We start from the raw sequence: 285778 nt of genomic DNA, 5'->3' as shown, positions 1-285778 counted from the left end.
CTGGAACTATTTCATGCGAGAGAGCTCTCTGGAACTGTTATTTCATACTAGAGCGCTCTCACAGGGCTTAATGTTTTGTGCCTGCTTGTTTTGCTCAGTAGGATGTCTCCATGGCACACCCAGGCATGAGTGAGACTGTCTTCCTTTCGATGGCTATGGCAGGCATTGCGCTATCCGTTCATCTGCGGGTGGGCTCTGAGATTGTCCCTGGTTTTGGCTGTTCTGAGGTATGCACTATGAATGTGGGCGTGTAAACACCTCTGTGATCAGCATGCCTGACTCAGACAGGTCCTGCGCTTAGTGTTTGGGGATACACATCCAGCAGGTGGGGGTCACACGGCGCGGTGCTGAATCCCCAGGCTGCTTTCTTACCTTCCTGCCAGGGTGTGGCCAGGGCTCAATGTCCCCTCAGGCATCAATACTGTTCTGTTTTTCCTGAGAGACAGAGCGGGGTAGGCGCCGACCAGCATTGGCCGCACTGGGCTGTGTGAGCTGTGGGTTCTGGACTGGAGGACTGAGGGAAAGGAGACCTTAGGGGCCTGGAGCAAGGAAGCCTCGCGACAGTGTTCTCTGGGGCACCCTCCGGGAATGTATTTCTTAGGGATGCCTGGAACCCTGACCCAATTCCTGTTCTGTTTCCAAAGTTTCTAGGTAGGGATGTCGGAGTTCCAGAAAAGCCACTCTGTGCGAGCGGTGGGGAGAGCAGCCGCCTGGGCTGGGTGAGCACAGGCTAAGGCAGCAGCCGGGTGACAGAGTGCTAAGGTGCTAGGACTTTCCAAGCCCCCTTCATGGCGGTTCAGCCAGCGCTTGATGAGGGCCCTGGAGATGCTCCCCTCGGAGTTTCTGCTATCAATGCAGCCAAGATGGAAGCCGCCCAAGGGAGGCCCACCATTTCCAGGCAGATCCCAGGGGCGGGGACTGGTGCTGGAGAGGCCCGAGCCTGCATGCCACAGAGCGCAGCCATACTAGGCCCAAGCCCTGGTCGGCTGCACTCGAGACCAAACCTGTTCCCTCTGGTCTCCCCCATGCCGCGCTGGCTCCCAAGGCCACCTTTGGGGTTGTCACTCTACATGTGACACTGTTAGGGAGATGGGGCAGCCGTGAAGATGGGGACTCAAGAGACCCGGAGGCCAGATAGAGCCGGTGCTCACCTGCGGAGCGAGAGGAAGCTGGCGCAGGGCCGCATCGTCCCTAGGAGAGAATGGTGGCAGGGTGCGCATCAGGACACCCCTGGAATGCAACTGGGGAGGCAGCGGCTCACTTCCTAACCCATCTCTTCTAGAAACTGCACACAGATAAAAGGTCCCCGTTAATGAGGACTCTGGTTCAAGTTTTGAAACCCACAGCAAAGCCCACTCCGCATAATAATGTATCAGAAACACAACAATCCTTTAATCTCCAATGAATTAATTGCTGGGCCCAGAGATTCCGAGCACGCCTGCGGAATCCTTAATTTCTTGAGCTGATGGTTCTGAAAAAGCAACTGACGTGAGGCTGGCGCCCATGCTAGGGACCCTCCCACGGCTCCCACAATGGGCCAGATTGTCAGGGTGGCCCTCTCGGGAAGCGTCGTGTGTGCGGATCTGAAGGAATGGCAGCTTGGAAATTTTGCTACTGGGTGGGACGTGTTGGGCTTGAATCCCAGGCGACTAAATGGCAGTTCTGTGGCCTCGGGCATCATCCCTGGCGCCCGTCACTCATGCAGGCACAGGACACACTGTGTGAGGGCACACTGTGTGAGGGCACACCGTAGGTACAGCAGAAAGCAACTGGAAGGACCTACCGAATTCAGGTGTCAGGGTTCTGGGGAAAGCGGTACAGAGAGGATCATCTCAGACTGAGATCTGAAGGGTGAGGGGTTAACCACAGCAAGGGACTGTTGTTCCTGAGTGAAGAGACGTGTGCACAAAGGGTTAGGAGCATCCTGACAGGAACCAGGAGTGACCAAAGTATGTGGGACAAGTAAATCCCCATCCTGTCACACGACAGCGGCACTGGCATGCGCCTCCCTCCCAGGGCTCCGGTAGGTGCCTTCCATGCATGAGGCTCAGTCCCCCACCGCCAAATAACAGTGACAATGCGGACACTGCAGAGGGGGCCGCCCGACGTTGGCCTCCACAAGCCTGCACATACAGTGTGCATATCCATGAGAGTATGCACACGTGTGTGCTTCTGCATGTTATACTAAGTCCCCAGGGATAATGCAACATCACCACACACTCAGCCCTAAAGCAACAAAAGTCCCGAGGGCCACCAGGGCCAAGGGCAGCCAGTCTTTTATTTAGTTAGTTTTTAAATTATGTATGTTTCCCATGGAGGCCAGAAGGGGGTGCAGGAGCCCTTGGGCCTGGAGTTATGGGCAGCAGTGGGTACCGGTGAGCACTGAGCTATCTCTCTGGATCCCCTTTTTTTTTTTTTTTTTTTTTTTTTGGTTTTTCGAGACAGGGTTTCTCTGTGGCTTTGGAGGCTGTCCTGGAACTAGCTCTTGTAGACCAGGCTGGTCTCGAACTCACAGAGATCCACCTGCCTCTGCCTCCCAAGTGCTGGGATTAAAGGCGTGCACCACCAACGCCTGGCGGCCTTCACCTTTTCACAGTTGACGTGGCAAACAGTACCGATTGTCTAGTTAGAGCCACCCCACCTTCCTGGGAGACTGCTCACCCACGATGCTTTTCTTACTCTTCTTCGTTGTACTGAATATTCAGAGGATAGACTGCCTCCCAGAGGGACAGCCATAGCTAGAGGAAAATTTCTGACAAAACAAAAACACTCCGAGTTTTTGGGAACTGCCCTAAACAAGGACACGTGGAATGGAGAAACACCTACTAAAACAAACAAGAAACCACCTGGCAGAATCTCAGAACAGCACGGCCTGCTCCTCCGCTCCCCGCCCTCTCTGAGTCCAGCATGACGGCAAAGGCAGCTGAGAACTCAGTCTCTCTCCCCTAGGAAGGGCAGAGTGTCAGTACACACACCACATCCCAGCTCTGAAATGTACAAGTGTTATTCTAGGAGAAAGCAGCTGGGGACCTGGGGCTCTTTGTCCCCCAGCCTCCCTTGTGGCACGGAGGGTCCCCCGTTACTCCCGCTTGCTTACAGAGTAGAGGTTCCATGCCATGAGGGGCTGCCCCACCCGCAGACCACTTCACAAGGCAGGGTGTTGCTCCGAGAGAAGCAGGCTGGCCCTCGCCCTGATGTAGAGCAGAGGTTTGACCAGAGACAGCAGAGAGAGCTAAAGCACTCCCAAGGGGATTCACTTCCTGAGGTCTGAGAGTCAAGGGTGAGCGTGGTGGAGATCTTGGTGACAAGAAATTAAGAGGCATCTAATTAAGAGGAGACTACCATACATAGCTCCATGATGGGAGCAAGCTAGACATTTACAGAATGGAAAGAGACGATTGGGGACTGGAGAGATGGCTCAGTGGTTAAGAGCACCAGCTGATCTTCCAGAGGACCCAAGTTCAGTACCCAGGCCAGGGGGTTCACAGCTGCCTATAACTCCAGCTTCAGAGGATCCACGCCCTCTTCTGGCCTCTGCAGGAATGCATGCCTCTCTCTCTCTCTCTTTCTCTCTCTCTCTTTCTCTCTCTCTCTAGCTCTTGCTCTTTCTCTCTCACCCCCCCACAGAACCTTAAAAAAAGCCACACACATACATACACACACACCACATACAAACACACACACATACACCACACACACACATACACCACACACACACATACACCACACACACACACATGCACCACACACACCACACACACACACATACACACACCACACACATACACCACACACACACATACACCACACACACACACATACACTACACACACACATACACCACACACACACATACACCACACACACACACATACACCACACACCACACACACACACACATACACTACACACACATACACCACACATACACACACACACACTCACACACACCACACACACACCACACACACATACACTACACATACACACATACACTACACACACACATACACTACACACACATATACACCACACATACACACACACACCACACACACATACACACAAACACACACACCACACACACACACTCACACACACCACACACACATACACACACACCACACATACACACACACATCACACACACATACACACACTCACACACACCACACACACATACACACAAACACACACACACCACACATACACACACACACCACACACACATACACACACTCACACACACCACACACACATACACACAAACACACACACACCACACATACACACACACACCACACACACATACACACACACCACACACACATACACACACCACACACACACATACACACAAACACACACACCACACACACACACCACACACACATACACACAAACACACACACCACACACACATACACTACACACACACACATACACCACACACACACATATACCACACACACACATACACCACACACACATACACCACACACACACACACCACACATACACACACACACCACACACACATACACACACACACACACCACACACACCACACACACACCACACACACATACACACAAACACACACACCACACACACACACATACACCACACACACACCACACACACACACCACACACATACACACAAACACACACACCACACACACACATACACTACACACACACACATACACCACACACACACATATACCACACACACACATACACCACACACACACATACACCACACACACACACACCACACATACACACACACACCACACACACACATACACACACACACACCACACACACACCACACACACACCACACACACACACTTGAGTGGGTCCCTCAAGGGACAGTAACAATCTTCAAAGACTGGCCTCAAAGAGGACCCCGCAAAGGGCCTGATTTAATTAGCTCATCTGAGGGATGATTCCGTTCCAGGAGACCAATTCATCATCCCTGGAACCAATCACAGTGTGAGTCCAGCAAGGACAGACAGACAGCTACAGGAGAAGCCAGGGAAGGACAAGGAGGGCCCTGTCGTGACCATTGGGGGTGATTCTGCGCATGCTCAGGAGACGGCATACTTTCTCAGAGAAACAGACGTCAGTAAAAATCAACCCAACCAAGCCAGTCAAGACAGGAAGACAGCAACAGGCCCTGGAAAGTGCGGGAGTTGTCACAGCCTGTGACTGAAGACAGCCAGTCAGTGTTTCCCAGAGGCTACCTGGGGAAGACTGCAGTAGGTGTAGAGCTTAAGAGGGAGAGGCCACGCCTTCTTTCTTTGCCTTTTGAGACAGGGTCTCCCTATGTAGATCAGGCTGGCTTTGAACCTCTAGAGATCCACCGTCCTCTTCCTCCTGAGTGCTGGCAGTGAAGGTGTGTGCTACAGTCCGGCTCCGAGGGATCGGACTCCTCCAGCCTCTGTGGACATCAGCACTCATGTGCACATACCCCATACACATTTATTAAAATAATAAAGATAGACAGGTGGCGGCGGCCAGTGCTTCAGTCCCAGCACTCGGGAGGCAGAGGCAGGTGGATCTCTGTGAGTTCGAGGCCAGCCTGGTCTACAGAGTGAGTTCCAGAACAGCTGAGGCTGTTACAGAGAGAAGCCCTGTCTCAAAAAACCAAATTAATAATAAAAATGATGATAATAATACCTTTTTATTTTTATTTTATTTATTTATTTATTTATTTTTGGTGTTTTTCGAGACAGGGTTTCTCTGTGGCTTTGGAGGCTGTCCTGGAACTAGCTCTTGTAGACCAGGCTGGCCTCGAACTCACAAAGATCCGCCTGCCTCTGCCTCCCAAGTGCTGGGATTAAAGGCGTGCACCACCAATGCCCGGCTAATAATACCTTTTTTAAAAGTGAGAGAAATCAAGGGTTGGTGACTCGTGCCTGTAAGCCCAGCACTCAGGAGGCAGAGATGTGAGGACCACCGTGAGTCTGAGGTCAGCCTGGGGGAAAAGGCACCTTGGAGAGCTGGAGCCGCAGGGAGAGAGAGCCTGTCACCACTGTGACCAAGTGGGCTGTTAGGCACAGGGAGCAGGTGGGTCAGAGAGCCAGCCACCTCTGTACCTGCCTCCACCCTCTGACCACCTCTACGCACCCTCTCTTCAGCGGCTGGGGACAGACGGGCAGGAAGCAGTGCAGCAGCTGCCCAGGGTGCGGGTGTTCCCGACAGCACCTCTGAAAGCGGGTGTCTGGTAAAAAGAGGGCATGTCTGAGAGCCCAGGGGTTCGAGTGGGACCATGATGACAGCCATTAGGGCATGAGAAGGGGTGTGATGGCGTATCCGGGCACCTGAAGCATGGCAAGACTATGCAGGCTGGATGTTACTAATGAAATTGGTTTTGTTTTGCTGCACGGGGGGGGGTAACTCTGGGCTTGTGCATACCAGATGAGCCCCCTACCATGATGCTGTATCCCTAGCCTGTTTACTATTGGCTGGCTGGAAAGGCCAGCGGCAGACAGGCCATGGAGGCCCTATAACTCCGGAAGCATTGGGAAGCTGCCAACAGGAGGGGCTGTCGAGTCTGCAGGGGTCAGAAAGACAAGGAAGGGGAGAGGCCGTGTGACGGCTGTCCCTCTGGGAGATGGCAACAGCCTGGGCCGGGCAGCGTCGAGAATTCAGAGTGGTCACAGCAAGCCTCCTGTGAAGCTGTGTGTTGAGGGTGTGGTTCTCAGTTGGAGGTCACAGGGCCTTGAAGGTATTGACTTAATTAGGCATCGAGTCCTTACTGGGTGCTGGTGGGGTAGGTCATGGCCAGCATGCCCTGCAGGGTCTACCTGGCCCTGGTTCGTCCACTTCCAGGCCACCGTGAGAGCAGTGACCTGCCACTTTCTGGCCCTGTGATGTTTTCTGTCTCACTCAATGCCGGCAGCCAGGACTGAGACCTCTGCTTTCCACGGTTTTCCTCAGGTGCCACCAAAGCATCGCACACTGGCTAACACCCTTTGTTTGTGGGCTCACAGGAGCCCAGGACCAGGGAGGAGACCATTACACACGCCCGCACTGGAACCCCTGAGTCACCTGTCCCGGAAGAAGCGCCCGCCCAGGTGGTTCAGGGAGGCCGACAACAGGAGGTGCGTCTCCAGCCGCGGCAGCCTTTGGCAGCCTCTCCGGAGTGTGCTCGACATGCACTGTTATTCAGGAATGCATGTTATCAGAAACACTCCTGCAGGCCTGCCACACAAATGAGGCCTTCCTCATAGACTCAGCGTGTTCCCTGAAGGGCCTGAGGCCTCCACACCAGGTGCAAGCTCCATTTGACATCCTTGAAGGAGGTGGCAGCACAGGCCACGCCCAGTGCCAATGACACTTACATTTACACTATGAAGGTAACACACTACACAGCAGTCCAGCTATGTGACCTGAAGAAGCTAATGACTTCAGAGGGCCAGGTGGAGCTGCCTTCTCAGACAGGAAAAATGTGCTCAGGATGACCGGTCACAGCTGTGTCACTCACTTGAGGCAGGCCTATCACACCCTTCTGATCTCCTCCGGGACCTAAGACATGAGTTCCCCTCTATTTTTAATCAGAACAGTGTTCAGGACTAAGGTACCCAGTGGGTAAACTGCTTGCCACACAGCGTGAGAACCTGAATTCAGATCTGTAGCACCGGTTAAAAAGCCAGGTGTGGCTGGGCGGTGATGTCACACACTTTGAATCTTACCAGCATTCAGGAGGCAGAGGCAGGAGCATCTCTGTGAGTTTGAGACCAGCCTTGTCTACAAGAGCTAGTTTCAGGACAGCCTCCAAAGCTACAGAGAAACCCTGTATGGAAAAAGCAAAACAAAAAGCCAGGTGTGGTGGTATGTAGCTGCGGTCTGAACACTGGGACATGAGGCTCCCTAGGGATTTCTGGTCACCCAGCCTAGCCAGTCAGGCTCTGGGTTCAGTGAGACCCTGCCTCAAGAAATAAGATGCGGGCCGGGCGTTAGTGGCACACGCCTTTAATCCCAGCACTCGGGAGGCAGAGGCAGGCGGACCTCTGTGAGTTCGAGGCCAGCCTGGTCTACAGAGTGAGTTCCAGGACAGCCTCCAAAGCCACAGAGAAACCCTGTCTCGAAAAACCAAAAAAAAAAAAAAAAATAAGATGTGGAGTGAGTGTCTAATTGACATCAACCTCTGTCCTACACACCACCCACACAGCAGGAAACCATAGTGACAATCCACACACACACACAACAGGAAACAATAGTGACAATCCCCACACACACATCAGGAAACCATAGTGACAATCCCCACACACACAACAGGAAACCATAGTGACAATCCCCACACACACATCAGGAAACCATAGTGACAATCCCCCCACAACAGGAAACCATAGTGACAATCCCCCCACACACAACAGGAAACCATAGTGACAATCCCCACACACAGCAGGAAACCATAGTGACAATCCCCACACACAACAGAAAACCATAGTGACAATCCCCACACACACAACAGGAAACCATAGTGACAATCCCCACTCACAACAGGAAACCATAGTGACAATCCCCACACACACAACAGGAAACCATAGTGACAATCCCCACACACACACAGCAGGAAACCATAGTGACAATCCCCACACACACACAACAGGAAACCATAGTGACAATCCCCACACACAACAGGAAACCATAGTGACAATACCCCCCACAACAGGAAACCATAGTGACAATCCCCACACACAACAGGAAACCATAGTGACAATCCCCAAACACACACAGCAGGAAAACATAGTGACAATCCCCACACACAACAGGAAACCATAGTGACAATCCCCACACACAACAGGAAACCATAGTGACAATCCCACACACAGCAGGAAACCATAGTGACAATCCCCACACACACAGCAGGAAACCATAGTGACAATCCCCCACACACAAACAACAGGAAACCATAGTGACAATCCCCACACACACAACAGGAAACCATACTGACAATCCCCACACACACAGAGCAGGAAACCATAGTGACAATCCCCACACACACACAGCAGGAAACCATAGTGACAATCCCCACACACACAACAGGAAACCATAGTGACAATCCCACACACAGCAGGAAACCATAGTGACAATCCCACACACAACAGGAAACCATAGTGACAATCCCCACACACAACAGGAAACCATAGTGACAATCCCCACACACAACAGGAAACCATAGTGACAATCCCCACACACACACAACAGGAAACCATAGTGACAATCCCCAAACACAGCAGGAAACCATAGTGACAATCCCCAGACACAACAGGAAACCATAGTGCCAATCTCCACACACACAGCAGGAAACCATAGTGACAATCCCACACACAGCAGGAAACCATAGTGACAATTCCCACACACACAGCAGGAAACCATAGTGACAATCCCACACACAACAGGAAAACATAGTGAAAATCCCCACACACAGCAGGAAACCATAGTGACAATCCCTCACACACAACAGGAAACCATAGTGACAATCCCCTCACACACAACAGGAAACCATAGTGACAATCCCCACACACACACAGAAGGAAACCATAGTGACAATCCCCACACACACACAGAAGGAAACCATAGTGACAATCCCCACACACACACAACAGGAAACCATAGTGACAATCCCCACACACAACAGGAAACCATAGTGACAATCCCCCCCACAGCAGGAAACCATAGTGACAATCCCCACACACAACAGGAAACCATAGTGACAATCCCCACACGCAACAGGAAACCATAGTGACAATCCCCAAACACACACAGCAGGAAAACATAGTGACAATCCCCCCACAACAGGAAACCATAGTGACAATCCCCACACACACAACAGGAAACAATAGTGACAATCCCCACACACAGCAGGAAACCATGGTGACAATCCCCACACACAACAGAAAACCATAGTGACAATCCCCACACACACAACAGGAAACCATAGTGACAGTCCCCACACACAACAGGAAACCATAGTGACAATCCCCACACACACAGAGCAGGAAACCATAGTGACAATCCCCACACACAACAGGAAACCATAGTGACAATCGCCCCCACACACAACAGAAAACCATAGTGACAATCCCCACACACACAAAGAGGAAACCATAGTGACAATCCCCACACACAAACAGCAGGAAACCATAGTGACAATCCCCACACACACAACAGGAAACCATAGTGACAATCCCACACACACACAACAGGAAACCATAGTGACAATCCCCACATACACACAGCAGGAAACCATAGTAACAATCCCCACACACACACAATAGGAAACCATAGTGACAATCCCCACACACAACAGGAAACCACAGTGACAATCCCCACACACAACAGGAAACCATAGTGACAATCCCCAAACACACACAGCAGGAAACCATAGTGACAATCCCCCCACAACAGGAAACAATAGTGACAAACCCCACACACAACAGAAAACCATAGTGACAATCCCCACACACACAACAGGAAACCATAGTGACAATCCCCACACACAACAGGAAACCATAGTGACAATCGCCCCCACACACAACAGAAAACCATAGTGACAATCCCCACACACACACAACAGGAAACCATAGTGACAATCCCCACACACAAACAGCAGGAAACCATAGTGACAATCCCCACACACACAACAGGAAACCATAGTGACAATCCCACACACACACAACAGGAAACCATAGTGACAATCCCCACATACACACAGCAGGAAACCATAGTGACAATCCCCACACACACAACAGAAAACCATAGTGACAATCCCCACACACACAGCAGGAAACCATAGTGACAATCCCCACACACACAACAGGAAACCATACTGACAATCCCCCCACACACACAGCAGGAAACCATAGTGACAATCCCACACACAAGAGGAAACCATAGTGACAATCCCCACACACAACAGGAAACCATAGTGACAATCCCCCCACACACAGCAGGAAACCATAGTGACAATCCCACACACAACAGGAAACCATAGTGACAATCCCCACACACAGCAGGAAACCATAGTGACAATCCCTCACACACAACAGGAAACCATAGTGACAATCCCCACACACACAACAGGAAACCATAGTGATAATCCCCCCCACACACAGCAGGAAACCATAGTGACAATCCCCCCACACACACAACAGGAAACCATAGTGACAATCCCCACACACACAGCAGGAAACCATAGTGACAATCCCACTCACAACAGGAAACCATAGTGAAAATCCCCACACACAGCAGGAAACCATAGTGACAATCGCTCACACACAACAGGAAACCATAGTGACAATCCCCACACACACAACAGGAAACCATAGTGACAATCCCCACACACACACAGCAGGAAAACATAGTGACAATCCCCACACACAACAGGAAACCATAGTGACAATCCCCACACACACACAAAGGAAACCATAGTGACAATCCCCAAACACAGCAGGAAACCATAGTGACAATCCCCAGACACAACAGGAAACCATAGTGCCAATCTCCACACACACAGCAGGAAACCATAGTGACAATCCCCACACACAGCAGGAAACCATAGTGACAATCCCCACACACACAGCAGGAAACCATAGTGACAATCCCACACACAACAGGAAAACATAGTGAAAATCCCCACACACAGCAGGAAACCATAGTGACAACCCCTCACACACAACAGGAAACCATAGTGACAATCCCCTCACACACAACAGGAAACCATAGTGACAATCCCCACACACAACAGGAAACCATAGTGACAATCCCCCCCACAGCAGGAAACCATAGTGACAATCCCCACACACAACAGGAAACCATAGTGACAATCCCCACACGCAACAGGAAACCATAGTGACAATCCCCAAACACACACAGCAGGAAACCATAGTGACAATCCCCCCACAACAGGAAACCATAGTGACAATCCCCACACACACAACAGGAAACAATAGTGACAATCCCCACACACAGCAGGAAACCATGGTGAAAATCCCCACACACAACAGAAAACCATAGGGACAATCCCCACACACACAACAGGAAACCATAGTGACAATCCCCACACACAACAGGAAACCATAGTGACAATCCCCACACACACAGAGCAGGAAACCATAGTGACAATCCCCACACACAACAGGAAACCATAGTGACAATCGCCCCCACACACAACAGAAAACCATAGTGACAATCCCCACACACACACAACAGGAAACCATAGTGACAATCCCCACACACAAACAGCAGGAAACTATAGTGACAATCCCCACACACACAACAGGAAACCATAGTGACAATCCCACACACACACAACAGGAAACCATAGTGACAATCCCCACATACACACAGCAGGAAACCATAGTGACAATCCCCACACACACACAATAGGAAACCATAGTGACAATCCCCACACACAACAGGAAACCACAGTGACAATCCCCACACACACAGCAGGAAACCATAGTGACAATCCCCACACACACAGCAGGAAACCATAGTGACAATCCCCACACACACAGCAGGAAACCATAGTGACAATCCCCACACACACAAACAACAGGAAACAATAGTGACAATCCCCACACACAGAGCAGGAAACCATAGTGACAATCCCCACACACACAAACAACAGGAAACCATAGTGACAATCCCCACACACACAACAGGAAACCATACTGACAATCCCCCCACACACACAGCAGGAAACCATAGTGACAATCCCACACACAACAGGAAACCATAGTGACAATCCCCCCACACACAGCAGGAAAACATAGTGACAATCCCCCACACACACAACAGGAAACGATAGTGACAATCCCCACACACAACAGGAAACCATAGTGACAATCCCCACACACACACAGCAGGAAACCATAGTGACAATCCCCACACACACACAACAGGAAACGATAGTGACAATCCCCACACACAACAGGAAACCATAGTGACAATCCCCCCCACAACAGGAAACCATAGTGACAATCCCCACACACAACAGGAAACCATAGTGACAATCCCCACACACAACAGGAAATCATAGTGACAATCCCCAAACACACACAGCAGGAAACCATAGTGACAACCCCCACACACAACAGGAAACCATAGTGACAATACCCACACACAACAGGAAACCATAGTGACAATCCCACACACAGCAGGAAACCATAGTGACAATCCCCACACACACAACAGGAAACCATAGTGACAATCCCCACACACAACAGGAAACCATAGTGACAATCCCCACACACAACAGGAAACCATAGTGACAATCCACACACACACACAACAGGAAAACATAGTGACAATCCCCACACAGCAGGAAACCATAGTGACAATCCCACACACAGCAGGAAACCATAGTGACAATCCCCACACACAGCAGGAAACCATAGTGACAATCCCACACACACAACAGGAAACCATAGTGACAATCTCCACACACACGGCAGGAAACCATAGTGACAATCCCACACACAGCAGGAAACCATAGTGACAATCCCCACACACACAGCAGGAAACCATAGTGACAATCCCTCACACACAAGAGGAAACCATAGTGACAATCCCCTCACACACAACAGGAAACCATAGTGACAATCCCCACACATGCACAGAAGGAAACCATAGTGACAATCCCCACACACACACAACAGGAAACCATAGTGACAATCCCCACACACAACAGGAAACCATAGTGACAATCCACACACACACAACAGGAAACCATAGTGACAATCCCCACACACAACAGGAAACCATAGTGACAATCCCCACACACAACAGGAAACCATAGTGACAATCCCCAAACACATACAGCAGGAAACCATAGTGACAATCCCACACACAACAGGAAATCATAGTGACAATCCCCACACACAACAGGAAACCATAGTGACAATCCCACACACAGCAGGAAACCATAGTGACAATCCCCACACACAACAGGAAACCATAGTGACAATCCCACACACAGCAGGAAACCATAGTAACAATCCCCACACACACAGCAGGAAACCATAGTGACAATCCCCACACACACAGAAGGAAACCATAGTGACAATCCCACACACAACAGGAAACCATAGTGACAATCCCCACACACAACAGGAAACCATAGTGACAATCCCCACACATACACAACAGGAAACCCTAGTGACAATCCCCACACACACAACAGGAAACCATAGTGACAATCCCACACACACAACAGGAAACCATAGTGACAATCCCCACACACACACAGCAGGAAACCATAGTGACAATCCCCACACACACAGCAGGAAACCATAGTGACAATCCCCACACACACAACAGGAAACCATAGTGACAATCCCCCCCCACAAACATCAGGAAACCATAGTGACAATCCCCACACACAGCAGGAAACCATAGTGACAATCCCCACACACACAACAGGAAACCATAGTGACAATCCCACACACAGCAGGAAACCATAATGACAATCCCACACACACAACAGGAAACCATAGTAACAATCCCCACACACAGCAGGAAACCATAGTGACAATCCCACACACACACAACAGGAAACCATAGTGACAATCCCCAAACACATACAGCAGGAAACCATAGTGACAATCCCACACACAACAGGAAATCATAGTGACAATCCCCACACACAACAGGAAACCATAGTGACAATCCCACACACAGCAGGAAACCATAGTGACAATCCCCACACACAACAGGAAACCATAGTGACAATCCCACACACAACAGGAAACCATAGTGACAATCCCCCCACACACAGCAGGAAACCATAGTGACAATCCCACACACAACAGGAAACCATAGTGACAATCCCCACACACAGCAGGAAACCATAGTGACAATCCCTCACACACAACAGGAAACCATAGTGACAATCCCCACACACACAACAGGAAACCATAGTGATAATCCCCCCCCCACACACAGCAGGAAACCATAGTGACAATCCCCCCACACACAACAGGAAACCATAGTGACAATCCCCACACACACAGCAGGAAACCATAGTGACAATCCCACTCACAACAGGAAACCATAGTGAAAATCCCCACACACAGCAGGAAACCATAGTGACAATCGCTCACACACAACAGGAAACCATAGTGACAATCCCCACACACACAACAGGAAACCATAGTGACAATCCCCACACACACACAGCAGGAAAACATAGTGACAATCCCCACACACAACAGGAAACCATAGTGACAATCCCCACACACACACAAAAGGAAACCATAGTGACAATCCCCAAACACAGCAGGAAACCATAGTGACAATCCCCAGACACAACAGGAAACCATAGTGCCAATCTCCACACACACAGCAGGAAACCATAGTGACAATCCCACACACAGCAGGAAACCATAGTGACAATCCCCACACACACAGCAGGAAACCATAGTGACAATCCCACACACAACAGGAAAACATAGTGAAAATCCCCACACACAGCAGGAAACCATAGTGACAACCCCTCACACACAACAGGAAACCATAGTGACAATCCCCTCACACACAACAGGAAACCATAGTGACAATCCCCACACACAACAGGAAACCATAGTGACAATCCCCCCCACAGCAGGAAACCATAGTGACAATCCCCACACACAACAGGAAACCATAGTGACAATCCCCACACGCAACAGGAAACCATAGTGACAATCCCCAAACACACACAGCAGGAAACCATAGTGACAATCCCCCCACAACAGGAAACCATAGTGACAATCCCCACACACACAACAGGAAACAATAGTGACAATCCCCACACACAGCAGGAAACCATGGTGAAAATCCCCACACACAACAGAAAACCATAGGGACAATCCCCACACACACAACAGGAAACCATAGTGACAATCCCCACACACAACAGGAAACCATAGTGACAATCCCCACACACACAGAGCAGGAAACCATAGTGACAATCCCCACACACAACAGGAAACCATAGTGACAATCGCCCCCACACACAACAGAAAACCATAGTGACAATCCCCACACACACACAACAGGAAACCATAGTGACAATCCCCACACACAAACAGCAGGAAACTATAGTGACAATCCCCACACACACAACAGGAAACCATAGTGACAATCCCACACACACACAACAGGAAACCATAGTGACAATCCCCACATACACACAGCAGGAAACCATAGTGACAATCCCCACACACACACAATGGGAAACCATAGTGACAATCCCCACACACAACAGGAAACCACAGTGACAATCCCCACACACAACAGGAAACCATAGTGACAATCCCCAAACACACACAGCAGGAAACCATAGTGACAATCCCCCCACAACAGGAAACCATAGTGACAATCCCCACACACACAACAGGAAACAATAGTGACAATCCCCACACACAGCAGGAAACCATGGTGACAATCCCCACACACAACAGAAAACCATAGTGACAATCCCCACACACACAACAGGAAACCATAGTGACAATCCCCACACACAACAGGAAACCATAGTGACAATCCCCACACACACAGAGCAGGAAACCATAGTGACAATCCCCACACACAACAGGAAACCATAGTGACAATCGCCCCCACACACAACAGAAAACCATAGTGACAATCCCCCACACACACAACAGGAAACCATAGTGACAATCCCCACACACAAACAGCAGGAAACCATAGTGACAATCCCCACACACACAACAGGAAACCATAGTGACAATCCCCACACACACAACAGGAAACCATAGTGACAATCCCCACACACACAGCAGGAAACCATAGTGACAATCCCCACACACACACAACAGGAAACCATAGTGACAATCCCCACACACAACAGGAAACCATAGTGACAATCCCCACACACACAGCAGGAAACCATAGTGACAATCCCCACACACACAGCAGGAAACCATAGTGACAATCCCCACACACACAGCAGGAAACCATAGTGACAATCCCCACACACAAACAACAGGAAACCATAGTGACAATCCCCACACACACAGCAGGAAACCATAGTGACAATCCCCACACACACAAACAACAGGAAACCATAGTGACAATCCCCACACACACAACAGGAAACCATACTGACAATCCCCCACACACACAGCAGGAAACCATAGTGACAATCCCCACACACAACAGGAAACCATAGTGACAATCCCCACACACACAGCAGGAAACCATAGTGACAATCCCCACACACACACAACAGGAAACCATAGTGACAATCCCCACACACAACAGGAAACCATAGTGACAATCCCCACACACACACAGCAGGAAACCATAGTGACAATCCCCACACACACACAACAGGAAACCATAGTGACAATCCCCACACACAACAGGAAACCATAGTGACAATCCCCCCACAACAGGAAACCATAGTGACAATCCCCACACACAACAGGAAACCATAGTGACAATCCCCACACACAACAGGAAATCATAGTGACAATCCCCAAACACACACAGCAGGAAACCATAGTGACAATCCCCCACACACAACAGGAAACCATAGTGACAATACCCCCACACAACAGGAAACCATAGTGACAATCCCACACACAGCAGGAAACCATAGTGACAATCCCCACACACACAACAGGAAACCATAGTGACAATCCCCACACACAGCAGGAAACCATAGTGACAATCCCCACACACAACAGGAAACCATAGTGACAATCCCACACACACACAACAGGAAAACATAGTGACAATCCCCACACAGCAGGAAACCATAGTGACAATCCCACACACAGCAGGAAACCATAGTGACAATCCCCACACACAGCAGGAAACCATAGTGACAATCCCACACACACAACAGGAAACCATAGTGACAATCCCCACACACACGGCAGGAAACCATAGTGACAATCCCCACACACAGCAGGAAACCATAGTGACAATCCCCACACACACAGCAGGAAACCATAGTGACAATCCCTCACACACAACAGGAAACCATAGTGACAATCCCCCACACACAACAGGAAACCATAGTGACAATCCCCACACATGCACAGCAGGAAACCATAGTGACAATCCCCACACACACACAACAGGAAACCATAGTGACAATCCCCACACACAACAGGAAACCATAGTGACAATCCCCACACACACAACAGGAAACCATAGTGACAATCCCCACACACAACAGGAAACCATAGTGACAATCCCCACACACAACAGGAAACCATAGTGACAATCCCCAAACACACACAGCAGGAAACCATAGTGACAATCCCCACACACAACAGGAAACCATAGTGACAATCCCCACACACAACAGGAAACCATAGTGACAATCCCACACACAGCAGGAAACCATAGTGACAATCCCCACACACAACAGGAAACCATAGTGACAATCCCCACACACAGCAGGAAACCATAGTGACAATCCCCACACACACAGCAGGAAACCATAGTGACAATCCCCACACACACAGCAGGAAACCATAGTGACAATCCCACACACAACAGGAAACCATAGTGACAATCCCCACACACAACAGGAAACCATAGTGACAATCCCCACACATACACAACAGGAAACCATAGTGACAATCCCACACACACAACAGGAAACCATAGTGACAATCCCACACACACAACAGGAAACCATAGTGACAATCCCCACACACACACAGCAGGAAACCATAGTGACAATCCCCACACACACACCAGGAAACCATAGTGACAATCCCCACACACACAACAGGAAACCATAGTGACAATCCCCCCCCACAAACATCAGGAAACCATAGTGACAATCCCCACACACAGCAGGAAACCATAGTGACAATCCCCACACACACAACAGGAAACCATAGTGACAATCCCACACAACAGCAGGAAACCATAATGACAATCCCACACACACAACAGGAAACCATAGTAACAATCCCCACACACAGCAGGAAACCATAGTGACAATCCCACACACACACAACAGGAAACCATACTGACAATCCCCACACACACACAGCAGGAAACCATAGTGACAATCCCACACACAACAGGAAACCATAGTGACAATCCCCACACACAACAGGAAACCATAGTGACAATCCCACACACAGCAGGAAACCATAGTGACAATCCCACACACACAACAGGAAACCATAGTGACAATCCCCACACACAGCAGGAAACCATAGTGACAATCCCCACACACACAGCAGGAAACCATAGTGACAATCCCTACACACACAGAAGGAAACCATAGTGACAATCCCACACACAACAGGAAACCATAGTGACAATCCCCACACACAACAGGAAACCATAGTGACAATCCCCACACACACACAACAGGAAACCATAGTGACAATCCCCACACACACAACAGGAAACCATAGTGACAATCCCCACACACACACAGCAGGAAACCATAGTGACAATCCCCACACACACACAACAGGAAACCATAGTGACAATCCCCACACACAACAGGAAACCATAGTGACAATCCCACACACACAGCAGGAAACCATAGTGACAATCCCCACACACAACAGGAAACCATAGTGACAATCCCCCCCACAACGGGAAACCATAGTGACAATCCCCACACACAACAGGAAACCATAGTGACAATCCCACACACAGCAGGAAACCATAGTAACAATCCCCACACACACAGCAGGAAACCATAGTGACAATCCCTACACACACAGACAGGAAACCATAGTGACAATCCCACACACAACAGGAAACCATAGTGACAATCCCCACACACAACAGGAAACCATAGTGACAATCCCCACACACACACAACAGGAAACCATAGTGACAATCCCCACACACACAACAGGAAACCATAGTGACAATCCCCACACACACACAGCAGGAAACCATAGTGACAATCCCCACACACACACAACAGGAAACCATAGTGACAATCCCCACACACAACAGGAAACCATAGTGAAAATCCCCCCCACAACAGGAAACCATAGTGACAATCCCCACACACAACAGGAAACCATAGTGACAATCCCCCACACAACAGGAAACCATAGTGACAATCCCCACACACAGCAGGAAACCATAGTGACAATCCCCACACACACAACAGGAAACCATAGTGACAATCCCCACACACACAGCAGGAAACCATAGTGACAATCCCCACACACAGCAGGAAACCATAGTGACAATCCCCACACACAACAGGAAACCATAGTGACAATCCCCACACACACAGCAGGAAACCATAGTGACAATCCCCACACACAGCAGGAAACCATAGTGACAATCCCCACACACAACAGGAAACCATAGTGATAATCCCCACACACAACAGGAAACCATAGTGACAATCCCACACACAGCAGGAAACCATAGTGACAATCCCCACAACAGACACAACAGGAAACCATAGTGACAATCCCCACACACACAACAGGAAACCATACTGACAATCCCCACACACACACAGCAGGAAACCATAGTGACAATCCCACACACAACAGGAAACCATAGTGACAATCCCCACACACAACAGGAAACCATAGTGACAATCCCCCCACACACAGCAGGAAACCATAGTGACTATCCCCACACAACAGGAAACCATAGTGACAATCCCCACACACACACAGCAGGAAACCATAGTGACAATCCCCACACACACAGCAGGAAACCATAGTGACAATCCCACACACACACAGCAGGAAACCATAGTGACAATCCCACACACACAACAGGAAACCATAGTGACAATCCCCACACACACACAACAGGAAACCATAGTGACAATCCCCACACACACAGCAGGAAACCATAGTGACAATCCCCACACACACAGCAGGAAACCATAGTGACAATCCCCACACACACAGCAGGAAACCATAGTGACAATCCCCCACACACAGCAGGAAACCATAGTGACAATCCCACACACACAACAGGAAACCATAGTGACAATCCCCACACAACAACAGGAAACCATAGTGACAATCCCCACACACACAACAGGAAACCATAGTGACAATCCCCACACACACAGCAGGAAACCATAGTGACAATCCCCACACACACACAACAGGAAACCATAGTGACAATCCCCACACACAACAGGAAACCATAGTGACAATCCCCACACACAACAGGAAACCATAGTGACAATCCCCACACACACAGCAGGAAACCATAGTGACAATCCCCACACACACAACAGGAAACCATAGTGACAATCCCCACACACAACAGGAAACCATAGTGACAATCCCCCCACACACAACAGGAAACCATAGTGACAATCCCCACACACAACAGGAAACCATAGTGACAATCCCCACACACAACAGGAAACCATAGTGACAATCCCCAACACACACAGCAGGAAACCATAGTGACAATCCCCACACACAACAGGAAACCATAGTGACAATCCCCACACACAACAGGAAACCATAGTGACAATCCCACACACAGCAGGAAACCATAGTGACAATCCCCACACACACAGCAGGAAACCATAGTGACAATCCCCACACACACAGCAGGAAACCATAATGACAATCCCACACACACACAGCAGGAAACCATAGTGACAATCCCACACACACACAACAGGAAACCATAGTGACAATCCCCACACACACAGCAGGAAACCATAGTGACAATCCCCACACACAACAGGAAACCATAGTGACAATCCCCACACACACACAACAGGAAACCATAGTGACAATCCCCACACACACAGCAGGAAACCATAGTGACAATCCCCACACACAGCAGGAAACCATAGTGACAATCTCCACACACACAGACAGGAAACCATAGTGACAATCCCCACACACAGCAGGAAACCATAGTGACAATCCCCACACACACAACAGGAAACCATAGTGACAATCCCCACACACAACAGGAAACCATAGTGACAATCCCCACACACAGCAGGAAACCATAGTGACAATCCCCACACACAACAGGAAACCATAGTGACAATCCCCCACACACAACAGGAAACCATAGTGACAATCCCCCCACACACAGCAGGAAACCATAGTGACAATCCCCACACACACAGCAGGAAACCATAGTGACAATCCCCACACACACACAACAGGAAACCATAGTGACAATCCCCACACACAACAGGAAACCATAGTGACAATCCCCACACACAGCAGGAAACCATAGTGACAATCCCCACACACAACAGGAAACCATAGTGACAATCCCCACACACAACAGGAAACCATAGTGACAATCCCCAAACACACACAGCAGGAAACCATAGTGACAATCCCCACCACAACAGGAAACCATAGTGACAATCCCCACACACACAACAGGAAACAATAGTGACAATCCCCACAAACAGCAGGAAACCATAGTGACAATCCCCACACACAACAGGAAACCATAGTGACAATCCCCAAACACACAACAGGAAACCATAGTGACAATCCCCACACACAACAGGAAACCATAGTGACAATCCCCACACACACAGAGCAGGAAACCATAGTGACAATCCCCACACACAACAGGAAACCATAGTGACAATCGCCCCACACACAACAGGAAACCATAGTGACAATCCCCACACACACAAAGCAGGAAACCATAGTGACAATCCCCACACACAAACAGCAGGAAACCATAGTGACAATCCCCACACACACAACAGGAAACCATAGTGACAATCCCACACACACACAACAGGAAACCATAGTGACAATCCCCACATACACACAGCAGGAAACCATAGTAACAATCCCCACACACACACAGGAAACCATAGTGACAATCCCCACACAACAGGAAACCACAGTGACAATCCCCACACACAACAGGAAACCATAGTGACAATCCCCAAACACACACAGCAGGAAACCATAGTGACAATCCCCCACAACAGGAAACAATAGTGACAAACCCCACACACAACAGAAAACCATAGTGACAATCCCCACACACACAACAGGAAACCATAGTGACAATCCCCACACACAACAGGAAACCATAGTGACAATCCCCCCACACACAACAGGAAACCATAGTGACAATCCCCACACACACACAACAGGAAACCATAGTGACAATCCCCACACACAAACAGCAGGAAACCATAGTGACAATCCCCACACACACAACAGGAAACCATAGTGACAATCCCACACACACACAACAGGAAACCATAGTGACAATCCCCACACACACACAGCAGGAAACCATAGTGACAATCCCCACACACACAACAGGAAACCATAGTGACAATCCCCACACACACAGCAGGAAACCATAGTGACAATCCCCACACACACAACAGGAAACCATACTGACAATCCCCACACACACAGCAGGAAACCATAGTGACAATCCCACACACAAGAGGAAACCATAGTGACAATCCCCACACACAACAGGAAACCATAGTGACAATCCCCACACACACAGCAGGAAACCATAGTGACAATCCCCACACACAACAGGAAACCATAGTGACAATCCCCACACACAGCAGGAAACCATAGTGACAATCCCTCACACACAACAGGAAACCATAGTGACAATCCCCACACACACAACAGGAAACCATAGTGATAATCCCCCCACACACACAGCAGGAAACCATAGTGACAATCCCCCCCCACACACAACAGGAAACCATAGTGACAATCCCCACACACACAGCAGGAAACCATAGTGACAATCCCACTCACAACAGGAAACCATAGTGACAATCCCCACACACAGAAACAACAGGAAACCATAGTGACAATCCCCACACACACAACAGGAAACCATACAGACAATCCCCACACACACACAGCAGGAAACCATAGTGACAATCCCACACACAACAGGAAACCATAGTGACAATCCCTACACACAACAGGAAACCATAGTGACAATCCCCCCACACACAGCTGGAAACCATAATGACTATCCCCACACAACAGGAAACCATAGTGACAATCCCCATACACACACAGCAGGAAACCATAGTGACAATCCCCACACACACACAGCAGGAAACCATAGTGACAATCCCCCCACACACAGCAGGAAACCATAGTAACATCCCCACACACAGCAGGAACCCATAGTGACAATCCCCACATACAACAGGAAACCATAGTGACAATCCCCACACACACACAACAGGAAACCATAGTGACAATCCACTCACACACAGCAGGAAACCATAGTGACAATCCCCACACACACACAGCAGGAAACCATAGTGACAATCCCCACACACACACAGCAGGAAAGCATAGTGACAATCCCCCCCCACACACAGCAGGAAACCATAGTGACAATCCACACACACAACAGGAAATCATAGTGACAATCCCCCCAAACAACAGGAAACCATAGTGACAATCCCCACACACAACAGGCAACCATAGTGACAGTCCCCCCCACAAGAGGAAACCATAGTGACAATCCCCACACACACACAACAGGAAACCATAGTGACAATCCCCACACACAACAGGAAACCATAGTGACAATCCCACACACAACAGGAAACAATAGTGACAATCCCCACACACAGCAGGAAACCATAGTGACAATCCCCACACACACACAACAGGAAACCATAGTGACAATCCCCACACACAACAGGAAACCATAGTGACAATCCCCACACACAACAGGAAACCATAGTGACAATCCCCACACACAACAGGAAACCATAGTGACAATCCCCACACACAACAGGAAACCATAGTGACAATCCCCACACACAACAGGAAACCATAGTGACAATCCCCAAACACACACAGCAGGAAACCATAGTGACAATCCCCACACACAACAGGAAACCATAGTGACAATCCCCACACACAACAGGAAACCATAGTGACAATCCCACACACAGGAGGAAACCAGAGTGACAATCCCCACACACACAGCAGGAAACCATAGTGACAATCCCCCCACACACAAACAACAGGAAACCATAGTGACAATCCCCACACACACAACAGGAAACCATAGTGACAATCCCCCCCACAAACATCAGGAAACCATAGTGACAATCCCCAAACACAGCAGTAAACCATAGTGACAATCCCCACACACACAACAGGAAACCATAGTGACAATCCCACACACAGCAGGAAACCATAATGACAATCCCACACACACAACAGGAAACCATAGTAACAATCCCCACACACAGCAGGAAACCATAGTGACAATCCCACACACACACAACAGGAAACCATAGTGACAATCCCCACACACACAGCAGGAAACCATAGTGACAATCCCACACACAGCAGAAAACCATAGTGACAATCCCCACACACACAGCAGGAAACCATAGTGACAACCCCACACACAACAGGAAACCATAGTGACAACCCACACACACAGCTGGAAACCATAGTGACAATCCCACACACACAACAGGAAACCATAGTGACAATACCCACACACACAACAGGAAACCATAGTCACAATCCCCACACACACACAGCAGGAAACCATAGTGACAATCCCACAAACACACAACAGGAAACCATAGTGACAATCCCCACACACAGAGCAGGAAACCATAGTGACAATCCCACACACAGCAGGAAACCATAGTGACAATCCCACATACACAACAGGAAACCATAGTAACAATCCCCACACATACCAGGAAACCATAGTGACAATCCCCACATACAACAGGAAACCATAGTGACAATCCCCACACACACAGCATGAAACCATAGTGACAATCCCACACACAGCAGGAAACCATAGTGACAATCCCCACACACACAACAGGAAACCATAGTGACAACACCACACACAACAGGAAACCATAGTGACAATCTCCACACACACAGCAGGAAACCATAGTGACAATCCCCACACACACAACAGGAAACCATAGTGACAATCCACACACACACACAACAGGAAAACATAGTGACAATCCCCACACAGCAGGAAACCATAGTGACAATCCCACACACAGCAGCAAACCATAGTGACAATCCCCACACACAGCAGGAAACCATAGTGACAATCCCACACACACAACAGGAAACCATAGTGACAATCTCCACACACACAGCAGGAAACCATAGTGACAATCCCACACACAGCAGGAAACCATAGTGACAATCCCCACACACACAGCAGGAAACCATAGTGACAATCCCTCACACACAACAGGAAACCATAGTGACAATCCCCTCACACACAACAGGAAACCATAGTGACAATCCCCACACATGCACAGAAGGAAACCATAGTGACAATCCCCACACACACACAACAGGAAACCATAGTGACAATCCCCACACACAACAGGAAACCATAGTGACAATCCCCACACACACAACAGGAAACCATAGTGACAATCCCCACACACAACAGGAAACCATAGTGACAATCCCCACACACAACAGGAAACCATAGTGACAATCCCCAAACACATACAGCAGGAAACCATAGTGACAATCCCACACACAACAGGAAATCATAGTGACAATCCCCACACACAACAGGAAACCATAGTGACAATCCCACACACAGCAGGAAACCATAGTGACAATCCCCACACACAACAGGAAACCATAGTGACAATCCCACACACAGCAGGAAACCATAGTAACAATCCCCACACACACAGCAGGAAACCATAGTGACAATCCCCACACACACAGAAGGAAACCATAGTGACAATCCCACACACAACAGGAAACCATAGTGACAATCCCCACACACAACAGGAAACCATAGTGACAATCCCCACACACACACAACAGGAAACCCTAGTGACAATCCCCACACACACAACAGGAAACCATAGTGACAATCCCCACTCACACACAGCAGGAAACCATAGTGACAATCCCCACACACACACAACAGGAAACCATAGTGACAATCCCCACACACAACAGGAAACCATAGTGAAAATGCCCCCCACAACGGGAAACCATAGTTACAATCCCCACACACAACAGGAAACCATAGTGACAATCCCCCCCAACGGGAAACCATAGTGACAATCCCCACACACAGCAGGAAACCATAGTGACAATCCCCACACACACAACAGGAAACCATAGTGACAATCCCCACACACACAGCAGGAAACCATAGTGACAATCCCCACACACAGCAGGAAACCATAGTGACAATCCCTCACACACAACAGGAAACCCTAGTGACAATCCCCACACACACAACAGGAAACCATAGTGACAATCCCCACACACACAGCAGGAAACCATAGTGACAATCCCCACACACAGCAGGAAACCATAGTGACAATCCCCACACAACAGGAAACCATAGTGACAATCCCCAAACACAGCAGGAAACCATAGTGACAATCCCACACACAGCAGGAAACCATAGTGACAATCCCACACACACAACAGGAAACCATAGTGATAATCCCCACACACAACAGGAAATCATAGTGACAATCCCACAACAGCAGGAAACCATAGTGACAATCCCCACACACAGAAACAACAGGAAACCATAGTGACAATCCCCACACACACAACAGGAAACCATACAGACAATCCCCCCACACACACAGCAGGAAACCATAGTGACAATCCCACACACAACAGGAAACCATAGTGACAATCCCCACACACAACAGGAAACCATAGTGACAATCCCCCCCACACAGCAGGAAACCATAATGACTATCCCCACACAACAGGAAACCATAGTGACAATCCCCATACACACACAGCAGGAAACCATAGTGACAATCCCCACACACACACAGCAGGAAACCATAGTGACAATCCCCCCACACACAGCAGGAAACCATAGTAACATCCCCACACACAGCAGGAAACCATAGTGACAATCCCCACATACAACAGGAAACCATAGTGACAATCCCCACACACACACAACAGGAAACCATAGTGACAATCCCCTCACACACAGCAGGAAACCATAGTGACAATCCCCACACACACACAGCAGGAAACCATAGTGACAATCCCCACACACACACAGCAGGAAAGCATAGTGACAATCCCCCCCCACACACAGCAGGAAACCATAGTGACAATCCACACACACAACAGGAAACCATAGTGACAATCCCCACACAACAACAGGAAACCATAGTGACAATCCCCACACACAACAGGAAACCATAGTGACAGTCCCCCACACAAGAGGAAACCATAGTGACAATCCCCACACACACAGAAGGAAACCATAGTGACAATCCCACACACAACAGGAAACCATAGTGACAATCCCCACATACAACAGGAAACCATAGTGACAATCCCCACACACACAGCAGGAAACCATAGTGACAATCCCCACACACACACAACAGGAAACCATAGTGACAATCCCCACACACTGCAGGAAACCATAGTGACAATGCCCCCACACAACAGGAAACCATAGTGACAATCCCCACACACAACAGGAAACCATAGTGACAATCCCCACACACAACAGGAAACCATAGTGACAATCCCCACACACAACAGGAAACCATAGTGACAATCCCCACACACACAACAGGAAACCATAGTGACAATCCCCACACACACAGCAGGAAACCATAGTGACAATCCCCACACACAGCAGGAAACCATAGTGACAATCCCCACACACAACAGGAAACCATAGTGACAATCCCCACACACAACAGGAAACCATAGTGACAATCCCCACACACAACAGGAAACCATAGTGACAATCCCCACACACACAACAGGAAACCATAGTGACAATCCCCACACACACAACAGGAAACCATAGTGACAATCCCCACTCACACACAGCAGGAAACCATAGTGACAATCCCCACACACACACAACAGGAAACCATAGTGACAATCCCCACACACAACAGGAAACCATAGTGAAAATGCCCCCACACAACGGGAAACCATAGTGACAATCCCCACACACAACAGGAAACCATAGTGACAATCCCCACACACAACAGGAAACCATAGTGACAATCCCCACACACAGCAGGAAACCATAGTGACAATCCCCACACACACAACAGGAAACCATAGTGACAATCCCCACACACACAGCAGGAAACCATAGTGACAATCCCACACAGCAGGAAACCATAGTGACAATCCCCACACACAACAGGAAACCATAGTGACAATCCCCACACACACAGCAGGAAACCATAGTGACAATCCCCACACACAGCAGGAAACCATAGTGACAATCCCACACACACAACAGGAAACCATAGTGACAATCCCCACACACAACAGGAAACCATAGTGACAATCCCACACACAGCAGGAAACCATAGTGACAATCCCCACACACAGAAACAACAGGAAACCATAGTGACAATCCCCACACACACAACAGGAAACCATACAGACAATCCCCCACACACACAGCAGGAAACCATAGTGACAATCCCACACACAACAGGAAACCATAGTGACAATCCCCACACACAACAGGAAACCATAGTGACAATCCCCCCACACACAGCAGGAAACCATAATGACTATCCCCACACAACAGGAAACCATAGTGACAATCCCCATACACACACAGCAGGAAACCATAGTGACAATCCCCACACACACACAGCAGGAAACCATAGTGACAATCCCCCCACACACAGCAGGAAACCATAGTAACATCCCCACACACAGCAGGAAACCATAGTGACAATCCCCACATACAACAGGAAACCATAGTGACAATCCCCACACACACACAACAGGAAACCATAGTGACAATCCCCTCACACACAGCAGGAAACCATAGTGACAATCCCCACACACACACAGCAGGAAACCATAGTGACAATCCCCACACACACACAGCAGGAAAGCATAGTGACAATCCCCCCCCACACACAGCAGGAAACCATAGTGACAATCCACACACACAACAGGAAACCATAGTGACAATCCCCCCAAACAACAGGAAACCATAGTGACAATCCCCACACACAACAGGAAACCATAGTGACAGTCCCCCCCACAAGAGGAAACCATAGTGACAATCCCCACACACACAGAAGGAAACCATAGTGACAATCCCACACACAACAGGAAACCATAGTGACAATCCCCACACACAACAGGAAACCATAGTGACAATCCCTCACACACAACAGGAAACCCTAGTGACAATCCCCACACACACAACAGGAAACCATAGTGACAATCCCCACACACACACAGCAGGAAACCATAGTGACAATCCCCACACACACACAACAGGAAACCATAGTGACAATCCCCACACACAACAGGAAACCATAGTGACAATCCCCCCCACAACAGAAAACCATAGTGACAATCCCCACACACAACAGGAAACCATAGTGACAATCCCCACACACAACAGGAAACCATAGTGACAATCCCCAAACACACACAGCAGGAAACCATAGTGACAATCCCCACACACAACAGGAAACCATAGTGACAATCCCCACACACAACAGGAAACCATAGTGACAATCCTTCACACAGAAGGAAACCATAGTGACAATCCCCACACACACAGCAGGAAACCATAGTGACAATCCCCCCACACACAAACAACAGGAAACCATAGTGACAATCCCCACACACACAACAGGAAACCATAGTGACAATCCCACACACAGCAGGAAACCATAATGACAATCCCACACACACAACAGGAAACCATAGTAACAATCCCCACACACAGCAGGAAACCATAGTGACAATCCCACACACACACAACAGGAAACCATAGTGACAATCCCCAAACACATACAGCAGGAAACCATAGTGACAATCCCACACACAACAGGAAATCATAGTGACAATCCCCACACACAACAGGAAACCATAGTGACAATCCCACACACAGCAGGAAACCATAGTGACAATCCCCACACACAACAGGAAACCATAGTGACAATCCCACACACAGCAGGAAACCATAGTAACAATCCCCACACACACAGCAGGAAACCATAGTGACAATCCCCACACACACAGAAGGAAACCACAGTGACAATCCCACACACAAGAGGAAACCATAGTGACAATCCCCACACACAACAGGAAACCATAGTGACAATCCCCACACACACACAACAGGAAACCCTAGTGACTATCCCCACACACACAACAAGAAACCATAGTGACAATCCCCACACACACACAGCAGGAAACCATAGTGACAATCCCCACACACACACAACAGGAAACCATAGTGACAATCCCCACACACAACAGGAAACCATAGTGAAAATCCCCCACACAACGGGAAACCATAGTGACAATCCCCACACACAACAGGAAACCATAGTGACAATCCCCCCCACAACGGGAAACCATAGTGACAATCCCCACACACAGCAGGAAACCATAGTGACAATCCCCACACACACAACAGGAAACCATAGTGACAATCCCCACACACACAGCAGGAAACCATAGTGACAATCCCCACACACAGCAGGAAACCATAGTGACAATCCCACACACGACAGGAAACCATAGTGACAATCCCCAAACACAGCAGGAAACCATAGTGACAATCCCCACACACAGCAGGAAACCATAGTGACAATCCCACACACACAACAGGAAACCATAGTGATAATCCCCACACACAACAGGAAACCATAGTGACAATCCCACAACAGCAGGAAACCATAGTGACAATCCCCACACACAGAAACAACAGGAAACCATAGTGACAATCCCCACACACACAACAGGAAACCATACAGACAATCCCCACACACACACAGCAGGAAACCATAGTGACAATCCCACACACAACAGGAAACCATAGTGACAATCCCCACACACAACAGGAAACCATAGTGACAATCCCCCCACACACAGCAGGAAACCATAATGACTATCCCCACACAACAGGAAACCATAGTGACAATCCCCACACACACACAGCAGGAAACCATAGTGACAATCCCCACACACACACAGCAGGAAACCATAGTGACAATCCCCCACACACAGCAGGAAACCATAGTGACAATCCCCACACACAGCAGGAAACCATAGTGACAATCCCCACATACAACAGGAAACCATAGTGACAATCCCCACACACGCACAACAGGAAACCATAGTGACAATCCCCTCACACACAGCAGGAAACCATAGTGACAATCCCCACACACACACAGCAGGAAACCATAGTGACAATCCCCACACACACACAGCAGGAAAGCATAGTGACAATCCCCCCCCACACACAGCAGGAAACCATAGTGACAATCCACACACACAACAGGAAACCATAGTGACAATCCCCCCAAACAACAGGAAACCATAGTGACAATCCCCACACACAACAGGAAACCATAGTGACAGTCCCCCCACACAAGAGGAAACCATAGTGACAATCCCCACACACACAGAAGGAAACCATAGTGACAATCCCACACACAACAGGAAACCATAGTGACAATCCCCACACACAACAGGAAACCATAGTGACAATCCCTCACACACAACAGGAAACCATAGTGACAATCCCCACACACACAACAGGAAACCATAGTGACAATCCCCACACACACACAGCAGGAAACCATAGTGACAATCCCCACACACACACAACAGGAAACCATAGTGACAATCCCCACACACAACAGGAAACCATAGTGACAATCCCCCACACAACAGGAAACCATAGTGACAATCCCCACACACAACAGGAAACCATAGTGACAATCCCCACACACAACAGGAAACCATAGTGACAATCCCCACACACAGCAGGAAACCATAGTGACAATCCCCACACACAGCAGGAAACCATAGTGACAATCCCCACACACAACAGGAAACCATAGTGACAATCCCCACACACACACAACAGGAAACCATAGTGACAATCCCCACACACACAACAGGAAACCATAGTGACAATCCCCACACACACAGCAGGAAACCATAGTGACAATCCCCACACACACACAGCAGGAAACCATAGTGACAGGGTGGAAGTGACAGGGGCACTTACCCTGACTCTCATGTTTTATCCCTGGAAGGTCATGGAAAGCCATGAGCCATTTGTGTGTATCAGGGACCACAGTTCTCTAATCCAATGGGAGGATCTGTCCCTCGGTGATGTCAAAGGGTGAGTTTGAGGCTACCTGAGTTACATGGTGAGATGCTCTCTCAAAAATCCAGGGGCTAGGGTAGCCCAGTGGTGGAGCTCTCGCCAAGGCCCTGGCATGGTGTGGTTTAAGAAAATGAAATAAAGAGAATCTGGCTGCCAGCAGAGGCAGGAAGCAGGATATGCGTGTGGCAGCGGCTTACCACAGCCTGAGGCAGGAAGGAAAGAGTGACATCAAAACCCTTTGATCGCGTCTCTTGATCTCTGAAAGCTTCATCTCACTGCAGCTGAGAGGATGGGCGTCTCTAAGACTGGCTAGATGCTTTGGAGCGGTGGTTCCCAACCTTCCTCATGCTGCGCCCCTTTAATCCAGTCCCTCGTGTTGTGGTGACCCCAACCATAACATTATTTTAGCTGTTACTTCATAACTGTAATTTTGCTACTGTTATAAATCGCAAGTATCCAGTGTGTGACCCCAGAGGGGTCACAGCCTCCAGGTTGAGAGCCACTGCTCTAGACTATTACCAACTAGGCGGATGACCAACACCCTGAGTCCCAGGTCAGGTGAGAGTCCTTCATGCTCAGTGAACAGTAGGTAGAAAATGACAAGTGACTTGCAGAGGGCCAGCCCCCACCAGGGTACATTGTGTCACCTGCGCTATGAGTTAAGTCTAGTCAGGTGAAAGCCTGGAGATTTAAATGGAAGACAAGACTTCCGGCCGTTTGTGCTAAGTGTGTGTGTGTGTGTGTGTGTGTGTGTGTGTTTATTGCAAAGAGGGAACAACCTTATATACAGACTTACAACACAGTGGAGAAACGCAGGTGTAGGAGTTTGTGTTTTCTTAACTAGAAGTTGATGCCAGTGGGGCAAGGCCGGGGCTGTAAGCCAGGACTAGAAAACAGGATGCACCTGTGGTTATTACTGGCTGACAAGCTACTCACAGAGACCCCGTGGGGCTGGGGCCCAACAGCATGTGACCTCAGGTTCCACAAAAGCAAAGACCATGTCACTGGTGCATGCCACAGGGTTCCTCATCCCCAGCTCAGTAAATATTTGTGGGTAAAATGAACCATGTAGGGGCTGGAGAGATGGCTCAGTAGTTAAGAGCCTGGACTGCTCTTCCAGGGGACCTTGCTTCAATTCCCAGCAACCACATGAAGGTTCACAGCAATTTGTAATTCCAGTTCCAGGGGGATCCAATACCATCATCCAGACACACATGCAGGAGAAACACCAGAGCAATAAATAGATCAATAGTTTTTAAAGATGAGCCATGTGGCGTTAGGGGGCGAAGACGGGCATGCTTGCACTGGGGAGCGTAGGCACGTATGGTGAGCACACACGACTTTGGTGTGTGGTGTGTGCTAGCAGGGAAACAGACAAAATGCTCAACCTGGGCAGTGGGATGGATGCTCTGGACTCGGGGCTGACTAATTTGTGGGCACCGATGCAAGATGAAAATATACGGCCTCTCCTTGGAAAAGCAATGAAGAATTTCAGGAGGTCAACAGCCAGAGCCCAAGCTGGAGTCTTTGGGTACAGACAGCCGAGACTGCACAGGCTGTAGGCCCGGGAGGCCAGCCCTGTGAGCTGCAGCCCCGTCTTGCTCCCTAAGAATTCTCTGAGATTTGCACCCCACACCCGAATCATTAATCTCCCAGTTTCCTTTTAGCTCTGGCAGAGCCATTCTGTCTGGCATGGCCTCTTCTGATCTGGTGCTTAGCAGGCCTGTCTCCATGCATCTGCTCCTTGCTGCGGCACTGTCTGACCCTCTCCAGCCGGGGTTGGTGTGTGGTTTGAGCAGCATGAGAATTTCTTTCCTGGGGAAAGATGCAAATGTCTACCCAGCCTCCTAAGGGCTCAGTGACAGACCTAGGATAGATTCCACCAAGGCTCACGTGTCCAGGGCATGGGTGAAGGGTTGCCCCCAAAGCAGCTTCCCCCTGGCACGGATGGAGCCCTCTTTTTCCTAGTCTGGTTATTTTCATACCCTCCATACAGCCACGGGCACCGATGCAGCCGTGGAAATCACTGATCATGGAGGCAAAGTCACGGTTAGACTGTGACAGCTTAGGTCTGCAATGTCTCCCAAGCCTCGTGTTGAAGGCTGGACTCCAGATTTGTCGCTACCGAGGCAGCAGTGCTTGTAAGAGGTAGAGCCTAGTGGGAAGTCCTTATGTTCTAGGGGGCGTGCCCTTGAGGGGGCTGTGGGGGCCTGGCCCCTTCCCTCTCTCTTTGGTTTTTCAAGACCAGGTTTCTCTGTGTAGCCCTGGCTGCCCTGGAACCCACTCTGTAGGCCAGGCTGGCCTCGAACTCTGCTGGAACTGGCTCTGTAGGCCAGGCTGGCCTCGAACTCTGCTGGAACTGGCTCTGTAGGCCAGGCTGGCCTCGAACTCTGCTGGAACTGGCTCTGTAGGCCAGGCTGGCCTCGAACTCTGCTGGAACTGGCTCTGTAGGCCAGGCTGGCCTCGAACTCTGCTGGAACTGGCTCTGTAGGCCAGGCTGGCCTCGAACTCTGCTGGAACTGGCTCTGTAGGCCAGGCTGGCCTCGAACTCTGCTGAACTGGCTCTGCAGGCCAGGCTGGCCTCGAACTCTGCTGAACTGGCTCTGCAGGCCAGCCCTGCTCACTCTCGAGCTTGTGCCTTGAGGGCTGGTGTGGGACGCTTTCTGGGAATCGGGCCCTAGAGCCTGGTTCAGTTTTGAAGATGCTGCCGACCTCCCTCCAGGGAGCATCCCAAGGCTTGGAGCCCCCCCCCCCGCAGTCTTCCTTCAGCTCGCTGCAGACCCACTGGCAGATCAAACGCCCCAGACGCTGAGAGTTCATTACTGACTTGGCACCATCTGCTTGATGGGAGCCTGCCAAAGCTGCTTTCTTTCTCTTTCCTTCTTCTTCTTTCTCGTTCCAAAGACATAAACACGTGTATTGCCAGCGGCATGGGGGGGGGTGGAGATGTTTATTTTGTAGTTTACAAAGAAAAGGACTTTTTTGGTGTGGTGGCTTTGGAGAGAAGCTTTGGGATGTGCCTTGTCCCAGCAGGTGTCTCTGGGGGTGACTTGGGGTGAGGCAGGATAGTGGCATGGGTGATGCTGGGTAGCAGCTTTGGCACAGCCCCAGGTGACCTGCTCAAGTGGGGGCATGGTTCTCCTTGGTGCTCTGGAAGTGTGCATGTTGCTTTCTTCTGAGTGACAGGGACACTTACATTGTATGGGCTTTTTGTGCCTTCCCACTGTGGCTAAGATCAGTGCGGTTGTGCTCTCCACATGGCTCATGCAGTTCACAAATGCTAAGGATCTGAGCCGTGTTGAAGGCATCAAATGAAGTGGGGGGGCTCTGCCCACCCCCAGAGGTGCCCACCCCCCAGAGGTGCCCACCCCCCAGAGGTGCCCACCCCCCAGAGGTGCCCACCCCCCAGAGGTGCCCACCCCCCAGAGGTGCCCACCCCCCAGAGGTGCCCACCCCCCCAGAGGTGCCCACCCCTCCAGCTCTGCCCACCCCTCCAGAGGTGCCCACCCTCCAGAGGTGCCCACCCCCCCAGCTCTGCCCACCCCCAGAGGTGCCCACCCCCAGAGGTGCCCACCCCCAGAGGTGCCCACCCCCCAGCTCTGCCCACCCCTCCCACCCCCCAGCTCTGCCCACCCCTCCCACCCCCCAGCTCTGCCCACCCCTCCCACCCCCCAGCTCTGCCCACCCCTCCCACCCCCCCAGAGGTGCCCACCCCCAGAGGTGCCCACCCCCCAGAGGTGCCCACCCCCCAGAGGTGCCCACCCCCCAGAGGTGCCCACCCCTCCAGAGGTGCCCACCCCCCCAGAGGTGCCCACCCCCCAGAGGTGCCCACCCCTCCAGAGGTGCCCACCGATAGCTTGGCGGGGACTCTGCCCACCCCCTCCAGAGGTGCCCACCGATAGCTTGGCGGGGACTCTGCCCACCCCCTCCAGAGGTGCCCACCCCCTCCAGAGGTGCCCACCGATAGCTTGGCGGGGGCTCTGCCCACCCCCTCCAGAGGTGCCCACCGATAGCTTTGCCTTGGCGCACGCAGCCTTGAGCACATCCTTTAACCTGGGCAACCTAACAAGTCTCAGTCTTTGTTTTTCGAGACAGGGTTTCTCTGTGTAGCCCTGGCTGTCCTGTTTTGTAGACCAGGATGGCCTCGAACTCAAGTAGATCTGTCTGCCTCTGCCTCCGCTTCCCCAGTGCTGGGACTAGGGGTGTGCACCACCAAGACTCTGCCTTTGAAAGGGGATGAGGGAGACTGGAGAGAAGGCTGGGCAGGTGGGGTGAGCACCATGTTGGATGGCTCACCTGTAACTCCAGCTCCAGAAGGAACATACACTTACCGGGTCATACTTGCCACCCTGCACCACGTACACACAATACCAATAATTAAATAAAAGAATGGGACTGGAGAGATGGCCCCTCCATTTAGAGCACTGACCGAACTTGCAGAGGACCAGGATTTGGTCCCCAGCACCTACGTGGTGGCTCACAAACACCTGTAACGCCAGTCCCAGGGCACCCAACACCTGCATGCATATGGTGCACGAACACTCACCAGGCTCTCACACACATAAATAAATGTCTTCTTTTCTTTTCAGATTTATTTATTTATTTAGATGAGTACATCATCTGTATGTATGACTTTATGCCAGAAGAGAGAATCAGATCTCATTACAGATGGCTGTGAGCCACCATATGGGTGCTGAGAATTGAACTCAGGACCTCTGGAAGAGCAGTCGGTGCTCTTAACCACTGAGCCATCTCTCCAGCCCAATAAGTTTCTGTTTTGCTTTGGTTTTTTAAGAAATAAAAACTGGCAGGTCAGTGGTGGCACACACCTTTAGTCCCACCACTCAGGAGGCTGAGGCAGGCTGGTCTCTGTGAGTTCAAGGCCAGCTTGGTCTATAAAGTGAGTTCCAGGACATCTAGGGCTACACAGAGAAACCCTGTCTTGAAAAAACAAATGAGACAGACAGAAAGAGAGACAGAGAGAGAGAGACAGAGACACGCGCGCACGCGCGCACGCACACACACATACTGTTATATGACGTGATCTGTTCATGATGGGGATTCTGATATGGGCATTAGCAGGTCAACTTCAAGGCTACACAGTTTCATAGACCAGGATGATTGATGCTGACGGCTGAGCCTCTTTGAAAAGCAGGAAGATGCTCCTTGGAAACTGTTTCTGGCCCCCAGGAGCTGCATCAGGGATGCAGGTCTTAACCTTGGCCTCATTCTTGGCCTCTTCTCCATCGTGCTTTCTTCAGCGGGAAGAGCTGGACTTCTGTAACCATGAAGGAAAGGAATCTCCCCCTACTTCTTTCTGTCCGGCATTTGTTACAGGAACATAAAAGTAACTGATAAGCCATGGGTGGTATGAGGGGAGTGTGTGTGTGTGTGTGAACCTTTTTCCTAGTGAGTCCTATAAAGTAAAGGCAATGGAAACACAGTGTGACAGTTTGTCCCTGTGAGAGGGAAAAGTGCAGCTAATGTCCAGGGTTAGAACCCGGAGGCAGAGAAACCCATGACCTTAATGCGTCCTGCAGGGGGATCTGGAAGCTGAGGTCCAGAGTGCTTGTTTCCTCACAATCTCAGATCTCACCACAGAGAGGCGCTGGTGAGCAAGGCTGAGCAGGCAAGGGTTTCTTCTGCAGGGCTGAGGCTTGCCAGAGCTGTGCCGGCAGGGAGCCTGGCAGCCAGCTGGGCCAGGTGCCTTGGCCTGTCTGTTTGCCCACCTGGGGCCTTGAAGGAATTGGAAGTCATTCAAGTTCTGTGTTTGTTCCCTTGATCCAGCGATTCTCAACCTGTGGGGCGTGACCCCTTGAGCAATCTCCAAAAATATTTACATTACGATTCATAACGGTAGCAAAATTACAGCTACGAAGGAGCAACAAAAATAATGTTATGGTCTGGGGTCAGCACAACATGAGGAGCTGTATTAAAGGGTCGCAGCATTAGGAAGGGTGAGCACCGCAGTCTTAGTTCTCGCAAAAGGCAATGACATTCGCTGAAGGAAGGCAGAGGTCGTGGTCGGATGAGCCCCCGAGATGAAGGGCAGGGACACTCGCATGGGCTGGGGGCCTGAGGGAGCTCAGCTGACAGAGTGCTTGCGGAGCCCATGCCTAGCACCCACACAGAAAGTCGGATTTAGTAGCTGACAGCTCTGACCCCAGGGCTGGGGAGGCAACGGCTGCTCAGCTCCAGGGCAGTAGAGACCCTGTGTCAAAGAATGTGGTGGAGAGGCCACCGGGTCAGCTCGGCAGGTAGAGGTGATCGCTGCCAATCCTGAGAACCTGAGTTTGAGCTCTAGGACCAACTCATTCAAGCTGACCTCCACATACACATCTCCGCCCAACACACACACACCGACACACACACCCCGACACGCATGCACGCACGCACGCACACACACGCACACACACGAACTCACGCGCACATGCACTATTGAATGACTGAGGGGACAGCAGCCACTGACAGGAACCATCAGGAGTTCTTTTGAAAAAAGCACACTGCCCTGTGTACGTGCTGTTGACCGCCATTTGATACGAGGCCATGTCCCGCAAAGGCGGGCTCACCTAAAGTCCCTGTGAGGACTGGTTTGACTCAGCGCTCTTTTGCAGAAGCCGGGCCACTGGCTGGCGTGGAGGCTTAGGCCTGTAATCCCAGCTGTCAGGAGGTAGAGATAAGAGGTCAGGTTTAAGGCCAACTTCAGCTACATAACAAGTTCAAGGCCAGCCTGGGCTGAACCAGATCATTTTTCAAAACAAAACAAAATCAACCAACCAAACCTCAAGAATAAGACTATGGGCCACACATCAATGTCACTTTGGGTCTCCTCCTGACTTTGATGCTTAATTACTGTTAAAAATCACTCAAATGAATTAAGAATGAACAGGCCACGGCTGGAGAGATGGCTCAGCGGTTAGGAGCACTGGCTGCTATTCCAGAGGATCCAGGTTCAGTTCCCAGCACCCACGTGGCAGCTCACAGCTGTCTGTAACTCCAGTTCCAGGGCATTTGACACCCTCACATCCTGACACAAACACACAGGCAAAACACCAACACACATGAAATTAAAAAGGCTGGGCATGGTGGCACACACCTTTAATTCCACCCAGCACTTGGGAGGCAGAGGCACAGATCTCTGTGAGTTGGAGGCCAGCCTGGTCTACAGAACTAGTTCCAGGTCAGTCAGGGCTACACAGAGAAACCCCCTGTCTTCAAAACAACAAAGTAAGCAAACAAGGCACAGGCCAGCGGCTGAGCTAAATATGAGCCGTTCCGTTGTGTTTACTAACAGGGTCTTGCTACGTGCATAGGCTGGGCTCGAACTCACAATCCTTTCTCAGCATCCCAGCTGTAGGGATTTCTGGTGCACCACCATATGGAGCTGTGTATTTCCTAAATGGGTGAGTGGGATTTGGAAGGCACGGTAACTTGTCTGGGGTCTGGGAACTAGTGGCAGCAGGAGCCTGCTTCGGGCCTTGGTCCGGTCATGTTTCTCTGGTGGGAAATCCCTGGTTTCTTTGAAAAGAAAGGTCATTTGGCTAAAGTTACGTGCACAGGGTGTGACATCCAGCCCATGTCCTGCAGTCCCACTTTGTAGAGCCGGTGTCCCCAAATAATAGATGACTCAAACTGGGAGTGTTTCTGGGAGGAAGAGTCCAAGGCCTCAGCAATAAGGCAACCGACACGGGAGAACCCTGTGGCAAATCGCAGCCAACCACAGCGACCCTCTTGCCTGGCTCACTTGCAGAAGAAAGGCAAACTCCTAACAGACTGGTGGGAAGGAGATGACTTTAACCCAGGGCCTGGCTAAGCGGCGTGGGGGCGGGGTCCAACTCCTGGTATTAGAGGGAAACAAAGACTTGCTGACTTGCCGAGGGTGGCAAACTGCTTATAATTAAAGGAACCTGGGATTTGGAAAACAACGTGAGGGCGGCCAGCTGTCCTGGATCCGGGCTCCTTCCTTGGAGCTGGGGGTGGGGCAGGAACAGACAACCCAGGAGCCAGCTGCCCTACCCTGCTGGGCAGACCAGACTGAGGGAGGAGGATGAGTTGTCTCAGACCAGGATGCTGCTGCGTGTGTGTGTGTGTGTGTGTGTGTGTGTGTGTGTGTGTGTGTGTGTGTGTGTGTGTGGTCTGTGTGTTGTGGTCTGTGTGTGTGTGTGTGTATGTGGTATGTGGTCTGTGTGTGTGTGGTGTGTATGTGTGTATATGTGTGGTGTGTGTGCACGTGTGTGTGTGGTGTGTATGTGTGTGTAGTGCGTGTGTGTGGTGTATGTGTGTGTGGTGTGTGTGTGTATGGTGTTTGTGTGGTGTGTGTATGTGGTGTGTATGTGTGTGTGTGGTGTGTGTGTGTGGTGTGTGTGTATGTGGTGTGTGTGTGTGTGGTGTGTGTATGTATGTGTATGTGTGTAGTGTGTGTGTGAGAGAGAGAGAGAGAGAGAGAGAGAGAGAGAGAGAGAGAGAGAGAGAGAGAGAGAGAGAGAGAGAGAGAGAGAGAGAGAGAGAGAGAGAGACTCGAGATCTGATTCCAGTGCCTCATGGACGAGCTATTTAAACTCTGAGTGGAAAGCCTTCCATGGGTGAGGAGGCTCAGAGGGGCCACAAAACCTTCTTCCGTCCAAGTGTGAGTGTTGACACTGAGTGCTTTCTCCACCTGGTGTCTAGGGCCCGAAGCCTGTTCCCCTCCCGAGACTGCTGAGCTCCACCTGCCTCCTCGTTTATCTGTCCATGACTGCCTCCTTTTCAAATATATAGAATAGACACGCTTGCTTTTCCAGCAGAGCCTAGGCCATCATGTGTCTGTGTCGTTGCTCCCTCAGCACCCCTGTCACAGTCCTGGGGTCCAAGCAGGACAAGGCAAGTCAAAGCATTGGTCGTGAAGCCCAGAGTCCATGTAAAAGTGGGAGAACCGAATGGAAAGTTGTCTGCTGACTTCACATGTGCCCTGTAGCATACGTGCCAGCCCCAGCCCCCATAGTAAATGTTCCTTAAATTTCAAAATATTGTAAGTAGTTAAATATTTAGTATCTAATAGCTTGCCAAGCCCCTTGTGTACATGGTTTAAAGGGTGGATCCTTGACCACTACCATTGCTGCTGTCACCCTATTTGTCATGGTTTCCTGAGGACATGAACCACAAGTCTGGGGACTGTGGAGAGCTTCCTGGTGTCTGTACCTCCAGGGTTGTCATGCAAAATCCTGTGGGTGGTGCCATTTGGGGGAGGGGCTGTGTACACTCATCTGATTCTAAAAAAAAGGAAGTATATGGGTGTGTTGCCCACAAGTATGTCTATGTACCACATGTGTGCACATCTGTCTGGGGGAGCTGAAGTTACAGATGTGGGTGCCAGGAACCGAACCCAGGTCCTCTGGAAGGGCAACCAGTGCTCTTAACTGCGGAACCATTTCTTCATCTGTCACCTGATTTCTGAAGGAGTACATGTCCTCAGACAGAGGAACAGGTATAGGTTAGATCATTTCTTTGTCCCAGGCAAATGTGCCTACACTCTTCCTGGACTGTCTGGAGAAATCTATGATGAGCTATTTGGGACCCTCTGCTCAGCGAGGGGTGGGGGGCTGTAGCACAACGGGAAGGAGGGGTTTTAGTTTTGGGGCCGGTGGACCCTGGCTGAATCCTGCACTTTGCCTATAACCTCCCCTGATTGACCCTCTTTTTGAGATTGCTGGGCTGTTGCAAAGGATTCAAGACCGATGTGTTTTCCTCTTATTAATCTGCTTGTGCAACCAGGGGTTTGTTCCAACTAAGAACCTATAGGGTCGGGGGCTGGAGAGATGGCTCAGAGGATAAGAGCACTGCCTGCTCTTCCAGAGGTCCTGAGTTCAATTCCCAGCAACCACATGATGGCTCACAACCATCTGTAATGAGATCTGGCGCCCTCTTCTGGCCTGTGGGCATACAGACATATGCTGTATACATAATAAATAAATGTTTAAAAAAAAAAAAAGAACCTATAGGGTTCTTGCCAGGCATCCTCATTACAGTAACATGGTCTTTAAGCCCTTCATGGAGATCCCTGATGAACCCCCATGATGCCCAAGGATGGCCGGGCAGCCTGGAAGTCCAGCTATTTCCAACTTTTGGATGACACTCAGAATGCTTCCCCGTGGGAGCAGACAGTTTGGAAACCAACTCAGCCGTGGAAGAACTAGCCACATATCCAGAGGACATGGGCTTTGTGTTCACAAGGAGGCCCTCCGTGAGTTCAGGGACTGGCTGCTGACCAGTAAGGTGTCATCTGCAGCTCATGCTGGTGCCATCACTCATATAAGGTCACTGCACCACCCAGCACGCTGCTCTGCGGGCTGAGAACGCTGCTCTGCGGGCTGAGAAGGCCTCTTTCTCGGCTTCAGGCATCGCTCTTAAAGCCCCCACTGACATTAGAAGAGAGGTGCGGCTGGCAAGGACCAGGGTGAAGGTGGGAGCCAGTGAAGCCACGCTGCGGTCTCAGCGAAGGTTGTCACTCAGCAGGTGTCTGACACCGCTGCATCTACAGCCCCACAGTGCTCGGCTTCTCAGAGCAGACTCTGCTCTCTCTCCCTGGAGTGTTCACAGCGCTGCCAGTGTTTGCAGATGGGGGAGTCAGCCACTCCCTGCCTGAGAGCCACACTCTGCCCTCAGTGGATAGCGTGGGTCCTGGCTTTGCTGACACGGAGGCTCCTTCCCACCCGCTGAGAAGGCCCAGCTGCTGACAGAGCTGCTCCTGTGGCTGCGGTGGCCTCAGCCAAGGACGGGTCAGAGGAATCAGAAAAGGATGTGGACTTTCTGTCCCCCAAAGTAACCTCTCTGTGTCCTCCTGAGGACTCCCAGCCTCCAGCCTCCTTTCCTTCTAGTCCTACTTGACGCCATTCCCCAGCCCCGCCCCCACAGAGCTGATAGGTTCATTTCCCAGGGTGTCCTTGCCCTGGACACGGGCTTCCATGCCCAATCCACTGACCACCCCCAGCAGCAGGTGTTCCATGGGGGCCTGGTAGCTCCGAGAGCAGCTGGAGAGCAGAAATGAAGACTGGCTGCAGGACTTGAAGCTGCTGTATTCTAACGCTGATATAGTCTATCCCCAAAGTGTCCCCTTCAGCTGAGCAAAAACATACCCCTGTGGGGACCCAACGCTGCCATGGAGGAACAAAGGTTTCTCAGTTCTCTGAGCCCCAGAGTCTGCCTACAGCTTCAACACACATGGCCCACTCGGGAGAGGATATGGCCATGTGACTCACAAGCTCGGAGACAAGGTCACCTTTGTCCAGCCTTTCCCTGCCTGGGAAAAGCCTCTGACTGCAGGACACAGGATGCGACTGGAGCCACCCTGGTGATGGCTCAGAGGCTGTGGGGATGGGTGACATGTCAGGTCAAGGTCACGTGGCCCCCAACTCTATTCAAATGGGCTTGGGGTCTCTTCCTGTTGTCTCAGAGTCCTAAGGGGGCTCTTTGGGTGGGGCATTTGCACAATCTGGTCTCATTTATTTATTATCCTGTCTGAAATCTATCAGCAAGGCCACCCCGCATGTCCTCACTAGCACACATTCTCCGTCACGGAAGGACAGCGGTTCTCAGAAGACAGGAAAGTTCAGGAAAGATAAACACTCCAGCTGACACAAGGGTGGCAGAAGTGTCCCCACTGGGCAGCCTCTGGAACACCTGCTGTGATGCTCACACAGTCCCCTGTCCTGTGATGGATCTGGGGCTGGAAGTCTTTGCAGCTGAGAAACACCACAAAGTGGCGACTGCAATTTGCCCAGCTGGCTGTGTGGCTAATTCCTTCCAGAACGGACTATGGTAGAAGTCCCCAAATGTATGAAGTAGTGGTCAGACATGGTGGGCACGTCCCAGGCCTGGGACTGGGCTAGGGTCTCGCATTTTGATCAGCGGTCCTGGACACCACTCTGAGGAACACTCCTCATCTCAGGTAGTGCTGGTGGGATTCTTTGGCTGGACTGACCTGTGCCCCAAGAAAATCTGGCTGAGCCGAGGATACTCAATCCAGCCAAGTCAACCCGAGAATCTGCAGGCAGGAGGCTTTGTTGGCAGGCTTATGGGCTGATGGGAAAGCCCTGCCCTGCCTCCGTTTCCTTTTAGTCCTCTTACCTGCCCCAGTGTCTTAACACTGTCCTGGCAGCTTTCTGGGGTCACCTCTTACACTGACCCAAGGATATTAGGGTATCAGCATGGAAGATGCTCTTCAGACCAGAGCCTTCAGTCCCAGGCCACCGGCTGAATGCCCAATAGCCCAGCCTTGATGGCCCACACTGACACCGTTGGACTCAGCCCACAGACAACTCATTAGGGTCTTATGATATCTATGATATGATACCTGCCCAGACACTAAGCTCAGATACCTGTTTTCTTAACCCCTAGGTGTATTCTAGAATAAAAGCAACAGCTACCATTCAACTAATGATGTGTAGCAGGTAATAACGTACACAACCCAACGGACAAGGCACAGAAGCCCCATGCTAAGAGGGGTTTGGATGTAACCTGAGCTCTTGGGTCTAAGCATGTGCCCTGACCTATGGGCGTGGCCAGCCTTTCCTGCCTTGGTGCTGGGGTGGGGCGTCCTCAGGCCCTAACATCTTTTATCCAGATCTGTATCTTCATCTTGTGGTCAGCCTGAACTTGGTCTCTTCCCTCTAATCTGACTTTTCTGGATGCAAAGAGGGGTCTTTCTAAGCTGGGAGTCTGATGTCACTGGCCGGAGCTCTTTGAAGTCCTCCTTCGAATTCTTCCTGGTCCCAAGTTGAAGGACAACAGACTACGGTTCTGTGTCCCAGCTACCAACTCACGCTGCCTCTCCGAGACTTCTTTTCCTGGTTGGCACACGAGGGACCATGGCAAAGGGTTGTTTTACTTAAGGGAGGGTTGAAAAGGGCAGTTACTGGGGAGGCGGATGGGAGGAATGTGCCCACCAGGAGTTTGAGGTCAACCTGGGCAGCACAGCAGAGACAGACCTTATCTAAAAAGCCAAACCAGCAACAGAGAGAATGGAGCAGAGGAGTGGAGAGAGGCACCGGTTACTCTGGGAGGCCAGTCCATTTCTTCTGTTCCACAGTCTCTCCATCAGGCGCCCACTGTCTGGGCAGTGGCTGTTTCCACCGTGAGTAGGTTGAGGCAGTCAGACTGTATGTGGAGCTGCCTGGAGTCTTTACAGATAGCCCACTCTGCCTCTGCTGCGGTCAAGCAATGACAGGACAGTGAAACCCAAGCCCGTGAAACCCAGGGAAAGCCAGCCAATGCCAGGCCAAGTGCCTGAGAAGGCAGAGTCCGGCACTGCATACTTTGCTGTGGGCCTGGCTCCTGGGACGCCCCTGTAAAAATGACAGCCTAGGACCACCACTGTTTCTACAACAACGAGAGTATTTATTTTCTTCAAACAGTAAAAATAACATTTCTCTCTTTTGTAAAAGTTAAGTACCATCACATTCCATTTTCTTAAATAACAAAATCCTAAAAATATATATTAAATTGTATACAGTGTGTCACACTTCATTTTATATTTTAAAATACACGATGTTTCTATTTTATTCTCAGAGTTGCATATTAAGAGCATATTTACAAATAAAGCATTGTTGTCCAAAGTCAGATCCCTGCTGGAGGGTGAGTTTGGAAATGGGAAGGTCTTGGTGCCACGAGGGTGCCAGGGATGGCAGCTCCCTGTGCAGGCAGGAGAGGATTCCTTGCACACATCCTTCTGACACGAGATTCACCCCACTGCCGTCCCCTGCCACACACACACTCAGCCTCAGCCAGCATGCTCAGCTCCGACACTGCAAGACCCCAGGTTGTGCGGCAGACGGGGTGGGGGTGCGGCTGGCAGGTCTGACAAGCCCCCACCCTCATACCAGAGCAGCTAGGTTGAGAGCGGCCTGGAGGTAGGGTGAGGACAGTAAACAAAGGCACGGGAAGGGTTAACAGTTGCCCAGGCAGTACCCAAAGCAGACACCAAACACCAAGCAGGGGAGTCCAAGCCCCAGAGGTAACCATGGGAGGACTGTGGAGTGAGGAGCTGGCCTGGGAGACCCAGCGTGGGTCCTGCAGAGAGGTGGACAGAGGCTGGGAGGTCAGACACTCTAAGTGCTCTTGAAGGTTAAGCGTGGACTGTCCCTGGGGGTTGGCAACAGCTGTGCAAGCCCTGCTGGCGTCAGACCAGCGGCTGATGAGGAGGGTCAGGTGGGGTCCCGCCTGGGCTGGCCCTGGGACATGGGGTGGCACCTGGCCCAGGCACGGGAGCCAGGACAGCTGTACCTGCCTGCCAGAGCTTTGATCTTCGGGAGCTTTTCACTAAGGTCTGAAGCCAGAGCCTACATTTTGAGAAGTCCGAGAGGTGTGGTCACCTTGCTCTCTCCAGGCGGCCTCGGCCCCATCCTTGCTGATGTGGGGGAGACACAGGCTTCTCTCCTACTGTCTCTGCTTTAAGGAATGAGACCAGTGGGGAAGAGCACAGGCGCCTGCACTAACCTCTAAGGCCATACTCAGTCTTTTGTGCCCCTGTTCTCCTCAGGTAACCTCCATCTTCCTCAACTCAAAAGGCCCCTCCCCCAGAACGCTTGGCACCCTGGAACACCCACCTCAGGGTCTAACTCATTTCTGGAGGTTCGGCCTGGGTGACTTACAGTCTTTCCCACTGCCTCAGGCTGTTGTACGGTGGGTTGGTGCTTCCTGGGACTGCTCCCCAGAGAGGAAGTGGACGCTGGAATGCTGGGCTGTGCCCAGGCCAGCAGCAAGAGGCGTGTGGGCACGTCCTCTGCCCTTCCTGGGAATGACAATAAAGGGCAGCTGAGTTGTAGCTGCCACCACTGGGGTATGGCTTCCTGTGTCTGAGATGTGAAGAGGCCATGAGAGGTGGCCTGAAGGAAGCCCGGGGCCATCGATCAGAGCTAAGCAAGTGTCCTGGCCAGCTGGCCCTGCCTGGGAGAGCCCACATCGTCTGTGCTATGCACATGGCACTCCGTGACTCACACTTGTTTCCAGAGGGGATCCCACAAGCATTAGGAACAGCCTGGAGAGGAACCTGCTCCTGTCAGTCTGTTTCCAGTGGTCTTCGTGTGTGGTGAGTCTGTCTTCAGACCCAGGGGCTGTAGCTTTTCCAGATCAAAGTGAGATCCCAGCAGCTCTGCACCCCTCCTGCCTCCAACAGGAGCTGGCCAGCATCCCTGGCCCACTATCCAGACACGGTTTTCCTCCTCCCATCAGCTCTGGTCACTGCTTCTCCCTGAGGATGCTCCCGATGGTCCCATATAGTCCCCTGTTCTGGGAGCAGCCAGCTACTTATGGGTTACCCGAACCCTACAAACGGCCTCAATGGCAGTGGCTTAGCGAAGCAGGGGAGCCAAGCATAATGCTCCAAGAGGGTTACCCAGGCAACCAGAGGCCACAAGCGCTAACGCACAAATGCTGGCAGGAGAGCCACACTCTGACCAAGGTCCACCTTCAGGACACAGGCTGTTCCTCTCAGCTGCTGCTGACAAAGGCCATTTCCAGAGTGCCAGGCTTCTCCATCAGGGATGGCCCTTCCTCTCCTTACTCTTCCAGCCTCTCCTGGGAAGACCTCCAGTTCCCAAGCCCTGTCTTTTCCTTTTGCCAACCTCTACAGTCTGCCTCCCTGCCTAAGGGACAAAGCGATGGGACAAGGCGAGAGCCCTTAGTCCTAACTACACCGTCCCCATGATAAGGGACGAAGGACATAGCTTTTGGTTTTGATCTTTTAAAACGATGGCACCTCCTGCAGGCATCACAGGGACGCTGCCTACAGTCTTTTTCTCTCCCTCTTCTGGCAGTGCTGGCATGGGCCTCCCTCGTGTGTGCAAGCTGGCTCTCTCCCACTGAGCTACAGCCCCAGCACTATGCTCATACAGCCTTTGAACTCCCGGTTCTGAACTAGGAGTTGGCTGAGTTCAGATTCCACAGGACTGAATCTTGGGGCAGGCTAGGTAAGTCTAGTATACAGGAAGTTTACAGTGTCTGCTCCATAGACAAACAGACTGGACTTTTTATGCTCAATCTCCAGGCTTGTTCTGCAGGTCAGTGAATCCTCTAGAAAGAAGACATCTAGTGTGACCCTGTTCTCAGGCTTCTCCGACCAGATGAGGCATGCCTCAGTTGGCCTCAGAGAGAAAGCTTCAGGGCCAGTACAGAGCACTGGGTCTCTGCCCACTCTGAGGTGCTAACGTCCAGGAGACCACACTCGGCAGGGAACTAGGCCAGTCTTCAAGAAAGCCCGAGAATTTCTTCAGTCTGGCTCTGTTCCAACCGGTAAAGACCAGGGGAAACTGACCCATTCGAGGGCAAAATAGGGAAGAAGCGAGAAAAACCCATCACACACTAAACTACCCACCACCCAACAGTCGCCTAGAATCAGGCCCAGCTGTGACAATCAGCGCAGCCCGCCTTAGAATCCCCAGTGGAGACAGAGTTGCAGGCCGGGCACAGCTTAAGTGCAAGTGATGGAGGAGGGCTCCAGGCTACGCTCCCCTGTAACAGGGTTCCCATTCCAAGTCTGCAGAAGGGCGGCCCCATGAGACTTTAGGAGCCCCATTCGGAGAGGCTACGGGGGAAGGGACCAGCAGCCTTGAGCTCAGAGAGGAGCCTCCTGTCTGGGTGCAGTGAGGCTTTAGTCACTCACGAGGGGATTCCGGTCATCTTGTTGGCTCTGGCCCTTGAGCTTCTTCTTAAAGATGGAGATTGTAGTGGAAGGTTCATAGAAAATGGTCCAGATCTCCCCAGAAGCCCCTGGCTGACGACAGTCCCTAAGGTCTCCTGAAGCAGGCACACGATGAGACCTGTCAAACAAAAGTGTTTAAGTAGGATTTGAACAAAGCACTCTGATCGACACCTCCCAAGGCACCTGTCCCTGCGAGGCGTGGCCTTGGGAAAGTGCTGGCTACCTTAAAGAGTTAAGGGTGAAGCTGGGCATGGTGGCGCACACTTTTAATTCCAGCTTAGTAAGAAGGGACAGGCGGACCTCTGTGAGTTTGAGGCCAGCCTGGTCTACAGAGTGAGTTTCAGGACACTCAAAAAAACAAGACAAAACCAAGAGTTATGGATGAAATGTGACCTGTGTGCATGGGCATCAAGGAAGGGCAGAGTCTTCTCATGGTAACAAGGGACTTCCTGTCAAAATAATTCAAAGCTGAGAAAGGGTGTTTGAAGAGATTATGAATTTTCAAATATCCCTTTTCTTCTTCTTCCTCTACTCCAATAAAAGAATGTTACCTACAAATGCCACTTACCTAGAAGCCCATCTACCTTAAACAGGGGGACATCCTCAGCGTGAAGCAGGGAGCCCTGACTTACAGCCTTATTCCTGGCCTTCCCTTCTCTCTACTCCCTGACTGGCAGGGAGGCCGTGGAGGACAGTGTCAGAGGAGAGGGTTGCGCTTTAGGGCTTCAGCCTCGCCACGAGACACTGCGCCTGTAGCTATTGCAGAGACACAGACAGGACTTAGTCCCGAGAGACTCCCTAGAATGCCAGTTGTGACGTTTACCATATTTAGTAGGTCCTCTGAAGGTGCAGGTTCTACATCAGTGAGGGCAGCCGACCGCAGGTGAAAATCCTTGAGAGAAAGTTTAGTCTGGGCTGACACATGCAGATTTTACTCCTTTTCATTATTTACTAATGACTACTTTGCAATGGCACTGTTAGATACTGTGAGCATGAGAGGTGCACTGGAGCACACACTGCGTGGGAGGACGTGAGTCATGTTCAGCCCTACACCATTTTATAAGAGACTTGAGAAATTCAAGACTTGGCATCCACATGGCGTTCTGAAACTAGTTCTCAACAGATAGCAACATAAGAATCCTCTCCACACTGTGTGGTGGTGGCGCACGCCTTTAATCCCAGCACTCGGGAGGCAGACGCAGGCGGATCTCTGTGAGTTCGAGACCAGCCTGGTCCACAAGAACTAGTTCAGGACAGGCTCCAAAGTCAGAGAAACCCTGTCTTGAACCCCAACCCTCCAAAGAACCCTTTCCACATCTCATCTTTCTCTCTGCGTGTGTGTGTGTGTCTGTCTGTCTGTCTGTCTGAAAGGTGAGCTCAGTTGACAACAGTAAAGACATTATTTCTACTGAAAAAGTTCAGAGAGGAGATGGGCAAGGTCACCAGTGTGGTCACAGCTGGCTTTCCTGTGTAAACGTTTGCAGCGAGGGCAAATGAGGTCAGGAAAGGAGGCTCCTACAGGAAGGCCTTTAAGTGGGAGTCAGAGAAAAGAAAACTGAAGTCTAAGGAAAGCGAGAACTCTACAGCACACACAGCAGAGCACACAGGGAACAACTTTCTTCAGTTTTGCTAGAACTAAATGATAGTTTGTTTTGGTTTTTGAGACAGGGTTTCTCTTTATTGCTTTGGAACCTGTCCTGGAACTTTGTAGATCAGGCTGACCTCGAACTCACAGAGATCCACCTGCCTCTGCCTCCCGAGTTCTTGGGATTAAAGGTGTGAGCCACCACCACCTGGAAATGATAGATAGTTTTTTAGCAAAAAAAAAAAAAAAATGAAGACAGGTTTTGTTTTTTGTTTTATTTGAGACAGTGTCACTTTGTAGTTCAGGCTGGCCTGGTATTTATTATGTAGAAAAGACTGGTTTCAAGTTTGCAGCAATGCTCCTGTCTCTGCCTACTGAGTGCTGAGATCACAGGCATGAGCTACTGTACTTAGCAGGGATATGGTCTTGATAAGCTGCTCACATTGGCCTCAGTCATAATTCTCCTGCTTCAGCTTTCTAAGTAGCTAAGATTACAGGTGCCTGGTTTAAATAAATGTTCAGAAATAAGTTTTAGGGTGATGGGTGTACTTTCTGGTCACCCAGAGTTTGGGATAAGATAGAGTTTGGGCATACACAGGCCCACAGAGCCCCAGACACAACAGGGCACACAGACCTCTCCAAAGGTCACCATGGAAAAGGAGGAGGGAATAACACAAGAGCCAGGTGGTACAACACTCTGCCTCATGGGTATGACATGGCTTTGGTACCCAGGAATTCATGGCAGCTGTATAAGACTGAATCCTAAACACTTAGTCACAGGTAAGGGAGGGGCTCGGGGGCCACAGCCTCAGCTGGGAGAGCTAAGGCGGTCAAGGGCTGTTGGAGGTGGGGAGTCACTGTCTTCAGGGGCGTGGCCACTGGTGAGCAGCTCATGCTCCAGTGCACAGCTGTGTACCCCATGCGGGCAGCCCTACCTGAGCCCAGTGGGCCACAAGGTAGAAACAGAAACAAAACAGGAAGCCCTGAGAGTAGGAGGGCGGCTTGGTGGGGTGATGGGAGTAGGCGTGGCAGAAGAGAAGCACTGGGTGTCTGTGAGCAGAGTATTTACATGCATGTACAGAGCTGTCAAGGAATAAATTAATAACAATTGTTAAGCACTAGTTGAAATGTTGAAATTCTCTTCATAAGACTTTCTTAGTTTCTAGAGGCACTGGGAAAAATGCACAGTACTGTCCTAGGAAGCTCTCCAAGGGGACAGCACAAGCCCCCATGCAGACAACTGCTGTTTCCTAAGCCAGGATGGTTTCCACCTTTCCTGAAACTGAACCTACTAGACACAGAATGCCTGCACCTTAGAGAGATTTGTCCTGTTGTCTGTTTCTCTTGAGCGGAAGAGGAAGAGGCAGCCTTGTGCTGCCTGGGACCCAGCCTCCGGAGTCACGCCCTGTTCACAACTGTACCCAGATAAATGAAGGAATGACAGAGGGAGGACCTGCTGAGTCCCCAGACCCCACTTCTCTTGTACTCACTTAAATGTGGCGTGCAGAAGGGTCTTTGCAACGACGGCTGTGACTGTGAGGATGAGGAGGGTTGCTAGGCCATATACGGTCCATCCTGCAAGTGCAAAAGGAGCTTACCAGATTAGTGTGCTTTCATTTTCCACAGGAGATCGGCAGCCCAGGGGTGCACATCTGGGTTTGTGAACCCTGCAGGTGGGAGCAGCCACCAAACCTGGCAGTGGTTATAGCTGGAGCTTGGCTGAGCATGGAATTTCCTTATGACTTTGCCTTGTTCTGAAACTCCCTCTGGTAGTTTCCAAACACCAGACTCGGAGTCAAAAGGGGTGTGATGAATCTGTATGCTACTAGAACCCATCAGTTAGTTACCTAGAAGTCCTTGGGTCCCAGTTTTCTCATCTGAGCAATGAAAAGTGTGACCTATGAAATCCTACTAGAATCCACAGTCAAATAAGGTGGGGCTGGAGAGGCCTCTTCCCTGACCTTTCATGATGAGATCTACAGAGGCCAGGGAGCAGTGTAAAGACCTCAAGACCACATTCATTATAGATGGCAGTCCTTTTCAGTGCCCAGCTCATTCGGGGACCATATCCTCAATAGAAAAGCAGGGAAGGACACCTGTAGCCAACTACACCAGCTTAGCCATGGGAGATCGTGAACCATGGTCTCCCCTGCATGGCTGCTCTTGGTAGCTCTTAGCACTCCTGACCTCCGACAGTGTTTTTGGTTTCCTTCCTCCCACTGCAACCCATAGGAAACATGCACAGTATTGTCCTAGCATGCTGTGTGCATTTCACTCTGCAGAAGAGGAGGGATATCTGGCATCATGTTGCCTACACCTTGGAGACTGGACTCATGTCTCCAGACAAAAGAAGGGCAGGAATTCATCTGGTTCCATGTATGGCCCAGTGTTTAGAACAGTGCTTGGCATCACTGAAGGAATCCTGTGTCTTTTGGTTTTATCTTCTCCCTTCCCTTTTGGTGCATGTTCTATGGCTGAGTCAACCTCCAGCCTATATGCACCTCTGAACCAACATATTTGAGGAACTCCACCCTGGGTCTCTAGAAAGACGCTCTTAGAATGATGGTTTTTGTTGTTCGTTTGATTTTCAAGACAGGGTTTCTCTGTATGTTTGGAGGCTGTCCTGGAACTCTCTTTGAAGACTAGGCTGGCCTCGAACTCACAGAGATTCTCCTGCCTCTGCCTCCCGAGTGCTGGGATTAAAGGCTTTCGCCACCACCGTCCAGCCTGATGTTTGTTTTTTTATGATGGTGACGAAGAGACCAGGTTAGCGGCTAATCATGGTTACCAAAGGCACACAGAATCCATCTTTGAAAGGGAACTAAGTTGATAAGAGTATTTCTCTCAAAGGCCATGCAGACTAGAGGTTGCAGAGTCAATAATATCCCAACCTGCCTTTGAAGGAGAAGCACCCACACGCGCCTTTGTTTCTGTAAGTGTTGAGAGAACTACCTTCCACTCTGTGGCCGCTGGCCCCAACTGATGGTGCCCAGGAATGGCTACCTGGGATGGTCTGTGGCGGGTGGTTGGGGCTGGTGGTGATGACATAGAGGACTTTGGAAGAGTGGGCAGCGCTGATGCTCAGGTTGGCTTGCTCGGTGATCACCTCTGCCAGCGTCTGGTTGACAGCAGGCCTCTCCTGTGGTGGTTCTTTCTTGGTGGCTAGAAGACCAAAAGGGTTAACCAGAGAAAGCCAAGGAAGGCAGCAGGCAGGAGGATACTGCTCTGGCCGGCCTGAGACCGTTTCTATTTTTTTTTTCTCTCTGTGTGACAGAATGCTTTGCATTCGTGTGGATGTGCATGCGTGTGGGGTGCATGTACATATGCAGGCACAAGGATGATGCTGGAAATTATCCTTAGACACCCTTCCACGTTACACAATGAGGCAGTCTCAATCAAATGCAGAGTGCCCCAGTACGGCGAGTCTCCACAGCCTGTCCTGGGATCCCATCTGCGGCCCCCAAGGCTGGCATTAGAGGTGGGTCACCACACACACTGGGCATTTATGTGCACTGCAGGGTCTGAACTCTACCCCTCATGCTCGCCCTGCACCTAGCCCCTGAACCATCACCTACACAATTCCCTCTTCTTGAGACAGAGTCTCATATAGCCCAGGCTAGCCTCCAGCTATGTAGTTGAGGATGACCCTGACCTAATCTTTCAGCCTCTACCACCCAAGAGCTGGCGTTACAGGTGTGTGCCACAACTGGCTGATGAGGCCTGTTCTGATTCAAGTCTACACACGGTTTCCTCTGCTGGTCTCCTAGTGGCAAAGCAGGGCCTGTCCGGCTGTGGCCTGGCTCTGCAGGGGCGGAAGACAGACATTGCTGGTCCTAGTTGAGACTGGTCTCCTTAGACCCAGAAGCTGCGCTTTTGTTTCTCTGTTTTGTCACCTCCTCGCTATGGTAGACTCCATCCCACCTGCTCTATGAGCCTGTCCCATCTCCACGACCCTCACTTTGGCTGAGTTGTGCAGTCCAATGCCTGTGCCTCTCAGGGCTAACAAAGGCTCACGTCTGCACACATGTGTCCCTATCAGAGGAGCAGACTACATCTCTGAGGGAGGATGGCAAATTAGTCTGTGGGACTGCCTGGATGTTTAGAAGTAGGATGGATGAAGTGACCACTTCCAATTCTACCAGCCGTCTTTTATCTGTCCATTCTCTACAACACTGCTGCTAAAACTACAAAACTGGGCTCAAGAGAAGGCTCAACGGCCTGCTCTCTCAGAGGACCTGGGTTTTGTTCCCAGCACCCATGTAAGGCAGCTCACACTGCCTGTGCCTCTAGCTCCTTGGGATCTGATGCCCTCTCCTGGTCCCTGAAGTACCCACATATATGTGGCATACACTCACATAGATATAAATAAAATCTAAAATAAGGCTGAGTAGTGGTGCACACACTTTTAATCCTAGCACTCGAAAGGCAGAGGCAGGCAGATCTCAAGACCAGCCTGGTCTACAAGAGCTAGTTCCAGGACAGCCTCCACAGTCACAGAGAAATCCTGTCTCGAAAAACAAACAAACAAAAATCTAAAATAAACAAAACTATTAAAATAGTGAAATTGAAATATAAACCAATTGTGTACTGGAAGGTGGGGAGTTGTGCATTGGGAGGTGGGGAGTTGTGCATTGGGAGGTGGGGAGTTGTGCATTGGGAGGTGGGGAGTTGTGCATTGGGAGGTGGGGAGTTGTGCATTGGGAGGTGGGGAGTTGTGCATTGGGAGGTGGGGAGTTGTGCATTGGGAGGTGGGGAGTTGTGCATTGTGAGGTGGGGAGTTGTGCATTGGGAGGTGGGGAGTTGTGCAGTGAAAGGTGGGGTGTTGTGCACTGGGAGGTGGGGAGTTGTGTGATGGTAAATGGGGGATGAATCAATGTTGAGATCATCTGCAGCTGAGTCAGTAGGTCCAAGTCTGCCCCTACAGAACCACTTTAGCCTTGAAAACCCTGGCGAGAAGCCGGGCGTTGGTGGTGCACGCCTTTAATCCCAGCACTCGGGAGGCAGAGGCAGGCGGATCTCTGTGAGTTTGAGGCCAGCCTGGTCTACAGAGTGAGTTCCAGGACAGCGTCCAAAACAATACAGAGAAACCCTGTCTCGAAAAACCAAAAGAAAAAAAAAAAAAGAAAAGAAAACCCTGCCGAGGAAGAGAAGGCTGAGGCACCTATGCCCCCAGAGATAAGGATGTCTTACCTTGGTATAAGACAGCAAATCCCTGGGCCTGATTGATGCGATCAGAGAAGAAATACAAAATGACAAAATCCAGGGAGACATTAAAGGACAGAGGTGGGCGGTTCCTCCCATTGAAGCGGACCAGGACACGGTGGGTGTAGCCATCCAGCAGCTCCACCATGTCTGCAGAGTCCCTGATGTCAAATAAGGTGAAGTTGAAATGGATGTGAGAGGCTCCCGGAACCCGGATAGTCCAGTAGCAGACGCGCCCAGTGGCGTAGGTGTCAGGGAAATCAGGGGAGTAGACCACGGCTGCCATTGCTGAGTAGTTCCCACCGCAGGCGCCCACGAGAGCTGCAGGAGAGAAGACATCGTGGCTGAGGCTCAGCTCCTCCCTGATTCCGGCACAAACAAACTCCTGAGAAATGTGATCCCATTAGGGACATTGTTTCCAGCTACAAAACCAGACCATCTTGGGTTTTAGGATCAAATCACAAAAGGAATCACTTACACCCTGAACAAATGACTGTACAGATATTTGGTTTCCCCCAGGAGACCTGACAGTCAGTGCTCAGAAGAGCAGCCTAGGCTGGGGTCTGGCTGGAGTCAGACAGTCTGGATTCAGGACCAGCAGAGCCATGTGATCCTAGGGCTGCACCTCATTCCCAAGCCTCTCTTTGTGTTTCCTGTTTAGGGCCACCACCTGCTCCTGTATCCTATGACAGCGAGAGGACAGGAGATAAAGTGCATGAAGACACTGGGACCTCGGCAGAGGAGGGGCTTCTGAAGACTGAAGTTGTGACTGAAAGGCTCTGTGTCTCCTCAGGGTCTCCAGTACCTCAGAGGTGCAGCGCTTGCGTGAGAGATCTGCAAGAAGCTCTGGACTGGAAGGACAGCTCTGTAGGGGAGCCTAGCTTGTGGAGCCATGGGTTGGAGCCCCCAAGCACCCAAGGGGAAGGAGTGGGGTGATCCCAGATTCATGAGTCTGTAGCAGCCGCGTTTTGTGTCAGCCATGCTTTCTCTGGACTGGGTTTGATTAATAGGCCTTTAGAAAGATGAGGCAACCACTTTCGGTCTTACATAATCATGACCTTGGAAATGAAAGACTTCAGCAGGGAGTGTAGGAATAGGATTTAAAAGAAAGTTTATTTTTCAGTGCTGGGATGGAATCTAGGGCCTTGAGCATGCTCAGAAAGTGCTCTTCCGCTGAGCTACATCTCCAGCAGGCTTTAGGGGAGTTCTTCTCTATTTAGCGCACAGAAAAGCAATAAAAACAAGCTGCTTTGCTGGCCCTGGTGGTGTAGGCCTGTAGTCCAAACTCTGAGGAGGCTGAGGTCAGAGGGCAGTCAGTTCAAGACCATGTCTCAAAGCACTGATGAGAGCTGGGGGCAGCACGGTGACCAGCGTGTGAGTCCCTGGGGTTGATTTCTAGCACTGGGGAAACAAAGCAAGTTGCTTTCTCTTCCTAGAAATGAGAAAGTCCAAAATCAGAGGATGAGATCTCAAACAACCAAGGAAATTGCACACTAACAAGTATGGATGAGGCCACAGAAATGGGCTCATCTGTGCCAGAGCACAGGGCAGAGATGACCGCCACAGAGCTCGTGAATGGCTGCAGCCAGCGGAAGAGGTGACCGCCACAGACTGGCATGTGGATGGCTGCAGCTAAAAACATACCAGGTTCCTAGGGGCTGTGTCAGCCCGACTTCTCCACCGAGGACACTGAGATACAGTGGTGTTTCATTCACTTGCAAACTTCTGCACAGGCCTCCTAGAGTTGGCAGGAGGGGCCAGTGTCAAGCAGCCAGGCAGAGTTCTCGGTGGCCCAGGTGTGCAGGAGGCAACAGGCTGCTAAGGGCCAACCTGGAGCACCTCCTACTGCCTGGGCTCTCCTCTCAAAGGAAGGAAAGCCTCCAGTTGCTGGGAGGGAGGGCAGTTAACCCACTGCTCCCAGGGCCATTGGAGAGAGGCAGATGTGAAGCATGTTTGTATCTGGGGAGGGAGTAGGAAATTACTTTCTTAGTAACAAAGTAAAGACCCACGCTTCTGGGAGAAGAGCCATAGCAAAAGACCTCAGCCCCTGGTCGCCTTAAGGCCTCCTTGGGAGAGAACAGGATTCTCCACCACGTTCCACCAAAGACCAAAGTGGTGTGTGGCTGTCAGGGGAAGAGGGAGTGAACCACTGATGTCACCTTGCTCCGATGGCTGGTAGCATGTCCTAACCTGAAGACAGGCAGACCCAGCAACCCCCATACCTTCCCACAAACAGCACCAAGTAACAGACAAAAGCTATCTCCCTCAAGGGCAGGACAAAAGGTCCTGCTCAGGACTGAGCATTGGACAGGACACTAAAAACCCCACTACTCCACACTAAACACAAATCAGGGATTTGAGAGAGCCTGAAGGGTACCAAAGGGAATGTCAGAAAAACAACCCAGACCAGCTAAGCTACTGACAGACCCAGTCTAGTCCCCAAACTGAGCAGGCCGCCCAAGTGTAAATGCTGCTTACCTTGGCGTCTTCATCTACCTGCAGTGTGCGACATTAAACAATACCATAGCACACACATGAAAGCAAGACAAAATGGGGAAGGTTCACTGCCAATATAAAGCAACTCACGGAACAAGTGACCCAGATGGGGAACTGTCAGACACGAGACCACACAATGAACACAGAGCAGTTAGTTCATAGTGAAAAGAAGGACAGCACGCTGGAACACACTAGAAAGCTCATGGGAGGTGTGGGAACTACAGCAAGAGTCAAATGAACTAGGCGTGGCACTAAGAGACTGTAAGCCTAGCACTCAGAAGACAGGCAGACGGTTAGACATTTAAGGCCAGTCTTGACTACATGAATTTTGACGTCTGCCTCGTCTCAAAAAACCCAAAGGAACCAAATGTTGGGACTGGAGAGATGACTCAGCAGTTATGAGTGCAGACCACTCATCAAAGGACCCAAGTTGAGTTCTTAGCACCCACGTCAGATGGTTCGCAACTGCCTGTAAATCTAGTTCCAATGGACCTGAAGTCCTCGTCTGCCTTCATTGGCACTGTGCTTATGTATGTGTACACACACACACACACACACACACACACACACACACACACACCTAAAAATAAAGACAAAAATTAAAAACAAACAAAACTAGCAAGATATTGAACAGTGCCAGTGAAGAAGCACTCCTGTGATTTACCTGCACACTAAGCGCAGCTGAGGGAGAATAATAAAGACACATCAGTGAAACACATTATCCAAAATGAAACAGTGCTGTGGGATGACCCTTCCATACGCTGTGAATACGTTTTTCTCATTGGTTAATAAAGAAGCTGCTTTGGCCTGTAGCAAGGCAGAATAAGGCAGGGGGTGGGGGTGGGGGTGGGGAACCAATGGAGACAGAGGGAGACAGAAGGGTGGAGTGGAGAGAGATGCGAGCCAGCCTCCAGAGAAATAAGACGTGCCAGAGGGCAGGTAAAGCCACAAAGCCACGAGGCAAAGTGTAGATGAATAGAAATGGGGTAATTTAAGTTGTAAGAGCTAGTGAGTAGTAAGCCTGAGCAATAGGCCAAATATTTTTATAATTAATATAAGCTTTTGTGGGATTATTTGGGCCTGGGTGGTTGGGACGAAAGAAAAGCTCCAAAACAGAGGAAACAACAAGAACAGAGCATGTGGTTCTGGGGATGGGGTTGGCCCTGCTAAGCACTCCAGCCTGCTCTGTGTGTGAGTATGCCGGCAGAAAGCACAGCCTCCGTGGGTCATGAGAGGACAGAATAGCTAGGCACACTGGGTACCACTGACCACAGCTAAAACTGGATCAGCTATTATGATCTATTTACTTTATTATTGTTAATAAAAGGGATCTAGCTTCTGAAAAGAATTAAAACTGGCAAACTTGGGTTTGAATCTTGGCTCTGGTACTGACTGACTGAGGTAATTGACTTTTTTTTTTTTGTTTGTTTGTTTGGTTGGTTAGGTTTTTTAGACAGGATCCTACTATGCAGCTGAGGTAAGGTTTGAGGTAAACACACTATACAGACAATGTCCAAATTAGAACCTGCAAGAGATCAGTTATCAGTTGGGCTGGACAGTTATGCTATACAATGAGTGAACTGTGTCCCCCTAAGGATAGATTCAGTTCCTATAGGGTCTTTATACATGTCACACTAGGATGACGCCGTAACGGTCAGAGGGCATTTTAAGTTTAGTGGCTGGAGCCTTTGTGACATTCACAGAAACAGACACACAAAGTGGGAAGATAGCAGTGTTAGGGAAACAGAGGGAGGGGAGCAGCTGTAAGCCGGTGAATGCCAGAGAAGGCTGTGATACTCTTGCATCCAAAATGTCCCCTGCAGGCTCGCGTTTTCATCTTCTGTCCCCAGGAGACAGCACTATCTGGGAAGGCTGCAGCAGGTTTAGGGGATGGGCCTAGTTAGGTCACTAGGGGTGGGCAGTTGAAGGTTCTATATTACACCAGTCCCTGGCTCTCATACCTTCTAAGACTCCTTGTCTATCACCATGTGATCAGTTGGTCCCTCATGGTCCTGCCACCATGAACTGAATCATTCTGCAGAGTCCTCTGAAACTATGAGCCAGAGAGAACACGTGTGTAGCTCACCTGGCATGTCACTGTTAGGCTTGGGAACTGGGTTACAGGAGGAGGGTACAAGCTGGACAAGTCCTGGAGTGAAGCAAGTCTCTTTAAGCAATTCCAGTGGGAATTCGGAAGCCAGAGCATCAGCAGAAGCGAGAGCATGAGGTTTGTGTGAGGCTTTGAGTCAGAACAAGGCTCCAGCGAGAACTGCAGCCCATTCTGTGCATTCTGGCACAGAGTTTGTCTGTGTCCTTCTGGGTCCTGAAAATCTGAGTGAGGCTAACTTAAAAAGTAATGGAAAACGATCTAGCAGAAGAAATGTTAAGACAGTACAATGTGACATGGTTATTATGGTGTCTTTTAGCCAGGTTTATCATGAGACTTCAGAGAAAAAAACACAGTAGAAATGAAAATTAAATAGTTTAGCCAGAAATGAGTATGTTTAAAGTCACAGACAAAGCAAACAGAATAAGAGGCCACAGTTGTCAAAGAGAGGAATGTGTCTTTGGACGGAGACAACGAAGTTCTTTGATGGCATTTCAGGAAGGAAGTGGCAAGCTGTGAGCCATCGAAGGCTCTGGGTTGTAAGATGGAGCATTCATTTAGGAGATTTGACAAGGTGTCCTGCTAGAGAAAGTGTTTTCCCAGCTTATGTGCCTGGGCAGCCACAGTCCAAGCAGGCCTGGAGACAGCACGGGCTGTCAGCAGAGCCCAGCATTGCAATATGGTACTGGTTTTGCTGGTATGCCAAATACAAGAACTACAGTCATGGTTTGACTGACATTCATGTCAGGACACCTCAGGCGTTGTTCTTCAGGAGTTTTCTACCTTGTATCTTGAGACAGGAGCTTGCCATGTTGGCTAGGCTGGCTAGTCAATGAGTCCCAGGGATTGGCCTCTCTCTGCCTCCCTAGTGCTGTGATGACAAGCAGGCATCACCATGCCCCACGGAGCCATCTCCCCAGCCCTACACCTACATTTTTAAGGAAGGCGCAGGAGACTGTTAGCAAGCAGCAGTGTCAGGTTCCCTGAGGCAAGCCCCTGACAGACTATGTGTGAAATTATGAGAGGGAAATATGAATGTCAGTGGAGTCCCGGGGACATTCCAGGAGCAGAGGATGTCTGCTGAGAAAAGCTGCAGGCAAAGAGTGGAGCCAGGCAAGGAGGAAGAATGTGAGGTACAGGCAGCAGGGTCATGTGGGCAGGGCTGCCCACGCCTGTCAGAATCATGTCACATATCTTGACGGCAGCAGCAGAGACTAGGATTTAATAGCACCCTGCCTGGCTTTGGACTTGCCGTGGTCCAATCTTACTGCTCTCCTGCTCCCCTGTTTGGAAATGAGGATGCTGACTCCTGCCACTATACCTTGGGAGTGTGTGACTCCTTTTGGTATTATAGGGATCCCAGTTCCAAATTTTCCTGTTTCAGAAGAGACTTCAGATATCTGAACAGAGTTGGGGTTGTTAAGACTGGGGGTTAATGTTAAAGATATGGCTCAATGGTTAAGAGCACTGGCTGCTCTGCTAGTGGACTTGAGTTCAATTTCATGGCCACTCAGGACATCAGGAATGCATGCATGTGGTGTACAGGCAAACCTGAAGCCAAAGCACCCATACACAAAATAAAAAATAATAAAGTCCCAGGTTTAAACAAAAACTGTGAGGACTTCTCAGTTGGACTTAATGCATTTGGCACCGTGAGATGGCTATGAACTTGGGGAGTCTGAGGTAAATGTTATTACTTGAGTCTAAACTATCTTTGCTCATTCCTTTGGTTGAGAAGCTATGGAATGGACATAGATGGAAGATGTAAGTTCTTCCAAGGGGCAGGCCTTTGCAGGTCATAAATCAGTGGCTGGTTCTGGCACTCTCCTGCTCAGCTGACACATGAACAGTTTCCACCATGTAGTTCGGCCATGAGCCCAAGCCACTCCATCACTCCCTCCTGCTATAACGCCCTGAAGCCCCTCTGATGACATGGGTCAGAAGAAACCCTTTCCTGCCGCAAGTTGCTTCTCTTCTGTGAATTAGCCACACAGAAGCCTTGAGAAGGAGCATGGCCTGCTAACATCTTGACTGAGGGCATCTATCTTCTGTGAGAGAATAAGTTCTTATTGATTTAAGCCCTATAATTTGTGATACTTCATTATGGAAGTTCTTTGTCTTGTGAAAGTTTTGTTCAAAGTGGAGCTCTCTGCCTAGTTAGGAGTGCATGCCTGGTCCCCAGGCCATCAAAGACCCTACAGATGGGCTATACTGTCCTCAGTAAGCTTGAGGTCTCTCTTCCACCTTTCACCTTTGTAGAGTGTTAAAATCAGATGCCATAACTTTCACCAGATCGGCCACTGAGTGTGGATTATGACAAGGGATGAGAGAACCGTGTTGGAGAGGTCAAGATCCACACCTGACCAGCCCGGCCTTACCTCTGGCTGGCACCTCACAAATGTGGTGGACAGAGAGGTGGTGGTGCGGGCAAAGACCCTGGCAGGGCTGGGAAGATGGCGTGAAGCGTTTGCAAGGCCATCTCCTCAGATGCACCTCAGTGAGGCACACAGCCCTGGTTCTTACAAACACAAATGGGGTTGTTTTAAAACAAGAGCATGCAAGAGCATTGTTTTAAAACAAGAGCATGCAAGAGCATTGTTTTAAAACAAGAGCATGCAAGAGCAGAAGCTCTACAGGAACGCCAGTGTATGTACTAAGCTCAAAGCCGAATCTCTGCACTGGTCAAAGCAGCCCCAAGATAGCCTGTGGGAGGCTCAGAGGCTCTGAGCTCACAGATTAACACTAAGGGAACCAGGAATGGTAAATGCATGTGGTTGTCCCTTCTAAGGGAGGGATGCATAACCTGCTATCCACTCAGAAGCCTGGTGACCTATGCTCTGTGTGGCCAAGGCACAGTGGACCCTCCCCCAAACCCTTACCATGAGCTTGTCAATCTACAGAACCTATCTTTACATGGAAGATGTCACATGTACTTTACAAAGAGTTTTGACGTAGTCACATTTTAAGCTTCATTGTGCACATGGGACTGAGTTAATTACCACCAGGAAAATTGTCACCAAACTGTACTGTGCTGAAATATGCCTAAAATAAACTACTTGGGGTCAGACTCCCGAAGTTTGAACCAACACCAGCTACTGAGTAGTACAGAACTAAACTAGCTTCTTGCTTCCTGTGGGCTATTACTCTGCTGGCAGTGGTGGTCTATGACCAGCACAGATGCCCACAATAGCCAAGCTACCCAGAGCACTCACAGCTATAGATGATCTCAGTGCTTCAGTCCCAAGGGCTGAGTTACGGTTGGTATCACATGACAAGTGCCTCGTAAGTACTGAGAAGTGAATGAATAAAGATGGAAAGGTAGGTGGGTAGGTTTGCTGTCCATAGTCATGCCTGCGGCACCAACATACTCACTGTCAAAGAGGATAATCCTGCCGTCTCCACCACAGGGCTGTGTGTGGTCCCCGAAGCAGACACTATTGCACTCGGTGCTGGCTGCCTCTCCGTGCTTCCAGTAGTCAGGGTTGTTTCCACAGAAGCATGCGTAGCCTGACTCCATCCCAGCAAACTGCCACAATGGAAAAAGACTGTGAGAACTTCTAAGTTGGACCAAATATACTTCGCACCATGAGAAGGCTATGAACTTGGGGGACCTGGGGGTAAATGTTATCACTTGATGTTGGGAATGTTATGGGGGGCATCAGGTCCCAAGGGGCCTGGCAGCCCCCTTCTCCCCAAACCCTGGGCAATCAGCCTTAGTTTCCCAGCCCACCATTTCCCTGTGAGTGCTCCATAGTTTTACTGTCTATTCTAAGTTGGCCAGTAGCTCCACACCACTAATGTGTTTCCTGTCCATGAGAATTCCTCTCTAATGTTCTCATTCCCACTATATTTAACTAAATCTTTAAGAAGGACAATATTCCTTAAACATGAAATACTGATAAAAACAGCTAAACATTTTATTGACTGTTTACTATGTACCTGGTAAACCAGGTAAGATTTTATTACACTTTTTAACCTTTATTTTTATGCCCATGGGTGTTCTGCCTGTGTGTATGTCTGTGCATTGCACGTGTGCAGTGCCAAGGGAGGCCAGAAGAGGACACTGGGTCCCTAAGACCGGAGTTACAGACAGTTCTGAACTGCCGTGTGGACGCTGGGAGCCAACCCAGGTGCCTTGGGGTTTTAGTTATCTCTCAGCCCTCAAGATTGACTCTTTCATGTGTGTGCCTGTGTGTTCACCCTCTGCCCATCTGTATGTGTCTGTGTACACAAGTGCAGGTGCCACAGAGGTCAGAAGATGGTGCCAGGTCCCCTGATGTCTGAGTCAGAGGCAGTTACGAGGAGATGAACATGGGAGCTGGGAACCAAACTCTGGTCCTCTGCAAGAGCAGCGCGTGCTTGTCACTGCTGAGCCCTCTCTCGGGCCACACACTGCTTTGCAGCAAACTCATTTAAAGCTCATTTACATTTTCACTTCACTTTTTATGTTAACGCACTAATTGAGCACATAGTCCTGCAGGAGCCAATCCTGACACGGAACAAGCTGTGCCACACTGGTAGCCTCCCTGCTCTCCCTTTATAGTTCCTCCCACAGACCCTGCAACTATTACTCAAGTTTTCCTACTAGCACCATTTTGAGAACATAAAATGGCTTTTAAAAACACCAACAGCATGCCTGTATAGTTCGTGCTCACTGGAGCCTATGCTAACGCTTCCCGCCACTGCCTCACCTACTACAGTTCTGTACGATGTGGCTGTGGCATCATTCCTTATCCGTCCAGGCCCAGGTTTCCATTACTATGAACAGAGCTTCTATAAGCTTCCATGTACGGATTCTTGTGGGAATGTAAGCTTTCATTTGTTCTGGGTAATAATTAGGGGTGAGATTGTTGGGTTTAACTTTTTTAAAGAAACTACCAACCTTTCCCGGGACGATTGAGTCAAGCTGCACTGCTATACCGTGTGAGTTCTCACTGCTCTGGACCCTTGCCAACACCTGCTACTGCAGGTACACTTGACTTTAGCCACTCTGATGTTTGTGCATCTCATGGGGGCTTAATCCGAATTAGTTTAGTAACTGATGATGTTTAGAAGCTCATTTGCTCATTTGCCACTGGTGGGTCCACTTTGGGGATGAATTATTTGTTTTCTTTTGCCTATTCCAAAACCGTGTTGCCTGACATTTTACTGTTGTAATCTTTCCTTTTTTACATGTTTTGAATTAAGATAGACGATGCCTGTAGCCTCCCTCGGGCTGAGGCTCCAGATTTAACAATAGGAGAAAGTGAACTGAGCACCAGCACCTCATCAGTCTGGTTCCTGACCGCGGTTCAGTGTGCCAGCTCTCAGCTCCTGATGCACCATGCCTCAAAGCCGAGCTAAATAAACCTTCCTCCGTAAGCTTGTCACAGCACTGAGAAGTCACCCACACACGGTCCACACAGCTTAGGATGTGACTACCCCACTGCTTCAGTACCATTTGTTGAAGACTATCCTTTCTTATCTAAGGAGCTTGGTGGTTTTGTTGAAAACAATTGACCATCGATTCGTAGGTTCACTTTTGAATTGTAAAGTCTATTTTTTTGTAACTTTTTTTCTGTAGTTTAATGTCATTCTTTGTCTACACTGTGATGCAAAACTAAAGATTTATTTTTCTTCAGAAAGAACAGTGTTTCTTCAGAATTATTTGATGACAGCACTTCACTGTTGGACTGCCTTGAGACGTTCATAAAAATCAATTGTTTGCATCTGTGGAGGTCTGTTTCTAGATGGTTCCACTGATCTATAGCAGATTTCAGAAAAACTTTTCTACAAAAGCCAGAAGTAAATATTCTTTATTCTGTGGGCCACATAGTCTCCTTCTCTACCCAGCTTTGTGGCCACATGATGAAAACAGCTGTATGTAAATGAATAGGCATGGCTCTGTTTAATAAAACTTTATTTACCCAAACAAAGAATAATAGATGGGTGATTGGATTTTCCTGTGAGAAATTTCTGATTGCTCATAATTTACTCTCTTGGTGACAGTAGCTTCATGGAAGTCTACAGGTCAGGTGAGTAAGCCTCACAAAAATGCCCTTTACCAAGATCAATTTGGTGATCCTAAACCCTCTGTCTTTGCATCTGCATGTCAGGGTTGGCCATTTTTCTTTTGCATTGTTGGGGCACTGGCCTTGCCTGTCCTGGGCAAGCTTGATACTAAGTGTTGTCTTCAGAGTAGCATGCCATGTGTTTTTTTTTTGTTTGTTTGTTTTTTTGTTTTTTTAGTTAGTCACACGATTCAGTCATGTCTTTTTCACATTCCCAGAGATGGGAGCTTGGCCATCCCATCCTTCTTCCCGCAGCACAGACATGGGGACAGAAATGGAGTGAGGTAGGGAAGCCCCTAGTAAGAAAACCTCCCTGCTGTCAAAACCATCACAGTCTATTCTGACTTTGGTCAAGATTTCGCTAAAAGCAATTCTCTTAAGTTCATGATTCCCAAGGGCCTTTCTAAATAGATGCAGCAACCACCCTGTGAAACCACACAGAGGAAGAAAGGCAAATGCAGACTCTGCCCCCCAGGTGTCCCGGCTTTGACCTCAGCTTCCCAGGGCTGCTGTCCTTGGACAGAGGTCACCCAGGAGCTGGCCACAGGTTAAGCTTGGCTCAATACTCCATTCCCACTGGGGTCAAGTGAGAGTCTGGCAGGAGGTGCTGGAGGCTATGGTAAGCATTTGGGGGAACAGTGGGATTCTGCTACATCTGGGGTAACAGCACTCAAGGCAGGGGGAGCCTTGTCCTCATTGAAATTACATTCCTGGAAGAGTGCCAAAAATGAACTCTTAGGCCTCTTTTCGGAACAAGGAAGCCACTCCAGTGGAGAAGGGAGAGTCTCGGCCTCACTCTATGAGCTCCACGTAGTTGTCAGGAAACATGCCAAAGTGGCCATCAGGCCCATAGCCACGCCACCAGCCTTCATCAATCACCTCGATGCCCGTGATTAGGTTCTCAGGGTCAAAGGAGATCTCTGTGTCGTCAGGTGCCTGGGCGCACAGCCCTTGCCCACTGAGGCCCTGGCCCTGCGTGTAGTTGTCAATGTGTACAGAGCCAGCCCCTTGCTGCTGCACCAGTGGAGGGTCCTCGAAGAGGGTGTCCTGCTCTAGGGGTTCTTCATATGTGGGTTCCTCTTCTGTCTGGGCTGAAGACACAGTGCTAGGCGCTGGCTCCTCCTCACATGCAGCTGCTCCTGGTCTTGAGACAGCGGGAGTTGGCTCTCTGCCAGAGGAGACTTCTGGTTGAGTCAGCTGCTTCTGCAGGAAGGGGCTCCTCAGCTTGCCTGGCTGAGAGCTGGAAACAGAGGTACTCCTGCTTGAAAATCTCTCGTGAGCTGCCATGTCGGTGCTGGGAATTGAACCTGCTAGTGCTCTTAACCAATGAGCCAACTCCCCAACCCTTATTCCTTTTTTTAAAAAAACTCTTTTCTTTTTTGAGACAGAGTTTCTCTGTGTAACACTCCTGACTGTCTTTGAGCTCACTCTGTAGACCAGGCTGGCCTCGAACTCACAGAGATCCGCCTGCCTCTGCCTCTTGAGTGCTGGGATTAAAGGTGTGTGCCACCATTGCCTGGCTTTAAAAAGCCGTTTTTTTGGCACGACCCTCTAGACCAATGAGGTAACAGTGGGTATTACTGGTTGCTCATCATACTAGTTAGGAAGCATGGAACCCTTCATAACTGTGTCACATACTAGCTGTAGATTTTTTTTTTCTGTTTCAAAAAGCTGTATTTTTACTTGGTCCAAGACCTGGGAGGGGCTCCAGACTGTTACAAAGCTGCCTAGTGGCTTGAGAGATTGGGGTGAAGGTCCTGAGGTTGGCTGGTGCAGAGCAGAGGGAGCCCCTTGGAAGGCGAGGCCTCCTAATCATGCTTGAGAGTGAGCGGCTCAAAGAGATACTTGCCCAGAGCCAGCTGGGCCGTGCCAGTCTGCGCTGGCTGGGGGCTGGCCAGCCTACGGATGTTGGTCAGCCCATCTTCTTGAGGAGCTTCACCTCCTCATCCAGGAAGTCACAGAGATGAGGATCTATGCGACCAGAACCCAGGGGTGAAGATCCAAGAGGCCTGGTACAGGTTCTTCTCCAGGGCCAAGGCAGCTTCCATGGCTTCCAGGGTTTTACTCCACTCATCTTGAGATGGTTTCTGCACATCCTGGAAGACTGCGCAGCCCCCGAGGTCGTTCTGAAACTTGAGGAGCCGCTCGGCACCCTCGTGCTTCTCCTCGGCCAATCCTCAGAGGAAGTGGCCTACACCCTCCAGAGCCATGTCACCCCGATCAAAATAGCCCAGAGAGAGGTAGGTGTAGGAAGCACGCAGGTGCAGGTTGACCAGGCTGTTCATGGCAGCTTCCACTTCGGTGGGGTAATTCTGACGGATCTGGGAAGCCATAGCTGATCCGCTGTGTGGAGCTAACCGCAAAGAGACGGTGCTGACCGGTCTTAGGAGCCCAGGGCGGCGAGGAGATGGTCCCAAAGGCTGAGAGAGGCTGAGAAGCTGAGAAGCGGCTGGAAGCTAAGGGGGTCCCCGGTCTGTTCCGTCCAAACACTGTTGAAGCAAGACACAGATCCACCGGACCTCCGAAGCTGCACTAGCTGTAGATATTTTTTAAATAATTTTAATTACAGCCAGGCACTATGGTGCATACCTGTAATCCCACCACTTGAGAGGGGAAGGCATGGAGGACCAGGAATTCAAGGTCAGCCTGGACTACATGATACTCTGTCGTCTCCTCCTCCCCCTTCCCCCCTTTCTCCCCCCCCACATTTATTTGTTATATTTTGAGACAGGGTCTCAAATGTAGCTGTGGTAGGCCTATAACTTGCTATGTAGCTCAAGCTGGCCTGGAACTCACAGAGATCAGTGTGACTGCCTCCTAGGTGCTGGGATCAAAGGTGTGTGTGTCATCATGCCCACCTATTGTGGGAGATTCTTAAGAGTATATATATTTTCACCCAAATAGTAAGTGAGGATTTGGGATATTTGTAGACCTTGATGGTCATTTCCTATCAATCATTACTATGACAGTTGTCATATAGTAATCATTGCATTATTTCTTCTATACTTTCTAGTTTGCATTCACTAACCAGGAATGTTTATCTTCTCATTTGGTCATCACTGTGAAGTGGTGTGCTCTTATTTTAGTCAATAAGGTGCATCTATTACTGCTTATAGCAGGTCAGGGTTAGGCTGTGGGACCCCCTTCAAGGTGGCTCTGTCCTTTTGATAAATCTGTATTAATGTTTCTGCCCTACATGACGTGTTCCGAACACATCTTGTGCTTTCACAGAACCAACACAACATGGGTCATTTCCCCACAGAGCTTCTTTCTGGTGGAGAGCTGAGTGCTGGCTGTACTCCTCATTATCAGTGTGTAGCAAGGCTCCTGCTGGACAGTGATGAAGTGTATGCGTGTGTACATGCACAGTCGTTGCACAATGACATCATTATCTACCCTCTAGAGTCAAAGCCACGAGCTTACACTATCCAGTCCCTTGTAACACGACCTCTGGGCTTCATTTCAGTTTTCTCCAGCTTCCACATTTACACAGCCCTTCTCCAGCAGCTGGAATACACTAGTTTTGATACAGTCATTATATGCTCCAGATCTACACAAGCAACCAACTGCACGTATGGTCATGGGGGTTCAACTGCCTTTATTATTCACCTACCCCATTTGAGCTTGACCAGGCAGGGTACCCTTTCTTTCTTGGGCCTACTTAGTGGCTTTTAGACCAAACTGGTTAAGGAAGAAGAGAGAGAAAATAAAAAGAGAGAGGGAGGGATCTTTTTCTGTCTAATTTAACAAAAACCAGCACCGCTGAACTTTAGTGATTGGGAAGTAAATTTCAGATAAGGAAGGGGGAGAAAAGTGAACATTTGGAGAGGAGGTAGGCCTGGCAGTTTGCCTTGGCTTGAGTCTCTGTGGAGTCATTAACATCCTTGCTCATAACAGATCACAACTCAGTCAGAGGCCAAGCAGGGGCTACTACCCGCTCCCCATCTTTAAACCGAGTGCTGTCTTGTACTCCTGACTCCTGAGCCCACTCTCCCTGTGGGACTTGACAGGTGGGTTGTTCTAATTTGTCTTTTCTGTAATTATACACTGTAGAGCTGGTACCTTGAACCTCTGACTCCGACAAAAGCTGATACAGGTTTGTATGGTGAGCTTGTTGGACGTTTTACTGGTGCCAGTGAGAGGAGGTGGGTTTCCATGATCCTTGTAGCAGCCAAGGTTTCCAGGCACTAGAGACAAACAAAACAAAAGAATTTCACAACATCTGGCTGGGAACCGCTAGGAAGGAAATTCTGTCTGTGCCAGGTGTGCTTGCCCCACAGTGTTTACAGCCCTGAGGTACAACCCAAGCAAATGACAACGAGCTCTAAACGGACCCTCTGGTGCTGTTCTCTGCCAAATGCTACACCAGCTGCAAGAGAGTATGACATGCAGGTCCCGTTCAGCAAGCTGAAGACGTTCACTTTACTCTATCCGTGTCGTCAGAATTTGGCGCTGAAGAGACTAGGAGGGTATCTTAAGATAGCGCAGGTGGCTTTGCTTCTGGGACATGGCAGCCACGTCCCAGTAAAGCACCAAAGTGACAGACATAGAAGGAAAGGGCAGAGGAGGCTGCCGTACGCTTAGGCTGTTAGGACACATGGAGGTGTTCCTTTGACTACATACATGCAATTCTACAAGAAGGGAAATATTGTAGACATCAAGGGAATGGGCACTGTTCAAAGAAACAATGACCGAAAGTGTTTCTACAGTAAAACTGGAAGTGTCCATCACTCATCAGGCCATGGGTATCGTAGTGAACAAACAAGTGTAGGGTAAGTCTTGCCGAGAGAAGTAATGTGCACATTGAACATGTTAAGCACCAAGAGCTGAGCCAGCTTCCTGAAACTGGTGAAGGAAAATGATCAGAAAAAAAAGGAAGCCTGGAGAAGGGCATCTGTGTCCAACTGAAGCATCAGCCTGCTCCCCAGAGGAGCAGGCTTTGTGGGAACCAAGGGGAAAGAGCCTGGGCTGCTGGGGATGCTCCCCATGGATTCACAGGTTAATGTACAAAAGACGTAAAACACCTAGACTCCGTAAAAACATAACAAAACAGAGACTTTGTCTAGAAAGATGTCTCATGGGTAAAACCACTTTTTTGATGACCTCAGTTTGATCTCTGGAACCCACATGGCAGAGAAAACCAACTCCCAAAAGTTGTTTTTTGGCCTTCACATGTGAGCTGTGGCATGTGCCTCCTCCCCCTGCTCCCCCCAATCAGATCTAAACTGCTCCAAAATTACTGGAGGAGCATGGGTGGTAAGCACAGGTACACCACCCCCAGTGTTTGAGGTTAAAGTGGGGATGGTAAATTTGAGGGCAATCTGGGCTACACACTGCATTTAGACTTTGCTTTAAAGGTAAACAAACAAATAATCAAAAAACAAAGGGGCTGGAGAGATGGCTCTATGATTAAGAGTACTCAGGTTGGATTCCCAGCACTCACAATGGTAGCTCAAGACAATCTGTAAGTCCAGTTCCAGGAATCCAGACTCCCTCTTCTGGCCTCTGCAGGTATCAGGCAAGCACATGGTGTACATACATACATGCAAGCCAAACACGCACATGGTGTACATACATACATGCAGGCACACAGAGACACATAAAATAAAAAAAAATACATCTTTCAAACCAAACAACCCCAAACTCCCCAAAGGAACCTAAGTTAACATAGTACAGAGAGATGTATATCCATGTTTACTGTGGAATCAATCTCTATGTCCACCAAGAAATGAATGAATTAAAAACAATGTGATACAGAGACAATGGAATTTTACTCAGTTATAAAGGAAAAAAATTGTAACTAGGCATGGTGGTACATACCTTTAATTCCAGTATTCAGAAGACAGAGGCAGATAGATCTCTGTGAATTCAAGGCCAGCCTGGTTTAAATAGTGAGTTCAAGGACAGCCAGGGCTCCACAGTGAAAAGTTAAACCCGCACTCAACACAAACAAAAGCATTCGGTTTTCACATATGAATTCACACTAGTTGTGACAGCATGCACAAGCCCTGTGCAAACTCAAGTCAGACCAAATAGCAGCATGGAGAAGGGAGATAGGCGTGAGGTCCCACTCCTACCTGAGGAGTTATTGGCAACTGACAGCTACTGGGGGAGGGAGGCCAGTTTTCTATAACAGTGCTGCCCCTGGAGTTTGAACACACTCCAGTGGAAGACCACACATCCATGAATATATGGGCAGCATGATTTGGACTTGATGGGAAGAAAAACAAAAGACAGAAACCAAAACTGGGTAGGGAGGAAGGGGGTGAATATAGGAGTTGCTGGAGGAAGAGTAAATATGGTTTAAACATGTATGAAATTCCCAAAGAAATAATAATAATAATAATATTGTAGCATGTGGGTGTGTGTAGGCCAGGGGATCACCTTGGGTGTTGTTCTCAGGGGCCTCTCAGCAGTCTGGAACTCACCAAGCAGGCCAGGCTGGAGCCGGTGAGTGGCAGGGGTCACCTGTCTGCCTTGCCAGCACTGGGGACACATGCATGGCTCACTGTGAATAGCTTTTTAGAAAATATTTGTTTTTATTTTTAAGTGTATGTATGTGTGGGTTTACGTGCATCACATATACCGCAGAGGCCAGGGGGTTTTCCAATAAGTGATTGTGAGCCCCCAGATATGGGTGCTGGGAATCACATCTGGGTCCTCTGCAAGGGTAGCAAGTGATCTTAACTGCCATCTCTCCAGCCCCCATGCCTGGCCTTTACATTTTTTTTTAACTTGGGTTCTGGGAGATCAAACTCAGGTTCTATGACTAAGCAATCTCCACAGCTGCTTATATACACGCGGATGATGTCAAGTGGCACCACTGGCGAGAAGGAAGCAGATCTGTGGGATTTAGACACAGGAGGCAATGGCTGCATGACGGGGGTGAGCATGGCCAAAGTACACGATGAGCTTGAGTCAGTATACGAAAGCACTTGAATTGCAATGTCTTTATGAAGCAAACAGCACTGTACAAAAATAAAACAGGACAAACAAAATGTTTCGGTCACAAGAGGGCAAAACAAATCCTCAGAAACCCCCACATTCTTTAAGACAGTGAAAGGGCCTCCCCAAGTCTTCTGGTGAACAGTGTGCTTTCCCATTGCTTCAGGACAAACGACCACAGACCTGCCGTCTCAACTGTACTTATTACCTTTCATTCTCTGAGGGCCAGAAGAACCAAGAGATTTTAAGAGCCCAAATGAAGGTGTCAGCAAAGTTGAGCCACACTCGAAGAATTCTAAGAAGCATCCCACACTCTTCAGTTATGGCCACGTGGCTGCTGGCTCCTCACCACCTCTCCCCTCCCCGCTTCCTCCGTCCCGTCGCAGGCCCTCTGACTCACATCTTCCTGTAAATGAGCTGGACCCACATGGGTAATCCAGGATAATCTCTTCTCCCCAAGTCTTCAGCCACACTCGCAAAGTCTCATGCCATGTAAGGTCACATTCTCATAGGGTTAGGATTATAAACTCCTATCTTTGGGGGTCATTATTCAGCCTACCACAGGAACACATTAGTGTTTTACAGCCACAAGCTAGATTGTTTGGCCTAGTGAGGCAAGAGGAACATAAATATGGGTACCAACCATGGTAGCTGGCTTCCCCACAGCCTTGGGGATCTGCTATGGACTGAATACGTACACCACTGTGGTGTAATAAGAAATACACTTGGTTTCTACCCACTTCCTGCCACTTCTCTAACCCTCAAGACACTGGTGACTCTTTCTAATGAGGCACCTCATGGTGGGCTCCTGGTTACCCTCATGGTGGGGGCCGAACCCCAGACAGACCAAGCCACAATTAGTAACTTGGAACTTTCAGTGTCCCTCCCCATCCTCCAGGAAACAGAAAGGGTAGAAATGGAGTCAACACTTGATTGTGCCTACCTAGTGAGGCCTCTGAAAAACCACTGGAGATGGCGTCCAGGGTGTTTCTGGGTTACTAACGTAGCCATGCTGAGAAATGGCACACTCCACAGGGACAGGGGCTCAGAACCTTTTGGACCTTAACCAAGGCACATCCTCAACTTATCTCATCCTTTCAGACACACCAGAGAACGTGTTCCTCAAGTTCTGAGAGCTATTACAGCAGATTACCAAACCTGTGGGGGAAGTCTTAGAACCCTTTGCTTTGTAGACAAGCCTAGAGACTCACAACTTGACTAGCATCTGAAGCAGGGTGTGGCCCAGCAGGGCACTGACGCTGGGTGTTCAGAGGCATGACAGAATTGTAAGCCATCCTGCTGGCATGGGGACAAGCTGCTGGGAAAACTCATCCATCTGGTGTCAGAGTCAAGTCTGTGGGTATATAGGGGAAAGATTGGTTTCCTTCGCCGGGCGGTGCTGGCGCACACCTTTAATCCCAGCACTCGGGAGGCAGAGGCAGGCGGATCTCTGTGAGTTCGAGGCCAGGCTGGACCAACAGCTTCCAAAACAATACAGAGAAACCCTGTCTCGTAAAACCAAAAAAAAAAAAAAAAAAAAAAAAAAGATTCCTTTTATCCCTCAATTCTAATGCTGGTCTGAATAAACAGTGTGAATGGACTTGGAGTGAGGCCTCCGGGAGGTAATTAGATGAAGTCAGGAAGAGTGAGCTCCCACAATGGGATAAGAAGAAGAGACAAGAGCCCATTCTTTCTCTGCCATGTGAGTACTCATCAAAAACACAGCCATCAACAAGCCAGGAAGAGGGGTTGCACAACATGGCACACTGAAGACACCAGACTCCCAGCCTACTATGTTCATAAAGTCACTTGGGCCCGAGCAATTATGTTTTAAAACATTATAGTACTGCAGGGCATTTTAGCAGTTTAATCCAGGCATTCAGAAGACAGAAGCATCTCTGAGTTCAAGGCTACCCTGGCCTACATATTGAATTCCAGACCAGCTAGGGATAACATAGTGAGACCCTGTCTCTCCCAACACCCATGTGCACCAAATAAAAAAGTATATACTATCTAAAATAGATCCCTGTCCCTAAAGTTCATGCCCTGTGTAAGCCGCCCTCGCCTTTACACTTTTTGAGACAAGGTTTCAATATGTAGCCTTGGCAGGATCACAAGACGACAAATAGGCTGCAGCAAAGGCCTGTGGCAAAGCAAAGCCCTGAGGTTGTGCTGGGCTCCAGCCAGCCACACACAGAAGACGGCGTCTTATCAGGGCTGTGTCATAAGACGGCATCTTATCAGGGCCGTGTGAGCCGGACAGTGGCTCTTTCCCCTTCCTGTGCTCAGATGAGACGCTCCAGCCCTGGCAATTGTTTGGCTGCAGCTTTGTAAGACTTCAAAGCACAAGACTGAGTGAGACTGGATTTCTAACTCACAGAATGTGTGACAATTAATGTGCACGAGAAGCCACTAAATTTGGGGGTAATCTGTTCCAAAGTAATAGATCATTAATAGACGATACATACCAAGTAAGTTCTTTGCGGTTAATTCCTAACAAGCTAGGGACACAAAAGTCTCTTAGGAACTTAATTTTCAATCCATGTCATTAGCTCAGGATTATTAGTTGAAGCCCCTTTCTAAATACCCTACAGTTTGCTTCTAGATCCAGTTCTAAAACCCCAAACCAGGCCAGTGAGTCTGGGACTCTATTTTCCTGTTCTAAGACTGGAAACCGCACAGCCCAGGTTACTGCACATCAGTCTTTTTTGAGCACATAAAACATATGCATAGGGGCTGGAGAGAGAGCTCAGTGGTTAAGAGCACCGGCTTTTCCAAATGACCTGAGTTCAATTCCCAGAACCCACATGGTAGCTCTCAACTGTCTATAACTACAGTTCCAGAGGATCCTATATGCTCGTACAGATACACATAAAAACATATGCATGTGTATGATGTACACACATAGGAAACTTCTTAGACAGATGGTTTATTTTAAACTTCTTAGACTGGCCTATTTTAAGTCTGCAAACGTACCTTGGCTACAACAGTCCTCACGCTTTCCCTTTAAGTCACAGTCGCCCTTCCGTTCTCTTGCTCACACATGGCTCAAATGTAACCATTGTGGCTCCTGTACAAACTGTAAAATGAATCTTTCAGGTCAGGTGGTGGTGGCGCACGCCTTTAATCCCAGCACTCGGGGGCAGAGGCAGGAGGATCTCTGTGAGTTCGAGGCCAGCCTGATCTACAGAGTGAGTTCCAGGACTACACAGAGAAACCCTGTCTCGAAAAACAGAAAAACAAAAAAAGCAAACAAACAAAACAAATCTTTCAGAAATAAACCAAATCTCTACAGTAGCAGGGGTAAACAGGAGCTGGGTCAGGAGCACTCCGATCTCCAGTGGAGGCCAGGCCTGAGAATGTCTGAGGTTTAGGGCTTAAACAACTGCAGAGCCCAGCAGCTGTAGCTGCAGGGTGTATGATCCAAGCTGAGCTTGTTAAAGAAGACTTCCATATGGAGACCTGAGCATGCACTTAGTGAGTCTTACTAAGAACTACTTGGCCATGATCATCTTCATCATTTACTCTGATTTTTGTCTTGTTTATTCCATTATGCTCAAGTAAGCATGTTATTATGTATTAGTCTACACACAGCCCAAGGCACAGTCATAAATGCAAGGCTATAGGCGCCATGAACACAGCTGGAACCTATAAAGCTTTATTCACAAAAGTTTGGTGAGCAAACCCCGGCAGCTGTGTTTGAATGTTGCAGCGAGGTCTTGACATGCACCGAAAAGGGCATCACCAGGAGCCAGGCTGCCTCTGGCACTGTTCTAACCCACCTGAACCTTGGTTGTTTAAGGTAATGTCCCTGCCCCACCCAAGCCTGTCTTACGACTCTACACCCACCACGACACTCTGCTGCCACTCTACAGTTCTTCTCTTTCTTCGACCACAGCCTCTTAAACCCTTTCTTCTCATAACCCTTTCCATACCCCCAAGAAAAGCTTTCATATGACCCAGGGCATAAAGGTTTACAAAATGGGGACCCAGGGAGATGGCCCAGTCAGTAAAGTGTTTGCCGAGTAACTACAAGGACCTGAGTTTGATCCCTAGACCGCACATAAAATATCCATGCACACGGAAGGCTGGGGAGGTATGGACAGGATTCCTTAGGCTCCTCAGTCTAATTATCACACTGCAGGGTCAGCGAGATAGCTTGTCTCAGAAACCAAACTTGACACCTGAAGTCGTCTTCTGGCTTCGTATGTTTGCACAGACACCTGCTCGGGTCAAAGGTGTTTGCACACAGGTGCACCTGCACACACATGCAAGATAGGCAAAGACAAAAGGCTTACTAGCAATTAACCAAAGATTTACTTCAAAACTATTTGTTGGTGTACATACACTTTTACCATCAATTAAAGACCAAAGAAAATTTACCTATAAATGAAACGGATGCACTTATTTATTTTTCCATAACAATTAAATTTTGACTGAATACTTGATGCTGCAGGACATGGGATTTTCAGTTTGTTAGAATTGATTACACCTTGGTTTTATAATCGATGCTGAGAACACTGCTTCATGTAATAATACAAAGTGGCAAAAGTGTGGTGAGGGCTATTTTAAGAATTACTGGAGCCGGGCGTTGGTGGCACAGGCCTTTAATCCCAGCACTCGGAAAGCAGAGGCAGGTGGATCTCTGTGAGTTTGAGGTCAGCCTGGTCTACAGAGCGAGTTCCAGGACAGCTCGGATTGTTACACAGAGAAACCCTGTCTCGAAAAAATGAAAGACAAGGAAAGGAAAGCAAAGCAAAGAAAAACAATGCTGGAAATTCTGTTCTAATTCCAAACCAAAATTCATTGAAAGGCAGGGGAAGGGGGAAAAATTCATTGAACTCTGTGTGTGTGTGTGTGTGTGTGTGTGTGTGTGTGTGTGTGTGTGTGTGTGTGTGTGTGTGTGTGAAGCCAGAAGGCAGGCTTTGACATTCCTGGCCTGGGACTTGTCAATTAGGCAGTCTGGCTAGCCAGTGAATCCCAGGGATCTGCCTCTGCTGGGATCACAATCACATGCCACCACGATTGCCATTTACATGGGTTCTGGGTATCAGACTCAGGGTCCTGTGTTTGCATGATAAATACTTTATGGACTGAGCTATCTCTCTAGCATCATAATTGATTGTTTTAAAATGAAACTCACATCAGCAACTCAAGCAGCAATTTTAAAAAATGATTTATTTATTTTTATTTGATGCACGTCAATTGGTATTTTGCCTACATGTATATATGAGTGTGTTGGATCCCCTGGAACTGGAGTTACAGGCAGTGTGAGCTGCAATGTGGGTGCTGGGATTGAACCCAGGTCCTCTAGAAGGGGACCACTGCAGGACTGGGAAACTGGGGAGCACTGGGGCACTGGGAAGCTGGGGAGCACTGCAGGACAGGGAAACGGGGGAGCACTGCAGGACAGGGAGATGGGGGAGCACTGCAGGACAGGGAAGCTGGGGAGCACTGTAGGACTGGGAAGCTGGGGAGCACTGCAGGACTGGGAAACCGGGGAGCACTGGGAAACTGGGGAGCACTGCAGGACTGGGAAACTGGGGAGCACTGCAGGACTGGGAAACTGGGGAGCACTGCAGGACTGGGAAGCTGGGGAGCACTGCAGGACTGGGAAGCTGGGGAGCACTGCAGGACTGGGAAACCGGGGAGCACAGCAGGACTGGGAAGCTGGGGAGCACTGCAGGACTGGGAAGGCTGCGGAGCACTGCAGGACTGGGAAGGCTGCGGAGCACTGCAGGACTGGGAAGGCTGCGGAGCACTGCAGGACTGGGAAGCTGGGGAGCACTGCAGGACTGGGAAGGCTGCGGAGCACTGCAGGACTGGGAAGGCTGCGGAGCACTGCAGGACTGGGAAGGCTGCGGAGCACTGCAGGACTGGGAAGGCTGCGGAGCACTGCAGGACTGGGAAGCTGGGGAGCACTGCAGGACTGGGAAGCTGGGGAGCACTGCAGGACTGGGAAGGCTGCGGAGCACTGCTGCAGAACTTTGCATGGATAGTAACAGCACTGCAGGTCCTAACACACACTTGTCTCCAATCGGCTGGGTTGTTTTAGGCAGCATTAGTTGTAGCAGTCTGAGGTGTGTGTAAAGTGTACATGTGTGTTCAGAAGGAGGCTGCAGACTCATGACAGGTTTCACTCTGAATTCGTTGTAGCCACTGCACATTCAGACACCTTTTACTGTGCCAAATCTTTCACAGCCCCGACATTCAGTTATATGACCCCATTTGGAGTTGTGATCCACAATTTAAAAAGCTATGACTTTGAGGTGGTGAGGCGGTTAGCAGGTAAAGTGCTTGCTTCCAGGCCTGACTACGTGAGTTCAATCTCCAAAACCCACATGATGGCAGAAGAGAACTGACTCTCACTGACTGTCCTCTGAACTCCACACGTGTGCTATAGGATGAATACATACCCACACATGCAGGAACACATCTAGCAAATACAATTTTTACAAAAGCTGTGACTTAGACCACTGCATCAGGCTCCCGGTCCATCTGTTTCTAGGCTCCCCCTACTTGAGGGTAGCACGTGGCCACCACAATATCTGTAGCTGCCAGGCAGAAGAACAATAAGTGCACAGGCCTGAGAAAGAAACAGTAAGAGGTAAATGACAGTGACAGGGCTGGAGAGATGGCTCAGAGGTTAAGAGCACCGGTTGCTCTTCCAGAGGACGTGGGTTCTATTCCCAGCACCCACATGGCAGCTCACAACTGTCTGTAACTCCAGTTCCATGGGATCTGGTATCTTCACACAGACATACATGCATGCAAAACACCAATGCACATAACATACAAATAAATAAATTTTAAGAATGACCAGTGATGGGGGAGGGGCAGGGCAAGAGCTGTATGGATTCTACATCCACAAAGCTCCAGGCTATCCCAGGACAAAGCCTGGAGGGTCCTAGGTGGCCCAGTACCACATGCATTTTCCTGCTCTCTCCTCCCCTTCCCTCTCCAACAGCACAACCTCACCTCTGCTCCTCAGCGAAACTAAACTGTCTGTAGTGTCCAACTTCACCTTGCTCCCTGGCCTTTGGACTTTCACGCTCATATTCCCTCTGCTTACAAAACTCTACCACACCTAAGATTTCAGTCTTTGCATCATTTTCCTGAGGGAATCACTTGGATTCGCCTGTTCTCCCCACCTTCCCCAATCAAAGTGAGCTGTATGACCAGGCTACGGAGTGCCACCGCAGTGTGGTGAGTCAGATTCCAAATTCAGTTGCTTTGTCTCTCTCCCTGAACAACCACGGACAACTTAAGGGCAGTTCAACATCTTCCTCATGTTGCCATATTCCCTACAGCTCTGTGACTCTGAAGGAGAAGAAGCCGAAACTGTGGTGTGAGCACCAGAGGCTCCTTCTCAGTCTGTGGTGAATGAACACACACAGCGCCTGCTCAAGGCTGGCCGCGGCTGCCTTGTTCTCTAGAAACAGCACACTAGTTTCACACAGGCTAATTTTACAACTTAGAAACACCAAATCACTGCATAAAAACCTTCAAAATGTACTAGGTATTAAGCAAATTCAAGATTTTTTTAACCTGCTTTAAATTTTTCTTGGTGACTTCAGGGTCACCAAATGTACTTCAGCGAAATGGCTGTACCAGGTGCCTTCTCCTGCTCTTGTGTCTGATTCCCTGATTGCTGTCTTTGCCCTGTTCCTGGGTGGCATGGAATGAGCCCTGGTTTCTCTCCTCACCCTGAGGGTCCCACTCTCAACACCTCTAGCCTAATTATTGCCTGAAAGCCTCATCTCCAAATATCACTTAGGGTTAAGACTGAGCATTGGAGGCTGAGTGTGGTGGTGGCACACACCTTTAATCCCAGTCCTTGGGAGGCAGAGGCAGGTGGATCTCTGAGTTCGAGGCCAGCCTGGTCTACAAAATAAGTAGGTCTACACAGTGAGACCTTGTCTCAATAAACAAACAAATAAATAAAATATAAGAAATAACAAAAATAAGAGAACATAGATAATTTGGGAGGACATGTCTAATCTAAAACAGATGCTGTGGAAGTGTCTGGAACCTTTGAATTGATCCTTAGAGAGATCTAAGGGAGAGTCTACTTACTGCTGTTGGTACCTGTACTCTGGGCTTCGTGGCCCAGGAGAAAACTATACAGCTTATTACAGTTGTGCTACAAAACCTGAATAAGCCCTATTCATGGTGTTGCACACCTGTTACAGTACCGGAGCTGGGAGCAGGAGAATCCTTCAGGCCAGCTTGGGCTGCAGAGTGAGCTCCTGGCTCACTCATCCTTGCGGTAGTCCAGAAATTGTTCCTGCTTTCTCCCTCCAGTCCCGGGCAGCAGTCTGACGGCTGTGGTCTGCCCACCCTGTGCCCAGCAGCCGTACTTGGACATTCAGGCCTCTCCACCGTGGCCTGCATAGCTTCCTTTCTGTTTCCCTTCTCAGTTCTGGGGACAGAATCCGGAGGCTTGTACATCATAGGCACATGCTCTAGAATGGGCCATCATCCTACCCGCTGAAGCCTTCCCACGCTCAGATCTTCAGTAGTAGAATGAGGAATAACATGGGCTTCAAAAGGTTCTTGTGAGAAGAGAGTAAAGTAAGTAAGTGCCATAAGGCTGGACAGGATGGTATATGCTGAATAAAAAGTTATCACCAGTATGTACAGTAAGATTTTCATCGTTCACCACACAAACAAGAATAACCTGCTGGGTGACAGAAAATTACAATAGCACTGATTTAAAAGACAACATCAAAAGTGGCCACATGTGTGCTCCGCCAGGTCATCTCATGTGAAGTGCCAGCCCTCTGGGGAAGGCAGGAGAGAGGACTAGGAACCCTGTGGGTGAAGGGCCTTTCGTAGGGACACATAAGTAGGTTATGGGGGCAGGATAAAGTCAGGGTGCAGAAGCCTGCTGACTGTACTATATAAATATGACTACTGCCACCATGGGAGAGAAACTGCTGTGGTCTCTTACAAAACAGCTTGGCCTGCGGTCCTTATGACGAAGGAAGCAAAGTGGCATGCTTATACCAAGCTAAGGTACTCAGTTGCCTGCATCCCCTCGTAGGAGGAGGGAGTTCACCAGACTGTCACTCAAGACTATATCCACACAGCCTCCCAGTTCCACAGGGTGGAGGAGGAGAGTTGACTTGGGGGCAGGGAGTTATCTGGTGATGCATGCTCCTGTAACTAAGCCCAGTCCCCAAATGCACTCAAGGTTCGGTTATTGTGCCCTCCATAGGATTGACAGATGCTTGCTCACATTGCCTAGGCAAATGCAACTCCACCAGAAAGATTCAAGACAGCTCCTCCTCCCACCTTAGTGCTGGGCGTCCAACTCAGGGTCCTGTCACAGAGGCAAACCGCACTCCAACCACAGTATACCCCAGTCCAAGTCAGGACTCTTTCTTTGACAGGCCCTGCTATGAAGCCCAGGCCGGCCTCCGACTCTTGCTCCTCCTGCCTCAGTTTCCTGATGTAATGATTATAGGCATGCTCCCCACCCCCTGACAAGATGGAATTGGTGCCTCAGGGTTCTGTGCACCCACAGGAAAGCCTCTGGGACAGCGTCAGCCAGTGGGTTGCCACAGCTCTTCAGCTTGAACGGAAAGTGTGGCTCCAAGTCTCACCAGAGAAGACAGAGAAGACACGTCAGATTTCCTGACTGTGTTCTGCCCTTAGGTCTTCCCAGAAGCAGGGAGGGAAAGTCCTTTGAAAAGGGATACTTGTTCTCAAGTTCTCTTACTTTCAAGGCCACTTGAAAGTCCTGTGGCTTGGTCATACATTTTTTTTTTTGTCTTATGAGGAGGCTTAATCACTTTTTAAAAAAATTGTAATATACAAATAGATTTCTTGTTTATCACAGTTGAGGCTTTGAAACTCATGACAATTAATTACAGTAGGATCTCCCCTCCCCCTTATCTGCAAGGGATAGATTCCAAAGTCCTCTAGTGGATGCCAGAAACCACAAACAGTACCCAACCACACACAAGCTGGTCTTCCTTCCTACAGGAGAGCACAGAGTCTTCCTTCCTTCCTACAGGAGAGCACAGAGTCTTCCTTCCTACAGGAGAGCACAGAGTCTTCCTTCCTACAGGAGAGCACAGAGTCTTCCTTCCTACAGGAGAGCACAGAGTCTTCCTTCCTACAGGAGAGCACAGAGTCTTCCTTCCTACAGGAGAGCACAGAGTCTTCCTTCCTACAGGAGAGCACAGAGTCTTCCTTCCTACAGGAGAGCACAGAGTCTTCCTTCCTACAGGAGAGCACAGAGTCTTCCTTCCTACAGGAGAGCACAGAGTCTTCCTTCCTACAGGAGAGCACAGAGTCTTCCTTCCTACAGGAGAGCACAGAGCCAGTGCCTTCCCCATTCAGACTGAGCCCTTGGCTCAGACCTGTGCAGTCCTAGACGTGACTGCACAACTAGCATTGACTCCTCTACCTCACAACTGTTCACAGAAGATTCATTCTTATCACAGGGTTAGAAACCTCAGCATATATTTCCCCCTTCCTTTATGAAGCCGAAGATTGTGAACTCAAGTTCCAAGAAAACAGCCACACCTGTGGTTCTGCAAGGCTGACTGGTTGATTAGAACTTTGTGACTGTGGAGAGGTGGAATGTGGTGGATCAAGAATCAAATTTTTTTTTTTTTGGTTTTACGAGACAGGGTTTCTCTGTATTGTTTTGGAGGCTGTCGGTCCACCCCAGCCTCGAACTCACAGAGATCCGCCTGCCTCTGCCTCCCGAGTGTTGGGATTAAAGGCGTGTGCCACCGCCGCCCGGCAAGAATCAAATTATTTTGAGCTACTTTTAATTCCCCTAGTGCCCACCCCTGTGTCTGACCTAACTTGTGACTATCATGTGAAACCTTTGGGGATGTATTCACTTAACCGACCCTCAGTTTCCACTAACACAAAGGCTAAAAATGTTATCAGACGGCCTGTGAAAGCCACAGTACAGATTCCCTGCCTGGCTGTAATACATCTACCTGGTATTTCTATTATATACTTGAAAGTTGCCCTGATTTATCATGTTCCTTGTTCTGTCACCATAAAAGCTGCATGAGACTTAGCACATTGGAACTTGGTGTTTGGGGCAATCTGAATGTGTATTCCCAGGCCATGAGCACTCGTATTTGATAACTATCATATTCCCTTTGTGTTCACATAGACAGAGTGAGATGAGCACTCGGGAGGTGCTGTTGCTCCTACAAGGCAGCCGAGACCATGACAGCCCCATGTCTCCTTCACTGTGGCTGAAGGCACAGAGATAAGTCATCGCCCTACATCTGTATGACTCCCTGGGAAGGGCGGGTTGTGGAAGGCTGCATCTTGGAGCAGAAGTGATCATGTTAGACCTACTTTGTCCCCTCAAGAGACAAGGACTTCTTTGGACCACTTTGCAGAATGGAGGCTATTGAAGCCTGAAGCTCATGTCAATAACTCCAAGAAGTCTCTGGGGCCACTTAACCCCTTTATTTGTTCTCCTCCTACAGAGGCAACCTTCCTTAGCTTTTCACTATCACCCGTCTCTTTAACCGGTGGACTGAGGATGGGTGGCCAAGCCTAGTTTGTTGGGGCAACTGGAGTCCAGGCTTTTGCCCTAAAGACTTTGATTAAGGGAATTTTTCCCCTATTTCATTAAAGGAAGCCCTTTAGGGCTTCTTCTTGGTATTGAATGAAAGAATAAAAAAATAAATGCCATTTGAACATAAGAGGTGCCGCCTCCGTTAGGACTAAGGGTGAGCAGCACAGACAGCATGGAAGGCTGGACAGGAAGTAGGGGGAACTGGATTTCACCATGCCACCCAGAACTATGAATTGCCTATTTATTCACTTATGGCATGTGTGTGTAGTGTGAACTCAGGCAGTCAGAGTAGGAAGCAGTCCCTTTACACACCAAGCCACCTGCCACCCCAAGTCTTCATTTGCACACTTTACATAACTGTGCTTAGAACACCATGTGTGCCACTGAGGAAAATGCCCATTTGGTTCACAAAGTCCCTAGTTGTCATTGCTTTTTTTTTTCTTTTTCATTCAGTTTTTTCTTTTGACATTACCAGAGATTAAAATTTGGCCTCTCCAGGTGGTAGTGGCGCACGCCTTTAATCCCAGCACATGGGGACAGAGGCAGGAGGATCCTGTGAGTTTGAGGCCAGCCTGGTCTACAGAGTGAGTTCCAGGACAACTAAGACTACACAGAGATACCCTGTCTCAAAAAACAAAAAAATAAAACAAGCAAGCAAACAAACAAAACAAAACTTGGCCTCAAGAATTCTAGGCAAATGCTGTAGCATGCTACTGAACTACAGTGACAGCCCTTAAAGTTGACTTTTTTTTTTCATGGGAAATTAAACAACATCAGCTACAAAAACCAAAAATTGAATCCATACTAGACCTGAAACCATAAAAGTGCATTATAAGAAACAAATGTGATGGTGACACACACCTTTAATCCAGTACTCTGTAGGCAGAAGCAGACACACCTCTACGAGCTCAAAGCAGACTTGAGTTCTTTATTCATTAGGACAGAATGAGTTCCAGATAGACCAGCCAGGCTACAATGAGACCCTGCCCAAAAACCAAAAACCAAACCAAACCAAACCCCATAAAACCCAACAGTGGGTCCTTCTGTGACCCTTGAGTCCAGTGCCACATCCACTGAGGGGCTAGTGCAGCAGAGGCGCCATGCCAGTCGCCATGGTGAGTTGGATAAGGGTAGACAGAAACAAAAGGCAGATCATAAATACACATCTTAGAACTCAGACGGCAGGAGCATGCCAGGGGTGGTCCATTCCCTGGGAGAACACACCAACACAATAGCGGGTGACACTTTCATGCCTTCTATTAGCTAGGTCCTAAACTTGAGGTTGGGTACATTTTATTAATGAAATCTTCACAATAGCCTAGGAGGCACAGACGAGTAGAGAAGGCTCAGAGAGGAGGTGCTCTGCCTAAAGCTATTGAAGGATGATGACGTGCACCCCGGCCGGTGACGCTGAGCCCCAAATGCTTTTCCCTCGCTGGTGTTGTGTCACCCAGAAGGAGATATGACCTCACCGGATTGGATCGAGGAAGAAGGTTTAGTATCTGCTCTAGCCTCTGGGTTTTTTTGGCAGTTACCCCTAACTTCCACCAGTGTCCTTTCACAGATACACAGAGATCCCAGTGGAGGGTGCCCACTATGCAAGCACAGCTTCCTGGGAATCCTCTAACTTAGGCTCACCACTGCCCAGGGATTCCAGAGCCATCCCAGGCCCTGTCATCAAACAGCTTCATGTTGCTGGAAAGACAAAACTTGTCACAGAAAGCAAAATCAAATGATATCACAGTAGGGTTCTGACAGCGCCAACGGGTGCAGTCCAAAGGGTGCACATGAACAAAAATGCTAAGTAGCCATAGGCCAAGTCAGGTGCTACAGATCCGTAGCGTATCTGTTGTCTCCACCACTGCCTTGACTACTGAGTTTTCTTCTGGCTGTAAAATGTAAATGATGCAATGAGCTCTGTCTTTAAGAGATGGACTTGGGGCTGGATGAACTTAGCCATTAAGAACACTGAATATTCTTCCAGAGGACCAGGGTTCAATTCCCAGCACCCACACCACATGGCAGTTCACAATCATCTGTAACTCCAGTTCCAGGTACTCCTTCACATAGGCATATGTGCAGGCAAAACACCAATACACATAAAACAAATAAAAAGAATTCAAAGAGGAGTCAGTATGAATCAATTGTTTGTAGAGAAACATTTATAACACAAAACAAGACAAGAGAGATGAATTCAGCACAAACTAGTGAAGCTTGAAGTGGGAAAGACCCCAAGACCTAGACAGGGCTGGCAGAGAGTTCTACGCAGAGAGTCCAAACCCAAAGCCAGTTCCCAGATGGTAACAGCTGGGCAGAGAATACCCACAGTGCCAGCCCAGCATTCCGTGCAGCTGTGCTGTGCAGCAAAGGTTTCCTGGATACTGTGGCAGCCTGCTCTGCTCCTGGGCTTGGGATTGCCCAGCCCAAAGAAAGAAAACAACTAGGAGTTGGCAGCATGAGCTGCTGACCACCTGTCATCACTGAGTCAATCTCTTCATTTCCTCAATGTCAAAAACGGAACCTTCATACTTCCCTATACTATATGAATTTCAACCTTAGCTCCCAAAGAACACACACACACACACACACACACACACACACACACACACACACACACCAACAATTACCTCAATAGTCCAAACCCGCCTTGGGGCCCCGGTTTTCAAGGGAACAAGGCTACTTACAAGGACCAGAAGGAAAAGGAACTAGCCTTGCCTTGGAGGCCTGTATTGAATCCAGTCTGACACAGAGGTGGCATACCCAGCTAGCCTCGATTTTCTTATTGCAGAAGGGAGGGAAGAGCAGACACACTCTCTGTAACTGCCACCAAAGTCAGCAAGGGACATGGATGTGTGTGGTACAAGCTGGGCACTCAGCTGTAGCTGAGCAACATGATGTCATTGCTGACATCAATGACACAGCAGTACCAGCAGCAGCATGCATCCTACAGTGGAGACAGCCTTGACTACCACTGCCAACATGCCCTTTGTGCAGCTAGAGACTCTCACAAGAGATCTCAAGTAAAGCCTTCCACTTCTATTTTGGGGCAAAGGTGAACAGCAGCTGAGGAAGACCGAAACAAACCAGAGTGGCTCACGGTTAAAAGGGGCGTGAGCTGGTGTGAAGAGTAACCCTGGTTGTCAACGACTGCGTCTGGAACTAACTAAAACCCAAGCAGCTGGACACACCCGTGAGGGACTTTTCTTGATTGGATTTAAGGTGGAAGTCTGGGCCACACCTTCTGGTGGCCGCTCACATAAAGGACATAGAAGAAGGAAGGTTGTGCTTTTTGCCTACTTGTCCTCACTCTCGCGGGCAAGTTCACCTACCCTGTGCCTAAAATATGCCCTTGCTGGTGTTAGAATCTACTTCTCTGGAGTCCCAACATCGCGGCTCTCTGGGGCTTCCCTAGGACTTCAGCACCAGACTTTGAATGCTGAGACATGCAGTCTCATAGACTGAACAACCACCAGATCCTTGGCCTCTCTGTTATGAGACGGCCATTGTTGGGCTACTCAGACCACAGCCTGTAAGCTATGCTATAAATCCCAAGTATATATGCATATTTCTATCAGTTCTGTCCCTTTAGAGAGCCCTACCTCAGCTGGGGAGGTCACTGGCTCAGACAGACCTGGGACCCATGTGGTAGAAGTGCCCTGCTTTCCAGGCTGCTTTATGTGAGTGACGGTGTCAACAGAGGACTTCTCAAAGGGCACAGACACTACAAGTCCCTTGGATAGGCTTAAGAAGTCATGAGAATGGCAACAGAGATGACTCCGCAGGAAAGGGGCTTGCTACCAAGTCTGTCAACCTAACATGGGTCCTCAGAATCCGTGTGGTGGAAGGAGAGAAACCTTCTCTGATTGCTACAAGTAGGAACACACACACACAGATTAAAACCACATGTCCCCGGAGGCAGCCATCACCATCCTCTCCATGAAGCTTACTAGCAGACCACACTTTCCATGCAGGCTTCGCCATCATCTCAGATCTCATCTTTGCTCCTCCTTGTTTTAGAATACTGACCCGCTGGGAGTCAGCAGAGTGAGACTACACTGGGCTTTTTGACCCTTCTGCCTCCTTTACCCTGCCCCCCACTCTACTTCCTCCTCCTCCTTTTTTTTCAGATAAGGTCTCTCTGTGTAGCTATGGTCAGCCTAGAACTAACTTGATATATATATATAGATCAAGATGGCTCTGAACTCACAGAGAGATCCAACTGACTGCCTCCCAAGAGCTGGGGTTACTGATGCCACCATCGTGTTTATTCCTACAGTCCAGTTTGACAGTTTCAGGGCTGGTTTCTTACTCAGCTCAATTTCTGCTCATTTACTTCACGTATGGGCACTTTGTCGGCATGTTGTGCGCCATGTGCATGGCTGGTGTCTACAGAGGCCAGAAGAGGGTGTCATCTTGTGGGATACAGATGGTTGTGCGCCACCACGTGGGTGCTGGGCATCAAAGCTGGGTCCTCTACAAGAGCATCCAGTGCTCTTAACCACTGGACCATCTCTCCACGCTAGAGCAGTGGTGCTCACCCTTCCTAATGCTGTGACCCTTCAATAAAGTTCCTCATGTTGTGGTGACCCCAGACCATAAAATTATTTCGTTGCTACTACATACCAGCACTTCTGTTAGTTATGAATTGTAATTTTTCTGATGGTCTTGGGTGACCTCTGTGAAATGGTTGTTCTACCTCCAAAGGCCTCTCAACCCACAGGTTGGGAAACTGTTGATCTAGAGCCTTAATACTTACAATCCTACTGATAACCAGTGATCCAACCTCCTCCAACATCTGGCACATACCTCTTTCATGTTTGTGACTTTTATCAACCTTACTTCTACAGAGTATTGTGTATCTGCTCACCTGTTCATGTGACAATCTTCTATCTTAAAATACAGGCTTCTGTAGACTGCAGACCACACCAGGGTACAAGGTCTTGTGTATAGTCAGAGCCTAAGAAATAGGGGCTGGGGCCTAACTCAGTTGTAGAGAACTCTCCTGGCTTGTGTCAGGGCCCTGGGTTCTACCTCCAGCACCACACACATAAAAAGGGAAGAAATAAATACCACTTGTCACAGCTAACAACTTTTAAAGTTCTTATAACTTTCTTACACTTATTTATCTGTGTGTACGCATGGGGGCCAGCAAGCCACAGCAAGCATGGAGACCAGGGGACAGATGGCAGGAGTTGGTTTTGTCCTGAATTGTGTGAATACTAAGGATCAAACTCAGGCCGTCGGGCTTCGATGTAAGCACTCTTATGCACTTAGCCATCTTTGCTGGCTCCTAAAGTTCTTATGATTTTAAACTTTAATAATTAATTTTAATAACGACTTCAATAATGAATAGTTTTCACAACTTTAAGTAATAATTAAGAGTTGTAATAAGCTTAATTAAAGCCTTAATGACAAACTTTAACAACAAATTCAGGCACTGACAGGCTAACGTGAAGTGCTGCAGGAGCCGGACGCTGCCTGGTAGTAGGCTGCTGGCCGGCTTGTGAGAGAGGCCCCGCGCTGACCTCACGCTACACATTCCAGCCCAGATACACTGATGGTATGCATACATACATGTTTCTAAACACTTAAGACCTCCCAAGGGTGAAACTTAAGAAAAAAATGTAGCTGGGAACGGTGGCACATAGCACCAGCATTTGGGAGTCAGAGACAGGTGGATCTCTGTGAGTACAAGGCCAGCCTGGTCGGTGTACGTAGGGAGCTCTAGGCCAGCAAGAGCTACAGAGTAAGAACTTGTCTTTAAAAAAACAAAGCAAAAACGTGCTTTTAAGAGCTGGTTCAGTGAGTCAGGGCAGCTGCAGCCCAGCGGCAGCTAGATTTGATCCCCGGGACACATCATGTAGATAGAGGGAAATGACCCTAGGAACTGTCCTCTGACCCACAGCCCCTCTCTGCAGGAGGTTCACATGGGTAACCTGATCCCACAGATCAGGACCAGCCCGGGAGACATAAATCACCATCTCATTGTGTTAGTTACTAAAGTTAACAGAACTTTATAATATCATTGATTCATCCTTTCAAATTTCTCTTATTCAAAGATGAATTTTTGTAGCTAGATTTATGGGTGAACGTTTTGAGTAGATTAAAAAAAATGGCTCTCAGAAATGAGAAGGTAAATTTTTTCATGCCTGGGGCCTCAGACCCAAATCAGCTGTGTGCAGAAAATTCTATTTGATTTTTCATTTTTTTTAAGAGCTGGAGAGGTGGCTTGGTGGTGAAGAGCACTGGCTGCTCTTCCAGAGGACCTAGGTTCAATTCCTATCACTCACAACTGTCTGTAACTCCAGTTCCAGGGTATCTGACATCCTCACACAGACGAATGCGCACATAAAATAAAAATAAATAAAATGTTTAAAAAGAAAAAAGTTGGAGAGGTATGCTGTGGTTAAGAGCACATACTGAGCTTCCAGGGGACCTGACAAAGTCCCTGGCGTGCATATCAGGTGGCTCACGCCACCCGAGGCTCCGGCTCAGAGGGTAGGGCATCTGCACATATGGGCACATATCCTCACACAGACAATGAAAATAAAATAGCACCTTTAAATGCTTGTTTTAAGCCAGGCGTTGGTGGTGCACGCCTTTAGTCCCAGCACTCTGGAGGCAGAGGCAGGCGGATCTCTGTGAGTTCAAGGCCAGCCTGGTCTACAGAGCAAATTCAAAAAAACCAAAAACAAACAAACAAACAAACAAACAAAGCTTGTTTTAGTGACATTTCATTTACTTTGGAATGGGAGCACAAGTGCGAGATGAGAGAGTGGCGTGTGGGAGTCAAGTTCTCTCCTCAGGGTCATTAGCTTCTGAGGCTCAAGCTCAGGTCGCCAGCCCACAGGTGCCTTTACCTGCTGAGCACCTCCTGAGCCTCTAGCTGCCTTTAAATGCCATTTTAAGACCATTTCCCCACCCAGAATTACATTACTTCCTTTTAAAATCCTTAATTTGGAGTGTGGCATATGCCTGTAATCCCAGAATTCAGCAGGCTAAACCACAAGGGTTGTAAGTTCTACAGAGCGAGTTTCAGGACAGACTCCAAAGACACAGAGAAATCCTCTCTCAAAAAACCAACCAAACAAACAAACAAACAAAAACAACAAGTATGCAGATGTTAGAGATGTACTAGTTGGATTTTGCCACAATTTTCTCTTCTTGTATCTAATTTCAATGACTGCATGAATCAGCTCCGACTGGCCGGAACTGTACTTTATAAACATGGGCTGAACATTATCTTTCCAAATGAAAGTGACCAGACTGAAACACCCTGTGTCCTTTCTGGGAGAATGGCGCAGCCCTTGAAGAAAAGGCCATCTTTGTGTAGAACAAATGGACCGAGGGAAATCTGCTTTCCTCTCTGCCTTCTTCAGTCACCACCAAGTGATGCGTTATCATCTAAAAGCCCGGCTAAGCAGACTGAGAAAAGGCCCATCCTTCTGGTCCTTACAGTTCCCATGTGAGACCTGCAGTAAAGCACCGTCAGGTTGCAAGCATGGCGACAGTGGGAGTGGTGGGCTGGCTCTGCCTCTCCTTCCCCCGGAACCATCAGTACTCAGACTGTCCTAGGCAAGAAGCAGAGGGAGCCTAGGTCCCAGAAAACTTCCACATCACAGTACAAACACAGCCTCCTGACCCGAGGACAAGAAAGCAGGGGAGGAGCAGACTTGTAGAAAGGGGAAAAGTCAGCTAGTGGTGGGCAGAAGCAGAAGCAGGTGGCTCTCTGTGAGTGTGAGGCCAGCCTAGTCTATATAGTGAGTTCCAGGTCAGTCAGGACTACATAGTGAGAGCCTGTTGCAAAACGAAACAGAACATATAACTCCCCAAGGTGTATTTTATTCTTAAGTTATGTGGGTATGGACACTTCTGAGTGCAGGTGCCACGCAGTCCCAGCATGGGTCCCCTGCAGCTGGAGTAGCTGGAGTAGTTGTCTGTTGTGAGCCACTTGATGGGGGTGTTGGGAACAAAACTCGGGTCCTCTCCAGGAGCAGCCAGTGCTGTCCAACAACTATTTTTCCTGGAACTCAATCACTCCCTGCTTCGGTGTTCAGAGTGCTAGGGTTATAGGCCTGTGCCACCATGACAGTATCACAGGACAAACAGACAGGCAAAACAACAACAGCTCCCAAAACCCCAGAACAAGATTCATTTAAAACTGTAGCTCTTCCTAAGGATCCGGGTATCCTCCGGCCTTTGTATCAGGAATGTAACAACTGAGTAAGGAAACGAATGGGTCAAAGAGTGAAGAAACAGGTCTACTAAAAGGCTGAAGAGGGCCTGGAGAGATAGCTTAGTGGTTTACCCACAATCCTAAGAACCAGAGCTTCGTCTCCAGCACACATGTAAAAAGCCAGTCATGCTGACATAGGTCTATAACCCCTGAGCTAGAAAGGGGAGGACAAGAAAGTCTCTAGGGCTCTGCCCAGTCAGCCTTGCCTAGCACGTCAGTCCCAGTTAGAGATCCAGGCTCAGCACACGGTGGATGGACGGCTCCTGAGGAACAACACTCAAGGTTGACTATTGGCCTCCACACATAAAGCATGTATATGCACATGCACATACACATGCTCACATGCATATTAATACATATATAAACACAAAAGATTGAAGAGACCAAGCCATGAATCATCATTAAAAACACAATAGATACTGTGCTATACAACCAGTCACTATCATTTTTCAGAGAAATTGAGCCCAAGTAATACCAAACAGGAGAGTTTTCACTGAGCTTACCCACCTGGGAAACACCCAGGAAATGGTATGCCATGGAGCACTCCTAGTATTTAAAAAGAAGAAGCTGCAGCCCATGATGCTTCTCGCACTCGCTACTAAAAGGCAGCAACAGGAGTTAACCTTGGGCAGTGCCTTCTGCTCCGTGCTTACTATCAGGCCCCAAGCCATCAGAGGGTGTGTTAGCCTTACTCTGGCAGGCAGGAATATCACAGTACTTCCAGTAGACACCGTCCTCGTGCTCCGCCACATAGCACCAGGGGCTCACGTCTCCGTCTGGGTTTCTGTTGGGAATAAGAACACGCTGATGACACTGCTTGATTTTCAAGTCACCTGGCCCTTCAGTTTCACACTGTTGAGTCCCCGGCCATTTCTAACAACTGCCATACGTTTCAATGCCATCTCTCACCAAGAAGGAAAACACAGACTGGCCACAGTGGCTCAGGCCTGTAACCCCAACACCCAAGCAAGAAGCTGAGGCAGGAGGATTACTACAAATTCTCGGCCAGCCTGGACTGTACAGCAGGACCCTGTCTCAAGCAAACAAACAAAACAATAAAACCACAGGTAGCACAATCCTCCAAGTTTGGAAAAAGTATATTTAAGGAAAGGTTTAATCTCAGATCTTAAAAATATTAATTTCTGGGTGATAAGACTATTGATTGGCAGTTTTAGTTTTTTTTTTAATTCTGATTTTAGTTTCTTCAATAATGATTATCCCAAGCGTACAGTTTCTAATCATGAATTCACATAATTCACAAAGTCAGCTGGCAAGCCTACTCCGTCGAGGCTGGCTAACTCACACGTGACAGAAAGTATCTTCCTGCATCACCACATGGCCCCCACAGAGGCTTCTCAGTCAGGACGCTGACTTCTAATGTGACCATCGTGATTTTTAAAGATTTATTTCCACATTCTCAAGTGAGAGCAGCTTGGAGTAAACGACCTTCAAAAGAGCTATGCTGGTGGAGGAGTTCTACAAATGACAGGACAGCCGGGCGCAGAGACAAGCCAGCCTCTCTCCACCCCTTCCCAGGCCCCTTGTATTTAGACACACAATACTGGAAACCTGACACTCCAGTTAGGCAGGAAATGGGCATGAGGACAGCCCCCACACCCACCCTGGTGGAGCTCTGCAGCAGGCTTATGGGCCTGAGCGGACAAGCCCATTGTGTGGCCTCGATGATAAGCTTCCCAGGCACAAAGGATTCTTTTCTTTTTGTGCCCAAAGGCAGGTGTGACTGACAACTCCACTCTTCCCTGGCTCTGCCTCCCCCTCTAATCTAGATACTTCAGACCCAGCCAGGAGAAGCCTGTTCCCATCACTCAATAGCGTGTAGACATATCAGATGAGACGGTCTGAAAAGTCCCACAAGACAAGCACGGTGTCGGATGTCAACTGAGAAATCAAAGTGGCAGAGCTTGTACAAAGCCCTTCTTTAAACAGAACTTCACCGGCATCTTCCTCCCTCTGTTCCGAGTCAGCTTTGATGTAGTGTTGGACAAAACCCTTAGACAACAAGTGTTTATTATCAATGCCAAAGCCATTCTGAAAAGCACTGGGAGAGCTTAATAAAGAGCAGGCAGACCCATCCTTATGTCTCTGCACGCTACAGCAAAAGGCCTGGACTGGTGTGATACCATCAACATGAGAGGTTCAGCCTCTCTCCCTTTGAAGTATAAACTGGTAATTCAGGTCTGGTACATTCCATCAAACCAGAGGGCTGCAGCCCAAGGAGGTAAGGGGTAAGACACTGGGGGAAGGTGCTTGAAGCCCTCGGGTACAGCCCTCTGGTATGTTTATGGATGCTCTCCTGTAAGCCTGTAAGTAGACATGGGCACTCATCTAGTCAAATTTAAAATAGTTCTTCTGAGATCTGAGAATGTTTAGAGAGTAACAAGGTAAACTAAACTATCAGGAAACACCTCAGGGACAGCACAGTGGCAGAACATTTCCCCAGTATTGCAAAGAAAGTGAAGCACAGCAAAACACCTTAGGAGACATCAAGTGGCCATGTAAGAAAAAAAGATAAAAACAAGTAGACAACAACAAAAAACCCTACTCATTTCTCCACCCTTCCCAACCCAACTATTCCTGTGAACAGAAAGGAAGGGAATATAACAGAAATGGAGTAATGGAGTGGGGTAAGTGTGTATAGACATGTTCACCTGTCTGTGCATCCATGAGTATGTGTGCTTGTTCGTCTGTGTGCACACGGATGTTTGGGTTCATGAGTGTGTGTGAGCACATGTTCATGTGTATGCTTGTACCAGATCAACCCTGAGTGCTATGCTTTAGGTGCAGACCATCTTTTTTTAAATTTTAAGAGAGGGTTTCTCTCACTTGCCTGTGGTGAGCGAGAAGCCCCAGGAATCTGCCTGCCGTTGTCTCCCACTATTAGGATTATAAGAGTATAACCATGCAGAACTCTTGTTTTGGGAGGGGAGGTATTTGCTTGTTTTTTAAGTCAGGGTTTCTCTGTATAGCCCTGGCTGTCCTGGAACTCACACTGTAGACCAGGCTGGGCTTGAACTCAGAGTGCTGGGATCAAAGGTGTGTGTCACCACCTCCAGTCGCAGAACTTTTTTTAATGTGGGTTCTGGAGACTTAGACCCAGCTCTCTGGACGAGCACTTCATCAAACTATCTCCCTAGCATTGTTTTTAGATAGTCACTTACTTGTCTGCATGTAAGGGTATGTACATTTGTGTAAGGAGCTCGTGTTATGGCACTCATACAAAGCTTGTAGGAGTTGTTTTCTCTTTCAGCCATTGGGTTCAGAGCATTGAACATGGGTCATGAGGCATGGCAGCAAGCACCTTTCCCCACAAAATCACCTTAGCAGACTGCAAGTTTTTATTTATAAAAAATATTAATAAAAACAATAAAGTGAAGAATTGCTTAATGAGCATAAGAAACCCTAACAAAATACAAAGGACAGGGACTAGAGAGATGGCTCAGTGGCTAAAAGCACACACTGCTTTTCTGGTAGATCTGGAGTCTAGTTCCCAGAATCCATCTCGGGTAGCTCACAGATCTCTATAACTACAATTATAGGGACTTGACAATTCTTGTCTTCTATGATACTCATGTGGAGACCTGATGGGGGAAGTCCTCTGTGTACATGTCTCTCTTACTGGTTAATGAATAAAGCACTGCTGGCCAACAGGGAAGCAAGATAGGTGGGACTAGGAGTCGAGGAGGATTCTGGGAAAAGTAGTCAAGTGTGGGGAGTCACCATGTGATCCCGGGGAAGAGAGGACTCATCAGGATGCTGTCCTCGGAAAGGTAAGTCCTTATAGAAACATATATTTGTAGTCCTGGGTTAATACTTAAGACAGAACTAGCCAATGAAAAGCCTGGGACATTGGCTGACAGCATTATAATTAATATGGTGTCTCCTGTGTTATTTGGGGGCTAAAGTGGCAACAGGATCCAGGCGGGAATCCCACAACAGAGACCCACACAAACACATATACAAACAATTTAAAATGATAAAATATATCTTTAAAAAATATAAATGACAGCAGAGTGGAAGGATGGCTTTGCCAGCCAGGGCCCAGGGAGAGAAGTGCAACAGTAGAACTATCTAAACACTCAATAAAGCTTTTACTTTGTATTGGTTTATGTTTTTGTGACATGAGCTTACGTAGCCTGAGCTGTCCTCAAACTCAGGATGACCTTGGACTCTTGGTCTTCTTTCTATAACCTCTCAAGTGCTGAGGTTATAGGCGTGCACACAACCCTGCCTGGACTGTACCAAACTCTTCATCGTTTACAGTGCAGATGAGAGACCATGGCAGCAAACAAGGGGCTAGTCACTGATGCAAGTTAGGATCGAGGTCATGGAAAGAGCTGAGGGGAAAGGCAAAAAAAGACACGGACTACAGTAATGTCAAGACAGCCCCAAAGGCCTGGAGAGTGGGCTTGGGCGTGTGGAGGATGGAAAGCAAACAGAGTGGCCCACACAATGCAGAAATATATATGTTGGCTCAGCTGGGTCAACAGTGCCCTGTGGTTGAGATCGTTCATGTACCAACAAACCAGAGTCCCAGTGCGGAACTCAGAGCAGGACTCTCAGTCACTCTTTCTTGTCCTAATGGCGCAAGAGGCAGCCTTGCACCTGTCCCAAGAATGATTAAATTCAGCACATTGCTGCACCTTGAGTCATCTTATCACAATCTTGGGTGTAAGGAGCTGAAAGGTATAATAAACAAGGCGCTTGGAATTTTTGCTCTGGTTTCTAGAAACTTGTAATTTTGTTTTAATCTTTCTGTCTGTTCGTGTGTGTGTGTGTGTGTGTGTGTGTGTGTGTGTGTGTGTGTGTGTGTGTGTGTGGTGATGGTGGTGTGAGGTTGACTTTGAAGGCTATTTCCATTGACCTTCACATAATTCATTGAGACAGTGTCTCTCACTGAACTCAAGCTAGTCACTATGGCTAGTCACTAGGTAGCACACGAATTTCATCTCTACCTTCTGAGCACTAGAATGCAGGTGGACTTTCACAACAACCCAGCATTTACTTGGGTTCTCAGGGTCCCAACTCTGAACCTCACTTTTGCACAGGAGGCACCTTAACCTCTGGGCAATTTAGTAGTTGTCAATCTGTCTTTAATCTTAGATAACTGAGAACCTGATCAAAGCTGTGACACACCTCCCAAAGAAACATAAATATACACCCGAAGACCACAGGGTGAGATCAGGACTCCTTGCTGGAGCCCACAGTGGCGCATGTCTGTTGCTCAGCTGCTTGGGATGCTGAAGAGTACTTTAATTCAGGAGTTCAAGTACAGCCTAAGTAACACGGCAGAGGGAGGTTTGGGTCCCAGGTGGGCTGAGCATCTTCAGCATCTTTGATGCCCATGAAAGAACTGCCTGAGAAAATCCTCCCAAAGAGACAAGAGAGGGGCCAGGCACGACACTGCTCTGAAAGTCAGTATGGAAGCAAACTAAGCTGGAGAAAAAAAAGAGAGAGAGGAAGAAAGAGGAGGAGACTGATTCACTTTTATGTGCTTTTAATTTCTTGGGTGTATTTCCCTGTACAGTTGTCTGTGCACAATATGCAGTGCCTGCAGAGGCCAGAAGAAGGCGTCAGATCTCCCAGAACTAGAGTCACAGACTATTCGGAGCTGCTTTGTGGGTTCTGGGAATCGAAGCTGGGTCCTCTGGAAAACAGGCCTGTGCTCTTAACTACTGAGCCATCTCTCCAGCTCTGGTTCTCCGAGTTGGCCAAGGGGAGATAAGAAAGCATTGCTAGAGATGGGCTGGACGGAGCTAGAAGAACCAAAGGTCATGGCGCTATGCGGCATCTTACCTGCAATAGTTATGCTCACCCAGACCACCTTCCCCGCTGGGATATTTCAGCGTGTTGTACGGATGCTGGAATGTCTCGTTCCAGAACAGACATGGCTTCCCGCCTTGCAGTGCTGTCCAGCTCTGTGTTCCCCTATAATCTGCACCATTGGCTGTGAAACACTCTAGAAGAAGGGAAAAAACAGCATACTAATTTTCTGGCAACATTTATAGTTTCCTCCCTCTCTGGTGAATGTTTTATTTGTTTTGTTTGGACCAAACTAGAATGGATTGTGTTTTGCTAGATCCCAGGCGGCCCGCTGGGTTGAGTGAATCTGCAAAGAGGTGCCCTGCAACGCTGGACACTGTTGGCATCAGCTTGCTGGGCCACTGGGGGACTTCCCCTTGGAGTCTACAGGTCCCAGTGACGACACACACATGGCACTGTGCATACCGGGGCTCATGAGGTGAGCCAAGAAAACCCCAAATCCAGAATAGTTGCTAACAGCCAGGCACATGGAATTCTGGGCCCTCGGAGGGGGCCACTGCTCTAGCCAGCATCTCTGTGTGGTAACTAGAACCAGGTCACCAGCTGTAACTGAGAGCTCCCCTACAGTCTGAAAGGCTGCTCTGACACTTGGATTTAATAAGGCCATTGGATACAGCAATGCTTTGGAATCCCAATCACACAAATCTGGGAATGACTCCCATTCCCTGGTAATGAGGAACAGTCCTCCCTGCCTTGTCTGACGTGCAACTAAACAGGGGCATCGGAGGGCGGGTTCGGCACTTTCTCTCACCTCCTCCTGAAGTGCTTTCCTAGAAAATGTGGTGAAAATGGTCTCAGGTCCCGTTTCATGAAATGACAGATCCTTGCAGGTGTAATCGTGTACTTCTAAAACCCACTTCTCAGGCTCTGGGGGATGGGAGCTGAGGCTGACGGGCTTCTCCCACATATTGTGTGCATTAAACTCACAGAGGTTCATGAGAAAGGCAGAGTACAAAGAGCAGTTTTTAAAATTAGCTTAGTTGAAACTGACAGATAGAAGCACTTCAAACACTTCTTTGAGATGTATCACTAGAACCCTGACAGTCTGGGGGAGTCAGCCCGACATTCTCAGCTTTCCTCTGTTCTTTCTCCCGGCACACGGTGACCTATCGCTTCCGGTAATAGCTGGGCAGGGCATGCGCCTGCTTTAGACGAGCAGGCATCTGGACAACAGGACACGTCCCCATTCCCAAAGACATGTCTCTGACTGCTTAGAGACCAAACATCTTTCTTCCAGTCACGCCTTCCTCCCACCAGCTAGGCTCTGTATTTTATCTGGAATGGTATCGTTTATGGGCAGCTCACATAATCTGGAATTCTAGGAGACACAGAAAACCACAGCAACTTATCATGCCTGGTGCAGCATGACTATGGTAAGTGTGAGTCCCCACGTGCCATGAGGACATCAACACAAAGGTCAATGGTACTAAAGGACGGCGGCTCGGCAGAGAGACCTATACAGAACCAAAGGCTCAGCTTTGGCTCATCGTCTTGGATTGCTGCTGAAGTGGATTAATCGCCACCACCCACACCGGCTCTAGAATTCAGGCCACGTTGAAGTGTGTACCACGCTGTTTGATCACACGCCTCTCCACACAGGAGGCAGCCAGAGCACTGGGGCAGGCCCTCCCGTGGTGCCCTTTCTCTGCTCCCTCAGCCCACTCCCCCGCTGCCTTCCCATGACTTCCTCTGCCCCTCATCTTCAGCGCCTCTGCTTTGGCCCCACCGGTCATCAGGGAACAGTCTCGATCTGGCTGTTGCCTTAGCAGCTCTGCAACCCGCTTTCCACACAGAGCTCTCAGGTCCCAGGAGAGTTAAGGGCTGTCTTGAGGGCGCTTGCAAGGCCTCCCTGCTGTAAGACCAGCTCTTCCCTTAGTCACTCACTGGTCAAACCACACTCGCCTGATTTTAATCCTGGGAACACATTCCCCATTTCCTGCCCAAATGCCCTTCCCTAATATTTCCAGTTGCAAGGTAAACATTGCCCCCTCAGAAGCCTTCATCTCTGCCTCTTTGCCTCCTTCCTCGTCTGCCCCACAGCACTCACTATCACAAGGGACACACACATCCAGTCCCAAACCCAGGTCCACACCCCTGATATTTTCCCTTAATTATTCCCTGAGCAATGTGGTCTGACAATTACTCATACCACATTTTAATCATATTGGGTATTCTAAGTAATCTAAAGATGACTTAGCGCATGTGAAGGGATGTACAGATGACGTGCAAAACAAGAATGTATCTGCATTTCGGAGTCCTTAGAGGCCTGGAACAACACTGCACAGATACCGAGGGCAACTACATTTGAAGGGATGGGAGGACAGGATAATATGTGTGGTGTGTTTCACATCATAGCTGTTCCAACCTAGGTAATTCTAATGCCTAATCAGTTCTGGAGTCACAAGACTAGATGATTCTTTTAATTAATAATTAATTAACTTTAATCAGACTGGTATTTATTTACTTTTTTGCTGTTGTTTTTGTTTTTTCGAGACAGGGTTTCTCTGTGTAGCCATGGATGTCCTAGAACTTGTTCTGTAGACCAGGCAGGCTGGCCTCAACTCACAGATATCTGTCTGCCTCTGCCTCCTGAGTGCTGGGATTAAAGATGTGTGCCACCACCACTGGCTTTTTTTTTTTAAGAACTAGATGAGTCTATAAATATCAGGTCAACCTCTGTCAACTGCTCTCTGCCCTATATAACCTTATATGTCAAAACATAATGTTGCAGGGCTGGGTGTAGTATCCAGAGGCAGAGGCAGATGGGTTTCTGAGAGTTTGAGGCTAGCCTGATCTGGATAGAGCATTCCAGGTCAGCTGGAGCTACATAGTAAGATTCTGTCTCAAAACAAAAACAAAAAATACGTTATATTGCCTACCTTAAATATAGACAATAAAAATACATTTTTAAAAAGTAGGAGGCTAGAGAGATAGCTCAGTTGTTAAGGATACTTGCTGCTCTTCCAAAAGACCTGAGGTCTGCTTCCAGCACCCAAATTAGGAAGTTTACAACCTTCCTGTAATTCCAGCATCAGGAGATCCAATGCCCTTTCTGGCCTCTGCAGGCACCAGCACAAACATAGCATATACTTACACAAAAATATAAAGAAAACCAAATCTAAAAAAAAAAGTGTTGAGAAAGCAGGGCATGGTGGCATATACCTGTAATCCCAGCACTTGGGAGATAGAGGCAGGAGGTTCAGGAGTTCTAAGTCAACCTTGGCTACAAAACCAGTTAATGCCTGGCCTGGGCTACATGAGTCCCTGTCTCAAACAAGCAAGCAAGGAGCCAAAAAAGGCCAACGATTCACAAGTCAACAAAGCAGGGTTTAGCAGCAACAGCCTCAGAAATACACAGCAACCTGCGGGCCATGTTCCCAAGGACTCAGATGGTTTTATTTGTACCACGAAAAAATGCACAATGAATGGAGAGAGATGTCATTAACAGCAGGAATATGACAGTGAAGCCTTTTCTGGTTCTAGAAGTTTGTTTTCTTCAGATCTACTCTTTTTAGAGGTTTTTGGAGACAGTCTCTTGTAGCTCAGGCTAGTCTAGCACCAACTATGTAGCTGAGACTGGCCTTGAACTTCTGATCCTCCTGCCTTTCAAGCAATGAGATCACAGGTGTACAGCCCACTCAGGCAGTTCTTGTATCCACCCTAAATAAGCATACCAGATTTTAACTTTTTCTTAAACAAACAGATTTTCCTAGTACACTATTTGTTATGGACTGAAAGTTATCTGTGCATCTTGACTTCATGGGGTGTGGACAAGAAAATGAGGACCCTGTCACCCTTCTTCTCTACTGCTATGAAACTGACATCGCTTTGTCTAGATAAGCAAGCAGAGGCTAAAACAACAAAGAAAATCACTTGGTGCCTTGTACATTCACATTTTCAGTAAAAGAGAATGGATGAAGGCAAGAGACCTAATGTCTACACCACCATTCATGAATGCATTCGACAGTTGTTCAGCCCAGAGCTGTGGTGACTAGACCATGGATTCTTGGTGTTCCCATGTTAACAGGGAACATAGGTTCATAAACCCACGTCAGTATCAGACAAGTCAGTGACACAGAAGGGCCTGCCATGGCCCAGAGAGGAGTCGCTATGTGAGCACAAGTGGAGGAACACTGGGCAGGGTACAAGGTGGGCAAACCCTGGCCAGCAGCATGGTGCCCAGAAAGCTACTGCTCCTCCCTGACAGGCCGGATGAGTACACGGGGACAGCAGGGTCTCAGGGTTGCACACGATAGGCCCACACTCCAGTGCACACACCCACAGAGAAAGAGAGAGAGAGAGGAGGGGGAGGGAAGGAAGAAATAAAGCAAACTGCTCTCTGATCAAAATCTAGCTGCCAATATAAAACACACCTTCATGTATGTATGCCACTTAAATTACATACTTCAGTAATTATACTAAGGTAGAAAATACCAATTAATACAAGCACTGCATTGTATATTTCATGTGTATGCAATGGTGCACACATTTCATCTCAATACTCAGGAAGCACAGGCAAGTGAATCTTTGAGTTTGAGGCAAGCCTGCTCTACATAGTGAGTTCCAGGACAGCCACGACTACACAGACAGAAAGAAAGGAAGAAAGAGAGAGAGGGAGAAAGAAAGGAATGAAGGAAGGAAGAGAGAAAGAGAGAGAGAGAAAGAAAGAAAGGAAGGAAGGAAGGAAGGAAGGAAGGAAGGAAGGAAGGAAGGAAGGAAGGAAGAAAGAGAAAGATCTTGTGTAAAACTACAAAGTCCAGCAAGTTCTGGGCTGGAACTATAGACAAACTGTCTCATAAAACCACAGGGAAAAAACAAAACAAAAATACATACACCAAAATGATTACAAAGCACTTAATTCACCAGGAAAGAGGAGAAGGGTTCACATATGTTCTCTAGGTCTTCTAGGAATCACAGGTTATTCCTGAGGTCACATTGCATGCATCAAGGAACGGGCACTATGTTAAAAAGGCCCATGCCTGTGATCCCAGTACTCAGGTTGCAGAGGCAGGAGAACCACCATGAGTTCCATGCTAGCCCAGATAACATGGCAAGACCCTCTCACAAAAACAAACACAGTGCTTAGGGGGTGGAGGCAAGAGTTCCAGTTCCTCCTCAACTACAAAGCAAGTTCAAGGCAACCCAGACGACAGAAGCCCCTGTATCAAACATGTAACATACTATTTGTCCAAACTACACATTATTGAGAGAGAACGTTTTTTCTCATAGGGAATCTATGGAATTGCTGATTTTAGGCTAGAATTAGTAGTTGTAGCTCCATGTGACATGTGTGAGAGTACATGTTTGTTTTTTTAATTTACCAAAACTTAAGTCTGTGTTTTGTGTGTGATGACACAGCACCTCTATTGACCGTATGTTAGAACAAACTGGCTAGTTTTGGCCTGCTTTGAAATAAGCACGGAAGCTGGGCATGGTAGCTCACACCTTTAATCCCAGCATTCAGGAGGTAGTCAGGAAGATCTCTCTGAGCTCAAGGCCAGCCTAGCTTAGAACTCTGTCACAGAGCGAGAGACCCTGTGTGAAAACATCAACAACAAAAACCAAACCAAACAAACAAACAAAAAAATCCCAAAAAAGGGAAGGGAAGAAGAAAAAGAAACATATATGGGAAAATACTTACATTTCTTTGGGACAGGGCCTCATGTAGCACAGGCTGGCCTGAAACCTGATAGACAGCCAAGCTAATCACAAACGTCTGATTTTCAGTCAGCGAGCGCCTCCTGAATGCTGAAACTATAGGCTGTGGCGCCACGCCTGACTCTTGTGTTTTCAGTCAAGGTCTCCCATTTTAGCCCAGGCTGGCCTGAAACGCAGCAAAGGAAGCCTCTTTGCCTTGGCCTCTCAAGAGCTAGGATTATAAATGTGAGTCAATTTGTCTGCCTACCAACTCCAGTGTTTTTGGTTTTTTTTAAGGTTCTGATCTCATTATAGATGGCTGTGAGCCACCATGTGGTTGCTGGGAACTGAACTCCGGTCCTCTAGAGCCTGTGTTCTTAACCTCTGAGCCATCTCCCCAACCCCAACTCCAGTGTTTAAAACAAGACACCAGAGAACATTTCTGATGAGAGTACCTTCTGAGCCTTTTTTAACTGCAGTTTTATTGATTTATTCTGTGTTCGTGTTCATGAGTGTGGTGTGTGTGACGGCTGGAAGACAGCCTGTCACTCGGTTCTCTATTTTTCCCTTGTGGGTTCCAGGGATTAAAAATCAGGTCATCAGGCTTAGCGGCAAGTACCCACAGAACCATCTTGCCAGCCTTTCTATTCTAAAAATATCTATGAAATTTGGTAGATGGATAATTTATAGAACTACAAAAACTCTTATTATTTAGAGGAAAGCCTGACAGTATAATAAAATGTACCTACAGCACCTGCTGTTCTGAGGAGTGTCAGCTAAAGTGGTACCTGAGGGAACGTATTCCAAGCTTGTGCTGCCAGGCAAACAGCCCTTTTGTCTTTTGATTACCAGAGCACCGTGGGCAGTTAAGAGTACGTGAGCTTGTGAATGCAGTGGTTTCCAACTGTCCCCCATAAAATGCCACTGCAGCTACAACAGGACCCCTCTCAGCTTTGCCCAGCTGCTCCCCAGAGCACCGATCTCTGTACTCCCGTGGAGGGAGGTTATCAGATTTATAGGAGAGAGGACAGTAAGGGGACATGCAGCACATATTGAGAGTCACTAGAATTAAAAGAAAATGACACCAAGATAAATGGTTTGCACTGCCTGTCAAGAACCATAAACTCAACCAGCCAAGTTTGCAGCCATCTAAACTCCAGACGATCATTCACGTATTATTATTTCTTGGATTACACATTAACTTTGCAAAGTGAACATAGGACAAGCTGTACTTCTTCCCAAAGTAGAGTAAGCACATAAACAATCACTGTAATTTTTCAGGCATCAGTAGCTTTTCTATTAAAATACCTTTCAGGGCTTCTTTTTCATTTAAGAAGACAATGTCTTAAAGACAGTAACAGAGACCTGGGGGTGTGGCTCAGTGGTAGAGCACCTTCTAAGCATGTTCAGAAGCCCTGGTTCAATCTCCAGCACACATGCTTACACATACATCATCAAAGTAACAGAAAGAAAAGACCATGCTTCCCAATGTTATTTTAGCTGAAATATATGCGCATACACACACATATATATACACACATACATAATACATACATACATATATGAGACAGAGTCCTATTATGTAGTCCTGGCTGACCTGAAACTCACTATGTAGCATAGGCTATCAAACTCCTGCCTCACCTTCTTGAGTGCTGAGGTTATAGACATGAGATGTCAATACCAGCCTAAGAATGTAAACTTCTGGAAGGGGAGCATGAATTCTTTTATTTGAACCTCTAATTTAGTCTTCTCTATAAGAGATGAAATATTGGGGCTGGAGAGATGGCTCAGCAGTTAAGAGCACTGACTGTTTTTCCAGAGGTCCTGAGTTCAATTCCCGGCAACCACATGGTGGCTCACAACCACCTTGAATGAGATCTGGTGCCCTCTGCTGGCATACAGGCAGAAGACTGTATACATAATAAATAAAATAAAATAAAATAAAAAAGAGATAAAATATTGAATTATGTAAAAGGCCATTCCAAGAAAAACAGCCTATGGTAAGCAGAGGGCCTGGGGCTAAATTCAGATGTCATAGAGAGGGTCTTATTATTTCTTAAGCAAAAATTTAGAAATGAAGCTGAGGACTGGTGAATTGGCTCAGTTGGTAGAGAAAACTGAAGCTAAGACTAACAACTTAAGTTTGACATTCAGATCCCACATGGTTGAAGGACAGAATCAACTCTAACAAGCTGTCATTCCACCTCCTATTCAAGCACTGGAGCAGCTCAGCCTCTCTCTGTCTCTCCCTCCCTCCCTCCCTCCCCCCCCTCTCACACACACACACACACACACACACACACACACACACACACACACACACACACACACACACAAATATAATTTAAATTTTTCTAAAATGAAACTGGAATGGCAACACACACCTATAATCCCAAGCACTGAGGAGGCAGAGGCAGGAGGAGCCACATAAATTCCAGGATAGTCAGGGCTCCATAGGCAAAAATGAATGAATGAACAAACAAGAAGAGTTTTTAAGAACTAACTGTTAAAGCAGAGAAGGTGGTTTGGATGACACTTTGTCCCATCTGGCTCTCATCTGGAGTAGTTTTCCTCCCACCCAGGCAGTGCCCACTGGGAAACATGCTATGGGTGTTGCTGTGAACATGTGTTTTTCTGGGAACAGCCACCATGAATATGCAGTAGTGCTTGAGGAATTTCTACTTACCATTTAGAGCCGTGGTTCTCAACCTTCCTCATGCTATGACCCTTTAATATTGTTCCTCATGTTTGTGGTGACCCCCCCAGTCATAAATTATTTCATTGCTACTTCATAACTGAATTTTGCCACTATTATGAATCACAATGTAAATATCTGATATACAACCCCCAAAGGGGTCATGACCCACAGGTTGAGAACCACTGGTTTAGGACATTGTGAATACACATAATCACCTCTCTGATACACAAAAGATAGCTGGCCTTCTGTTCAGTGCTCGTCTTTTTGGTGTTGGGTTGGAAGCCTTGAGCCTCACACATGCTAAGTAAGTATACTCGCTATCAGTGCATCCTTAACCCAGACAGTTTCTGCACTCACTTAGCAGCACAGATTAAAGGGTAATAAGACGTTACCCACTCATCAGAGTCCTAAAACGTTTCATTAACCACAAGATTCCTTGAGGGCCTTTACTGTCAGGGCCAACAGGACACATCCTATCATGTGCTGATGACATGAACCATTTATTACCCATGTAACGTGTGAGTACCACAGTGTGCTACATGGGCCTACTTGACTGATGCTATGAGCCATTTGTTTACCCATGTAACATGTGAGTACTACAATGTACTACTACTTGAGGTATTTATCTATAGATACCCTGTCTAATTGTGAATGTTTCTCACATACGGAAACAGAAAACATGACATATTCCGCTTTCTGGTGGACAGTGTCTCAGTTTACTCTTAAAACAAAACAAAACAAAACCCTCAAGAAGACAGAGGGTAAGTTCCTGCCGGTCTGGTACCAGAAGAGGCGGGGTCACACTCCTGCAGGACACTGGTGAGCTTCTCAGCTTTTGCCTTTTTGTTCTGTTTGGGGGATGCAGCTCAGGGTATCCACTGTTGTTGTGACACACTGCTCCATGTCTGACATGACTGTTATGACCTTACTCAGAGCAGCTGTGATTAACTGCAAGACACCCTCACCAGCCTGGGCCTGTTGACATCCCTTCACAGAAGAACTGCATGCAATTCTAGCCCAGCTGCACTTGTGTGCGAGTCCATGGGAGGTGGAAGGTTAACTGAAGAGGGGGTCTCCGTGCGTGCAGCTTTGAGAGGTGACAAGCCTTGGCTGGAATGGGACTGTAGTACAGTTCTTTTGGGGTCACCTACACTCCCATATATAAGCCCAATAAACTCACTGGTTCTCCAACTTGGGCTTGAAGAAACTGTTCCTAGTACCCTAATGGGAAAAACAGATACTGTTCATGTTTCCCAAGGGAAATCTAAAGCAGCACTCAAATGCTAGGCAACCAGTCTACCACCGTGGCTCACACGTGTGATTTCAGCTTTTGGGAAGATAAGACATGAATTTAAGGCTACTGGATGCTACAAAATGACTCAAAAATAACCTGGTGAAGTGGTGTTCATCTGTCACTGAAAACAGAAATGGGAGGATCAGGAACTCAAGATCTTCTTCAGCTATGAAAATTCCCCATACATGAATCCCTATCTCAATACCATCCCCATCAAAAGTAAAAAAACAACCATTTTCAATGCTCCACCTCACCACAGAGTTCCATTTCCCAGATCTGCCTACTTCCATGTTTTATTTTTTCTGCTAGGAACTGAAGCCAAGCCCTGAACTGCAAAGCACACACTCTACCACTAAACCCAACAGCCTAACTCTGACTCCGCTACAACTGGCCAGGTGGTTTGCACACACCTTTAATCCCGGCACTCGGGAGGCAGAGGCAGGTGAAATCTCTGTGTTTAAGGCCAGCCTGGTCCACAGAGTGAGTTCCAGGAAAACCAGAGCTACACAGATAAACCCTGTGTTGGGCAAAAGAAAAAAAAGAGGGTTCATAAAGAGTTGGTTTTGTTTGTCTGTGAAAAGAAGGCAGGCAATGCATGCACAGCTGGGGAGTCTCTTATACAAGCAAGCACCCGGCTTGCTTGTTTCTTCCCTCCTCCCTCCCTCCTCCCTTTTTGGGTTTTTGAGGCAGGGTTTTTCTGTAACAGGTTGTCCTGGAACTCTGTAGATCAGGCTGGTCTCGAACTCACAAAGATCTACCTGCCTCTGCCTCCCTAAAGGCATGCACCACCACTGCCCGGCAATTTTGTCTGTGGACTACTAGCCTTCTGACTTTCTAGCAATCACCTCTGAGAAGTTCCAGGAAGTTCTGTGTAAATCAAGTACTCAAAAGTCAAATATTTACTAATTAAAAAACAAAACTAATAAACAAAAAACGCTGCCAGGCCTTGTTGTCCCAGGATTGTCACCCCAGCACTCAGAAGTCCAAGACAGGAGGATTGCAAACATAAAGCTAGCCTCTGACACACACTGACACATTATGTCAGAAAAAGAAACTAAAACTGAGGATGAAGCTCAGTTGGTAAAACACTTGTCCCGCATCCATGAAGCTCTGGGTCTCTCTCCATCAATGAATAAAACAGGCTTGAGGATGAATACCTATAACCCAGCATTCAGTAATCAGAGGTCAGAAAATTATCGTTCAAGCCCAGCTTAGGCTCCACGAGACCCTGTCTATGAACAAGCGGACAAATAAATAAATAGATGATAAAGTCACCCCCGTGCCCTTTTGTCTTTTAAGGACAGTCTTATGCAGCCCAGACTGGTCTTGAACTTAAAGTCACTGAGGATGGTCTTGAACATCTGATCTCCCTGATGGGATTCCAGGCATGTGCTGATGAAGTATGTTCTATTTAGTGCTGGGAATAAACAAACACTTTGCCAACTGATGAGACATTTTTATATTCTGAGTTTATTTAAAGCAGGAAACACCTGGTCACATCTATACCTTGCCTCATGATCATGAGCAATTCCTATTTCTTTTTTACTTTGCAGGCTTCAATCCGGACTTCATTCAAGCTGGGCAACAGTGGCACACGCCTTTATTCCCAGCACTTGGGAGGCAGAGGCAGGAGGATCTCTGTGAGTTTGAGATCAGCCTGGTCTACAAAACAAGTTCCAGGACTGCCTCCAAAGCCACAGAGAAACCCTGTCTCGAGAGAGAAAAAAAAGACTTCACTCATGTTAGGCAAGTGATCCACCCAGTGAGTTACATCCCGAGCCCCTAGCAACCCTATTTTGCACTGTCTAAAGCTCTCAATTGGACTAAAAATAGATTAAATCCAGACGAGTTTTATCAGCACTTGTCTGTGACCTATTTTTAATGTCAGATGATCAGAAAGTTCTCCAATAATGGAGTCCTGGGGGCGTGGTCCTTATTCCATGGGAGTCAGTTCTCCAATAATGGAGTCCTGGGGGTGTGGTCCTTATTCCATGGGAGTCAGTTCTCTAACAATGGAGTCCTGGGGGTGTGGTCCTTACTCCATGGAAGTCAGTTCTCCAATAATGGAGTCCTGGGGGTGTGGTCCTTACTCCATGGAAGTCAGTTCTCCAATAATGGAGTCCTGGGGGTGTGGTCCTTACTCCATGGGAGTCAGTTCTCTAATAATGGAGATCCTTACTCCATGGAAGTCAGTTCTCCAATAATGGAGTCCTGGGGGTGTGGTCCTTACTCCCTGGGAGTCAGTTCTCTAATAATTGAGTCCTGGGGGTGTGGTCCTTACTCCATGGGAATCAGTTCTCTAACAATGGAGTCCTGGGGGTGTGGTCCTTACTCCATGGAAGTCAGTTCTCTAACAATGGAGTCCTGGGGGTGTGGTCCTTATTCCATGGGAGTCAGTTCTCCAATAATGGAATCCTGGGGGTATGGTCCTTATTCCATGGGAGTCAGTTCTCCAATAATGGAGTCCTGGGGGTGTGGTCCTTACTCCATGGGAGTCAGTTCTCCAATAATGGAGTCCTGGGGGTGTGGTCCTTACTCCAGGGAAGTCAGTTCTCCAATAATGGAGTCCTGGGGGTGTGGTCCTTACTCCAGGGAAGTCAGTTCTCTAATAATGGAGGTCCTTACTCCATGGAAGTCAGGTCTCCAATAATGGAGTCCTGGGGGTGTGGTCCTTACTCCAGGGAAGTCAGTTCTCCAATAATGGAGTCCTGGGGGTGTGGTCCTTACTCCAGGGAAGTCAGGCTCTGGGTGTTGCAGCTCCCTTTGGCAGATTCCCGAGGAGGGGCTAATTGCCAGGTGGACAGGCTATCTCTGGATCGCATCACTGGCTTCTGTGATCTGGCATGGGGACAAACAAGTCCTAGGGAGAGACACCAGCACACGGGTGGATCAGGACACAAAATTCCAACTCAAGAGTCATACTTCACAAACGCTGGCCAGGGAGAAGGGTTAGAGCTGAAGGAGGGACTCAGGCCAGTTGTGATCTATACCAGGGAGGAGGATCGGCATGCTGTCATCCCTGGACATGGGAGCAGCAAGAAGGTGGACGTGTGGCCAAGAGAATGACTCTGACTGTCCAAGGTTGAAAGTCACATGCTGGGTTTCACAGATCTCGGAGTAGGGTCCAAGGCTCAGGAAATGGAAGCACAAGGTGCTTGTGACATCTGAATTTCAAATAAATGTACGTAGGGGCTAGGGTGAGGCACGGTGACAGAGCACTTGTCTAGCCTATGCAAGGTCCTGAGTTCTACCTCTGGAAATGAGAAACAAACAAATAAATGCAATTTTTCTCCCTACCCCTAATCCAACTACTGAATAATTTCTTAGAACTCCTGTTCAAGGCCAGCCCGGTCTACATAGCCAGTTTCAGGACAGATAAAAATGATATGTGAGTAGCCACTCTTAGGTCACAATGAGAAGACAGAATAATGACCCTGCTAAGACCGGGATTTTCCTCTTTACAGACAGGTGTACGGGACTGTAATCATGTCTAGAAGCACCCAGGCTTCAAACTGCTGGACAGTGATAGCATCCCCCATGTAACAATTTTAAAAACTGTGTCTCAGTATTACAAACTATTCCTAGGAAGCAAAATTCCCTTCTGCTGAAGTCACTGAGTTAGAAGAAATGGCCAAATGAAGAGAAAGTGTCAGTCACATCCATTAACCAGTGATCATACAACAAAAGACCATTCTCAAGGGAGACATTCTCAGCTCTACTGGGGCCCTCCAAAACCATAACAGGGAGGAGAAAGACTGGTCACTTCAGCTAAGACAATTAGAACCCTTCAGCTGCCAGAAGCGCTTAGGAAGAACCTTGGGTGAGCCAAGCCAATGATGCCCTGAATAACCAAGCACACATCACAGCCGGCAGGACAGTGCACCAGCCTTTGAAGAGCCTCTTTTTTTATGTTAACCTCCCCTCCAACTGAACTTTTTCCAAATCTCTTCCTGCCATTTGGAAGTTGAGTGATTCTCAGCTGAAAAGGCCTGTATACTGGAGGTGCAGATGGCAGCAGTTAGAGCCCTCACCAGATGCTGCAGTCTCTAATTTGATTGAAAGGATATAATTAGACAACAGAAACACTTTAATGAAAGAGCAAAACATGGAGGGAGGGCAGGATTGAAGGCCCTTAACTGATGCCAAAACACCCACCAGTAATAGAGGCTTTGAGTCTGGGGCAAGGCGAGGGGAAAGCCCCCGAAGAAGACAGTCCTCGCCCTGTTTATCTCCCCATAGACAGAGAAATGGGGATTTTATTATTGTAGATTTCCACTGTATTTTATGTGGGAACAAACTGATTAGAACCAGAAGATTCTTCGGAAGAACATCAAAGAAAAATAAATATGACTTCTGTGGTCATTATTAAAAATATTTTTACCAGCCCAGTAATTTTCTTTGAAGATGAATTTTTATAGATTGAACAGCAGCAAGTAATTTACATACTATGATGGGATTGGCTAGCAATGCCTACTATTCCAGAAGAGAGCTGCTTGGCTGCCATGTTGTTATTTGATTTTGGATACTAAGAAAGCTACAAACACCATAATGTATCTACTCTGAGGATAAAAAGAAACCACGCAGGGTCCTCATGCAGGCTGATGGCAACCACCATTATGAATCATCTTTAAAAACGGCCTATGCTGTTTTTACTCTTTCCTGGCTTTAAAGCTCTGAGTGTGAGTATACTTTTCTGGTTCTGACCAAGAATCTAACCAAACTAAAAGCAATCCAGCCCTCAGTCTGCAGTCACTAATGTGGTATGACACTCGGGTTTTGGAAGCGGCCACAGCCTCCTCAGCCCACTAGGAACAGGGCCTCACCCTTGTGGTAAATTGGACAATAAAAGTTTAATGCTTTGGTTGTGTGCCAGGGATTAAACTGTGGCAGGAGAAACTGGAAGCTGGCCCTAGCAGGGGAGAAGCCCCCAGAGGACCCTACTGCAGGCATAAAAGGGACACTGCAAACTCTGCCTGTAGGATGGCCAGCGTATAAAGTGCCCTCAGCTTCATTCCTCTTCAAGCAGGTACAAGGGCAGCCTAAGGAGGTACTTTTCTACAAGGAGGCCAGAACAGGAGAAAGAGGTTTCCTTGGAGGTCAAGGCAAACTTCTGCAGAATGACACTCTACAATGGCCCCTCGCCTGTCCCTGTTCTGGCTGAGTACAGACGGTCTGTCTTAAGAGGCTACGGTTGAGGGGAAAGACAGAATCTTGGGAGGAAGACTGACAACAAGAAAGGGGGGAAATTGTTGGGCCTCAGTGCCCCCTCTACCTAAAAGAATACTTCCGGGTTCTAGAGCAAATGTCAAGGTCAAACAGCACGGAAGCAAGGCCAGTCATCCCTCTCACCCATGCAGAGGCTGCACCCTGAGTCAGTCAGGTGTGCATCTGCCAAACGGAGACGGAAGAAGAGCTCTCCCCTCTAAACCTGTGCAGCGGGTGCTGTGGGAAGCGCCATCCCTGATGCGGCCTTATTCGGGAGATAAAACCTCAGATAGAAGCTACAGACACCAACTTCTGGTCTCTCCCAAGCACTTCCCATTAGCTGCCCATAAGTACAAACACAAACAGCTTGCTATGCCTCAGTGTTTCACTTTGCTTTTTTCAGAATTCTTTAATTAAAAAGAAACAGATATTCAAAGCACAGTGTTGTTTTAAGGCTACAACCGAAGTGTGGAAGTAAAACCCAATAGCGTAGGAAGTGACAGGAATTTGGTCTCCGCCCCACCCCCACCCCTTGGCTGTTTCTCTAGGTCTCAGGGCTGGTGCCACCTGCTGCCTGGCTTTCCTCTGCAAAACAGAAAATCTCTCAACAGTTTGTCTCAAGCAACATCTGCCGGCATGGCTGACTGAACAAACCAGGGGTCGGTTCTGAGGTAGCAATTATTTCCTTAAGCAGTGCACTGAATCACACTAAATATCCAGTTATTAATGATTGAAATATATGTATATAAGCTTTTCCCAGTTGTATCTTTTTTTTTTAAATCATGGTAAAATATGGAATTTACCATTTTAGCTAGCATTTCCTCCTTGCTTATTGGGGGGCTTACTACACTGCACAGGCAGGCTGCTAGCCTCAAACTACTCTCTTACCCCAACTCCCCAAATACCTGGGAGTACAGCTGCATCATCACTATGCCCAACTCCTATATGTTTGTAAAAGTTAATTCACAGTAAATGGTAAGAGGTTCATCCATTCACTAAAAGCAACCTCTTTGCTGCTTTTTCCAGATCAATAAACATGTAAAAGTTGGTTCACACGGACCTATACAAGTATAGCCTGTGAGCCAAATTGTGACCCATAAACTAACTTACCATTAGTTATGTAAGTTTTTAATTACAATATACTATAACATGCAAATACGATTTATAGAGATACAAATTTCAATGTCCAAAGAATTTTACTAGAACACAGCAAAGCATTCAGGTGTGGTGGTGCACACCTTTGTTCTCACCTTTGGGAGGCAGAGGCAGGCAGCTATCTGTGAGTTCAAGGCCAGCCTGGTCTATATAGTATCAACAGCCAGATCTACATAGTGAGGTCCTGTCTTAGAAAACAAAAATAAAAACAAAAACAAAAATAGCAATGCCAAGCCGGGCAGTGGTGGCGCACGCCTTTAATCCCAGCACTCGGGAGGCAGAGGCAGGCGGATCTTTGTGCGTTCGAGGCCAGGCTGGACCGATAGCCTCCGAAACAATACAGAGAAACCCTGTCTCGTAAAAACCAAAAAAAAAAAAAAAAATAGCAATGCCAGTTCATTTTGTCTATGACTACTTTGGCCTACACAGTTGGAGGTAAGTGTTTGCAACTGTGCCTGTCTATGGCCCTCAAAGCACAAATCACTTACTGTTTTGTCTTGGTCAGGAGCCTCAGGTAGAGTTCCAGGCTCAAAAATTCTAAACTAGAGGCCATCAAGATGGCTCAGAAGGTAAAGGTGTTTGAATTAAGCCTGGCAATCTGAATTCCATCTCTGGAACACCCAGGGTAGACAGAAAGAATGACTCCTAAAAGTACTCTGACCTCCCCATTCAGAACATTATGTCCCCATGTTCAAAACTGCCAAAAAATAACACTTTAAAGTTTTTAGATTCTAAACTAAAGATGGTATACTGCCTACTACCAAAATTCCCAATTTGGGTAAGTTTGCCTTTATCGTTTTGCTTTTGGTCCACCTACACTAAACTCTGAGCATATTAATAACCATATTGAGAACGCCAACTTGTGTTGATTAGCAGTGAACCTATAGGCAATACTTTGTTGCTTTAAGATTTATAAAAGGGCTGGGCATTGTGGTGCACACCCTTAACCCAGCACTCAGGAGGCACAGGCAGGGGGATCTCAGAGTTTGAGGCCAACCTGGTCTACAGAGTGAGTCCTAGGACAGCCAAGGCTACATAGAGAAACTCTGTCTCAGAAAAAGAAAGAAAGGAAGAAAGATTTATAAAAGAACTCACTGCTATCTTAAACATCTAAGTTATTTGCCTATGAGCCAAGAGACTATATGCTATAGAGTGTGAAGACCCTGCAGGTAACCAAACCCAGATTTTATAGCACTACATACTATTTGCTGCTAGGACATGTTACAGATGAGAAGGCAGGGGAGGATGGTGAGAGGCTGGAGAAGACTCTACCACTAACCTCTGTCTTCCTTCTTATCAGTAGTGAAAGAAGAGAAAGCATGTCAAAAGAAGAATGGAGAGACAGGAGATCATTTGGGGTTGGCTACACACTATAATTAGAATAACACTGAAGGGGAATGAGCTAACTGTTTTCATAAAGTCAGCATTCAAAAATGTGAACCACCAGTAATTTAAATATTACAAAGTGGTACAGAATATAAGTATTGGAATAATTTTTTCCATCCACAAAATTTTAGAGAAAATTACAATATCACAAAATATGAAATGGTAAGTTTGGCATATTCTCAGTGTACAGCATTTTTTTAATTGGAAAGGATTTAACAAACTAGTGACTAGGCTCTTGATGTGATGCTGAAAAACCATGTGGTATGTCTCTGAAACTGCTTCTGGAACCAGAGGGGAAATGTCACAAAAGCACTGACGTAGCTAAGAAACCGGGCTGATGAGAGTTTGAATTACTTAGCACAGACTGTTTCACAACAGCCTTGTATTTGTCCATACCCAAGACTCCTAAATAAAAGCATACCGACTTTACCCAAGAGCAGCTGCATCAGCCCTAGCAAGGCAAAGGTGCCTAGCACATGCCGCCTCCCAGCAAGCACGGGCAGAACTGGTTCACAACCTTTTCGGAGCTCTATTTCTGTGCCTTTTCCAGAAGGGAGACTGGCTTATTTCCACCCGAACGTCTCTCCCCTTAGAGTACATCAAATTCTGAACAGAGATGACAAAGTGGAGCTAAGGGGTTACTAGGTTACAGTTATGTTGACACGTCCTGGCTCTAGGAACGTCCCCCCCTCCTTGCTCACACACTACAAACAGGAGAAGTGGGCAAATCATAGAAGTCCCACAGAAGGCAACTATCACCTAGAAACCACTTCTACTGAGCCTCAGGTCTGGGTTGTTGGGAACCCTTCATTCTGCCCTTTTGTCAGGATTCATCATATCAGAAACTCAAAGTATTCCCAGGGTAAACCAGGTGTCTAGTCTCTAGAGAGCTGGGAAACACTATAAAAAGGGTTATTTAAATGTTTACTGACAGCCTTTGTATAGGGTGGTACACTCCACGCACGCTGCTTACAGTGTATCTATCATTCAGTGTTCACCAACTCTCTGCACGGGAGTGAGTTACCACCATACTCCCTTTTACAGATCTAGTAACCGAGGTTCACAGAGCTCAAAGTTAGGCTTAAAAGTCACACAGAAAATAAGTCTCAGCCTTTTCTCTAATACAAGTTGGCAAGAAAACAAAGCAACTCGGAGTTTTCTTTCACCAACAAAACCTTGTCTTTGCAACATCACAATCTGAGGCTCAGGGTGGAGACCCAGCGGCAGGTTCACCAGCGTATGCTCTGCACCCAACCACCCGCAAACTGAACTGGGCCAGACAACATCCTCACACCTCATCTTCCACCCGAGAAGGGGCTCTGCGGCAAGGAAGGGCGTGCGGAAACTAAGCAGAGTCCCGGCTTCTGCCCCGGCTGAGGGCACCACCTCGGGGCGGGGGACCGCGCGGCGGACTCGGCCTGGGAAGCAGGACGCGGGGCTCGGCGTAGTCTGCACTCGGCACGGGCGACCTCGGACGGCACGCACCCCTCCCCTCCCCTCCCCTCCTCCCCTCCCGTAAGCTGTGAACTGAGTCCCCGGGAAGTTCGAAGCCGGCGTGCGGGACAGAGTCCTGGGAACGGAGCGCGAGCGTCCACGCCGCGTGCCGGGACAGGAGCCCAGGCGTCGCGTTCCGCCGGGTCCACGCGCGAGGCTGGGAGAGCGGGCGTGGGGGGGCCGGGGTCTCACTCACCGGGGCCGGGGAGGGGGCCGGGCGCGGGCCGGGCCGCCAGGGTGAGCGCGGCGGCGGAGAGCAGCGCGAGGCGGGCGGCGGGCGGCGCCATGGGCCGTCAGTGCGGGACCCCCGGGCGCGGCCCGGGGCAGAGGGGGGCAGCACCGGGAGCCGGGGGCGGCCATGGGAGCAGGACGGAGCTCGGCGTCGCCCCGCCCAGGCCGGCTGGGCGACCCGCCCCGGCCCGCCCTCCTCAGCACCGCCCCGCCGCCCGTCTCCTGCGAGGCTCCAGATCGGGTCCGACTGCGCATGCGCTTCCCTCCCCGCCGCCTGCCACTCACGCCCCTGAGCCCGCCCCCGCCCGCCCCGGCCCCGCCCCTACGGGCCGCTAGGCGTGGCCACTGGAGGTGTGGCGTCCACAGGTGAGGGCGGGACCCCGCTCACCGCCCCCGCCCCCGCCCTGCCTCCGAGTCCCCGCGCTGAGGGTTGGCGGGGTTGACCCAGGCCGGGCGCCCAGTGACCCCAGCTCCACTCTTACCTGAGTCGTGGCCCACGCGCGGGCTCCGCCGCTGCGGTAGTAACCAGAGCATGGTCGTGGTTAGCCAAAGCTTGCTTTGGAGTTCTTAACCAAATTCGTATCCCACTTGGTCGCAGGGCTCCCTTCTGCTAAGTGGAATGTCGACACCATCTGCTCCACAAGGCGGCTGTACAGAGTGAGATGACGCATGGAAACCACTCACGCACAGCAGGAGCTCAGTAAACGTGGAATTCTTTCTCCTTGCCAAGTGCTGCAGCTCGTAAAGGGACAGCATCCTGAGCCTTGTATACAGTCCCATCACATACTGGGTCAAGCAGGGCAACGTAATGTTCTTTTAAAACGTTTTATTTATAGCCGGCTGGTGGTGGCACCTGACTTTAATCTCAGCTCCCAGGAGGCAGAGGCAGGTGGATCTCTGAGTTAGAGGCCAGCCTGGTCTACAAAGCGAGTTCCAGGACATCCAGGGCTGTTACACAGAGGGTAAAATATACATACACACATAAGCATTATTTTGTTTATGTATGTGTATGTGCGTGGTGCACAGGTGAGGTCAGAGGACCAATTGAGGGAGTAGGTTCTCTTTGTACCATGTGGGTCCTGGAAATCGAGCTCAGGTCCTCAGACTTGGTAAAATTGCCTTTACTTGCTGAGCCATGGTACCGGTTTCATAGTACTATTGTTGTTGTTGTTTTATCACTATTTTGATTAAGTCGGGGTCTCACTATGCACTCCTAGCTGGCTTGGAACTCTGTAGATCAGGCTGGCCTCGAAGTCAGAGATCTTTCCGCCGATGCCTCCCAGGTGCTGGGTTAAAGGTGTGCGCCCCCACTCCCAGTCAAATTATTTTTAATTAGCAAGAAGTGGATGACACTATACATATATTGTATTTTGCTCAACCCATCGGCAAAATAGGAACAATAAAAGACCTCGAGGTTCAAGCAACTGAAGAGCTCAACTCCACCAGGCAGGCTCTGTGTCTCCTGCAGAAGGGAGACTGGGGTCCCAGAGAGCTGGTGGCTTAAACTCTCGGCCTGCGCGAGGCAGGGCCTTCTTTCCCCGTATCTCGAATCTCCTTCCTCCTCTTCACACCCCGAGGCAGTGGGGATTTTCCTATTGCTCTCTCCTAAAACGCCACGGTGACGCCCGCCCGGCGGGACAGGTCCGGGCTGCGCGCTGGGAGCTTTCAAGTCCTTGGTCCCGGGCTGGCAAGTGCGGGCCTGCGCCCTGCTAGGCAGCGGGAACATCTGCCCTCCTGTGCAGACTCGCGCTGTGCCCTGAGGCAGGGCTGAGCGGTCTTGGCCCCCGCGGGATCCCCTGGCCTGCAGGGGTCCGCCCACCCCTGTGCCCCTCGCCCTCTCGCGGGGCCTGCGCCCTGCCTGCCTTACACACTCAGGAGGTAGCTCCCAGAGCCGGCCCCGAGGGCGCAGCTACCTCCCACGAGGCGCCTGCCTTTCTGTCCCTCTCCACCCACATGACCCAGAGCTGTGGCAAGAAGAATCTTGTTCAACTGTTTGTTTTCCCTGTCGTTCCCGAATTCAAGAATCCTCGGTGCTCCTGAGTGGACGCCCCCACCACCCCGGGGGACACACCCTCCACCTGCTAGCGAGGACACAGCCTCCATGTCCCACGCGTGGGACTGTTGTATAAGCTTTTTTACTCGGGGCCTAACAAGAATCGTGAGTATTGGTCGTTTCCGAGCAGAGAGCGCTGTTGCCCATAGTGGCAAAAGGAAAGGGCAGTAAGATTATCGCTTAGTCTGTGGCAACCACGGCCGGCTGCTAACACCCGCTCTAGAGGAAGGGAGTGAGTGTCACAGGATCCTCACCTGTCCCAGGCACTTGTGATCCTGGAAGATGAGAGGGCACACGGTGGTGGAAGGCAGGCTGAAGGCAGCGTTCCACAGGGCTGCTCCTCAGAGGCTGCTCCTCTAGGTAGGAGGAAAGACTCTTTTTTTTTTTTTTTTTTTTTTAGTGAGATGCCTGCTTTTGAGTCCCCCAAGTTCCTGTAGGAAAGCCCAATAAATTAATTCATCGGTTCACAAAACTGGGCTTGGGTGGAGTCTCTATTGTCTGCTGTTGGTGCTAAATTTAGGGCAGGGTGTTTGTTCATGCCTCCTCAGGGAAAGCAACACAAACCCCAGCCTTTTCATTCCTCCAGCAAGACCTGCCTGGCAGTGGTGGCGCACGCCTTTAATCCCAGCACAGGGAGGCAGAGGCAGGTGGATCTCTGTGAGTCCGAGGCCAGCCTGGTCTACAAAACTACACGGAGAAACCCTGTGTAGGAAGAAAGGAAGGAAGGAAGGAAGGAAGGAAGGAAGGAAGGAAGGAAGGAAGGAAGGAAGGAAGGAAGGAAGGAAGGAAAGAAGGAAGGAAGGAAGGACGGAAAGAAGGAAGGAAGGAAGGAGGGAAGGAAGGAAGGAAGGAAGGAAGGAAGGAAGGAAGGAAGGAAGGAAGGAAGCAGAAAGACCTGAGGTCTCTATGCTCTTGGCTTTCACCCCTAGGAGCAGAATTACCACCAAAGACGAAGAAAGTGAACAGGTGACGCTGGTGCAGACTCTCCGTTGAAGCGAGCCTGTCCCCCTTCAACAAATAATGGGATGGGAATGTAGCTCAGTAGAGTGCTCACCTAACATGCACAAAGACCTGAGTCCAACCTCCAGCACCAAATAAACAAGGTGGGTGGCACACACGCCTGCCATCTCAGCTTTGGAGAGGCAGAGGCAGGAGAACCAAGAGGCTTCAAGGTCATCCTCAGCCTGGGCTGTAGGACAGTCTGTCTCAAAACAAAGATGCACAGTGAGGACCACGGGAAGTGCTGAGGACAAAGCCACCGACAGCCCAAGTTTAGAGCACGTGAGCATCTGTGGGTATTTCAGACACCCCGAGTACTATAGAGAAACAAACAAAATGGTTTGTTAAGCCTGTACTCCGTTGAGTCACGTCTCCAACCCTAACCCTAAATATTTGTTGAAAGAAGGCAGTCCTCTGCCACACTTGGGGCTGGGAAGCCGTCCGCTGGGGGAGAGACGGCACTTGCCTAAGGTGAGTGAGTCCTTGGGTTCCACCCAAAACACTGCATTGATCAGCTGGGATGCTGGAGAGAAAAAAATAGGAAGGGGGCCAGCACACAGGAGATTCAAAACAAGGTTATTTTGGCCAACCCAGGGTGTCCAGGCTTTGTGATAATAGCTTTGGACCACTATGCCCATCCTCTGTATAGAAAGTTGCCTTTGCACCACTTCTCATTAGACTTTGGTACAATAAAAATGATCTCTACACTTTGTATGGAAAATGCAGGGTCCTAGCTGGGTATGGTGGCGTGTGCCCGCCTCTAATCCCAGCACTCAGGAGGCCAGCTTGATCTACAGACTGAGTTCCAGGACAGCCAGGGCTACAAAGAGAAACCCTAAATATGAGGTCCTATGTTCAGACTTACTGAGGTAGAGGGATTGTTGGGTGTTCAGTGGCAAATAGTGAGAGCCTGTCTCAAACATAACAGAAGAATTTCAAGATGATGACAGCAGGACATTAAAAAATGGTTTCAGCCGGGCGGTGGTGGCGCACGCCTTTAATCTCAGCACTTGGGAGGCAGAGGCAGGCGGATCTCTGTGCGTTCCAGGCCAGGCTGGACCGATAGCCTCTGAAACAATACAGAGAAACCCTGTCTCGTAAAACCAAAAAAAAAAAAAAGGTTTCAAAGCCCTGTGGTGGTGGCGCACACCTTTAACCCCAGCACTCAGGAGGCAGAAGCAGGTGAATCTTTGAGTTCAAGGCCAGCCTGGACTACAGAGCTAGTTCCAGGACAGCCAGGGCTACGTAGAGAAACCCTCTTTCGAACCCCCATCCCCAAAAAGGTTGTGGCTTTTCTAAGCACTCTGGATCTTTGTCACTACACAGGTGACGTGAAAGTGACGTGTGTGTGTGTGTGTGTGTGTGTGTGTGTGTGTGTGTGTGTGTGTGTGTGATTCAGCCTGTGAGCTCCTGCCACAGGGCTGCAGTGAGAAAGAAACGTCCCTCTGGCCTTCCCCACCCCCACCTTCTCTGAAGCTAAAAGCCCAGCACAGGTGATGGAAACATCGTACAGGAGGCTAAAAATACAGCTGAGTGTGTCTAGGTCATGGCACTTAAGGGCTCAAGGTCTTTTGCTCAGTTAAGTGGCGCTGGCCTCCAGCAGGGAGCTGCCCCAGATGCTCACTTCCATGCTTTGCATGCCTGGGGAGTTTCGGAGCCTTATTTCATGGAAAGAATGAGGACATTCATGGTACCCCTTGCTTTCAGGAAGATGCTGGTGTCTGAGTTTGTTTGCCTGCTTACACTTTTCATCAGGTCCTTTGCCTCTTCTTGGGAGACCTACTAAGCTGGTAGAGTTTGAGTCAGTCTAGTGTTTAAAATACCAATTGGAATGATTTTGCTCAGAAGACTGTCACAAGGGTGTGTGGTCCCAAACATCTAGAGATTTTACTTGTCAGGCATAGTGGTGTACACCTTACAGCTCAGAACTCTAGAGGCAAAGGCAGGCAGTTCTGTTCAAGTGTGAAGCCAGCCTGGCCTAACATAGGATGTCCCATGCCATCAAGGCCTGCATAGTGAGATGTTGTCTTTTGTTTGTTTGTTTTTGTTTTTCAAGACAGGGGTTTTCTGTATTGTTTTGGAGGCTGTCCTGGAGCTTTCTCTGTAGACCAGGCTGGCCTCGAACTCACAGAGATCTACCTGCCTCTGCCTCTGCTGGGATTAAAGGCATGAGCCAACAACGCCCAGCATGAGATGTTGTCTTTAAAGGAGTTCCCAAGTGATTTGCAATACTTATGATCATATTCCACAGAACTCCTATCCCAAGTGTTATGAAGGAGGACCCTGAGGACAAATGAGATGCCTCAGCAGAGAAAGGTATATGCCACCAAGCCTAGGGACCTGAATTTAATCACTGGGACTCACATGGCAGAAAGAGAGAACTGACTCCCCAAAATTAATTGTTCTCTGACCTCCACATTCAAGTCTTCTAACACATGGGCACACACACATGTATAAAGACACACAGAATGAACAATGTAATTTTAAACACACACACACACACACACACACGGAGAGAGAGAGGGAGAGAGGGAGAGAGAGAGAGGGACTATAGGTCAATTAGTGGGGTGCTTGTGTTGAATGCATAAAGTTGTGGGCTCCATACCCAGCACACACATCTGTAATCCCAGCACTTGGGAGTAGAGCAAGTAAGGCAGGGTAAGGCCAGCCTGGGATACAAAGTCCTATCTCACCAAAACTCCATGATGAATAAAATAACTCAGTGTCTGTCTGTCTGTCTGGATCAAGCACATGCCCTTCCACCACTGAACTACACGTACCCATTCTCAACATTTCAAACAAACACCAGATCATTCTCTCAGTTGTTTCCTGGACTTAGGCCTGGCTCAGCACTGTATTGTTTACTGATCCTGCTTCCCCAGGCTCCTAGCTCGGAAGTCTAGTGACAGGAAATTCAAGAGAGTCGGGAATTCACTCTTCTGATGGGGTAAGGGAAGGGAAAGACCGACCCTGGAACAAAGCGTGACCTGTGGGTACATTTGGGTGGAAATAAGGAAATGGAGGCAGCCTGAATTTAAAGTCAGGGGGCAAGTGGCTTCAGGGTAACCAGAGTGTCCCTTACCATCTCAGGTCCAAGGCCTGTTATCCACACACATGCTCTGAGCCATGGCCTGTTATCCACACACATGCTCTGAGCCATGGCCTGTTATCCACACACATGCTCTGAGCCATGGCGTTCTAGTTCAGGGCTCTCCACGTTCTCTCCCGAGTTTTCCTGCCCTTTTGCACCATGAACCCCAGATGTGTCCCCATATGGGTGTGGGAGTTTGCTGCCTGTGTACCAGGGTAAGAACAACCGAGGAGGCGGGAGGGGGGCGGATACTGCTGGAGCTGGAAGGGTGGAGCCATAAAGGAGAAGACAAGAATTCAGAAAAGCAGGCTCACTTTCTCCCAGAAAGAAAATAAGAGCTGAGAAAAACTAAAGAGAAGAGAGAGAGAGATTACAGGAGCTAAAATTACAAGGAAGAAAGCTTGGCTGAGCATCAGGGGAAGATGAGCTCCCAAAAAGAAGCATGAACTTGCATATGTCAGGGAGCTCAGCTCCAAACTGAGGGGAGCAAGGGCCATTTAGACCGAACTCAGCAGATACCATTAAAAAGGCCCCCAGAGCCTGACAGACAGGAGCAAGGCGGTGTGGACATCCTCCCCCCTCAGCCTCCAACTCTCCCACCCAAGCGCTAACTAGGCCTAACTCTACCTAGATTCCATTAGGTCAAGCCAGTGGTGTTCAGAATGGTACTGCCATGAAATTGATCTCGTTGCCCAGACCAAATGATAATACCAAAGACCAAAACCTTCACTGTGGCACCAGGAACCGGGACAAAGAGTATTTGGAGATGGATTTGACTATTCTAAACAACCTGTGAGGCAAGGATCTCCGGAGAGCCTAACTGCTTTCCTTGCTGTATCCACAGTTGCCCTTTCCAATGTCATCTGTCAAAGAATTTTCCAGAAACACAGTATTCCAGAAAATTGCACAGTCAGGTGACTCAAAATCTAATGACTACTCAGTAAGCATGAATTAAGAAAGGAGATGCTATGGAGCTGGGGACATAGCTCAGGGGTCAAGCACTTACTTAGCATGTGGCAGGCCACCAGGTGGGGGTGAGGGTTGGGGAGGGGAGACAAGAAGAGGGAGGCTTTGATACCCAAACTGCATCAGACAGAAATACCTTAAAGAGGCCCATTGTCTACCTTTGTAAGCCAAATTAATTCATATGAAAACCTGAGATGAAGATCATACCAAATGTTGGATCATACCACTTAAGACTATGGACCTCAGGGACTAGAGGGGGTTGAGAATGTGTATGTATGTGTGTCTGCATGTGTATGGAGGGCAGAGGACAGCTTGCAGATGTCAGTTTTCTCCTTCTACTCCGTGTGGCCTGGAGGTCAAGCTCAGGTCACCAGGCACAGGGGCAAGCATTCTTGCCTGTTGAGCCATCTCAATAGCCCTACTACCTATTTTAAAATTTGCTTTGCTATTGTTGTTGTCATATGTGTATGTTTGTATGAGTGTGTATGGGATGTGAGCGTGTTGTGTGTGCAGCGGCGCACGTGTAGAGATCAAAGGTCTCCGCCTCCCAGCTTATGTGGGATCTGGCAATTGAACTCAGGTCGGCAGGGCTGCACTATCAGGCAGACAGCAAGCATCTTTATTCACTGAGCCATCTTGATGACCCTCGGTATCTACTTTCTTTTAAAAAGGATTTATCTGAAGCTGGGGGTAGTGTTGCATGACTTTAACCCAAGCACTTGGGAGGCAGAGGCAGGGAGATTTCTGTGAGTTTGAGACCAGCCTGGTCTACAAGAGTGAGTTCCAGGACAGCAGGGCTATATGGTAAGACCTTGTCTCAAAAAAAAAAAAAGAGAGAGAGAGAGAGATTCATTTATATCTTTATTTATGCATACATGTGTTTGTGTGAATGTGTGTGTGTGTGTGTGTGTGTGGTGCCCATGAGGTCAGAGGAAAGAACCAGATTCCACAGAGTTATAGGTGTTTGTGAGCTGCTGGGAACCAAACTCAGGTCCCTTGGGAGAGCAGGAAGCACTCTTAACTTCTGAGCTATTGTTGAGTCCTCTACTGTCTATAGATATATCCCTCAATTCAGTATGTATCACCTGAAGACAAAAAGTGCCACTTCTTCCTTCGGAATCCTAGTGCAAGAATAGTATATATTGGCACCCGTTTTGTGGGCAGTCGTGCAAGGAACTCCCCCTACATAGCTTCACTTCGTTCCCATGGCAATCCTTTTAGAGATGTTATTACTATTACCCCTGTCTCGTGGAGGAGAAAATTACAGTTCAGAGGTATGCATTCACTTTCATGCTGAGTGATGAATCTGGGATACCAACTTACAATTTCTGAGCCTAGAGAAATCTTGTGACAAGATAGGACTAGACCTGAGCCCAGGGACAGTGGGTAGATGGGCCAGACAGAGAAAAGGCAGAGTCACAGTGACAACTGTGAGTGGCCCAGAGCAAGGGTTTTGTAGAGTTTGGGTAGGTTTCCTAGTCATAGGGCCTGAGGCATTGTTTCTTTTAACAACTTGTGCTTCAGTTTCTCCCTTTGCAAACTAGGGGTGGTAGCAGCACCCACGCCCGTGTCACTGTGGGTAGCATTTCATGATATGAGCTTGAATAGCAGCTGGCCTTCACTGAATAGTCCAGAAACACTAACTTTACTGGTGCAGGAGAAACAGCACAAGTGAAGTTACGAAGAGTTGGAGTAAGAAGAATGAGGTGAACCCTTAGGGTTGAGTCAACTGAAGATGAGCTGTGCTGAGAAAGAGGAGGTGCGGGATCACACCGTAGAGTGCGGGGCTGGCACAGGGGCCGCACACTTCAGAGGACGGCTGCTCCTGCGACCCTGAGTTTGCCGCCTGGCACCCACATGATGGCTCACAGCTGCCGGTAAGGCATCTGGAGTCTTCATCTAGCCTTCATGGCTACTTGCACACACACACACACACACACACACACACACATACACACACACACACAATACATCTTTAAAACACCACTAAAATGGGGCTGGGGAGATGGTCCAGCAGTTAAGAGCACTGGCTGCTCTTCCAGAGGCCCTGGGTGGCAGCTCACGCCTGTCTATAACTCCAGTTCCAGGGGATCCTCCACCTTCACACCAATGCACATAAAATAAAGTAAAAAAAAATACTATTTAGAAAAATAAAGAGTGGGGCAGGGAGAGGTCAGGGATAAGAGCGCTTCTCTAGCAAGTTTGAGGCCCGATGTTCAAATGCTGGGGGTGGGGGGGGTTTGTTTCAAGAGACATCCATGTGAGTGGCTGTGTCCCTCTGTCATTGAACGGCGGACAAATGTCTGGAAGAAAGGAGGCAGTGAAAAAACAAACTTGTGATTGGGAAGATGCTGCGCATGGTGGCAAATGTCTGTAATCCCAGTACTCAGAAAGCTGAGGCAGGAGGCTCATGAGTTCCAGGTCACTGTCTAGCTGGCATTACACAAGGAGACTGTGGGACACTGCGGGGAGCTGGGGAGGAGAAGGAAAACAGAGGGACCCCCAGCACAGCTTCCTGTCCCTGCCTCGTCTCTACCAAGCAGAGCTGAATGCAGATGGTAACTGTCCGGAGCCGGCAAGCATGGTGTCATCTCTTCAGGAGTCACTGGTTTGGAAGAACGTTTGCTTGTCTGGCTTTAGATATTTGCAAACCCTTCCCAAAGACAAACCTTTTCAAACGCCCTGCTCTAAGACTGACCCACCTCTTGGGAGGTGAAGGCAGAGCTTGCTGCTGAATAGGCCTCATTGTCTTCCCATGTGTCTGTGGGTCCAGATGCCATGGGCCTGGGGGTGGCTCTCCCACAGGGCAGCCGTGCTGTGGCTGGCCTGCCAGCTTTGGTTCTCTCCAGAGACAACAGTTGAAATTTCAAACAGGCAACACATGGCGAGTCCAGGAGTCCCTGCCAGATTCAGACTTTGTTTTTCCATCATTTCCTCTCCTCCCACTCTGGTGTATGAAAAAAATCAAAACCACCAGCAGGACCAGCACCTGAGAAGGGGAAGGCATTGCCCAAGAGTTCCCAGGAAGAGATGGTCTTTGTTCTCATCCTCAGGCCTTCACAGTGCTAACAGCTCTAATTACTGCATTTGCCATACGACGTAAAATAAAACCGTGTCATCTCCTTGAGCGAGAGACAGAGGCATAGGGAGAGGTGCTCAGGGCCGCAGGTACGTGTTCTTTCCTTTCTGGTCCCTAGCCTTGGCAGCTATTTTGATAATTCAAAGCGCCATCTTATATGTGCATGGAAAAGGGCACTTTTACACGTAAAACGATGAATCTCACGGGCTGTGCCCACATAGTACGGGTCTGTATGCCTGGTGCTACTTTATGTGAAGCCTACTTCCTAAAAACATCAGGGTTTTCTCCCAAGCCTTCCAGGGAGAATGAAGACTCCAGAAGTTTCTGAGTTTCTTCTAAGATCATTTGATTATAAAATCTGATGATGTCCACGCCCACCTCACAAGCCAGGGGCGTCACAAATACTAGAGTGAATGGCTCTAAACTGCCTGCAAGCCAGCCAGAATCTAAACAGACAGCGACTTGCCCCAGAGAAGCAGACAACACATGCCACCCCTCCCCCACCACAGGGGGCGGGAGAGTACTCTTTCCCCTACTAAAGTAAATAAAATTTAAGGCAACCAAAATACGACAAGGTAATTTTATTTTCTTATTTTTTTATTTTTGGTTTTTCGAGACAGGGTTTCTCTGTATTGTTTTGGAGGCTGTCCTGGAACTTGCTCTGTAGACCAGGCTGGCCTGGAACTCACAGAGATCCTCCTGCCTCTGCCTCCCGAGTGCTGGGATTAAAGGTGTGCGCCACCAATGCTTGGTGAGGTAATTTTATTTTAAAAAAAGATTTATTATGTGTATGTGTGTAAGCCTAATATGCGCATCACATATATATGCATGTGCAGGAGTCCAAGAAGGCCAGAAACAGGCATGGGATCCCCTAGACCTGGAGTTGCAGGTAGCTGTGAGCTCCCATGTGGATACTGGGGGAACCCGGTCCTCTCAAAGAGCAGACAACTGCTGAGCGCTCTACTTCTTGAATGGGATATGTTTCTTAAAGAGCCACGTCTCTTTGTGTGATTAGATCTATCCCAATTGTTCCCTTGTTCCTAGTCAGTCCCAGGGAGTATGTTTTGGTCTTTATGGGCCCCAGAATGTATTACCCTATCGTGTAGCTTTACCAGGTTCTTGGTATCAGATTAGAAGGTGTATTCACGGTCCATCAAGATTTACCTGCTGTCATTTGTGTTTGAATGTGCATGAGTTATGACCACAGCTTAGACAGAAGAAACCTTGCAAGATTCTCCCATTCGAAAAACAAAAACAAACAAACAAAAAGATTCTCCCATTCGAAAAACAAAAACAAACAAACAAAAAGATTCTCCCATTCCTTTGCTATGGAGTCATCTTTCCAGTAGGCAAACTGTCTAATGTTCTTACTGAGCTCTTCCTGACTCCAGCTTCCTGCCCCAGCATGCAGTTCTTCAAGAACCAAAGTATCATGGTGATCTTTTAAAATTCACATCTTTTTTTCCCTTACTTGGTATGAAAACGGTCTAGATGAGCAGGAGGCATAAACCCCACCAATATTTCTAAGCCTTGGGGCAAAGGAACAGCATGTGAAATGATGTTAAAGCTAGTCTCTAACATACTGTCTAGTTTCTACATGGGAACTGTTCTTTAACGATCAATGAGAGACACAATCCCAGCATCCCCACCCATGGCTTCCGACAATACATCTCACTGAATACCAAGCTTCAGGAATGCTACATGGTCTCGCTGACATCAATGCAGTCAGAACGGGTGCAAAGCAGAACAGCGAGGTCCCAACACCAGGTGCCATCTCTTGTTGGGAAGTGGTAAAGAGCCATACAGCGCCTATTTGTCCTCTCTGGTCAAAGTTGTGCTCATATAGCAACTGCAAGGTAAATGCCCAGTGTGCCTCCCAAGATCAGAGAAGCAAAATCCTCAAAGGGACTGGAGCCCGGAGATAGTATAATAGTGAAAGGCATATGCTACCTATAAAGTTCATGTGTTTGCTGGGCAGTGGTGGCACACACTTTTAATCCCAGCACTCGGGAGGCAGAGGCAGGCAGATCTCTGTGAGTTTGAGGTCAACCTGGTCTACAGAGCGAGTTCCAGGACAGCCTCTGCAACAATATGGATAAACCCTGTCTAGAAAAAAAAAAGTTTATTTATATGTGTTTTCAGAAAAAAGGACCAGACACCAATGAAGACAAGTAGCCCAGATGATCCAGCCTCTCAGATGCCTCTGCTGCAGTTTCCTCAAAAGTCTGCATCCAGACAACTTCAAAGCTGCTGGCTGAGATGGCCAACCTCACAGACTACTCCAGCCAGGATTCAGATAAGCTCTACACTTCCCATTTCACTGAGACTAAACAAAAAGTAATACAGCTAGCTCTCCCAGGACACTTGACCATTATCCCAGTTTTCTCAGGGTCCCCTAAAGATGCCATTGCCCCCAGATAGCAGGAAGCAGTCTAGAGAACACAACACCCACATTCCCAAGAGGTGGGGCTTTTGGTCGTTTGGTGAGTTATGGATGTTTGTCATTGTCTGGGTGGTTGATGGTTACAAGTTGTTATTGGTAATGGTCAGGAAAAAAGATAGACAAAGAAGATTAGATTCAAGTATCTCTTTTTGAAGGGAAAAAGGGGGGATATAATATAAAACTTGTGGGATAAAAGGGTAGATTATTAAATCTAATTTCAAACTAAAAAAAACCCATTAGTCTCAAATATTTTACATTGGCATGGATTTTTATATATCAATACAAATTTAAGGTTATTTTTGTTATACTGTATATGTTTCTACTCTTGTTTAAGGTATTGTACCTATACAGCTCATTTAATAATGCAATACAAATTTCTAGTCCTTGGAAGTTATTATTAAAAACTTTTTAGGATAATTAAGAAATACAGGTCATCTGTAACAATCAGTCTTATAGTCATGTTAGGTATGTTTGCAATGTGAAACAGATGTATTTTAAATAGATGGTCTTCAAACATTTCAAAGACCTAGAGAATACAGCATTTAAAGGTTAATAACAGAAGGCTTTTCATGACAGTGAGACACATCTGCTCCTGGCAGCACAAATCTTCTTCAGAAAAGGAGGATGGACATGGGAGAACCTTTGCCCTCATTTTTGGCAAAGTTAGTTACTGGGCAAAGAAACTGCCCCTGCCTTGACTGCTGACACTATGCTGTCCAAACTGGACAAACAGGAAACAAAAGAAAGTGACTGCCAAACTTTGACAAGACAAGGTAGGACAGTCCTTCAAAATTCCTGCTTCACAAAAGTCTGCCAGATGTTCTAGGCCTATAGGCCAAAGATGCAGAGGAAGCTCGGGCGACTGTTCCAGCAGCTGGATGCCTTTTCATTTCTATAGTTTTGGAAGTTGCTTGCTCTGCACTTCCTGTTCAATCAGGTAACATATTCTTCTTGGATCTTTGATGGGGTTAAAGACTACATAGTTATAGTTACAGTTTTCTATGTTACCAAATCAAAAAAGAAATTCCCAAAAAATATATAAAGTAGCCAGCTGTTGGTGGCCCACGCGTTTAGCATTTAATCCCAACACTCGGGAGGCAGAGGCAGGCGGATCTCTGTGAGTTCAAGGCCAGCCTGGTCTACAGAGCAAGTTCCAGGACAGCCTCCAAAACAATACAGAGAAACCCTGACTCAAAAAAACAAAACAAAACAAAAATATATATAAAGTATATAAGGTTGAGAGATATAAAAGCTTAAGACATTTAGCTAAAAAGGTCTAAAAAGATTGCTTTGGGTTGGTAATACAAGTTAGGATGGAAAGTAAACTAGGTAGAAAACTTTACTTACCAAGATATGATAGGTAATAAAATATTTTCTCTAAATTTGAAAATATAGATAGGCTAGATATTGTAAATGTAATTCTTTCCTGATGATTGTTCTTAATGCATATAGTTTTACTGGGTTAGAGTTAAACCCTTTCCTTTTTAGACAAAAGGGAAAATGTTGCAGGATATTTGTTTACACTGTGAAGATGTGTTTTTGCCAAGCACCTTCTGATTGCTTTAATAAAGAACTGAATAGCCAATACCTTGGCAGGAAGAGGTTAGGCAGGACTTCCTGGAACAGAGAGGACTCTGGGAAGGAGAAAGGCGGAGACAGGAGACATAGAGGACACAAGTGATACAAGATGGAAGAGAGGCAACTCCATGTGATAGAATGAAGATTAATATAAATGGATTAAGTTATAAGAGTTAGTTAGGAACAAGTCTAAGCTATAGGTCAAGCTTTCATAATTTTAAAAAGTCTCCATGTCATTATTTGGGAGTTGGCTGGCAGGAAAAAAAAAAAAAAGACTTTACAGGTACAGAGACTCAGAACGAGAAAGGCCAAGAGCAAGTGGTCAGTCGGCCAGCTGCTGGGTGCCCCAGAGCAGAGGGCCTGCAGGTGACCGGTGACCACCAGCAGCCAGATTTTACTATATAGATTCATATATCCAGGACATGAAAACCCTAAAGCTGAGGTCAGGACTGGGGTGGAAAGGTTCCTGGGATAGAGGGGTGGAACACCTTCCATCTACAGATGCGTAGTTAGGGGGTTTGAGGTTCCTCCTGTGCTTAGTTCTGTAGGGCAACTTCATACTCAGAAGGAAGTTGGCGATGAAGGGAAAACAGACAAGAAAGGTGGGTAGTACGCATTTATGCATACACACCCAAGACACCTATAGCCTGCAAAATTCCAGAGAACTCGGCAGTCAGAGGCCTGACCTGGTGAGCCCAGTTCTGTTGCCTCATGGTGACCACATGGTGACCATCAGAGCTCAGAGTATGTTCAAATCCCAACTCTGACAAGTCTGTCTTGATTTTATCATATAAACGGATACTGGCCCTTCTCTCACAGGGTGCCATAAAGATGAAATGAATTAATACATGCAAAAGCTTTTTGGACAGTTTGGCAAAGAATAAATAATTAGGAGCTTGCTTAGTATGCAATAGATGCCAACTGTGGTCAGGAACTCCGGCTTTGTGATCTTAGGCAAACCAGCTCTAATTTCCCTGCCTTTAAATCTGCCTCTGTGACTTCACAGGGTCATAGGGAACACAAAGTGGCAAATGCAAAGGTATTCAGTAACTAGACTGCTAGGCACATGTTGGTTGTTGCTGTAGTGAAGACTCTGAGACACAAATCCCTGATAATTATTCTGAGCTCCCAAGTTTGAACTCTGACATCTCTGCTTTCTTCCTGGCACTGACTAAAGAAAGTTCAAAGGGAAAAAGTAACAGTCAGCCAAGATCTTGAGGACACACACACCAAACATGTAGCCGCTACCCAAGTGTTGTCCAGGGACAGTGGGATGACAGCCTGGAAGTGCTGGACATTGCTTTCTGAAACCCAAGAGGGACAGCAGTTGGAGGACATGCCAACCATCTCTGGTATCCCCGTCCAGGGTTCCAGGCTCTGTACCATGCTGTGGCAGAGCCCATGTTGTGAGATTCTTCTGAAACCCCAAGAGGTAGAGATTGGAGCTAGGCAGTCATTAAACAAAGGCTCTGGGAAGCTCTGCAGAGTCAGCTGCCACCAAGAGTACATAGAGGAATTTGGAGCTGGGCAGGGAGTATAGTTGCTGTCCCTGAGAAATGGCCCAAGCTAAGATAAAAAATAATGGGAACTCATAGGCTTGGATGTCTTCTGCAGCATGTTTGAAAAAACAAAAAACAAAATTGTGCTCTTCACCTAGTCTCAGAGTGCTTTATGAACTAGTAACTACCCTCCCAGGGAAGAGACAACATTCCCAGGCTTTATTATTATTTGAAGACAGGATTTCTACACAGACCTGGCTGTCTTGGAACTATGTATATCAGGCTGGCCTTGAACTCAGAGACCCACCTGCCTTTGCCTCCAAGCACAAGAATTAAAGTTGTAAGCCACCATGCGCAGTTGGGTTTTCGGGTGGGCGAGAGGGTGGGGATATGGGACAGGGAAAGGCAGCTATGGGGGATTAAACCTAGGGCCTCCATTGCTGGTAGGTGCTCTGCCATCAAGCTGCATACCCAGCACCTTTTACTTTTTTGACACAGGGTTCCATTAAATTGCACAGGCTAGCTTGGATTGAACTCTGTACTCCAGGCTGGCCTGAAGTTGTGGTCATCTTGCTTTAGATCCCTGCCACACACTGCTATGCAAGGATAAAAATCCAGGCCCTAGAACACTCTGATGACTGGAAACGCCCCACACCTTGGACTCTGTTAACAGAAGCAGAAGTTCCGAGGAAGCCTCTGAGTAAGATGGTGCTAAGAGCACTGGCCTGCGAAAGGCAGCAGCAGGCTCTAGACTTTAGCCAGCCACAGCAATGACCACATGCGACACAAACTTGATAAAATTGTATTTTTTTTACAGTCATTTGTACAATTTGTTACAAAACCATAGAAGACTACAACTTGCTTTAAATCATTTTTGGTCTGCAAATATGTAAAATCTGTGTGCAATTATCATGGTATTTACAGGGCCTTGTTAGTCATTTTCAATGATTATTTTAACAATGTCACACTCTCAACATAAGACATGGCTTAAGATAAATATATTAGTAAATAAATATTCTGAGAACATATTTCCATAAATGAAATGTGCTGCTATACATATACAGAATATACACAAGTTGTTTTCTAGCTTTAAAAACAGTTTTTCAAATGGTAATGTTGAAAAGAGCCCTTAGACCATTTTATCACAAAACCTTTACAGCAAAGTCTTTACAAAAATCTTAAGTGCTATGGGAGAAAAAAAAAGTGTCCTGTTAGACCAACAATACAAAAAGTTTATGTAAGGAATAGAAAAAGGTAGATTCATTTAAAGGATGATACTTTCAACTAATTCTTTTATAGACCACATTTTAAAAGCGTTAGTCCTGTGTGAACTTTGAGACCAGAAGACAGAGGGGAGGGACTGAACCACAGGACTGAAGACGGAACCTAGTAATATGGCTTGGGCCTGAAGGAGAGGGGAAACTGTCAGCTACAGGGGCTGAATGCCCACACTTCCATTTCCATCTGATTCTAGAGTTGTACAGTTTTATACCCAGGGCTGACAGCAAGCTCATACTTGCTCTCACACACTTAGATGGTAGCGGGGTTCCCAGGGGAAAGTGTGGTGCTCCTTGTCCATGACTATGCAATTACCATACACTACTGACTTGTATCCCCTTCCACTCCCCAACAGAGGATACTTGTCACCAATATTAGAGTCTTAGAACTTCAAAGACACTGTTTCTTTTTATTTAAATGGTGACATAAGATAGTTGACAGGTGATTTTGTTCCTTTTGTTTCTACTACTCCCAAACTATAACAATGACAAGTGTCTGTCCCATCTCCCTAGCCCCTGCCATCACCACTCTTTCAGAGGAGGCTGAGCTTGTTCATCTGACTTCTTCCAGTGGCATTCAGATTCTCATTTATGCACTGTTTAAGATGACTCAGAAGTGATATTCTAGCCAGGACCAAGACAGCCCTTTCTGGGGTTTGTTTCAGCCAAGGGAGAGATATGCACGTGCAGACACTAAAAACAAAAAAGCAAAACCAGAAAAGACAAACAACCTAACAGTGAAACGCTGACCTTTGCAGTTCACATGAGAAACTGCCCCCACTCCCCACTGCACAGCAAGGCAAGCTGTCGTTCTTAGCAGCTGCAGCTCCTGGCCCCAGAATAAAGGCAACCTCGGTCACATGTCAACAGCTTAGGGCCTTCTCACACCCTTTCCAACAGGTGCACTGGGCACAGGCTGGAGGAGGAGCCCTCAAGGGACAGACCCCCAGAGTTGGGCAGAAGGACACATTTCACCATGGCCTCTTCCTATAGGGTTAAATGGCTGAATCATCTGATGTGGGACTTCTGTCAGATCCTGGCTAGAAATAATCAATGTCCTCTCCTTAGGATGGGGTTTTAAAGAACAAAGCATTCCGATAGTCTTGAAATGTACAATCTGGCCCCTGCGTCAACTTCCTGGGAGTCTGACTGGGAGAGGGGTTATTTCTGTCTCTGGCAATCCAGGGTGATCCCCTTTTCCCCAGGTTCCAAGGTTCCATTCCGTAACTGAGTTTTCAGACCTACTAGGCCAAACTCTTTCAGATGGCAAAAGGTATCTGCTAAATCAATGAATAAAAGTGACCAGAAGAGTTATTGACACAGGGCCAACACAATTAGTTTCCTCTAAGGAAAAGAAAACATTTTTAAGAACAAGGACTATATTGGACAAAAAGGATTACAATCCCTGAAGTAGTTTTAAATAGATTATCTCTCCCTTTTAAAAACAAACAAAACATCTTAAAAACAATAGCAACAAAAACAACCAAAAATGGTTTGGGTTTAAAAAAAACTCTCCCTTCCCCTTAAAAAAGAGGAGGCTGGAAAAAATATACGCATGCCTCCCCTTTGGGTCTGAGCTATCTGATAGTCTGTCCCATGGAGAATCAGTACATATAGTGCATCTGGCAGACAGGCCAGCAGACCTCTGCTGGTGGAATGAGCTACTGCAGCCACTAGGCAGAGGCCTGAGGAGCCTGAAGCCGTTTTCTGGGGATGGGAAATGGGTTCAAATGGAGCTTAGTGCACACCCGTGGGTCAAGCATGTGCCCCTTAGAAAGGCACCCGAAGGGGGCAACAGTCGAGGGTGTGGCTGCCCCCAGACACATGGGCACAGTTGTGCCCAGCATGCCTTTCTTCAAGGGGAGGTACACTGCTGTTGGGTGAGGAGCGCTTGTTCTCTGCAGGGCACCACGGCCACAAAGCAACATTCCTCCTGGGGTCTGCCCTGCACACCCATTCAAACCACCTCTGCAACTGATGGCACAAAGCCCAAAACAATTTTACAGAAGACTCCAGAGCTGGACAGCTAGACAGTAAGGCTGAGGGCATCTCTCCCCCGCCACAATGGCCAGAGTGCAGAAGAGAGCCTAGTGACAGTCCCAGATTATGCTGGGACAAGGACGATGACCCAAAGGAACAGAAGAGAATGGGCACAACCGTCCCCAACAACCTGGGGCCCAGGCAACAATGGCTTGACACCTCCCCTTTCCATCCTGTTCCTAGCAGTGTCCATGGCTGCCTACAGGTGTGGGCAGGAAAGGTGTGGCTTTCCAGAAGCCCTGAAGTCCAGATTTGCCTCAATAAGGGGAAAAAGGAGAGGCAGCTTTGCATTGTTCCTCAGAGTTTGTACCCCTATCAACTAACTTTTTACTTCAAGTTTCTGGTTCATTTTCAATAAGGCAGGTGTAACCCTGAGCTTTTCAAAGGCCTGAGGTCCCTCCAAGGAGACGACAGTATCGACACATGATGTGGTTCATTTAATGCAGCAGTGACTTTTTTTTTCCTTTTTAACAAAAGCTGGTTTTTAGGGTTCTTTAAAATATATATTTAAATAACTTTTTACATTTACATATAACATTTTAGAAAAAAAAAAGCAGAGAACTCAATCCCACACACCTCAGAACCCCAAGCACACATTACAAAATAGAGTAACACATCATTAAAAGAGGCAAAGGACTCAAGATTTTGTCTGTTGGTTTGTTAATGGGGAAGGGATGCCACAGGTGGCTCACATTTTGGGTTGAGGAGGGCTGTCTTTATTATCACTTTTGTGTTTGTCAAAACTAATATATATTAGTTTTATATATTAGTTTTGAAGGAAGCCAGACTTTGAAGTCTCCGTACAGTTCCTGATTTTTACAAAAGAGTTCCTTCTGAGCTCAAGCTCCCGTACCGATGCCTGGGCCAGATCCTGGTCCTGGGAGAGAGAGGGAGAACAGTCATCAAGGTTGTAGAGAGCCGGCACAGCAAACTTTGGGCAGTATGTACCAGGTAAGGACCTCGAGCATTTCTATTCTGTGTATAGGGCTCTTGGAAGTGACAGTTCACAATGGTGTGTGGACTACGTGAGTGATAAGGGGGAGGGGCAGCAATGGCTTCTTTCCTGAGGGGCTCAAGTCTGGGGGGAGGGCAGGTCTCCCTTGTTTGGCTATACAGAGTCTTCTGGAAGCCCTACGATGTCATGGAAGCATAATGTAGAAAAAGTGAATAATTCTTAGTGGCATGAAAGAGCAGGAAGACCCCTCCCAGGCCACACAGACCTTCCCATAAGGAAGGGAACTAGCAGAGGGAATGAGAAAGGGAGTCCACTTAGCTGAGATCAAGAGGTCTGGAGGTGAAGCTGGACCTGACATGCTGCAGGGATGGAGCACAGGCTGGGTCAAGCAGAGGAGGCAAGTGCAGCAAGGTCTGTGAGGAGGACGCTGCTAAGAGGCACAGGGATGGACTAAGGGGACAGGAGATGCAGAAGAGCTGACAAAACAGAGACTACTTTTGGGATGGGAAGCATCTGAGGGGAAGAGATGCCAACATCCTGGATAGAGGGTTTGAGGATGGGTGGGGCTGGGAAGCAATGTTTGAAAGCCAGCAGGTACAGAAGCCAAACAGTAAAGGCCTGAGAAGAAGACTCCTATACAAATGCCTACTATCGTGTGCTCTCACCTGAAGCCTCAGCAGCCAGGACACGGGACTCCTGAGTGTCCTGGGGGGCACTGGAGAGGCTAGCCCTGGAAGCATCCGCCTCCTCTGGAGAGCAGCCAGGTTGCAGTGGCACCTCAGCCTGGTAGCATGGAGCCTGTTCCTCTTCCCGGGTCGTCCCCAGACTCCAGTGGAGTCGGGGGACGTCCAAGCCCAGCATCCCGCCCCAGGGACTGTGGCTGTGCATCCCTTGGCAGTCTTGAGGCAAGCCCGAGTCACAGTCTACATCCTCTGGGATAATGGGGATGCGCGGGCTCAGGTCCCGGGCTCCTGCATAGCAGCTGGGTGGGGGCTCCTCAGTGAGCGTGTACTGCACACTCACGGAGTAGTCTTCAGTGTAGCAGCCATTGCCCCTGCCAGCACTGTGGGCCACCTGCTTCTCTTCATAGAAGCAGCAGGGCAGGCCCTCATATTTCACCCCATCTGTCCTGGGAAAATGGTCTGAGTGAAGGCCATATAGGCCCTGGGAGCTCCCTGGTTGAGGCTCCCCACTTGTAGGGTTGCAGTCCTCAAGGAACCGGGGACCCAGGAATAAGGTGCTGCCACTGGCAGCTGCTCCAGTCCCGTGGCCCAGGGAAGAGGGCTGGGGATCAAAGCAGCAACCGCATGATGGTCCCTCTGGGCCCCCTTTCCAGGTCCTCCTGAGGTCCAGGGCGGCCCCAGGAGAAACCTCGAGCCCCACTTCTGAGGTAGAGCTGTTGGGCCCTCTGGGTTCCAGCGAGGAGTTGCTGCTGTAGTTCATCTCCAGGCTGCAGGTGGACAGCTGGTCCCCCGAGGGAGAGGCAGGGCCAAGCCATGGCTCACCCCGCCCAGCACCTTGACTGTGTGCTGCTGGAAGCTCCTCTGGTGGTGGCGAGCCTTCAAGGTGTACAGCGGGCCCCCGGCTACGGTAGATGAAGGGGTCGTAGTCGCTGCTGAGGGAGCTGCGGAAGGTGGAACAGCTCCCATACACACCTTGGTTGCTGACTTCTGTGCAGTCCACCACGGAGTCACTGGAAGAGCAGCGGCACTGGCCAGAGCTGTTGCTGCTGCTATCACTGCCCGGACAGTCTGCCAGATAGCCACTGCACACAGAGCGGTGCCCGTGGTAGCAGCTGAAGCTGGAAGTGCTGCCACTCTCCACGTGGGTGGGAGGGGCCATGTGCACCACTGTAGGGAAGAGCAGACTGCTGCCACCACTTGGTGGGAAGGCACGGGATGGGCCCCTGGGTGTGAGGCTGGGGATTGGCTGGCCCTCCTGCTCTGGGTAGCTGAGACCCTGGAAGTAGTAGTGTTGGTACATGGTCTCATACTGGGAGAAGCAAGCTGCCTTGGAGAAGCTTCGACCACTGAACTTGGGCCTGCGGAAGGGATGGGCTGGTGAGTAGGCCCGGTGTTCCAGGCTGCAGCGGTGAGGGGCCAGAGTGTGGTCCAGGTGCAGGGGTGGATAGCCACGGATATAGGTGGGGGTCTGTGGAGAATAGAGGTTCTGCTCCCCATGCCGGTCCATGGTCAGCAGTGTGACAGGATTGCCATGGGAGTCCATCCTTGTCCTGGTAGGGTAGGCTGGGACGGCATTGGTCCTATGCACACGGCCTGGGTAATGTACTGGCAGGGTCACTCTTGGCTGCCGACCACGTGTAAGGTTGCTGGTCCCCACACAAACAGCACCCGGGTTTCCCTTTTGTTCTGGAAGAGATGGAGGAAATAAGGTAATGGGGCAGAGACTGAAGCATCAGGTGAGGCTATGTGCCTGGGGGTCTATGCTTGACCCTGCCACATTGTAAACTGTCTCCAAGTTCACTGAGCTGACAGAGGCTCATCTGTCTTCTTCCCATCTCCCCACACAGAGTCTACAAGAGCAAAACAAACACAAAGATGGAAATGTCTCCTGCCCTGCCCTGTGATGATGACCCTGCTACTGCATATTCATCATCTCTTGTGTCCCTAGAAACAACTCTGTATTCTAGGCCTGGCAGTCAACATCACCGTCTCTGTTAAAAGACACAGAGGGCCTTAGGCCTAGGGAGGACAGGTCAGGACGCCGGGGTTTGCTGTTTTTACTTTCCTCAGACACGTACCCTGCCCTGGCCTCCGACTTGCTATGTAGCTAAAGATGACATTGAACTCCTGCCTCTACTTCCCAAGTGCTGGGTATACCATGTGCACACCACCACACCCAGCTAGATCCTATTTAATTGGAAACCCAAACTTGAACACAAGATGATTTTCTTTAGAGAAGGGGGAGTACTGGGGTCCAAACTTGGGACCTTGCACAATCTAGGCAACAGTCGACTTCTGAGCCACATCATCTGCCCCTAATTAATGCCAGACTCTGCTTAGAACTGTACAGCCACGTTTCAAAACCCAAGGCCTACTACACACCTGCAGGTTCAGAAGAGCACCCTGTGTTGGTTCAGTTTGCTCCCAAGTCTGTAGCACGCATCAAGCACCTCTCGTACTTGGTGGGCCTGTAATAATTACCTAGGATATTGTGCCGACAGTGGGGGCAGGTGTGGTGCTGCAGCAGCCATGGGTCTACACATTTCCTGTGGAACCGATGGGTGCAGGGGATGACTCGAAGCTCCTGCGAAGGGAGAGGGAAGCAGCATGAAGGACGGACTGAAGGGAAGGGGCCTCTGCTTTTACCTCACACATGGGTCCTGTGGGGTCTGAAGAGCCCTGTGCAGCACTGCTTTGGTGCTCTCCTGCTGTGGTGTGGGTCTTCAGTGCTCCTAGCTTGGCAGTACCAGGAAGGAAAGAAGGCCTAGTGGGATCTGGGTTACTGCCTTCCTTTTTTTGTGTTCTCTGATAACCAACTTTCAAACTTTATTTATTTTAGTTTTTGTTTCTCTGTAGCCCTGGCAGTTCTCGAACTCACAGAGATCCGCCTGCCACTGCCTCCCAAGTACTGGGATTAAAGGCGTGTGCCACCACCTGGTTTATTTATTTATTTTTAAGCTTGATGACAAATTTTATTAGTGATAAAGAGAAAACTTTCAGGGCAGGAAAGCAGTGTATTTCAGTAGTTGCTCAGAGGAGATTGGAGGAGAGAAGTCATGCCACTTGAATTAAGCTGACATAAGGTCAGATACATGGAGTAAGGGATAAGAAAAAGGAGAAGGTACATTTTTGTGACTAATTCAGAAACACAGAGTTACAAAACAGCATAGCTACATCTTATAAGAGACTGCCTTTATTTTACTTTTAATTAAATGTACGCATGTTTACATGTCTGTATTTGAGTGTAGTTGCCTGAGGAGGAACAAGAAGGTGCTGGTTCCCCTGGAGCTGGAGTTGCAGGTAGTATGGGCTTTAGGAATTGAACTCCGATCCTCTCCAAGAGATGCCTAACTGTGGAGGCATCTTTCCAGTCCTATCCATCACATGTTCTTGTCGTGCTGTGCTGCCCCCTGTATGCCTAAAGGATTGTAGTCAAATGACCATGGGCTAAAATGTCCAAAACTATGTGCTCAAACAGACCTTTGCTTTTACATGTTTATCACTGCAGACGTTTGTTACAGGGATGGAAAGTTAAAACATTTCCTACTCTCTCCCCAAACTCTAACTAAAACCCAGTTTCATTCCTTGAAGTAGGGCCAATAGGGAAAAGGAAACTCTCAATCCCCTTGGCCTAATCATAGACCTCAGGGCTAAAGGACAAGGAACACAGGGGAGCAGGTTCCCTTCCAGGAGCTGGAGGGCATATCTAACTCCAAAGCTTCAGGCTAGGGAGCGTAGGAGAGTTACAAACACCTAGGTAATCTATGTTGGTGTATGTGCTGTTCTCAGCCTATGGGCTGCAATTCCCCAACCCATCGGAAAACACAGATATTTACATTACAATGCATAACAGTAACAAAATTATAGTTATGAAGTAGCAATAAAAATAATTTCATGGTTGGGGTCACCACACATGAGAACTGTTTTAAAGCATTAGGAAGGCTTGAGAATCGCCTGACCATCTACAGATGGTTGCTTTCTAGGCACCCTTGAAAGAGGTCAAGTGGAAAGAACACTTACTGGGGCCACCTGGCTTCTAAGGAGAGTAGCCTATGACACAGTGTGATGGCTTTCCAAACACCCTCTTGACTGTTCTTGTTTTGCTTTTATTTTCTCACCAGTCTGACAGTGATATTCACACCAACAACCAATGTGGTGCTTTAGAATACCTGTATCTTCTCACTTAAGTAGCCTTTGCAAGCATCTAGTATGTTGATTGGCATCACAACTGCAGACACAGGATAACATCACTTGCAAAGTTCACAAACCAAGAACCTGCCTGGGCTAGGTTGGAATTCAGGAGCCTGTACCCACAGCCCATGCAAGAGTATCATTACAAGGGCTGTGTGCAAACACTTAGGCCCAGCAGTCTATGCATCAGCAAGTGCTCTCAAACAGGGCTGTCTAAGGCCTGGACTCTCAAGCAGTTTGCTACCTCCTTTGTGTGTATCTGTAATATAGCAAATGCTAATGACAGGTGGCTCTAGGTGAATGCTCTATGCTGCTTCTTTTTTGTTTTTTTTTTTTTTTTGGTTTTTCGAGACAAGGTTTCTCTGTGGCTTTGGAGGCTGTCCTGGAACTCACTCTGTAGACCAGGCTGGCCTCGAACTCACTGAGATCCGCCTGCCTCTGCCTCCCGAGTGCTGGGATTAAAGGCGTGCGCCACCAACGCCCGGCTTGCTGCTTCTTTCTTGCAACTTTTAAATGTTTTGTTCATTTTACATACCAACCACAGTTCCCCCTCACCCCCAATCTTACAACTTTTAATAAAGAGCTATAAGAGAAAACAAAGGCATCAAATCTCTTGACATTTTCCAAGTAAACACACCACATAACCACTTCTTCAAAGCAAAGCAAACAAATTGTTCTTATATTTATGTATTTTCTGTCTAACCATGTACTTTGTTTGCTTTGATTTTGGAGCCAGGACCTTAAACTCACAATTCTCCTGATTAGTCTCTCAAGTGCTAGAATGACTGGCATGCGCAATCATGCCTGACACCCACGTACTTTTGATCAACTTCTAAAGTCACCCACTTAGCCAGACCGTCTATAGAGTATTGTGTCTTCCCAGCCCCTAGGAGAAATCCCTCTAAAAGCCTGGGCACTGTGACTGTGGTGAGCTCTTGTTATGGTGGTCCTGCACTCTGGGCGTCTGTACCCTTCCACCCAGACAAGCCCTGTCTCCACCACTACCTCTCCATCGATGTACTTCTCCAGACAGATGGCACAGTCAGACGTGGACCCGCTGCTGAGTGTGTCCAGGGCCCCGCAGCTTCCTTCCCGGCGCCCCTTGCTCTTGGAGTTGAACTTTCTGGTTTCCATCTTCTCCAGAGCCTGCACGGCCAGCCTATTCATGGAATTCTGCATGGTAGAGCATGGTCAGTGTTGGTACACAGTAACAGTGGTAGTCACACCCCAGGCCATGGCACTCAGGACACTGGGAAAGACAACATAGTCTCACTCAGGTCAAACAGATTCTTGAGAAACTGCTCAAACTCATCCTGCCATTGCATATTGCCCATGACATTGGTCCAGGTTTTTCCCAAGTGACCCTACTCCAAAGTCTCGCCTTCAAGGCAAAATGCAATTCCCTCTCTCTGGTACTTCCCAATTCTGTGGAACTTGGTTTTAGTCCTCCTTGATGAAGGAAGGTAGGGAAATGAGAGCTCACGTGAGTGCTCAGCATCTGACACACAGGGTGAGGACATAAATACTGGCCCATAATGCCTGTTCTTGCTGGTGATGGTCCCGCAGCCTTCCTGACAACTGAAGTCACTTTCCTTTGACTGTCACTCTCTAAGGTACTTGCTCTCCCAAGGTGTCATACTGCCACACATCTCAAAGCCTAGATTCCTGCTTACCTCCTCTCACCACCCTCTGCCTGCAGGTCGTTCTTTCTTGTAAGTTGCAGTGATGGATTGGCTAGAGTACTACTATGGCTATCTGTTCTCCAAAACAAAATTTATTTGAAAATTTCCCTCAAAATACTAGCTTGGAATACCCCCAATGCAGGCCTGCTCTTCTCAACATAAGGGCTCAGTACCTGAAGTCTGGTATTCTCCATGCCTCTGAAAAAAGTTGGGTGCCACAACAGCAGGCTGGCTTGACCCCTAACTTTCATCAGCAACAGGGCAATGGGGCTCACAGGTTGTTCTTAGGGGTTACCTGACTACGACGCTGCTTCAGCTTGATCTTGACAAGGAGAATGAGGCAGACCAGGGATACCACGACGAAGAAAGCTAGGAAAATCCCCATGTCAAAGTACTCAGTGGGTTGCTAGAATAGAACACAAGTGACATGAGCACGTGGGCTGTCAGTCCTGGTCAGGATGAGTGAGCACAGGGTCCCTTAGTGTGCAGGACGCTCTTGGGTTCTGCTCACATGAACACTGTGATGGTGCCTTAGCGTGGCCAGGATGAGGGTGCGCGGGCTGCGGTGGCCTCAGGCCTCCTAGCAGCTGACAGAGCCAGTTTTAAAGTTTGGTCTCTTATTCAAACAGTGCAAAGTTTGGTATACCCAGTGAGAAAAGGCCCTCTGAATAACCACAAATAATCACAGTTATAGATAAAGGAATGAGTGTTGTGTTTTGAGGGAACAATGATTACTAAGCATATAATTAATGGTTTACAACAACTTAGAAAACTGAATGGTGCTTCCACAAATATCAGCTTCCACTACAATGATTACCATGTTTACCAAAGAGTTCCTTTTTCCTTTAAAATGAAGCCAGCAAGTCAGTTCTGCAAATGTCCCTTGTTTCTCTTTTTAGGGTGGGGTAGGGGGTGTGAGGCAGCATTTATCCTAAACTGCTCTTTTTGGTTTTTTGTTTTTGTTTTTCAAGACAGGATTTCTCTGTGGCTTTGGAGGTTGTCTTGGAACTAGCTCTTGTAGACCAGGCTGGTCTCGAACTCACAGAGATCCGCCTGCCTCTGCCTTCCAAGTGCTGGGATTAAAGGCGTGCGCCACCACCGCCCGGCCCTAAACTGCTCTTGACTTTGCTATGTAGCTGAAGATGACACTGAATTTCTAACCCTGCTACCACTACCTTCTAAGTGCTGGGGCCACAGCTGTGCCATTATAGCGGCTTTACGTAGTGCTGGGGAATGAGCCCTGGCTTTGTGGGTGCTAGGCAGGTCCTCTATCAACTGATCTGCACTTGACAGCACTTATCTTTTCTGCACAGAGCACTGCCTTCTACTATCTGAAGCTGCTGCACTTAGGACACTCACTTAGCCAATAAGAACAGGACCCTAGTGAGATGCTGTGCTAGCCAGATCCTTTGTGCAGGTGAAAAGAATCATTCTCCATGGGAACAGTTGAGTAATTGTAAGGAGGAAAGAAAACACACATGGGCACCAGTCCCAGATTCCAATGTTGAGGAGACGCCAGTCAAGTATCAGCAGGCAGTGATCCTGCTTCAGAACAGTGAAGAGATGTCTGACTCCTTCTGCTCACCAACAATGGCAGTCCCAGGCCTGAGTAATTTTTAATGTTCATATTTGTGAGTCAGTGAGTATAAGTGAGTAATCTACTTGATTGAAAGAAGGATGTATAACCAGGTGTTGGTAGCACACACCTTTAGTCCCAGCACTAGGGAGGCAGAGGCAGGCAGATCTTCGGAGCTCAAGGCCAACCTGGTCTACAGAGCTAGTTCCAGGGCAGCTAGGGCTACACAGAGAAACCTTGTCTCAAGAAAAAAAGGAAGGAAGGAAGGAAGGAAGGAAGGAAGGAAGGAAGGAAGGAAGGAAGGAAGGAAGGAAGGAAGGAGGAAGGAGGAAGGAAGAAGGAAGGATAGGCCTTTTCTCATCTCTAGGTCAGATAGAAGGAACGAGACGAAGGAAACCAAGTACTAAATGTGTTGTCTTCTCATCTTTCTCAGCCTGTCTCTCAGAAGGATGGGCTGAAACGGGGCAATGACAGGTGGGAGAAATCATAGACTTCATAGCATACGATGTCTATTTCTGTAAGCTTTTTACAAATTTTTTACAAATAAAGAAGTTTAGGTGAAAAGTTGCTGTTCTCCTGTCCCGTAAATGAGTCCAACCCATAGGAGCCTACACTATGTCATGGTTCTAGATGTCGGGACAGGAGGGCTGACAGCCAAAGCTCAAAGGAAATTGAAGCACTAATAAGAAAGCAGACAAGCTGCCACTCACTCGAGGAGGGAGGTGCTGGATCCTTGCTCGTGCTACTTTTTGCTTGTTGACAATGCTCATCAGCTTGAGAGCGTCTGCACCCTTCACATATACCACTGGCCTCTTAAGAGGATCTTCTGAGCCTTGGTTTAGCTGACAAAGAAGAGGGCACCAATTAAAAAGACATACTTACTTTAAGAAAAAAGAGAGGGTTTTGACTATTGAATGTTGCTCAGTGGTAGAACGTTTGTCTGGCACATGCAAGGCCTAGCTTTCAACACACATGCACACACAAACAGGCACACGCTCTCTCTCATGCATGCACTTAAAAACACTAAATCCCCATTTGGAAATTCTTGAAGTCTTCAAGCATTATAGCCTTGAGATTCCCAGAAAAGTGAGGATAGGGTGCTATACTTGTCTTAAGATGGGCTGAGATGGCTGAAAGCCCAGAAGACTACTTGAAAATGTCCCTCATCCCTAACCCCGACTCATAACCACTTTCTATATGGCTCCCTCGTGGTACAGGCACATTACCTCAGGAGACAGGTACAAAGAATCTGAGACAAGGGTGTCACAACAAGGTCCACTCAAGATAACCAAAGCAAATGCCTCTCAGGCAGACAGTAGGACTGGTTTTGGTGGAGATTTACCTGGTCAATGGCTTCTGGGTTTTCAGATACATCAAAGATAACTGCAGTGGCTCCCCGCTGAACTGCTCTCTTGGCCTGGGGGAATGAAAAAGAGCAGGTTGGCAACTCTGTCTTCTGACTCTGCCAACACTGGCCTTACAAATTAGGCATGGCTTCAAATGTAGAACCAGACAGCAAGCAGTATCTGTGTCCCTTTCCCACACCTTGACATTCTCATCTGAAAATCAGGAGACACCACCACCTGCTTTGTCCTATCATCCCAAGAGCCTGGTGACTTAGAATGGGTGGAAGTGAGTAGCTACTACTGTAGAAGCCTGTCTCCCCTATTTAGCTGGAACATTAAAAACAAGTCTATGGGTGGGCAGCATGCCCAACTGGTACAACTGGTACAGAGGTACTGGTTTTGGTATTTTCTGCTATGAACACACTGCCGTTGGCAACCAGTTTGTCTCTTGTGGTCCTTTCTTCCTTCCCATGCTATCCAGATAGAATAGCATGTTGACTATTTCTGAATGAATCTCAAAATGGTCACTTTTAACACATGACACAAGCTGAAGACCTTTTAGAGACACTGTTGGGGGCAGTTTACAAGAAATAATAAGTGGGGATTTAGAACAGTTAGCTGCCAAGCCTGAATGCACATCAAAAACCACTTGGGAAGTTTGCAAAGCAGATTTCCTGGCTCTGACCACAGAGATGAGTCCAGTGGGGCTGGAGGCAGGTTCAGAAAGCTGAGTTCCACAAGCTCTCGGGGCTCAGATGATCCTACCGGTTGGAAAACTAGAGGTCAGAGGGACAAGACAAGAAGGCTTAGAAACAAACAAGAAGCGATAGATTTTTTTGTTGTTGGGGTAGAGGAAAATATGGGAGAAAAGATCCCTTTCCACCTCAATGAACCTTCCTTCTAATTTTATCTCCAGCTATCTGAACAACCGAGTTGAGTCTGCAGAAGAATAAGTGAGACAGACCCTCACTTTTAGGATTTGAACTACTGCAACAGAGACAGCTGGTCATATATATGGAGGAAAACAAAACAAATTCCAAAACTAGCATGCTCAAAGATGGGGCATATATCATCTAGTGTTCAGAAGCTATGTCACTGGGGGTCCACACAGTGAATAAATCCAGTAAATAAACAATAAATCCAAATTCCTTCCACAAGAATAATCTGTACCGACAGGTGCACAAACCCTAAGGGCATCAACAAGAACGAATTTACTGGACCACTAGAGGGCAGTGTCACCTTGTTGCTTTTTAAGCCCATCTCCTGCACTTGAGAGTCAAAAATTAGTGACATTGGGGATAAAGCATGTCCCTTGGGAGCTTAAGAAATTCAGGAATATTGGGTGCAGTGCTGTAGGATTTGTCCTTGTCCTACAGGTAGCTTCTTTAAAAACAAATTGAGACTGAACAATCCGAGAGTCAGCTGAGGGTTACTTCACTGTTTTATCACTCAATGACCACAAGTGACTAGAGGGTTGTTCCTGCCAAGCTTCAGCTTTCTTTTTTCTGCTAGGTAGTGTTGGGGGTCAACCGTGGGCTTTATTCATGGTAATCAAGTGCTCTACCCCTGCATCTTTCAGTCCCAGCCTCAGAACAGCCATGGCCCTGTCCTAGGCCAAGGTGAGATAGCATGACTTCTTCAGTAAGTTCCTCAGGGCAGCAGACTTCTACCTGAGAGTGTTCCTAGACTCCTGAGTAGGTGCTTGTATTTCTGCCCCAGCAGTACCCTAGGCCTCTTCACAAATTCCATTCCCAGAGGAAGAAATAAAGAGGGTCTCTCATTCTTTTATTCTGCTTTCATCCAAGGATCCAGTATATCAAACAGTACCTGTAGGAAGTGTGAGTTAAGATATTTCCTGCCTGGAGTGCTTTGCTTGTCCATCCAGCTTTGAAGCTGGTGCACCTGGAGAGGCTGGCAGAGGCTGCAGTGCCTGGGTAGGAATGCCTTCTTGGAATGTGCCTCAGGGAAACCACACAGCCAGAGGGCCTCCTTGGTTTCCCCATATTTCTTGTTTTACAAGAATATGAACATTCATTTGTTTCAGAGGCATGGCCCATCCAGGACAGACATCACAGAGCTGGGGAGTGAATTCTGGGCCTCATCCATGCCAGGTATGTACTTTACCATGGGACTATATTCTCAGCCGTACAAAAGATGCTTTAAAACATACATGGTTTTGTCAGTCATGGTGGTACAAATCTTTAATCCCAGCCCTTGGGAGGCAGAAGTAGGGGACTCTCTGGGTTTGAGGTCGGCCTGGTCTACAGAGTGAGTTCCAGGATGGCCAGGGGTACACAGAGAAACCCTGTCTGGAAAAACAAAATCAAATAAAAAACAACAAACAAACAAGCAAAAATACCTTGTTTCTTTGTTGAGGAAGGCAGGTAGAGAATAAATAAAGTGCTTAGGTTTCATCTACAAGTCAACCTCAGACAAATCACTAATGCAAGGAATCTAAATCTGTGGCTGAGAAAATGCTTGATTTTCAGTGAATTACATGGAAACTTTTATTTATTGAGGACAGAGATGTAGTACATTTGGCAGAACGTGTGACAACCACGCATGAAGCCCTAGCACTTTATAAAGGGATCCTTAGCATGGTAGAAAACTTGTGTGGGATCTGTAACTTCAGTATTTGAGAAGTAGAGGCTGGAGAATCATAAAATTCAAGGTCATTTAGCAAAAAGAATTTGAGGGCAGTTTGGATCACATGAGACTGGTTTTGTTTGTTTGTTTGTTTTTAGATTATATGTATAAGCTGCTACTGAAATAATTAGTATTTCCAGCACTGTAGATCAGGACTGGATGGAAGGAGAGCCTACTGAGATGTTGCCGATTGAGAGGTGGGTGGCTTTAGAAAAGACTGATGGTTGGGGATATTACTCAGTGGCAAAGTATGCTAGCATGCATTTATCTTGAGTTTGTTTAATCCTCAAGAAAAGGCCACCAGGGGCTGGAGAGATGGCTCAGAGGTTAAGAGCACTGGCTGCTCTTCCAGATGTCCTGAGTTCAATTCCCAGCAACCACATGGTAGCTCACAACCATCTATAATGAGATCTGGTGCCCTCTTCTGGAATGCGAGCATACATGCAGTATACATTAAAAATAAATAAATAAAAAGGCCACCAGTAATCTTCATTTACAAAATGGGAACTTTCATTATATTTTAAAAACATAAAATATTGCTTGGTTACACTTTTCCTCCTGCCCCAATGTAATTTAAAAAACTCTGAGGAGTCATGTTCTTTGAACAAATTTTACAATTTTATCTAGTCAACCTCCTGCCAGATTACTGTATTTCAAACAAATCTAAATCCTAGCTAGAAGATGACTAGAGTAAACTTTATTTTTATGACCTTATACTCTTAAAGCTGCTTGAAAGGATGGGAAGACAGCGTGGTGGGTATGGCAGATGAGGGTCACAGGAATCAAAGAGCAAAAGGCTGTGGCTTTCTCAGAAGATGTGTGACATCTTGGCAAAACTGAGTAGCAGCCAAAGGCCTTGCCTTGCTAATCCTTACTATCAGAGGTGTCTACACACACACACACACACACACACACACACACACACACACACACACACACCTACCTATAAGGCCATCATAATGGAACCATTCTCATCAGAATGCTGTGTGTGTGTGTGTGTGTGTGTGTGTGTGTGTGTGTGTGTGATATGTATGTGGTTATATCCAGACTTGTTTGGGGCTCAGACCTACCAATCAATACCTGCCCTTTGGAGCCTCTGAGATACATTAAATTTTGTTTGTTTACTTATTCCTTTGTTAAGCACTTACATGTAATTTCCCTACTGTCTGAGCTTTATTGTAGGAAAATTATAATCTCAGTAGGAAATAACAAAAAAAAAAAAGACAGAAAAATCTTTGCTCTGGAGTCTTTTTTTCATATTTAGGTTTTTTTTAAATAAAGATTTATTTATTATGCATACAGTGTTCTGTCTGCATGTATGCGCAGGCCAGAAGAGGGCACCAGATTTCATTTCAGATGGTTTTGAGTCACTATGTGGTTGCTGGGAATTTAACCCAGGTTCTCTGGAAGAACAGACAGTGCTCCTAACCTCAGAGCCACCTCTCTAGCTCTGCTCTAGATTCTTGATGAGGGAGTAACTAAGGAGTTGGACTGTCAATAGCTAATTGGAAGATGTGTCTATAGCTTCTTATGGAAAGTTCTGATATATAGAGATTTGTGGCTCTACTGAACATAATTTTATTTTTTTTTAATTCTTTTCTTTTTCCAGATAGGGTTTCTCTGTGGCTTTGGAGGCTGTCCTGGAACTAGCTCTTGTAGACCAGGCTGGTCTTGAACTCACAGAGTGATCTGCCTGCCTCTGCCTCCCGAGTGTGGGATTAAAGGTGTGTGCCACCACTGCCCAGCATCTTTTAAAAAAATTCTTAACATAAACTACCAACAAGTTCTTAAAAACCCTTTCTGTCTTTGCCAGCCCTGGGGTCAAACCTAAGGCACTGCACATGGCTAGGCACACACTGAGTGACAGCTCTACCCTCTAACACATACCTTTAAAAACTATTGAACTTTCAGTTTTATGTACATTAGCATTTTACCAGCACGTATGTCTGTAAGGGTGTTTACCCTCTGGAACTGGAGTTACAGACATGAGCTGCCATGTGAGTGCTGGGAATTGAACCCAGGTCCCCATGGAAGAGCAGTCAGTGCCATCTCTTCAGTCCTTTCATCATCATCATCGTCATTGTCATCATCATCGCCATTATTTAAAGAGGGTCTTGTTATGTAGCCTTATGTCTTGAACTCATGATCCTGCCACCTCAGCAACCCAAGTGTTGAGATTACAGGTATATACCAAATGCATGGCTTCTTATAAATTTGTTTGCTCATTTTGAGACAAGGTCTTACTATGTAGTCTTGGTGGCCTGGAACTCATTAAGTAGATCAGATTGGCCTCAAACTCATAAGAATCTTCCTGCCTCTACATGTTGGGATTAAAGGTGTGTGCCACAACACCACGTCCCTACATAATCTCTACTCCTTTCAGAGGTCAGTATTAGGGCCTCACACACGCTAGGCAAGCAATCTATTTCCAGTTCATTTTCTCATATTTTTATTTTGACATGGAACATCACTAAGTTGTCCAGGCAGGTTTTGTAGTCGTCTGCCTTGACTCTCTAAGCATCTGAGAATACAGACCTTTACCATCAAGCCTGGATTCTCAATGTATTTTTGATATCTGTAGTATTTCTGTCTTTTAATATTACATTGACTTTCATTTCCAATTTCCTTAGGACAGAGAAATAGTGTCAAAGAACATGAAGAAAAGAATCTTTACAGAATGTGCTTCTCATATTCCATTCCAGTTTGTATTAATGACAAAGTAGGGTAAATAAACAACACAGGCAGGCAGGGTCTAGCTACATTCTCCATAGTACCTGTCTTTAAAATAGCTGAGTGGTCCTACATGCCATCTCTGATACTAGAGACTCCTACGGGTCAAAAGGTAGATGTATACTCCATACCTAATAAAACAGATGGCAGCCGGGCGGTGGTGGCGCACGCCTTTAATCCCAGCACTCGGGAGGCAGAGGCAGGCGGATCTCTGTGAGTTCGAGGCTGGGCTGGACCGATAGCCTCCAAAACAATACAGAGAAACCCTGTCTCGAAAAAAAAAAAAAACAACAACAACAACAAAAAACAAACAGATGGCCCTGGGTACAGTAAATACTCAACTAATTAACACAGTTGTGAGAAATGATCTAATTCCATTTGCATTACCATTTATGAGCTTAGATATTCAACAGTAGTTATTAGCCAGTTGTTGTGTGTGTCAGGCCTTGGGAACACAGTGGACATAGTGAATGAGATCTTTGTCCTTATGAGCACATCTTCAGCATGTCATGATGGTGGAACACATCGTACCTATGGGGCATCACCAGGAAGGGTTGGTGTTTAGTGCAGGGGCATATGGGTAAGAGATGAAGAGCTCAAGGTTGTTTATGCTGTTTCTAGAGTGGCTTTTCCCAAAGTGCATGTGTGAAAATTACCTATTTTCCTGGCTGGTATCCTCTGGAAGCACTGCATGTTCTAGAGCTATTTGTGACAAATGTAAAAAGCATATTTATGTTTGGGCTGCTTCTGACTACCCATCATTAGAAAGCCTTCCTCAGCAATACTTCCCTGCTGTGTAGCAGACTTTGGATCAATGTTCCAGCATGGGCAGCACCCTTGGGTGAAAGGATTATCAACCCCTCTCTCATGTCTCCCTCTCACAGGTGGAAGGATGACATTTTGCTCTGGTAGCTAATTACGAAACAATGCACACATCCACAACATAAATGATTATTAGTATAAAAACATTCAATTATATAGTTTCATCTATGAACAATTTAAGATAGCCAACTAACTGCATGATTGGAACGCCAAAGAAGACAAAAACAAGGACCTCTTAGAAGCACGTACCATAATACACCTGATAATTTCTGAGTGAAGCACTCTTTTTTAAGCAAGGTGAGAGTTCTGGGGACTCTTCCCTTCATCCATGTGCTCATGAGGTTCTCAGATATGCTTACATATAGCTTAACCCAAGGGGGCAGAAATTAAATTATGACAGTGGAGAATTCATGATACTGGAGGCCCAAGAATTGCTTCCCATGACTTGGTACCAGCTTTCTCCTTCAGATTAGATTCCTCCAAACTTTTGCAGCTATTTCCAGATCAAGGCAGAGCAATTATCCCAGACACCTCTGTGGGACATCTCTTGAGCAGGATCATGTGGGTGCCACAGGCTTATAAGTTATTCAAACCTGTCTTTAAGTTGCTTGTGGTAGTGCATATCCTGAGTTATTCCAGCATTCAGGAGGCTGGGGCAGGTCGATCACTGCAAGTATGCGTCCAGGCAGAGGCATATAAGTTTAAGACCAGCCTGGGACACATGGTGAGACATTGTCTTGAAAAATCCAAACAAAATCAATTCTTACTTTCCTACAACTTGGGCTCCCTCCTCAAGGTGATACATGGAAATTGTAGCCTGTTCTGTTACCTCTACATTTATCTGATTACCAAGCTATACTGATTCCAACTTCCAAATCTACCTACTATTTTTCCATCCTCATCACCTTGTGAGTCACAACTATTTTCTCCCTGGGGCTCTCCCTACCCAGCCTGCCTTACTCAAAGCGCAGAACAAGACTTTCTCAGTCAGGGATTTGTGTTGCTCTTAGGGTAAGATCTGACCTCCCTTGCCCAAGTTTCCAAACTCAAAACCTTCTCATTTCTAGCCTTACCAGACAGTTCTCCTATTGGTTCTCTGAGTGTCCTCATTGCAGGATGTAGCATGCAGCACCCCTAGGGACCAGCTTTACCTTATTTAACTTGCCTTCCATGGATTACCCAAGCTTTGCTCCCAATTCCACATTGTAGCTCCAATCTTCAAAAGCTTTCCTCACTAGAGGGCAGCTTGGGTGTCAGACTTCTTCACAGTTGATTCTGAGCACCAAGAAACTGGCCAACTGTTTTGTGCTCATACAGATCAGTTTCACTCAGCGGAACACCATTCCTGGGCCTTGCTGCTGCCAGCACTGACTGCAGCCCACTCCTGGTCACCTGTGGGTCCTCCAACTCTTCAATTGGGAAGTCTGTTTAGCTATGTCTTTTTGGAAGGCTGCAGTCTTCAGTCTTCACACTTCAAATTTCAGGGCCTGCCTGCCTATTCACCATACCAACTTCTGTTGTATTGCTGAGAAGGTAGTTGACTTTTAAGGCAAACATCTTGTTTCTGGCCAGCAGTAAAGTCAAAAGTGGCTTTCCTGTAGCTCTTAGGCCCTGGGCTTTGTACACATTCACCTCTGGATTTCAAAGCTCTCAAAAAACATCCTGTGTACTTAAGAGTGCAGGCTCTGCCCCTTCTCTCTCTGGAGGAAAGTGAACTTTCCTTAGAACTCCAATGAGGAAAAGCTAGACAGATGACTACCTCTGGATTTGTGCCCTTGGCCTTCCTCTGGCCTAGAAGACTGATGGAATGTACCCTGCCACTTGCAAAAGAGAACAGGGCACTGGACTTGCTGAGAAAGGGACATGGCTCTCTAGGAGTATTGGCTGCAGAGTCCACAGCTTCACAGCTCTCAAACTTAAAGGCAGCTGCCTAAGAGTATTCAGACATCTAAACACCAACATGGGAGACTTCTGTAGCCTACAGATTTGTAGGCTTCTGGTGTTGTACAGGGTTCTGTTTTTGCTGCAGGGAGGCCACAAAGGGGAAAGTGGTGGTGGTGGCATGCTGTTCATACCAATGAAGACAGACTAGTGGACCTAGGGGCTGACCATATCTACCACCCACAGCTTTCTCTTGGTGGGTCTTTCTAGTCCAAACAGTCACTCATTGGACCCTTGTACCCCTCTCTCTGGAGATCACTAAATGGACTTTAAACTTTCACTCATCACTTTTTCCTTCTTCACTCTCTCCTCAAGGCAGTGACCACCCAGATACCAGGCTCTTGCATACTCTGGACAGCCCCGTGCCCTGAAGCATGAGTCACACGAGGCAAAGGGACTCACAAAATCAACTCACTAAGGGCCCTGTTTTCCGACAGAATCTTTTTATTCCATAGGAAATGAGGTCACACACCAGGGCACACAGGGAACCTGGTGCCAAGAAGCAGGGTTGGTGGTAATGTTAGAAGAAATGGAGAAACCTGACACAAGCCACCAGGAGAGGTCACCTGTGCTCTGGGAATAGTTTGTACTGGACTCACACAGAGTTAAAAACAAAAACAAACAAAAACAGCCCTGATTTCTTCTAAAGTACATACAGCATATCTGATTTTACCAAATCACATTTAGAGGACATTTTGGTAGCTTATTTCAGACCTTGGAGCCCCGAATCCAAAAGCAGAAACAACACAGAAAGAGGACCAAAGGTAAAGAAAGGCTGGATGACTGGGTGGCCCAACACGGTTACTTCTCAAGGGTGGGAGGTGAGGGTGGTGACATAGCTCTACCCGCTCCATTGACTTGGCTCCTCATTCCAGGGCTTGGCTGCAGCCTGGCCTGACCTTCCAGGTTTCTTTGGCAAGTGATCAAAGCTCTGAAGCCACAAACACAGTTCAGAACTCACAGGCCCTGCGGCCAACACCCCCCACCCCCTTTCTGCCAGCTCTCATCCGGCTTCTCTGAGAAAGGGCTCTCACACCAGCTGCACTTCTGCCCACCAGAAGGTATTTCTTGCCATAATTAAAGTCATTAAGCCTCCAAAGGCTCCCATGGGCTTCAAGTTCTAAGTTCCCGAGAGAGGATGAAGCATTTTTAAGTCCTAGTTAAGATTATGCTGATCTATTCAGGAGACATGTAGAAGCGAGAATCCAGTGGTTAAGTTAGTGGTTAAGGCTGCCTAAGTTTAAACAGTGTTATTTATTCTCAAAATATGCAGCAGCCTCCATTTAATTCCTACTAATTAAAGGAACCAGCAGAAGAGGCTGAGTCTGTAGTCATACACGGCGCCGGTGCACAGGTTGGGAGCCTGTTCACAATCAGAAACTACTGGGTGTTAAACGGAAATGCATTTCCTTAGATCTTAATCGCAAACACAGACTTTTAGATCAGTTCCAAGAAACACAATGGTCCTCTTTGTTCTAACACCTGACAAGGAGCACCAAAACCTTAGGAGAGCCTGTGCTCACCCTCCTGCTCCATCCATCCTTCTGGGAAAGGATGTTGTGGAAAAATGGCTGCAGAGCTGTCTATACCTGAAAGAGAAACTTGTAGAGGAACTTGGAAGCTGTTACCTTGCCTTGGGAGATTCTGAAAGTCCCATTTCAGGCCAGATCTTATTAGGTCTGTAACTGGAAACTTCAAAAAGGACCACTGCTTTTTGTACATGTGGCAATCAATTAATATAAACAAGTGTTAATTAGGTGGCAGACTCAAGCTTAACAACCTTGCCTGCAAAGTCTGAACACCTAAGCTGCCCTCTGGAGAATGAGGGCAGGCCCTTGCAGCACGGCGCTTGGTTCTTAAGGTTGGCCCACTAAGGGGGAAATTGGGGAATTAAAAAATAAAAATCACATACTAGTGAAGTGGCTCAGTGGATAAGGGGAACTGCTCCGAAATCTGAGGTCTGAGTCTGATCCTGGGAATCTGTGTACTGATGCTGTTGGGCTAATGGAGCCTGGATCTAATAAGCAGAACCCTAGCAATACTTGGAATGAGGTAAAAGAAGGTATTCCAATACTCTTGAGCAGGTGATAAACAGATTTAAAAACAAAACCAAAACAGGAACATTCTGATTAACCACTTTACCACTAAGCATAAATATCCTGGACATATATACCTTATTCTTCACCTCCTTGTTAGAGTGTACCCACAGTTCATCTGCCACTTGGAAGGGGTTTACATACATTCAGGTAGACTCTCAGCCTTCAAGGCCAAGTTCCCTTCACTTTGCTCAGAGATGTGTTACCACTGTAGCCTGTCCTAGGAGGACACCTCTAGGAAGGATTGTAAGCACTGGAAACTAGAACAGGACTATCTTGGGGTTGGATTAGGATCATAATAAGCTAGGTTAACAGCTCAATAAACTGCCAACACCCCATGCCTTGTCTTCAGCAATACTGACTTAAAGCATGAAACTTCAGCAGGGAAAGCACTCATTAATGCATCAGTGCTTCCAAATGGTATTGAATCTGCACAACTGCAAGGCAGGGGCAGCTGGGCCTCACTGGAAGCTCATGTGTTATATATCCTGCCTATAGTCATGAAGTAGAGGGCTGACACTTGACCTAAACCTTTTCTCCCACCCCATCCTGGAGAAGTTCTCATCTTGTCCAACTTGGAAGCATGAATGCCAAATCTCCAAATACTTCATTGGTAGTTTATACTAGTGTTATACTGGCCAGGTTTAGAAGAGTAGACCTCTAATCCCAACTACTTGTCAGGTTAAAAATTAGCATGGGCCCTGCCTCAATATAAAAACAGAGGGCTGGGCTTAGCAGTACAATTCTTACCTAGCATGTATGAGACCCTAGGTTCAATCCCTTGTACTAGGGAGGCCAGATGAGTCTCATATTCCTCCACAGCCCCACAAGGAAATTCTAGATAAATTTTATGTGTCTCAGTGTTTGCCTGCATTGAGTGTTAAATGGCCAGAAGAAGGTATCATATCCTCTGGAGCTAGAGTTACAGGTTATTGTGAGTTGCTGTATAGGTGCTGTGAACCAAACCTGGGTCCTCCACAAGGTAAGTTAGTGCTCCTGAGCCATCTCTCCAGTGTCCTTTCCAGGCCTCACTTAGCTCTTATTCTAACTCAGTTGGTCTTCTTCCTCTTTAAGACTCCTGTTAGATGGGTGCGATGGTGCATGCTTTTATTATCAGCACTTGGTAGGCACAGGCAGGCGGATCTCTGTGAGTTCGAGGCCAGTCTTGTCTAAAGAGTAAGTTCCAGGACAGCCAGGGCTACACAGAGAAACTATCTTGAAAACCTCAAAACAACAAACAAACAAACAAACAAACAAACATGCTAACCAAATATTCAACATAAAGAGGTGTCTTATCCTCTCTAGTTGCCTTCATAAGTGGCCATCTTGGAGAGGTATCAAAGTAGAAACTTTTCCTACTTGATGAGGGAGTCCTGTGTATATGTCAATAAAGTACTGTTGGCTAATAGGGAAGCAAGACAGGTGGGACTAGGAGTCCAGGACTATTCTGGGAAGGAGAAACACAGGGAGTCACGATGTAGCCTCAATAGGGGTAAGAAGTACAGACCCTTTTCTCCGGTAAGAGAAATACTTAGATTAACAATTATGGGGTAAATATTTAAGTCAGAGCTAGTCAGTAAGAAACAAGCAAGGCCAACAGCTTCATAATTAATACAGTGTCTTGTGTGTTATTTGGGGGACTACAACGTGGCAGAGCCCAGGTGACTGGTGGGGAAAAACCAAAGCGGCTGGCAAGGAAAACGCTTCACTCAACACCTAGTTTCATAGCAGGCTAGCAGCTTGGAAGGTATATTTGATCAGATACAAAGTATTCCATTCAATGGTGTTAATACCCATTGACACTTGGTCCAATGTAAGTTCATAAACAGGACAGTTCTCACCTTTCCTTATTTTTTACTTATTTATTATATTTCATTTTTGAGATAGAGCCTCTCTGTGTAGCCCTAGCTGTCCTATAACTTGCTATGTATATCAAGCTGACCTAGAACCCACAGCGATCCACCTCCTTCTACTTTCTCTGCTAAGGTTAAAGGCCTGTGTCACCATGCCAGGCTCCCTTTCTACTTCTTGAGGATGTACCCATCTATGCTGGTTCAATATTATTCCAACTCAGAACCCTATTGTTAATAAGTGTTTTAAAATGATAGTTTCATATCTTAACCCCTCTCCAAGATCATTCATAGAAACATCAGAATTAAACCTCTTCTCTAGGGAAGAACAGTCACAGCCCTCCTTCCTACATCCCCACCCTATCCTGCTGGTCTCATGTGTGTACAACTGGTTTGATGACATCCTACCAAGGTGACCTTCAGGACTAGCAGGCTGAAGGTCAGGTGACATGAGTTCAGGTTGGCAACACACACTCTTTTATTTTATCTCTGCCATGGAGGAAGGGAAGGGAGCTGAACTGGAGCTGAAACCCTGACTCACCTTACTACTCCATGACTGTGAGTGTGTGAGAGAAAGCTCTCTGCTCTGCTCCTTCAGGGATGGAGTTAATAGGACTTACAGCAGCTTGGAGGGCTGACAAAGCAGACAGCTGGCATTCAGATCTAAGTAAGTACCTGGGAATGATCACCACACACATCTCCCTCCTATGAACACAGCACACACTCTACATCTCTTTTATGGATCTTCACCCTCCCCTTAATGTTTGCATGCAGAATATATTCTCTTAAAGAGAGAGAACATTAATTCTCTGATCCTTCCTGCAGGTGCAGGATCTGCACAAAGTAGAAAGGCCCTCAAGAGCCATAGTGAGTTGCCCTGAAAATTTCTGGAGGTTGATGAGGCACATTGCACTCCTAGTAGCACAAAAATCACACACAGGGCGATAAACAAAGCCATGGGGAGATCGGGCACAGGGTGGCAGTTGGGATTGACTGCCTAGGGAGCTTGCTAAAGACTCCTCCTGGGGCTAGAATCATGGCTCGGTGGTGAGCAGTGCTTGCTTCTCTTCCAGAAGATCTCAGTTGTGTTCCCAGCACTTATGCTTTGAAGTTCACAACTGCCTGTAACTCCAGCTTCATGGGATCTGCTACCTCTTTTGGCTTCTGCAGGCACTTGCACGTATATGTACAACCACACAGATACACATATGCATAAATAAAAATAAATCTTAAAAAAAAAAAGACTCCTTGGAGACTACTGAGGGGACCTGATAAAGGTATACTGGAACCTGTTAGGTCTGAAAGCTCCTCAGTCCTACTCTGAAGTGCAACGACATGCATAAGACCTAGAAGTTATGGTTGGAGAGGTGGAGACGTGACAGGGCATACACCTCTTTTTGGGGGGTGGGGAGGAGAATCAGTCCTGTGTCTTTATTAAAGAGGGCAAGAAAGAGACCACACCTGGCAACCCAGGAATGAGGTACCAGCCAGGAAAGTGGGATGGGCACAGGCTCTAGGGATTCAAGGGAAGACTGATGGCCAAGGAGTCCTTATCCTGGCAGCAGCTGAGAAAGTGCCTAAGGGAAAGCTTTAGACACTACAGCCACAAGCTGGTTCTGCAGGCTGAGGGGCTGAGGCTGTGGATGCAAGACAGGCTGGAGTGGCCTGGAGTCACTCTAAGGCCACCTTGGCTTGTCTAGCTAGACCATCCACTCGTTCTGATTTTGCTTGTTGCCTTCCATGTCCACCTCACTGACCTCTCCATCATCAGGTAATCATTATAGTCATTCATCTCATCCATGCCTTGCATGTCCTCCTTATCGTAGTGCTCTGAGGCTGGCTTGCCAATAGGCACCATGTGGTTGTCTTTCTCTGTGATGCTGCTGCTCCATCTCCTCCACACATGGTTGATCCAGATTAAAGCACAGTGTCTCAGTCACACGAAGGAACAGTGAAGGTGGACATGGCCCCTAAGCTGCATTTGAGTCCTGGCTCCATCACTTACTAGCTGTTTGACTTTGCCCAATACACTTAATCTCTCTGGGCCTCAGTTTCCTCATCCTGCCAAAAGCCGGCAGCTGGTGGCAACCCGGAAGCCACGGCATACACCTCTTAACCTGACTCATCACCAACCTCTTGTTTTTTTTCCCACCTAGAATGACCCATTTCCTTGCTCAACTGTATCTCTAGTTTTCTTTTTTTCCTTTTCTCTTTCTTTCTTTTTTGGTTTTTTGAGACAGGGTTTCTCTGTATTGTTTTGGAGGCTGTCCTGGAACTCACTCTGTAGACCAGGCTGGACTGAACTCACAGAGATCCGCCTGCCTCTGCCTCCCGAGTGCTGGGACTAAAGGGGTGCGCCACCAATGCCTGGCTGAAGGCTGCCTTTTTATTCATATTCTTAATGTTTGTCTGAGTTCATTCTAGTCCTAGCCTTCAATAAAGAGCCATCACAGTTGTGGTACTGATAGATGGGGAAGGATGAAACAAGGGCTGCGTGGTTGCAATAGTGACACTAGTGACAAGAAGTGTAGAGGAAGGGTTCTGCAAAAGATATTCTGGGGTATATGGTAGTTTCACATTATAGTTTTCCCCAGCTCAACACAAAAACTTATTGCCTACTGCCACCTTGCCTTACTCTCAAGTAGCAGCTAGTGTGCCCACAGTCTAGTTTCTTCTGATCTGCAGGCTCCCACATGGTTCCTATGGTCTTCGACCACTACTTGGAATTTGTTTTTCTGGAAGGTGTTCCCTAACTCTTACATGTGGCTTGGCTCAGTTCTGTGGCTCTGTGCTTCCAGATAATCAAGATTCACAAATTTAATCCATATTTATTGAGCATCTACCACGAGACTACAACTGCATGCCTCCAAGTCTTCGTTCCCAAAGCTTCAGTCCCTCTTCTCACGTGTCTCCGAAGTTCTAGGGATGCTACAAGCACAGCCAGAAGTAAGTGTTCTGAAAGACTTGGACTTCATAAGACAGCAAGAAGAGAGGAGGGAACTACTAAGGATTTTGCTAGCAAGCAGGCATATTATATGTGGAGGAAGTCCTGTGTATATGTCAATAAAGCACTGTTGGCCAATAGCGAACCAAGATACGTGGGACTAGGAGTCCAGAAGGACTCTGGGAAGGAGAAACACAGGGAGTCGAGATGTAACACCATGGGGTAGGAAGCCTGGAAACATCTCCGGTAAGAGAAATACTTGGATTAGCAATTATGGGATAAATACTTAAGTCAGAGCTAGCCAGTAAGAAACAAGGAAGGCCAACAGCTTCATAACTAATATAGCCTCCTGGGTCTTCATTTGGGACTGATGCGGCTCTGGAACCAGGCTGGCGGGAAGGTTTCCCTTTACAATAATATGTTAGCTCAGAAGGGAAACAGAGCCCCCACCCACTCACACAGAAAGGGTTTCTCTGTGTAGCCCTGGATGTCCTGGAGGGGAACAGAATATTGACATGTAAATTAAAATAATTTCAAATGTACCAACCCAGTTCACTTGATAAATGATTTGTTTGTTTTGTTTTTTGAAGTTTGTTCTCATCTCATAGCTTTTGCTGTTTTTGGAACCTGCATGAAGACCAGGCTAGCCTTGACCTTATGGCAGGCCTCCTGCCTCTCTTCCCAAGTACTGGAATTATAGTCATGAGTCTCTGTGCAGGACTCTGTTAATGTCTTTTTAAAAGTTAAAGAACAGCTTTATTATGAAAATCCCCCACACTCTTGATTAGCTAAACTGTAGAAGCATCAGAAATACCCTGATGTGTAATGATCATTGTTCCCACCAGCCTGGTCCCAGAGCCACATCAGTCCCAAATAATACACAGGACACTATATTAATTACGAAGCTGTTGGCTGTTTGTTATAGTTTCTAATTGGCTAGCTCTGACTTAATTACTAATATATATTTTATAAGGACTTACTTTTCCAAGGACGCAGCTTCCATGTGTCCTCTTCCTGTGATCACATGGCGATGATTCACCCTTGACTACATTTCCCAGAGTCCTCCTAGACTCCTAGTCCCACCTATCTTGCTTCCCTATTGGCCAACAATGTTTTATTTATACCAATCAAACATATACACAGAAGGAATTCCCCCATCACTGATGTCTTTAAAGAGCTGGAACTCCATTCATTCATATCTCATTCATCCTTAAACTTCACCATTACTAAATCTTTAAAAAAACATTTTGTTAATTTTATGTGTATAGGTATTTTGCATGCATGTAAGGCTGTACACCACATGTGTGCCTGGTGCCTGTAGAGGTCAAAAGAGGGCTTGGATTCCCTGGAACTGGAGATCATGGGCGAGCTACTGTGTGGGTGCTAATAATTGAACCCCAATCCTCTGGAATAGCAGCCAGCATTCTTAACCACCAACTCATTGCTCCATCCCCCATTATTAAATTCTTTCTTTCTCTACCCCTTCCTCTGTGTGTTGTGTGTGTGTGTGTGTGTGTGTGTGTGTGTGTGTGTGTGTGTGTGTGTGTGTGTGTGTGTGTGTGTGTGTGTGTGTTGAGACAGGGTCTCTATTGTAGCCCTGGCTGAACTGGAACTCAATATGTATGTATGTACGTATGTACGTACGTATGTACCTACCTACCTACCTATCTCAGACTGTCCTCAAACTCACTCACTCACCCACTCACTCACTCACTCTGTCTGTCTGCCTACTTACTTACCTACCTACCTACCTACCTACCTACCTACCTACCTACCTACGTACTGGGATTAAAGGCATGTGCCACCACACCTGGCCATTATTAAATCATAAAGTGAATTCTTTTGTAGCATTCTCCCCATATAAAGATTCTGCCCTGCCAGGCAGTGGTGGCGCACACCTTTAATCCCAGCACTCGGGAGGCAGAGGCAGGCAGATCTCTGTGAGTTCAAGGCCAGGCTGGACTGACAGCCTCCAAAACAATATAGAGAAACCCTGTCTCGTAAAAACCAAAAAAAAAAAAAAAAAAAAAAAAAAAAAAAATCTGCCTCAAGGCAAGGCTGAGGCATGTGCATAACTTGAACCAGTCAGAAAGTAGCTGAAGTGTTTGGAGCACACCTGCCCATACCAGTCTGCAGGTCTCAAAGCCATGCACATTAGGGTATACAGAACTACCCACTCCCCCAAGTCCTCTAGGTTGCCTTCAGTCACCACTAAGAGAAGGTATGTCTAGAACCAAGGTTTGATAGTCAAGAGGAGGTTAGGTTTGGGGATCATATTAACAGCTAACAGAGTTATAGATTAACTCATCATTGCCATTAGTTGGTTAATGTACAATTCATAGGTAATTTTACTGAGCCTGGCCCAGGTTCAGAGTGAGAAAAGCAGCCGCTCACATGCTCTTATTTTAAAATTTGAAAGCACACACACACACACACACACACACACACACACACACACACACACACACACACACACCAGAAAGTGGGGGAACTTATTGGGAAAGGGATTCAATAGGAGAAAAGGGACAAGAGAGGATAATGGGGAGAGAAATCATCTAAGTAGATAATATATGCATGTAAGAAATTATGAAGGAAGAAAGGGAGCCAAGCAGGGAGCAGAGTTGGATCTATAGCCAGGCATGGTGGTACATATTTATAATCCTAGGACTTAGAAAGGACTGCATTGAGTTTGGGGCCAGCCTGGGTATACAGTGAATGTAAGTGCAACCTCGGCTGTATATTAAGAGCATATCTTGGGAGGATGGGAGGACTGCTGAGCATGAGGTGGACTATATACTTGTTGCTGCTGTCCACAGGGGAATCCAGGGTCCCACAAGATTTCCATTTCTGGTTCTATCACTTACTAAACAGATGCACAGTTTTCCTACCTTTAGAGCTGGGACAGTGGTAGCTATAGGATTGTTATATGTTATAGGGTTGTTGAGAATACCAAATAATTCATGGGTATAAGGTGTTTGGCACAGCTTGGAGACACAGGAGATGCAAACTAACGGCCATCTTGTCCCTCTACCCAACCCCCACCTTTACACAGAGTCTAGGCTGGCTCAGAATTTATTATGTAGCCTAGGCTGGCCACCAACTTGCAGCAATCCTTCCACCTTGGCTCCTGCCTGAGTGAGTTACCACATCTGGCATCAATCTTGTTTGCTTGGTGTCATGAATCAGACTGGCATTGATTTTTTTTCTGGATTATCTTCACCTCACTAACTTCATCTGAGGCCAAGCAGAAATAACTTCTACAATGAGGTCTTCAAATTTTCACTTGCTCTCTTGTGATTTTTAATGCTTTCTACCTCAACTGGAAGTTACATGGCTGATCCAAATGATCAGGTATCTCCACTACCATATGTTTCAAGACACTTAAACTCTTGAAGAAAATGCCCACAATATTTTGTAGCTTTTTTCCTGGGAACCTCCATGTAAACAGCAGCACACAGCTGTCTCAGGCAGAGTCTTAATGGGATTGGGAACTTCCTAGACTATCTAGTCTTTGCTGAGCCACCAGGTGACCACAGAGTCAGTCAGGGTGGCCCAGATTAGAAGTGCTTAGCCAAACCACAGAAGCAGTTTCTGTTTGCTTGGTTTTGGTATTATGTTTGGGGCACTGTTACACGGTAAAGTGGACATACCTGTGCTAGCTCCTCCTCTCCTATCTTAAGTCCCTTCACTGATGCCTTCACAGTTCCACTCATTCCTTTCTCATTAAGTCCTAGACTCAATTCTCTTCTAGGACAAGCTCATTTTGGACTCTGGATTTGACTATCTAACCTTCTGCACCACACTCTCTCCAGCTCCAAGGGAATTTAACATGACTAAAACCAAAGCCATCAAATTTTTCCTAAATTCACATTTATAGAACCACCATGTTAAATAAGAAACACATCTTCCCCTTTTCTATAGCCCCTCCTCCTTTCTGCATCAAGTCTGTCAATCCTATCTACATGAGTCCTTGCAAGTACAGTCTGCTTGCATTGCAACTGCTATCCTGCACTGAATTCCCTGTCTCCAGCGGCTTTCCAGTTTACCTACACTTTCCAGTCTCACCCTTGCAGATAGAAATGCTGACTCCATATGTAATGTTCAAGAGTCCTCTGAGTCTGAAGTCAGTCTACCTGGTCTCCCTTCTACCTGCAACATGCCTCCAAGCACTGAATACCCCAATCACAGAATTCTACTTTTGAAAATGAAGAAACACAAACACCTTTAAGCTTTATATAGATTATTTGTTTCCACCTCAATTGTTCCTTAAGGCCCTGGCCTACTTATCAAAGCCTTTCTCATGTCCAAGCACTCATTTTTTTTTTCTCTGCAATGCCTTGCCCAGTTTCTAGAACCATCTTCACACCACGTGTAACCTTGAGTATGCCTCTTATATGAGTTTTTACTACAATTGTCCCAGCTGACAAAATGGACTCTTTCTGTTCTCATGTGCCAGGGTCCAGATGCTAAATGTCCTGACCTTGCACCCACAGTTCACATCTGTCTTCCAATCAGTTAATAAGACAACTCCTTCCCTTCTCAAAAGTATCTCAGCTTGGATAACAACCTATTTTTGTTTTACAGTGATGGACAAAACTAGAGGCCAAGTTATCTTAGACCCTGATTCATATCCACTGTTGTTTGATGGTCAGAAAACATCGGTACTTGTTGTAATTGACTCATTCAATCTTTCATAGATCACTTTAACAGTATTCCTCTAGCAGCTGAAAATCAAACAGGGACACATGCATATAACTGATAGCAATTGGCAGCCAGCTGCTTTATGAGGAGGGTAGTGACAGTGGTGGAGATGACAGTGTGTACCTCTCTGATGGGCAACTTCTAGTCAACACAAACTTCCTTTGCCAGAAGAGCTGGGTCACCAACACTGAGAAATCTGAGTTTTCAAGAGAAGGTAGAAATGTGGTAGTTTATATTAAACCTTCTAACCAAAGAATTGGCAACTAATCCACACTTAGACCACTGCAGTTGTGCCCTACTCAATATCTTACATCTTTGGCCTTCATAAAAACCACCAGCATCTGCCTTCAGAAACAGACCTACATGAATGACCTCCGTAGTAGGGCCCAGGTGGTCTCTGTCATTTATTAGCTCTGCTACAGTCTGTTGGCAGGTTTCTGTACCAGCCTCACCTAGACTATCAGGAGCTCTTTTCTTTCTAGGAAAATGTTACTTTTCCCTCACACTTCAGGTCTTTGTAGATAAAAGTATGTTGTATGCTGCTTAGCATGCCCATTAGGATACTGGTGGGCACCTCCTAGGGAAGTCACAGTGCCTTAAGGTAGCAGAGATCCTCTCTGCCTACAGCTCATCTGAACTCTCTCACTGAACAACTTTTTTTTTTGGTGATGGTGGTGGTGGTGGTGGTGGTGGGAGGGTGGGTCACGCAGGCTCTTACTGCCTAGATCTCATTCTCCTCTTGTTTTAGCCTTCCAAATACTGGAGCTACAGGCATGTGCCACCATGCCCAGATGGGGGTAGCTTCTTTAAATCCAAATAATGGAGACATCTCATTTTTAATTAGTAAGTACTCTTAAATATAATACTAGGAGGTCATCCACATACTAGGGAGCAAATGTGCTTGTTTCTATGGCCTCTAACAATTTAGAAAAGCCCCTAAATTCAAGCTGTATCTTACGTTCTCTGGATCCTAATCAATCTTCATCAAATAAGTGAAAGCCTACTTCAGACTTTCTCTACTGTATTCAGCATTATCAGACTTTAACAGAACAGAGGAGGTGGGTTCTAGTACAATCTTATATTGGCTAGAGATCCCCCAACTCCCTGCAAAGCCTTGCTTTCTCATTCACTTTTTTCTAAGGATAAAGCTCTCTAGTCTATCCCAGTCTATCTCCAAGCTTTCATCTTTTCTCAAGATGGTCAAATGCTTCTTCATCTCCCCAATTTCTTGTATGACAGCTGAGAGGATACTTTGCTGGTCTTTGGATTTTCATGTGAACCAAAAGCTAATGTACCTGGCAGCTTTTTATGACAATAACCTTCACCAGCACCAGACACACCATTTGCTAATGATCACTTAAGCTCTTAAAATATTTAGTTTAGGATATGAGACACAGCCAGTCAATTTTAATTTTCAACAGATTCTCCCTCCTTCCCCCTCTCCCTCCTTCTTATAGTCACCAGAAGAGGAAAAGATGTTTTCAAGGAAGAATAGGTACCCAAAACAAAACACTGCAATGGGCTTTGTAGGTTACATTAATCCTGAAAACAATACCAAAGGTTAAGTTTTAGCACACACACACACACACACACACCCCTACCTACCTGCGTTTGTATAACAGCATATTATGTAACTTTCAGAGTTAAAAAGTATCATGAAATAGACAAGTAGATAATAATAATTTAACAAGGTTCCTAAAATAGAGCAGCTAACTTTCTGTAAGACTAAGTGCTTTACTATTATTATAAGCATTTGCTAATACTTATATGGTAGCAAAGAGCTATTTGATGGCTTTGAAAATGACAGGGATGACAGGGAGCAAGAGAGCACACCTTAGGCAGCAGACATGATGAAGAACAGATGACAAATCAGAGTTAGGCAAGCTCTGTGCAGGGAGAGATGTGTGCAATCTCTCTCTCTCAATGCACCTCAGGTAGAGATGCCCTAATTAGTTCTTTACCTTGGTGATATTGCAAGTTGACCCTGTTGTGTGTGTATGTTCATGTGTTGGTTGTCTCTGCATCCCCTCTACTAACCAAAGGTCTCACAACAGCAGGGAAGCTTGTCTGCTCTACCACTGTGTTAGGAGTGTCTGCCTGGATTGTAGGAAAGCCTTAATAAATTCACAACTAAATTCCAAAGATAGGATCTGTTCTATACTGCACAAAATGAATAATTTAGGCAAATTAGTGTCTGAGCTAATTTAGTAGGGAAGCTGGGGTATCTCTGCATCCTGTACAACAATGTATTTCAAGATGGGCTGTGAGTCTAACTACTGTGTAGTTAGTAGCTGCTGAAATGCTCTTGGTTCACAGTCACAAGGAACATCAAATCCAAGCCTGTTCCAGCTTCAGAAAACTAAGTGACATCAAATATACCACTGCTCAAGAGGATGAGGGGACAGATAACTCAAAGCCAAGATGTACAGACACTATTTTTAAGCTCTTTTGGGCAGCAGGAGTTTCAAGAGGATTCTTATTGATGTTACAAGAGCATTCAGGATGATAGACTTAAAAAAAACATAGAAATGGCTAGAAGGAAAAGTATGAAAAAAAGATGGGTTGGGAATGATACGAAGACTATTAAGCCCTCTGCACTGTTTTCTCCAAGTAAAGATATTTTTTAGCAGTAAAGGCTATTCCCATTATTCCATGGTGCCCATGTTAAGTGGTATTAGGCCCCAGCTAGTTCCTCCTGACACTGTAGCAAAGCCTTCATAAATCCAGGATTATTCATTTTATTCCACATACTCGTGCTTTTATGTCTTCCACAGGTAATCCAATTATCTGTGGTAGAATATGTTTTTTTTTCTTTCATTTTTACTGTGTGGGGGACATGGGCCTGTGTGTGAAGTGAGAGGACAGCTCTCTCTTCCCACCATGGCCTAAGCTGCAAGGGCTTCTACCTAGAGTCACCCCATCAGCTCCAGAGTTTTCTAAGAAGTTATTACTGGATTTTGTGCAGGCCACAAGAGGACACCTGATCCCTTGAATTGGAGTTACAGAGGGCTGTGAGCAGCCTTGTGGATGCTCTGGAAGAACAGTCTGTGTTTCTTACTGCTGAACACCTCTCCAGCACAGATTAAAAAAAAAAAAAACCAATGTCAACTTACATTTAACAAGCCTTTCCTTAGGTTCAAGTATAAGATGAAATTCAAATTATCAGACCCCCCCTCTCCCTCTTTGGTTTGGTACAGCTTTGAGTTAGCTGTGAGTGTAAAGGTATAGCTTGACAGAGATTCCAGTTAACAAACGATAAAACTTGCTACTACATTGTTATTAAATACTGTACACCACAAAGAGCTAGAGAGTAAACCAAGGAAGTAACCATAACACTGCTTTGCATATCTTTTGAGAAAGAGCAATGCAGTCTGTAAAAGCTCAGTTTTCTTTTTCAGTTCTAGATTTATTTGTTTTTCAAAGTCCCGGAAAATTAAACCAAGAACAAGAAGCTAGGATCAGGGGTTCACTAGAAACACCATGAAGTGGTATTCTGTATGGCTGTCATTTTCCTAGGAAGCAGATTGGGACAACTTTCTTCCAAGCCGGAGTGGACCACATGCAGAACTGAAAAAGAACTGCCCAGGGATTCCCTGAAGACTGCCTTCAGGAAGGGTGAGCAATCAGTTTGCGTGGGGCGTGTGGTGGGTCACTCTGGGAAAATGCTATAGATATGCATTCTCCTGTCATAGGACAGCCAGGGAAAGGTGCACTGACAGCAGTATGCTTCTCAACAATGAGAGAGTATAGACTGTCCAGAAGTCCATCCTGTTACACATGCACAACTAGAGAGTTCTCCATAGGCTCCACAAACATGAGAACAAGATGTGCCAACAAGAGCCGCAGGAGTTTAAAATGAGCCTGGGAGGCTGGTGATAAACCGGGGCCCAGACAAGCCTTAGCTGGTGTCTGCAGCCAGCCTCCTCTCCCAAGTCTAGGATCTTTGAACTAGCATCCACGGGTTTTGAGTTTTAAAGACTCTGTCAAGACAAGAGTCCAGCCTGGAGCTTTGCAGGGAGCAGTTTCTTGGGAGATGCATCCTTGTATTTGTCTCAAAAATGTGCAATTTCCCCCAGCAAGTTTTTTGAAGTCCCTTAGGCACAAGCATTTTGTCATGGATTTGACAATAACAATAGTAATAAAGCTAGTAGCCATTAATTAGTGCTTAAAACATGAAGGACACATGAAATCCCCCTGCTCCCTTACCACCACACTCACTGATAAGAAAGATGACGCCTGAAAAGAGAACTGCCCTTTGAGACTACAAAGGCACATCACAGAATTTACTTCAAATTATCTAAAACTGGTGCTATGACTTACCAGTAATCAACACTTTAGGTCTAGAGAAGCTCTGCCCATCTGTCTTTCCAGAGTTCCCCCTGTCCCCAAAATGAAGTAAGCCCCCACAGGGGCCCTATAAAGCAAGGATGCAGCAACAACAGAGTGGGTAGCACTGATGGGTCCAGGCACAGTCTCTATGTATTTGATCCTAAGAATCAAAAATAACTGACCTGTCTAAACTGACCTGCCCACCTAGACATAAGAGCTAAGGAACTACAGCAAAGAAAGTGAACCTTGCTAGTGCCCTGGCACCTCAGAGTCGCAACCTTCTCTCACTGCTTCTCATTCTGCTCATGCCTGTTCTCCTCTGGAATGGAGGGAAATTCACTTGCAGTCTAAGCATGGGTTTGAGTGTCTCAAGGGGCAGAGGCAGCATAAGCTCCGACTTGGGTAATAACGTCAATGACCAGCCAAACCAGGTGACCCAGCCCAAGCTTTGTTTTGGATTAGGCTGGCTGCAGGGTCCTTTGGCTGTGGTGGGCCCACACTGTTTCCCAAAAGAGGATCCTGTTACAAAGAGAAGCTGGAAATTTCTTTGCACACAAGCAGAGACATGGCAGGCCCTGCAAGGGCCCCAGGATAAGGATTAAAGAAAAACAAAATAGAAACCCTTCCATTTCTAATTAGGGTCTTCATTTGCCAAAGTGCCATTCCCCAGCAGGAGGGTTTACATTCAGGCCACTGCTTGGAGTTACTTGGAAAAAACGTCTCCCAGCAGGTTAGTTCCTAGGTCCAGGCTCCTCTGAGCCAACAGTTACTGGTTACTTAGAGGAGTGTTGCCTGCATATTGTTTTAACTGGCCTGGCTTCTGTAGCCAGCTTAGCTGTGTGAACAATCTTCCATTCAGAACCTAAAGATAAAAGCATAGTTTGGTTGAAAAATCTCTTTAAAAATTTTTTTTTAATTTGGGAATTACAGGTTTTGGAACTGGCATTATTTCTCTTGTATATGGAGTGTTTTTCCATCCATCTTGATTCTCAGCCAGAAAAGGCTGCATCCTGGACTTCTGCCAGCCACCAGTCCCCATTTCCTTGCCATTCACACCATGGGGCTGGTGGCAGCTGGCCATGGTGACAGGACAGCAATTCCCATTTGTAAGAGGTTGGCCACAGAACAGTGTAGCCAGCTTGCTGGACCCCTGCAGCCAGTCCAGGACACTCTTCTGCATTTCCTTCTCATTCTTCATGTCTAAAAGTGCACATCTTCTAACACATATTGATGCTAGGAGCCTAGCCCAGGGTGCAAGAATTCTTTTCCTTTCTGAAATTCTCAGGACAACATTAAATATAAATTAGATAAATATATTGTTTAACCTTCTATGAACTAAAAAACAAACAAACAAAACTGTGCAAATATAAAAAAGAAAGAAAGAAGAAAAAAAGACACCAAATCACAGGCACAGAAAGAAAACAAAACAAACTGAACTTCTTCAAGATTAAAGACATTTGTGCATCAAAGGATACTATCAACAGAGTGAAAATTCAACCCAAAGAACAGAAGACAATATTTGCACATTGCAGGTGAGAGATTAATACCAAGAATATATAAAGAATCCCTAAAACTCAGTAACAAAATCCAACCAATCTGATTTCAAAACAGGTAAAAGATCTTAATTGTTCTTTTCCAAAGAGAATAGACAATGAGCAAGTGGGCATAAGTACACAAAAGGCTTCTCTGCATCACTGATCAACAGGAAAATGCCAATCAGAACCACTATGAAGTCCCACTTCATACCAATCAAAATGGCCACTATTTACCTATGAACATATGTATGCACATGGTAACAAGATGTGGACTGAAGAAAAACTTTCGTACATTTCTGGTAGGAAAATAAAATGGTGCAGCTACTGTAGAAAACAGTGTGGTGATTTCTTATTGGGTGACCATGTGGGTTAGCAATTTCACTTCAAGGTACAGTATAGTATATGCCTAGAGAAACAAAAACAGGGCCTCTCAAAGAGGTGTTTATACACTCTTATTCATGGTTTAATTATTTACAATTACCCTAAGGCAAAAAAGTAACCCAAGGATTAATCAACAAATGAATGGACAAACAAAATGTGACAAATACAATAGAATACATACAAGTCAATCATAGAAGGGAAAAAAATCTGATACATGCCGTAATATGGAAGACCTTGAAGACATGACATTGGTGAAAGAATCCATTATAAGAAAACAAACACTGCATTAGTCTATTTATATGAAATACCAAGCACAGGTAAATTCAGAGAGACAAAAAGTAGATTAGTGATTACCAAGGCAAATCTGGCAGATATGGAGAGTTGGTGTTTAATGAGTATGGAGTTTTATTGAGGTAGGTTAGGAAGTTCTGGGAATAACTGCTGCCACTGAGTTCTAAACCATGTGAATGTACATCATGCCTTAAGACTATGCACTCAGCCGGGCAGTGGTGGCGCACGCCTTTAATCCCAGTACTCGGGAGGCAGAGGCAGGTGGATCTCTGTGAATTCGAGTCCAGGCTGGACCGACAGCCTCCAAAACAATACAGAGAAACCCTGTCTCATAAAACCAAAAAAAAAAAAAAAAGTACATTCTGTCATGTTTAAGTAAGGGAAGACAAGCCTGTCCACATAACTAAAGGTAATGGAAATGCTGCTATAGAAAGGATGTAGGCTAGTGAAAGTTGTCAGTAAGCCTCCCACCACTCCTGTGATTTTTAGTGCCTTTCAAAGGGGAATAGCTTGGAAACATTTCATTTTAGTATTGTCAAGATCAAAATGTTTTCAAAGTAGTTTTTTTTTTTCTCAGAGGTTTGCTAATGAGCACCAGACTGGAAGTAACTGATGACTAGGCCCTCATTCTCAGAAATGGTTGGGAGTGAGGTCTAGGTATCTAAAAGGGTAGGTAGGATCAATTAGCTGGGGTTCCAGGGAGCCTAAGATGAAGATCAACAAGACAATGCAGAGACCTTTTCATTGAGATCTACCTATCTTGATGAAATGGTTTATTAAGAACCAGCCTACACGGAAGCCTGACTATAGGCCACTCAGCCTTGGCAAAAATGGACTGCTAGGCAGAGATAGATGGGCATACATGGTTTCTCATCTATTAGACCTGTTTTTCCAAGTTCTTTTAGAAAGCTTAAGGAGAACAAACACCACCCACCCAAGTTTTATTTTAGTTTTTAGCTGATTTGGGGTCTTTCCTATCATCTGAAATACATATAAAGCATACAGACTTCTACTTGGCATAGAAACTGACTCTCTCCTAAAAGCCAAAATAAAATCCATTTGATTTTCTAACTCTCACCTGTAAAATCCATTATTTATGTAGCCCTTGCAACCACCACTCATCCCTAAACCACAACCACATACAAAAAACAAGAAATCCAGTTTACCCACCTCTTAAGAAGTGAATGAATTGTGCAAAAATGGCATCTCTTACCAGCCTTCCTTTCTTTCTGACCCCCTCATGATACTGTTATCTTTGCTTAGACAGTACTCTCTCTTTCTCTCTCTTTTTTTTTTTTTTTTTTTGGTTTTTCCAGACAGGGTTTTTCTGTGGCTTTGGAGGCTGTCCTGGAACTCACTTGGTAGTCCAGGCTGGTCTCGAACTCACAGAGATCCGCCTGCCTCTGCCTCCTGAGTGCTGGGATTAAAGGCGTGTGCCACCAACGCCCGGCTCTAGACAGTACTCTCTTACATGAGTTAGAAGAAATAGGAAAATTGTCTGTTTTCTGCAATCCAGGTGTGTTTCAGAGATTTAGAGTTAAGAAGTCAAGTAAATATTTTGGCAGCCCAACAAAGGTTAAGAAAGGGAGAATGTACCTAGCAGGCTTCTCAAATTGCAGGCTTGTCCAAACACCACTTTCCTCAAGAGAAGTCTGCTCTGCTCACCCAGCAGCCAGGCCAGTGGCTAAAATGGGCTTGTGCCTTTCTCTGGCGCCTGCGCTGGTCTGACACTGAGCCAGATTTGACTTTGATTCCCTCTAGTACCAGAGAGATGCTCATCTGTAAACAGGAATCTCTCCTCAACACTCTAATCACACTGTTTCCTCATCTTGCTGAAAGAAAAGCCAGCTTGGTGGGGGTTTTTTTGGTTGTTGTTGTTGTTTGTTTGTTTTTGTTTTTAATCTCTTTTAAGTTAGAACACTAATGAAATTAAGCCCCAAACGTCACAAAGACAGATAACATGAAGACTTATTCAGTGTAACTTCATCCCAGGAGGAGGCAGACAGCTGTGAAAGGGGGCCCAGAAGCACCATGTATGGGGCTGTTGGTCTTTAGGGTCAGGGTCTGGGCATCAGAACACACCCCAGATAGCAGTCTAGGTGGCTTCTCCAGGCCTTCACTTTAACAACAGCCATCTGTGCCAGAAGTAGAGAGCTCTGACCTGCTAGTCCTGTCATGCTGTGCCTTATGTCTCTTCTAACAGAAAGACTGACATTAAAGCTGTCTGTTTCTCACCCTCCCCTAGTGGCTTTCACTGACTGGATCACCTTGGCAGGCCTCATCCCAAGGGAGTAGGGGGATGGGGGGCGGCTGCCGTGACTCCTTTGATCACCTCCTGCTGGTTCCAGGCCTGAATGCTAGCAGGCCAGCTAAAGATCCGACTGTACTGACCTGATGAGTCTCTGAAGAGGACCCAAGGGGCAGTGACTAGTGAGAAGACAGCCTTGAGAATGAAAAGGGATCTCCCCCTTTCCATCAATCTGCTCAACTTCATAGGCTGCATTTTCCTAATAGGGAGCTGCTCAGTTCCTGCCAGCCAGGCTGCCCATCCTTTCTTTGCCTTGTCCCCCTGCTTTTTAGATCTTGTGTGCCCTGTGTACATTTTATGTTTGAATCCAGGCTGGCTCTCCCTGGTTCTCAGGCTGGGAACCCACTGTGCCTGTTTCCATGGTCACTGGGAAGCTCTTAGCGCCATGTGCTTCAAAGGGATCCTTTCTCCTTCCAGACTCAGCTAGCAGCTGCCTGCCCTAGGGAGTGCACAGAGGCTCCTCTGCCAGGCTGGGCCAGGAGGAAGACCTAGCCTTTGCTGAGCGTGTGAAGTGCACCCAATCCTTAGCAGGCCCCCTTATAGATGTTTATAGTTTGTAGATTGGTGTTTCCATACATCTCTTTGTTTTGGCAGTTGTTGTAGAAATTAAAGGAGAGTACAAAGCCTAAGAAGGCCTTTCTAAGAGGCAGCAGTCTTCTAGATGGATGGGGGAGAAAAATAATGGGTTGGGGAAGATGTGAAAACAGGAGACTAAGGTGGTACCATCCTCAGCTATTCTCCTGCCTTTTGGGAGTCGGCAGAAATGGAGTTGAAAGATGACTCTTGCTTCCTGTCCCTGGAGACTGGCTGGAGAAAAGCTGCCTGCTCACTCTCCCAGGGCCAGGGAGAGTTGCTTTTGCTCCTGTGCTTCAGAATGCAGGGAATAGGTTCTCCCAGCTGAATGAAGACAGAAACTTTCAGCTTAGAGATTTGGAAGGTGCTACTGGATAAGGCTGAAGTAAAAGTAGAGCTCCTGGCTTTAGATGTCAAGCCTGACCCCTAACTTAGAGCTAGGGGTGTCTGCCTGGGCTTACTGTGTAGCAGAGGGCATGTGGGGCAGCTGCTTTCCCGGTTTAGGGGTTAGGTTGAGATTCTTTATTTGGGTCTTCATCCTAGTGTTGCTTTCCTGATTCTTGTCAGCATTTAGACTACCTCTTTCCTGCCCTGCAGGGTTCCCTTTAGTGATAGGAATTCTGTTAACAGGGTCACAGGTACCCTTTACATTATGAGAAGAGAATTCACCTTGATGGGGTTAGCTGTAGTTTCTATTTGTAACATCTGGGGAAAGTTTCCAGAACTAGGGTTGTGAGGGTAATTTAACTTTGCTTCACCAAAAATCTGTGTTTGCTGGCCTGTGGAACATTTAGAGGGTGGATTTTAAGAACATCTTATTATGTTGGAACCCTAAAGTTGGTGACTTTGGCATGCCTATGCAACGTAAAATGGAGAATGTAGCCTCTATTATAGACAGCATGATTCTTACTAGAAGGCAATGGTACTAGATTGTTCTATGAATATACGGATGAGGTTCCAGAATGACCTAACAAGTATATGTGGCCATGTGGCTGGTCTTTGGCAAACAGGGACCACTGGGCCATCCACTCTTCCCACCAGTGCTCTTCCAGTTTGCTGTTGCCCTTTCTACAAAGTCTTTGGTGACAGGGTTGGCCAAAATACCTTTCTAGTAGTCTGGTGTGGTGGGACATGACTTTAATCACAGAATTTAGGAGACAGAGACTGGTGGGTCTCTGTGAGTTTGAAGCCAGCCTGGTCTCCATAGTGATCCAGGACAGCCAAGGCTATATGTGGAGAAATTCTGTCTCAACTCTCCACCAAAAGAAATAAAAAATAAGTACTTCATTAGTACTTAAATATTTCAGACCCTAATTAGAGAATGAAAATTCTCAAAGAAATCTTTTTTTTAAAATTCATAGTTTCTCTCATGTAGATTGTAGTCTGGTAACGATCAATCCCTTTTTCTTTTCTTACCTGCCCACATCAAATTCAGTAAGGAAGGAGATTAAGAGGACTAAGTGTTTAAAAATGGCATCCTGCCAGGCTTTGGTGGCGCATGCCTTTAATCCCAGCACTCGGAAGGCAGAGGCAGGCAGATCTCTGTGAGTTCTAGGCCAGCCTGGTCTACAGAGTGAGTTCCAGGACAGCCTCCAAAATACAATATAGAGAAACCTTGTCTTGAAAAAAAAAGTTCATCATAAAATACCATATTAAGGACAACTAGTGGATCTCAGAAGAGATCCAGCTAATGATTACTGAGGCAGAACACCCAAAAAACGTGGTAAAGTTTATCAAAATGAAAAACTTTTGTATTATAAAGGACTTCATCAAGAAAGTGATGTTTGATAAGACAACCCACAAGAAGTATTTGCGAATGAGTTTAAAACAGAGGCACACACCTTTAATCTGAGTTCAAGGCCAGACAGCGGTATACTGTAAGACTCTGTCTCACGGGAAAAAAGAAAAGAAAAGAAAAGAAAAGAAAAGAAAGAAAAAAGTACGCAAGCTACCAATAAGCACAGGAAAAGATGCTCAACCTAGCAAGCCATTAAGAAAAAGCAAATTAAAACCCCACAGCAGGATGGCAACAATCAAAACCAAGTAAGTTTGCCAAGCGTTGAAGGTGCACTCCTTTAATCCCAGCATTTGGGAGGCAGAGGCAGGCGGATCTCTGTGAGTTCGTGACCAGCCTGGTCTACAAGAGCTAGTTCCAGAGAAACCTTGCCTCAAAAAACAAAACAAAACCCAGGTATGTCAGTGAGGGCACACACAACTCAGAGCCTTTGATATGAAAAACAAAATTCTGGCTTTCTTTTTTAAATACAAAACTTGTACACAAATGTTAACAGTAGCAATGGCCATAACAAAAATGGAAGCAACCGATAATTCCCAAACAATGGAATATTATTCATGAATAACAAGAGGGAGGGCTGGGTGGATGGCTCAATGGTTAAGAGCACTTAATGTACTTGCAAAGGACCTGGGTTTGGTTCCCAGCACCCACATGGTGGCATATAGCCATCCATACATAACTCCAGTTCCTGGGGATCTATCTTGTACCCTATTTTGCCCTACTTGAGCACCAGGCACATAAGGGGTACATTTACAAGTATACATACAAAACATGCAAACACATAAGAAATAAAAACTTGTTTTTTTCATTAGGGGTTTTTTCAAGGCAGGGTTTCTCTGTGGCTTTGGAGGCTGTCCTGGAACTAGCTCTTGTAGACCAAGCTGGTCTCGAACTCAGAGATCTCAGAGATCCTTCTACCTCTGCCTCCTGAGTGCTGGGATTAAAGGCGTGCACCACCACCACCACCACCACCACCACCACCACCACCACCACCACCACCACCACCACCACCCAGGCATAAAAACATTCTTTAATGGGGGAAAAAAGAAAGTACTGATACATGGATGAAGTGAAAATATTTTGCTGCCTGAAAGAAACCACACAGAGTACCACATATTGTATAATGAAATTTCTAAGAGATTTGTACAACCGGTAAACACACAGGCAGAATGTGAATCAATCAATGGTTGTTTAGTGCTAGTGGAGAATCTGCTGGGATAAAAGAGATTTGTTTTTGAAGTGATGAAATTGTTTATGTACCCGATAAAGAACTTGAATCCAAGCTATAAAAGAAGAAAATATTCTAAAGCCATCTGTAGTAATGGTTGACAATTTTGTATATGCACTAAGAGCCATGGCACATATTTTAAAGGTAAGTTTCTGCATAGTTTCATACATATAGGAACAATCTGCTCAAGATTTTCTCCTTTGTTTCTAAATAGCACACAACTATCTAAGGCATTTCTAAACACAAACAGGTAGAAAAGCTTTGGTGATGAAACAATTCTGGGCAATATAAACAGAAACAAGTTTGGGGTTGGTTTTAATCCCACTATGCTTCTCCAAAATTAAAACAAAAACATATCTTACATGCTGGAGTAGAATAAAACTTGAAGGTAGCCAGAGATCTAACTCAGAGGGCTGAGTACCAGCCCAACATATAGGAGGCCTTGTACTTAATTTCCTCCCTACCAGGGTATAAAAGCAGATAAGATACAGCGATTTGTGAGCCTGTAATACAAGCATTTGGGAGGTGGAGACAGGAAAATGAGAAGTTCAAGGTTTGTACATGTGTGAATGCAGGGGTCCTCAGAGTCTAGATGAGGAATTCCTGTCCTTGGTAAAAGCAATACATTCCCCCTCCCCCCAACATAATGAATACTTTAAAAGAACAAACAGTACAATAGCATGACATTGTGCCAAAAAGAAATCCAGGTTTGATATCAGAAGCAATGTAGGATATGACCCTAAGTTCTATAATATTTTATTTTAGTATACATTAATTGTGGTAGTGTGAATGTAATTGCCCCCCAATCTCATAAGACTGGCACTATTAGGTGTGGCTCTGTTTGAAGGGGTATAGTCTTGCTGGAGGGAGTGTCACTGTGGGGGTGGGCTTCCAGATTTTCTATGCTCAAGATAAGGACCAGTGTCACAGACCACTTCCTGTTGCCTTCTGATCAAGATGTAGCCAGTGCTATGTCTACTATATTCCAGCCATAGCCCCCCCCCCACCATGATGACAATGGACTAAACCTCTGAAACTGTAAGCTACCATCTGAATTACAGGTTTTCCTTTTTAAAAGTTGCAGTAGCTAAGTGGTGGTAGAGCACATGCCTTTAATCCCAGCACTCAGGAGGAAGAGGCAGGCAGATCTCAAGGCCAGCCTGGTCTACAGAGTTCTAAGGCAAGCAAAGCTACAAAGAGAAACTCTGTCTCAAAAAACCAAAAGAGTTGCAGTGATCATAGCATCTCTTCACAGCAATAGAGATCCCTAACAAAGAAGTTGGTACCAGGGACTGGGGTATGATAGGCCTGACCGTGTTTCTGTTTGGAGCAATTTGGGCTTTGGTACTTTGGTTTAGGAAGGCAGTAGGCTACTTGAAGCACTGCTTAATGGGCCACACTAGTAGGAGCATGGAAGACAGTGGTGCTAAGAGTTATTTGGACTGTGGAGGGTTCACCAGAGGTTTCAGAGAAGAATTTTAGTATGTTGTCTAGAGATCATTCTTGTGAGATTTTGGTGAAGAAGGTGGCTGTGTTTTGTCCTTGTCTGAAGAGTCTGCCTGAGGCTAAAGTGAAGAGTTTTAGATTACTTTCATTGGCTAAGGAAATCTCAAATAGCCTAGTATACACTCTGTCGTGTGGTTACTAGTGTTAACTCTGATTAAGATGTATAATGAATAGGAGTAAATAAAATGATCTGCTTTTTAATTTTGATTTTACAACAGATTGCAGTTAAGATTACATAAGTCTCCAAAGAGACTTTGGACTTTTAAAGGAGTTTGGGACTGCTATATAGATTATGGGGACTTTTGATGTTGGACTAAGTGCATTTTGCATTATAATATTGCTAGAAGCTTATGGGAGCCAGGGAGTGGACCAAACCTCTGAAACTGTAAGATGCCATCTCAAATATTTTCCTTTGTAAGAGTTGCCGTGGTCATGGTGTCTCTTCACAGCAGTAGAGACCCTAAGGTATTAATTTTAATATATAGTACATATTATATTTTATTATGTATTTATTGAATATATGTGGGGGGTGCTGGTGTTGAGGTCAAAGGACAACTTAAGAGTCAGTTCTCTTTTACTACATGGGTCCTGGGGTTTGAACTCGGGTTATCAGTCTTGGTGGCAAGTGTCCTACACTGCTGAGCTAACTCAGCGGCCCTATATCCTATTTTATTTTTATTAAAGATTGGGGTATATAGAAGGATGGAAATGATTGAAAGCAGATTTTACACCCATTTCTGATATTACAATATATCAAGATAAGTTTTAAGTGATTTAAAGATAGAATATATTGAGATTAGAAGCAACAGAAGAAATAGACCTATGCAGAAATTTCAAAATTATGTAATCTAACAAACAAAAAATGACTAAACGGGTCAATTAAAAAACAGTCTGGGGCAGGAGGTGTGGCTGAGCATTAGAAAGCCTGTCTGATGTGCAAAGCCCTAGATTCTATCCTCACCACTGCAAATAACAACACAGCAAATGAGTACTTATAGAGCTGTTTTTAAAAACCTATATTACAATCCATGCATAAAAACAAGTAAGAGCCCAGGAGGAAAACGTTAGGTCCAAAGTGGACCCCAGAACAGTAGTACTGGTGACAGTGTCCTAAACAGAAGGACTTTGGCTAGGTAAACAGAAACCTAAAGGTGGGTTTCTGCTGACCAGAAATCTCCTTTATTATACCCTCAGAGGTCAACTATCTGGGGCAATGGTATCTAATTCTTGGTCAATCCAAACTGTTAGAACTGCCCACATTGCAGAACCAGGTGCTCCCTGTAGTATGAAAGAATAAATGGTTCAAACTTCATTGATGATCAGAAAAGCAAAGCAGTCGGCCATTAGCCCTCACCTCTAGCTCAGGCTGAAAGGGGCCGATCCACGCACAAGCTCTTCACTGAGTCTCTCAGCGTGGCTGAAGACTGAATACTCCTATCTTCAGTGTGGCTGGAGAATGAATGCCTCCTATTGAATACTGAAGACCCTGCTATCTTTTATACCCCACTAGTGCTGGGATTAAAGGTGTGTGATCTGTTACTCTTTTAGACTGATTTAGACTCTTGTATACCTGGGTTGCCTTAAACTCAGAGAGATCAGTCTACCTCTTAATCCTCAGTCCTAGGATTAAAGGTGTGTATCACCACTTCCTAGCTTCTGGCTGCTGAGATTAAAGGTGAGTGCCTGGCTTCTATGGCTTGTGTTGACTCTGCTTTCTGAATCTTCAGGCAAGCTTTAATAAATAACAATATATTACTACAAATCCCCATTTTTGTCTAATAGAAAAAGGCTACAATTAACATTAAAAACCTATATATACAATAAGTATATACAATATATACAGGCAATAAATTCATCAACAATGTCTAGTCCATTTGCATTTGACAAATTCAGAGAAAATATTCATTATCTATTTTATCTTGGTGAGTCCAAATTCTTGTACCTAATTTATTTTCTATTCTAATTTGCATTACCAAATTGTCTTTTAATGTCTCTCAATCTTTTACACCTTTCACATCTTTAGTGAGTTTCTTTTCTGAGTCTGGTTAACAATGAAAACTCTAACTATACTAGTCTTCAATATCCCCAGAGACCCAAGAAAGATATATTATTAACTAAGTAAGCAGGAAGTTCAAGCAATCAACTTCCAAAAAATATGAGAAATGACAAAAACAGCTGGCTGGAGAGTCACCCAAGGTTCTTCTGCAGTGTTGGGGCATCGGTCTTCGACCAATAGTCCTAGCATCTCTGACAGACTTTTCTAGGAAGCAAGATTTTAAAGGACTGTCCCACTTTGTTTTGGCAAAGTTTGTAGTCACTTTTTTTTTGTCCTTCTTGTCCAATTTGGACAGCAGACTGTCAGCAGTCGTCGAGGCAAGTGCTCTTTCTTGCCCAGTGGCTTACTTTTGCCACAAAGAAAGTAAACTCCATGTGGAGTTTCTTCAGTACCCATCATCTTCTCTGAAGTAGACTGGTGTGCTGCCAGGAACAGAAATGTCTCATTGTCATAAAAAAAATCTGTTATTAAAACTTTTCTTTGGTGGGGGGAGGTTTGAGACAGGGTTTCTCTGTGTAGCTTTGGAGCCTATCCTGGCACTCGCTCTGTAGACCAGGCTGGCCTCAAACTCAGAGATTCACCTGCCTCTACCTCCCGAGTGCTGGGATTAAAGGTGTGCACCACCAACGCCTGGCATTATTAAAACATTTTAAATGTCATATGCTGTAAATCTCTGACGTGTTTGAAGACAACCAATCTATCTAAAATATAACTCTTGCTTGATCTTGTAATGTGATTAAAGTTGGATTGCAATAGTTGACTAATTAGTAACATATACTCCCCTATCCCACCTTCAATTGTTATTACCAAAGTGATGCATTTCCTTGTTACCATTGCCGCGCGTTTTTCCCTATGTGCATTCTCCATACTCCCCCATAAAGTCCCCACTATCACAGCCCTCTTAATGCTCTCTCTCTCTCTCTCTCTCTCTCTCTCTCTCTCTCTCTCTCTCTCTCTCTCTCTCTCTCTCTCAAAGGTAGCCCCCCAAATTAAATCTCCTTTATGAGGTCTGTTATGTTTTGATTTTTGTGGCATTTCTTGGCCACAAAGCCCTTACATGGATATCTGATAGGATCTTCTGGTGCCTGTAGACCCTTTTGGGGTCTTGGGTCTCTTTGGTACTGAGACCTTATCCCTTATCTCCAGGCCACCCAAAACAGACTCACTTTCTGACTCACTGATTGCTCAGATGCCCCATCTACCAGTGGCAACTGGTAAGTTTCCCTTCTGTTGGTGCAAACACTTCCCTAAGTCTCTGGTACTCTTAGAGGTGGAGGTGTCCACTCTACTTTCCATCTTTTTCCTTTCATTTTTGAGTTTTGTTTTCACCTTTTGGCTTCACTTAAAAGCCCAGGCATCAAGTCTCCTCAGGCTGTTAACTCTAAGTCTCATTGAGTGCAGTGATAACCCACTAAATAGCTTGTGTCTTCCTTGTCTGTTCCTCCTCGAGTCCTGGGGACACCCTGGACTAGTTTCCAGACTATCTTCTCTTCCACATCCATGGAAATGGTGTTGTCCATACCTTCAGGGGCCCCTTGGGATGTCTCTTAGAAAACCTCCAGCCTCTTCACCTGGCACCCAACCTGAAGGGCTCCAAATTTATTCACGTTTACAATCAAACCTGGTCTCAGTATCCCTTTATCAATCAGAATGTGACTAATGACACCTTAGATCCCAATATTATTTGGGACCTTTACGAGTGATGGAAGGAACAGAAAGAAGTTCCCTATTCCCTATTTGTTCTTTGTCCACTGCAAGCCTGGTTTGTTTTTGTTTGGTCTCCCCCACATGCTGTGTAAATGTCTGGTCTTTAAATTACCACTGATGGATCTCTAAGTTTGTTGCAAAGTGTTGTTTGGGGGGGCAGTGACAGTTTACACACACTCCACAAACACCCCTCAAGGGATTGGGGTGTGTCCCTGCACCCAGCAGCGTCCTGTAAGGTAGGCACCGATCATTTGTTTTTGTTGGCTTCGGCCACCCACAAAATTTGATTACAAATTCTAGAGTAGATTCTTCAGCAGCTGCTTCCTTCTACCTGCTTTCTAAACATTTGCCTCTCCAGTCTGTGAGCTCTGGCATGCTATGCCCTCCACATGGGCACCTACGTTTCTCTGGCTCTTGCAGCCTGCTATGCCTCTGGACTGCTATACCCATATGGACATCTTCCATTTCTCCTGCTACCTGCTCTCTTTGTGCCTTCCTAGGCCTGTACAATGCTAGTTTTCTTGCCTCCTCTTAGGAGCTGCCTACGAAGTTACCTACCTTCCTTAAGTCCTTCTGGGCCTCTGTGACCTTATCCCTCCTGTCTCTCATCTTCTTCCTGGAAGTCCTGCAGCTTCTCTACACCCTCCAGGCTTCTACAATATTGGGACCCTCCCTTGGGTGGAGTTCCTGCTTTTTCCTCCTTGTCTCTTAACCATTCCTTTCCTTGTCCATGCCATGCTTCCCTGGATCCTGGAGTCTGCTACTCCCTTGGGACACCCACCACAAGGGCAATGTTTACTCACAGCTCTCTGCTCTGGTCTGCTACACCTTGGGTCTTTCTATTAAGACACTTACCAGTTCCCTTTCCTCTGCTCTCTCCTAGCTTTCAGTCCCAACATACTACCTCTCAACTCCTGTCTTCAGTCTCATAGCTTCTGCTCCCTTAGCTCCCTCATAGAGTTTATAAAAATACCCTCCAGCGGAATTTCATTTTGTGACCCCTCACCTCCTACTCTTGGCTTCAGCACAGATCAATGACCCAAAAATTGGTACACTTGATTTCCAGATTCTTACAAATCTTAACAATTGCCACTGCACAAACAAATGATCCCCGTGGTACCTGAATGTAATTTGCCCCCTTTATCTCATAGGGAGTGGCATTATTAGGAGGTGTGACTTTGTTGGAGTGGGTATGGCCTTATTAGAGGAAGAGTGTCACTGTGGGAGCAGGCTTTGAGGTTTCCTATATATGCAGGACACTGCCCAGTGTCATAGTCCACTTTCTGTTGCCTACAAGATGTAGAACTCTCAGCTACCTCCAACACCCTATCTGCCTGCATGCTGCCATGCTCTCCACCATGATGATAATGGACTAAACCTCTGAAAATGTAGTTGAGTCACCCAATTAAATGTTTTCTTTGTAAGAGTAGCTGTGGTCATGGTGTCTCTCACAGTAATAAAAACCCTAAGACAAACCCTAAACTTGCTCTGCTCTACACTTCCAAAAGTCTCTTATCTCAAAGTTCTACTTCCCATTCTTAAAAAATATTTTATCTCTATGCCGTAAACCCTATCTCAGGATTTGTGAGTTCAATGGGTATGGTTTAAAAAATCTATAACAAAACTTGGCTTTGAACATAAAAAAGGCTTATTAATAAAATCTATACATTCATATATATGTAGCTCAACTCTGTATGGAACTTGGACTCAACTCTAATTTTTTTTTTCAGACAAGGTTTCTCCATGTATCCATGGCTGTCTTGGAACTAGTTTTTGTAAACCAGGTTGGCCTCAAACTCACAGAAATATGTCTGCCTTCTGCTCCTGAGTGCTGGCATTAAAAGGCATGTGCCAACACTGCCCAGCTTCAACTTTCATTTAAAACACACACACACACACATCCCTACTAGGAAAACAGAAGCTTAAAAATAGCAACTTGGTAGTTCTCCACCATCTTGGCTGATACTTCATCAAGATGAAAGCAACCTCTTTTTCTAAACTTAAACAAAACAAACAAAAAAAGCCCATGAAATTCTTGTGAACTTCAGGAAATCTACTTGAATCCACCTTTCCAAGATCAAATAGACTTCAGATAAGTATTGTCGATCAACAGTATGTTTCCCCACCTACCTAGTCTGCCCTGGATGTGGGGAATTCCTCTCATCCAACTACCAGGACCACGGACCTAAACGTTTCGATGTACATCTACGAAACATTTTTCCCTAAGACTTAACTTTACCTTCTACCCCTAACATATACATACATATATATATATATATATATCTGTTCCAGGAGATTTCCAATTGGAAACATCCAATGTAGTAGCCAGCACTTTCCAAGCCCCAGATGGTCCTGCAGAGTCAAAACATCAAGTCAAGCATCCCAGCTTTCTTGGGTCCCTAAAAAAGGTTGAACCTCCAGATGGCAGGAATCAGTCTAAAGAGCATGACACCCTTATTCCTACCTCACAAGTCACCTTCCTATTTCCTTACCTTTTAAATAAACAAAATTTTAGAATGTTAATCCTAGCTTTAATCCCAGCATTTGGGAGGCAGAGGCAGGCAGATTTCTGTGGTTTCCAGCACAGTCAGGGCTACACAGAGAAACCCTGTCTCAACCCTCCTCACAAACAAACATACAAACAAAAAAATTCCTAACCAGAAGCAAGTGCTCCCTCCCCCCTAATATTTGTCATTACTAAAAGCCAATGCAACACATTTCCATTTTCACCACTGCAGAGTACTTCCCCATGTGAGGATTCATTCAGGCGTTATGCAGTATCCTGGTAAGCATGGAGGTGCAAAGGACCCCTTTAAAAGAAAGACACCCACCCACTTATGCTCTCCTTCCTACTCCTCCCCCTACTCCATTCCCCTGGGGCAGACAGGACTTTTCCTGTCTCCCTCTTCTTTTCTGTCCTCTCTTTGCTTGGTGTCTCTTTATCTCCTTTCTCCTCCACCCCCTTCCCTTTCTAATACAACTTCTCACTAAGCTCGGTCTGCCCAACACCTTGGTCACCCTTTAGATAGCAATTCAAATTTTTATTTTTCAAAGTCAGAGTCAGGGAGATGGCTCAGTGGGTAAAGTACAGAGGACACCAAAGGACGTCCTCTGACATTACACAAATGCTACGGCAGGCACCCCCACACACACACAATCTCACGTATATCAAAGGTGGGGCTAGGAATGAAGCTGAAAGCTAAAATGTTCCTTGCACAGTCCACTTTTCTCACACAGTCATTTCAGAGCGGATAAATTTGTGAAGAACTATACAACAGACAGAAGAGTGAAGGCCATGTTCCTTTAGTCAGCACAAGAAATACCAAAGTTCTTCAGTATGAGGAACTCTGTAGTAATGAATGTAATAAAGTTCTTCAGTATTGCATTATACTGACTAATTCAGTATGATCATTACTTTTATTTATTTTGGGTATGTGGAGAGAGAGGGGTGGGGTGTGAGTATGCCACGTGAGTGTGTGGAGGTCAGAGAACAACTTGTAGCAGGTTCTCTCTCTACCATGTAGGTAAAGGGGTCTCAGATTGTTCGGCTTAGTGGCAGACTCCTTTCTTTACCTGCTAATCCTTCTCAGTGGTCTTTCAGTCAGATAATACTGTGTAACATTGGATTGGAAAAGAATATTATGAAACAGAATGGATCCCAGGAACCATGCATGTGCGTGTGTGGGTTTGTGCAAGTTGGTGTCTTTGGAAAGGAAGTACAAAATAAAACAATACATGGTATGTGTTAGGAATCTGAGGTCTAGTGACTAAGGCCAGCAGACAGAGTCTCACCAATGTCTCCATTCCCCCTACTTAGTCTCCAGGAGATTCTATTTTACTCCTAAGCTATGCAAGTACTCTGTGTATGTGTGCATATGTGTGTATGCTCTGTGTGCGTGTGTGTATATGTGTGTGTACACGTGTATGATATGTGTGTGTAGTGATGGGAGCTTAGAAATATCTATCCTCTTCATGGCCTTAGGTCAGGGAGGCTTTTATATCGCCCTTGACCATGGTCAGGACCTGCTACTTAAGCAGGATAATGCATATGCAAAACCAGATATGTGTGAGGCCCTCTATTTGAAAATGGAAAGCAGACGGAACTGTGGGCTTGTCCCCAAGTGTGTGAGGTTCTCAACAACTGAGCTGGTAGTTGTGTTTTATGTAGTATGAAGACATAATTAGTGCATTAGAGTCACAACCTCTCACAGTAGACAATTCAGTAGCTGCCTTTGATGAGCTTTTTAGGCTGCCTTGTTGTCACCCTTTGTGATCTGGAACAATTTCACTGCAGCTCTGCTGATAGTGAATCAATGGATGTAGATGGTGCTAAGGACTGCCATTCTCTGAGTCCTGGAGGTGACAAGCTGCCTGTGCCCCTTGGGTTAGCAGACTCTTCAAAAACCCCTTCAAGACTTTTACAGCTAAAGATGCATCTGGGGTATGTGGGTGGTGTTTAATGTAGCCTTTTAACCAAGAGGTTTATGAAAGACTTAGGTGTAGAGGAAAGGTGTCACTTAAAAAGTGACTTTCAAACCAGACACATGAACTCAAAAGCAAAATGGTATTTCCTAAATTTTTCAATTCATATCAAGCCAATCTTTTCCTCTTAGTCTGATTTCTTTTACCAAATTCCTTTCTTGCTTTCTTTTTTAACCAAATATGGGAGATATTTACCCAAGTGTTCCTTAAAATAAATCTGTACAATCTTGCAAACTTCCTGCCCAATAAGAAAGTCACTTCAGTGCACTTCAGGAAAGGACTCCCATTTGCTCAGCACAAGTATACTTGAAGACAGAAGGAAATTATTGAATCTCCATGAACTTGGCATATACATATTGTGTATGTGTGTATTTAAATAATCACAAATCTTTCAAAGTTTATTTGTGTGTCTGGGGGGGGGGGCTGCAGATTGGAAGGACAACTTCTAGTCAGTTCTCTCTTCTCACTGTGTACTTAGAGAACCAAGCTTACGTCGTTAGACTTGAGGAACGAACTGAACTGTCTTGCCAATTTAAGGACTCAGGCATCATGCTGGCCTGCCCCTGTCACCTGGCAGAATGGACTCAGGCAGTACCCTGGTCCGCCCAGGGTTCCATGATTGCATAGTCTGCACGCAAATGTAAGGGACCCTTTAAAAGACAGCCCCCCCCCCCCCCCACGCTCTCTTCTCTTTCCCTCTGTTCCCCTGGGGCAGACAGGACTCTTCCTCTCTCCCTCTTCTGTTTTCTCTGTCTCTGTGCCTCTTTACCTCTTTTCTCTTTCCTTCCCCTTCCCTTCCCTTGCTAATAAAACTTCTCACTTAAGCTCTGTCTGCCTGGTTTGTTTGTCCCCTGTCTCGGTCAACCTTGCCTGCCATAGAATCCAACAAGGTCCCCTCTCACTTTATCATAACAGCCAGTCCATCACAGCTCTTTACAGAAGCAGATTTACAGAAGCAGAGGCGAAGAGACATTAGCTGGCTTAAAGACACTTGGCTTCTGCTAAGCAGAACTATCATTCACACACAGGCTGCTTGACTTTCATGGTCTGCCTTCTGCACACCTCTCAATGTGCATGGGCTGGAGAGATAGCTCAGCAGAAAACAGTGCTACTCCCCACAGGTTTTTTCTGTGTAAAATTCCTGACTGTCCTGGAACTTGCTTTATAGACCAGGCTGGCCTCAAACTCACAAAGATCTGCCTGCCTCTGCCTCCTGTGCTGGGATTAAAAGTGTGTGCCCAGCTAAGAATGCTACTCCTGTAGAGAACCTGAGTTTGATTCCCAGCACCCATGTTGGATGGCTCACAACTTTCATTAACTCCATCTCCAAGGAATCAGAAGCTTTCTTCTGGCCTCTGTGGACATCTGCAAGTAAGACACATATTTGTAATCAAAATAAAAATTTTAAAAGATTGACATAGGAAGTGTCCTAAGCATTGTATAGAATGTTTCTAGGGATGCCAAGGTAATGAACTATAGTCATACCCCTGTGCCAGGATATGACAAATACCTACTTGCTTTGCTGAGCAGAGGTAGCATGCTGAGATTAAAGACTGCAATGTAAAGCAGCCGGAGCAGCCACCTTTTTTCCTTCAGACACAAGGTCTTCAGTTCCATCACTTCTCTTGAAATGGGCTGAGGTGAGCTCGGGTTAAGGACAAGGCCACAAGCATTTCAGAAAACATCTGTGAGTAACACCCCAAATGAGAGTGGTGTGCTGAGGGTGAGTACTTCTCTTCTCATCCCAACACATAAAGAACTCAAGGAGAACTCTAGAGCTTGCCAAACACCTAAAACTTCTGCGTGTGGAGGCTCATCTTTATAATCTTTTTCTAGAAGGCATGGCTGAGGCTATATACTACTTCAAGCCTCAAAGATACTGAGTAAGTCCTAAAAGTAAGATACTAAAAGTCCTTCATATTCATTGCCCTCTATGGTCTATATTGCTTCCTCATTCCCACTGACTCTGCAACAGTCACAGAGCTTAGGTGAGTTCTGTTGAGATGATCTTTAAGTAGGAACATAAGGTCAGGTTAATAAACTCTGATTTCAAAGTTCATTGTATATTCTAAAAAATTAAAAACCCCAAAGAAATTTCATTAGTATGGATTACAGCTATTTGCATTTAGCTTATTAGGAACTAAAACATAAAATTACAACAGAGAATACACAAGTACATATTCCATTACTCATGAGAAGGATGAAGTCAGCACATACAATGACACTCTTGGAAAGCTCCACCACACACTTCTGAGAGGACAGAGTGAAAAAGACACATGGCAGTGTAGTATATTATGAGTCCTGTAGTACCTTTTGAGACCTTCAAAGAACTTTAGTGTCCCCTGGACACACTTTAAAACCTCAAGTGTTAGATTAACAACTACACGGGAACCGGAGAAGCTAGTGAGACAGATCCTAGAAGAGAACAGTCCTAAGCCCAAGGTATTTGTCAAAACACATCCATCATCGCAAGGCCACAGAAGAAATTTTCTTGCCTGTGTCTGTGTCTTTTTTGTTTTGTCGCCCCCCCCCCTCAGTTTTTCAAGAGAGGATTTCTCTGTATCCCTGGAACTCTGAGGACCAGACTGACCTTGAACACAGAGATCCACCACCTCTGCCTCCCCTGCCCAGCCCCTTTCCTTTTCTTTTAAGCGCCAACTGTTGCTAGCAATAAGAAAGGCAGTGCTTCACAAAGGAGTAAGGCACCAAGGCTGAAGTTGCCTTTCTAAGGTCAGCCAAGGTGGCATTTTAATATAAAATCCTCTAAATATCTTTTTATTAACTTCCCCACACTTTTGAAGCACTGGACATGTGTAGGTCCAGGCCTGCTGGATGCACTATATTTCAAAAAGCTAGCACAGAATTGGTCTACCTAGGGTTTGGGGCTTATCCAGCCTGGAATTTCAGAATTCAAGCTAAGTGAATTCTGCTGAAACCTCTAGCACATCATGTGTGTTCTGACATGAGAGTCTACATGAATTTGATGGGTCATAATAGTCAAATTAAGATTAACCTCTTAAATTCTTTGCAGTGCTGTAAGATGCTTAATAAACACTACAAAGCTAAAGAGCTAAAATGCCTGAGGCGTACAGACTCTTGCACTCTGAGAATAATTTAAGACCCTTCTCAAAGTAAGCTGCCCCCAAATGTCAATCTCACTGTTTCCAGGAGGTTCAATCTTTCAGCTTTGTAATGAAGGTATTAGGGAAGATCTTAACCTTGCTCCAGAAGCTCAGGGTATCAGACAATCAAGTCCCAGAACAGCATCTCCACACTAAGTGAAAAAGAGGTTTACCAGAGCCTGGCCTGAAGTAGGTGGGGCCTGGTTAGGTGTCTTGGCCTGTTTCTCCCCTGTGGAGTTTGTCCTTATCCTAACTCTACCTACCTAGCTGACCTTGTCTGTACCTTCCACAGAACTGAAAAGATTAAAAGAATGTGATCATAAATGATTTTTCTCCCATGAGTTTAAAGTGCTGAACTCAAAACCCCTTGGTAATAAACCAAAATGATGAATTTAGGCCTTTCACTTTGAAAATAAACTTGATCTGAACACCTAGAGAGGCATCTATGGTTTGCCTGTTTGTTTTAAATCTTCAGAGTTTCAGCTCATGCTTTTCTGTGGTGACAGAGACAAGTATCAACACCCATTCACAGCAGCTCTTGTATCCCCCCTTCACACTGGGCTGGCCGTGTGCTCTTCCTGTGCCTTTAACTTCATTCTCCTTTACTGCAGTGCTGATGACGGAGCCCAGGGCCTTATGTACACTAGGCAGGAGCTCTATCACCAAGCTATATGCGCAGCCTACTTCCTATGCCTTTGTGCTTCTCCTGGCCTATCATTCCTTGCTATAGCCAATGAAGTCAAGAAACAGACTGTCTGAGGGGACTGGCATGCTGAGCTGCTGCAAGTTCTGTGCCTTCCCCTACACCTTTTATTTCTACCCTTTGGAAAACAGAAAAGTAGAAAACAGAGTTGGTAAAGTTAATGAAATTAATGTCGGAAAAGGAAGGAGGAAGAGGAGGAAGAAAAGGAGAAGGAAGAAGAGGATTCATTACATCTCCTCTACTAACCCACATTTAAAGCAAGCAGTAAACATCTTACTTTGTTTGTCCCAGGCATCTTTACTAATGATTGTATTCAGATGCCAACCCTTACGACAAACAGCAGCATGTGCTGCCCTGTGCCACATCCCCAGTCCTAACCTTCCCAACAGAAAGAAGTTACTGCTCCTAGGCAGGCAGAGCCACATGCTAAGTTCCTAGTCCCCCACATCAAATAACTACTTCATGAAGAGTAAACACAAGAAGTGCCCCATGATTCAATATATACCTAAGGTTTCTATTCCCCTGGCTTCACAGACCAGCAGGCCAAACCATTTAAAACTCACCAAGTAAACCATGGTGCAGCTGATTCAGACAGTGAAGGAAACAGTTTGGTTCTCAGTGACTTCAACAAATGCCCATCACTAAACTGTCTAAGGACAATAAGGGTTACACTTTGGGCCCTGCTACAACCCATTTATAGACACAAGAGATGGAGGAAAACAAATGAAGTCAGTAAGCTGAGCACGGCACAGCAGCAGCTTAAGCATAGGAGCAGATGGCATATTCAAAGCAGACACCTACAAGGAGAGCACTGTTCCTACACCTTGGATGCAGCTGGCATATCTCCTAAGAAAACACTAACTCTCAAGAGGGTTACTGCTCCTAACCATCATTAAACAGTTCTGGTCAACTACTGAAATGATGAAGTATCAAGGCTGAGCCACCTCAAACACCTTAGTGAACCATAAACCAAATAGGCTGTAATTCATGTCAGGCTTTCTCTTCCAATGAAAGAACAGGAAAACTTGACAAAAGTCATGGAGCTTTGCAAAAGGCAACTAAGGTTTCTGAGGATCTACAGGACCAAAGATCTTTCAGAAGAGGCTGGCAAGAAATTCTTTAGGACCAGGTGATGGTGGCACACACCTTTAATCGCAGCACTCGGGAGGCAGAGGCAGGCGGATCTCTGAGGTTGAGGCCAGCCTGGTCTACAGAGCAAGTTCTTCAAAACTACACAGAGAAACCCTTTCTCAAAAAATAAAAAAAATAAAAAAAGGAATTCTTTAGGTTTGGGATGGCTTCCTGCCCCAATGCTACCTCTTCTCTGGCTTGGATATCCAAAAGAGCCTCAGCTTCCAAGAACAGAACTCAGTTGTCTTCCCAGGGCACACAATCTGTAGCTTCAGGGACCTTAAAATGTCTAGGCAATAAGAAGACTACTCTTAGGGACTATAGTAGGAAGAGGAGATCTATGAGGCCAAGAGGTGAGGCAACCTGGAGTCTGCCTGAGGACCTGATCATGCCTAGCCAATGAGTGGCTACCACTCGGTGATGCCTGAGGGCCTAGCAATAGGTACTGTCAGAAGTCTTGGATCAAACCTAGCCAATAACAGGTGCCAGCACAATGTTACTAGACTGGGACCCAGTGTGGGTGCTGGAAGGAGGGTATATAAGGCTCTCCCAGTTGCTGAATAAACAAGTCTGCTGTCTGTCTTTACCTTACTCCCTGGTGTCTGTGCCGTTGAAACAGCCTTCCCACCCCTTTCCCCAGAGGGAGATGGTAGGACCCAGCATCAAGTTCTAGTCATATTCCTCTCCTCACTTGAGGCACTGGATAGCACCCTCCAACAGTCTGTTTCAGTGAGAAGGTCCCTTGATGTTGTGTGTTCTCAGTCCCTTTGGCAGATAAGCAGTGGGACCCCCTTTTTTCCTTCTTTTGTGTTGTCTGCCTGTCCATGTAGGAAGGCATATTTTTTCTGTTTCCATTCACCCGGCCCCTCCACATAAGGGCTGACCACCCCCCACCAGAAGATAGAGCCAAGGCACTGCCCCTTCTCACCCCCTCCCACGAGGGGGCAGTTAGGACCAGTAACAGACTACCTTTTCCCTAACCAAAAATTCAAATACTTTCACAAAATCCTTCCTTAAAAAAAAAGATCTACTTTAAAATAGGTTATGGTCAGGCGGTGATGGTGCCTACCTTTAATCCCAGTACTTGGGAGGTACAGGCAGGCGGATCTCTGTGAGTTCGAGGCCAACCTGGTCTACAGAGCAAGTTCCAGGACAGCCAGGATTGTAAGACAGAGAAACACTGTCTCAAAAAACCAAACCAAAACAAAACAAAAAACCAGGTTATGACCTATCAGATTAAAAGTTCCTGATGGATGGATTTCCAAAGGAAATTTATTTCTATCTTATACTGCAGTCAGAAATTATACTGACCTCAGCAGCTAAAAAAGCTCTTGTTCTGTTTGCTAGTGATTTTAAATCGTGTGCCAACAACCAATAGTGGCACATGAGGCGCCAGGCATTGCATCTGACCTCACCTCCTAGTCACCTATGAGGTAAGTTCTAATGCAAGGCCATAATTGCTGTCTGCTGTTCTAAAACCAAGGAAGCTCTAAATCCCAAGAGTCATTCCATTCGTACTTGGAAACAAAAATTAATGAACCTGAACTCATTTGGAGGCAAGGCAGCTGTGGACTAACAGAAGGCTATTTAGATTTTAGTTATCCCATTTAATGTGGATATCCATATGATTTACATACATATATGAATGTGTGGATTACTGAGTATGGTCCCAGGTCCCCAAGGTTACTTAATAGACAAAATATATATATACATACACACACACACATTTTAATACTTTCCTAAACCTCCCAAATCTTAGGTCTAAAACATCTGGCCCCAAAGGGGCAAAATACAGTACTATGGGTTTCTAGTATCAACTCACTTCACAGATAAGAGGCTGAGACTCTCAGGGAAAGCAACTCGCCTAAGGCCACACAGTAGGCAGAGGTAGAGCAGACTCTGAGGCTGGGGCCTGTTTCAGGGCCAGAGCTCATGAGCGCCATGGTTCTGTGTCTGCTCACACAGCTTCTGAGAAAGGAGTGCTGTGCCAGCATGGCTCTCCTCCAGAACCAGCTATTTAAAACTCAGGAAACACCAACCACAATGGCAGTGACACAGAAGGGCTGGTGCTTACCTTGCCCAGGACAGTGAGACATGGCTTGGGGTCCAATTCTGGCTGTTCGAGCTTCACCACTCCTACCCAGCCATATTCATACAAGTCCTCTTCATCATTGTTATTACACAGGCCTAGTGGGTGCATCTAAGAGACAAAATGGAAAGAAAATGTCAACAGGCTGGCCACAGACTGGTTTGAGTCCCTCTGTGTGCTTCTCATTGTGTACAAAGCCAAAGCCACCTCAAAACTTTAAGGCAGGGGATAGTTTTTCAATCCACAGGGAATTCCATTTCATTGCAATGAGCTAAGCACTAGAAAGTACACAATAAAACTACCAGAAATAGATATTATAAGGGCTGGAGAAATGACTCAACACTTAAGAGCACTGGCTGTCCCAGAGGACCCAGGTTCAACTCCCAACATGCACATGGAGGTTTACAACTGTGTATAACTCTGGTTCCAAAGGATCTTGATGCCCTCTTCTGGCCTCCATAAGCATTCAGCCCTGCATGTTTTACAAAAACACATACAACCAAAATATCCACATCCATAAAAATTAAATAAAGATATGTTATATGTGCAAATATGTACCCACTCATGTGTATGCACATTTGTGGCTCCATATGGAAGGCAGAGGTTGATGTCAGATGTCTTCTCAATCTCTCTCTCTACCTTATTTGAGAGAGAGTATTGAAGTGAACCTGGAGCTTTTGGGCTAGAATGACTGGCCAGAAAGTCGCAGGGCTCCTCCTGTCTCTGCCTATCCAATGCTGGGATTACAGTTGTATATCACCATGCTTGTTTTTCACATGGTACCGGGGATTGAATTCAAGTCCTCATGTTTACACAGCAAGCACTTTACAGACTGAGCCACATCTCTAGCCCCTATAAATATATTTTATGGCTGCTTTCTCTCTGCCTTGAAAGTAATGGTTGTCCAAGATGGAAACCACCTGATAAGAGGTAAGGAGAGGGGAAAAAAATTCATATAAATGCCAATCTAAATTGCTATAAAATATCATAAATCTAACACTGAGCAATTACAAATGAAAACAGTATGGTATCCTGTTTGGCTTCTAGATCTTAAGGTTACATTAACTTATCCATGAGGGCTGAGAGACACATTTGGGACTTTATGAGAGAACTGGAAATGTGGCAAACCATCAGTATAATTAGCAGGTTAGTTAAAAGACTACAAATGGTTACTGGGAAATAGATGATATTCTTTGAAATCTTTTCAAAATCAACACAGCACAAAATAAAAACTAGATAGGAGTATCAACTTATTTTCTCATATAAGTCTGAAAACAACAGAAATTTCAAGGTTTATGCTTACAGTTTTAGCACTGACTTTTATCAAGCTATTCTGTGGTAATTGTTTCCTAGATTCTTTAAGATACAGTAAGTTCTAAAAGGAAGCTCATTAAAACTCAGAAGTTCTAGGGCTAGAGACTTGGCTCCGTGGTCAGGTTGCTTTTTGCTCCTACAGAGGACCAGGATTTAATTTTCAGCATCCACAAGGCAGTGCGTGATCATCTTTAACACCAGTTTCTGGGGATCAACATCCTCTTCTGGCCTCTGTGGACATGCACACGGTGCATATACATACAAGCAAACATTAATACACATAAAATAAAAATAGATCTTCAGAATAAAAGAAAGACTCAGAAGTTTTAAAGGCAAGATCACTAAGATTCAGGAAGTAAACTTTAGAGTCTCAGGAAGTTCATGAAACTGACCAGATGCACAAGGCACCTCCCTTTCCAAGCTTATGTAAATCATAAAGACTACCAAGGACACAGAGATCAACAATGCTGCCTAGAAGAAGCAGATCTGCCAAACTGCCTGTTAAGAGTCCCAGACTAGCTAAGTAGCCTGGAAAAGATATCCTCTGACCTGCAAGTCAAGCAGTGTGCTCTAGGATTCCAGCTTTTATCAGTTATCACCCATGCTGGGATGGCTTTGGTGGTGCAGCTGTCTTTAAGTCATTTTTGCTCCTGTAAGTGGCCCCAATAAACTCACTGGCTTGCCAACATGGACCTAAGTGGCATCTGTACTTTGGTATGTCCCTCATTTCCTATCGGGGATGAGTAGACAGTTTTTTTTTTAAGATTCTCCAAGGAATAATATAACACACCACAAGCCCCAGAGTCCAAGAGCAATCTGGAAAGAGAAACTTTCCAGATAATTTACCAAGTTATAAGCCTAGCATTGTATATACTAAATTCCCCCCTTTTAATATGTATTTATTATGTATACAAGTGGTTTGCTAGCATGCACATTTGTGCACCCAGTGTGTATTTTGTCTCCTTAGAAGTCACAAGAGGGAGTCAGATTCCCTGGAATTAAGAGTTACAGATGATTGTGAGCTACCACGTGGGTTAAAATCAGATCCTCTGTAAGAGCATCTAATGATTTTAACTGCTGATCCTTTTCTCCAGCCTGATGTGCTAAGCTCTTAGACCAGAAGTAGTAGCATGCACCTTTAATCCCAGCACTTGGGAAGCAGAGGTAAGTAGAGCTCTGTGAGTTTGAGGCCAGCCTGGTCTACCTAGTGAGTTCCAGGACAGCCAGAGCTGAATATATATAGTGAAACCATGTTGTTGTTGTTTTTTTTTTCACACACGGGGGGCGCACACAGGACGGGACACGGATGACAAAGAACCTTCTAAGTTCCACCACAGATAGGATAACCGCTCCAAAGACATCCATATCCTAACCTTCAGGCATAGCACAGTAAGACACTCTGACAGATGTGACTAAGCATGGTGAGATGCAGGTTTCCTGGACTCTCCAGGTAGGCCAATGTACCAAGTGTTGTTTCAAGCCAGTAGACCTGTTATAACTTATAGCACCAAACAGAAAGCTAATGCATATTCCTAACTTATGTTATAGGTGAAAACAAAAGGTCAAAGTAAATGACTCTCTTTTCCAAGACAGCATGGGTAAGCAAGTACACTCAGCCCACTGGACTCTGTCTGCTGACTCCCACTCTGCTCACTTGCTCTGTACCACTCCTCCTGAGAGCTAACCATTTGAGGACTCTAAAAGACAAAAATGTTTCTAGCTTTAAATTGGTAATAGTCAAGGGCAATGTGCTATTTAATGTGGGCAGCAAGAAGAGCTAAGATGCTGAGAGCAAGAGGTGTGTCTGAAGCTGCAGGGCCTCAAAGCAAACTCTGAAGGAAGAGTAGGACTGATCATTCCAAGCGTGGTGAAGAGGGCAAAAGACAGAGGAGGAAGAATGAGAACAGACTGACCAATCGTATAGAAAGTCATAGTCTACAGCAAAACAAAGACAAGGACTTCAAAATTAGAGTAGAGTTTGGACATCAAGATAAGTGGCACACTGAAAACATGAAGCAAATGGGTGACACACTTTCCATGCAGTGCTACACCTGCCCTCCAGAGATGGCAATGAGGGTACAGCCTAGAGATTCTTGGAAGGATTGCAGAGCCTACGGGGCAAGTGAGAAGAGGTCTAAGGGTTCTACAGGGGCTGTCCGCAGCTGTCTTTGTAGTTAGTGAGTACCCAACTCCTGGAAATTCCAAGTCAAGGTTCTGTTTCCTCATGAGCCCTCAGCTTTAAAGTGTTTCCTGTAGGATCAGTGAGGGTTCTGTGGCAAGGTAGACTGTGCAACCTTCCCTCCAGGATGCTCCTGCAGGACTTAGTCTATCATGGAATGTCCTAGTTATTAAATGAAAAGTAGCCTAAAATGCCAAGTCCTCCTACAACAGATGATGATGAACAGGGATCACCAAATTGTACCAACCTATGACCTTCTGGAGAAGGTGAGACTCAGCTCAACCTAACCCAGTTTCAGCTTCTCAAAGTCTCAGGTCAAGTCACTGCAATAGCAACCACATTTGTGACCCTGTTTTACTGTATTCCACATGGTTTGGAGGTTTCCAGACAGACAAATACACTGTTAGGGCAACAGAGGCAGGCATATATATCTTTGTGAATTCAAAGTCAACCTGGTCTACACAGTGAGACCCTGCCTCCTTGCTACTTTCCACCTCCATCTCAATTCCCTACTCCTATTTACTTCCCCAAGTAGTCAATCCTGCACATCCAGTCCTAGCTACAACAGTTAACCAATATAACTGTCCATTTTACTCATCTCCCAAAGATAATATTGTAGAATTCAGGCTGCTGTCAGTTTGCCCCTGACAATAGCATCAGCTTCCAAAAATGCCTGTTGTCCCACACCTACAGCCACTTGTATCGAAGCGTTCTATTTAACCCAAGGGATTCAAGCTACAAGGTCAGAAAATGTTTCTCGAGTAAAGAGAAACAGTCATATGATGAAAATATGCACTAGTAAGCTGACCTGATGCAAAGGATGGTGTCCCTAGGCAAAGGTAGACATCACATGCAAACGAGCATGCTATGTCAGGGGAAAAATGAAGTGGTGGGCTTTTCACCTGAGAGTATGTAGGTTACATTTTAACTTTATTTTGTCTTTACAGCAAACTGTTAGAATATTCAACAATAGTGATTAGACTGTATACAGAAGCTCAAGACTGGAACTGCAAGTCAGCAGTGAAGTCAAATTAATGGTACCATGAAAGTGGGTCAGTCAATGAACAGCTGGATCCCACTCAAAGCCAATGACAAATGATCTAGTTAAGGAATGAAGAACTATGCATGGGTGCTTCCACAGAGAATGATCAAAGCAGAAAGGAACTATGGGAAAAATGAGAGTTCTCTCACTTGGAAAATGGCCCTTGATATTACTGCTGAAGTCAGACATAAATTGAGGGTACCAACATCAACTCAGATAATTCTGAAAATATTCTAACACTGCCCATCCAAGACCCATATATAAGATACTGGGGCTGTAATTAAATTTTAACTTGTTAAAAACAAACTCTTGGCCGAAACCTTGCCTCAGGTTATTGTCCACATTAGCAGTGTCATGTATGGGTTCCATCTCAGAGTGGATCTTAAACAAAAAACAAAATACCTAATTTTTTTTCAGCCCTTTTCAAGACAGTCTCAATCAGACTCATTTATATTATCTAAGAAATATCAGCCACTAATTTAAAAAAATCCAAAACCCCTTCTGGATCGTTCCTAACACACAAATTACTTCACGTAGGACCTGTATGCATTTGACACTTTATCGTTCAAAATTAATATTAGTCTTCTACAGTGTATGATTTTTTTTCTTTCCTTTTTCCCCCCTCCGAGACAGCGTTTCTCTGTGTAGCCTTGGCTGTCCTGTAGACCGGGCTGGCCTCGAACTCACATGGATTTGCCTCCCTCTGCCTCTGCCTCTGGAGTGCTGGGATTAAAGGTGTGTGCCACCACTGCCCAGTCTGTGTATAATTTTCAAACATGATAGCATTTAAAATTACAGGCACTTCTGGGGTTTTTTTTTTTGGGAGGGGGGGTTTGCTGTGTAGCTTTGGGACTCATTCTGAAGACCAGGCTGTCCTTGAAGTCACAGAGATCCCTCTAACACACACCACCTTGCTGGGATTAAAGGCTCTCTCTTTTTGGAAATCACAGCAAAGTTTCCAATATCTTCCTCTATCGTTCTTTGACTTGCTGCCTTGACAGGGTCCCTCACTTAGTCAGAAACTCCTGTTTTGGTTAGGCTAGTTTAGTGATCCCTTGGTATCATCCTGTCTCTGTCATCCTTCCCCTAGTGGGAGAGTTACAGACATGGATAGCTGTACCTGTCTTGTGAGATGCATACTAGGAATTCAAACTCATGCTTACAAAGTACTCCTAACCCACCAATCATTTCCCCAGGTCCTTAATCCTACAATGGAACCTCACAAAGATTCCACTAAAGATAAGGCACTTCCTTCTCCACTAGGAAATGGAAGGACAGCCCACAGCTTGGAATGAAAAGACAAGCAAGTTTTCTAAGATGGATCCCTGGGAGAACACCAGGAAAATAATAAGTTACAATTAGACACAGGGATAAAACAAAGTGTGGTCTGTGTTTACCTCTGATCCTGTGCTATGGGAAAAGTAACGTGGGGTGTCCAATAAGGCATAAGTCAAGGAAGGAAGAACACTTTATAGGGACTGTTACCATCCCCGAGGCCTTAATGGAATACAACAGTTACATGAGATGACACAAACAGCACAGTAGATGTTCATGACTAAGCCCACTCTTCTTTCTCTACATCTGTCACACTCACTTTTACTTTATGCCTTTGCCCCTCAAGACCAGCTTCAATGTCACTCTTTCCACCGAGCTTTCTTGACTGTGCTCACAGAGCTAAGTTGCTTTGATATCAAACACTTTCATGGTGCTTACCAGTTTTTACTGCCCACACCTCACGTGAGCATCGGCTTCTAGAACATTATTACTTTGCTCAGAAGTCCGTCAACAGGTGTGCAATAAATGGCTGCTGGCTGGACAGAGCCTTTGGCTTTTCTATCAGGCTGGCTGCTTTGTTTTTAGGAAGCCACTTGGATTTCTGCTTAGCTAATGGAGGGACCAAGGCAAATAAATCAGTACTGAACCAAAGTATTGCATGAATTTTAAAGGATTAGCTCTACTAAGTATTGGTTGCCAATTCATCAAAGTCATCAAAAAGACTCCCTGGCCCTGGTACTGGCACAGGAAGTGAATACTTCCTACCCAAAGAACACAACCTTGCTGTCCTTCACTCACATAGGCTGGTGACCATATCTTGAAAGGTCAGTGGAGGGGGATGGAAAACAGAAGACGACCCCTCCCAAAGAAAGTTCCACATGTCCACAATTTTCCTACTTATGTCTAATCCACAAAGTTACTGTCAGCAACAACAAAAAGAAAGGAACTAAATCCAAGAATAGGTAGGAATGAGATCCAGGTATATGGATTCCAACAGGATAAAGGGAACTCTCAAAATGAAGGACCAGAGGGTGATAGCTGTAGGAAAGTAAAAAAACAAAAACAAAACCTGAACCATCATCAAATGGGTTTGTTGAGGAGTTTTACAGTTCTGAAAAAGAGAATGAAATGTGTAAAGTAATGTAACTAAGGGTTACATTCCCTGAGCTACTTGTTTCAGGGAAGGTCAGAACTTACACCTAGGACTGCAGGGCCACCTGAGAACACTGTATCACAATGACAGTCTGATGCAAGCAACAATTATGATGTGACTATACTGAGAAATGGAACCACTGATTTATGCTAAAATATAAAAATAAACCTTCAGATTTCTCAGAGCCATGTGAGAGTGATTCTATCATAATTTCACTGTTTTGCTAATGAACAAAGAATCTACATGAACCCCTGAACTAAAGACAATGTGATGCCAGGTATAAGTATCTGGAGAGAATTGTTTTCTTGAGATGGTCTACATGCAAGCTCTGAGCCATGATTTTGCCCAGGGCTATAATACCTCCACACCTCAATGAAAGTTTACAGTAGCTTCAAAAGGACCACTTGCTTGCAAGTGAGTTACTGTTATATAGGCATAGGAGCCATGTGCTGGACTAGCAGGAGGACAGGTTAACTCTATAATTATTACCTCATCCAAAAGTTCCTAGGGATTTAAAAAGGAGATTTCCCTCATTTTATCCTTTCTCCTCTACCTATGGCCACGGGTGTAAGAGCTCCCTATGGTAGAGTCTCACATCACAGACTAGACCTTTTTTTTTAAAGTATGGTGGCTAAAACCAAGGCTTATAATTTATGTGAAGGGATGACAACCCACCATTCTTCTCTTGAATCATAGGTCTTTCTTCCCTTTTTTTATGTATGAAAACTTTCAAGGGCTCTGTGTGTGCATGCACAGGCATGTATGGAGATGTCAGAGGACAACCTCAGGTATCAGTCCTTGTTTTCTGTCTTGATTTGCTGTTTATCACTGCACAAGCCAAGCTACTGCTTCCACAGACTCTCTTAACACAGAAGTGCTAGGGTTACAAACTTTTTAATGTGTACAACCTATACTACTTCTAAGTCACAGTCAAAGTGGGGGTGTAGCTCAATGGCAGACTGCTGACCTAGTGATATGTAGGACACTGGGGTTTGATCCTTAACACTGAAAACAGAACAGAGTGAAGTAGAAATCACATCTGTTTCCAGTAAAAAACTAAAGCTAAAATTCTGAAAGTTAATGGGTTAGGAAATAAGGATAATAGCTTTAAAGAGAGAGTTAATAGTATTCACTTATAACAATTACACTAAGCACTCTCAGTGGATGGAGAGTGAGACAAAGCATTTAAGTCTTGAGCCTCCCTATGGTTATGATGTTTGATTAATTATTTGGAAAAGATTCTAAAATGCACGTACATCTGCTGACATAAGAGGCACTTAAAAAAAAAACACAATACAGTTTAACAACAACATTGGCAGAACCAGGTAGTAACATGTGTTGTTAAAAAGACAGTACATACTCCTCTCTTACAATAAAATACAACAGCCTTCCATGGGCTATCCCAGAGGGGCTGAGTGACCCAAGAAAGTACTCCACGTAAGCTCGAGAGTCAGACACACTTAGAGCACCAGACACACACACTGTTACCTCTACATATGCAGGCTGCAGGCACTCAGCAAGAAAAACACCAGAGTACTATCAGCTCACAGGGGAAACCAACAAATAATCAAATAATAGTTTTATTTTAATCAGTGATGACAGTGCTCAGTTCCAGTTACTCCAACACTTTAGCTGGTTCGAAAGAATCATCCAACTATAGAAGCACTAAGAGCACGTGGCCCAGGTCTAGCTCACACCTAGGACCATAGGAATCATTTAATTTCCTTTCTCTAACAAAACAGATAAAATTACTCAAAACAACAGCAAAACCAGAAAAGCCTCCATTTCTTCCTGCTGTATGCCTTCTATTTGCTCTCAAAATGGACAAGTTCACAAGACTCAGGGAAGCGATGTGGTCCTGGCTGAATACCACTCTGGGCACAAGCTGTCACTGTGAAGAACCCTGATGACACCTCTCACCACTTCTTCAGTCATGCTTGGAACTTGAAATTGACATTGCTATAGATTAATAAGTCACCAAAAGGTCAAAAATAAAGTCTTTCACAAATGTGTGTAAGAGTTATTCTGTGCCTTATTCTGTGGATATCCTCTGGATAAAACCCTCACCACTCATCACCAACAAGGATGTTTTCAAAGACAACTCTGAAACACAAGGCCAAATGAGAGGCCATGGTCAAATTTGAGGGTACAAAATAGACAAGAACAAGTAGTTCTTCCAGAAGCTTGTTTTAGGTGTTTCTATTTGCTTGTTTCCATAATTTAAAATTGGGAGCTTCTACCACATGTATATCCTCCAGTAGTTACAATAAGATGCAAGTCAAGCTTCTTTTTAAAAGGCAGATATGAAGCTCAGGCCTGTGATCCTAGTACTTGAGAGGCAAGGGAGGGAGGGACAGAGGGAGGGAGGAACGGAGGTTGGTTGGTTGGTTTTGTATAAGATAAAGACTAGAGACTCTTATTATTTGGGGTTTCTTTACAAGTACCTAATGGGTTATAATATACCCAGTTTTTTGTCATTTTGAGTGGTTTTCTGAATACAGAGGAAGGAAGCCCTTTGTCCGTTTTCTTGTTTGATTCCAGCAATCATCATCCCTGATTTCAGGACACAAACTCTGGAGGAGGTGGGGGGAGGGAAAGGGGGAGGAGGAGGAGGAGGAGGAGGAGGAGGAGGAGGAGGAGGAGGAGGAGGAGGAGGAGGAGGAGGAGGAGGAGGAGGAGGAGGGAAAAGACAACCTCCAGCATGTAACTGTGCATGCAAATCTTTCTTACCCCAATGTGGGGCACCAAACCAAGATCTGTTTGTGTTAGTTAAGTGTTCCTCCTCTGTGTTCTGCCTACAACCTCTGTGCACTGTGCATAGTGTAAATTTGGCAAGACATTCATACCTAAAATACTGGGGGAGTTTTTATAACTCAATAATAAAAAGGCAAATTATCTCACTAAATATAGGAAAAGGCTCTGAGTATACCCACAAAAGATACATAAATGCTTATCAACAAGCACATGAAAAGATGCTCATCATTATCCTAAAAGACAAGTCAAAAACCATAATTTCATACCAGCTATGGTGGCTATCATTAAAAAAAAATTGATAGTAACAAACATTGTGGGCCTAAGGAGATGGTTCGGGGGTTAGGAGTACTGGCTGCTCTTGCAGATGATTCAGGTTTGATCCCCAGCACCCACATGGAGGCTCAAAACTATCTGACACTCTAGTTCCAGAGAACCCAATGGCCTCTTCAAGCACCAGGCATACACATAAGTGCACAGAGTATGCACCTATGTACTTAGTAAAAGAAAAATACTACTCCTCTTGAAAAATAAATAAACATAAGCCGGGCTAGTGGTGTATGCCTTTAACCCAGCACTTGGGAGGCAGAGGCAGGTGGATCTCTATGAGTTCGAGGTCAGCCTGGTCTACTGAAGGAGAGCCAGGATAGGCTCCAAAACTACACAAAGAAACCCTGTCCCGAAAAACCATGGATGGATGGATGGATGGATGGATGGATGGATGGATGGATGGATGGATGGCTAAAGTGCCAGCACTGGTTAGAATAGGGCAAAATTAGAAATCTTACACACTGCTGGTAAAAATGAAGAGTTGGGACCGAAAAGATGGCACAGTAGTTAACAGAACTTACCGCTCTTGCTGAGGACCTGGGTTCCATTTCTAGTACCCACAATGGCTCACAACCATCTCTAATTCTGACCCTCTTCTGATCTCCGGAAGGAACGATGAACATAAATGGTGGACAAGCATACATATAGTCAAACACTCATACACATAAAATAAAAATTTAAGCAAAGAGTGGTTTTACTATTTTGCCAAATGCCATGTAACCCTGAAACCCCTAGGGTCTATACTCAAGAGATACACATGTTTTTTGCTTTTGTTTTGTTTTTTGTGGGTGTGGTTTTGTGTGTGTGTCTTTTTTTTTTTTTTTTTTTTAAGGAAAAGGTCTCTCTACATAGCCATGGCTGTACTGGAACTCACTACATAGACTAAGCTGGCCCCTGCCTCCCAAGTGCTGGGACTAAATGTGCAAAGCCACACCCATCTACATACAAAATATTGTATGTGAATGTTTTGAAAATCATTCATAAAAATCTAGAGGTACAGATAACTCAAAAGTCTACCACATGATGAACAATTAAACAAAATGTGGTATATATACACAATGGGATTACTGTTCAGGCTTAGAAAGGGACAGAACACACTAGGGGCATGCTCCAACCTGATAATCCTCAATATCACACTGAGTGAAAGAAGCACAAAGATCCGTATCTTGCACAACAGTCCAGTCCAGAATAAGGAACTCCACAGGCATAACATTGGTGTTTGTCTAGGACTGGAGTACAGGATTAAAAAAAAAAAAAAAAAAACCATGTGCCACAATGCCTGACATAGGATTTATTTTAATTCATTCATTCATTCATTGGTTGATTGACAGGGGGGTCTCACTGTGTACCACTGGCTGTCCTGGAGCTCACTATGTAGACCAAGCTGGCCTTGAACACAGAGCTCCCCTTCTCTCTGCCTTTTAAGTACTGGTATGGCTTGGGGTTTCTTTTAGAAACAAGATAAAAGAGGTAATACCACATGGCAGAATAAAAAACTTAAAAATATGGGTTAATTTAAGATATAAGAGCTAGTTGAGACAAGCCTAAGCTAAAGGCCAGACTTACATAATTACTAATAAGTCTCTGGGTCACTATTTGCATGCTGGAGGTCCAAAGATACTCTAACAAGAAACAGTACAAAAACCCCTACAGAGTCTAGCTTATATAATATTTCCTCCTGGAAGGTAGAAGAGGGCCCACAAGACACAGGAGGCTTCTCCCCTCCCTTAACATATACAAGCAGTCAGCAATTGCTAGTACAGAGTTTTAGTCAATGGTGTAGCAGTTCCTAAGTTGATTATGCCCCAATTAAAGCAGCTTCAATTAAACTCATTGTTCTACTAAGTGAAGACTCAGATGGGACTGTTTCTTTGGCTTATGGTTGATGTCACAAATGCTCAGGATCAAAACTAAGCCTCACTTATGAATGGCAGGTATGGTGAAAAGAACACAGCTGAGGCCAGTATATTACTTTTTCTCCTCTCAGTCAAGCTTGTTCATCTGAAGAACAGGAATGATCCTGATCCACTGAACAGGGTGACAGCACAAATGAACAGATGGAGAATGGCAGAGTGTACTGCACAAGAGGGAATGGGTCCTAGGATGAGGCACAGAAGTATCATGACAAGAATAAAAATGGCAAAATTTCATAGGGGACACAGACAATCAAAAGGAAGTTTGGTGGGACAGGATGGCCTTCACTCAACTTTCCAAAACCCCAACAACAGCTCCGACACAAAGAATGGAGGAAAGCTGGACACAAGCTATGAATCCAAAGTGAGCAAGAGCTCCCATAGAGGGGATGGTTCCTTGTATTCACAGACTACAGAGTCACTGTCTCTGCAAAATGCCCAGGTAAGTTTCCAAACCCAAGGAGAAAGCCAAGAGTACTCCAGGAAGGGCCACTTGATGAAAATCACCTGATTAAAATAATTTCTAAGTAGTCTAATAACAGGAAGGGGTGAAGAAGGGAAGAGAGGAAACCACAGGCTCACGTTTTGAAAGCAGTAAATTATGTGCTGGCTTAGCCACCCTATATGACCTTGGGCAAGTCATGTAAGGACCTACTCACTGATCCTGAGAGCAATGAGAGTGTCTGCCATCTCCTTATCTTGTGTGGGTTTGATGAGATGTGTGAGCTATGTACTGTAGGATCCCTGGAGACAGCCATCATCTATCAGGGAATTATGAGCATGCTCACCTCATGTTACCTATACTGGGCTGATGCTGCTTACAGAAGGTCTTACTCCCATGAAGAATAGACTGATGAGATAATTAGTAAAGCTGGGTCTGTCCTGCTTGGTCTTGTTAAATCCACTTCCTAAACCTTCACTTGTTAGCGATGGAATACCCTGAGATTTTGGCACCATATTTAGTCATTAATACCAATAATGGATGATTAAGAAGAAATTGTGGGCAGTGAGGGTAAAAGCACTCGATGTACAAGTCTGATGATCTGAGTCTGATCCCCAGAATATACGTAAAGGTGGAAGGAGAAAACCAAGCCACAAAGTTGTTCTCTGACTTTCACATGCATGCCATTGCACAGATACACCATACACAATATTAAGTTTTCAAAAAAATTTACAGAAAGCAGGTGTGGTGGCACACACCTTTAATTCCAGCACTTGGAAGGCAGACAGAGGCAGGTAGTCTCTGAGTTCTAGGCTAGTCTGGTCTACAGAGAAGAGTTCTAGGGCAGCCAGGGATGTGCAGAGAAACCTTGTCCTTGAAAGACAAAAGGAAAAAAACAAAACAAAAACAAGTTTTTCCCCCCCAAGAAATAGTGACCCTCTAAACTTTTTGTTGTAAGATCCTTTGCTTTGTTTTACCCTTCACAGTAAAGAATTGATTGCTGAGTTCCCAGACATGACAGATAAACTCATAGTCTTCAACCATTCAGTTCTTAGGTATTAGAACAATGATAGTGTCTAATTTCAAGGCAAGCAGATAAAGAAGAGCTGGTTCTAAATTCACATGTCAGAAGTCCAGAAGTCTGTATTTATTATGCTTCTAAAGTGAAGGCAAGATCATCTTGCATGAATGTGTTTAAAAACAAAAAACAAAAAACAAATGCCAGGTGGTGGTGGCGCACACCTCTAATCCCAGCACTTGGGAGGCAGAGACAGGCAGATCTCTGTGTTCGAGGACAGTCTAGTCTATAGATTGAGTTCCAGGACAGCCAGGGAAATACAGAGAAACTCTTGTCAGGGGAAGGGAGGCATAAACCGGGCTAAAGGTGTAGCTGAGTGTTAAGAGCACCTAACTAACATACTACAACAGGTCTCAGGTTTAAACCCACCAAAAAGAACAGAAAAACAAACAAACAAAGCATCAACTTGACAACTATATTACACACTAAATCTACCCATGGCACCTTCATCGCAAGCACACTCTGCCACTTCTTAAGTGATATTCCTAACACTTGTTCTGTTTCTGATACTTTCCCCAAAGCTAACTTCAAAACCTTAATTCTGACTTCTGACAAAGTGCCAGGCATAACTAAATAGAAAGAAAAGAGATATAACAAAATGTTTGAATATTAGTACGGTAATAAGCAAAGGAAACAAATAGGTACTTTTAAAGAAAAAATATTTATGACATTAACTTGACCTAACAACATCAATACAAGAAACAAGCCTTTTTCTTTTCTTTTCTTTTTAACTATAACTAGGCACTGGGCTAGTCTGTTGGTTCTAGAGGATAATCAGCCCATCTAGTTCCTTCATTAGAACAGCACTAACCCAGTCATAAGTCTGGAAATAACATACAGCCTTGGCCTGAAAGGTCACTGGGTATAATAGGAGCCCTAGCTAGAGATCTTTAACTCACAGCCAAGCTTAGAACACCAACTCCTGAGCATCTGTGAGTCTACTTGGCTGCTGTATACAGTCCACTCAAGCAGAGCTGCACAGAGCAACTCTGACAAGCCTGGCCCGCTGTGTAACTAATGTACACAAGCACAGTTCTCTCTCAGACAACTTGCAGCACCTAACAGCAAACCTTCCCAGTGAAGCAGAAGCATTACATACCCTGCTGACTGATGCAGTATTTAAGGTTAAGGCTTGTAGACTAAGAAAAGGAAGTTCCTTTAAACTTGTTCTTACATTTGTCCTCTCTCTTCAGAGACCTTTGTTTTAATCCTGCATTGAGCTACTCTGATGCGATGTGTCTAGAAGTGATCTACAGATGTGTTCCAATTTGTCCTGTTAAGCCAAACACTCTGCATTTTGTTGTAAAAGCTCATTCTTATTCCACTTCTATAAAGTTTTCAACCTTGGGTCACAACTCCTGGAAGGGTGGTATCAAATGACCCTTTCAAAAACAAGGGTTGCCTAAAACCATTAGAAAACACATAACAGGAGCAAAATTAGTTATGATGTAGCAACAAAAATTATCTTATGGTCAGGGGTCACCACAACAGGAGTAACTATATTAAAGGGTCACAGCATTAAGAAGTTTGAGAACCACTGCTCTAAGTAATTTTTGTCCTTTGGTCAGTGATGGTGCCTGTTATCCCAGCACTCAGGAGGCAGAAGCAGGAGGATCTCTGTGAGTTCAAGTCTACCCTGGGCTACACAAAATTGATACCGTCTAAAAGAGAAACAGCTCACATAAAGGTGATCTCAATACTTCAGATCCCACACCTTTAATCCCAGCACTACAGATGAATATAAGGCTGGATGAGACAGGAGTTCTGTGTAGTCTGAGGTTTGGTGGAGACAGATGCAGTCTGGAGATGCAATTAGAGGACAGAATCGCCCCTTTTGTCTGAGCATTGGTAGAGGTAAGAACTCTACTAGCTGTCCGCTTTGTTTCCCTGACCTCAGTTTTAACCCCAATATCTGATTCTGAGTTTTTATTGTTAATACCAATTAGAACTGGTGCTACAATACTCCTCAGCTTTACCCTAAAATTTTCACAATGACATTATCCAACATATCAAATGCAATTCACTGGGCTTGAAGTTTTATATTTACCTTGGGCTAAGAGGACCCAAACTGAGAAGTATTGTCTTACAGAGAATACTCACAGAAGGAAGAAGCAAACGCAGCTAATCATAGCCCCGTGTTCCTGGTGTCTTCCATGCCCTCATGAAAAGCTATTTTAATATCTTTTCTCTTTGAGTGGCAATCAACTCATAATTCAGGTCTCACCCACTGTGCGTAGTAGGGAGGGAGGGAGGGAGGGAGGGAGGTAAGAAGGGAGGGAGGGAGGGAGGGAGGGAGGGAGGGAGGGAGGGAGGGAGGGAGGGAGGGAGGGAGGGAGGGAGGCGGAAGGGAGGGAGGGAGGCGGAAGGGAGATAGGGAGATAGGGAGATGAGATGTCCAATGGGACACCCTGAACTTAGATGGCAAACTCAATCTAACCCAGCACTGCTGAAATTCATAACCACACCAGGCACTCTGATCTTCACCACCAGTCCTTGCTTTTAATCACTCCATCATTTTTGCTCTCAAAGAGAAAGCTCTAATGTGAAAGGTATTGGCTTATCTCCAAATCTATCTATCATTTCTTTATCATCTACCTTATATGCACTCAAATAGCTAATACACCAATTAGCTCCCAAATTTCAGGAGAAATGAAACTGCAACCTCAGTTGATAGTAACAACAGGAGAGTCAAAAACCCTTATAGATTCCCCTGGCTCAAGCTCTCTACATCCAAATGTCAGCCCAACAAATACCTCTAAATATTGTGCATTTCAGAGAAATGGTTTATTGTAATGGACAAGATCTAACAGAGAGTTAAGTACCATTATCTAATGAGAAAGAAATTTACAAGTTTATAACTTTACTGAATACATTGACTGAGTACTCTCTAAGTAGACACAAACTGTGACAGGCACTATTAGTGACACAGTAAAGAGTCAGTCCAAGGATCCAACTGTTCTATGGTTCTGAGGGATGAGTATCCTCAGCTGGAATCCTATGGCTATAAGCCTTATCTTGAAACCAGTGACATCAAAGCAAAACCTCAGAACTACAAAACTCCAATGATGAAATTCAGAAAGCACTGTCCATGGCTCTAAACCATAAAGCCTAGGGTTGTGATGGGCCAAGATGATCCATGTATACCTACCATGCTTTACAATTCCACCTTCAAACACAGAGAGAAAATGCCAGTCCCTTTGGGTCTAGTGGCTCACATTAGTAATGCCAAAATTACATGAATTCAAGGCCAGTCTGTGCTACAACATGAGAACTTGTTCCAGGAGGGAGGAAAGGAAGAAGGGAGGAAGGGAAGAAGGACGAAGAGAGGGAGGGAAGAGCCAGTCCTGGAAGAGGGAGGGAGAAGAATTAAGAAGCAGCTCTGCTGAGTTTCATTCAACTTAGTATAAGGAAATGTTGTGTGGGGGTTGGAGTGAGGATATGGGTATCAAGGAAATGGAAATTAGGCTGATAAGAAAATCTTAGAGATGTCAGCAAACTCTCTACCTACAGGCAGACTTTCAGGTACAAGCAGGAACCACCCATCTTCACTCCCACCTTCCCAGCACCACATGCTTGTCCAGTCCCTTCTATTTCAGAGCGAACCTCACATGTCATTTTATCAGCTCACTTCCCTCCAAGACAGCAACTTGTAAAAGACACATTCCTTTCTGAAATATGACATCCTTTGTTTCTATGGCACTCAGTCAGGTAATCCCATGGTGGATGGCCTGCTTTTCTGTCCTAAGAAGAAAGACAATCCTCTGCCCCATCCTGCCTGCTCTGTGTGCCCTCCACAGACAGTAAGCGGAATCAATGGTGTGTGCTGTGGTCAAGTCATGTTTAGAGTTAGAAGTCCTGCCTATAAAATAAACACTAAGTAAAACTCCAGTGCATAAGTACAGTAAAAATGCTGAGCCATGAAAAAGGCCCAAGGTTGTTCATTTTGCTCCTTGTTTCTGGCAGAGGCCTTCAAGTTATTCCACAAAACAACCTGAAAACCACTGATTCTCAAAACACAGGCTATAGTCACTGCTGATCAAGAAATTCAAGGGAGTATACAGGTGGGCTTGAAAAAACAGACACTTACTCTAACATCAATTAGAAAAAAGATAGCCAGTACAAATTCTTGGTAAATAATTCTTTTAAAAATACCATCTTTGGGGGCTGGAGAGATGGCTCAGCGGTTAAGAGAGCTTGGTGCTTTTGCAGAGAGGACCCAGATTCAATTTCAAGCTCCCATATGGTGACTCACATCAGTAACTTCAATTTCAGCAGATTGAAAACCCTCTTCTGATATGCATGTGGTGTACACATATACACACAGGGAGGGAGGGAGGGAGGGAGGGAGGGAGGGAGGGAGGGAGGGAGGGAGGGGAGAGGAGAGAGAGAGGAGAGAGGGAGGGGAGAGGAGAGAGAGAGGAGAGAGAGAGAGAGAGAGAGAGAGAGAGAGAGAGAGAGAGAGAGAGAGAGAGAGAGAGAGAGAGAGAGAGAGAGAGAGAGAGAGAGACTTTGATTTGAGCATGGTGGTGCATACCTCTAATCCAAGTCCTTGGAGATGGAACAAGAGGACCAGAAAGTTCATAGCTAGTCTGGGCTAAATGAGACCTTGTCTTAAAACAAAGAAACATAATTACATATTAAAAAGCCCTCACACTTCCCCAGGAACAATCTTTGTCAGGCACAGTGGTACACCCAAAAGACAAAGGCAAGGATATCAGGAGTTCTAAGCCAGTCTAGGCTATGTTAAGACCCTATCTTTATTTTTAGTGTGTGTGTATGTGTGCATGTGTCCGTGTGTGTGGATGCATGTATAGAGTCCAAAGGTCAATTCGGGATGTCCTTCCTTGGGAGCGATCTTGCATTTTTGAAACTTGGTCTCTCACTAAGACTTAGGATGCAGCAATTAGGATAAACTGACCAGTAAGCCCCAGGAATCCCCCTGTCTCTGACTCCCCAGTACTGGGATTATGTGCCCTGAACTTTGATTTTTAAATAGTTGCTGGGGTGGGAGGTGGTCACACTCAAGTCCTCATGCTTACTAACCAAACTATCTTCCTAGCCTAATCCTTTATTTAAAAAAACTGTTGACATGATTGAGTAACTTTAATCCCCAGCACTGGGGAGGCAGAGGCAGGCAGATCTGAGTTTGATGTCAACCAGGTCTACATAGTGAGATTCTGTCTCAAAAACAAAACAAAAAGTTAGAACAGAAAAAAAAAAAAACCCACCAAATTCACATAATTTTCTATCAAACCTAAGAGCTTTTGATCATTACATTCCACCTCCTCCTTTCTTTCAAGACAGGCTCAGCTATTTAGCCCTGTCTAGAACTTGGTATATGAACCAGGTTACTCAATCAGTTTTAAGATATTACAGTTTGGGGAGGACAAACGCCAGTGGGGGTGTAATTACGAGAGAATAAATAAGTAAATAAACAAACAAATAGTAAAAGGGGGAAAAGATATTCCAGTTTCAGAGTTGATAAAATATAAAAAGCATGAGAACCAGCAAAATGATTCTGTTAATTTTTCAAATTACAATCACTTTTTAAAGAGATGTATGTATGTATGTATTTTTCTTAATTAAAATACATACTGAGACTCTTGGCTACTTTATAATTCACTATGCAGATCAGGCTGGCCTCCCAAGTGCCGAGATGAAACGTATGTACCACCATGGCTATACCAAAAAGGACAGTATTAAATTATGCCATTGCGAACTAAACTGTCTCCCTAAAATTCCTGTGATGAAGTTCTATTTCCCAAAGTATCCCTGCAACTGAGGGCTTCAAGAAGTAACTAGAAGCCGGGCAGTGGTGGTGTACGCCTTTAATCCCAGCACTCAAGCAGAGGCAGGCAGATCTTGTGAGTTGGAGGTCAGCCTGGTCTACAGATTGAGTTCCAAGACAGCTAGGGCTGTTACACAGAGAAACTCTGTCTGGAGGGGAAAAATAAAAAGATGAGATCATGGTAAGGCTGTTGCAATGGGACAAGTGTTCTAAGAGGCACCAGATAATTTTTACCCATTTTGTTTCCTTTTGCCTCCTGAGGACACAGCAAGAAAACTGTGAGCCAGCCAGCCAGACCTCACCAGAAACCAACCCTACTGGTATTCTGATCTTGGTGTTAAAGCCTCCAGAACCGTGAGAAATAAATAGTGGCTGCTTACGCAGCTCAATCTATAGTGCTATTAGAGAAGTTGAGTGGCCTTCGCTGTGACTACTTAGGTGACAAATATGGAAGAAGCTGCAACTGTCCCAGTGTTGGCCCTAATGAGCTGTGTACTAGGTTGGGATCTAGATATTTCATCTTTAAAATAAACCTATGATGTATAACCACCAATATGATCAGTTTCAGGGTAGTATACTAAGTACCACAAAGGTGAGTGACCTGTCAAGAATCATACACACAGCACAGCACAGGAATGCAGGTCCCAGGTCCCTGATTTTCTAAAGTATAAGATCCCTCCAGGTCTATACATAGGAAACTGCCAATATTCTACCACAAATGGAAAAGTCACAAAAATTCAACTTAACACACCTAAGTGCCATCAGTCAAGAGTCTGATTAATGTCTGATGGATGACTGGCTTCAGAAAACAATCCTTTCAGGATATAGTGGCATACTGGCATTAGTGCACATCACTACAGCTTATCCCAACCCCAAGCTTTTGAAATATTCCACCCTCCAAGGGGGGGGGGGATACAGACGGAAAAACAGGGGCACACACTTTACTCAATGTCAGGGCTAGCCTGTGGCTTTATAGAAACCTTCGAAGTCAATGAATTCTCTAGACTGACCTCTTCCAGGCTTTAGCCCCACTCCTGTAAGCTGTGGCTGGACTAGTGGCTGTGCATGTGGCTGTAAGGCAGAGCTCTAATCCAGAAGTGGCCAAATACTCCCTAAAATGAATGATCTGGTTTATGGACACAACAGCAGGGACATGGCTAGGTTTCATTTCTAAGAATAATTACATATTAGTTGACCCAACAAACAGAGTCCTCCACCCACCAGTCCTTTCCCGTTAGTGTCATCGTGCAGGGCTGTACACCACCCGACGCCCTTGATGCCAAGGACTACCCTGAGTATTCTATGATGAATGGGGCTGCTGGGGTTGTGCAACATGCTGGCCCCTCCTGCATGTATGCAGAAGTAGCTCAGGTTTCTAATAATACTGGGAAGATGACCAAAGACAATCTGAAGTTAGGCAGAAACCTGATACACACTTTGATCATCAAGGAGGAAGGCTAGGGGAACATCATAACCATTACACTTCCTTATTTTAGGAGACTGCTACTACCTTATTCTGATATTTAACTCAAAATATTTGATACCCAGGACTCTGTCTGAGTGGATTAATACTCATGGCTCTCTTACCAATAAATCCTAACATACCTAAGAACCTCTTTTATTTTTATTTCTATGAACTTCCAAAGCTCATTCTTATAACTAATATACCTCCATCAATTCCTAATTCAGAGTAATATATACATTTAAATATGTACATTCTCAAACATGTTCTTAAATTTTTTAACTGTCAAAGTTCCCACCAGAAAAATTAACTCAAGCCTGAGACTATGCTCACAAACATTCTTAATGGAAGTAGACTGTTCTTTTCCCCCCCAAGCAAAGCAGAACAACTATGCAATGCCTTTGTGTATGGTGCTCAAAACCGTGAATGGGACCACTTTCCCAAAGTCACTAATATACAAAAGAACCAAACAAAATTGTGAAAATACATGGAAATAAAAAAACTTCTCTACACTGAAAGGAGCTGTTCTCTGTTGATAAAGAGAGGTTCAAACATATTTTAAATATTTTTAAACAAAGGACTAGCTGATGCCCCTTAATCCATCCATGCAGCTCAGCTCTCTGCTCAGGCAGCTGCTGCAGTGGAGCGAGCACCCACCAAGAAGGGAGCCGCAGCATTTCCTCAGTGCCCTGAATTCCCAGGGGACAAGGGACTCACCAAGGGTAACAACAATCTCCAACCTCCCATGCAAGTACAACAACATCTTCATAAAAAGTTTTACAAGGACACCCTGGCATGAACTAAACTACCACGAAGGGTAATGTTTCAGGGCCCTAAGCATTCCAGCAGCTAGCTTTTCTTGGCTGCTTTTCCCAGCTCTGTGGTTAAAATCCTCGGTCAGCTGGGAACCCACAGAAGGGTACCATGGTAAAAGCACTTGGAGAAAATAGTCAGAGAGCCCCATGCAGGGTCAAGGCTCTGTGGTCCCCAGGGAAGGGAAACAGGTGAAGGCCAGTTAAGCTCAACACCTCTGCTTAGTGCAGAACAAGAACAGGCAGAAAGACAGAAGCAGACACATACAGTCACTAGTCTCTGGGCCCACTAACATTCACCACCATCCTGCTAGAATACACTACCCTCCACATTGCATTCTTCATCAATATGACCATATACAGAGCACTAGTCTGAGAAGGAACTTCACATGAGGTCACCCTTGGGAGACCATCAGTGAGGTGACTCTAGGAAACAAAATGTGACAGTAACAGAAAGCTTGGGGCTATCGTGGACAGCAAGCAGTCAGCTTTGAGCAGATAGTCCTTTCCCAGGGCTACTAGAGCAAAACAGTACAAACTGAGTAGCTTATGCCACTGAAAGTCACCATCTTAAACTTAGAGAATCTAAAGTCAAAGTGTCAGCAAGGGCTGGTCCTTCTGAGCACAAGGAGACTGCCAGGCTGCCTCAGCTTCTGAGCACAAGGAGACTGCCAGGCTGCCTCAGCTTCTGAGCACAAGGAGACTGCCAGGCTGCCTCAGCTTCTGAGCACAAGGAGACTGCCAGGCTGCCTCAGCTTCTGTCTGGTGGGCTGCCGGCAACCACTAGTGATTCTCGGCTACATCACCAGTCACTATCAATCAGGGTTCTCCCTGCCTATGTGTCTGTCCAAATTCTATCTTTCTAAAGGACATTAGCCATGATGGATTAGGACTCTCCAGCTACCTCATAGTACCTGATTTGCTCTTTTATGTAGATCCTGACTCCAAATACAGTCATATTCTATGTTACTTGGTACCAGAGTTTCAACTCATAAATTGCAGGGGATCAGACTTTAGCCCGTAAAAGGATCCTGAAGAGATCTACTGAAGTTAAAAAGGGAAGGGCCCTAGAGGAAGACATTAGCATTTTCATTCTTCATCATGTCTTTCAAAATAAGTAACTACAGAAGCCAACTCTGTAATATCATGATGAAGAAATAAAGTGATTTTTTTTGAAGTGGGTGAAAATATGTGGGAAAGAGAAACACAGGCAAGGTGCCACCTCAGAATGAAACGAGGAAAAATGAGGTGTAAAACAATACATTCGTAGACTGTTTTGGCAGTGGCCTGTTGCCAGTAGCTATACAGTAGACCCTCAAAGTCTGGCAAGATATAAAAGACGTCAAGGCTCAAAATACACTAATGGCTCAGCTACTGCTTCAGATGGAGTCATAATTGGCTGGGAAAGTGGGCTTACCTTACAATTCCATGAATTGCTAAGTTGGAGTCTCATGCCATTCAGTGAGGATTTACATAGCAAGGATCAGGTTATTGCCAGCCACTGGCTAGGACTTGAACTATACACTAGGCAAGGTTTCTCAGTGGGAGGACTGTCCTAAGACAGAAAAAGACATGGAAGAAGTCTCCTGTGGGCCATGGCCACTGCTAATTCAAAACATGAAGGGAAACAACATATTTGCAAAGGTGAAGGAAATAAAGAAGGAACTGGAAACTTATTTTTCAAAAAAGCTTCAACAGGAATAGCCTTGTAATTTTAAATTCTGAGAAGATAAGGAAGTAGGATAATTAAAAGGTTATACTACCAGCCTCACGGAAGCAAGGGTTTTCAAGACAATTTAGCACCAATTCCATTAAATGTTGTCTAGACCTGCAATTCTCAAGGTTCAATATGCAAGTTCTGGGGTCAGGTGAACTGTAGTATCTTTCAACCTCTTCAAGTAAAATGTGAAGGTCAATGTTTTTGTAAGAATACAAAGACAATGCGTCTTAGTTGGTTTTATTGCTGTGAAGAGACACCATGACCACAGCAACTCTTATAAAGGAAAACATTTAATTGGGCCTGGCTTACAAGTCAGAGGGTTAGTCCATTATCATCAGAGCACGTAGCATGGCAGCACACAGGCAGACATGGTGCTAGAGAGACAGTTGGGAGTTCCACATCTGGATCTGCAGGCAGCAGGAAGGGAGAATGACACTGGGCCTAGCTTGGACATCTGAAATCTCACAGCCAGTGATACAGTGCCTCCAACAAGGCCACACCAACTCCCTGAGCCTATAGGGGCCATCTTCATTCAAACTACCTCATAATGTTTGCCTTCATACTTTGGTGGCATTTATTCTAATGGTAAAAAGAAGCAAAGAAAAGTTTCATAAAAATCAGTGAAATGGCACACTTCACTTTTAACCACTACACACATGCAACTGAAGTTTCCTAAAGAATGTTGGTAAGGCAATACTAACAGAATAAAAACTATCAATTTTATTAAGTCTCAATTGAGTACACTTATTTTCTTACTGTTTCTTCTGTGTGTGGCTTCCGCATGTGTATGTACATACATGCACACAAAGGCAGAGGCAGAAGGTCAATGTGGAGCTCTGTCACTGAGCCCAGAGTTCACTGACTGGTTAGCCTGGTTGGCCAGACAGTTCCACGGATTCACTTGTCTCACTCCCCAACCCTTACTACTAGGGTTCCGTTTAAGAATATACCTGGTTTCATTAGTTTCTGGGGATCCCAGCGCAGGTCCCTATGCTTGCTTGTCATGTACTCTAACTGAACCAGCTTTCTTCCCAGCTCCTTGTTCTCATATTTTAAGACAAAATACATAAACCACTTCTGATTACAATGAAACTTGACATTTGTCTCAACTTGTGTGATTCTGAGTTGCAAGCTAACTTAGCCAGTTTTCTAGAGGACTCCATCTTACTTAAAAAGAATACCTGACAAGTATTGTTAAATCTCAGATATATCCAAATGGTTATTAAGACTGATATATCCAGATAGGTTCAGGGCAGACATTTTCTCCAATGAATAAAGCCCATAACTTTAAGAAAAATAATTTAAAATTTTATTTTCAGTGATAAAATTTAAATTTTCAAGTAAAAAGTAATTTAGAAAACTACTTACCACCATATACTTCACAGAATCCTGATACCCAAAGACCTTATTGCTGAGATAGGTGATGATATTAATTTGAATGGATAGTTTTAAGATACTGTATAAGTAATTGTGTCATTATTTGAAGAGCTTCTTAACTAAATGATTCAATATTTACTAAGATCAATTCATTATTATATAAACTTATAAGTAGCCATTAAAGGTTCAACACTAACCAACAGATTTCATTACAAAACAGTACATGAAGAATTTGCTAATGTGATTTCAAGCCCTACATTGAAGTCAACACATTTTTGAGAAAATATCTCTTCATACAAGTACAGTAGCAGATGCCTGGGACTGCAGCATTTGGGAGGCAGGAGGACCAGGAGTAAGACTAGTAAGACTCTGTCTCAAAATGGGGAAGAGGAAACCTAGGCAGAAGGTCAGCAACACAGTTTAATATATGTATTGCTAGTAAGCCTGAGTTCAATACTAGAATCCAAATGGCAGAAGGAGAAAACAGACACCCACATGCTGTACTCTGATTGATGTTCATGCATGAACACGCGTGCATGCATACATACATACATACCAACACACAAAATTTTAAAGAGTGAATGTCAAAAAATACCTGGAAAACCAAAATAAATAAATAAACAAAACAAAGTTGTAACTAAATTTAAAAAATGCTGGGTATGGTGGCATGCTTACACCTGGAGTTGGAGGACAGGCTGGACTATATGAAACATAGCCCTGTCAGGAAGGAAGGGGGGAGGAAGCCAAACAAACTATCTCTTGTCAAGTTTTCAAACAGTGTTAAAGGATGTCCACAACTACCTTAGAGACATTAAAGAGTAATTTTTCTCAACAACACCTGTGTAAGGTCAGATTTTCTTCAGACTCTTCAATTAATACATATAAAGACTAGATAGAGAAATGTAAGTAGAATAAGGCAGTTTTTCTTAAATCTTCCAAAACAAAACTGTTTTTCATTAAAAACAAAAAACAAACTATTTTAGGGCTAGAAAGATGACTCTGCAGTTAAGAACACTTATTATTCCTGCAGAGACCCAGGTCAAGCCCCTAAAATCCCCATCAGGCAATGCACAACCACCCCTGAATCCAGTCCCCGAGAGTCTGATGCCTTCTGGCCTCCATGCATAGCTGCACATACACAGTAAACATAAACTCATATAGGCAGACATAAACATACAGATAAATAAAAATTAATAATTTTAAAGTTCATTTGGTTAATATGTAATAGGTTTTTAAATCATCTTTAAATAAAATTTAAAATATATATGTATATATACATATATATATATATTTCTTTTGCTTTTTTTTTTTTTTTTTGGTTTTTACGAGACAGGGTTTCTCTGTATTGTTTTGGAGGCTGTCGGACAAGCCCGGCCTCGAACTCACAGAGATCCACCTGCCTCTGCCTCCCAAGTGCTGGGATTAAAGGTGTGCGCCACCACCGCCCGGCAATTTTAAAATATTTTTAAATGTTCTAATTTTTCATATGGAAACTCAATAGATTTAACCCACTGAAGAAAATCACTTTGTGACCATCAATTCAATAATAATACAAACATCATGATTGAAATGGACAAAGGATCTAATAGACACATTTCCAAACAACATGTAAGAATGACCAATGAGGCTGGGCGTTGGTGGCGCACGCCTTTAATCCCAGCACTCGGGAGGCAGAGGCAGGCAGATCTCTGTGATCTGTGAGTTCGAGGTCAGCCTGGTCTACAGAGCGAGTTCCAGGGCAGCCTCCAAAACAATACAGAGAAACCCTGTCTCAAAAAAACAAAACAAAACAAAACAAAACAAAAAACAAAAAAAGAATGACCAGTGAGCAAACACAAAGAGCGCATTCAGTATCATTAGCCATTGGAGAGCACATCAAAGCCAGCATGCCTAAGATACCAGCACTTGGAAGGATGAAACAGGAAACTGTCTCAAGTTTAATGCCAGCCTGGGTTTTGTAGTGAGTACCAGGCTGACTACACAGAGGTGAGGGGAGGGAGAGAAGAAAAGGAGAGAGGGACAGGGAGAGAGGAGGGGAGAGGAATAACAACAATAAAATCCCATAATGAGATAGCACTTTACATCTACTACAGGATGGCTAATATCAGAAAGATAAATCATTAAAAGAGGGAAGGATGGTACTAGAGAGAAAGCTCAGCAGTTAAGAGCACTGGTTATTCTTCTAAAGGATCCAGGTTCAATTTCCAGCACCCACATATCAACTCACAATTGTCTGTAACTTCATTTCCAAGGGATCCAACACGCTCACAACAGACATACATACACACAGGCAAAACACAAATGCACAAGCCGGGCAGTGGTGGCGCATGCCTTTAATCCCAGCACTGGGGAGGCAGAAGCAGGCGGATCTCTGTGAGTTCGATGCTGGGCTGCACCGACAGCCTCCAAAACAATACAGAGAAACCCTGTCTCGTAAAAAACAAAAAAAAAACAAACACACACACACACACACACACACACACACACACACACACAAATGCACATAAAATGAGATAATCAGGTTCTTGCATTAGACCCAATTCAATTCCCAGCCTGTAATTCCAACTCCAGTTGCCTCTGTCAGCAACTTCAGTCACATGCATATACCCCCTACATACATACATACATACATACATACATACATACATACATACAACACACAGATAATTAAAATTTTAATCTGTTTTTTAAAATATAAATCACGGGGCCAGAGAGAATGTTCAGCAGTTAAGGGCACCACTTGCTACTCCTATAGGAGACCCAGATTCAGTTTCCAGCATGGTGGCTCACAACTATCCATAAACCCAGTTCCAGAGACTGTAACACACTCTCTGACCTCTGCTGACATCAGATATACAGCAGGCAAAACACTCATACACATAAAAATAAAAATTTAAGGACAGCCAGGGGCTACACAGAGAAACCCTGTCTCAAAAAAATAATAATAATATAAAACCATGATTTAAAAAGAAGATAATTTATAGTAAGTGTTAGTGAGGGCATGGGGAAATTAAAAGCCCCACACCTTGCTGACAGGAACATAAGATGGTATAGCCTAGCCACACTGGAAAGGTCTACCAGTTGCTCAAAATGTGAAATAGGGTGACTAAATGAAGCAGTAATTCCTCTCTGGGTTCCACTGGGACTTATTGGTTAAGGAATCTTTCTGAAAAAATGGGGACCCCTAGGTTCTGTAAGGGACCCCTTTCAAGGGAATATGATGGAGAACAATCAAGGAAGATAATCAGTATTCTCCTCTGACCTCCATGGGCACACACCTGTGCACATTCCCATAAATCACATATATCACACACATAAACCACATATACTGCAACCAAAATGTTGAACCCAACAAAAGCACTGTATTGTGGTTTTATCCACATCCTAGTATTCTGAATTCAACTCTCAACTTCCGAATGTCTGCTAATAGTTAATCTTTTCCAGCTTTACAGATTTCTCAAAATGTTGGTGACAATGAAGACCAAAGAACCAAAGGGGTGAGAGCCCGGTGCTTCACAGCTACATTATTCCTAACTCAACCAACCTTATAACCAAGTGTACCTCAACACACAGCACAGACATTAACCCTCAGCAGATACCACCCCAACTGAGTTTCCATCTCATCCTTCTGACGCCTCTAGAATCCAGATCCAGTACCCAACAACGGACAAAGAGACTAGCTCCAAGTCCACCACCATTCTCACCCACCTTTAGACACACATACACCCCCACTTTGTCATAATAGCTGGTTCAAGCACTAATTTCCACAAACTAGCAAATCATTTAAGTCAGGCATCACTGCATGATCACGGGAAGGTGATGCAGAAAACTGCCAAGGGATAAATTAAAATGCAACTTAAAGCCTCAAAACACTTTTCACACAAAGAATGACAGTGACTTTAATTTGTAAAAAGAAAACTAAGGGCTATACCTGGTAGTTCAGTTAGCAGATTGCTTATCTAACATGCACTGGGTTCAAGCCTCAGCACTGCATAAAATCAGGAACAGTGATACATGCCTATAAATCTATAATCCCAATACTGTGACGGCAGAAACAGAAGCATGAGGATAGGAATTTAAGGTCATCCTCCACAATGAGTTCAAAGCCAGCCAAGGTTACATTTTTTTTAAAAGCAAATCTACGAGCACATTTAGATAATTTAGAAAGGCCCAACAACAATAAACAAAGAATAGAGGTATTTATTTGCATGGTTCACTTTAGGTTTTAAAAAATACTCTGCAGATGATTTGTGGGAGATGGGGAATCGATTAAAATTAATCTTCTCAACTTATAAAAATAACAACTGTAAGACAAAGAAAATGAAAGCATTAAAATCCTATTACAAAAGAACAGCCTGTGTATAAGAGACCATGATAATCTGTTCCTTCCCTCTTTGATGTATCACATGGGTGTTCTTAATTTTTAAACAAAATTGGAGGTTTTCTTTTCTTTTCTTAGGGTAAACTGCCAGAAGAAAAGGGGCTGATCTGGGAATATGAGTATTTTGAATCTCTTATATATGCTCAAGCAGCTTTTCCACCTAAATACATAAAGGGAGTCTGTTTTCTTCTACCTCTTAATGAAATCGAGTGATTTTCTTGTAATCTTTACTATTTGGATATTTTTTTTAAGACTTTTCCTGAAAAAGCACAATCCTGGGTTCTTTTGGAATCCCAGCTGTTTCACAAAATCCTAATCCCCACCTTGTCCAAGGCAAGAGCACTGAGCTGAATCCAAATGTAAATCTTACACATATCTCCAGCGCATCATGAGAACAAACAGAGAAAGTCTGGACCATGGGATTCCAATTCCGAACTTTTAAAGAAACAGCAAAAATGATGCTTTGGAGGAAACAGAAATGTTACAATGTATAGAGTTAGGTGATTTAGCAATTCCCAGAGCCCAGATTACTCCAGAAAGCAATTTACTGCCAGCATGCAGACCCTGGGAAGAATAAGAGGAAAGAGTAGTATTCCTTTCCCCTCTTGTGTATGTTAATCACACTATTAGAAAGATGAGAAGTCAAGTTTTAATAACCACTGCAGCATCTGTTTCCAAATTAACTAGGACTAGCCTGCAAACATAAAGTTTATGAATGCATGGCGAGTTGGGGGGGGGGGTTTGCAGAGGGCAGCTTTCTCTCTTCTACCCTCTCCCACTTTCCAAACCACGAATTTTAGATAGAGAAAATGCATGCCAAGGGACACTGGGAACCCTGGAATAAAATGTGCTAACAGCAGGCCCCTACCCCCAGCCTGGTAAACCTCTCATCTATAATCCAACATAAGAGACAACAGGCAAACAGCAAGAGGTCATCGTCAAAGGACTGGTTGCTAAGGGAAGCAAGTATAGAGGCAGCAAGTATGTCCCCATCAAAGTCCAGCAGCTGCAGAAGACCACAAAGGTGCAGTTCCCTTCAGAGTGGAGCAGAAAGGGGGAGGGATGGAGGAGGAAAAGGAGGAGAGGAAAACATCAGACCCCCAGCAGCTGCCCTGTGGAACATAAAAAGAAACTTAAAAAAATTTTTTCAGACATGCCTTTTAAAGTGCTAGTCAAATCTTTCGGCAAATCTGAGATGGTTAGAGAAAGGTCACAGCTATGGAAAAAGCAAACGCTAGTGATAAAAGGAAAGGAAAAGCTTTGAGGACATACCAGAACAAATACAACCATCTCTTAATATAAAATGTTTTCAACTTCAGTCTAAAATACCCCTTCCCAATGCTGGGTCATAGAAATTTATTTATCTAAACACAAGAATCGAGAGCAATCTGAATCTGAGTACAAGTTGCTCTCATTGTTCCACATGAAAGACACAAGAGTCCATAGCCCCTAAGTGGGTACCTCAAATAGTACCTTTCACATTTGAGATCTCCAAATCCAATATAGCATTGGCCTCTAGGAACTGAATAGGACTTGGGGGGGAGCGTGCGGTACAGAAGCAAGTTCCATTCCCTCATTCTGAAGAAAAAGATTTTGGGACATAAGAGATTTGCACAGATCGCTGATTTATAGAGGCCAAGTCTCCCTGACTTTTGGAACATGACTCCAAGGGCCAGCTACAACTATGAGACCTAGTGACCAAAACGAAAGGGCTTAAAAGTTGGTCTTCATTGCTCATCTTGTGGTTGCTACTAAATAAATGGCTTCTTTTAAAGCTCTGGGTCTCGCCCCCCCTCCCGTCTCTGTCTCTCTCTCTATGTGTGTGTCTCTGTGTCTGCATCTCTGTCTCTCTTGTCTCTGTCTCTCTCTCTCACACACACCCCATCATCATCATCATCATCATCATCATCATCATCCTGTAGGTTTTAGGAAGTCATCACAATAGGAATAGGAGTCAGGCTACAGGCAGGGGGCACGGCTGCCTGCTTTTGCCCCAGCTCCCCGCATCTGTCATATACAGACAGCAACTGATGAGCCCTGCTTCACCAGGGGGTGAAGTATGGTAAGAAGCAATGCCTGAAAGAGCCAGACTAGAGGAACATAACAGTGAGGCCCACAATTTTGTGTAGGGGCAAAGCTAAACAGCCTGGGTCATTTATTTCACTTAGAAGCTAAAGACTTATGCCATCTTTTTTATCGAAACACCTATCTTCATTATATTCTGCGGATTTAAAGTGTCCTGAGTTAAAAACAAAACTTTAATGACTTGTTCAACTTTTGAAGAGTTGTTCTCAGTGATTGTCATCAGTCAGGTACAAAAGACTAAACATGTTTCGAGGCCAGGCTGGACCAACAGCCTCCAAAACAATACAGAGAAACCCTGTCTCATAAAAACCAAAAAAGACTAAACATGTAATTTTAAAAAGAATCTTGCCAGACATGGTGGCACATGCCTTTAATGCCAATAACTGGGAGGTAGAAGAAGGCAGACCCCTATGAGTTCTCCAAGTCAGCAGCCACAGCTACAAAGTGGGACTCTGTCTCAAAAAAGAAAAAAAATCATTATTTTATCAGTGTGGTGAGGTTAAAACAGCCTATGTAACATTTCAGCACTGACAAAGTGATCTGAAATTAAATTATTAAAATGAAAAGCAATAAAGAAATGCCTTTGAATTCATATGCATATAAACTGGCATTACTCCAGACTGCTTGGTGTCATGCAGCTAATAAGCAGGTGTGCTCTCACAGCGTTTGGGTAACATCTGATTCTCTTCCTAGTCTAAGCCACCACTGCCTGCTCACCACCTGAAGCTTCTTAGCAGTAACAAAACTGCTAAGAAACCTACTCTACTGTTGCTTTAATGTCACAGGAAAACAGAAAAGAGGGGAGAGATGTAGTGTTTTTTACCATGAAGACAGACCTCCTAAGGGCCAAACACTAGAAAACCGAAGACAGAAGGGAGGAAGGGGGATTCATGATGTTAAGTCAAGTGCCTGAAAAGGAACAACTGTCCATAAAATGAACAGTCTCAGTGGAATGAGTCCCATTACAGGTTGGCTATTTTCAATTAAAATTTTGGCTAAAACAAAGGCTTTAAAAAGGTAACTTATAGAGTGAATCCCTGCTGGTAAAAGTGCACAACCAGAGATTAATTTTAAAAGACCCAGCCAAATCCTCCATCCAAAGAATGAAGTGCCTGCTCCTGTCCCGGGAGTCTTCTAAAGTCCAAAGGGGAAGAACTCAGCAGCCCTGGGTCAGGCACCAGCAGCCTCTGAAGGGGAAGGCAGAAGCTTCTGAATGACCAGATTAAGTCTGAACAGAAGAAGACCCTATGGTTAACTTTTCTAAATAGTTGGCTCTCTCAACGGGGAGCAACTGCCTTGAAAAACAAGAAACAAACAAAACAACCCTAGTGTGGCTCTCTCTGACTGCCTTCCAAAACTCAGAGTTGTGATCCTCCAATCTAGGACAGTAGGTTTTCGCAAGCTCTATTTACGGGGTCAGCTGACTTCCACAAGAAAGAAGACAGCAGTGCCACACTTCAACAGGTGAGGTTGGCAAGGAGCCTGCTTTGAACACCAATCAAATCTCACAGGACCAACTGGAAAGAAAACTTTCCCAAACCATTACATAGTGAAGAAATGGTCACTTCATCTTCTACCTCACCTGCAGCAAAAACTTCTTTACGGTAATCTCCCAGCATAGCTGGCCCAGCATCCCTGTGGGAAGGCACTTTGATCCAAACATGAACAGGAATGTAAAGAAGCAAGAAGTATTTCTCTAATCTGTGGCAGACTGGTAAGAAATTGCCCTGGTTATACAAGGCACAAGCCTGCTGAGGTTTCTTTCTGCTTTTCTAAGTAGAGGGAAGAAAGAGCAACATAAATCTTTCTTCACAGAAAAAGAGCTAAGAGTTAAGTCAATTCATAATGAAGACTGCTCATATGTCAAGGCATAATTCATTAAAAATCATGTTCAACAAAATGTTCAATGATTCTTCTATGTTAAAAATTCAAGGTCGCTGGGTGTTGGTGGTGCACACCTTTAGTCCCAGCACTCGAGAGGCAGAGGCAGGTGGATCTCTGTGAGTTCGAGGCCAGCCTGGTCTACAGAGCAAGTTCCAGGACAACTTCCAAAACAACACAGAGAAACCCTGTCTTGGGAAAAAAAAACTCTCAAGGTCGGGTGGCAAAGGCTAATGTTTTTAAAAAATGGGGGAGGGGAGTGCAGGGTAGTTGGGAGAGGTGGGAAAAACTTCACAAAACTATCAAGTCTAAACTTGACCTGTCATTCTCTAGCATCTGTCTCTGAAACTGACATGTAATGTATTCCCATTAAACTGCAGGCGACGACAGGATCGAATGGCACAGATTCTGAGTCCAAGAAATTGTAGTTGCACAGAGAGGCAATAAGAACAGAATACAATAAGTATGGGATAGAGAGTAAACACCCAGCAAGAGGATGCTTTATGGACCAAAGATAGGGACAGAAGGCCTCAGAATACGATTCCAAAGACTTTAAAAGGCAAGCTCTCCACTTAGTAACCAAAGCAGCAGAGGTCGCAGCATTTATATTAAATATACTCTTTGGTTTTTTTTGGGGGGGCAGAATATTAGCTAGTTCTTAATTTAAATTTAGTATTTTTAAAGATTTTTTTGTTTTTAATGGTATGTATTTGTATGTGTCTGTATGGGGGTATGTGAATGTGAGTGCAAGTACCTATGAGTACAAGCACACAAGAGGCATTAGATCCTGCTGAAGCTGGAGTTATAGATGACTGTAAGCCACCCATCGTGGCTGTGCTAAAACATATGTCCAACCCACAATACCTTTTTAAATACTCACAATAAATTTTAGGAAGGTCATTGTATGAAATTCTCAAAGAATGGAAATAGCTTTAAATTTTTCATAAAGGTTAACTACCTTGTTTAGACAATTCAGTTAAAACAGGTTAAATTCATAGGCTGGGGAAATGGCTCGTAAAGTGATTGTCTTCCATGCAAGTCTGAAGGCCTGAGTTTGATCCCCCAAAACCACATAAAAAGCCCTGAATGATGGCACACATTTGTAATTTCAGCACTGGGGAGGCAGAGATAGGTGGGCCATAGGGGCTCTCTGTCAGTCAGCCTAGCCTACCTGACAAGTCCAGGCCAACAAGAAATCCTGTATCAAAGAAAAAGAAAAGCAAGCCAAGTGTGATGGTGCAAGCCTTTCAGCACTTAGGAGGCAGAGGTGGGTGATTTCAAGGCTAGCCTAGTCTACATGAAGAGTTCCAGGACAGCCAGGGAGGGAGCTAGAAAGGAAAGAGGAAGGGGAGAAGAAGAGGCAGCAGTCTGAGAGGAGGTTCTATCTCCAGAGGATGATGAATCACAAGTATCAATACCTTGCCATCAACACAAGATTATAAAAGCAACCGCCAACATTGGTTTGAATTGTTATAGGACAAACACATTGGGTACCATCCATTAACATGTCCAACAGCAGCTTCTACACATTTTAATGTTGTTTTGTTTTGGTTTTTTCCTTCACAACAGGGATGAATGATATCTCAGGTCCCCTGGCTTACACACACACCCAGATAAACGAGAACAAGCACACCTTAAACACACAGAATTTCAATGTGGGTCTTATTGCCAAGTCTAACGGCTAAGGTGCAGCTTTACAACAGCATGAAAACCATAAACATTCATCTAAATCCTCAAATTTTAAATCTGGATATTTTCTTAAGCTACTAATACTTAGTACAATGCTCTCCAATGAGGAGACAATGGCAGACGCCCTACCGCACTATCATAGCTGTGCATGTGCACACCTTAACTTTCAAAGAACTTTGTTTTGTTTTTTTGCGACAGGGTTTCTCTGTGTAGCTTTGGAGACTGTCCTGGAACTGGCTCTTGTAAACCAGGCTGCCTGGAACTCACAGAGATTCTCCTGCTTCTGCCTCTAGGATTAAAGATGTCTGCCACCAATGCTCAGCTTCAAAGCACTTTGAAAGACATAAAAAAAAAAAATCCACTTTGCAACTTATTACAACTCACAGCCTCTCACATAATGCTTTTCTCCCTGGTCAGTACTGAGAATGGACCCAGGGATAACACATGCTAGTCAAGTGCTCTACAACTCAGCTCTGTCTCCATAAAGTACTTTTAGACATTATTATTTTTCTATGTACGTCAGGTCTGAAATAGATTGGGGCTCAAGGATACCCTTCCCCTTCCTATAGCAGAATGAAGTATGGCACAGGAAGGCTAAACAAACAAGCAACATGCAAATTGTATTTTGTTTACAGCACCTAAAACGCCAGAGAACTATGGCTTCAGCTAGAAAGTTGTCAGAGGAACTCTGACCCACAGTTTCCTCATCTTTTAACAGGGAAATAATGAAACCAATTTCTTTTTTTTGGATTTATGAGACAGGGTTTCTCTGTATTGTTTTGGAGGCTGTCGGTCCAGCCCGGCCACCACCGCCCGGCATGGTGGTGTATTATTATTAATTAAACTCCATGCTATTATTATGTATGATGAAAACACACATTTTCACAAGATTCAAATAGAACTGCATAGTGATAAAAAGATTACACTCCTCCATTTCCTATGTATTTCAAGATTTTCCCCTTAGTATTTATATGTACATGTAAGAATTACATATACACAGATCCATTTTATTTTGGGATGTACTTTTTTATAACTCTAATTTTTTTCTTCATCAGTATTTCTGGATCTGCTCCATTCCTTTTTAATGACAGTGTTCATTTTTTTAATTCCTTAAAAATTTACACATCTTATCTATTTCCAGATTGTAAATCTAGCAGATGAAAGGTGAGGACAGACACACCTCCCTTTTATCTTATTTTGGAGGTTAGAGATTATTTGCCAGCCTCTGTGGAGTTAGTTCTTAGTATGTTCTAGACACTGCCAAGTACTTAACATATTATCTAACCCATTTATCAAAACAATCTCCCTCCCTCCCGCCTCCCCGCCTCCCCCTCTCTCGTTTTTCGAGACAGGGTTTCTCTGTAGTTTTTGGAGACTGTCCTGGAATGGGACTCTCTCTTTGAAGACCAGGCTGACCTCGAGCTCACAGAGATCCGCCTGCCTCTGCCTCCCAAGTGCTGGGATTGAAGGCATGAACCACCACGGTCCGGCTATCAAAACAATCTTAAGAAATTGGTTTCGCCGGGCGGTGGTGGCGCACGCCTTTAATCCCAGCACTCGGGAGGCAGAGGCAGGTGGATCTCTGTGAGTTCGAGGCCGGGCTGGACCGCTAGCCTCCGAAACAATACAGAGAAACCCTGTCTCGTAAAAACCAAAAATAATAATAATAATAATAATAATAATAATAACAATAATAATACACCACTATTGGGTCCTGTGTTTTGACAAATGTTCCACAATAGTACAGGATGTTAACAACAGGAAAGGGGGATAGATTACCTGTCCTGTTTCACAGGTGTCCTATAAATCTAAAACTACTCCAAAAGAAAATCGTTTTTGGGTAACAGCAATGCTATGTGCAGCACAGGCTGCTGCTGTTTAAGTGTGTCTATATTAGAATGCATAGACCTTAAGATGTTAACAACTTCTTCCTCTCCTTGCACCTTCTACACCTGAGGTTTTCACAGGGAGAATGCTAGGTCAGCAAAAGCAGCAACATCTGGGAACTTGTCAGAAATGCAAATTCTCAGGCCCCACCCCAGTGCTACTCAGTCAGTCTCCCAAGAGGTGGGGCCAGATGATTCTGATGTACATGAAAGCTGGAGAATGCTGTCCTAGATCACAGAAACTGGTTTTGTAACAAGTGCCACTTCACAGTCAAAACAATGGAACAATGAAGCTGGAAAAAAGGGTCAGTGTGCTGATGGATGAATAGCATTTAAGAGTCACCACATGCCCAAACATAGTACAAATGGGACTCAGTCACAGCTATCCTTAAACTCAGTGATCTGCCTGTTCTGTCTACCTCCTGCCCCCAAGCCAGCTTAGTGGGAACCTCTGGGGCCCCTACAGAGAAATGCCTCAAGAAAATTTGGCATGAGATTTTTTTTCTTTTGGAAAAAAAATTAGTTATGCAAAAGATTGGCATATTTTGATCTTCATCTCTCTCCACTGGCAGATTCTGATCTTCATCTCCAAATGATGGCCTCTAGTCTCAGTTTTAAGTTAATAAAAGACCTAGAGACTCCTAAACTCGTAGATATGGAGCTGGGATGAACAAGGAGCTAACGTCAGGCAGTGGGCCCTACTTTGGAGATGACCTCTGATATCCTCCTTCAATCCTGTTCTGTGGGCTGGGGCATTTACAGCCTTTACAGCCAGCCCTCCACAAGTATTCTCAAGACTACTGACTACTGCCTAGAGTAGAAATCCCATTGTTGCTGGCTTTCCCCCCTCATCTCAATTTTCAGAGAATGCTGTATATTTTTCCAAGCTTTTGTCTGTTAATGAAACTCTGTACGTGCTATGAGAAAGAAAAACTTCTAGAAATCTCTACTTTATACCCACCTATGACTGGCTGGAGCAAAGACTGCCTGGGGTAGAAGAGGAGAAGGTGTGAAACAGAACAACTCATCCGTAACAATACAGTCATTCTAGGTCGTTTTCTGGGCCCAATGAGCAGGGTTCACAGTCTGGGTGTGGAGTTAGGTGCTCAGCAAGTTGAAATGATGAGAAAACTATTCTGGTATAGCATGTTGGGTGGGCAAGGTGTTCACAACCAACATGGATGAAGTCACCCAGGCCAGAAAGACTAGTGGTGGTCCGGTCTGGGTAGTGACTGAATGAGATCAGGGCTTTCAGCCACAGCAGAAGAATACTACTAAGTATACACAGACTATTCTCAAAATCAGGACCTACAGATAAAAGACCTTCTCATGAATCTAGGATCACCCAATGGAGACTCCTAAGAAACACTTCAAGGTGACTAATGAAAGGGAAGATATTACTTGGGAATAGCTGACTGACAGAAGAAGTCTGTGCCCAGAAAAACAGAAACTAGCTTCCTCAATTACATCAGCTATGTACCCAAATAATACTCTAAGCTCCCCTTCCATTGCAGATGGCACCAGAAAATATGGCTGGTGGGGCTCCAGCTCAGGTTCCTCACTAATGGGGAAGGACAACAAATATAGGCAGAGTTTATTGAGGCAAAAACAGCCACTTCCCTCTCCTTCCCTTGGGTTAGTTGGCAATTGGGATTTCATGTGAGGAGCCTCTATGCAGATGCTAAGAGAGCACTAAATTGTTGATGGCAAAGACTATTTTAAATTTAGACACAGGCTTCCAGAATCCACAGTGAAAGATCTGTGGAAAATCATCTTATATATAAGAAGTTAAAAACCAACAAATCTTGAAGGACACGGAAGGAGGTGGCAGGTTAACCTCAGGTGGCTGGTCAGATCTGTGTTGGTAGTGGCAGCTCAGATGCTTCATCCACACAGCACTCAACAGCAGATGTACAGGAGTGAAGGCCAGTCAGTATACTTCAGGTAAAGAACTTAGAATGATAAATGAATAAGCAAAACTGATAAAGAGCAGGACTGCAAACCTGTGAACAGGGCTTTATGACCCTACAGAGCTGGAAGGAACCACATGATTAGAATACTTACAGTGGTACCTTCACACATAGACAGGTTTGAGGAAACTTGAGCAATATAGAAATTCTATACATAAAGAGACAGGAAAAAAATTCAAGATCATGAAATCCATACCCAGAAAGTGTGACAATATCTGAAGCTTCTGGAAGAAGAGAAACTGGGGGCCTAAAATAAATGCTGCTCAGGCTATGCATGGTGACACAAACCCTTAACTCCAGCACTCAGGAGGCAGAGGCAGACAGATCCCTGTGAGATGGCAGCCACCACAGTCTACTTGGATTATAGAGTCCCAGGCCAACAGAATAAAACCCCCCACAAGTGCTTGGAAGCATGTCCTGCTTCCTAACCTAAAATATGTCAAGATAGAGTTGTGTTATAGTACATTTTAAAGCACCCCATATCCTCAGAGGTCCCAGGCTTTGTAACAAATGCACAAGATAATCCTGTCCATACAAAACCATATGAATTTAGCTAAATGCATTGAATATCAAAACCAGATACCCATTTACTGTAAGAAGAGTTGGGTGGAAGGGCTTCTATACACTTACTAATTAGATTTTTTAAAAAACTTTTATATGCATTTATTTTATGCTGAATTTATTCCTGTGTCATGATTTTGTTTCTTCTGGGGCATCTTTTTTCTTCTGTGCAACCTCCTCTTCTTGCTTTGGATTGTTCCTCTTCAGTGAGCATTGTCTCACTGAGGCAAGGGAACTCGTGTATGGACTAATCCAGTCCTGAGGTCTATAGGTTCATCAGTGCATCTTTATTCAACTGGATGTGTTCAATGACTAGAGAATCTACATCTAACCCCTTACATTCAGCATTACTCTGCACTTTTAAGCATGTGCAGCAGAAATTTTTCGCTCGTTTTTGGCCACTGACCCTGTGAACTGCCCCACTGTTTGGCCTGGGCACAAATACCAACTCCACCACACCACCAGAACAGCATGCATTGCTTCAGATACTTGGTGGCTTTGGGGGTATATGCATACCTTTGAAGGCCTGAGTGGTTTTACAGGTGTTGTCAAAGTGGACATGAAGATTTGAACCGCTTGATTTCATAGGGTTTCATGATTTCATAGGGTTTTCTAGGTCAAGAGAGTAGTAAACCATCTTTTCAGGTCACCCAGAACACACCAGAAAAGTACTATTTAGATTTTAGTGAGCATGTCTTCTGTCATTAGAAGAATAGTTCTTTAAAGTGATTTTGTTTGTTGGTTGGTTGGTTTTTTTGTTTTTGTTTGTTTTTGGTTTTGAGACAGGGTTTCTCTTTGTATCCCTGGAACTCATACTGTAGAGCAGGGTAGCCTCAAATTCAGAGATCTACCTACCTCTGCTTCAAAGTAGAGTGCTAGGATTAAAGGCGTGCATCACCACTGACTGCTTAAAGTGATTTTTTTAAAAAAATTAAGACCAAGAGTACAGGAGGGCTGAACAAAAACAATCCATGAATGGCTTTTCATGCCAAATCTCAATGCACTTCATCAGCTCTTTTTCCAAGGGGTTTCTGAAAACAAGTAAGAAGCAGAGAAATGGCCACTGCAGGGCACTCTATGCAGAAACAGGCTAAAGTTGGGGGGGGGGGCTGTTAGGCTTACAAGCTACTGTGTGCCACAGTGCTGACGCAGCTGGCAAGTGGCAAAGCAGAGGCACTCTTCAGGACCTCTGAGATCTTCCTATTTATAAGTCTAAATGTTACCTCTGTTCCTCTTGGGGCTACAGCTCAGTAGTACAGTCCTTGCCTAGCATGTGTGAGTCTTAAGTCGGTTCTAGTGTCTTGTTTAAAAAAAGTTTTCTGGGTCACACAGCCTTTTGCTAACAACCAAATGACCACATGAGCAGTAAAGCAGTAACTCCCTTCCCCCACCATCCCAAATAAGAGTGGCCTAGGCAGTATCAATACCCTAAATCCTTAAGAGGAAAGCATTCGACTATGCTGAACTTGGAATGCACCCCGGTATCACTGTCACAGTCTCCATCAATCAACTCAAGTTAGTACCCAAAACAGAAAGAAGCACTGTTCTCTGTTTCACAATAAAATAATCACTTCCTCTTTCTACCCCAGATCCAGGTAGACACTGGGCAAGATGGCCTTTGATATTAGTTTCAAAATGTTACAAGAGCAAACTATACAACCACAGGGCCAATGTTTCTTTGGACATAATCAAGAACCTTCCTTTGTTGTGGCCTAATGTCTAGTCTCATCCTGTCCTAGCATCTCCTCAAAGGAAGAGCAAAGCTGACTGCCAGAAAGTGTTCTAAGTCACTATTGATAATAGACACAGCAAAGGGAACCCTTGAGTTAATGTTTAAGCATGGCAGAGATAATGTTAACTCCTTAATAATTACAGTGAGCACCAGGTAACTGTTTTTGGTTTACCCAGCTGTGAATTCATTCAAGTTCAGGGTATGCTTTAGAAACAATTTGAATTACACCCAAAACTGAAACCTCAATTGATTTGTATTTAAACAACTTTTATATAACCCCTAGGATTTCTAAGTAGATTCCAATAATGTCTAGAGAAATTAAGGAGAAGAAAGGGAAGCTTATGGTAAAGTTGGAGTTTTTGTTTTTGAGCTTAGGTGATATTTTAAAAACCACAAGCTATTATAAAATATAGCTTTGCTACCATAGGGAAGTCTACATTCTAGAATATTAAATAGTGTACTCTGGTAGATTTGGCCACTACGCTAAGTGCAACACATAGATATGCCCACCAAAGTTTCCCTCAATGATAGACTCTAACCTGTAAGCTGAATAACACTTACCTTATAAATTATATCCCCTAAATTGCTTGGGCCAGTGTTTTATTGCCAAACACAAGCAAACTAGAGCAGAAATTGGCACCAGAGAGTAGGATGTCACTGTGATAGATCTGACTGTGTGGCATTTGATGGGGAAGGCTTTAAGAGCTTTGGGCTGAAAAAGTCATTGAGTACTGACCTTAGTGAGCTGTTGTAGGAATATGGATGATAATATTGAGGAAAAAACAGATGATGGAAGCCTAACATATGAAGTTTCAGAGGGAAGCAAAAACTATTGGGCTATTTGTGTACTATCTGGAAGTAAGAATCTACGGAAGTAAAACCTGTGCTTCACTGGAACTGCCAGTGAGATGGGGGCTGAAGAATCAGCTGATTTAGAGACCATCACCACTGAGTGAAATCTTCTGGGAAGTATTTCCTCGGGGTCAGTACACAAAAGCTGTGGTCCAGAGGCCATAGCTGCCATCTAAAGCTAGCAGCAGAACATAGGAATGTGTAAAAGTCTTCCACATGGCACTGTTTTTGAAGACCTGAAGGGGTCATAGAGAGCGACTGAGGCTTGGTACCCAAGGGACAGCCTCAGTTGCAGGAGAGACACCAAAATTGAAGAAGTCACACAGAGAGAAGCTAAAGCCTGGGACAGTGAGAGGACAGCACAAGCCCTTGGTTAAGGTACAGCCTCAGTTGCAGTGGAGACCCCAGAATATTGGAGTGTCAGGGCTGATGAATGACCAAAGACAACAGCAAGAGGGGAGCTGGCCTGAACCTCTAGGACAAGCTGTGTGTTACTGAAGGCAGAGCTGGAAACATGGATGTGCCCAAGCCCTTTGGAGCCCAGAAAACTGTATTAAGTCCCAGATGTCAGGCACTGAGCTACATGATCTGGAGCTACTCTGCTGGACTTTAGTTTTTAATAAGTATGGTTGTTTTTTATGCCCTGGTTCTTCCCTTTTAGAGTAAGAAAGTATTTAACTTGTTTTGTCTGTCCTGTCCTCCCCACTACATAGGAACTCACGGTTAAGAGACTTTGAACTTTTAAAGTGTTTGAATTTTTTTTTAAAGACTGGGACTTTTAAAGTTTTATTATGTTTTATATTATGATATAACATGAGGATTTGGGAATAAGCAAAACAAGTTATGGTTTAACAGTGACGTATCTGTATATCCAGTTGACAAGGGATCAATTGTTCTGATTAGTTTTATCCACCTGACACAACTAGAGTCACCTGAGAAGAGGTGACCTCAGTTGAGGAATGGCCTTCATCACAATGATCTGTGGGCATGACTATGGAACATTACTTTTCTTTCTTTCTTCCCTACTTTTTTGTTGCCGTTTTCTTTCTTGAGACATGGTCTCTGTTATGTAGCTCTTGCTGTCCTGGAACTCACTATGTAGAACAGCAGGCTAGACTCAGGATCCACCTGCCTCTGCTTCCTTTCTGTTAGGATTAAAGATGGAGAGAAGCTGAGGTTTAACACCCACTGTGATAGGCCAGAGGAGCCATTAGTAAAGGTGTAGCCTCAGTTGCAGAGACCCCACAACTGAAGGGATTCTTCCAGACTTGTAATATTTTCTTGATTAATAATTGGTAGCCGGGCGGTGGTGACGCACGCCTTTAATCCCAGCACTCGGGAGGCAGAAGCAGGCGGATCTCTGTGAGTTCGAGGCTGGGCTGGACCGACAGCCTCCAAAACAATACAGAGAAACCCTGTCTCATAAAAAAAAAAAAAAAAAACAAGGGCTGGAGAGATGGCTCAGAGGTTAAGAGCACTTCCAGAGGTCCTGAGTTCAATTCCCAGCAACCACATGGTAGCTCACAACCATCTGTAATGAGATCTGGCGCCCTCTTCTGGTATGTGCAGACATACATGGAGGCAGGATGTTGTATTCATAATAAATAAATCTTTAAAAAAAATAAACAAACAAAAAATAATAATAATAATAATTGGTGTAGGAGGACCCAGGCCACTTGGACAGCGTCGCTTCTGAAGACAGCAAATTAAGCAACCTAAGGAAAGCAAAACAGTAAGCAGCACTCCTCCACGGTATCTGATTCAGTTCTTGCCTCTAGGTTCCTGCTTTGAGTTCCTGTCCTGACTTTCCTCAAAAAACTGTAACCTGTAAAGTAAAATAATATCCCCCATCAAGTGATTAAAATAGTGACACATGTTGATAATCACAGCACTAGGACGATAAAAGGCAAGAAGATCTGGAATTCAAAACCAACCTTGGGTACATAGCTAAATGAGATCCAATTTCAAACTAACCAACCAACCAATCAAAATGAGAGTGGCAGATTACAAGGATATTCACAAACAAACAAAAAAATGAAAACCTGGTGGTACCATGTACTTTCTAGACTCTAACACTGCTTGAAATTCTGTTCTTGCCAACAGGGATTCGGTCATCAGTAAAAATGAATGTCCGATATCCACTTCAGAAGATAGTGGGGAAGAAAGAATCAGGTCCTTCCATTCACGTAGATCAATAATCAAAGACAAGAAGTAACTGGTTACATTCTTATTCAACAATGACTAGCTTTATTACTATTTTTGAAAAACTGGACTTGGAAAGATTTTTTTTTTTTGAGATACTTTACACATGAGGAAGCCAGAAGAGTCTCCCATTAAGAGAAGTATAACCTCTTCCACGGACCAGTGCCATAAAGCCTCCCTGTTCTATGCTTTCATCTTCAGCTGCTAATAAGCATTCAAACTGATGATGTGATGAATGGTTGAATGGGTTCTCCATGCTTGAAGAAAGTGACAATGTCACCTAACTTTATCTACAGGTACCATAAAAACACCTGTCTTTTCCACATGCCTGTCTAGTGATCCACATTGCAGTCATGTCAGTAAGCTCAACACTGAACTCAACATATACCCATCATACTCCTTTGCCTTCTTCTGACCATAGGCACCTTACCTGTATTTTGTCACTTGACCAATACTTACTCCTCAACCACATCTTTACATGTCTAGCTAGCCCAACCGCACTGGATAGCAATCTGATTCCAGAATTATAATGTGCCAAGACCCAAGTTTCCTCAGTACAGTATTGGCTTCATGTTCTTTTCCACTGCATGACCTCAAGTATTGTTGGATGACAGATGGATACACTGTACTCCCTAGGAGTGCAGTAGCCTCTTTGACTTACTTTTTCTCAATTGCAACATCAGAACAGCCATGCTAGGTTAACATAAGGATCTGTGCTGTATCCATGACAACTATGAGCCACTAATCCTAGGATCCCACCATCACCAAGCTAACTATTGGGTTACTCAAGAACTCACAAGCCACACATCCCCCTACTGGACTTGAGATTCTGACTCTCCTTGGGAGTCAAGGGAGAAAAGTTATAAAGAGTAAGAAAGATTTGTTCCACTGAAAGTAAGCTTTGATTTTCTAATCATGAAACATCACAACAAAAGATCCTTCAAGGTATGAACAGACAGATGTGAAAGATTTACCTAGCTGTTTAATGGTTTAAGCTCTTGGCTCTGACTCTAGTTAACTTGCTGGAGAAATCAGTAGGAAAAGGGCAATAGTGTTTCTTTCTAGAATATTAAAATAGCTTGCTGAAACAATTACTTCTTTTTCTCTAGGGTGACCAATCTTCACAATGTAATTCACTTGGTGTGCACATCAAAATATGAGTAAAGAAACCATGTGAGAACTCTGACTGTCTAATACTCCGACCAAACCCCAGTACTTTCATCTCCTGCTCCATCATCCTTACCTGATCTTAGGGCTTATCACTGAGAAACCAGGAAGCTCCATTCAAGCAAGATCTAAAACAAAGTCCTAACTCTGATTCCTCAACAGCAATCATGAATGTGCACTGCTGACCCCAAGGTGTTATTATAAGGTTCATGTGCTCTGTGGTTAAGAGACAGCCAACACATTCTCAGAAGAATACATTCATTTTCTCTAGCTAAGCAATAACTAGCTCATTAATAACAAAGTGATGTCCAATACAACAATTACAAGCACCTTTCCTGTTAGGTGGCGTGCAGGACAACCTGTTCAACAGCAAAAGCCAGCATTATTATCATTCCTATTGACAGATCAACCCCAACCCACCCAGAAAACATGAAAAATGGGAGTCTTGAAGCCACTCTTCCTAAAGAGGCAGGCACACTTTCCTCCTCTTTGGTTTTTTCAAGACAGGGTTTCTCTGTGTAACAGTCCTTGCTGTCCTGCAACTCATTCTGTAAACCAGGCTGGCCTCGAACTCACAGAGATTCACCTGTCTCTGCCTCCTGAGTGCTTGGATTAAAGGGGTCAGCCACCACCACCTGACAAGAGGTACACTCTTAAAAAGAGCTCTCCAACTCTCCTCTAAGGGCCACTCCATACACTACTGCTTGCTGTCTCCACCTCGAGCACAGCCCTACACAGAAAACGACACTACAGTTGCTCCACTGCTCCCACCAGCTGAGCTGTCTGCTATATTTGCTTAGGAAAATTCACCTCCTATAATTAGGCACTTAAATACTACAGAGCAAAACCTTAAGTTCCATCCTATGAAATCTAAGTCAAATGCTTTGGAAAGATTAAATAACACTATTTTTAAAATGATTTATTTATTCTTATTTTCTGTTCATTGGTGTTTTGCCTGAATGCATCTGTGTGAGGGTGTCCGATCTCCTGGAACTGGAGTTACAGACAGTTGTGAGCTGCCATGTGGGTGCTGGTAACTGAATCCAGGTCCTCTAGAAGAGCAGCCAGTGCTTGTAACCACTGAGCCATCTCTCCAGCCCTGCTTTTTTTTTTTTAATTGCTGAGAACAGACTTAAACTTTTGAAAACTCAAAAGGGGAATCTGGTGAAATTCTTTCCAGAAGTTCCTGGTAGTTTTATAACTATCTTTAAGTTTTTCTGATCTGCCATTAAAAAAAAAAAAAAAGGAAATGTATATTTAAGTGATGTGTTGAGGCTAACACAAAGCTCTAAAAAGAACAACTGGTAGTCTTGTTCCTAAAGACCTAGGCTTAACAACTCATTCAAGCCTTACTCCCCCCCCTTTTCTTTTTCGGTGCTGGGAATTGAACTGAGAGCCTTAAGCACACTGAGCATGTGCTGCTCTATTGCTGAACTACACTACCAGTCCCTTAAATTTAGTTGTTTGGTTTTTTTGTTTGTTTTTCTTTTTCCCCAGACAGGGTCTCATATAGGCCAGGTTGACCTCAAATTCTATGAGGCAGCAGAGGTGGCTTGTACTCCTGATCCATTTGCCTCCAAAGAGCTGGGATTATAGGTGTGCACCACCAAACCTGGTTCCACACCCTTAATTTTAAACTATTATTTTAAACCATTCTGTGCTTCAACTGAACTGACTTTTTTAAAATACTCGACCACCTAGAGATCTACAACATTCTCAGACTGTTCTTAAAGTTTAAGAATCATGAAAATCACTGTTTTCCTCTGCCAACAAGTTCTAATCCTTTAGTTTACAGTATCTAGAAATTCCTAGATGTTTGCATTGAAATTGAATTAAAAGTTGTCAGCACTGAGATGGAGACCCTGGCCAGGGAAGAACAGGACCTCCTAGGCCCTGCAGACACTTCTACAGCATCACAAGGAATCGGCTTCTGAAGACCCTTATGCAAGGGCTCATCTCCTCCTTTTCTCCTTCTCACTCAAATATTATTCAAAGACCATCGGCTTCTTGGTGTTCTTAATAAAACTCAAATACCAGCCGGGCGGTGGTGGCGCACGCCTTTAATCCCAGCACTCGGGGCAGAGGCAGGCGGATCTCTATCTCATGGGTAGTTATGAAAATAATTTTTTAAAGTGTCAAAATCTGTGTTTATAAAGTGATGGGAACTGGTTGAGGTGGTACACGCCTTTAACCCCAGCACTCAGGAGAAGACAGAGGATCTCTGTGAGTCCGAGGCTAGCCCGGCCTACAACAGCAAGCTCCAAGACAGCCAGAACTACATAGAGGGATGCTGTCTCAAAATGCACACACTCTCTTGGACTGGAGGCAGAACAGACCTTTAATCCTAGTCCTTGGGAAACAGACGCAGGCAGATAGATCTATGAGGGTTCAAGACTAGCCTAACATAAAGAGCTAGTTCCAAGACATCCAGGACTACATAGAGAAACCCTGTGTTGAAGAACCAACACACACACACACACATATTCAAATTCTAGTCCAGACACTTGGGTGGGCAAATCACCTAAGCATAACAGTGTCTCCATAGCCAACACAATTATCAGGCAGTCTGTGGTCTGCAACTTCTTGGGTTTCCTTGAATGTTTGAATACAGAAGAAATACCTCCAAATCTGTTCCCAACCTGTGTGGGGATAGGAGGGATCTGCAAATAATTTTTTTAAAGAGGCCCTCAAAACCCCTTGCAATCATTAGAATAGGTAAGCACACCTGAACTGGGTATACATGTACTTGTGTTGTAAATATTAAAATCATGTATGAGAGAGGCAGTAGTAGCACAGGCCTTTAACCCCAGCACTAGGGAGGCAGAGGCAGACAAGTCTCTTGAATGCGAGGCCAGCCTGATCTACAGAGCAAGCTCCAGGGCATTCAGCACTACACAGAGAAACACTGTCTCTAGAAGGGGGGAGGTAATATATGTTTAGCTAAATATGTAAAACAGTAATGGCAGAATATAAGGGTAGGTACATATGAGGGTTCACTGTAAAATTATTTCTATGCTCCTTTGCCAGAAATTTTTCCACAATAAAGTATTTGGGGAATGTGCGTGTACAGAAGGGAAATCATTTATAGCTGGAAAAGGAAGAACAGAGAAAAGAGAAGAGGAATTTCATTCTCGTCTTTCTAGAGTTTCCATGTACAAGGACAGACAGAAAAAGCATGAGGCAAGAGAAGGGAACACCTCACTGAGGATAAATAACTAGAAAGATATCAGCTTCTTAGCTAAGTAACAGACAGACACTGGTTATTCTAAGAGAAACACACATGGGAAGAGAAGAGCAATATAGTTTACACATAGCAGGTCTACTCGGGACCCATGCAAGATGGAAAGGTAGACTTCAGTCAGTATGATTTAAATTTAAACTGAAGAATGCTACAGAAACCACTGACTCTGAACTCTGATTGGGGGAGTATTGAAAAGAAACCCAGTATCTAACAATCTGGCTTATTTTGGAAGGCTGTCACTAGGCAAGAAAACAGAATATGGATATTCATATAGTAGATTACAGGGTATCAAAGATTTGTATGCCTTTGTTAAGGGGTGGGGGTTACAAATGTAAGCTAGGAATGCCCCAAGATCAGTCAATGTCAAATGTCAGTGATTATTATAGAGACTGGAAGACTTTGGGTTGGCTAGGCAGCCCAGAGACTGTCATTCCCTACCTTCTTCACCAGGTCCCTTCCATTGCGGACACTGCTTTCAAGATTCTAACACTATAAGCCAGGAGCAAACCTTAACATCCTAAAAAAAAAAGTGGGAGGAAATGAATTGCTCCTAACACAAATAGGCTGTCTTTTATGGAAAGCCTAAAAGCCCACCTGTAAACTAGCCACTACTAGCTGCCCCTCCACAAACGAACCAGGCTAGAGTGGACACCCACAATGCACGTGTGCCCTGCATAGCACCCGATTCACCTCGCTAAATAAACAAGGGGAGTCTTTGTTTAAACTAAAAAAAAAAAAAAAAAACCTGTCTCACAGGCTATGATTACATCAGCAGGGCGCTCTCATTCTCAACATCAATCCGAGCTGCTCAGGCTTTGAAGCGCCTCAGAGAGCGGTGCCTTTGATCTTGTGGTTTCCCGCTTGCAGCAAAGCTGATACCATCGAGGCGCCCAAGCAGGATCCCAGATCCTGATCGTAGAGGCCAGGGCAGGGTTGGAGCCTCAAAGGTTGGGTGCCCATTGGCCACTGGCCACCACACACTAGCCTCTTAGCCTCCCTCCCCCACCAAGTACTCAAGGGGACACATTTTCTGGGGGGAGGGGAGCCAAGTAGACTCTTGGAAAGAGTCATCACTAAATTAACATTAGCCTCTCATGTAACTTGCCTCCAGATTCTGCTTTTCAAAATATCTTTTCTCTTTAATGGAACAATAACAGGAAAAATATGGCTCATTTTGCTTCAGTGTAATACAGGAATGGGGTCTACTGCATCCTACAAACTTCTGTTTTCTTTAGTATACATTCATGCAACACTGTCCTACAAATGATATCTTAAAAAAGAAACAACATTCTGCCTCCTCCTCCTCCCTCCCCACCCCTGTCCTGGCTGTCCTGGAGTTCACACTGTAGAACAGGCTGGCCTAGATCCCACAGAGATCTTCCTGCCTGTGCATGCACAACTACCCCCCAGAAAAAGACACTAACTTCTAACTTTGATAGTTTTATTCCTTTGCAGTCTTGTTTAAAGACAAGGTTTTCCTATGAAGCCTAGGCTGGCATTAGACTTCACAGCCTCCCACCTTAGACTCCCAGCAGCACTAAGATTACAGGGGCAAATCACCACACCCAATTTCCTCACAGATCTTTAGTAGTTTGAGACTCAAGATGAAGCTAAGTGTAGATTTCATCTCACTTTCCAATTGTGTCTCCAGGGCAGATACTATAACAGAAAATAACGAGCATGTATACCACAAAGTCCACTTTCCTCTACAGTCCCTGTAGAGAATGGGGGGACGGCATCAGTGTCACATATTCACAGCTCTTCACTTTGGGGACAGTACATCCATGCAAAGAACTATCCATGAATAGACAACAGGGAGAAGGTTTTATAACCAGCTCCGTGGGAACCACATTAGAAATGACCCCTGGAGGAAGCCATCTAAATTGCTGCTTCCCTTGGACAATTCCTTTCCTCCATGAGTTACAGGTATGTGACAAGTCCCTGGATTCCCAGCACCAACACAGGGAGAAAGCATGGGGAATGGCACATTCTTGGGCTACACCACAAGATCAACTTGTTCCTCAATAATTAGCTGTGTAATCTTGAGTAAGTGACCTAACCTCTTCAAGCTTGCTTCTATATTTTGGAATCAAGAGCTATTAATGCTGGCACTTCTGATATACACCAGACACCAGAGCATAAAGGAGAAAGACAAGGATGCAAGTACAGTTCTTCCCTCAGGTGCATCAGGACATGTCACACTTAGATCAGACACAGAAGAGCTGACTGGGGACAGGACTGTTAGGTGTGTTCAAGGTCAGAATCTCATGCATAGGTCAAAAGGCAGGGCACACCACACAAACTAAAGAAGGGGTCAAGGGAACAAAGTATGTCCTCACAACAACTAAAGGGGATTAAAATATTTTAAGAGAAAAACTTAATTATAATGGTGTAAAGAGGTCAAATAATGGGCCAGATAACAGTGGTTCACACCTGTAATCCCAGCAACCAGGAAGCTGAAGCAAGAGGACTGCCATTAGTTCCAGGCCAGCTTGGACTACAATGAGACCCTTTCTTAAACAAACAAACAAACAAACAAAAGTTTGCATGGCATATTATGGACCTCAGTGAGCTTGTGTTTTAGTCGGCAGATAAACATACCTGCATACCTATAAATTAAACATAAAATAATATATTATTAAATTTCAAATGAGTAGCCAGACAAGGTTGTCTCAAGTTCAGAGATGCCAGAGACAATTCTGCTGCAAAGGTCCAAGAGAGCTTCCTGGAGGTGACGGCATGGAAAGAAGGGCAGAATGTGATCCAAGCATGTTTGGAAGAATTATATGACGGGGGTGAGAAATTCTGCAGGACACTAAACACATGCAAGGATGAGCGGCAGAAGCAAACAGTAAGAGACTTAGACTATGAGGTAAGGCAGGATTTAGAGCCCATTCTACAGTCAGTAAAAGGCGCAGAGATTTGTGAAGAGGAGTGTAGCATCAGGCAGCTGAACAGCAGACAAGAAGAGGGGATTCAGGACCCTAAGGAAAAAAGATCACTGGGAGTAGAGGTCTTCCCGCTTAAAAGAGAAGTAGCTGCCCCTCAGTGAACTAGAGGGAGCCACATGCTTGGGCTACCAGTTGAGGGAGGGGAGGGTCCCCCCACAGTGTGAATGAGAGTGAGTGAGCGAGTATGTGTGTGTGTGTGTGTGTGTGTGTGTGTGTAAACAAAGGGGTGAAGATGAAAAGAAACAGTTTGCAAATGAGAGCCCCTCTGCTCCTGACTTGTCATTTCTACTCCTTTCATCTTTTTTTCCTGTGTGAAATTCAGGTGGGAAGGAGGCATGTGGCCAGTACACTGAGAACCTGCCAACCTGGCCCAGGGTCAGGCCCCATGTGTGAGTAGGGGCAAATCCCTTTAACTTTCCCAGGCCCCCCCTCTCCCACAACCCTCAGGAGTGAAGGAGGATCAAGGGAGGCTCTAAAAACCCTTGAAGGAAGTGTAAACTCTGGTTCTAGGTGGAGGAAAGACCAAACCCCATTGTGAAGGCACAGACTACCTCTCTACCCTCAACAACCAGATCTTCAATTAAGAAAGTCTCAGCTACAGAGAAAGGGTATTCCAACAGAAAACTAATTCCCAGTCGTGAAAAGCAACCTCTGACCAAGTCTGGAATACAGAATGAAATCTCACCCCCATCACTTTATAGCTTCTATTTTATTACAAATCAAGGGCTAGATATGGTGGCACACTCCTGAAATCCTAGCACTCAGGAGGCTGGTGAGTTCAAGGTCAGTCTGAGCTAAATAATGAGACCCTGTCTCCAAAAATCCCCAAAGAAGTTCTAAGATCGGTGTCATGGGGATCTCTTTTACTACTCTTGTACAGTAAAAACTAAAGCTTTGGGCAAATCATTTCTTCTTGCCTCAGTTTCCTTACTCATTTATAAAATGGGGACAAGAACAGTTAACAGCACTGGGCTGTTTTGGGGTGGAATAAATTCATGCTGCTGCTTAACACAATGCCTGGCAAAACTCAGCCATAAATGCTAGCCACATGGAATTATTTTTAAATCTGTGGGCCTCATCCCTTGTCTGAGAAACATAGGAAACCATGTAAGATGTAAGAAATCCAAAAAGGGCATCTCCTAGGGGGGAAAAAAGGATATCAAACCCGGTTCAGAAGGAATTTGTGAGGCCCCATTTGTGGAAAGCTGTAGGTTGGCATTCTTCTCCAGAATATAACAGCTGCCTTTCCTCCCGCTCTTGCCCAACCCCTCCTCGGCTGCAAATACTCAGGGATTAAGAAGACATCCAAGGCTTGCTCCGTGTCATTTCTGCTCTGGCGTTCTCTTTGGCCCCTTTATCCTAAATGCCAATCTCTGCTCCTCAGCAGGTCTCCATTAGAGAAAATGCCCTGCACTTTAAGGCCCCTATCCCAGTATTTCCGCAGATCCCTGCAACACCCTTTGCAACTGTCTCCATGTTACCAAGAGTCCCAAAGCAGAAATGAGAGCTCTGAGGTCAGTACTCATTTGCACTGCTAGCATTGGGCCTGAAAAGAAGATAGGATTCATGACAGCTTTCCTTCCCCAGGAGGCAGTAAGAGTGGGGCAGGCTGCATTAGAACTTCACATTACACTCCAAGCTATCACTCCTGCTGGAAGGATGGAGAGCCTCCAGAGAGAAGGGCCTTCTAAAGGGATTCCAGCTACCAAGTAGGCTTGATAGCTGCATCCTAACTATCCCTGTTGGTGAGAAATAATTCCTTTGTGAAAAAAGAACATGGGGGGGCTGAAACTGAAGCTCAAAAATGCAAACTCTATGAGGGGACACTGTGCCTGAGAGACTCAGAAGAACCCTGAACAATATGTTCCTCAGCAAACTCCCTGGGAGAGAAGAGAATCTGAACCCCACTCCAGATTTTATTCTTCACCAGGTTTTACCCTTCTCCGCTTCTCCTAACACTTCAAAGGAAGTATTTTTGTACAGCCCAGGGAGGAGTGTAAACTGGCCAGCTGCTTCCAAAGAGGAGAAATTAACCCTGAAAGGGCTGCTGGCCTGGCAGGATGGAAGGGGAGAGGACAAGTTCACGGGAAGTAAGGCATGAGTCCCCATAATCACCAGGCCAGCCCTTTCAGACCACACCAAGAGCACAACTCTTACACTACAAAAAGGCAGGGCCTGGGCTTCTCTAAGCATACAAACAGCTAGTTATAAATACCCTCTTAGGTTAAAAGGTCAAAAAACCCAGCAGTTAGCATGTCAGTGGAAACTCCAGCTAATAGCACAGACCTCTTTTGCTGCTTATCCCTCCCTATGCCATGCTAAGAACTGCAGAGGTCAAAGCTACCAGAACAAAATCTGCTCCCTAAAGTCTAACGGGCATTACTTCAGCAGCTTTCTAGCAACAATCCCTTTCTAAACAGTGTATGGTGGGAAGAGGCCACCCCTCAGTGTCAGGTAGGCCAGGAACTGGCTGATAGAAGACTCTAGGCCTGAGGGGCCTTCACAGATTATTTGATCCACACTTAGAATGAATGGTTTTCAGTTACCCTGCTGAATTTGGAGGATCCTCCCAAAAATGGACACTGCACACACAGGACACACCCCTCACCCGTTCACCAGTGATTTAAATCATCCCCCACCTTTTTTTCTAAGACAAAGTCTCATGTAGCCCAGGCTGGCTTCAAACTCTATGTAACAAGGCTCAATCTCTTTATTACATCTGTCTATTTATTTTGTGAGGGCAAGAGACAAATATGTGTGTACCCTGGTGTACATGAGGTCAGAAGACACCTAAGGTGGTTGATTCTCTCCTTCTGTCAACTCAGGTTGTCAGACTTGTCAGCAGGAGTCTTTGCCCACTGAGCCACCTCACCAGCCCAATCTTCAATTTCTGATCCTCCTGCTTCCCATTTCCTGGGTTCTAGGATTACAGAATTCACTACTATGTCTGGCACTTTGTACATGTTAGAATAGCACTCTACCAACTGAGCTATACACATAGCCCCAATTGAAGTTGGAAGTTGGCAGTGAAATCAGCCTGGGCCTATCTCTCAAGAGCGTGTGTGTGTGTGTGTGTGTGTGTGTGTGTGTGTGTGTGTGTGTGTGTGTGTGTGTGTGTGTGTGTCTGTCTGTCTGTCTGTCTGTCTTTCTTTCTTTCTCCAACTGCCACCACTCCATCACAAAGGCTATGGACTATAACTAGAAACTCCATGTCATTCCAGCAAGCCTTAGTATCCTGTACAGCACCAAGCGAGGCCTCAGAAGCACTCAGGTGGGGCCTACCTCCTGCCACCTAGCTGATGCTGCCAGGCAATCAGAGAGACAGCAGATGAATGTTAGCCCCATCCCATTGGCAAGGGCAGTCTATAATTTACTGACACTGAAAAGAAAGCTATAAATAGCTGGTGTTTTTAATGCTGTCAGGCCTCCAGAACAAGGGTGCCTAACAGCTGGGGGAAGAGGGGAGGGCTCAGGGCTCTGGGGTTCAAAGGGCTACAATTTGGAAATCCTGGGCAGTGTAGCCGACGCCTCTTCAAAGACTGTACTCCAAGAGTCCATCTCATGAGACTACCAGAAGGGGAGGAAGGCTGCCAAAGCTATCAATCAAGACTTAGAGACCACAGGTTAGCAGTGGAGTACCAAGGGTTTTGCATGGACAACCCACAATTCAGCAGGCAAGGGGGATGAGAATGTAGCTCAGTGGTAAAGCACCTATTGTGCTGGTGCCCTGGGTTCTATCCCCAGCAGAATAACTGTTGCTGGGGGCAGAGGCAGAAAAATTCCTAAACCTTAAGTTGCTATTTTTACTTCATTTAGACTTCCAAAACATAATATAATGTCCTCGGTTAAATAAGCAGAAGTTAATTAAGAGAATTCATTTAGCCATTCAACAAACTTTCTAAACTTCACTCTAAGAAATGAAAATGCAAAGATCAAAGAAGAGCCATTTGACACTTTCGAGTAGGAAGATGGATAATGAAAGCAAACAATTCACCAAAATGAAGAGAATACTTTATGATTTCAAATGTACTTACACTACAGGTTGGCATAAAACTATGTATCTAAAATGAGTTATGCCCAGTTAACTGACTTCTAAGTGCTCCCAACAGCAATCAGACCATCACGCCTTACTGACTCTGTTGTAGGCTGTGAAACCACGAAGCTTCCTTCCAGTTGTTCTCTAGGGTACTAGGTCAGTGACGTGACACAGAAATACCCAGTAACAATACAGCTCCCGTTTTCTAAGCCATAGACAGAGGACCCAGAAGAAAACAACTCTGCCATCATGCTGCTCCTGGACTTCTAACCTCCAGAGTTGTGAGAAAATAAATGTGTCTGCAGGCTACCTAGTCTGCACTACTTGTTATGCCTGCCCCAAGATACACACTAGAAGGTGGCAGTGTGATTATGGAGCATTTGATTCTACTTAAGGAGGAGCTTTCTAAAAAACCATCAGCTCTCTGAAAAGAAAAAACAAAACAAAACAAAAAACGGCTCCTCCACTGGGGACAGGGAACAAGAGACACCTAAAGAGAAACTGTGCTCCTTTAAGTGCAAGAGCGGGGCCTAGAACCACAACAAATGCGGTTGACGAAAAAACCTTGATGCTTCCCAATATGCACTCAGCTGATGCTATCTATCCCTCAGTGGGAGGGACAAGAAAATGTGATGCACACCTTCCATATTCCCAATCCTTGAGAGGCAGAGACAAGCAACTCTCTGTGAGTGTGATGCCAGCCTGCCTACATAGAATTCCAGGCCATCCAAGGGTACAGTAAAACCCTGCCTCAAAAAAGAAAAAAAGAAAAAAAAAGCTGGGGGGGGGAGATGCTAAGTCAACACTGTATTAAATACGGCACTTAGTGGAGAAGAATTTAAAATTCTCGCCCCAGAGTTTTCCTCTTTGAACCTCAGAGAGAAATATCCAACCTTACCAAGCTTGTGCTATATATACACTCTTCCAACTTTCATTAATTAAGGTAGACAAGCCTGGCAAGTAGATCCATTCAACTCATCCCAGCACCTCCAAGACAGCTGGACCTCAGAAAGAGACCACCATAACTTAGAGGATGAGAATAAATTTGGGAAACACAGCCACGCCAATCCCAAGCGATTCTTTCAGGTTCTCCATACACACCTAACCTGAAAACAGCTTGCTAAACAATAAAAGCCACCTCTGCTTCTTGCTAGTCCTGCCCCCAAATGCAACAGAACAAGTTTCTTGGGTCCAAGGCTAGGCCCACTTTGGGTTATGCCATATGCTCTCGCATGCATAGCTTCTAATTCCTTGCATGCCATCACTCACAAAGACCAGGATCTGTTGAGCTCAAGTTAAAAACACTCCTATCATCCTTGAAAGGTGTGCCCGTGGTTATATCGGTGGTGACTATACATCCCAGAGTCTTTAAGGTAGAAATGGATGTGCTCTTGACCTATCCTACTCATAATCCAACAGGCACAAATCCTAATCCAGCCTAATGGAACAGAATCTTCCCAAGTCCTTTGGGTTCCATGAGAAAAAGTTTTGTGATCAAATATATTTGGGTAATGACTGATTAAACAGAATAGATTTTTTTTCCTCCAGTAGGATTTCTGAAGAGTCATTAATTCACTAACACAACAGTCTAAAATCTCTAAGAGGCAAATATAATAAACACCATTTCTCAAAGTTAGTTCATAGAATTCGTTCATACTGGAACATTCTGTAGTATTGGCGTCTTTTAGAAGATACCTTGAGGAAAACTCATCCAGGGCACACTTCACAGAAACCTACACATGGTGGTGAACACCTTTGATTCCAGGACTCAAGAGGCAGAGGCAGGTGGATCTGAGTTTGAGACCAGCCTGGTCTACGGAGCTAGCCCAGAACAGCCAGGGCTATACAGAGAAACCCTGTCTCAAACAAACAAACAGTACACATCTAGGGCAGGCATTATAAAACATGCCTTCAACCCCAACACTTGGGAGGCAGTGGCAGGAGGATCTCTGAGTTCAAGGCCAACCCGGTCTATACAGTGAGTTCCAGAACAGCCAAGACTATACAGAGACCCTGTCTCCAAAGAACAAACAAAAAAGTACACATTTATTTAAATACAGGTATGCCTGCTATCCAGGAAAATTTATAACATTCCCAAGCCAAATTAAATCAAGCCACTCCAGGATGGAAGAACTGCTCAGCAGTTAAAAGCACAGACAACTCTTTCTGAGAACCCAAGTCTGATTGCTAGAACCCAAGTCCCAAGACTCACAACTGCCTTTAACTCTAGCATGAATGGATCTGACACCTGTTCTGGCCCTGTGGGCACCTGCACTATGAGGCAGATACAGGCACATACACATGAATTAAAATGAATTAATCTTAAATCAAGTCACTCAGTAAACACCTAAGTTAGTGAGAGCTAGAAAGCTCTGTCCTTGAGCTTAGGAGTCTCTGTGCACAGAACAGGCTCCCAGGCTCACTGAGGCACTAGCAAAGGCCAGGGAAGTTTCTGCCTCTCTTCCCCTGGTTTTTAGACTCCCAACATAGTAAGAGATAAGGATCAACTGTAATCCAGCTATCTAAAAAAATAGATAATGATCAAGTTGGTTTTTTCTAATGAAGGGGGGTTGCAAAAGGAAACTAAAATCCGGTGGAATTGACACTGTGAGAAGCAGGATAAGAAAACCCAGTTAAACTTGTGAAGAAAACTCTGCCTGCACTGGCCTGGTTCATTCTGCACCTCTTGCCCTAAATAAAAAAGCTGACACGTGCTTTGGTGCTGGCTAGAACAAGCACTGTTTCTGGAACAGCTCCACCTTAGTTACGTGTTTCTACTTTAAACATTCCACAGTTGTTGAAGGCCTCCCAGGAGCATCTGCTCCCGTTTCTCCTGCAGGAAAAGTGTTTGTTTAGTTTGATTACAACTTTGAAGAGGGGTAGGAATTCTGGCTCAGAAGAATTTAATGGAAGGCCCTTCTCTTACATAATTTGTAAACAAATGGAGTTTATCCCGGTGTGGCTCATTTGGCTCACTGGCTGGCTGGATTAAAAAAAATCCTCATTCAGTTTGGAGAAGCCATAATAAAGCCCATCAATAGCCAGAAAAAAGTTCAAACCACCGCATCACTCTGTTGCCTAACCCTAACCCCTAAGGCTGGGGATGAGAAGTGCTTACAAGCTGTCTGCTAAAACTCAGGCCTGTTCACAGACATCAGACTGAAGAGTGTGGGATGCAGTTTAAACGGCCTTTGATGAACTGATCTCCAAAAGTGTCCACACATTCCTGGTCTATTTTTCAAAACCTTAGAAAATAAGTTGAGACATGGTCAAATACCTCAACAGCAATTTTCTCCCAAGGTGTTGTGAACAAGTAGAGAGCAATTTGTTACTAATAACACTAAAAGCCAAAGCTGGCATATTTACCTTTAATACAATGAATTCAAGGCTGTCACAAGAGTATCACTCCCTGACATTCCAAACTATTTTCTTCATAGGAGTAACAGCTGGACCAGTCCCTGATAACCATGTTGCTACAGAACATGGGGCAGGAGAGATGTCATGCCATCTAAACTCTAGCACTGCACACAGATGCCATCTGTTTTCTGCCTGAGGGGCCCACTGGTCTCTAAAACAGAAGTTAAACACCTCTGCCTGACTGTACTCAAAGCCATCCCTACTTTCTAAACTATGTGCCCTCCTCTCCCCCAGGTAGGTGCTCGCCCACCTAGCTGAAATCCAGCTACAGATCTCCTACTCCCTGAATTCTGATTCCAGGCCACATGTCCCTAGTCCACATGCCTGCCAGTCTACAGATGTAAGGACTAAGGATCAGGAGAAGAGAGCTCGATCCCTTAGGTCTCATTTCAGTGTCATGATTCTGGCCATGCCTCACATGGTCTTTCCTTTCTCCTGACTTTGCCCTGAATATATTCATGCCGGGTGACTCTTATCTACAGAGCAAAAATAAGCCCCTATTGAGTGCCAACCTAGCCTAGGTCTCAGCAAAGGAAGTGAAGCATTGGGGGCAAATCCAAGAACAAGTCTTCACTAAATGGGGTATAGCCCAGGACCATTGATTTTGAGACACATCTTTGGCCTCGGGGATGTAGCACTCAGCCTGCTTAAGTATGAAGGCCACCACCTGAGGTCTATATCCTGTCTTTCCCAATCGCCAATAAACCTAACCAAGAGAAGGTAACCGTAATTCCATGAGCACTATCCAGAAAAATTACAAATTCTATATCCACGAACCCTTTCTAAGAAAGAGGCTCCAGCAAAGGTGCTGTCTTTTCCTGTGAGAACTGTATCTCTGAGAATTCATGCATACAGATCTGACTTGCATAATTGTTCTATTCCTGCCAGGTAAAGTTTGGGAGGAGACGGAGACACACACACACACACACACACACACACACACACACACACACACACACACACACACACACACACCAAACAAATAAATAAATAAATAAATGATCTAAATGGAAAATACATGAAGAGTAGAACTGATACACTAAATCTTTAGGAAGGTTCCTAGCTTCAAAGCTGTTGGTTCCAGTTGTTGCCTATTTCCAACCAACAATTTTCCCCAGACAATAGAGTTAAGAGCAGGACAGCCTTTAGCAAAACACCAACTAAGACACTAGGCCTTTGACTGAGGACCAGTAAACTTCATCTTTGCTCCCACAGAGACAAATTTAATCACCAAGTTCTGAAACCTAAATGGAAAACAAAGCCCTATCATTGTACTACCAGTGCAGGCCCTTGCTTTTCTCCAGCAAACACAAACTGCTCCCAGCTGATCCAACAGCCAACAATCCAGCTAAGCATGAAGAAGGGATAATGCAGAAATAATTTTGCTTCTGTTCCAGCATTTGACAGTGGGGGAAGGAGTACACACGGGCAGGAGTACTTCATGACATAGGGGAATTGAAGCCTGTAAGTATCAATGGAATTGGAAACCTCAGGGGCTAGAGAAATGGCTCAGAGTTGGCCTCCTGTGTACTCCTTTTCCAGGACCTGAGTTTGATTCCCAGCACTCATCAGGTGGCTCACAAATGCTTCTAACTCCAGCTCTAGGACTGTGAACTCCTTCAAACAACGACAATTTGGCAGCACGATGTCATCAATGTATTATTTCACTTAACCTTTATAATTCTTTAGAGGTAGATGCTAAGAACCCACGCTACTGATGAGAAAACAGTTCACAGAGGTTGAATGGCCTGGCCAAGGTCATAATGGTCATACCACTAGCAGTGGCAAAGCTGCCACACACCTACCTGCACCACTGTGGCTCTTACATGGTCATCTGCATTCATGTGCACATAATTTAAAATAATAAAAATCTCTTAAAAAAAACAAAAGAGTGGTGGTGGTGCATGCCTTTAACTTTAATCCTAGCACTTGAGAGGCACAGGCAGGAGGATCTCTGTGAGTTCCAGGACAACCAGGGATACACAGAGAAATTCTGTCTCAAAAAAACAAACAGAAATAAAGAAAGAAATGCAAACATCACCACACATGAGCCCCAGTGGTACTAAGCCAAACTTCTTGGTCTTCTTTTTACTCAGATGGCAATAGCCACATATTCCTCCAACTGACTTGCATAGCAGACGATACTATTTCAGACTTGTTTTCTAGCTTTCCAACTAGACAGGAAAGTTGTAGAAATGACCTTAAGTCTACTTTAGGGAGAAGCTTACAGAAATAATAGCAATTGCTTTCCATGTGTCTTCTGGTCTAGATTAAATATGTTATCAATCAACTGAACAAGTGAATTTACACTGACATCTACTCTGGACCAAGCACCATGGGCAGGCAGAATAAACAATTCTATTGTGCAGCCATCCCACACTGTGTGCAAACTGGTCAAGGGAATACAGCACAGGGTCTATGTTTCAGCATTGTCAATGACTGAAACCGTGAAGCCTTGCAGAGGAGAACAGCCACAGGCCGTAATTGAATCTGAACATGGTGCTGGGGAGGAAACCAAATCAAAGCAAAATCTTATTATCAACAAATCCCCATGGAGCCAGACCATGAGAAAGCACGGACACCATCTGCGCACTGTGGGGAACCAAACATCACCACCTGCTCCCTTGACAAGTTTCAAGTACAACCTCAAGTGCTCTAAGGTTCTTATATAAAAGAGACCAGAAAATTTAAGGGAAATTAGATAAGATCTAATAGTTGAAAGATAGTACAGGGCCATAAGAGATAAACTGGATATTAACCGGAGTGTGTCTGTGCTATTTGGCACCTTGGAGTTTTATTTTTCAGGAAATCTTTCTTCAAGTAGTAATTAACATTTTAACTCAAATTCTCCTTAGAGGAGAAATGGAGGGGAAGGGGGATGGCAAGGATGGGATACACAATCAGCTTGACAGAATAGTCCCACCTAGCATCATCAGCTTCAAGGAGGCACTCAAAAGCATCTGCTTAAGAGAATGTAACTCTTCACCAGTAGCTCTGTCCGGCCTGGGCCCTGCTGTAAATGGCAGGCCTCCCAGCTGTAGCTGCTATGGTGTTTTCAGAGACTGATTTACCTATACCTCCCTCCCCCCAGGACTGTGAACTCCTTCAAACAACGACAATTTGGCAGCACGATGTCATCAATGTATTATTTCACTTAACCTTTATAATTCTTTAGAGGTAGATGCTAAGAACCCACGCTACTGATGAGAAAACAGTTCACAGAGGTTGAATGGCCTGGCCAAGGTCATAATGGTCATACCACTAGCAGTGGCAAAGCTGCCACACACCTACCTGGCACCACTGTGGCTCTTACATGGCAAAAACCTATCCACTCTGAACTGAACTGAACGTAACACACAGGAGATTTTAGCCTCGAGAGAACACCTCCCTTTAAAACCTGGAAAAGCCTAGCAGACCACTACAGTACACACCTACCCAGAACTACCATGCAGTCAGGCTACAAACATAGTCATGAGCTCCAGCTAGCCAACTGTGTTAAATCTCACTGCCCTTTGGTATCCTCATCCAAAAACACAGGGAGGAAACCTCTCACTCAGAATCCTCCTGAGGATCTGGTGACACGGTGTAAAGCCCAAGGACAGTGTCTAACAGAGCATCCATTCATTCAAACATTTCATCAACCACCTATTTGACCTTCAGTCCCACACAGCTATGTAGTAGCAGGCAGAGCCAGCGGTGCTGGAGGGAAGTCATGAAGTTCCTGGCTTCTGCCTGTCTCGGCCAGGTAAGTAACAGAAGGCCAAGAGTTCAAAAACTTGGATTGTTTCACAAGCAAAATGTTTACCTGAGTCCAGGCTGACAGGCTGCTGTCCTCTCTCTCTGCCACATGTTTTCATTGGTACAAAGTTTCTTTCTTTTTTGTGTGGCTTAACAAGTCTCTACACTATAGCCTTGTTTATTATTCCATTCCTGAGACTTAAGTCTTTGATTCTCTGGTATTTTAGATAAGTCTAGTACAGCCACATGAAGCAAACCTACAATCAAGAGAGCATTATCTCCAAGGATGCATCACAAGTCACAACTTCTGGAGGTCCAGACATCGCAGGCAGGCAGAGCAAGACATGGCCATTGGTCATCTTTCACACACAATGCACAAGGCTCCACCCCAGTCTGAATGCTTTCAGGTTGCCAGAAAACAGATCCCAAGCCAAATCCAAAAGGAACTCTGCATTCAGAAAGTCAAGGGACAAATAGAAAAAAGTCAAGGCACAAACTAAAAATCTCATGTGGACAGTATGGTGCAGAGAGAGGGCTTTACTGAAGAGGCAAGAAGAAGAGTTGACCTCTTGTGTGTGGATGCAGCCAGAGTCTTCATCAAGGCTGCAAAGGAAGCAAAAATAAACCAGCAAGATAAAAAGAAAGCTGCTGCATGAGGAAGAACTTTGCTCCAATTTTTTAAAAAAAGATCGAGAGGCAGAAGAAGAGAAAAAGAAAGCACATACTGAAATGATCTAAAGCTGCCTATAAATATTTGGAAACATCAAAGGCGGTCCTGTTAAATTAAAAATGCTGTCACACAGATAGGAACTAGCCTCCAGCACTGCCAGCTTCAACATGTGAGTCTGTGATCTGAGGAGTGAGGGCTCAGCTCCTCAAGAAATCTGATTCACTAAAGAAAAAAGTGAACAAGCAGTTGAGTTTTAATAAGGGCATTAAATACCTTAGGAATGAGCTAATTAGAGTTTAACTCTTTCAAGATTGTTGGAGCTCTTAAGAATGCTGTAAAGTAAGCTCCCTCCAGAATCTAGTTAAATTGCTCTCGAAACCTGCACCGTAAAGAAAGTATTAAAATGGCACCTTAGGACTTCAAAGCTGATAACTCCCTACAGGTCAGCTCACACAGGGCAGACAGAGGCTATCTGGGAAGCTACAGGAGGAGAGTAATCAAGAACTGTTTTCCGAGCGAGGTAAGGTGTGGTTGAATGTTTGATTAGAGCCATATTTTTTTCTAGTATAGTAGATAGGAACAAACTCACCCTTTAGTCCTAGGTATGATACTACCCTGTGAATTTCCCTTAACCCAACAGATTGTAGACAGATTTGGAATGTCAGGTAGGAAGCCCTGTTGACATCACTCATTCACTCAAACAAACTACACACAAAATTATAACTGATTCTCCCAGACACACTCAAGGTCACTAACAAAAGTCACCCAACAGTTTTCCTTGCACATAGCCTCAATTAAATCCCAAGGGAAAAAAAAGGGGGGGAGGTAAGTCTCCAGTAGTCAGTAAAGGTCCATCCTAATAGCAAACCCTTCCTTTGGCCTGGAAAGAATGAGTAAAGTACAATGGAGCATATCTCTAACCCTAGCACTTGGGAGTGGAGGCTTGTGGACCCTGTCTTAAAAATACACACACCCTTCAAGGGTTATCTTTCCATCACCTAGTTTCAAGAATGTGAGAGGAGGTAGCCAGTGATGAAAAGCACCTTTTCCATTCAAGGACAGGAATGCACTGTCTAGCCTTTGAGGTGAGATGGAGGGACAGAGGAGGATAGATTTTAAAAGTCAGCAATGCTCTCCAATCATTTCCATTTTTAGAAAAAGCCACTATGTCTAATTTGAAGGGTTAAGATTAATCCAGTATTTGCTTTGGCAAGTCTCACTCTGGATTAAACCAAGCACTGAAGTCATTTGTGCCTGCCACATAATTAGGCCCACAGTGTGGACTCAATCACTCAATCAATAGACCACAGCTATCCCCATGCTCTGAAGGACAGAATCAACACCTGGCTTTCCTTCAGAGCAGCCTTGACCAAATGCACACAAGGAGACCTAGAAGCACACAGGATGCATCACATTTCCTGTCCAGTATGTGTGTGCCAAGAGAGTATGTGCATGAAGAGGGTATGTGTGCATGTGTATGCATGGGAGCTAGGGTGAATTCATGTGTTTGTGTGTACATGGTATGTATGTATGTGTTCATTCACAAGCAATGGAGCTAGACAGAGCAGGGCTGAGTTAGCAATGCTGAGGTGAAGCCCCTTCCAGGACACAGAGCTACGAGATCCTAGGGGTCCTGGAGCACAGACTTCAAACCCACTCTAGGGAAGCCACAGCCTCTAGAGAACAATGGGCAGAGGTGTAAGTACAATGGTTTTGAGAATAGGTTTTGTCGGTGCTTTAAAAAAAAAAAGCCTGGTGACACAAACTTGTCCTCTCAGCAACTCAAGAGGCTAAAAGGTTTAAAACCAGCCTCAGCAACTTACCAAGATCTTATCACAAAAAAGGACTAGAGGATATAGTATAGTTCAACAGTAGAGCAGTTGCCTAGAATGTGCAAGGCACACCTTTAATCCTAGCACTCAAGAAGTGAGTTCAAGCCCAGCCTGGTCTACAGAGATAGTTCCAGGACAGCCAGAGCTGTTACACGGAGAAACTCTGTTTGGGGGGGGGGGGGAATATAGGTTTAACCCCTAGTACTAAACAAAATATAAAAAAACAAAAAGATTCCCAAAATCTGGTCACTCCTCAGTCAGTGGGCTTTAGAGTAATAATGATCAACCACTGGGAACCACAATACAAAGGAGGTAAGGTACATGTGGAGGAGAGTGTCTCAGAACTATGTCTGGTATTTTCATTCTTACTTACCCCGACCCAACATCCACTATATACTATCAGTAACTAAGGTCTTCCTTGAGATAAATCTTGGAAGAATGAAGAAGCTGAGTTCCAGAGATTCAAAGTCCAGCTTCTACATGCTATGGGACTCTGTTCATTTGGGTGTCTTTGTATCAAAGCAGCTGTGATTATCACATGAGTTCTTCACAAGGTTGGACCACCAGCATCCGTCATTAGGAAGAGCTATGAGGCTTGTAAGGCTCATAAGGGAGGCTGTGGGCCCACCCCTCCGCAAGAATATACAGGCAAAGAGCCTATGTGGCCAATCTAAGCAGTGATGAGACTTGAGGACCAAGACCTCTACATGCCAAGCTGCCTAGGATGTTGAGCCTTGACAGGGTGCAACCTCCACTGGCTGCCAGGCCTCTTGTAGAGCGTGGTGCTACGACTGGCACTAGCAAACCTCATGCCTTCCTGTACTCTTGGATTCTATCTAGCTTCCTGGGCCTGATCAGTGCCCTACCTGGCTATGCAGGACACCATCTGCACTGCAGTTTATCCCCAATCCTAGCTTTCCCTGCTAAGAGCTGAGGGCAAGAAAACATAAGACCCCATGTATAGCCAGGCCTGTTAGGAGAGGTCTGCAATCCCAGTTACTAGGCAGGAGGATCAACATGCAAGGCCAGCCTAGGTTGCATAGTGAGTTCCAGGCCAGGTGAGGCCAGAGTGAGATCCAACTACAGTCATGGTGGTTGCTGATACACAAGAACAGAGAACAGGAAAGCCTTCTGGGGCAGGTGGTAAAGGAAGAAATGAGAATAAGGACTCATGGGTGGTAGAGATTATCTACCCTTTCTCCTGTTCTATTATCTCTCTCCACAATCAATCATCACTAGGCTAGTGGTACCAGAGGACAAAGACATTGTGGAAGGCAAAAAAGAGGGTATTCATAATATCATCTGCATTTACCAACAGGTAAAGACATACATTAATCAGAAAGTCAATATAGATCATTCCCAGATTTGCAAAAAGACGATTAAAACAAGTTTGCAAAAGAAAATTAATTTAATGCTGTCAAGTATGCAAAAAGAATTCCAGGGCTTTTCAGGGCTGGAATGACAACTCAGCAGTTACGAGCACTGGCTGCTCTTCCAGAGGACCTGTGTTCAATCCCCAGCACTTACATGGTGGATCACAACCACCTGTAACTCCAATTCCAGGAGATCTGACATTCTCTTCTGACCCCTAGGGCAACAGGCACACACATGATGCACAGAATACAGGCGACAAACATTCAGACCCATAAAAAAATAATAATAACAACTGAATTAAGCTCTGGAGCTTTCTACATCTTTTTGAAAGGAATCACTTTACTTGAAATACCCAAAACTATTCTGCCTCCACACCATGAACTGTTTTAGAGTTTCCCCTTTCCAAAAAACAAGGTTGGCATGGCAACTAAGGCCAGTCACCATGGTCCCTAACCACATCCGCTGGGGTTTGGCATGCTGAGACATGTGCCAACTCTGTTGTCTGTAGGGCACTCCTGGCCACAGTATATAGCAAGCTATAATCAAGTAAAAAGAAAAAAAACAACAACACTTACATTCGTATAGAATACAGCTCAACATAAATATTCATTAAATGTGAAAACCTATGGTGATGCAATGTTGAGACTGCAAATTTAAACATAAGAATCAGGAAACAAAAATTACCACTGCCTCTGTAACCTGAAATCACCCACACTGCACATTCAATACCACAAACCAGCACACATGTATCCTAGACATTTAAACCTAGTAACACCAAAACTTAAAATTCTGTATTATCTGTTCATTTAATAACTAGAACAAAGGTGGCATTTACTGATGGGCACTGGAACATATATGGAGAATATATGTCACAGAACACAGCCATAAGATCCTCTAACACATGTAAAATACAGCACACTATAGACTGTTTCTGGAATATTCCTGAAGATACTGATGTCTATGCAATCCACACTGTTCCATACAAAAGAGCAAGAAAGAGAAAAAGAGGGCAGGGCGTTGGTGGCGCACGCCTTTACTCCCAGCACTCAGGAGGCAGAGGCAGGCAGATCTCTGTGAGTTCGAGGCCAGCCTGGTCTACAAAGTAAGTTCCAGGACAGCCTCCAAAGTTACAGAGAAACCCTGTCTCGAAAAACCAAAACAAAAAAAACAAAACAAAAAAAAGAAAGAAAGAAAGAAAGAGAAAAAGAAAACCTCAGCATACCAACAAACACAATTAGGCAATAATTTTATAATTTTCTGAATATTACAGAGGGCCCATCGAGTAAAAACAGAGATCTAAAACTTACACATAGTCTATAGATCTCCTTGGAAACACTACTACTGTCCTTTGATCAAGGCCCATAACAGAGCTTCCAAAGGGGCAAAAATGTCTGAAGGAGCATCCAGCACACATTTAAAAACTTACACAAATGGGGCTGGAGAGATGGCTCAACAGTTAAGAGCACTGACTGCTCTTCCAGAGGACCTGCATTCAATTCCCAACACCCACAGGGCAGCTCACAATGTCTGTAATTCCAGTTCCAGGGGACCTGACACCCATGGGAAAACATCAATGCACATTAAAAAAAATTTTTTTAAAGACTTACATATAGCTACTACAGTGTAGTCATCCAGGGGCATTTTCCCCAAAATACCAGGTCTTGTTTTTAGGTTTAGTAAGTCAGTGACAAATTTAAATAAAACACATCCTTAAAGTCTACAGTCAGGATAAGATGCTTGCTTCTCCAACAAGCTCGCAACACATGCTCAAGGCAGTCATATTCCAGGCTGGGAGGAGAAAGAGGGTGTGAAAGGTGGGAGTTTTATTTAGCTGGATGATGACTGGTTGTCTTCTGTTTGATGGTTGGCTGGTTTTGACAGAGGTTAGCCTTAACTAATGAGCCTTTCCTTCAACCTCCTTCATGGCTAGGATCACAATATGCCACCGTGCCCAATAAGGTGAAATTATTTTCAGAGTCTGGTCCATCCCAACTATTTGGAAGAACCTGGGGCACGCCCATATAGAAAAACTGCTTGTGAATAATTGCTACAATCAGAGACAATTCTCTGTCACGGGTTGTCTTTTTCTACACTAACACACCATCTATGCTATTCCAAAGTAACAGATCTAGAAGCATTTCAGTTCAGCAATTATCTTAAAAAGTGGTATATGCAAAGCACTGGAGGGATGGAATATTGAGGCTAAAAGGCCATGCTGGTGGAGCTAGAAAGCACTTAATGGGAAGGAGTAGAAGTTCTGGTTCAGATGGAAGCTGGAAAATGGTAGAAAGAATTGAAGGCAAGATAAGGAGCAAGAATACTGACACACAGAAATGTTTTCAGCAAGAGGGCAATGAAAAGAAGAGCACAGGTGGGAAATCCCAGGATCCATCCTTCAAAGAACAATCAAAGATTCTGAACAAGGGCTACTGTGACCAGAAGTTAACTGCAGTAAAATAAATGTGGTGGGAAAGTAAAGTAAGAGGGGGGGGGACTTAAACATCACAGAGCAACAAGTAAGGTCAGAGCTGGAAAGATGGCTCAAGCAGTTCCCAGATGTACTGCCCTTGAAGAGGGCCTTTATTCAGTTCCCAGCACCCACCGCAGGCAGCTCACTAGCTCCAGGGCATTTGCTTCACATCCAGCCTCCACAGGCATCTGCACTCAAACTCTCACACAAATAAGTACATAGAATTAAAGTAATAAAAGTACTATCTTTAAAAGAAGGGAAAATAAAGTCAATAAGAGGCAGGGCAGACCAAGCATCATCTTGAGGACACCTTTTACAGTGACTGATCCCTAGCTAACTTGATTTACACTTTGTAAATTTTGCTAATCAAGCTCGCAACATTCTTTACAAGCCACCAGCTGTCTGCTCATCATCTACTTGAAGGCCGGGGTACTCTGTGAAAAGATGCCAAGTTTCTGGGTACCCAGTGATAGTCCAAAACGGGGAGGGGATGTCTAAAAGCTGTTAAATACACAATGTCAAATACATTTAGAGAAAAATACACATTAGGTACAAAGAAAAGTATTTTGTGTCAAGTATAGACAAGCTTTGGCAACCAAGACCCCCTAAATGGTAGAATGCCTTCTGGAACAGAATTCACTCCCAGAAGAGAAGAAAAAGAAAGACAATACAAGTCAAAGTGCACGAGGGACTCTAAAGCTCCAAGCTCATTAGACTTCCTGAAACTGAACCAAAGTAGAACACTGTTCTAAAAGATCCCTAAAAGGGAGCACTATGCCCAGCCTCTCTTGGACCTTTGCTCATAGTTCCCTTATGCTAAAGGAGAATGAGTCATGAAATTTACAGTGCAACATCCAGCTCATCTTGTAACTAAAAAAAAGCAAGACCTCATAGTGACTCATGCCTATGATCACAATACTTAGGAGACTGAAGCAGGAGGATTGCCATGTTTGAGGCCAGCCTGAGCTACATTGTAAATTCCAAGACAGCCTGGATTATAAAGACCTAAACTCAAAAAAATAAAAATAAAAACAAGGGTTGGAGAGTTGGTTCAGCAGTTAGGAGTCTTACAGAGGACCTGGGTTCAATTCCTAGAACCCACAAGATATCTGATAGCCATCTATACTAGTCCCAGGGGGACATAACACCCTCTTCTGACCTCAGAAGACACCAGGCATCCTCATATATACAGGCTCATAAAATATTTTTTTAAAACTTTAGCAGAGGATGTGGGAGAAGATCCCTACAAATACAAGGGCCAAATGGTTCCAAGACTTTGGCCTCACAGAACCCCAAAAGTAGGCTGAGAATTTAGCTTACGGCTAAGCACTGAGGTTAATGGTAGAGCTAAGGTCTTAGGTTCAATTCCCAGTACTGAAAAGAGGGAGGGGGCGGGGAAGGGAGGAAAGGAAAGGCAGAAGAGACAGGGAGAGGAAGAAAGATAATCCAAAGCAAATGTTGGGCATCCTATAATCCCAGTACTTAGGAGGAAGAGGCAAGGTCAGGAACTCAAAGTCGTCCTCTGCTACACACCAAGTCCCAGTTAAAGACCAGCAGTTACATAAAACTGCCTCAAAGGAAAAAAAGAGAAAGAGGGTGGAGAGAAAAGAAAGTCCATCCAAAGAAGTAGCTGTGACTGGTGGAGCAACATCTATAATACTAGCATTAAGGAGGCTTAGATAGAAGGATCATGAGTCAAAGGCCAGCCTTGATTGTGGGGTGATAGGAAGTGATCTGAATAAAAAAGAATACATACGTCACATTAGAGCCAATTTGGCCTTCTCCAAGAACATAGTGTGAGGTTCCTGGGGTCCAGTGATGGACATTTAACACACAGGATGGTTGAGGAAGCATATCTTTCAGAGAGAAAGGGTTGCAAACTCCATCACAGGCCTGGCAACACCAGAGGGACTTATGAGCTAGAGGGTTCCTGGCCCACTCAAAGAAAGAGCTATTCCTCTACTCTGGGACTGTGACCTAGTAGTGCCACAAGAATCCATTTCTCAATAAGAGCTGATTACATGTACAATTTGTACACTTTTCTAGAAGCTTTCAGCCGACAGATATGCTTTGCAGATGCACCCAAGAGTCTGTCCAATGCTTGACTCTATAGGCTCACCAATAACTGACCATGTCACTTAGAATTCAAGGTCAGATTAGTTTGGCTTTCCTTAAACACAGGCTGTTCATAGGCAGAGAGTTACTCAGTGATAAGCAGACCTACTAGAAAACACTCAAGGCAATAGCACCACCTCCACATTCAGCACCAAGCTGCCATATCACATGGCATTCTCTCAGTCTCCCCCTAGGCCTTCAAGCTCAGCTAAGTTGGAGTGGACCACTGGAGTGGACCACCCTGCCCCTACCCAGGGAAAGGGCACTACTGCTGCTCCAGAATCAAGCTAACAGGGAAAGCACTCAGATGCTACCAACAGCACATATCTATGCAGAATTAACTATCACTCAGTACTCGGGACAGGGAAAGAACCAGTATTTGCTATTTAGGAAATGACAGGAATATACAGATTTCCATCTTGCCAAGTTCTGGTTTATTTATACTACTTACTTTTTTTTTTTCCTTCCTTCCTTCCTTTCTTTTTTGAGACAGGGTTTCTCTGTGTTAACAGTCCTGACTGTCCTGGAACTCAATTTGGAGACCAGATTAGCCTGGAACTCACTGAGATCTGCCTGCCTCTGCCTCCCGAATGCTGGATTAAAGGTGTGCACCACCACCACCCAGCTATTTATATTACTTTCTAAAAAAAACAGGTATGTACAACAATGTACATATTCACCAGCATGTTGACTAGTGGGATTTAAACTAAAACAAGTCTTCTGCAGAGCAATATGACAATGTCTTGGAGAACCTTAGCCACTCTAAATATGTCCCTGATAGTCCGACCTATAACAGAAAATAGTAACTGTGTCATGTCTCTGCAAATGTTCCAGAATATTTAACAACAATTAAAGACTCTAAGTAGACAAAGGATTATCACCGTTAGGTTTTCCAATTTTCTTTAAAATCACAACCAGTTCATGGGGAAAGCACAAAGGCTAACAGAGTGATATGTACATAATAAGTTTCTTTTTCATAATGTTCTGTATTTCCCAAGTGTTTGTGATATGTACTTACATGTGTTCTTATATTTGTACAAGCACATGGGAGCCAAAGGTCAACATTGGTACTGTCTTCCTCGGTTACTCTCCATTTCCTCTGAGACAGGGTTTCATCAATTTAGCTAGACCTGGCCTGTAAGCTCCAGGGATCTGCCGTCTCTCCTTGCCAGCACTGGGACTACAGACATATACTACTGCACCCAATTTTCTATGTGGGTGCTGAGGATCCAAACTTAGGTCCTCATGCTTGCATGGCAAACATTTTACCAACAGAGTCATCTCCCCAGTCTCATAAAAAATTGTGTTCTAATCAGATCTTACAGCATCTTACATGTACTTAAAATTCAGTTATCTTTATTCTTCCAGTTTCAAAATGCAGCAGCCAAAGTCAGGAAGCCAAAGGTTCCCATTCCAACATTTTCTCATCAAACTTCTAATATCATCAAAGTTTGCTTTCATCAAGTCAACTCTAACATTCAGTTTCTAAATAACCATAACACCTTTGCTGCTGAACAGATAAGGGAGTTAATATCAACTCTTACAACACATCTTAAGGAGTAATAAGAATAAAAGGCTCTCTTCTGAACCACAATGGGCCAGCTGACCTTATTCTTTTCACACTATCGTAAGTCAACAGAGCTGCTAAAAGTAAGATTTTAAAACCTCTGGTTCAGCCTACAAGTGGAACAAAGAGCCTCCACTCTGCCTCCTGACTTTCTGTTTGACAGGTACAAAGGCACGTCTCCACAAAAGGTTTATCATCTTTAACCTCAAAGACAGGTAAAAAGTAGTTGGGTAAGGAGAGACTGCACAAACCCACATACTATGATGTGACATACACTGGCCTGCACAACCCAAACTCAGCACCAGGGCCAAATTCCATGGGGGGGGGGGAGGGTCCCTCAGTATCATATAGACAGGATATGCTCCAGGGTAAAGTATCACTGTCTGCTTGCTGTCTGGACCCCACACTAGGCTGCCTTCAGACAGAAGCAAAGCTGTCATCATGTCCCCTGCCACGCCCTATCCAGGATCACCGGGACACAGGGCACCACTGAATGTCTGCCAATGGAAGATGAGGGACAGTCCACAGCTTCAGTTTTTTTTTAATTACTTTATTTTTATTTCACAAGCACTGGTGTTTTGCCTGCATGTATGTCTGTGTAAGGGTGTCGGACCCTGTGGAAGTGGAGTTGCAGACAGTTGTGAACCACCATATGTATGGGTGCTGGGAATTGAATCCAGGACCTCTGGAAGAGCAGCCAGTGCTCTTAACCTCTTAACCATCTCTCCAGCACCCAGCTTCAGGTTCTTACAGTTTTTAAATCAACAGGGAATATGCAGCCTGTGCAAAGAAAAAAGGCCATGTACATGGGACACAATCTTTCTGAAGAAGTGGTACAGACTCCTGAATGTGTCTAAAAAGTCAGCCACAGGAAGGTGTGTCTCACACCAGAAATCCCCGTAAAGGCCAGCCATTCCAGCTTTGCCACAAGTGTTAGATAGTTTCAGTCACTGTCTTTGTAAACTTGGTGGTCTGGTTCTAGGAAAAAAAAGAAGAAAAAAAAAAAACCAAGCTGAAATGATTGTCGGGGCTGGGAGGAGTGAGAAGAAAGAAATTTCTAGTATCGTAGGGTGGTTTTCTCAGTTGAAATTACAAACTCATTTCTCAGTCAATAGCTCTGAGTTTAAAGCCAAACCTGAATTTCAACAGCAGTTCAGATAGCCTTATCACAAAAGAGTACCATGTGAGGCAACCTCAGGAAAACAAAAACTGTCTCAGCATCAGTAAGACCAGTTTGGATCTGATCTGCTTGCTACAGACCTGCTAAGTGACTGTCAGAGGTGACTTTACCACTTTGCTCCTGGCTTCCTGACCTAAAACCTGCCACCAACTTTGTCTATTAAATCAAAACAAAGCACTTGTGTCTAGGGCCTTCCACAACAAGTATTAGAACATTAGGTATTTTGTTTTGTTTTGGCTTGGCTTGGTTTTTATTGTTGTTGTCTTTTGTGTGTCTCATTGTGCTATACAGGCTAGTCTGATCCCCCTGCCTTACTTAGCCTCCTAAGTATCTAGAATTAGAGATATTCGACATCCACAGTCACAGTGCCCAGCTTTATTAGTAGCTACTTTTTGTAGGTGTGTGTGCATGTTATGTGTGTATGCAAGTACCAAAGGTCAATGTTGGGTACCTTCCTCTGCTGCTCTCTACCGTATTTTTTGAAACAGACTTCTCACTGAACCTAGGGTTTGCTGACTCAGTTAGACTGGCTAACCAGCAACCCAAAGGATTCAGTTGCTTCTCCCTTTCCACCACTGAGAGTACAGGCATATACTACCTGTACTAGGTACTGGGGTCTCAACTCAAGTCCTCAGGCTTGCACAGCGAGCACTTTCCCAATGAGCATCTCCCCAGTCCCTATTAGCTACTTTTGTTTGTCTGTTTTCCAAGAAGTTTCTGTGTAATTCCAAGACAGTTTCTCTGTGTAACAGTTCTGGCTATCCAGGAACTTACTTTGTAGACCAGGATGTCCTGATCTGCCTCTGCCTCCTGAGTGTTGGGGGATTAAAGGTATGAGCTACCACTATCCATCCCTGTGCTCTTTTAAAAGCTCTGAAAGAATACTGAACTCAATATATAACTCAAGAATGTATGGCTTTCCTTAGTTTAATCATAAGCCACTCTTCCATGAGACACTGCCCAACTGTACTAGGGTGAACAGAGAGACTCTGAGCCTGGGAGGTGGAGGAATTAAATGTTAATCACAGCTATCCCTATCCTTACTACATGGCCCAAAACAAGGCACTCCACCTGGCATTAAATCTGCTGCACTGAAGTATTACATCTGGGGGCTGGAGAAATGGCTCAGAGGTTAAGAGCACTGACGGCTCTTCCAGAGGTCATGAGTTCGATTCCCAGCCAAAAAAAAAAAAAAGTATTACATCTGGTACTTTGCTGTCTTCCATTGCTAGGGATGAAACCCAGGGCCCTTGTACATGCTAGGCAAGTGCTCTATACCACTGAGCTATGTCTCAGTGCACACATTTGGTTCTTTTGACTATGAAGACTAATTTAAAAATAATTTTTCTGTGAATTACAAATCCACATTCTCCAGACTGGGAAGCCACCACAAGCCAGGCACTTAATAACACAGGTTAATGGTTATGAATAACAGATTTTCATAGATACTCCCACTGCCACTAGAGTTTCAAACAACATTCCATCTATATACCTGTTTCACATAAAGGACTTCTCAATGCTCAGTGTTCTACCAAGAAAGGTGTCTTCAGACCTTTTATAATACTAGATACCATTTTCTAGAATACAAATACCCTATGAAAAGACAATTGGTATTATAACAACTATGGGGGATCAACAGATAGACTGTCTCCCTGAGATCTAGGCCCACCAGAAGGCCAGGGGCTGCGCTTGCAGCCTTCCAACACCAGCAGCTGTCTCACTTCACTTCCAATGGATGGCAGAAGGAAGTACGTCCAACCCTTCGTTATCTCAAACCTTCCATTTCCATCTCTTCTTGCACTTCATCTAAATGAGTGCTTGGTTGCTTTTTATCTTTCCCGAGGATGATACAGAACTAGCAGAAAATAGATGCACCAATTCAGTTTGAGATATAGACGCCTATGGGCATGAGGTTTCAATTCTGTGAAGAAGCCCAGTTGGGAAGGATTACTTGTCTGTGTACAAGCCTATTTCAGTGAACTGCAGCACTGCAGTGTTATCTGAAAAGGACAGGGTTTTGATAGACATCTATCAAATAAATATGCTCAATGGAGGTTTACAAAGCTGCAGGCTTCCCTCCAACTCCTGCCAGTCTGAGTGACCTATTACCTCACTCAATTTCTTTTCTTTTCTTCTCTTTTCTTTTTTTAAACATTTATGGGAAGGGCATGTGTGCCACAGAGTCTAGGCAGAGGTCACAGACAACTTTCAGGACTCCGTTTTCTTCTACCACGTGGGTTTCGAGGATCAAATTTAGGCCCTCAGGCTCGACAGCAAGCACCTTTATCCATTGAGCTATCTCTCAGGCCCTCCACTCAAATTCTTTGTGCTGTACTAGTCAAAGACAAGTACTAGTTGGGAGCCTCTCTTTTCCTCTTGGGAAGCAAGCAATCAGGAAAATGAGCAATGTGTGCATAATTTCAGGGGGTCACAGGCCTAAAAGATCTCCAATAGCAAATTATAGACAATTAGGTTTGCATCAAATGTCAAAATCCTTACAAATCCATTTTAGTTACTTGACAAGAACAAGAACAGGCCATGGTTTCAATTCAGGTTTTATCATTTGCTACCTATCAGGTTAAAGAAACAAATTTGCCTCTCTCGGCCTCAGTTTCTTCTCTGTAAAAACCAACTAAAGAATAGTATCTAATTCTGTATGAATAGGAAGACAAAATGAACAAGCATAATGTGCTTGGCACAGTCCCCTGCACACACAAAATAAGGCTCATCAATGGAGCTAAGGCGGCTTCCTCCACACTCCCATCCCCAGTCAGAATTACTGGTAATTCCCCATGAGACTTCAGGGTATAAAACCAGAGAAGAGATCATAGGAATTGACTAAACCCGCCCCCCAACAATGAAATGCTTGCTTTTAACCTATAAAGGACCATCTGACAAAATGGTCGGCAGGCCCTTTCTGTGTAAATCCAAGTCAGCTGTCAGCATGCAATTGTTCTATTAGGCCAAGTCAATTTTTGGAGGCAGGCCTATTAAGTTAACTTCAAATGGAGATGAAAAGAAAGTGCCTGATCAAATGCTGAACTGTAAAAACACACTGACAGGGAACAAGGCAGAGGAATTAGCCTCCTACCATTGTTCCCTGTGATACCTTTAGTTACCAGACTATAATCACCACACAGCTCTCCTTCCACTTTTATTTCTTTGTATTCGTAGCTTCAAGTCCATCAGACATTTATGACATGAGACATGGAACCCAGAGTAACTGATTTTAAAGTTGTACAGAACCAATCATTCTAATTCCTTCTACAACTGAAGCTCTCGATATTTCTAATATTTGACTTCAATGGGAGAAATAGGCATTTCCACTTGAAAGCAATCTTTCATTTCTAACAATGCAAATTTTCATGTTTGTTTAGCCAATCCACAAACCACTAGCCAGTGTTTAATCAGGTCCCTTATTTAACAACACCAACCATTTGGACTGTACAGCCATGTTTAAAAGTTTCAGATAATAATTTCATTAACAGCAGCACATTGGCTTAAAGATGAAATATGTACCAATATGTCTAAGAGCTCTTTAAAGGCCCACACTTCAGAAGCACAGTTAACGCAGAATGCTTCTAGCACTTAGCTGTATGACTGATCCGATTAGACCCAAACAGGTTATAATGCTGCAAGATAATAAAAGCAATTAAGTTCACACCCAAATATTCTATCCACAATGTTCACAGCCAGAGATAACAAAATAGAAAAAAAAAATCAAACACACACAAACAATCCTGTATTCACACAGACTAAACTAATGACCTTGGGATTGGTTATTTATGCCTAATACATTCATCCCAAGGTCTGAACTATTAACCCCACTCCTACACAGCACGCAAGTCCAGCCTTCCTCCCATTCCAACTCATACAAAAGACTGAACAGGTATTCTAACTAGAAGTCCCTGGGATGGCCAGGCTATAATAAGTTATCTATTGTATACACATTCTCTCTCTCTCTCTCTCTCTCTCTCTCTCTCTCTCTCTCTCTCTCTCTCTCACTCTCTCTCTCTCTCTCTCTCTCATTCTTTCACCAGCAAACAATAGAAAAAAATCAGTACTACAAAACATTTCTTATCTTAGAATTTTTAAAGAGGAACTTTCAAACAGCTTTTCCCCCCCCCTCTTTCCAATTAAGAGTAACATTGCTTAAAGAACCACACTGTAAATAACAAAAGCAATGATACATAAGTACTTATGAAACTTGATTAATCTGAAATTAATTGTTTTGGAGGCTGTCCTGGAACTCACTCTGTAGACCAGGCTGGTCTCGAACTCACAGAGATCCGCCTGCCTCTGCCTCCGAGTGCTGGGATTAAAGGTGTGCGCCACCAACGCCCGGCACGACACACACTCTTGTTATATTCCCTCTCAGGAATCCTAAAACACTGACTTTCCTTACAAATGTATTTCAGGGCTGGTAGGTAGGAGCCACAATAATTCCTTCAGTCTGGCAGTACTCACAAATAAAAGCATAAAGTACACACAACACAGCTCTAAAACCACACTGTGTTCATCTGTGGACACACAACTCGATGATCACAACAAAGTTATTAAAGCTATAGAGTGGGCCAAGTACTAACTATTCAGAGAACTCCGATAAGTCCATCAATATTACAGCAGTTATAAGGGAATTAAGGACACCATTAGTGATTGCTTAACAGGTAAACTTATTAAATACCATTTAAGCTATTTTTTCCCTTAGCAATTGTTGACTTAATTTGGAGGGGAGGTGCTAGTCTAATAGACTACAAAAGAGTTAGATAAGCACTTCAAAAACTTTAAGAGAACAGAGTCCTGCCAATTCACACATTATCTCTCTACTAGGCAGGATAAAATAGTTACAAATGGTGTGTTTAAACGGCTAATTTTGTATTAAATGGTGAACCCAAGAATATTTGCAAAGCACAGCACTACACATAATGGGTAGCTCACCAGACAAACTACCATGAAGAATGGCTCAAACTTAAACACTGCAGATAAAAATCTGAAACTTCAAAGTCTCCTTCAAAAAGTGAAGTGCCACGTTAAAACATACTCCCCCTCAACTGCCACCCCCACTCCAGCAGTAAATCAAACATTTCTAAAGCCACCAGGGCACAGTGGAAGCCTCAAAGAAAGACACTGAGTCACAAGAAGCAAGATTTACGATTCAAACTATTCTTACAGCCTGCAATAGAAATGTTCAGGAATCTTCAGCCAAGCATCCTCTCTAAAGCTTTTATGTTAAAGACAGTAACAATAACATAAGGAAAAAGGTCCCAGCACATTTAGCAACATCACAGAAATCGGCCAAACATGTGTTTCGCTTTCTATAGATGTGAACTAGAGCACGGCAAGGCAACGCTTTTTAATTACAGGCATAGGGACCTCTTCTAGCTTTGGAAGGACACACACCTTTAAGGACCCACACTGTACTGGCCTAAGTCCTATCAACTCAGAGCTCTGAAGCTGCACCCGGAAGAGGCAAGGGAAGATGCTGTCTACACTCAAAGCTGCTACTCCACACAGTCCCTTTTCTTTTCATGATTCACCCAAGAGCAACGCACCGAAGATCCAAACTATAGGCCTTTATGGCCGCAAAAGATTAAAAGACAAGTCAACCGTATCAAATCACCCCCACCAGAGGTGCGCCTGCTAACAGCCACAAGTGGAACGAGTCGATAAAAATCATGGTCAAGGAAGCGGGAAATCTATGCAGCTATCCATCCGCAGAGGCTTCTGTTTAGAGTCCCTCCTCAAAGACTGGGGACAGCTTAAAACTCTCCATAGCCAGCTTCCTTTGAGACGCAGACCTCTTTCAGAATATGGAGCAAGGTGGAGGCCCTGTCAGTGAGCGACCCTGGCTCCGGTTTGCAGGCCTCTTCGGTATTAGTCCTTGACCCAGGGGCGAGCCTGCGGTCTCTCTCATCCCCTGTAATCTGAGGCACGCTGCCTTCCCCCGCCACTACAGTGCACCCCCAATTCCCACTCGTCAGCCAACTCCGCCTGCTCCCATTCCTGCTGGTGCCTGTCCAGAGCTCTGCCAGAGAGCTGGTGTCCAGGTGAGGCTGGCGGCAGATTCCGCCGGAATAAATAAAGATAAATAAAAAGCCCCGAGGATGTGCACCCTGACCTCTCCAAAAACAAGAGCAAGCACAGATAGAAAGCAATGCCTGCGACCTTTAAGAAGCTGCTCCATCCTTCAACTCTCGCCCTTGCAAAGTTGGCATTCAACAGGTAGTTGCCGGGACTTTCACCTGAGCGAGAAGAACGTCCCGCCAACTCAAGAGTTGCCGCCCCGGCGCCCATGCCCAGCCCAGAATCCCCACCCCCACCCCGGCGCGGGGCACCCACCCGAGGCCGAGCCCCCACGTGCGCTCGCCCCAGCCGCCGTGCGCCTGAGGCCGCGGCCCGCCCGCCCGGGAGGGATGCCGCCGGGTTCTCCGCCTCCCCCCGCCCGCCCGCCCGCCCGCTAGCCCGCGGCGGGGTCGGCGGGCGCAGCCCCCGGAGCCATCTTGTGGCGGCGGAGCTCGGGGCCCGAGCGGCTACCTGCACGATCTCGCCCTCGGCGCTGAGCATGGCCCCGGCCCGCGAGAAGCGGCCCGTGAGGCCGGTGGTGTGGGTGGTGTAGTCGCCGCTCGGGCTCGACTCGAACAGCACCACCTCCACGAACGCCGTCTCCTTGGCCCGCGCCGCGCCGGGCCCCGCGGCCGCCAGCAGCAGCCCGAGAAGCAGCGGCAGCGGCGGCGGCGGCGGCAGGCGACGACCGCGGGGGCCGCGGCGGAGGCGGCGGCGGCGGCGGCCCGGGGCCCCTGGGCGCCCGCCCGAGCGTGGCCTCATGGTCCTGCGGCGGGAGGGCGCGGAGGACGGGCGCGGCCGGGCATAGTCGCGGGCCGGCGGAGGACCGAGCGCGGGCGGTCGCCTCACAGCACCATCGCGGCGGCGGCGGCTTTGTGGGTCGCAGGCTGTGCTCCGCTCCTGGGGCCGTCGCGCCGCGGCCCTTTCATCTGCTCCACGTGAGGGGTTATCCCCGCCCCCGCAGCGTCGTGACCCGCTCTCCCCTCCCTCCCCGGGCTCGGCCGCGGCCACCTCTGAGGGGAGCCGGTAGGCGGGGCGGGCGCGCCTGCGGCGAGAGGCGGGGCCCCGAGGCCTCTCCCGCCCCGCCCCATTGACTGAGTCCCTCCCCGACTCACTGCCTGAGCCACGCCCCTCCGTCCTTGCTCCGCCCTGGCCGTCTTTTCGGTCACGCCCCTTCCTCCTCGCTCCGCCCCCTCATCTGTGCTCCGCCCTCCGCGGCGGACATTTCTTCTGGCAGTTGCTGAAATGACCTGAGAATAAGGACTTCAACCTGTTCCCGGGCTGTTCGCCCCCTCGGTGCGTCCTGTTCTGGTGCGCGAGTTAGAGCCATTGGGGCGTGGAAGGATGCTTCATCCACAGTTCCGGCGCTGCGAGCCACCCGCACTGAGTGCTCGCACCCGCCACCTCCATGGAACGCGAAAAGCCCCTCGGTCAGAGGCGGTTTGCAACCCGCTGGGACAAGTCCAGTTCTTGCGTGGGTGTCACTTAGACAGTTGCCCTCAACTATAGGAGTGAGGACAGGTGGCAGAGAACTTGAAGAAGTTATCTGAATTCTAATGGAGTTCATCTTTCTGCAGCCCTGGAGACGATCTCTACCATCTTCAAAAGTTCTGAAACTTTGAATCTCACTATATGCAGAAGGGCGGGAGAGTCCAACACACTTAATGCACAAACTGTTGGCTGCCAAACATACCAAAGACACGTGCTCCGAGCCCAGACGTTCCCAGTCACCCAGAAGATAAACTTTTAATTCCCTTCCCCTTTCTGGAACAGACTTTTTCCTTCCTCAGCAAGTCTGTGAGAGTCAAAACCCTCCCTTAAAAAGCCACATTCAATTTCTGCTTCCTCAGTCCATCTTCCCTCCCTGACCCGAATGGCTTTGTTTAAATATCTGCAAATATTTGGTTAGGGTGATCTGCTTCTACTTGCTGCCACACCCAAAATATTAAGACAAAAAGAAAAGTCATTGAGAGTTTCATTGAGTAATCAACTCAACGAGGTTACAGTTTAAACTGAAAAGGAATGTTTTGCCAAAATGTGGAATAGGAAAATACAATTGAAAAGAAATTCACAGCGTTGTGTTACTATATTTGGACCACCCAAAGCTTTGGCACAGAAGGCACCTGACAAAGCAAGAGAGCATTGATTTCCCCAAGCCAAGTTTAATCAGTGCATCTGGGAGCACTGTCAGTTCCAAGGATTCTGACTTCACTCACCAAGGCGCAACACAGTCTTTAAGGGGAGGACAATTACTACAGCCCATGCATGACTTCGTAATACTTAAAAAGTATGAGGTCATTGTTAGCTGGTGAAAATGAATACAATGGAATCTTATTTTTAACATGATAAAGTTTCAGTCTTCAACTGCACTTTAAATGATTAAATTAAGGCTACAATGGGATCTTACCAAGCAATGAAACACTGAATATTACATGGATGAAATACAGAGCTACACTAAGTGGAGCATATAGTGCTTTATCTGTGTAAAATGCCAAGAATCTAGAGAGATGGAAAGGTTATGGTTGCCAGACGCTGAGCTGGAAGTAGGATTGGGTGGTGTGACTGCTAATGAATTTCTCTTAAGGGTAATGAAAATATTCTGGAATTAGATAATGGTAATGATTATATTCTTTGTAAATATCTGGAACCCACCAAATTGTACCTTTACACAGGGTGAATTTTATAGCATATGAATTACATCTCAATACAGCTGTTAAAATTTAATTAAGCCTTAGCATGCTTGATGTGGTGGTGCTCTCTTTTAATCCCAGCACGAGAGAAGCAGAGGCAGATAGAGCTATGAGTTCAAGGCCAGCCTGGTTACAGAGTGTGTTTCATGCCAGCTAGGGCTATGTATTAAGACCCTTTCTCAAACAAAATGAAGCTTTGAGGCAAGAGAGATGGTTAAGAGAGGAGCCAGGTTTAGTTCCCAGAGCCCATGTCGGGCAGCTCACAATCAACTGTAACTCCGGCTTCAGGGGATCTGACCCTCTTCTCTACATATGTGGCATACATTTTCTCACACACACACACACACACACACACACACACACACACACACACAGAGAGAGAGAGAGATAAAAATAATTTTCAAAACATTTAATTCAGCCATTAGTAGATGGAGATGTCTCAGTGGTTAAAAGCACTCACTGCTCTTGCAGAAGACCTAAATTTGGTTCCCAGCACCCACATGGTGGCTCACAAGCCTCTGTAGGGAAATCCAGCACCCTCTTCTGGTTCTAAGGACCCTACATGCATGTGTTGCACAGACATATGTGCAGGTTAAACACCGTACATATTAAAATAAATCACTTTCTGAAAAAAATCAGCTTTGGGGATTTTTCCATCAAGTATAAACATATAAAATACTATGTAAAGTATCTTGTGCTCTTTGAAGTCTTGACTTGAATCCCATTCCCCCCACTAAAGGCCTACCCCTACCTTATATGTAAACTGCAGCATTTTCCCTACTCCCAACCTCCCTTAATCTGCTTAGTCTCACCCCATGGCATTTATCAACCAACAATATGGTCATTTAGTTTTGTCTGTCCTCTGTGCCTCTATACACACATGCCACAGAATGAAAAGCTATAATGGCAAGGACCTTTGCCTTATCTAGGCTGAAGCTGCCTGGCCCAAAGTAGGCACTCAATAAATATTTGTTTCATGAATGAACAACTAAACGATTGAGGGATAAGCTCATCAACACATGTCCCTCCCATTCTTCAGCTTGCCAGCAGCTGCTCAGGAGCACTGGGCTTCATGGTACCAAAATAAATTCCGGGTATGGGAAAAACAACCATACTTCTGTCAAAAACGTCAGTGGCAATGACAACACGGGTAAGGGGCAGAAAAGAAACTAGTTTTTGGGTCAGCGAGATGGCTCTGGGGGTAGAGGCACTTGCTGCCAAGCCTGATGACCTAAGTTCATTCCCAGGACTCACATGGTAGAGAGCGAGAACCATCTCTCACAAGTTGTCCTTTGCCTGCCACACATACAAATAACTAAATGATAAATAACTCGTTTTGAGCCAGGAGGTGGTGAAGAACACCTTTAATTCTAGAACTAGGAAGACAGAGTCATGAGGCTCTCTGAGGTGGAGGCCAGCCTGGTCTACATAGTGAGTTCCAGGACAGCCAGCAGCCAGGACTGCTCAGAGAAACCCTGTCTCAGAACAACAACAATACAAAACAAACAAACAGCAGCAGCAACAACAACAACAACAACAGAACTAAAAGCAACTGGTTTTTATTTATATTTGGTTTTCTCAAGCAGGGTCTCTCTGTGTAACCCAAGCTGCCTCTCTGGGAGTAATCCCACTGCCCCAGCACTGGATTGTAGGTTGTCTTTGTTTAAATTCTGCTTCAAGATATGATCAAGAACACACGGCAGAGCAAAATAGAAATAACTTGATCTGCTTCTCCAAAAGCTGACGTTACTTAGAAACCGAGGTATTTACCAAGTAATGAAGTTTCCCCAAAAGTCTGGCAGGCAGAAAAGGGAGATAGAAAGTAACTTCCAGCCCTCTTCTCAGGTAGCGGCATTTCGAGACTGGAGGATGCGGCGCTTCCAGGGATTCACCAGGACCGAGCAACCCCTGAGTATGTTGAGATTATCCCCAGCAGCATCAAGAAAATCTTGGACTTTCCCAACTCTTTCCGTGTGTCTCATCATTCAAGGCTCACAACACTGAGTGAGAAATTGACAGCCCTTGAACGAGAATGCAGTGCACCGAAGCGAGGCTGGCTAAGGGTGAGCCTCTCACCTGGAGCTGTGCCACGCTGCCCGGGGACGTCTCTCTGGCCATGAGGGAAAGGTCCTGCAACCTGTTGTGCCTCCCTCTCTCCTTCCAGAGCAACAGGGCTTCTTATTTTTCTCTTTTCAAAAGATTCCCCTTTTCAGTAACATTGTTTAGAACTATGTCCGAGGTGTTCGGGGGGGGGGCAAAGGCTGGGACTCTTAAGGTGCCCCCCCATTCCCCCCCCCCTTCACTCTCTTTCTCTCAGACTTTCCCTACAGCTCCCATGGTCTCTGCACTCACGTGTCAACAGTCCACCTTCTCTCTGCCTATGTCACGAGGTGGGTGCTGTCCTGGCTGAGACTCCTAGGCCTGAAGTGTGGTTGCCAGAAAATGTTGCTAACCCATCAGTTTCTTGTTCCGGGAGGTCAAAGCCACCCCAGGTGGCCTGAAGGGACATTTTCAGTTTTCCTTCTGTTACTTGGGGTATCTGTGACTCTTATGCTTCCCTAATAAACTCAACTTTATCTGAAAAAAGAAAGGGAGGGTGGGAAGAAAGAAACTTCAAACCACTGGGAGATACAGCTTAGTGGCAGAGAGCTTGACCAGCATGCGTGAGGCCCTATGCTGAATCCCCAGAAGTGGGGGGAGGGGATCCTGCAATCGTTAAGTGAAGGATGTATGGCCTCAGTGGGTGAGAGCGCTTGCCACCCTGGCAGAGGGTGAGAGCTCAGGTCTCAGAACCACACATTGGGTGGTGCACAAGCACCGATACCTCTACTTCCAGGGAATCTAATGACCTCTTCTGGTCTCCATAGGTACATGCATATTGTATACAGAGAGAGAGAGAGAGAGAGAGAGAGAGAGAGAGAGAGAGAGAGAATAAATCTTTAAAAATGAAAGTTAACTTTAAACAAGCAAGCAAAAAGTCTTGTGAGCCAAGGGCAAGGATGGAGTCAAGAAGCTGGATCAAATGACAGGCCTGAACAAACGTGGCCATCATGCATATTGCATCCGGCAAACCATCCTGGGGTGCGCTATACTCTAGCTGTTGGAAACATCTCCAGTATCCTTCCATCCACTTACTCCATGACGGGACACACATTAAACAACTATTTAAAAAAAGAAATTTGGGGATTGGGCAGCAGAAGACGAAGATGAAAATCAAAGCACAATTACACACAGGCATGAAAATTATATAAACTGGTCACTTTGTATGCTAACTCAAAATTTTAAAGAAATTTTATGAACTTGTGTGGAATGATTTCAAACATACTGTTATGTGAGAGAAAGTATGTATATGTACACATCCTTCTATGTGCAATATATATATGTATGTATAGAATATGATTTAATGCAAAATATACTAAGTGAACAAAAGATGTTATAACAGAAAAGGACATGAATGGGGGAAAATAAATACATGGATATTTGAATGGAAGGGGGTTTAAGAAATAAATGGAGGTTAGAGAGTTGGCTCAGCAGTTAAGAGCACTTGTTGTCTTGAAGAAAATCCAGGTTCAGCTCCCAGGGCCCACATAACCATCCCTAACTGAACACCCTCTTCTTATCTTGGTCCTCAGGCATACAGTTTATGAACAGAACTACATGTAGGTAAAAACACACACACCTAAACGATACACATATTTTTAAAAACAATTTTTAATTAGGTATACATCTCTCTCTCTCTCTCTCTCTCTCTCTCTCTCTCTCTCTCTCTGTGTGTGTGTGTGTGTGTGTGTGTGATGCCCTTGGAGGGATGTGAGGGGTGTGTATGTGTCACATGCCCTTGAACAGGTGTGAGAGGGGTGTGTGTGTGTCTGAGATGTGCCCTTGGAGACAAAAGGAGTTAGACAGAGTCTCAAGAGCTGGATGTATAGGCAGTTGTGAGCCATACAACATGGGTACTGGAAACAGAACTTGGGTCCTCTGCAAGTGTAACCACTCAGCCAGTTTTCCAGACCCAATAAATCTTTAAAAATAAATAGATAATCCAAGCACTCAGAAGGCAGAGGCAGGCAGAGCTCTGTGAATTCAAGGCCAACTTGGTCTACAAGGTGAGTTCCAGGACAGCCAGGGTTACACAGACAAACCCTGTGTCGACCAAGCCAAATCAAACCAAGTCAAAAGAAGAAAGAAAGAAAGAAGGAAAGAAAGAAGGAAGGAAAGAGGAAAAGAAATAAGTTTTCCCTGAATGTCTAAGACCTGTCTGAATTTTGCTCCTAGTGCATATATTTATTACCTTCTCAAAAGACTAAAATCACATGAAAAGAGTAATCTACTAAATCAACAAATGATAACACTCTTTTCAATATACAAACACATTCACTCAATAAACTTTATTGAATAGCAGTAAGGTTTCCCATGACACCAGAAGAAGACAAATGGGATTGGCCTGTAGTTATGGAAGAAGATGTCACCACCCGGTGAACTGCACAGTGGGGCAGTTTCTGTATTTTTTTCAATTATTTAAAAATAAAAATTAAGTCTATAGTTGTACTAGCCAGTCCCTGTATTCAGCTACTTTCCTGCCTTTTTTCTTTTGCCTTCCCTACTTCTGCAAACATTTACTTCTGTATGAGACAGACAAAGAAGTCAATAAAAGATTTCCATAAAACATAAGTACACATTAACTATTTTACAAAGTGGTTTTAAGGCTTTATATCTTATCCTACTTCTTTTAGGGAATTCAAATTTAAGCTATGCTAGCATTTTTCCACAGCATTTATATCTATTTCTGGAAACTTCATTTATTGTATTTAAACATCATATAATTCCCTTGAAAGGTACAATAGTAGTTATACAGACAAGTAGCGGCAGTTCTTTCAAACCTCTTAGAAGTGTCTCCTCTGCCTTTGATGTGCGCCATCAATCTCTGTCTCCCCAAGCCTGGAGGCAGAAGGCCAATCTAGGCCCGACTCATCGTGGTTTCAACCCTGCTTCAACCTGCCCCTGATTTGCAATGGCCACCCAACCAGGAGTCACAAAACTCAAACAGTGCTCCAGGGGCCAGGCAGGGAATGTGAGTGAGTGAAGTAGGCCAGGTGTAAGCAAAAATAACCAGCAAGTGCTGAGGTAAAGACACTGGGGCTTCATAGAGACTCCCTCGGGAGTGGTGGCCTGGGGAATGCCTGGGCATTTTAAGGTTACTCCAGGGCCTAGTTGCTGTGGGGAATGTAGGCTCTTCTGATTTATTCTGAAAGAGGAGGAGGAGAAGGAGAGAGAGAGAAGGGGGGGGGAAGTTTTTGCAATTTGGTTTTGAAGATTTGTCTTGTTACAGGACTAAATACATTTTGAGCCAATTTTGGCGCAAAAGACACGGAAATACAGCTTGTATCAAGGAGTAAGGATTGATCCGGCATTGGTGGTGCACGCCTTTAATTCTAGCACTTGGGAGGCAGAGGCAGGTGGATCTCTGTGAGTTTAAGGCCAGCCTGGTCTACAGAGTGAGTTCCAGGACAGCCTCCAAAACAATGCAGAGAAACCCTGTCTAGAAAAACCAAAAAAAAAAAAAGGATTGTCTCAGCTGTGCTGACAGAGAAAGAAGCTGTTGCCAGGGCTAAGTAGGAGGGACAGTTGCATCCCTGGTTGGCAGTCCTCATCAGCAGGCACAGGTATTTAACTGAAGGGGAAGCTTAAGCACAGGCCCAGTTGGCCAAGAAAGGCGGGCAGTGGATAGTGGATGAGGGGCCATTAGGCCTTTGAGGAGAGACAAGCCAGGCTGCTTATGTGGGTTAAAGGGAGGGAAATGGAATCAGAGGAAATAAAGGCTGCCTACCTGGTTTTGCCCAACGAGCATTTGGAAGATAGTGTGAAAATGTGTGTTCCATTTACTGTGCCTAGAAATCAGCTTTCGAGGGAGGGTATAACAAACGGGAATTATCACCTCAGCACCCTGTTCTACCCCTTCCTGGCCTAAGCAGTCAAACACAGGACTTAGAAAGTTTATAGGTTGTTGGGAGTAGTTGCTCAAGCCTTTAATAGTAGCACTTGGGAGGCAGAGGCAG

At 45.9% G+C, this 285778-nt stretch overlaps 3 protein-coding genes and 2 pseudogenes across 8 annotated transcripts; 1 reads left to right on the top strand and 4 right to left on the bottom strand.

Annotated features, from left to right (window-relative positions):
* Nucleotides 1-46463: 46463 nt before the first annotated feature.
* On the bottom strand, nucleotides 46464-119531 carry Kremen1 (kringle containing transmembrane protein 1). 3 transcript variants are annotated; one of them, XM_040746764.1, is made up of 9 exons: nucleotides 119395-119531; nucleotides 99786-99948; nucleotides 94664-94755; nucleotides 71290-71414; nucleotides 64550-64703; nucleotides 56563-56895; nucleotides 54325-54534; nucleotides 52863-52947; nucleotides 46464-49905 (listed from the first exon to the last, which is right to left on the bottom strand). In XM_040746764.1, exons 1-9 carry the CDS (start codon nucleotides 119444-119446, stop codon nucleotides 49737-49739), a joined length of 1383 nt encoding a protein of 460 aa, XP_040602698.1. In that variant the 5' UTR covers nucleotides 119447-119531; the 3' UTR covers nucleotides 46464-49736. The 3 variants fall into 3 exon arrangements, with proteins under 3 accessions (XP_040602698.1, XP_040602697.1, XP_040602699.1); XM_040746763.1 differs by lacking the exon at nucleotides 119395-119531 and adding an exon at nucleotides 118878-119016; XM_040746765.1 differs by lacking the exon at nucleotides 119395-119531 and adding an exon at nucleotides 118878-119016 and having other exon boundaries at nucleotides 54376-54534.
* Nucleotides 68700-69835, bottom strand: LOC101822453 (annotated as a pseudogene).
* A 9762-nt stretch (nucleotides 119532-129293) lies between the features above and the next one.
* CUNH22orf31 (chromosome unknown C22orf31 homolog) lies at nucleotides 129294-134570 on the top strand. Its single transcript, XM_040746632.1, is given in 4 exon segments — nucleotides 129294-129326; nucleotides 130691-130834; nucleotides 134299-134482; nucleotides 134485-134570. Coding segments are annotated over 4 exon segments (447 nt in total).
* An 836-nt stretch (nucleotides 134571-135406) lies between these two features.
* Nucleotides 135407-277995, bottom strand: Znrf3 (zinc and ring finger 3). 4 transcript variants are annotated; one of them, XM_040746758.1, is made up of 10 exons: nucleotides 277504-277995; nucleotides 197322-197447; nucleotides 148367-148441; nucleotides 147735-147866; nucleotides 145744-145854; nucleotides 144772-144939; nucleotides 142057-142159; nucleotides 139558-141261; nucleotides 139212-139322; nucleotides 135407-138814 (listed from the first exon to the last, which is right to left on the bottom strand). In XM_040746758.1, exons 1-10 carry the CDS (start codon nucleotides 277792-277794, stop codon nucleotides 138777-138779), a joined length of 2859 nt encoding a protein of 952 aa, XP_040602692.1. In that variant the 5' UTR covers nucleotides 277795-277995; the 3' UTR covers nucleotides 135407-138776. The 4 variants fall into 4 exon arrangements, with proteins under 4 accessions (XP_040602692.1, XP_040602693.1, XP_040602694.1 ...); XM_040746759.1 differs by having other exon boundaries at nucleotides 139212-139319; XM_040746760.1 differs by lacking the exon at nucleotides 139212-139322 and having other exon boundaries at nucleotides 277504-277993.
* Nucleotides 161756-162737, bottom strand: LOC121140767 (annotated as a pseudogene).
* Nucleotides 277996-285778: the final 7783 nt, after the last annotated feature.

The sequence above is a fragment of the Mesocricetus auratus genome, unplaced genomic scaffold (assembly GCF_017639785.1).
Source record: "Mesocricetus auratus isolate SY011 unplaced genomic scaffold, BCM_Maur_2.0 Super-Scaffold_100006, whole genome shotgun sequence".
NCBI lineage: Eukaryota > Metazoa > Chordata > Mammalia > Rodentia > Cricetidae > Mesocricetus > Mesocricetus auratus.
The sequence above is the reverse complement of the archived record's forward strand: the minus strand, read 5'-3'. Positions and strand labels throughout refer to the sequence as shown.

Bases quoted from the DNA above. Each gene is read 5' to 3' on its own strand.
- Kremen1 (XM_040746763.1), bottom strand. From the start codon at position 118,968: ATGGCGCCGCCCGCCGCCCGCCTCGCGCTGCTCTCCGCCGCCGCGCTC. The intron at 71,415-94,663 runs GTAAGGCTAACA...GTTTGTCTCTAG, and splicing joins TGATATTCCTGCCTGCCAGA to TGCCTGGAAACCTTGGCTGC. The intron at 52,948-54,324 runs GTAGTTCTCTCA...TTGCACTTGCAG, and splicing joins CAGCGGCCACAGAGTGGAAG to GATGGACCGTATATGGCCTA.
- Znrf3 (XM_040746758.1), bottom strand. From the start codon at position 277,794: ATGAGGCCACGCTCGGGCGGGCGCCCAGGGGCCCCGGGCCGCCGCCGC. The intron at 145,855-147,734 runs GTGAGTGGCAGC...GTTCTATTCTAG, and splicing joins TCCAGCACCTCCCTCCTCGA to CAACCCACTGAGTACTTTGA. The intron at 141,262-142,056 runs GTAATTATTACA...CATCTCTTCCAG, and splicing joins CTGTCGGCACAATATCCTAG to AACAAAAGGGAAACCCGGGT.